The 244,621-nt window shown below is 39.5% G+C and overlaps 7 protein-coding genes across 13 annotated transcripts; 1 reads left to right on the top strand and 6 right to left on the bottom strand.

The window, feature by feature from the left end:
• Positions 1–21,049: 21,049 nt before the first annotated feature.
• LOC130917032 (tapasin-related protein-like) lies at positions 21,050–29,592 on the bottom strand. Its single transcript, XM_057838081.1, has 8 exons — positions 29,472–29,592; positions 27,988–28,164; positions 27,636–27,911; positions 24,143–24,472; positions 21,785–22,132; positions 21,602–21,694; positions 21,492–21,511; positions 21,050–21,410 (listed from the first exon to the last, which is right to left on the bottom strand). The coding sequence occupies exons 1-8, from the start codon at positions 29,515–29,517 to the stop codon at positions 21,396–21,398; spliced, it is 1,305 nt and encodes a 434-aa protein (XP_057694064.1). The 5' UTR covers positions 29,518–29,592; the 3' UTR covers positions 21,050–21,395.
• Positions 29,593–29,862: 270 nt separating this feature from the next.
• On the top strand, positions 29,863–42,378 carry gemin4 (gem (nuclear organelle) associated protein 4). The gene is made up of 6 exons (XM_057839461.1): positions 29,863–30,037; positions 31,864–33,831; positions 35,877–36,033; positions 39,914–40,184; positions 40,258–40,878; positions 41,494–42,378. Exons 1-6 carry the CDS (start codon positions 30,022–30,024, stop codon positions 41,701–41,703), a joined length of 3,243 nt encoding a protein of 1,080 aa, XP_057695444.1. The 5' UTR covers positions 29,863–30,021; the 3' UTR covers positions 41,704–42,378.
• LOC130917779 (ceramide synthase-like) lies at positions 40,923–53,372 on the bottom strand. Its single transcript, XM_057839462.1, has 5 exons — positions 53,149–53,372; positions 46,219–46,302; positions 45,899–46,115; positions 45,726–45,821; positions 40,923–45,568 (listed from the first exon to the last, which is right to left on the bottom strand). Exons 1-5 carry the CDS (start codon positions 53,268–53,270, stop codon positions 45,308–45,310), a joined length of 780 nt encoding a protein of 259 aa, XP_057695445.1. The 5' UTR covers positions 53,271–53,372; the 3' UTR covers positions 40,923–45,307.
• Positions 53,373–62,572: 9,200 nt separating this feature from the next.
• On the bottom strand, positions 62,573–72,010 carry LOC130917557 (TLC domain-containing protein 3A-like). Of its 2 annotated transcripts, XM_057839102.1 has the most exons (5): positions 71,801–72,006; positions 71,461–71,544; positions 66,804–67,023; positions 66,624–66,719; positions 62,573–63,124 (listed from the first exon to the last, which is right to left on the bottom strand). In XM_057839102.1, exons 1-5 carry the CDS (start codon positions 71,920–71,922, stop codon positions 62,861–62,863), a joined length of 786 nt encoding a protein of 261 aa, XP_057695085.1. In that variant the 5' UTR covers positions 71,923–72,006; the 3' UTR covers positions 62,573–62,860. The 2 variants fall into 2 exon arrangements, with proteins under 2 accessions (XP_057695085.1, XP_057695086.1); XM_057839103.1 differs by lacking the exon at positions 71,461–71,544 and having other exon boundaries at positions 71,801–72,010.
• A 2,668-nt stretch (positions 72,011–74,678) lies between these two features.
• On the bottom strand, positions 74,679–170,130 carry usp2a (ubiquitin specific peptidase 2a). Of its 4 annotated transcripts, none has more exons than XM_057839046.1 (14): positions 169,952–170,130; positions 149,780–149,884; positions 133,438–134,251; positions 91,793–91,843; positions 87,562–87,685; positions 87,350–87,461; positions 87,137–87,247; positions 81,941–82,005; positions 81,752–81,855; positions 81,432–81,512; positions 81,267–81,345; positions 80,971–81,075; positions 80,733–80,853; positions 74,679–76,852 (listed from the first exon to the last, which is right to left on the bottom strand). In XM_057839046.1, the coding sequence occupies exons 3-14, from the start codon at positions 134,188–134,190 to the stop codon at positions 76,771–76,773; spliced, it is 1,788 nt and encodes a 595-aa protein (XP_057695029.1). In that variant the 5' UTR covers positions 134,191–134,251; positions 149,780–149,884; positions 169,952–170,130; the 3' UTR covers positions 74,679–76,770. The 4 variants fall into 4 exon arrangements, with proteins under 4 accessions (XP_057695029.1, XP_057695030.1, XP_057695031.1 ...); XM_057839047.1 differs by lacking the exon at positions 169,952–170,130 and adding an exon at positions 150,706–150,751; XM_057839048.1 differs by lacking the exon at positions 149,780–149,884.
• Positions 170,131–174,023: 3,893 nt separating this feature from the next.
• LOC130917971 (tubulin-specific chaperone cofactor E-like protein) lies at positions 174,024–198,076 on the bottom strand. 2 transcript variants are annotated; one of them, XM_057839771.1, is made up of 10 exons: positions 197,972–198,076; positions 196,612–196,751; positions 194,923–195,090; positions 193,931–194,070; positions 193,542–193,723; positions 193,174–193,430; positions 189,080–189,206; positions 188,880–188,996; positions 184,109–184,220; positions 174,024–179,779 (listed from the first exon to the last, which is right to left on the bottom strand). In XM_057839771.1, exons 3-10 carry the CDS (start codon positions 195,068–195,070, stop codon positions 179,573–179,575), a joined length of 1,290 nt encoding a protein of 429 aa, XP_057695754.1. In that variant the 5' UTR covers positions 195,071–195,090; positions 196,612–196,751; positions 197,972–198,076; the 3' UTR covers positions 174,024–179,572. The 2 variants fall into 2 exon arrangements, with proteins under 2 accessions (XP_057695754.1, XP_057695755.1); XM_057839772.1 differs by lacking the exons at positions 194,923–195,090; positions 196,612–196,751; positions 197,972–198,076 and having other exon boundaries at positions 193,918–194,065.
• Positions 198,077–199,582: 1,506 nt separating this feature from the next.
• On the bottom strand, positions 199,583–232,970 carry LOC130917884 (alpha-2-macroglobulin-like). 2 transcript variants are annotated; one of them, XM_057839631.1, is made up of 37 exons: positions 232,804–232,970; positions 214,292–214,439; positions 214,030–214,210; positions 213,760–213,919; positions 213,597–213,649; positions 212,956–212,976; positions 212,151–212,316; positions 211,989–212,070; positions 211,769–211,898; positions 210,821–210,938; positions 210,605–210,714; positions 210,366–210,533; positions 209,910–210,134; positions 209,265–209,328; positions 208,998–209,143; positions 208,769–208,918; positions 208,197–208,340; positions 208,030–208,120; positions 207,821–207,959; positions 207,345–207,570; positions 206,704–206,830; positions 206,477–206,598; positions 206,346–206,397; positions 205,511–205,594; positions 205,089–205,265; positions 204,896–204,971; positions 204,650–204,806; positions 204,504–204,578; positions 203,921–204,083; positions 203,612–203,799; positions 203,246–203,458; positions 202,842–202,960; positions 200,418–200,508; positions 200,289–200,357; positions 200,104–200,209; positions 199,905–199,946; positions 199,583–199,770 (listed from the first exon to the last, which is right to left on the bottom strand). In XM_057839631.1, the coding sequence occupies exons 2-37, from the start codon at positions 214,375–214,377 to the stop codon at positions 199,766–199,768; spliced, it is 4,326 nt and encodes a 1,441-aa protein (XP_057695614.1). In that variant the 5' UTR covers positions 214,378–214,439; positions 232,804–232,970; the 3' UTR covers positions 199,583–199,765. The 2 variants fall into 2 exon arrangements, with proteins under 2 accessions (XP_057695614.1, XP_057695615.1); XM_057839632.1 differs by lacking the exon at positions 232,804–232,970 and adding an exon at positions 218,865–218,883.
• Between the last annotated feature and the right edge of the window lie 11,651 nt (positions 232,971–244,621).

The raw sequence follows: 244,621 nt of genomic DNA, 5'->3' as shown, positions 1-244,621 counted from the left end.
ATCAGGGTGGGTTTATGATCTGTTTGCTTAAACCTATAGTATCGTGCGCTTCCATTGCATTACCTGTTCTTTTCCATTTATAGTGAAGTTTGATGTCAGGATGAGATAGATGTCCAGTGAGCCCCCTTGTAACTAGACCCAAACAGAGCAAACATTCCACACACCAGATAGCCATTGTGTGTGTGAGTGCGTATTTAAAGGTGTATGTCTGAAACAGTAAGACAGCTTGGAGATGGGGGAAAAAGCCTGGCAAGCTGATTTACCGAAATATTGGTCCCCCCATGTCTCGCTCTCTCCCTCTGGGAGCATGCAGGTGGGGAGTGTGAGATACAAACACCAACGCACCAGAGGAGTTCAAAGGTCATCAAGTATTTGCTTCATCAGTCATCAGGGGTTCTTTTCCCTCCTTGTGTGTCTCATGCTTAAAATACATGTGGAGTCATTCAGTGGTATAATGTCAAGAGAGTGATATAGTGAGCGAGAGCGAGAAATCCCTCTGTGTCCACGTATAATAGGCTCAAGTGATTTCGTTTTATTGACAGAGAACTGAAACATTTCTTGAGCAAAAATAATGCCCCTCCTCCAAGATGCTACTAACAGCAGAGCTAGTCTGTTAACACTTACCAATGAATGCCATTATTTATTTAAACTATCTTCCTGCAAGTTACTGCGAAAAGCAGCTCAATGCAAAAAACAACTCAAAGCTTTTGAGAGTAAATAATATTCTTAAGTGGCCAAGTAAGCCATCTGACCTCAACCCAATTGAGCATGCTTTGTACTTAAAGATAAAGGTGCTTTTAATAGATAATACCTGGTTTGACCTGGTATAAATAACCTTCATGTGAAAGACAGTTGATCAGATTATTTAGGTATGCATGCAAAATTCTTAGTATCCTTATAACGGAAAAATAATGTTTAAACACAAAAAATGACACTGTTTGGAGCACAGTCATTTTGTAACATCAGTTGAACACATGCACATACACATTGATAGATTTGAACACAGATTTGATAATGGGTATTTATTAAGGTTGTTCCAATCATGTTTTTTTGCTCCCGATCCGATCCCGATCGTTTTAGTTTGAGTATCTGCCGATCCCGATATTTCCCGATCCGATTGCTTTTTTTTGCTCCCGATTCAATTCCAATCATTCCCGATAATTTCCCCCGATCATATACATTTTGGCAATGCATTAAGAAAAAAATGAATAAAACTCGGACGAATATATACGTACATTCAACATACAGTACATAAGTACTGTATTTGTTTATTATGACAATAAATCCTCAAGATGGCATTTACATTATTAACATTCTTTCTGTGAGAGGGATCCACGGATAGATAGACTTGTGAGTTTGTATATTGTGACTAAATATTGCCATCTAGTGTATTTGTTGAGCTTTCAGTAAATGATACTGTAGCCATGCACAAATCCATGATGGGAAGTGGAACCATGACTGTGCGTAGTGCTACCAATTGATATGATCTTCTCTGCGTTGGGAAATAACATAAGGTGTTAAGAAAAAGATCAATTGCTACCTTGTTTCCCCACATTGCTTCCCATGATAGTTCTAATCGTATGGAGAGGGATTGTAAGGCTTTAGTCAATTAAAAAAAGACTCCAAAGGCTGCCAAAATTCACTCTACTCATTTTACGCTGCCTTTTATCTCTATATATAGATAAAACGGCGCCATTACAGATTGAGCGCGACAATGTGTGAGTGAGTCGTGCAGCGCATGCATTAATTGCGTTAAAAATTTTAATGTGATACATTTTTTTTTTAATTAATGACCGTCGTTATCGGGATAAATCTGATAACCCTACCTTAAGCCTAAACTAAAGACTCTGGATGAGTGTAACATATTATGTCCGTAACGTTAAATAAAATTAGAAAACGATTTAATTAAAAAATATATATACAGTATATTTAAAAAAGGCATGGCCGATATTTTTTTGCCAATTCCGATACTTTGAAAATGACGTGATCGGACCCGATCAATCGGGACATCTCTAGTATTTATGACACCATAAGGAAGGATGGGCAATTTGGAATACTCACATTTGATTGGCTAAAATAGTACCAGCATTGAAAAAGTGTCTGCCCTTATGTGAGGCAGCCATTTCCTTGAAGTACTGGCTTTTATTTAGATTTTCTCAATTATTACCGATTTAAAAAAAAAAAATCTACAGTGGGGAGAACAAGTATTTGATACACTGCTGATTTTGCAGGCTTTCCCACTTGCAAGCCATGTAGAGGTCTGTAATTTGTATCATAAATTCTCTTCAACTGTGAGGGACGGAATCTAATACAAAAATCCAGAAAATCACATTGTATAATTTTTAAATAATAAATATGTATTTACCTGCATGAAATAAGTATTTGATACATTACCAATTAGTAAATATTTCGGCTCTTAGTTCTTTTTTAAGAACCCCTCCTGTTCTCCACTCATTACCGGAAGTAACTGCACCTGTTTGAACTTGTTACCTGTATAAAAGACACCTGTTCACATGCTCAAACAAACAAACTCTAACCTCTCCACAAGTGCCAAGACCAAAGGGCTGTGTAAGGACATCAGGGATAAAATAATAGATTTCCACAAGGCTGGGATGGGCTACAGGAAAATAAGCAAGCAGCTTGGTGAGAAGGTAACAACTGTTGGAGCGATTATTAGAAAATGGAAGAAGTTCAAGTTGACGGTCAATCTGCCTTGTTCTGGGGCTCCATGCAAGATCTCACCTCGTGGGGCATCACTGATCATGAGGAAGGTGAGGGATCAGCCCAGAACTACACGGCAGGACCTGGTCAATGACCTGAAGAGAGCTGGAACCACAGTCTCGAAGAAAACCATCGGAAACACATTACGCTGTCATGGATTAAAATCCTACAGCGCACGCAAGGTCCCGCTGCTGAAGCCAGTGCATGTCCAGACACGTCTGAAGTTTGCCACTGACCCTCTGGATGATCCAGAGGAGCAATGGGAGAGGGTCATGTGGTCGGATGAGACCAAAATTGAATTTTTTTGGTCTAAACTTGGCTTGTCGTGTTTGGAGGAAAAATAAGGATGAGTACAACCCCAAGAACACCATCCCAACCGTGAAACATGGAGGAGGAAACATCATTTTTTGGGGCTGCTTCTCTGCCAAGGTTACAGGACGACTGCACCGTATTAAGGGGAGAATGGATGGGGCTATGTATCGCCAGATCTTGGCTGACAACCTCCTTCCTTCAGTGAGAGCCCTGAAGATGGGTCGTGGCTGGGTCTTCCAGCATGACAACGACCCAAAGCACACAGCCAAGGCAACTAAAGAGTGGCTCCGTAAGAAGCATCTTAAGGTGCTGGAGTGGCCTAGCCAGTCACCAGATCTGAACCCGATAGAAAATCTATGGAGGGAGCTGAAAGTCCGTGTTGCCTGGCAGCAGCCCCAAAACCTGAAGGCTCTGGAGAAGATCTGCATGGAGGAGTGGGCCAAAATCCCTGCTGCAGTGTGTGCAAACCTTGTCAAGGACTACAGGAAACGTTTGTTATCTGTAATAGCAAACAAAGGTTTCTGTACCAAATACTAAGTTCGATTTTTGTGAAGTATCAAATACTTATTTCATGCAATTAAATGCAAATGTATTATTTAAAAATCATTCAACGTGATTTTTTGTTTTTTTGTATTAGATTCCGTCCCTCACAGTTGAAGAGAACGTATGATACAAATTACAGACCTCTCTTGCAAGTGGGAAAACCAGCAAAATCGGCAGTGCATCAAATACTTGTTCTCCCCACTGTATGTGAAATTCCGTGATTTAATTAATTAATTACTGTAATTTTCGGACTTTAAGCCGCTATTTTTTTCCTTCATTTTAGCTCCTCCGTTTTATAGTCCAGTGCGTCTGAATTATTGATTTATCTGGGTTAATAGGGAACACTTTATTTGATACTGAACACTTATAACAGATGTCATTAAGTGTCATCTGGCAAATTAATGTCACTAACTCCATTAATGTCCAGCTTGGATCTACTACGTCCATTCAAAAGTGAGATAATTTGCCGGATAACCCTAAATGACATGTGTTATAAGCATTCATGAAAGCTAATGACAGTGTCATGTCATAATTAGGATTGTCTAAAGACAGTCTTATGACGCCACCGTTAAATAAATGTTATCAATGACCATGACTAGCAATTAATGAAACAACTGGAACAGTAACTGAAGAAATATTTAGCACAGAACATGAATTTTGTAGCGCTGCAATGCATGCTAGGAGAAATGTTGGACAACAACAGCGTTGACAGCAGTTGGCAGCAGAGGTTGAATGTGTCACCCAAGGGAGCTGTGATGGCCAAATGACGCTTCTTGGAGCAATGAAGCTTTGCAGCCAATTGGTTCAAAACTTCATGGTGGTTTATTTGGTACCTTTTGGTGTAAATATCCCATAATACAGGGAGGACAGCTGCGGCTTATAGTCCAGTGTGGCTTATCTATGAACAACTGCCGATTTTGTGCCATATTTGGTGGGTGGCGGCTTACAGTCAGGTGCGCCTCATAGTGCGCAAATGAGGGCAAACAAGATTCTTTTGTGCATCTGATAAAGGTGTTGTCTGTCCCTTTAAGTCGGATTCACACTGTATGGTTCACAATTCGATTGGGATACGATTTTTTTTTGTCTCAAGTGTCAAAATTTGGATGATAATACCTGTAATAAAAAATGCATGGATTTTGATATCTTTTTATGATATCTCTCCCAAATGTAGCCAAACTCTGATACATTGGACATCAGCCAAAGCGAGTGTAGAGAAAAAAAAAAAAACCATCCCCACCCTAAAAAAACCATACACAAATATTGGATATAACCATCTTGACATCTTTGAAATACGCAGATGGAAGATGTATACACATACGTAGCTTATATAAAAATAAATAAACACATTCAAACAACCTGCTTGGAAACATGGTTGACTTGACTGTTTTATCACTTTTTGTAAATTAAGTTATGTCAAAGTTCACTCATGAAGTATCTAACCTTAAACCTCGCTGATTTTTTTGGTTGCATACACCTAAAGGAATCCGACCTGTTAGCCAGATGGCCGGAATCACGCCAGCCAAACCGCCGGAACCGTGCTGGCGCAACTCCAATACACAGGGCCGGCGGAAACCGGACAACTTGGCCAAAAACCCAAACGCTGCGTATTCACCGAAGTTTTAACGCCTTGTACTGACTCCATTTGAAAAGCTAGAGAAAGGCTTTGAAACACAAGCTGACAATTTATTCCAAATCGGCAGATTATTCTCAGTGTGGATTGGGCAAGAGGGTTTCGAGCGTGACTGTTGTCAGCGCAATGAGAGTTGAGGATTTTGCCACCTCACAGCCACGTGAGTGCTGAGTGTCAACTTCTCAGTCGCGGGTTCCTCGTTATCAGATGTTCCTTGTGGCAAGACAAGATGTCCCGCCCTCTGTTCTGGACTGTCCGGAAGAGCTGAATGTGGGATTTGGTGGTGCAGATGTGGGCTTGTAGGGGTCTTGCCTAATACCTGCTTGTCAGCGTCAATCTTGCTCAGTCAGCTGCATGACGCGTGCGTTGGGTTTCCGTGGTCAGAAGGCGTCCTGTATCTGTTCAGCCCTTATCTGCTGGTTGTCTTGGCGTTGCAAAATCTAGTCATTTCAAGTCCAACTGTTCATAATATCAAATATATTCTACTTGTTTTACAAATTATGATATAAATGCTATTTATTTTGTAATGGGGGTGTTAGAGTAATACAAGCAGTCAATCGGTAAATACGAGAAAAGATACTATTCCCTGATTGATTATACTAAGTGTGTTAAAGTAATACAGTCAAACAATAAATACAAGAAAAGATACTCTTCCCTTCACATCCAAGGTAGTCCCCCCCGCACAAAACACTGTATACAAGAATATGACATAAAATCTGATAAATATGGCATATTTCTCAATTTCTTAAAAAAATAAAAAAAATAAAAGGTTTTCATTGAATAGGTATGATGTTTAGTGTTTTGAACGCATCAAAGTAGAGCAAAACTGACCTGATACTCTCAAAGAACACCTCAGCGACTCACGCTGAGACTCGTCATGACTCACTGAGCTATCAAAATGAGTTTGAGTTTATTTGTAAAATGAAACTACTCTTATCCCTTGAGGCTCTTAGACTTGGACTATTGCAGGCCCACTCTGAAAAGCCCTTATTTCCAGTAACAATGAGTCAGCAGGTACTACGAATGACCTGCATGAATCAGCATGGGATGAAATTAAATCCCAAGCTGTCGTCACAAAAGAAAATTCACTTGCCGTCCAGTTCGAATTTTATCATGTTTTCAAAGAGCCTGGATATGATTCTCTTATCTGACAAAAGAATACGTTTTTGTTAGTCTAAGAGGTGAAACGCTATACTTTTACTTCTCATAAAATTTTTTTACCTCTCCAAGTACACATTGACCATACGGAAACAAAAAGTCACATGCAGAGCTGTAGGGGATTTAAAATATGCATCATATTATGGACAAAAACAAGAATTTTGGAGTCCAGGCGAAAGGTGAAAGGAGATGTTTTACTTACTGATGCATTTAAGATGTCTCCAAAATTGAAAGCACAGCAGATGCAACAGCATAAAAGAGGAGAAAGTTGGAAATAAAACACCTGTCCATCAAAAGATGTGGGGCAAATGTGGCACTGTATGGGACAGCTATTATTTTCATGATTTAAAACTGTGTTTTTATTAATTACGTGGCCTGTGGTTGAGACCATTCAAGAGATGACATGCATGCAAAATCCACTCCCAATTAAAAAAATTGACAAGAAAGACTAGTCTGAAGTGAACAGAAACTAGGCACGGGGGTTGCATGTCATCTGACTGGCTAACACAAAAGAGGCAACACATCTCAACATTTTATCTAGTCTTTTTTATATTCAATGTGAAATTAGACTACATCAAAAAGAAAAGAAAATGTAGTGTCATAAGGGGAAAAGTACACGGATGTAACAAGAATTTGTATTAATTTGTGATCATTAGCATTAAAATAATCTATAGAGTAAATTCATAAAAGTGCCTCTGATTTACTTTAAATGAATTTCAGCTGTTCTAATAATCTTTTCTAACATTTGTGTAGGCACATCTCACAGAAAAAAAGATTTAGTCTGTGAGGCGCAAAAAGCTGAAGATGAAAAAGCATTCCATCTTTCAGCATGGCCTTACCACAAGATTTGATTATTGGAATTGCCAGCTGCAGTCCAGACCTGAATTTAATTGGACAACTGTGAGGTGATCTGGAGAAGGCTATGCATGGGAAAGCCCCTCTGAATTTTACAGATATGGAGCATTTTTAGCAGAAAAAAAAGAGTGGACAAATATTGCTATATCTAGATGGATCACCGATAGAACCCTTCCTAAAGGCCTTCTACCTTACTATTACTTACTTACTTACTTACTATTAGTTCATTTTTTTCTTTTTTTTCCCCGTTTTGTTTTTCCCGGTGAATGATTTGTATTTAAAACAAAAAGAGATATAATTAAAAAAATATATCAATTGCGTGACATAGGTAATAAGGTCTTATTTTATTAAATATTATTAAAAAAAGAACCTGGGCATTTAAACAGGGGTGTTTAGACTTTTTACTGTATCGCTATTGTACATTTCTACAAATGTGGTTTGACTACAGCTGCATTGACCAACTTTTACCATCACATATTGCTTAATGTTGATCGCCACCACTGCCCTCAACAGTTCCAGGTAGTTTAATGTAGGCGGAACAGCTGGGCAGAGAGCTACTGTATAATAACCAACTATTACCTCTGTAATTTTGATCCTCATCTTCACTCATGCACTCATTAACTCTTTCAGGGACAGTCGTCACTACAATAGATAGCTATTCAAACAGGGGAAGTTCTGAATTTTTTAGATTAGGCTTAATTTTTGAGTAAGCGGGTGTTTAATTAATCGGTGGTGTTGGTTTCATCAAATTCTGTGCAGTTTATTAGTTGCAGGGCTTTGAAGTTTCTAAGTTAGCGTGAGTCGATGGTGCTTGCTAGCATGCCAATAAAAAAACGATATTAACTGATCTAACTGTTCAAGCGAAGCCATGCTGTGGTCAAAGAGTAAACAGTACGTCAGCGGTGAAAAAAAAGATGTGCGATCATTCCGCACTGCTTGGATAGACAGCGTGTTCCCTGCAGAGCTGCTGGATTACAAATGTTGCTGTTCATGCTATAATTATTGTCATGCAATGGTAAATTTCAATAACCTTATCCTGAAAACGTAGCTATCGCTATTGAAGTGCGTACGACAGGAGAAAAAAAGTCTTAACCCTTTAACACCGAACGTGTCGGATGCGACACGTTTACGCATATAATCTTTGAAGTCTCGTAACGCTGTAATTACGTCACCCACGTGCCTCTGGTCGGTCTCGTTTGAAAGTACGGAAGTTGATGTCCACACCAGTTTTTATTTGAAGTCAATCGACAAAGTAAAACGGGAGATAATGTCATTTGAGTTTTATTGTTTTATTGCACTCATAAATATGCATTAAAACGCTGCATGGACCATGTGTCTATATCTCCATATTTCCATCATTTCTTGTCCTTTTTTCAAAACCGAAAGCAGCACAAAAGATTACATATCCCAATAGCCGTTGTGATGTCAAGAAGGAAGAACCTAATGTGAACATTTTTAATAAATTGAGGAGCAAGGCGCCAACTAAGGGAAAGGAGACACGCGTAGCAATCAACGGCTGGTTGGATTCAGCGAGCGACTTTGAAACGTGCAGAATGAATCGAAAACTAAATTTAGCGCAAGCTAATGCATTATTTCATTAACTCAAGGAATAGGATGAGCTGTATTTGTCATTGTTTTCCTCGGATCTGTCGGCGTCTCGGCGAGTAGAAGTGACAGCTGCGCGCAAACGGCGGATGAGTAGGCTGTGTGACGTTGTATGTGACGCAGTTTAGTGACATGTTCCAAAAAAAACTTTATTGAGTGCGCAAAAAAAAAAAAAAAAAACTTTATTGGGTCACATGCCTAAAAAATGAGAGGGGTCTGGAAAAAAACTGAATTGAACTGAACAACTTGTCAATATTTTTGAAAATACTTATTTTTCAATGTGTATTATTTTCTCTTCACTATGAATCTTTTCAATTTTTATATAGATGTGTGTTCGAGAAGCTGGATTGCATGTACATATTTGATAAGGAGATGGGTACAATACCTAACTTCACAAACAGATATCCTGCAAAACCCTTTTTGTGTTGGATAATATATATAATTTTTTTCTCACTATTTTGCACTGAATATAACATGTTTTGACCATAGTATGTGTGAAGGCCAAAAACGCCTTTGACCATAGCTGCTGTTTGTGTTGAATTGTCAAACATAAAACTATTCAATCTTATTTTTTTCTATTGAATGTTTATCCTAGCAAGTTAAATAAAAATGATCAAGCTTCAAAACGGGTGGTCGAATATGTTTGGTTGTCAGTGGGACTTCAACATTACAAATTTTGAAAAAAGATTTTGGGATTTTTTTGTCTTTTTGGGTCCAAAATGTGGATTAAAGTTGGTCAGTGTGGAAAACAACAGTTCGGACATGAAGTTCAAGGTATCCTGAAAAAAGGGACCCAATTTTGCCATCGTGAACAGTTTTTTCTTTGAAATATAAAGGCAACATCAAAGGCATGCAAATTCGGCCAAAATAGGCTTGGGTGTTAAAGGGTTAAATAGGATTATTATGTGAATTAGAATAATATTTTGAGAGGATTTGACTATATACAACAATTTAGCAAAGCGCAGATGACTAGAAATTAGTCTTTTAATCTGCCGGTTAGCCACGCCTACCATTATAGGGCTCTAGGGTCCCCAACAGGTGGATGACGTCAGCAGAGTCACGATTTCATCTTATTTGGTATGCAGCCCATTGAGGGGGAATTATTCACAACGGAGAAAACGCAACGAAGAGAGCCGCAAAATGTCATTGTTTCAGTCTCTCTACTCCAATATTTTTACAGGATATTCTTTTTATCCAAGTATTTTTCCCCAATAGCTAAATAAAGTAAATGGCTTGAGAAAGATCAGTCAGCCCATTGAGGGGGAATTATTCAGAACGAGTAAAACGTGAAGAAGAGAGCCGCAAAATATCATTGTTTCAGTATCTCTACTCCAATACAGGATATTATTTTTATCCAAGTATTTTTTCCCCAATAGCTAAATAAATGGCATGGCATGGTCATGACAAATAATAGTCTTGTGCTAAATGGAATATGAAATAATAAGAATGCATTTATTCAAGACGACATGGCAAAATTACTCCATAATGGTCAAAACTGTCGACTTCACCTTTACTGTCGCACCTCCCGAACGATATTTTATGCCACCTAAATCGGGCTTATGTCATTTCCCTTCCTCGTGACAGCTAGCTGACATGCTAACCCGAACCGAGTGATGTTTCAAAGTCTTCGAAGCGGAAAATCACGCATAACTAGCACTGATCATTTGACATGATGACTGGGTTGTCGATTGTCTTCGCCGATCGGCAAATTGCCCGGCGGAGAGCAATTTACAGCTCGTTCGCCTGCTACTACGGACAGAAGAGCTCGCCGGGGAAGCAGCTGGACAATGACCGCTGAACAAACCGTCCGAGTCGGAGGAGCGTGTAGCTGCCAAATGGTCAACACGAATATGGCAGAATAATGCTTTACTACACGGCGAAGTCGTAAACAGCGAGAGACTCAGTGGAGGAGGGTAGCTGCAGTTGTTGTGCAGCTAACATGTGCAGCTAATGTGTATGAGGAGAGCTTTTTACACGGCCATCCATGATCAAACGTAAGTAGTCCTTTATTTAAAGAAAGTTGGTAGTGTTTACTTTGCAATCGCTGTATTCGCGGCTATTTTTAACTCAAAGTTGCAATTTCTGATCGGTTGGAAAATTTGACAGAACACCGGGCACACGAGGAGAGCAATAAGCCGAGTATAGTGCTCTCCCGGCGGGGGGATGTGTGACAAGCTGCCGGTCATTGGCCAAGGGGACAAGGAGCATGTCAGGCACACAGAATGCAAGCCACCTACATATTAAAATGATCCCAGTATTTGACATAATACAAAACACGATGTTTACTCACTTCCTCGTAAGTCCCATGGTCCCACAGTAGTAGGGCTTGTTTTGGCCAATATCCACCGGTGAATGGGAACCTTTTGAAACCCCAAAAAGGAGCACACACCCCTCCCTCGTACAGCAATTTTCTGCAGCTGTTTGGCTGGCGCGATGCGAAAGCTAAACGTATTAATCCGCAAAATCAGCTGAATCCTTCGTCCTTCTCAAACAACAGTACGGCCGTATAGTGAAGAGGACTCCTTCCTCGGTACACGTCACAGCGCCCTCTTTCTCAACTCGAGACTGTTGCCGGAAGTCGAGGTCATTTTCATGGCGCGGGATTCAATAAACTAGATAAATATAGCGATCGCTTCCACACACATCCAAGCGGTCCATTTCATTCAGGAGCATAAAATACCGCGTGTATTATGAAGTAAACATGCTTTTTCGTGTCACAGGCACTTTAATTGCATGCATTGATGTATTTTATTGGTATGCTCGCAAGCACCATTGACTCGTGTTATTTCAGCCACTCCGGAGCCCTGCAGCTAACAAAAAACTAACAAACTGCAGGGCATTTGTTGAAATCAACTTCGCCGACTAATTAAACCCCGCATACTCAAAAATTAAGCCCAATGTAAAAAATTCGGAACGTCCGCTTTAAGAGCAAGTTAATATTTTTGCTCGTTTAAAAAAAGTTAAATATGAGCAATTAATATTATGCACTGTTTATTCATTTAATTATGAATAATTATTGTACTATTATTATTTTTTATAATTATAAATACATTTAAACATTAATACCATCACAAACTAAAAACTAAATTAATACAAATTAAAAGGAATAAAAACAGAAACACACACTGGTTACAGCCACAAATCACACTCTCAAGTTTTTTTTTTTGCATTGGATTTAACTCATTGTCTACTATTGTTGACGATGGGCGCGTAATTCATTTAAACCGGGAAGAGTGGCTGTGGATGCTCATGCTTCAGGGCCATTGATGGCACTAGACATCCAATCCATTTTGGCTGGGAGGGGCGAATGAATGAACGTTCATTTGCCCAAGAGCGTAGGTTTGGTCTCAACATTGGTAGGGACGATGTAACAGTATAACCTGCAAGTGCACTTTTTGCTGGGGACGGGACATTAATAAGACCAGAAAAGATTGGGTGAATGGGGATCAGGGCTATATTTCTCATGAATATGAACCTAATTAATTGATAGGTTAAACAATCAATGCAAAATTAATCTGTATTGACTTATACTAACTTTCATGTGTATTGGTTCAGGTGATGCATTGTTCGATTCAAACCTTTGTTTTCCAAAACTACTAAAGAATCGTTTTGGAAACGTCAGAATAAATGTCTGGATTTTATCTTCAAATTTAAATTTCAACATTTGAACGCAACTTAAATTATATTAACGCAATATAGATACTAACTTGTAAGGGTTTGTATTTATAGGTCTCTTAACTATCCAGGAAAAGAAAAAAAAACACATTTGTCTTAAGACCACACAACATTGTCTTTCTAAATAAATATAAGTGAAAAAACTTTTTAGTCAGGGATGAACAAAAATAAATAAAAATGGAGCCTTCTTTCAGGTGTTTTTGCACAGCTAAACTCAACAAAAAAAGACAACTTTTTACCTGGACCATGGTTGTTGTATGATTATGTGAAGAAAATGTCTGCATAGGCTGCATATAAAACATTTTTAAACAATTAATGTAGAAAACACATTTTAATATAGATGGCGGAAAACACTCAGGTGACTTGAAATTCTGCTCTGAGACCCTCAATTTGGCCAAATTTCAAAATTGTCCTATACGCATGTGTGATACATCATTGGAAAGCTTAAAATCTCCATTTTCTGGGGGAAGAATAATTTTTAAATGGAGGGCCTCTTCTGAAGACGGTACACAAGAAAGCCCGCAAACAGTTTGCTGATGACATGTCAACAAAGCACATGGATTACTGGAACCATGTCCTATGGTCTGATGAGGTGGGTGGGCTTTCTTGTATACCGTCTTCAGAAGAGGCTTCCTTCTGGGGTGACAGCCATGCACACCAATTTGATGTAGAGTGCGGCCTATGGTCTGAGCACTAACAGGCTGACCCCCACCTCTTCAATCTCTGCAGCAATGCTGACAGCACTCCTGTAACGAGTCACATGACATTTTGGAGGGAACATAGCAAGCAGTACTCAATTTGGACATTTAGGGATGTACGTATTTATTAAAGGGTGTACGCACTTTTGTTGCCAGGGGTTTACATATCAATGGCTATATTTTGAGTTATTTTGAGGGGAAAATAAATGAACTCTATCATATAAGCTGCACACAGACTACTTTTCATTGTGTTAAAGTGACATTTTGTCATTGTTGTCCCATGAAAAGATAAATATCTGCAGAAATGCAAAGGGTGTACTCACTTTTGTGATACACTGTAGAAGCAAACCAATTTACACCCACCATACAACTAGTACAAAAAATGACAGCACACGATAAACAAACTATACAGGCTCACACTTACCGTATTGCTATTTTCTTGAGTGCATGCCAGCTCCTTGGAGTTACAGCCATGACACTTTGAAAGCCAATGTGTGTGTTTATGACCTTCACTTGCTGGGGAATGGAACTCCGCAAAGACATTTAAACTGCGACTGAGAATGTATACAAGGAAAAGAGTAAACCGACGCAAGTGCTACACTCTCCAAAGGTCACAATCAATTACCACCAGTTTCCATGTAAACACAAGGAGAGCAGCACAGCGTTGCAATGTGTCATGAATCACAAAATGAGACACTTACCTACTTGTTCACATAAAATGCTAACAGCGGTGGACCTTCACAATTCAATTCATGACATAAGTCGACAAAAACACATTTTGGGTGATAATGCTTGTAAAGTTTTGCAACATATGTGGGCGGGGGGCAAAATTGTCTTCAAAGGTACTGTATCCCTTTCCAGAATTATACATTTTTAATGGCATATTTATGAAGTTGAACTGCTGAACTGCAGATACAACCATTTATCATGGGCCTGTGTTATTTGCAGCAGTGACACAGTCTGACTTTAGCTTGCTAATTAACAATCAATATGTAGCATGTAACATTTTCATCATGAGCTACAGCATAGTTATGTTATGACACAGCTCTGACACCATTTTTACGGTCAGCCTTAAATTCGTGCTGGTTAGAAACAAACAAATCATATTTCTTTTTCCCTGGAAAAAATACAAATCCGGAGCTGCTGGTTAAATTAAGCTCATTGTCAAGCCCGACCATTTTTTTTTTTCTTTTTAAAATGAGCTCATGGTTTAACATGTTCATTTTTTCCCTTCTTTTTTATTACTTGGAGAGATTTGCAACCTGACCTCAGCAGAGAAATTGGCAGGAAAACAAAGTGCGTATGTTGAGGTCCACCAGTCAGAACAGAACAGATAATTAGCTGTTTTGCTTTTCCAAACAAGCTTTTCATTAGAACTTACACAGGTGTTATTGAAAATCTGTCACAACAGCTCAGAGACGAAAGACAAGTGAAGTGCTATCATTAGAGAGTGTGCTTATTTAAAGGTTTAAAGAGACAAGCACTTTTAGTAATCTGGGTTGAACCCGAGGAAGACATGAAGTGGGGAAAAAAAGGAAAACTGAACTTCGGTAAAGAGCACAAAACTTTTTAAAGTTTTCTTCTCAAACACCAAAATTTCCCAATAGTTGTCATTACTTACTCAAGCAAAAAAAAAAAACAGGACATGCTACAAACAAACATGTGAACATGGCTGCAGTTAAAGTCTGGCAAAGCAGCTCCTCGCTGGAAACTTTTATCAATTGTATATGGTCTGACTGCAAACTACCGTATTGGCCCGAATATAAGACGGTGTTTTTTGAATTGAAATCAGACTGAAAAAGAGGGGGTCGTCTTATATTCGCGGTCTAGGTGTTATACCCATTCACGACGCTAGATGACGCCAGATACCATTGAAGCGATGTTCTGTCATGACCAGTGTTGGGAATAACGCCAGTATAAAATAACCCCGTTACTTAACGGGGTTATTTTAGTTAGTAACCGGGTAATCTAACAAATTTTTTTCCCGCCGTTACCGTTACTGACGGTCAAAAGCGGTGCGTTACTTACTCTGAATAAATTGAAGGAACTACCAGCCGTAGCAAGTCTACTCTGCTCTGTTTATTTGTCATCCAAGACTTGGGGTGCGTTCAAGTTCGAGAATAGCGCACGTACTTCTTATGACTCCAGGCTGTTTGTCCCTGCTCATTCAATTAGACAATGCTTTTCAACGCTTGCTAACGTTTCTGTGTTTGCTACACCTGAATGCTAGCCTCGTTCCCACCCCCCACTGTCAGTCAGCAAGAATGCTGCTTCCATCTTGAGGACAGCAGACGCTTTGAGGGTGACGGGAGGAGTAGGGGGACGAGGCTACCTGAATGCACCCGCTGGATAGATGCGATGGAAGTGATTGTGATTGGCTGAGGGTTAGAGTCATGTGTCATGGTAAGCCAATCAGAGCCAGTGTTTTCGCACACAAACCGGAACAGCGCGTGCGGCAAACACACACACGCAAAACAGATGCAGAGGGATATGGTGGCAGAGCATTCAGAGGAAAAATTGTCCTTTACAAGGTGGAGATATAAACACTATTTCAAGTTGGTCGAAATTAAAGGAAAGAACGTGCATGAAAAGTGTAATTTATGTCCCGGGGCAAAGCTTTTGTCAACATCTGTGGTAAGCAATTCAAATCTGCTGAAGCACGTAACAACTACACACGCTACCACAAAGCTAGTGGCGAAAAATCTTACTGTTTATTTTTGTTGCACTTCAAGTGTAGGATAAATCTGTTGCTGGTGAGGTGCAATAAATATTAAAAGGTTCTATAACACAACTACCTATCTGTTCTTCTCTATTCAACTGACTTGAATACTGCTCAGAAAATTTCAAATTCTTTGACATACAACAACTTCTTTTTAAAGTAACGGAAATAGTTACTTTCCCTGGTAACTAGTTACTTTTACTATAGAGTAATTCAGTTACTAACTCAGTTACTTTTGGAAGATGTAGTGAGTAACTATAACTGATTACTTTTTTAAAGTAACGTGCCCAACACTGGTCATGACAGAGCTCAGCTACTCTCCCCATTCACTACGCTGGATGGCGCCAGATATCATTAAAGCGATGTTCTGTCATGCCAGATCTCAGCTACTCTCAAGTTTAACCAGTTTGCATTCTTTTATTGCAATGTTTTTCCTTATTCAGATTATTTTTCAAGACTACACTGACAGTTAGACTTCACTTTGATGGTTAATGCAGTTATTGCAATTTTGTTGTTTTATAACAACAGATTGGTTTATTTACATTTCAAAAACCAGAGGCCATTCATTTAAGAATGTGATTGCACTTTAGTTTACATATTTAAATGTTCAGATATTAAGCTTTGAATGAGGCAATAACATGCTTTTTCTCTCAAATATATTGTTATAATCATTTGTTTCGGATGTACTGTAATTATTTTCTGTATAAAATTAATTTGGTGTTCAAAAAGTCTTTTTTCAAACTTGAGTCTTGAAAAAGAGGGGGTCGTCTAATAATCAGGGCCATCTTATATTCGGGCCAATACGGTATTTCTACAGCAACGGTGTCAAAATCTTCTTTGTCAAAGGCCACATCACATTCATAGTTTCCTTCGAAGGGCCATCATGTCTAGCAAATCGGGCTGCCACAATGAATAGACAAATTGACAACTAATCAATTATCAAAATATTTTGATCACCAATTAATCGTTTAGAGACATTGTTGACCTCCAAATTGTCAAAATACTTGTTTCCAGCCTCTTAATAGGAATTATTTTCTTGAGCCCCTTTCACACACACCGAAACACCGGGAAAATCCCGGGATTTAAATGGGCAGCCCTCGAATGTGAACGCAATTTCCCGGGTCGACTGACACAGAGACTACGCGGAAATTTCACGGGTCGCGTCTTAGTATAATTCCCGGGATGAGGCTTATTTGAAAGCCAGCGTTAATTTCCCATGTCACAGCACGATGACTCATGACATAAATATCATGGCGGGCCGATCGTCACTTCCTCTTTCTTCGCAGTAAGATGAAAAGCAGTAAACAAACATCAACATATTATATTAATTATCAACATAGCAAGCTGGAAATAGCTAAATTAAACTGAAAACATAACAGAATTAAATTTGTACTGGATCGTAGAGCCGAGGAAGAGAGTCCATCGTCCATCTTTGGAAATGTTTGGTTTATTTTGTTGCCGATGTTGGAATCCGCAACAGCAAAAGGGGTAGGCAGAGAGGCGAAGACAACAAAACAAATTCACTCAAATATCAGCACAACGTTGGGGATTTCAAAACAAGGGCGGCAGAGGTGTCAAATGGCACCCAGCAAGTTAATATCTCGGCACCCTTCTCTTGGATCTCCTGGGCTTAAATACAGTCTTAATGATCTTGAATGGGCTGCAGTTACAACATCGGGAACGCTCCCACAAACGTCTCTGCTCGACATTGTGACAGCCGATGCCGACCAAAAATGATGTAATGTCTGGGTAATAAAATCGCGCCAGCAGCCCCTGCACAAGGACAGCACCAGTGGGCAACATAAGACAAGCCTGTGAAAGTGTCCAAGTCGCGTCATTGCTGGGATATCTCTACATGCGTGCAAGCAATGACGCGAGTAAATCCTGTGTCACCTTACATGGGAATTTACCAGCATATGTTTGTGAAAGGGGCTTTATATAGTTTTCATTTTTATTGTTATTTCTTTACATTTTTTTAATGAAAAAGTGCGGAACAGTACAAATCTTTTTATTTATTTGTTTTTATTATAAAATCTAAACAGCACATAAACTGTCATTATAATAAAGTGAAGAACATTGCATTAAACGAAGCAAATACAACTAAGTATCAATTATCTACTTGTTTTATGAACATTACTGCTGACTGCTGGAAAAAAATGTAACTATTCAGTCAGCTTTTGTGTGTGTGGTGGGCAATGTTGTTACTTACTTTTAAAAACTAATTAATTACAGTTACAAATTACTTCTCCCAAAAAGTAATTGAGTTAGTAACTCAGTTACATGAATGTAAGAGTTATTACTTACTTGGCAAAGTAACTGGTTTTATTTTTCACGTTTCTTTTTTTTTTTTTTTTTGCATTCAAAAAAAAAAAAAAAAAAAAAAAAAAAAAAAAAAAAAAAAACATCGGTCACACTATGTGAAGTTCAAAGGGTTTTATGTACAGTCACCCGAGCCCAACTCTTTACCCTAAACTTAACTAGACACAGTTGCATTGTGGATATTGCGATAACTAGATAGTAACCTTTGCTATGTTTGGAAGTCATTTTATGTGGTGATTCAACCGTTAAAGTTGTTAAAATTGCTCTGTCTACTTTCCACATGTGAAAGTTTTAAAACTGTTTCATCGTTTAAAGATAGATTCAAGTCAAGATTTTGCCTATTTAGGATTATTTTATATAAAAAGTTACTTAGGTTCGCTAGGAAGGTTCTCTACAACAGAGCCTTTCTGAGAAGTCTACTGCTTTAAGATGGTGGCTTCTTACTAACACTGGCAAGTGTATCATTTCTCATCTACTTCTCTATATATTTGCTATTGCGGCAGAGTCTGTCATTTTGCCTTCTGTTCATATACATGTGATATCTAGCGTAGCATCATGCGGGCGTAGTTTGTAGGCTGTCAGCTAGAGCCAGGTATTATTGGAGCGGGGTATTTGGAGATTCCCAAATTAGGTTGTAAAGGTGAAAAACGGGAAATTGTGAATAATTGACCTGCAGCTGCCAAACAGGAACAAAATGTCAGCAAAAACCTATATGAGGAACACATCTTGGTATTCTGTTTGAACGTATTTTTCTGTGGCCTGTATCAAGACAAAGTACCAACACCATGCATTTAGCATTCACACAATCATGAGCCCACGTTACATTGTCTGAACTCAGCCGATAAATCAAACAAAAACAAATCGTCTTCAAATGAAGCTCATCAAGAATTAGCTTGCATATTATCATAAAAATAAAAAAAAAATGTAAGCATTTAGAATTTTAAAAGGAGCTAAAACAAGAGGCCTGACCTGGAACATTAATGCAGTTTTGTTGTTAGTTTTGCTTGTACTGTCTTTTAAAAGTTGATCAATTGTTGTTGCATCATTTACTATTTTCTTTCCCACACAGACAAAGCAATGTTGTATTTTGTTTTTCTTCTCTGAACACTTGAGATCCCGCTTGGGGCAGCACATATTGTCCCTCAACCATGCATGGAGGCACTTGGCGCTGGCAACAGGCTAACACAAACATCTGCAATTGGTCAAACATACTCTGTTTATTAGTGTGCTAACTGGGACAGTCAAGATGTTCGTATTTTCTTGCTTCAAATGTTTAGAACATTTTTTCCCACTCACTAATTCACCCCCCCCCCTCCCCCCCAAATCTTAGCCCCAATATTTATCTTTTTTTTTTTTCTGAACTAAGTTCTGACAACTTACAATAAATATTTCCCAAATACAGCATACCGACTTGATACAGGGAGAAGGTCAATTTAAAATGTTAAATTTAAAATTTCTAGTCACAAAGAAAGAGAATTATGTGTGATTACAAAAATGCAAGATTTTTTATTTTTTACTGTGTAGACTAGCAGTGATAAAATGTCTGAACTACACTGAGTGTCACAATATGGCCTAGGCATGTGCCGGTATGATATTTTGACGGTATAATAAACTTAAGCCAAAATATCATGGTTTCACGGTTTCGCTGTATTGCAATTGCAGCTCTAAAATGTGTTATTTTGAGATATCATAGTTAAAAAAAAACACACACACAAAAAAACTTTTCTCCATTGAACAGGAATATTATTTTTAAATTATTATTTTTAATTAAAAATTTAAATTAATTCAGTCTGTTAGGTGAACCTAAACCCACAGCCACAACTTAAAATTATTACCGTCAGATCAAAAATAATTATTTTCCATAAAAAGCACGTGCGTGTGACTCGTATCATGTTTACATTATACACACACTCTCTTTCTTAGCACAGTTGCCAGATAAAAAAAAAACACGTTTTACCACCGCTAGACACACTAAACACCCTCGAGTTAACTCTCTTAGCTGGATGTTCATAATTGTGCTTACTAACTTTTAATTTTGTATAAATGCAAAATCATATTGTAGGTATTTCCTCCTCGGCAGCCACCCTCCGCAAACATGTTATGCATGTCGTTTGGCCCTCCTTCTCCCAGCCGCCTGTAACTTTTCTGTAGCCGAAGTATTCCCATAGCAGCGATTTCATTTTCTTCAATGGAGGAAAAAGTTCAGGCCTTTCACTTCCTTCAGCAAATCGTATAGCACAGCTGACTCACTGACACTGAGCAACATCCGGTGGGGGAGGGTAGAGCCTCATAGCTACAAGCTAGGGATTTCTACATGCATTTTTAGGACTTAAAAAATGACGGTATGACAGAAAATTTGTGCGGTTTTGATATCTTGACATTTTCATACCACGGTATACCTTGAAACCGGTAATCGGCACATGTCTACTTATGACAATGTCATTTTTTTCTTTCCCTAATGGGGCAATTATGATCAAACCCCATGAGGGAATTTTGCCTCACAGGTTTGTTTTGATGAATCGAGTATTTTAATCAAGTTTTCCTGGAGTAAAGCACAAGCTGACAAAAAGATTAGGTGGCATGGCACCAGAAAAGTGCACCCCACATCTCTTACATAACAGCAACAATTAGACAACAGTACATGAAAATCACACAAGGAAGCGTCAATTCATTATACAGCCTTGTGTTATTTTCCAATCCTGTGACAGTATTACTTCGTACTCTAAGCAGGAAATCTGCCAACTATATTCCTTAAAAAAAAAGATGAAGATCACTGGAGAACAAATTATGTTGACATAACACACATTTCCTATCCGATCGTAAAGAACCACATGGCAGACATTTGGGGAGTTTATTCAGACAAGTTGAAAGCATTTTTTTGGATGTTCTGCTACAGAATTTGTTACGCTGCATTGATATTACGACACACCAACATAAACTAGTTAGAAAGAAGGAAGACAAAATTACAGTGTAATAAAATGTCTGAACCATCAGTATTGCTGGGGAGATATTTCAACAAGAACTGAAATTTACAAAATGAAAGATTTTTTTTTTTCAGTAGCAATCACCCACATTGCATTTTCTTTTTCAAATTACTCTAAGACTAAGAAGGAGAAGGTCCACCTGCTTCCGGGTATACTTTTCTGTCCAAGAGGTGCCATTAGTACGGCTTTTTCTGCATAGAACAGACACACATATATACTGAGATTAAAATTTGTTTAATCTATTGATAACTGTATTCCAAATCTAGTCTTACCTGCAACGAATGTTTGCTAGCTGTTGAAAAAAGTCAGATCTTTTTATTTCTTTAAACCCATTTACAGTGACAATTAAATCTATCTAGCATATGAGATGATCAATACTCACCTCGATGAAGGTATCTCAGCATAAAAAACAGGGCAGACAGCAGCATGACAATCACACTGCATACAGTGAGTGTGAAGATCCAGCTGGTTGGTTCTGAGAGACAAAACAGAACAAGATGATGTTCTTCTACTGCCCCTGTGTGGTACATGACTGAAGTGTTGTAGTGCAATTCATATGACTCACCTTCAACTATCAAAATGAAACTTTTTTTGATTGGCATTCGCAGGGATGTGTGGGAGACTGTGCAAGTAAACTGACGTCCTGATTGTCTGAGCGACGCCTTGAGGTAGAAGAAACCTGACAGCGAGTAGGTCCTGTCCATATTATTTTTATGACTGGACAGCAAAATATTGTCAAGCGCCTTGGGGAGAGGAGCGCCGACCCTCTGACCGGAAGATGCTGGGTCCTCCTCGTACCAGGCAATGTGCGCGTCTAGAGGGTAATACTTTGCTGCCTCACAAACCAACTTCTTCTCCTCACCCTCTTGCAATGTAAGCATGGGACCAACATTGAGGGACACCTGGGGGGACTCTGGAAAATACATCAGGACCATGATCGTGCATATGAGTCGTTACAGTATTAGAAGGACATTTGGCCTTGAAAATTCTTGAAAAACAGGCCTTCACTTTCTGCTACAAATCATAGGTAATAAACAATCAAAGGCTTGATTACCTCAGCTTACAGATCAATGGTCAAATTTTTATGACATAATTATTATTTTTAGTAGTTGCAATACTTGGCATAACCACATTAACAGGGTTGCAATTCTACACTGCTTTTTCTCAGAAGTAGAAGCTAGCTGTTTAGCTAGCTGTTACTGTTGACCAAGATTGTCCTATATACCCTACCCACGGACGTCACAAAACCACGTGCTCGCTGTGTGGTTCCGCCCACTTGTCCGTCATTTTGTCTCTGTATTAGCATTGTTTTCAATTGATCGAGGAATTTAAAATGCATTTCATGGAAGACCCAGTGCTTTCTGATGCCGTAAACTCACTGGATGTGTTGCATAAAAGGCGTTATGTGGAAAAGCTTCGTTCTATACAGTCGCCAGATCCATATTTGATGCCCAAATCGATGTTTTTCGACCCACTGTCTTCGCCCTGTCTGCCTGACATCTGCTACGCTGATATTTACAATTATCTTGTCCACACAAAATCAGCCTATTCTCACGAAAATTTGAAAAACTTCAAGAGCTTGGAGGCTTATAAATACTTCGTTGCTGGTTGGGTGAAACAGGTCCTCGTCCACGAAAATTCGGCAGGAATCTATCTTGTGCTTGGAAAGGTGAGTTACGAAATTTTCAATTCAAAATCTTTTGTTATTGCTAACATCCACTGTCAAGTCTAATGTATTTCATGTCGTTTGTCAATGGAGTTAAGGCTTTTAATGTTTATATGGTTTAGCGATAGCACTCTCACTACATAAATACGTGTATGTTGTCGGCGATTAGCCTAGCAATGATCTTAATTGTGGTTATTTGTCAGCCCCGTAGACGAGGCCAGTTTCTTTCACTTGGTACCAGCTAAATATTATTCAAAAAATAACGATGGTGGAAGAAAGGGAAGTCACAAACATCTTGAATTTGAAACTATGTCGTACTACGTCGTATGTTGTCGGCGATTAGCCTCGCAATGATCTTAATTGTGGTTATTTGTCAGCCCCGTAGACGAGGCCAGTTTCTTTCACTTGGTACCAGCTAAATATTATTCAAAAAATAACGATGGTGGAAGAAAGGGAAGTCACAAACATCTTGAATTTGAAACTATGTCGTACTACGTCGTATGTTGTCGGCGATTAGCCTCGCAATGATCTTAATTGTGGTTACTTGTCAGCCCAAAACCCTCTAAGTATATCTTAAATGCATCTTACCGGATATAAAATGACTACTACATAGTCTGTGGTGATTTTTTGGTGCCCAGTTTTCACGTCGAATTGCAGCCGTCCATTTCGCTCTCCTCTTTGGATCCCTCGGAATACGGTAAAACTTCAAGTCTCTCCTTCCATCTTCTCTGTTAGTGCAACCAACACCCACACACGCCTTCACCATTTTGATTATTAATGTTAAGGAGCAGAAAAACACGCCGTAAATAGGAGAAATGTACGTAGCCGTAACAGGTTAACACTATGTTTTGACGGACAAGTGGGCGGTACCATTCAGGACAGCGGAGTTGTGACGTCACGTGGGTAGGGTCTATAAGACCAATTGTCTTTTTCTGATCACAAGTCTAACAGAGGCAGAGTAAGCATTTGATCAAGGGTAACTATTTAATAAAAATAAACAAAATTTATCTTAAATTTGCTGGACCCATGTTTTTGAAAAACTGTTACGGTAAATGATGTCAAGTCTTCACTACTGAGAAGCGTTTTTATATAAATGTACACTGTAACTGTTTTTTTTTTTTTTTTTTTTTTTTTTTAAAGAAACAAAAAGGGACTGGTGTAGGATAAATGCAAATAGTGTACTGTATTATGCTGTACTACTGTAAAGCAACTTGTGAATCCAAAAAGCTTGATATCATGGCTTTAAGTGTTCCTTACCTTTAATTTGTAGACTTATATCAAGGCTATTAGACAGTGGAAACACCGACGCGGAGCACACATACATCCCCGCATGCTTGACTTCAGTAAAGGGCAGGGTGTAAGACAGGTCGCCTCCAGCTATATTCTTCAGTTCAACGCCTCTGCCCTCAGTTTGACCTGATCGGCTGGCGTGACTGAAGAGTGTACGCCGTTCTCCATGGTTCTGCTGATACCACAGAGCAGTCAGGTTTGGTGTCTTGTGGTCAACAGCAAACTGGCAATGTAGTGTTTTTTGGAACCCAAGGCCTGATGTCACCGTTGGAGTTAGTGTTTTCAAGATCACTGCAACTGTAAATGCAGACAAGACATGAGGTTGAGGCCGCAAATTTTTACTTCTACCCTGCGGCTTTTATAACAAAGTGCCTTATTTTTTTTAGGACAGATTAGCAGCATGTTTTCTCATTAAAAAACAAAAACAAAACATTTTCAGTTTATTTCGTGGTGTGTTCAACGTCTCTAACCACTAGGGCATGTGTTCTATTTTGAAAACACTCTTGAGTTCTCGTGTGTATCCGTGTATTTTATTCTCCAAACGCACCCTCGCTGGTTAGCTCCATAAGCTCCATTTGTGCGAAAGCATGTTGTTTAGGAAAAGACCCTTGCTGCCATTACAGAACAACCATTTAAGTCTAAGCATAGATAGTTAGACATATTTTAAGGGAGTGGATATCCAAATTATGCCTGGAATGGCTCTCAACTGCTACACTAACGCCGACAAAGCTTGCCAGAGGCTTCGTCAGACTTAATAAAAACTATGGGGTTTTTATAGATGAATTGGACTCTATCTGTTGCTATATGCGTTTACAAAAGAACAATTTTAAAAGGATGGACATCCACTGTTTACTACGACAAGAGGATACAACACTAGTGGTCATTAGCTATTTTCAAACAGTACTCAAAGGACTTCATTGCCCAGGTTGTTTCCAGCCAAACTTGATCCATTTACAGAAGAACAGTTAAAGGCTAGATCTGGGCCTGGGTGTTTGACCTTGTTTTGATCCAAATAGGATAGATTGCCAAAGTGTACTAAAGGCTAGCGCTAGCCATTAGCCCTGAGCGGGAGTATATCAGATACTATGGCCAGGATTTTAAATATGATTTTGCCCACTTAAAGCTTAGAAGGCAAGGTAAAGTGGATTATATTTTGTCTTTTTTGTAAATGTAGTGACCTGTTTTTTACAGTTAGGGTCTTTTTTAAAGGGAACCACGGACTTGAAGACTTGTAGGCTCTAATAAGCCACAATTGTTCTCTTTTACTAAAATATGTTATTGGAAACACATAAAATATTGCCATTGATTTAAAAATATAATATTAAGTACATGCAATAGACCAGGGTTCACTAAATCAGGACCTCGGTGCCACTTTTCCTGTCGTGTTTTCCACGTCTCTCTCCCCTAACACACCTGAATCAAATGATTATGTCATCAGCAACCTCTCCAGAAGCCTGATAATGATCCTGATTATTTTGATTCAGGTGTGTTGGAGGAGGGAGACATGGAAAACACGACAGGAAAAGTGGCACCGAGGTCCGGATTTAGTGAACCCTGCAATAGACGCTCGGGGTGATGACGTAGATTGGCACTGTCACTCGACGAATACTACCGGGTTACTGCACTTCCTTCTAAGCCGCGAGACATCCAACACATGTGCTCATCGGTTAAAAGCGGCGAGTACAGTGGTACCTCTACATACGAAGTTAATTCGTTCCAGGACTTTGTTTGTAAATCGAAATGGTCGTATGTCAAGCGGGATTTTCCCATAAGAATACATTATAAATCCATTAATTCGTTCCACAGCCCAACCTACACTAAATCCTTAATAAATACTGCTGTTACAATTGCAAATAGCAATTACAAAGAGCAAAAAAAATACAATATAAATAAAAATGACAATAATAACTATAGTAATAATAATATTAATACCTGTATTAATGTAACGAATCGGGTTCTACTGTGGCGGACTTTTTTTGCTGTACCTGAACGCACCGCGGGGCTGACGTGATGGTGAGCAAGAGTTCACTTTCTGTTTTGATGCTGGTGTCCGCTGCTGTTGCACAAGTTGATGGAATAAATGATTAGAAACCTAACAAAGCTGGCGATTTCTTTGGCGATGTTACCACAATAAGAATTGTCACCTTAACTTATAAAGACTGGCGAACGGAGGAGGACCGCTGGCCGAGATCGACATTCCACGGCCCCCTATTGTCATCCAGGTCATGGATGCTCACACCATGCTTTATTTTGCTGTCATTTACATCTTCAGATGCTGCTTGCTGACAAAAATCGTCGTATTTCGAGCATGTCGTCGGATGTAGAAACAAATGGCGAGTCAAATTTTACGTCGGATGTCGAAAAGATCGCGTGTCGAAGCGATCGTATGTCGCGGTACCACTGTACTCACTTTTTTTTTTTTTTATTGCCTCAAAATACTTTTTGCGTGTGTTTCCCTCTCATACTTTTAGGCATAGTGTTTTCTTGTGGTAGCTATAAAGCAGATTGTTGATCTGTTGACCACATTAGTCACTGAGCATATTTAAACCACCCTTAATCAATATTACTATGTTTAGGTATTTTCTTTAGGCATCTTTAGTATGATCTGTCTATATGTATCTAAAAAAAAAAAAAACAAGCTGAAAGCGCAAGTGGTACTTTAGGTGTCAAATTCGCCGCTTGTCGGACGTTTCGCTGGTGTGGCACATTTTGGCAGTACACCAGTTTTGTCTACTGTCGTCTCATCCTGTTTTTCCTTTTCATTTTGCTTTTGGTGTTCGTTTTATGAAATATTGACAGTGCTGTCATGCTCATTAATTTTCCTCTCAGGTTCAAATTGAAAGGGTTGAACAGATGACATGTTTATGTCACTTGGGTCATACTCTGGAAGCCCAGCAGCATAACCATGTGATGTCACCACCCTGCGACGTCAACAACAATGGCAACCTACTAGTTGTACTAATTTTTCAAATTGTATAAATACGAAAACATCAAGCGGGGTTTCAATATGAAGTTATCTTAACTAATAATAACGTTTATCTTTTAAGAACTACAAGTCTTTCTATCTATCGATCTATCCCTTTAAGGTTTCAGAGAACACGAGTTGGGATTGTGGTGTCTGGCTCCTTCGAGTGAGAGGCCACTGCATATGAATGAGAACGTAACTCTGTGTGTCGATGTTTGTTTGATTGGTTAATAAAGACATTTTTAAACAATCAGATATTTCTGTGTAACATCTTCCTATGTAATTTTTCCCATTAAGACATGTACACCTGCAGGTTGTAGTCAGGTGCAGCGTATACGTATATATGGATTTTCTCTTAAATTTTGTGAAGTTTGAGGAGTGGGGCTTATTGTCAGGTGCACTTTATACTCCGGAAATGACGGTGCTTAACTGATGTTGTATTTCTGTGTATTTTAGATGGAACGATAATTAGTGATTACCAATGTAGACTCTTACCTGAAGTAATGAGAGTCTGTCGGTCCTCAATAGCAGGCCAATTGCGGACATCTTCCTGTCCAGAGGACGGCGGCTCACACGGGTATCTGAGGATTCCAGAGACAGTGAACAGGCCTTGGGTGTGTGTCAGACTGATGCTAAACCAAGAGTTGTACTCGTTGGACTTTTGGCTTGGCCACTTCACATGGACGCCTTCTGTGTTATGTCTATGAATGGCACAATCCAGGTCATCCACATCTGTGTCCGGCATAAAGCTATGCAGGTTCACCTTGGAAGCTTGACAGGAAAGACAATAGCGGAGTCCGTTAGTGCCTTTCAATGTGTATTACCTGCATACTAATTAAGGCCTTACGTATGACCAGGAAAGTGATGGCGTGAGGGTTAACAGGACTATCTCCTTGCTGTCCAAACTGCAGAATGCTGGGTCTTTGCTGAAGCTGAACATCACGCGTACCTTCATTATTGACCACCATGATAAAGTCACTGAACATACAAGGCAGCCATGACAGGGAATGAGCAGACTTAACACCTGCAAAAAATTAAAACTCATTATTTGATGCTAGCTGGCTGTGGATTGTATTTACAACAGGCAGTATAGAGAGCATGTAGCTTGATAGGTGTGTATCTTAATTTTAGTCTTGTCCTGGCCTAATACTCAGGACCGGTGTTCTGCCAAAATCTCCTACATCGGCGAAACGATCGAATTTGACACCCAAAGTACTACCATGCGCTCTAAACTTGTTTTGTTTAGATGCATACAGGCATAACATACTAAAAAAAATGCCTGAAGAAAATACTTAAATGTAGTTATATCAAATAAGGATGGTTTAAATTTGCTACGTGACTAATGTGGTCAACTGCTTCAAAGCTAACACAAAAAAAAACAATGGTTAAAAGTATTAGAGGGTAATACATGCAAAAAGTATCTTTGAGGCAGTAAAAAGGTTCTAAAAACCTAAATAAAAACAAAAATGGTGAGTTCTCGCCGCTTCTAACCGATGTGCGCATGCGTGCGGATGCTTGCGCAAGCGCGCTGAGCATTGTGTAGACGTTTCGCCGCGTAGTAAGGAATGGCCGAACACCTGTTCTGCAACACCTGTTACAAGATCGGATCTAATGCAGTATTTTCATGTGTTTTACCCACCATTGTTGCACTTTTCAGGTGCTGTTGAGCAAACCACAAGCACTACAAGCCAAACGACTTTTCTTTAGAAAGAGCGTCATGTAATATTTGTAAACAGAGCATTTCTCTAGGAGGTACCAGCAAGGCTCACTTCAATATAAACAATATGATTTGTCATTTACTAGTTTTATTATTTTAACTGTCTAAAATATATATGTGTCGCTGATACTGAACCAATGATTTATCAGCAACTAAACGGTATTGGCAACTTACTTACACACTTCTATTTATGAATTATTTGTTATTATGATTTATGCAACAAAACTGGAAACTCAGGGAAAAACACTGCTCTCACACACCAATTACTCTAAATTTATGAGTTCTTTGAGACTAGATCATCATAGTATTTTTTTAAAAACTGTGCTGTGTATAAAAAGTATGCTCATAGCTCAATGAAAGTCGAACAGAAAAATGGATAGCAGGACGTGTTTTTGACTAGGCTTTGCGAAACCAGTTGTACCTTTATACCACATCCGGATTTTTAAAGTCGTAGAAGTAGTTTTTAAAAGCTTAACTTGTAAGACGTTGTACATCGTTAACGCTCACCACAGCAGTTCAAGTAAAACGGACACGTGATTTAAACATCTCTCTCGCTTACGAATGAGAAAGAAAATCTACTTCCTGAGTAAAAAAGTAAAAGTTGACCGACTTACCGGCACATAGCAATAGGAATAAAGTTAAAATCTTTAGCAAACCCATGTTTCTTGAGATAGCAGCTAGGCGATTCGATTACTTTCACTTTCATTTTCAAGAAACACGACACTCCAGTGAATTTTGCAAGGGGGCGTTTTTTAAAAAAAATCTATTTATATATTATTTTATTTATTTTTAGTTTCGTGTGCAAGTTGAGCGTGATATACAAAACTGTTCTCCAACATTGTCATTCAGCACATTTAGGAACAAAAACAAATACGTACAAACTAACAAAATGCACTTCCGTGTAGTTTTTTCCCCCCCTCTGTGATGTAGTACTGAGTATGGACAGAGGGTGGCGGTGTTAAAAAGTGACAGCACTTTTCTGGACTCCTTGACTAGAGACAACGGAAGTTTGCATTTTTCCTACATGCTTGAAATGTTGACATCATGTTGACCATACCAGCACCTCATCACTGTGATAGTTTGCTCGGCGCTTGATAAACTAACTGCAGCACAGCTTTGACTCATTTTGGCTGTTAATTAAAATACTGACGAAAACGACTTGACATGATGATGGATAAAGGTAAAGATTGTTTTTTTTTTTGTTACAAATAAAATGCCTACGACTTAGATTTATCTACGCTGATTCCATTCCTCGAGTAAATGTTTTTTAAGTATAGGTTCTGAAAAGTACTTGAGTACAAAAGTACACATTACATTATAGCTGGTATGACGTACAATATACGTTTAGTATTTTTTTTAATGAAAATCTCGTGCATACAAATGTCCTTCTTTCATTAAATAGTGAAGATATTAATATTTATTCCAAATAGGCTTGTGCCTATGGGGCGCCGTTTGTAAAGAAGCAGATGCTCAAAATTACGACATTTTCTTACATTTAACGCCACACAGTGTTTAAAATGGTGTGAAATTTTTAGAGCCACATTTTTTTTTTTTTTTTTTGCACATTTACATTATTTAGCAACTTAAATATTTATTTTTAGATAAGAAGTTTTTGACCTGATTGTTTAAATCCAGAACTAAATATTTTATTTAAATCTTAAACTTATATCCTATATCTTAAATGTTAAATCAGGAAACGGTCGGAACTAGATAGTTAGCTTAATATGCAAATTCATATGACTGGAGACCGGAAGTAACAAAATAAAAGCTGGAGCACACAAAATACTCTTTAAATAATTTCTCCTAAATATGTATTTTACCTGTATATTGTGATTATCACAATGACTCATGTCCGAGAGCAGACTGCCACCGTTGAGTAGGTTTTATTCATTTTCAACCAACGTTAACAGACAGCTGCTCCACCAGCTTTTATTTTGTTACTTCCGGTCTCCGGTCATGTGAATTTGCATATTAAGCTAAATATTTAGTTCCAACCATTTCCAGATTTAGTATTTAGGATATAGGATATAAATTTAAGATTTAAATTAAATATTTAGTTTTGGATTTCAACAATCAGGTCAAAAACTTCTTATTTAAAAATAAATATTTAAGTTGCTAAATAATGTTGTAAATGTGAAAAAAAAAAAAGTGACTCAAAAAATTTTACACCACGTTTTAAACATTGTGTGGTGCTAAATGTGAGAAAATGTTGTCGTAATTTTGAGCATCTGCTGCTTTACAAACGGCGCCCCATATGTGCCTGTATGATATTCCGACGGTATGATGACTTTCAGCCAAAATATCACGGTATCACAGTATTGCAATTACAGCTCTACAATGTGTTAATTTGAGATATCTGGGTTAAAAAAATGGTTTTTCCATTGAACATGATTTTTATCTTTCAAAACAGAGTAAATTGGAACATAAGTATAATGTTAAGTTAAAATACTGTAAATTTAAAAAATAACACAATAACTGAAATATTCGAAATAATTTTAAAATAAATGCAGTTCTTTAGGTGAGCCTAAACCCACAGCCACAGCTCAACATTATTACGATCAGAACAAAAATGATTGAATTATTTTCCATAAAAAGCATGTGTGTATAACTCATTTTATGTTTACATTATGCACACACTCTCTTTCTCAACACAGTTGCCAGAGAGAACAAAAACACATATTTTACCACCCCTAGACACATCAAACAGGCTGGAGTTGACTCTTGTAGCTAGTGGGAAACGTTCATGACAGTGTTTACTAGAGGTGGGAATCTTTGGGCACCTAACGATTCGATTACGATTCAGGGGCTATTGTTTTAAGTGTATTTTGGCTTCTAAAAGGTTCCCCTTTGTCGACAATGCCACATATTTTGGTTGAATAGGGTGAAAAAGTATAATATGTGGGCTTTAAGTGACAAACACAAAAACTGTTTTAAACATGTTTCAATATATTGATTTTTAAGTCGTACCTAGTCATACCTAATTCCTGAACTTCTGTCTTCCTTTAGACTGGGCTATTTTCCAAGGCTCTTTCCTCTTGGCTGACAAATTGTCCCTGCCTGCCTCCCTGAGCTCCCTTCAGAAATGTGACTGGCACAAGGTGTGCAAGCCAGTCCTGGACACCATGAGGGAAATCTGTGGCGTGCAGGATATCCACAGTCATCATGGAGGCAAAGCCGCCACTTGGAGGAAACAGTTAGTTTGTGTGGTGTGGTTAAAGTTATTGAGCAGGGAGAATGGGGAAGATCTTGAGGCGGCATGGAAGGAAAACACTTTCTTTCCTCTGGAGAAGCCCCTCCCAGAAGTCAGCCATACAGTGCTGATGGAGCTGATCAAATCTTTGTCTGCTGCCGACATATTTGCTCATTTTCTGCTGTGTCTTCCTCGACATCAGATGTGTTCTGAGTTGGAACGGGTGCGGGAACATGTGAAAAGCAGCCCTGTGGGTGAGGATGATGTCCAATTCTTTCTTGAGTTGTGGTGGCAACTTTGGAAAGGCAGTGTTGAGAAGGATAACGTCGAAGTATTGTTTGCTGAGCGTGTCGCTCATCTGACTTCTCAGCCTGCCAGTTTGACTCATCCGGCTGCCAAGAGGCCCAAACTCGACTTATCAGCATTACCGCACAACACGGATGTTTTGGACATTCTCCTTCACACGCTCACAGATCTGAACGATTTTATATTAAAACCAGAGCATGGCATACGCGCGCTCTCCAATTGCCTGGATGCACTTTACACAACATTCCTCACAGATCCGTCAGTCTTCATTCCAATTAAGGACAAGATAGTGTTCCTGTCCAAAGCCATGAGCGTCAGAGAAAACACTAACAAAATGGGTTCAGCCCTTATAGAGGAGGCTCAACGAGATCTCCGCGCCTCTTACACCCAATCCCAGTTTCAGCCTGGTAGATTGAGCTTCTCTGAAGCCTTGAAAAGTGTGACTGCGCTCACCCAGTTCTGGCATGACCAACGTTTGCTGGAAGCTTGTAGCAGCTCTCCATCTACTTACACAGCTTTCAGACTACAGCAAAGTATCCACAGAATATCGAGGCTTCTAGAAGAAGCTGACATGACGGGAGAAGGGGAAGATGAGAAGAATCAACTCCGAAGTTTATTGGCGTCAATGACCTTCCCCGTTTTTGAGAGCTCTACAGAGATGAGCATGAGGGTTGCCATGACCATCATTAGTCACCAGCTGGAGGACTACCAGGGCGTCACTGTGTTGTTTGCTAGTGAGGAGAGCTGGTTGGCTCATGAGGAACAGTGGCTGGATTGCCTTGAAAAGAACCAAACAGCCTTCCAGCAGTGTGACACACTTGTCCAACTGGCCTCCACCCTCATTAATCGACTCCAGAGCGAAAGGTTCAAAGTCTGCCAATGCAAAAGGCTGCTCAAAGTTGTCACGGCCGTGTTTACGTCACTCTGTTTAGAAGAAAAGAATACAGTTTTGGCTGCCATACTGCAATTATCAAGCAAGGGCTTCTTTGGATGCGCGGGATCCTCCGATTTGATCGCCAGCTTTGAACAGGAGCTGAACATGGCCTTCAACTGCATCATCCAGGGAGGAGGCGGCGCTCCAAAAGCAGAGGGCAACCTCAGCACAGCAGTGTCTTTAGTTGCCAGAGTGGCGTTTCAGAATCCGGAGGCTACCTTAAGATCTTGCTGCCATTCGGCAATCTTTAATAAAGGGGCATTCACTCTCATGAGTAAAATCCTGCAGCAGTTGCCCGGCCTCAGCGTTGTGACTGGACAGACAGAAAAAGGCCACGAGAGGAGAAAGCCCAAACGTCTACTCTGCAGGATTCTACAGGAAGTAGTGAGCGCCAGATCACTCTCAGACAATGAAAAAGACCAACTACTTAAGTTTGTGGCTCTGTTGATGGTACCAGTTTCAATGAGTGAACGTGAATACCACAGCCTTCTGTCGCCTCAGGAGCTTGTCAACACCTTTGTCCTGTCTAACCTTTGTCTCGCTGGTGAGTGCTGTCACTTTGTATTCCTGCATTAGGTTTTCATTGAGTGGCTATGGTACAATACTAGGCCACTGTAGAGCAGTGGTTCTCAAACATTTTACAAGAAGTACCATTTGATAGAATGCTTGGTTCTCGCAAGTACCACCATCAGGGCCAATATTAACTCCTTGTCTGCAATGGATGGCGCTAGCCATTCAGTCCATTGTGACTGGGAAACACTGGCAGCAAATGATAACTGCTAGTCCTTCACTGTCAGTAGAATACTGCAACCAGAACATTTACTGTATTGTACCACCAGTCCTCCTAGTTTTGAGTGCTTTGACCTATTAGTCACACTAACTAAAGATTTTAAGTAGACAAAACTTATATTATTAAACTAAGTAAGTTGTTATTTTTAATAATCCCACACTTATTTCACCAAGTTTATATTGTGAACTTGATTAAATAAATCAACTTGCATAATAAAGCGATACTTACATTTCCGAGTGAACTGAACTTGAAATGATAAATTGTGTAAACTTTGCCATAGTCGCACTCCCGCTGCCTTCAAATAAACGTGCTGATAACTGGGCAGGTAGACAGGGTGTTTAGCTCAATTGTGTATGCATTCTGCTTCCACTGTGGTGAACTGGGTTCAATCTGCGCTTGGAGATACCTTTTATACCTTATATTTACTTAAACTCAAGTCCAGTCTACTTAAAATGTTGAGTTCAGACTACATAACTGAAGACCAGTTTACTGAAATTATTGTTGTTGTTTTTTGACTTGTCCATCAAAACCTGAAAATTCAAGTGAAAAAGTGAGTTTAGCCTCAAACGGTGTAAAAATAATAAGATAATGAGCATCAAAGTATAACAAAAGAAGTTTAACTTGCATAGCAAAAGTCCACTAGCTTATATGCTATAAAATGCTAAGGGTTTTTTTTTCCTTTGTTTTTTTTTTTGTTATAAATTTTTTAACAATGCTCTTAACAAATCGTTCAAACTCACACGCCACGAAAAACTGCTAAGTATACCTCTAAACTAAATTAGGAATGAATAAACAATCAAATTAGCTCAAACAAAAACTGATAAACTTATGTTGGTCTTAACTGGGAACAGCTGGATTCAGCCATGTTAGATGAGTTATGTCGTATTGACTGTTGCCACTAGAGGGCAGTGTATCCACCCAAATCAATAAAACTAAATGCTTTTTTTGCCACTGTATTTTTTTAAAAATTGATTTTCAAACTAATAATTCACACCATGAAAAATGCAAACACTTTTAAAACAAACCATTACAATGCCAGTCCAATTTAAGGAATCCTCGAAGCAGCAAAATTTGATTTGAATCTTTTTTCTAATCGGAATTACTAGAGTTAATCGATTACCGTATTTTTTCAGAGTACAAGTCGCACCAGCCCAAAAATGCCCAATGAAGAGGGAAAAAAAACATAAGCCGCACCGGAGTATAAGTCGCATATTTGGGGGAAATTTACTTGATAATATCCAACACCTAGACCAGATATGTAATCTTGAAAGGCAATTTAAAATAAAAATACAATAAAGAACAACATGCTGATGTACAGTATGATAATGTTACATGATGCATGAACAACGAAATGCAAACGTGGCCGGTATGTTGACGTAACATAGCTATTAAGAGTTATTCAGATAACTATAGCATAAAGAACATGCTAACAAGTTTATCAAACCATCAGTGTCACTCCAAAACACCAAAATAACACGTGAAATGATATAATAATGTGTTAATAATTTCACACGAAAGTCGCTCCAGAGTATAAATCGCAAGCCAAACTATGGGGGGAGGGGGACTGCGACCGAAAAGTACGGTAATCGTTGCAGCACTAATTGGTAGTTTAAAATGAATACAACTGAACCGTTGTTTAATGCACCGTAGCAGACTAGAATAAGGTTCTTCGGTAATGAAAAAAAGATGAATGAATGAAAGAATGGTTGACGTACCACTAGACTAGAGTGATCCTATCCCACGTATCACACTGCTGTAAACAAACAACCAGTCACACTCACTCTTTATATTCTTTCCAGGCGACAACGCTGATCTTGATTTAGGCCTACAACTTCTCAAAGCTGCCTTGTCTGTGGACGTCCAGGAAGTAGCCTCGTCCTCATCGCACTGGGTGATGGACTGCTCACCTTTTCCCCTACTCTACATCCTGGCTCAGCTGCTCGACCAGGCACTAAGGTGGGCCACAAAAAAGACTGTAATTTCAATGGAATGGATTTGCAGTCCATCAAACACTGCTTAGGGAGTCCTTGAATTATGACAGATTAAGATGCACTTGTATAAAATGACGTGAGTAACCGTAACGTCTGGACGCACTCACCAAATTTGACAAGAAAACTGACATCTGTCGGGGAAGCTCAAATTTGAACTCCAAGACAAGTGTTACCTCGATAGCTCGATTACAGAAATGAATACGACCCCAACCATGGATTGCTTTTCTTCGAAGACTTTATAAACAAGAGCTCTTTGGTACAAAATGATGTGACCCAGCCAGGAGCTGTGATCACCCACAAAGTACGAAGAAGTACAATAGAGGCTGGACATTTATACTGTTGAAAGGGCGGTTCCGAAGCCCACCGTGAAACGAAATTTAACTAAGAAACAGAACTCATCATCTCACAAACCTGGGTATTGGGATATTTTCCCATACAAAAACATCTTTGAGCTGAGACCTTGAACACCGGTCCCGGCTAGAACGAAGATAAGAAACCACAGTCCTCCCTTGTATTCATCCAGGGCATATTGAGCAACACAGGAACATAACAGTCCATATTTGGGCATATGGTGATACAGTCTGCAGTAGTCAAGGCCATGAGAAAGCACACTCAACAGATTAATGCTACAATGTTCTCATGCAAGCATAACAAAATCATACAAAATAACAAAAGCATACAAAATATAATGTATAATTGTTGTGTTTTAAGTAAAGATACACGATAATATCGGCTACCGATAATTATCGGCCGATAATGGCAATTATGACGTCACACAGATAATACAGATAATAAAAAAATCAACCGATAATGCAGTCCGATAATTATATACTTGATTTAGCCTCCAAATGTGTGCAACCAAGCAGTTTTCTCCACTTCTTCACTGCCGCCTGCTCAACCCCTCCCCTCTCTGAACCCCTGTGGGAGGAGGGGTTTAGGAGTACGGCGTCATAGAGGAGGCGGTGTTACACATCAGTGTTGAGGCGCTCTCACTAGCGTGCGTTGCTTTTCCCGTGTGTGAAATGAAATAAACGATGCTCTCGCCATCTACAAAACAGTTCCTCAAGGCCTAAAGAAAGCGTCCTCATTGAACACTAGCACTAACCCAGCAGCCATTTAAAACTGCATCACAATGATTTTTGGAACGAATATGAGGCTGCTGCTAGCATGAATGCTAAAGCTATTGTTAACAAATAAACTATAAAGGAAGCTACGGGGCTTGTGACGATACAGAGACGCTGCGGTCCTCCCGGAGTCGGGGGGTTTGGGAATGCAGCCCAAAGCGAGTGGTAAACTCCCATCTATGGCTAAACACCTCACGAGATCGATAGTTGACAAGTAGCTGTCTTCCGACGGAGCCCGCCGGTCCGGCAGGCCGCCGCCGCCGCCTCGCCCTAGGCAGGTAGAGGATGAGAGCAGAGCCATGCGCCGCAGCGAGCCGGCCGGGGCGGGCGGATATCCGGTACGAACTTAGCTGCCACCGCCACTCCGGTTCAAGACAGAGGCCTGGCGTGGGTGCTAATTTGGCAGCCGGGCGGACTGAAGGGCACAGGCGGGAGGAAATTCCCGAAATGACCCGATAGCCAAATCCCTGGATGAAAAAATAATGCAGTTTATACGACCACGATTCTTCGTGAAAGACATGCCGATCACATCAGTTTTACCACGGACATTTACACAGGTGATGTCAACAAACCATGTTTATCATGACGGCACAGTGGTTAGTTGATAACTGTAACATGCACCAAACGACACAAAGAAGTCATCCAGTCAGTAATGCATTCAGTACGCTTTAAATTTATGACGTCTTAATCAGATCATTCTTCTTAAATCTAGTCAAATAATTTTCCCCATCTTGTTTGAGTGTTGAAGACTAGTTGAATGCGCCAGATTATTCCACTTACTTGGACTAAATATTGCAATTTGTTCTTATTAAGCCCAAACATCTAAAAAAATAAGGTCATTTTTTTCACCTAAATCAAGAAAAAATTGCTTTCAAATAATGTTTTGAACCATACATATTCTTGAATAAAGAACATTTCTGACAAGTTTTTTTTTTTTTTTTTTTTTTTTTTTTAGGATTATGTATAATAATTTATTGCTTAAAATAAGGCTGTTAATCTTATTTTCAGCTGGCCATTTTTCTTCAAGAAATCTGAGTGAAATATACTTGAAGTGCTGGCAGTTAATTTAACTTATTTCCAATAGATTTACACTGAAAACAAGGGACTTTAACTAGTCTTAAGGAGCTGTGTTTTTGCTGTGTAGGAATGTTATACTTTAGGAATGGCATACTTTTAAAGCCATTTTTGAGCAACTTATGTATTTACTCTGTAAGTAATTGTTGCCAAAAGTTTACCATTACACAATGTCAGACAATCTGTCTTTATTTAGATGTTGGAATTTACTACTACTACTACTTGTTCACATTTGATGTTGAAAAAAAAAGAGCAATATTATTTTTGCACAGCAATATTTTCTCTTGTGTATACTTTAAAATTTTACATAAATCTTTAATAAAATTATCGGCTTGACATTATCGGTTATCGGTTGGAACGAGGAGGAAATTATCGGTTTTCGGTATCGGCTGAAAAATGCATTATCGTGCATCACTAGTTTTAAGCATGAATAAAATTCTCTCTCAACATCCAAATGTCGTATTAGTTTTACCCACACAAATTTTGCCATGGGAAACAAAAAATATATAAATAATTGTAAATAAAATGAATGAATTGAAATGAAGGATCCATTTTGGGGAGAAAAAAAGTCAATTTAAATAGTAATAAAAAAATAAAAGTGAGTTATTAAAAACATCTAAATAGTTTTAAATAAAAATAAATTTAAAAAAATTAAAACTGCATTTCTCGAATGTTCGTCTTAGTCTTTAGGACGATAATACTTATTAGTCTGTCATATTTTATCTCAAAATTTGTCTTTGTCTAGTTTTTGTTGACGAAAACTCGTTTATAAAATTTTTTTAAAATTACTCCAAAAATAAATCAATAAATAAAGGTTTCCAACTATTTCGAATAAACATTGACAGATGAGCATATAATGTAACACCTTCAACGACAACGCCAAGTTTCTGATAATACACGCTCAGCAGGAAAACAGTACATTATTTCCAATTAATTATCCCCACCTGGACGCCACGAACTGTATGTAAAAAAAGTTGTCGGAGAGTTTAAGAGGAGGCTCGCTGTTAGCATCAGCCTAATGCTAACACAGATGCTATGTTAATACGGGGAGTTACATTTAGTGTGTGATGATCTCTCAGCACAGTCCTTTAAAGGCTAAAGCTACATTGCAGTCGCTCTGGTCAAGATAAGAAAACACATTTTACCGTGGGTGCAAGCCTTGAGAGTGGCGAGGTCCCTGCACTGGTGAGTTCGGAGAGTGGGTGCAACACGTCACATGAGTGACACAACCAGACACTGATACGATGCAGGCTAACTACACATAAAATGTCACATACTGTATTGTGCACGTGTGATGGAAACTATTGCACATCTCGGTCTCGTTCTTGTCTCATCAGACAAAAACTGGCATTAGGCTCTTTGTTTTAGTCTCCCAAAACACGTTTTTAGTTCGTTATCGTCTCATCATCGTCATGAAATAAGTGGTTGTTGACAAAAACAACACTGATCAATATAAATTTCATTCTCTTACTAACTACCACAATGCATATTCTGTGACTGGGGCTGGTAGTTCATGAGCTAATGATAAGTTTTCAATAGATGTCCACAGTAGTGACCACTGTCCATGAAAAAGTTAAAGGTAAAAACAAAAAAAAATCCTTAACCAGTTGCCAGCTGTCCTGGTTTCAGCGGTTTGTCTTTTACCAGGTGTTGGGAGCAACCACCTGAGGTCGCCGTCCACCGGTGGTCCATGGACACCAAAGAGCTCCTGGCCTCCGCGCTGAGCACAGTGGCACAAGTCGTGGGCGTCCAGGTGGAAAACGCTCCGAGTCGGTGGTCCAGAGCTCTGTTCTGGCTCCACGATAAAATGAAGGGACTAGACTGGACGGTTTATTTCTACCTAAAACCTGTGTGGGGCCAACACTTCAAAAATGAAGTTCCCTCATCTCTGCTGGCAGTGTGTGATCTTCCTGAGCAGGTAGGAGTTCTTTTGGAAATGTGATGACAATCATGTCACCAAATAAGGGACTAATGCTTTCTTAAATTTCTAGGAGTGGTCGGGTGTTAACCTGCCACAATACGGACAAGGCACAGGTCTTTTGGCGTGGATGGAGTGCTGCGCCTTGTCAGACTCCCTTCGGTCTACCATGTTGTCTTGTCTGGCTCTGGACCAGAGCAAGTGGGAACACTTGGGCATGTTCAGCAAGGGTCTACTGGTGGCGTTAACCCAGGTGCTGCCCTGGTGTTCCATCCCCCAGTGCAGCAGATTAATAGGAGCCTTGAAGGAGCTGATCACCTCAGGTCGCCTCCATGTGCCTTTCTCACTGGAGTATGTGGAATTCCTGCCTCTACTCGATCTGAGGAGGTTCTCCTATGAACTCTGCCTCTCGGTCCTCATGCTGCGAGTCCTGCAGCTGCTCTGTGGTTCCAGCTGCTCTCATTGGCTGACGGGAGACGCCTGGGCTCACGTTGCCAGATTATACGCTCACATAGTGAGGGAGCTGATGAACTCTCTTAGAGCCAAATTAGCCCTGCCCACATCCGGCACGCTGACAGGCTCGCCGAAAGAACAGAGCAGTTTGAAAGACGAAGCGCATATTGTTGAACAGGTTCCAAGTCAGGAGGTCCTTTTCGTTCTCGGGCAGGTCTTCTGTCATGTCCAACACATTCAGGTAAGTTAAACTCTCACTGGGATCAGGGAATGTGCGTCCAAGAAAGTTTGTGTATTTTATCCTGGAAAACTGATTTCAGATTGATTTTAGATTAGTAATGAAACACAAAGGGGAAAAATGTGGTATACACTACACTGAAATATGTATTGGTCACATTTTATTTTTGATTACAGCGGAAACCTAAACTTCATCATTTTAAGAAGTTAGAACTTGAAACACCATAATACTGAAAGGATTTCTGAGGCACGGTGGTGTAACCTGGCCACCATTTCGTGTTCATTTTGTAATTCAAAACCATTCAAAAAGTCATGTATTTAGCCATAAACACCATAAGATAGTAGCAAAGCCCATTTTCTTATTGGGTAGGGCTTCACCCTGACTAGCTAATCCTCAGCACGACCTAGTTATTAGAACTTTTTTTTATATTTAACATTGTTTGGGGCTGAAGTTTTTGTAAGATTGAATATACACCCTCAAAATAAGATTCACAAATGCCACAGTGCAATCGTAGGGAAGTTCACTATTCTTACTGCAACATTTTTGGCTGTTTTTACCTTTAGATATTGCACTAACTTCTGTATATAATCTATTAATTTCCTCTCATTTTGTACTAAGGTGATGATGCCAGGAGGACAGAGTGAACCTCTCTTCCTGTCCAGCCTGGAAATCCTCAGTCACTACCAGGCCATTATGGGCACTTTCCCGAAAAGCAGTAGCTCACTGGAGAATGAAAACACCAAATACTTCTTTTACACCATCACAGAGAACCTGGAGAACCAGGAAATGAAGTCTGTTCTACAACAGAAGATCGCTCAACTTGGATGATCTCATCCTCTCACTGTTATTCTCATGCTCAGATGTAATGGATTAGTTTTCTATAGCTTTACGTAATACATTTTGTCGTTTGACATCAAAGGCGTAGGTTTTAATACTGCAGTCAAGCCAGCCGGTCAGTTTTCACTTGCACTTCCCATTCATTTTATTGTACGGAGACACAGGGTGCACATGTGTGTGGATCCTCTTGCCCTAATACAATGATGTCACCCAGTGTTTTAGTACAGCGACCCAGAGTTTGGACTGCCACATGGAGAGCATGTTTAAAACACCCATGGGAGAAAAAAGATGGAAACTCCTCAGCCTGATAAAAACATCCTTTGACATGCATTTCATACAGATTGTGTCTAGTTTATGAGGTGATATTCAATGTGTGCTATTAATTACAGTAATAAATGGAAAAAATGCGTTATTAGGAAAATAAGAGGTGTCAAAGGTCAAATACCTTGAAGCTAATGACCTCGGAAGCAGGTTAGTAATGAAAATCACAATAGAAAAAAAGGTAACATACAGTGAGGAGCAGAAGTATTTGCACCCCTTGTGATATTGCAAGTTTACCCAGAAAATACGTAGAGGTCTGAGATTTCAGTCATAGATGCATTTCCACTCATGGACACACTGAATCTAATAAATCCAGAGATCGCATTGTATGATTTTTAAAATTTGTAATTTACTGGTGTTCACTGGATAAAAACTGATGAATGTATGGCGGCCGCTGGCCGTCCAGAGCACCGGCCGTTCTGTGATCTTCCAGAAGCTACAGATTACCAGTCCGCCCCTGCTGAGAACCAGCAATAATTATGACACTCTAAGAGTTGTCAGTATGTAAAATCTCTCCTCGTGGGGCATCGCTCATGAAGAGAAAAGTGAAGGCTCAGCCTAGAACTACACGGCAGGAGCTGGTCAATAGAACACCATGGTGCAATGGTTTAAAATCATGCATTGCTCAGAAGGATCCCCTTTTGAAGCCAGTACATGTTACGGTCCAACTGAAGTTTGCCAAGGACTATCTGAATCAGTCGTTTTTGGCAGCCCTTTTAATTTTTGTCTTAGTCTTTTGCACAAAATTACTTATTAGTCCTATTTTAGTCATTTCAAAATGTGTCGTCTAGTTTTTGTTGACGAAAACTCAGGACCGATTTTGTCTAGTTTTAGTCCACGTTTACGCAATATTTTCGTCTGTAAAATTAGAAAGTTTCACTCCAAAAATAAATTACAAATAGGTTTTACTTATTTTGAACATTGACAGACGAGCACATATTGTAGCACCTACAAGCATCTACAAATCTATCGCATTCAGCAGGAAAATACATTATTTTTAATTAAATACACCCACCTGGGCGTCACGAACTGTATGTAAAAAAAGTTGTCTGATAGTTTAAGAACGCTGTTAGCAATAGCCTAATTTTTAACATGAATGTGAATGCTATGCTAACACTACGAGTTACATTGAGTATGTGATGATCACTCGGCACAGACCTTTAAAGGCTAAAGCAACATAGCATATTCTGTCTGGCCAAGATAAGTTACATCAAACCGTGTCTCAAAACAAGCAATGGGGAGACTGGAAAGGACACAAGTGGGTGAGTTGGGTGGTCGCAGCACATCACATGAGTGACACAACCAGAAACTCTACGATGCAGGCTAAATACACGTCACACGTGACCGAAACTATGGCGCATTTTCATCTCGTTCTCATCTCAACAGATGAAAACTGACATTTGTGTCATTATGTTTTAGTCTGCCGAAACTTTTTTTCCCCCCGTTAAACGTTGTCATGAAAAAATTGGTCATTGACGAAAACAACACTGATGTGAATGACGCAAAGGGGTCATGGGAGAAAGTCATGGTCAGATGAGGCCAAAAGAGAACTTTTTTTGTGCAGACTTTACTCGTCATGAGTGGAGGAAAAAGAAGGATGAGTACAATGCCACCAACACCATCCCCACTGTGAAGTATGGGGTTGGAAACTTCATGCTATGGGGCTGCTTTTCAGCAAAGGGGACAGGACAATTGTACTGTATAAAGCACAAGATTAATGGTGAACTGTATTGTCAGATATTGAGCCACAACCTCCTTCCCTCAGTCACAGACTTGAAGATGAGTCGTGGCTGGATCTTCCAGCATAACAATGATCTGAAGCACACAGCCAAGCTGACCAAGGAGTGGCTAAGTAAAAAGCGTATCAAGGTTCTGCCCTTTCTCCAGACAATCCGATAGAAAATCTTGTGATGGAGCTGAAACTTCGTGTTTTTCAACGACAGCCCCGAAATCTGACAGATCAAGAGAAGATCGGTGTAGAGGAATGGGCCAAAATACCCATTTACAGGTGTGAAAACCTGGTGAAGAACTACAGAAAGCGTCTGACCTCTAATTGCAAACAAAGGCTTCTGCACTAAATATTAGCACTTATTTTCTCAGGGGTGCAAATACTTATGAACCCCAGTAAATTACGAATAGATTATTGAAAAATCATACAATGTTTTTGATTTTTTTTTTTAAGATTATGTCTCTAAGTGGAAATGCATCTATGATTGAAATTTCAGACCTCTACCCATTTTCTAAGTGGGTGAACTTGTAAAGTCACAAATGGTGCAAAAACTTCTCCCTAATTTATTTACAATAGTGTATCACTGACCATAGTGTATGTAGTGAAACCACACAATCAAATTTTCAAGCCATCATGCATTCAAGTTCATCACAATTGGATATAATCTTAATACTTTCAGTAAAATGAAGTAGGTTACACATTTTTCCCCATCTCTGGAATCCTACACATGATTTAAGAATATTTGAGGGTATGTTTTGTTCTTCTACTGGATTTGTTTGCTTGGAAATCACAACCACCACACCAAACGTATTACATATTTTTTAACTCATCCAAAAAACAAACAAACAAACAAACAAAACAAAAATCACAATTCTTGCTTGATGTAAAGCAGTGGTTCACAAACATTTTACAGCAAATACCACGTCAAAAACTACTCAAGTATCAACATCAGGGCCAAAATTAAATGACATTAGCGAGTAGGCCAAAATGTTCATTATCAAGTTCAAACTAACTACAACCGCTTGGCTCCCTAAAAGTATCACCAGCCCAGAGACATGATAATCACGCCCGAAAAGCGCGGATGCCCGCTATTGACGAACTCCAAAATCTATGTGCCACTGCCTTTGTGGAATAGCACGTTGGTGCTCAACCATGCAAATGCTTCCATGTTGCGGATAACTACTTTTGTTTAGGAATAAAACAACAATAAGGCCACCATTAATTAATAAACGCCGAAACAAAATCTTAAAACTTTAAACATTTCAGTAAATCTTTCGTTTACCACTAGAGTGAGACTGCATAAACGTGCACTTACCACATTTTTGTGAACCATTGGGCTAAAATAACCTGATGATTGTTAACATTAAATGACAGGGCAAAAAAAAAAAAAAAAACCTGATTCACACCTTTGGACAATCATACATAATAATAGAAGACAGAATTCAATTTGACACATGATTATTTTTAGAGCAAACTGATTATAGTAAGAGCAGTTGCCGATGTTAATCAAAAGGGGTAAATTAGACTCAAAACCAGCTATAATCTTTAGTTTAATTTCTTATGTCTGAACACTCGCTGGGCTTTCTTCAGCTGGAGGTAAAACCAGTAGACCTGAGGCATAAGGATTGCCAAGTTGCCGACATTACAGTGCCAAGGCAGATGGGACGGAACTTTGTGCAGTGGAATGTCAAAATCGCGCCCGTACTTCCAGTACATGTAGGGGAAGATCAAGATCCGACAAATGATGAAGGACACCAAAAGTAAGATGCTGTTGATTTTGTGCAGCCTGGTGTTTGCAAGGCCCACCTGTATGCAACAAAGGAGCGGAGGAGTCAGAATTCAAACTACAATGCTTGAGGGGACAAGGACATGAGAACGATTGTTTTCAAAAACCTTCCACTGTGGTTATGTTAAAACTGTCGCATCCGTTCTTAGTGCCGAACTTAGCGGATGTGTAGCGTACCTGGACGATAATCTTTGATATGGCGACAAAAGCGACGCTGAGTTCTGTTATGAATAAGCATCCGATGAAAAAATCTCCCAATCCTCGCCGGTAGAACTAAAAGGAGCATGCAGAAAACACATTTTCAGAACTAACAGACCAATCAATATTGCATTCCAACATTTTATTCTTACCACGCCAATGGGTAAGAGAATACCAAGCACTGCCAGGTGATGAAGGACAGTCAACCAGTAGCTGGAGATGAACCCCTTGAGTGTCATCAGAGAGTGGCTGTTGTACATGCTGTTTCCTCTGAGTCGGTGCGAATGGAAGTGGCTCATATACGAGGCATAAAGGTCGATGGCCGAATAGGGGTATCCAAACACCATAAAGCTGGTGAGCACCCAATGACTGGGGGCGGTGAGAAGAATTTTGAGTGAGTGATTTGAATACTGTGTACCACGTTTCTTTTGTAGTCAGCTTAGATCAAAGTTTAATAATATCACAAAGTTACCTGTCTCTCATCACATCCTTGCAAGACGTCACTGTGATGACTCCGGCTGTCGTTGCCAGGGATGCGTGAATTGCATCAATGAGCCTGAAAACAACAGCAATTAGTACTGTATCGCATCGCCCAACTATACTGTGTTTCGAGTATTTTGTTTTCTGACTACTTTTTACTTTTAATTACAACAGGTAAAGCAGATACTTCAACTTTTGGAAGCTATATTGGCTTCAAGGGTCTTTAAAAATACGCCTCCACATGTTTTTTTGTTCCTTTTTTCCCCATGTCAGAGCCTTGATTAGCTAAGCTTTCAGATCAACGGTTAAAAAAAAAATTAACATGATTTATTGGCTATTTACTAGATTCTGCATATTCACAATATCTGGATTTGCAGCTAGTTATTTAGATGTTAATGCTGATAAAGGGCACACATTTATGTAAAAAGTAGGGCTGTCAAACGATTAAAATTTTTAATCGAGTTAATCACAGCTTAAAAATTAATAAATCTTAATTAATCGCAATTCAAACCATCTATAAAATATGCCATATTTTTCTGTATATTATTGTTGGAATGGAAAGAAAAGACACAGGACGGATATATACATTCAACATACTGTACATAAGTACTGTATTTGTTTATTATAAAAATAAATCAACAAGATGGCATTAACATTATTAATATTCTGTTAAAGCGCTCCATGGATAGAAAGACTTGTAGTTCTTAAAAGATAAATGTTAGTACAAGTTATAGAAATTTTATATTAAAACCCCTCTTAATGTTTGCGTTTTAATAAAGTTTGTAAAATTTTTCAATCAAAAAATAAACTAGTAGCTCGCCATTGTTGATGTCAATAATAATTATGGTGCTGAAACCCATAGAATCAGTTGCACCCAAGCGCCAGCAGAGGGCAGCAAAACACCAAAAAACACAAGTAACACGTTGAAATGACACTTTGCTGTCATTTTAATCTGTTTGAGCGGGGCATGTGCGTTAAATGCGTCAAATATTTTAACGTGATTAATTTTTTTAAAAATTAGAAAAATAGCAGCAATGGACATTAATTTACTCAATGCACTCTTTTAGAAAACTGATGTAAAGTCCAGCCTAACATGTGATTGACTGCTTTCTTCTTCTACCATGATAAAAAACGTTATAGTAGCAGGTTTGCATGGATGTTGAGGGACATTTTATATTAACGCTGCAACATCTAATCGATTGAATCGATTAATAAATTAATTGCCACCTAATTTGATAAACCGACTCTTGCTAGCAGCTATGAGCAGTCTCCTTGGGGTCCTTGTTTGTGTGTAATGTGAGGTTGCAAACGCGTAAGCACCAGTGATTAGAGCAAGAGAGCGAGAGTTAATTGCAACACTCAGGTTGGGTTGCCGAATCAATAATATTACATCGCGTCGAGAGTTAGATTGTCTTTTGTGTTCTTCTGTGCTTCCATCAGAGGTGAGTAAATAAAGTCAATTGTATTGTTTGTATTCTTTGCACTGAGCGCAAAACTTGTTAGGGATTATGCTAATCAGTGTTTTAAAGTGCCTATGACAGCAAAAAGCATGTTTTTTCCCCCTATTTTCCAAGGTATTTTATGCTCCTGAATGAAATGGACCGATTGGATGTGTGTGGAAGCAGTCGCTATATTTATTTAGTTTTTTGAATCCCGCGCCATGAAAATGAGTGACTTCTGGCTCCAGTCTCGAATTGAGAAAGAGGTCGCTGTGACATGTACTGTAGAAGGAGTCCTCTCACTATCCAGCCATACTGTTTTATGAGAAGGACTAAGGATTCAGCTGATTTTGCGGATTAATTTGTTAATTTTCACATCACGCCAGCCAAACGGCTGCAGAAAAATTTTGCCGCACCAGGGAGAGGCGTGTGCCTTTTAGGGGTTTCAAAATGTTGTGAGTAAACATCGTGTTTTGTATTATGTCAAATACTGGGATCATTTTAATACGTAGGTGGCTTGCATCTTGTGGCTGACATGCTCCTTCTCTACTCGGCCGACGACACATCACCCCGCCAGGAGAGCACTATACTCGGTTTATTGCCCTCTTCATGTGCCCGGTGTTCTGTCAGATTTCCCACCCGATCAGAAATTGCAACTTTGTGTTAAAAATGGCCGCGAAAACAGCGTTTACAAAGTAAACACTACAAACTTTGTTTAAATAAAGGATATTTACTTACGTTTCATCATGGATGGGCAGGTAGAAAAGATCTCCTAAAACACGTTCTGTCCGTCATGTTAGCTGCACAACAACTGCAAGCCGCTGTTTGTTTACGTCATCGCCGTGTACTAAAGCATTATTTTTCATTATATTCGTGTTGACCATGTGACAGCTACGCGTTCCTCCGCGTTGACAAGTTTGTCCGGCGGTACTCTCCAGCTGCTTCCTCAGCAAGCTCTCTTGTCCGTAGTTGCAGGGGAACGAGCTGGAACTTGCTCTCCGCCGGACGGGTTGCCGATCAGCGAAGACAATCGACAACCCCGCGGCAGTGTGAAATGATCCAGGCTAGTTTTGTGTGATTTTTTGCTTGGAAAAGCGAAAATAAGACTTTGAGACGTCACTTGATTCGGGTTAGCATGCCAGCTATCTGTCACACCTCTTGGTTTGTTTACATTCTCCAAAGCCAGGGGGCAGGGAAATGTCAAAAGCCTGACTAACTACGGCGGCGTAATATAGCGATCGGGAGGTTCGACAATAACGGTGAAGTCGACAATTTTGACCATTATGGAGTAATTTTTCTATGTTGTACTGAATAAATGCATTTTTATTATTTCATATTCCATTTAGCACAAGAATGTTATTTGTAATGACCATACCATTTATTTAGCAATTGGGAAAAATATTTCGATAAAAAGAATATCCTTTAAAAATACTGGAGTAGAGAAACTGAAACAATGACATTTTGTGGCTCTCTTTGTCGCATTTTTCTCGTTATGAATAATTCCCCCTTAATGGGCTGCATACTAAATCAGATGAAACCATTCTCCCGCTGACGTCATCCACCTGTTGGGGATGCTAGAGCCCTATAATGGTAGGCGTGACTAGACGGCGGATTAAAACACAAATTTCTCGTCATCTGCACTTTGCCAAATTGTTGTATATAGTCGAATCGTCTCAAAATATGATTTTAATTCACATAATAATGCTATTTAAGACTTTTTTTATCCTGTCGTACGCACTTATTAGTTATTGTTAGATAGTAAAGTTGTGTCATTACTTTTTGTAAGGAAACCAGACATAAACCCATTCATATAACAGCTTAGAGTCTCCTTTCAACACAAACTCCCATTTAAACTGTTAAAGTTCATATAAGAGAGCGTGCTTTGAAATTGGATTTGTATTGTATTTAAGAACAACTGATTGATAAAGAAAACGGATTCATTACATTCGGCTTCCCCATTCAATTTTTTTTTTGTTTAAAGAAAATGAGTCATCGAAAATTTATATAAGCTCTTTGCTCACAAGAAAAAAAAATTGTCAATCAGCAGCACTTTTTATATTTGAATGAACAGGACTTTTGTCTGATTTGTGTACTGAGATTTTTTAAATGTTCGATAATAACCTTTACTAAAAACTTCAAGTTTTTGTACTTCAAACAGTACAGTTGAAGACTACAGTTAAGTAAAGATGCTGCAATAAAATATTTTTAAGGAAAAACTCATCCATTTTGTCTTCATTGTTACTTACGACATGCCTAAAAAATTGAAAAAAGTAACATTTATCCGATTAATCATTTAATTTATTGTCCGATTAATCAATTATAAAATGAATCGTCAGCCCTCTTTTATATAAATAATATTAGAGATGTCCTGATCTGATCCCGTGATCAGAAATCAGGCTAATTGCATCATTTTTCAGAGGATCGGAATCAACCAATGCAAAAAGTAGCAGCGGACCATTAGCAATATACATATACTGTATCACAATGTCAATTTTTTCCAATATCATTCGGGCCTAATATATACACTACTTTTCAAAGGTTTGGGGTCTAAGCAACCCCAAATTTTGAACGGTAGTGTATATATATATTTATATTAGGGCTGTCAAAATTATCGCGTTAACGCGCGGTAATTAATTTTTTTAATGAATCACATTAAAATATTTAACGCAATTAACGCACATGTTCCGCTCAGACAGTATTCTGCCTTTTGGTAAGTTTTACACCAGTCTTTTTGTGCTGTCTAACAGCGAACTCTTGTGGTCGCTTTGCGACATGGTTTCTTTTTTTTCTTGCCAGTTCAATATGGCTGCACGACGTCTCGGGCTGACGCCTACGTTGTAATGTTGTGCTTATATGATCCTTGGACAAGATTTGTCCGTAAGTATGGTTGTTGTAAAGAATGTACATATTATGTTAGTAAGCGAAATGTTCTATTTTTTGTATGAGACGCTTTTTGTTTATGTTTAGTGAACCTGTATAGCGTGCTAAGCTAACGTTGTTGCTAATGCAATGCTTGTGTACTTTTTTGTTGTTGTAGTTTTACGACGGTCTAAAGAGGACAATGGTTTGAGGCTATTTTATTAATAAATCAGATGAAAAAGGGAGAAGTTTGATTATTAAGGCGTCGTTCACTAGCTGTCTAGCTTTGGAAAAAGTAGACGCTTCGGAGTGAGGACAGCATAGACAGATTTAAATGACAGTAAAGTGAAATGCCCACTACAGTCCTTCTGTACCGTATGTTGAATGTACAGTGGGGAGAACAAGTATTTGATACACTGCCAATGGGTTTTACCATTGGCAGTGTATCAAATACTTGTTCTCCCCACTGTATATATCCATCTTGTGTCTTATCTTTCCATTCCAACAATTTATTTTACAGAATATATATATAATTTACAGAAAAATATGGCATATTTTATAGATGGTTTGAATAGCGATTAATTGCGATTAATTACGATTAATTAATTTTTAAGCTGTAATTAACTCGATTAAAAATTTTAATCGTTTGACAGCCCTAATTTATATCTATTTTTTTTTTTTTTTACTTTTTACGGGCTAAAATAATCCAGAATTACAATAACATTGCCAAAAGATATAAAAGTATACAGCCTATGTTTTATACTCATGGAAAAAGTGGCAGAGGAAGTATTGTAAACAGTACAGTACTGAAACGTGTTTGGAACTCTTCTTCAACAACAACAACAAAAAAAAAAAAAAAAAAACTTTTGTTTCGGTTAGATCGGGACTCTGTATCGGCAGATTGTCAAAATCAGGTAACTCGGACTCAGGGGCCAAAATATGCAATCGAGACATCCCTAAATAATATTTCAAATATCCAGTTAAGATAAATGTCCCATAATTAGAAGAGACAGCAATGAAATTATTTGAGACTCAATTTGTTCATGGAGGGGACGTGGTTAAGAGGAAAATATTATTTTAGGGGGTACACTAGACTTATTTAGCATTTTAAAAACTATTTTCAAGCAAAATATATCTATAGCCTTAATATATATAGTACTGTGCAAAAGTTTTAAGCAGGACACCTGCCTAAAACTTTTGCACAGTACTGTATGTATATATACAGTGCTGCTCAAAAGTTTGTGAACCCCCTCAACATTTTGGAATTTTCTATTATTTCAACCTGATTTCCTAATCAATCAATTCAGTAGTTTTTTTTGTTGTTTTTTTAACAGTTGTGTTGTCGAGACTAAATTAAAAAGAGTTTTCATCAACTGATGTAGGTGCAAAATTGAACTGTTTGGTCACAACCAAAACCGCCATGTCTGGCGAAAAGTCAACACTGCATACTACCAAAAGAACCTTCTCCCAACAGTGAAGCATGGAGGTGGGAATGTCAAGATCTGGGCTTGCTTTTCATCCTCAGGACCTGGACAACTCCACATAGTCCAGGGAATCATGAATTCTGAGGAATATTGTCAAATCCTAGAACATAACCTGACGCCATCTGTTTTGAAGTTAAAGCATGGCAGAAGGTGGATCATGCAACATGATAATGATCCAAAGCATTCCAGCAATACAACCAAGGAATGGCTGAAAAAGAAGAAGATTTGTGTTCTGGACTGGCCCAGTCAAAGTCCTGACCTAAATCCCATTGAAATGCTGTGGCGGGACCTGAAGCGAGCAGTTCATGCCAGACGCCCATCAAACCTCTCTCAACTGACTGCGTTCTGCAAGGAAGAATGGGCAAAAATCCCCCAAAGTAGATGTGAGAGGCTGATTAGTCACTACAGAAACCGTTTGGTTGAGGTAATCTCTGCAAAAGGAGGCGCAATATCCTATTAACTGAAGGGGTTCACATACTTTTGCACACATGATATCTGAGTTTTTCTTAAATCAACCACTTTTGTTAAATAAAGAATGACAATATAACTATTTCTTTTGTTTCAGTCCATTATTTGGAATGTCAGTATTGTGGATTTGGGTATAACTTAACATTTAATAAGGTTATTTTAGTTTTTTTTACAAAAAATCTGACCATCGCTGTGGGGTTCACAAACTTTCGAGAAGCACTGTGTGTATATATATATATATATATATATATATATACATACACACACACACACACACACACACACACACACACTGTATATTTTCCTTTATTTTTTTCGTCGTGAGGACAAGTACATTCCCTCCAAAACGGCATGCTTTACCATTTTGAAAGTTGATTATTCAAAATTTTAAGGGTGGGAAGTAAAATGTCTTCCAATTCTGGAATGACCGCCGTTTAAGGAAGGCAAACAATTAGAACAACGACTCAGGTGAGCCCATCCCAGTTGATTTTGGGCGGGCAACAACAGCAGTTACCATACTCAACATATCAGCATTCCTCAAATGAAACTTGTCCAAGACCATAACGAGCAGAGTGCATAAAATGACTATATGACCACGTTCGTTTCGAATGGACAGGCAACTGACAATAATGTTGAAAAGAGCCTTAAATAAACTCGCAGTAACTGACTGACCTTTCACTCACTATCAACACATCTGCGTCACTCCATCGCGTGAAAGTCAACTTGAGTACTTTCTTGAAGCCGATGTAAAGTCCAGCAAATGTCACAGCTCCACAAGCCAGCGTTTTAAGCATAATGATTGATTGAGTCGAAAATGCTGCACTGAATGACAATACACCTACTAGCAAGTACCAACTTTCGCACTTCTGCAACAGCGTTGCTTGCGGGGGTAAACACGTGTGACGCAGGAGGGGCGGAAATCACATGTCGTTTTTCACAATAAAAGCATGGGATCAATCAAATTCTTTCAAAACAATGCAAATTACAGTAGGGTGACCATATTTTGATTTCCAAAAAAGAGGACGCAGTAGCCCAGAACTGGCCTCGAGATACTTGAATTTTACTCGAAGTTCACTCAAAGATGCCTGTATCACTTTAATATATTTAAAGTGTGCCTCCTCAGGATAGAAAAATTCAGTTTTATTAAAAGAAAAAAAAAAAAAAAAAAAAAAGGAAAAAATAGGCCTATTGCCATATAGTATATATTATATACTATATGGAATTTTTTTTTTTTTACTTAACAGGCTTTATTCTTCCTACAAAAAAAAGCAAACAATTAAAAAAATAAATAAATACATAAATAAAATAAAAAAACGAATAATGATTTAAAAAAAAAAAAATATATATATATATATATATATATATTATAATGCAGACCCATGAAAATGTAGTCCATTCAATACACACACTCAAACACACACACACACACACACACACACACACACACACACACACACACACACACACAGTAGGCTATGTGCCAAGTCAACATTTTTATAAATGACTATCACGACAATTGTCGCTGACAAATTGTTATTCCCACTCAATTTTTATTCTCATTGAATGTTCTAGATTGTACGCAATCAACAACCGAATTAAACTGACCAGCATGTTGCCAAACGCAGCAGTTCAAAACTACATTGCCCATAATGCCTAGCGCGGCTGAGCTCACTGATCGCTACCCTATTAGCGAGTACCAGAAGCCGAGGCGAAATCAAACTTTGCTATAAAAAATTTACAATCATCAGCAGCGCAACGATGCGACACCAAACGGGATTTTACAGATTACGCCAGTACAAATCTCCGACAAAAGTCAACAGTTGCCATTATAAATGAATTTATCGTAAAAAAAAAAAAAAAAACTCATAAGAAACACAGCTACTTAGAATATAATACTAACATTCAACCAAAAAAACGAACGCTGAACAATTACAAGACTCATACAATATACTGCATCTCTGTGTACACATATAACCCAATATGCAACAGAAGACACGTGATCGACATTAACAGGAGATAATGTGTGATGATTTGTCCCAGGTGAAGAAGGAACAAGCAGCATTTAGTGATGCCGCCGCTCAAATGGTGATGAAAATTATCACGGCAATCCGGGACCAAGAAAGGCTCGCTCGCGGAAACCAGGCCAGGGCGGATGACGATTAACCAACCTGAGCAGATTGCAGCGGATGTGGGCCTCCATGATTCCCTCGGCTATACCTCAATACACAAATCTGACAATCCCCCGAATCAATGAACTCGCACTAATGGACAATATTGCTATGGCAAATCAATAACTTTTGGGAAGAAAATTCATGTGGAAAAAAAAAAAAAAAGCTCATGTAATTTGATGTATGCAACTCTACCATGTTTGATTGTGCGTCCTTGGCTGCAAGGGGACGGGTCTTGATAAGCATATGCTTCTCCCGTCTGCCCTTGTCTTTTTTCGGTTCTTGCTTTCTTCGGGCTAATCATATCACATTTTGCAACTGTCAGTGATACCGATGATGATGACAATAAACATTTCATTCATTCATAAACTTACAAAAAGGTGTATGGAGCCATGTCTTAGAACTCCTTATTGAACTGTAGTGTAATCTCTCGCCAAACTGTCAGTAGAAGGTCGTAATTCCCCATGAAACAAAGGGTAAACTGCCAACAAAAAACAAGAAGAAGATCTACTCTTTCTCCCGCCCCTACTATTAGTAGCCATGTCAACGCAGGCAGGCGCTGCCCCCTAGTGGCCGGAGGGATTCTCTTCAAGGTGGTCCCGTGAAAAATCATAAAAAACGGGCATTTTCATGAATTTATGAAACCCGGCCAGACGCTCCGGAGAGCACGTAATAAGAGGACTTGTCCCGCCAAAAGAGGACGATTGGTCACCCTAAATTACAGCAATGTTTTAAGCAAAATGAAAACATGTTTATTATTTTCGGACTTCGTCCTCGATTGTGAACATGATTACGACAAATCATCACTGCCTTGAGATTCATTTAAAGGGATATGTTACAGCAAAACTCACGCCCAAATATAAAAATATGTAATACATAATTGGTGTGCATGGCTGTCACCCCAGGAGGAAGCCTCTTCTGAAGACGGTCCACAGGAAAGCCCGCAAACAGTTTGCTGAAGACATGTCAACAAAGCACATGGATTACTGGAACCATGTCCTATGGTCTGATGAGACGGGCAGGCTTTATTGTGTACCGTCTTCAGAAGAGGCTTCCTCCTGGGGTGACAGCCATGCACACAAATTTGATGTAGAGTGCGGCGTATGGTCTGAGCACTAACAGGCTGACCCTCCCACCTCTTCAATCTCTGCAGCAATGCTGACAGCACTCCTGTAATGAGTCACATTACATTTTGGAGGGAAAATGACAAGCAGTACTCAATTTGGACATTTAGGGATGTACAGTGCCTTGCAAAAGTATTCGGCCCCCTTGAACCTTGCAACCTTTCGCCACATTTCAGGCTTCAAACATAAAGATATAAAATTTTAATTTTTTGTCAAGAATCAACAACAAGTGGGACACAATCGTGAAGTGGAACAAAATTTATTGGATAATTTTAACTTTTTTAACAAATAAAAAACTGAAAAGTGGGGCGTGCAATATTATTCGGCCCCCTTGCGTTAATACTTTGTAGCGCCACCTTTTGCTCCAATTACAGCTGCAAGTCACTTGGGGTATGTTTCTATCGGTTTTGCACATCGAGAGACTGACATTCTTGCCCATTCTTCCTTGCAAAACAGCTCGAGCTCAGTGAGGTTGGATGGAGAGTGTTTGTGAACAGCAGTCTTCAGCTCTTTCCACAGATTCTCGATTGGATTCAGGTCTGGACTTTGACTTGGCCATTCTAACATCTGGATACGTTTATTTTTGAACCATTCCATTGTAGATTTGGCTTTATGTTTTGGATCATTGTCCTGTTGGAAGATAAATCTCCGTCCCAGTCTCAGGTCTTGTGCAGATACCAACAGGTTTTCTTCCAGAATGTTCCTGTATTTGGCTGCATCCATCTTCCCGTCAATTTTAACCATCTTCCCTGTCCCTGCTGAAGAAAAGCAGGCCCAAACCATGATGCTGCCACCACCATGCTTGACAGTGGGGATGGTGTGTTCAGGGTGATGAGCTGTGTTGCTTTTACGCCAAACATATCGTTTTGCATTGTGGCCAAAAAGTTCAATTTTGGTTTCATCTGACCAGAGCACCTTCTTCCACATGTTTGGTGTGTCTCCCAGGTGGCTTGTGGCAAACTTTAAACGAGACTTTTTATGGATATCTTTGAGAAATGGCTTTCTTCTTGCCACTCTTCCATAAAGGCCAGATTTGTGCAGCGTACGACTGATTGTTGTCCTATGGACAGACTCTCCCACCTCAGCTGTAGATCTCTGCAGTTCATCCAGAGTGATCATGGGCCTCTTGGCTGCATCGCTGATCAGTTTTCTCCTTGTTTGAGAAGAAAAGTTTGGAAGGACGGCCGGGTCTTGGTAGATTTGCAGTGGTCTGATGCTCCTTCCATTTCAATATGATGGCTTGCACAGTGCTCCTTGAGATGTTTAAAGCTTGGGAAATCTTTTTGTATCCAAATCTGGCTTTAAACTTCTCCACAACAGTATCTCGGACCTGCCTGGTGTGTTCCTTGGTTTTCATAATGCTCTCTGCACTTTAAACAGAACCCTGAGACTATCACAGAGCAGGTGCATTTATACGGAGACTTGATTACACACAGGTTGATTCTATTTATCATCATCGGTCATTTAGGACAACATTGGATCATTCAGAGATCCTCACTGAACTTCTGGAGTGAGTTTGCTGCACTGAAAGTAAAGGGGCCAAATAATATTGCACGCCCCACTTTTCAGTTTTTTATTTGTTAAAAAAGTTTAAATTATCCAATAAATGTTATTCCACTTCACGATTCTGTCCCACTTGTTGTTGATTCTTGACAAAAAAATTAAATTTCATATCTTTATGTTTAAAGCCTGAAATGTGGCGAAAGGTTGCAAGATTCAAGGGGGCCGAATACTTTTGCAAGGCACTGTACGTATTTACTAAAGGGTGTACGCACTTTTCTTGCCAGGGGTTTACATATTAATGGCTATATTTTGAGGGGAAAATAAATTAACTCTATTATGTAAGCTGCACACAGACTACTTTTCATTGTGTTAAAGTGACATTTTGTCAGTGTTGTCCCATGAAAAGATATACTCGGATATCTGCAGAAATGAGAGGTGTGTACTCAGTTTTGTGATACACTGTACATGCATACATTCAATACAGTATATGTTAAAAGTTTGGACACACTTTATTCAATGCAACACAAATGAAGTTCCCAACCTCATTGATAAAGCAATAAATTCCACTAATCAAACCTGAAAAGGCATGCCTGTGAAGTCAAAAAACATTCTAGGTGACTGAAGAGAATGACAAGTGTGTGCCATAAAGTAATCAGAGCAAAAGGTGGCTACTTTGAAGATACTAGAATATTATACGTTTTCAGTTATTTCACTTTTTTTTTGCTCAGTGCATCATTCCATACATGTTCATTCATAGTTTTATTACCTTCAATGAGAATTTACAATGTGAATAGTCACGAATATAAAGAAAACGCACGAATGAGAAGGTGTATCCAAACTTTTGGCCAGTACTGTATATGCGTGTGTGGGTGTGTGTGTGGTGTTAGGGTGGGTATGTATGCTATATATACAGTAATCATCTTCTCGGCTTTCTCCACCTTCTAATCATTACTGTCCCACTCATCTTTTAATTAGAGGTCTCTCCCCTGTGACCCTCTTTGCTCCTCTGCTCTGACTCCTACAGGTCAATAAACGTGGTGGTGATTATTATTATTGTATTATTATGACTGCCCACTTATGATAATCATATGTGAATAAACTCAGCTCCTGTACTCAAAACTCATCTATGTGTGACGTGAGAAACAAAAGTGATGCTCCAGAAGGAAGTCACACTAAAGATGGTGGCAACAAGACTGCACACTTACTGTAACTCTACTAGGGCATTATTTTAGAGCTGGGAAGTAACTTTTGACCGCAAAACAACAAAGGTAAGACGTGCGCAGAGATTGCCGTGTGCAAGCCAGGTTTCTATTAGTCAAACACGGAGCAATCTGCGAGCAAGGTCACAGGGAAAATGCGGACTGGATTTTCAGAGATTTGGAAACCTGTGTATGAACAAGTGGAATGTATTGGATAGCGACACGCTGAAGGGACTCTCTAATTTACTCTATGAAGTGAGGGGAAACTGACAGATTTATGATCATATTTAAGACAATAATGACAGGTTATATGATTATTAATTTAAACTAATCTTCTGGCAACTTCAAAGTGAATATGTCAGCATTTTTGTATTAAAAAAAAAATAAAATAAAATAAAACAACAAGTCATTTTGGGGCTTAAGAATATTTCAGGGGGCCTGAAGCCGACGACGCCACGCTCACGACAAATAAAAATTAAAATGGCGCAATCAGGTACTCTCTGTAATTTTCGGTGAGTTGTAACGCGTTACATTTACTCCAAGGGCGTAGGTTTGCATAGGGACGGTATGGACATAACACAACCCACTTTTCAGGATGCTCAAATTGTCCCCAAAACTTTTAAGGAACCTTATTTGTTCAGTTCTATAGGTAATTTAGATTGTCTTCCCATATATTGTAAAGATAGAATTAGTCCTACCATTATTAAGTGAATTATTTTCATGATGTTCAGACCTCACACTTAGCCTTTTTCATTTGCTGAATGTGTCGGTCCATTTTTTGACCTTAAACACACGAAACATCTTTAAGTCTATGACTGACTGGGAAGGAGGTTGTGGCTCAAAATCTGACGATACATTTCACCATTCATATTCTGCTTTATACAGCACAATCGTCCTGTCCCCTTTTAATTCACAGTGGCGATGGTGCTCTTAGGATTGTACTCATCCTTCTTTTTCCTCCACACACCAAAAGTTTGCACCAAAAAGTTCTACTTTGGTCTCATCTGCCCACATGACTTTCTCACATGACACCTCTGCATCATTCAGATGGTCCCTGGCAAACTTCAGACGGGCCTTCACATGTACTGGCTTCAACAGGGGAACCTTCTGAGCAATGCATGATTTTAACACTAGAAGTTCAAGAGAATTCTGGTACTCCTACTAGTCCCAAACAATGGCCAATATGGCCTCTCCCCCCGGCAAACCCAGAGGTGGCAAAAATGACCCAAGTGCTTCTGAATTGGCAAGTCGTTGTCTGACGGACAACAGCCGTTCATATGGAAATGCAACTAGACATACTGGACTGTCTCAGGAAATTAGAATACACAATATTCTAATTTTTTGAGACAGTCCTGTGTATATATACAGGACTGTCTCAGGAAATTAGAATACACAATATTCTAATTTCCTGAGACAGTCAGGAAATTAGAATATTGTGTATTCTAATTTCCTGAGACAGTCCAGTACATACACAATGACCACAATCCATTCTCCATGCCCCTGATTCAGTCCTTCTAAACTATAGACACAATTCCTGCTTTACACTCAAATTGCAGTTCTAAAACGCTTTTTCTTCTTCTTCAAAACAATGTACACATTTGAGCCATTCTTTCTGTTGTTATGCGTGGAGTATAGGAGAAGTGAATTAAAAAATGTGTAAAAAGTGTCAAACTTCATAAATGTAATTAAATAAATGTAGCTTGACTTCAACTGAAACAAACTATCACGAGTCACAGAGGAGAGGCCAAATCGGCCATTGCTAGGGTATATAAGGAGTGTTTGTCTTGGGAAAGGCCAAGTCGCCCTGCTGGGTTTTCTAGTGTTAAGCCATTGCACCGTAGTGTTTTACTGATAGTAGCCTTTGAAACTGTGCATCCAGCTCTCTTCAGGTCATTGACCAGCTCCTGCCGTGTAGTTCCAGGCTGAGCCCTAACTTTTCTCATCATGAGTTATGCTCCACGAGGAGAGACTTTGCATGGAGCCCCTGTCCGAGGTATATTATCCGTCATGTTTAGCCTTTTCCAATTTCTTACAATTGCTGTAAATGTTGGTTTATTCTCACCTATCTGCTTCCCAATTGTCCCATAGCCTTTTCCAACTTTGTGGAGCTCAGCAATTTGTTCTCTGGTGTCTTTTGAAAGCTCTCTGGTCTTGCCCATGGTAGCAGTTGGATGATGACTGACTGTGGGGTGCACAGGGGACAATTATAAGCTCAAACAGGTGGGTGGTTACTCATGGGGTAAACGTGGACTTTTTTTAAGGTAGACTGATGACTCTCTGAGTGTCATACTTATTGCAGATTCTCAGGGTTACAAAGGTACTTATTAACCCCAGTAAATTGCAACTTATGAACCCCAGTAAATTACAAATAAATTATTTTAAAAATCATACAATGTGATTTCTGGATTTTTTTTTAAAGTGTTAGGATGCGCGATGGGAGGGGATCCCAGAGCAGACAATGGCACGGGTGACTGTGATCAAAAATGTTTAATTGTTGCCAGATCCAAGGGCAAATAGGCAGGCAGGGAGCTGATACGGATCAGGAAGAATATCAGGCTTGAGGTTCCGACGAGGGGCGCGCAGAGACAGGTCCTGGGACGCGAGCAAAAAATCATAAGCCGAGAATCACAGAGAAAAGTTTCAAATGAGTGCGAGAAGCAACTGACGCTGGAAACAGACAAGTTGATCTGGCGACGAGGTGAGGCGTCCACTGGCTTATAAAGGTGGCTGATGATGATTGCCTGCACCTGTGGCCGCTCCACCCGTCTGACCTGTGAATGGCGTACCGCAAGCAACACGTCACTTCCGCTCATTAATATTCATGACATTAGCTACTGTTGCTAAGTAGGGAGAAGCCACCGTTTGTCCCTAATAGGAAATGAATGGAAATCGTGTACGAAGGAGATGTTTACAGAGCTAAACCTACCAATTCTCTCTGAAAATGATGTGCCTGGTGCCAAATTGACTGGCAAAGATGTGGAAGAACATAAAAATGTTCAGTTAAAGAGATGGCTTTAGTGTCGAAGGCTGAAAAAGACGAAAAAAAAACGAGCCGACCCAAGCATAGCTTTTTTATCTCCTGTTTCAACAAGCTATCCTTTACCATCAGCCCTGTCTTTCTTATGTATCTTCTGGTTGTCCCACGTCTCTTACCGTTCTTGGGGGTAATTTAGTTAGCTTTGTGTAGCGATCGCAAATGCTACTCAGTGACAGCCAACGAACACTTTTAATTTTTTCATTGATAACACATCTTAATCCTATAATTTATTTACACTTCCCCCTTACTAAAGGTGTTTATATATATATATAACAGAAACGGTAACAGTGGCAGTCAGATACCATTGTAATTCTTTTCAGGTCATTCATTGTCAGAAAGAAGCAGTACGGCAGAACGTTACGCTAAAAAAATAAGTTAAAAATATAAAAATGGCTTACCTCTTTGTCCTCTGAAAGACCATGCTAACCCAACATAATGTTTACTGCATATGAAACGTGAATGGATTCGCCGAGCTGGTGTTAAAGTCCGCTCAAGTTGATTCGGTCTTCACGTTTTTTCCTCCCGAGTTTTTGGTTAACGGAAACGTATGAAGAAAACATCCTTCATGTGTCGTAATGTCTAGAGTCGTTTCTACAAGTTCCAAAAAAGCAATGCGTGATCGCCATGTTCGTTTTTGCAAGATTACCGGAGAAAAGTAGCACTAATTACGTTGGCTCTATGCGAGGGCGGGTCTATAATGTCCCACTTCGGCTTCACTTCCGCTTTACGATGCAACGTCACGGTCTAAAAATAGCCTGCGTGTGGTATGCCATTAGATGAATCATGCACACCTGCCGGAGGTGGCCCAGCTCTCAGGAGGGAGGAGCGGAGGTGCTAACATAAAGATTATGTCTGTATGAGTGGAAATGCATCTATGATTGAAATTTCAGTCCTCTATCTATTTTCTAAGTGGGCGAACTTGCAAAATCACAAGGGATGCAAATACTTCTGCTCCTCCCTTTATGTACAACAGTGCTCCTCACTGTATATATTTACACTACTGAAACACAGAGAAAATGTCCAGCAACAACAACAAAAAGTCAAGAAAATCACAGATAAGATAGCTCAATTTATCACACTGGATGATTTTTAAGTGTATTTATGTAAAACAAAATATAGAAATTCTAGTTTGCAGTGATAGCACAGAATCCCAACAATCATAAAAACATGGAGTTATATTGAACTCAGTACAAGATTCTTACATTCCTTTTTAAGAAAGTGCACTGTGCTGGTTGTAACAGAAAAACAAACTAGCAGTGCTTAGAAAGGTTTACAGCGATCTAAATTAGTTCATGTCTGAGTTGTAAACTGTTTACTTATTTTTAGGAGCCAAAATGTATGGTCTGTTTGGATTTAATTAACCTTTCTATGTTTATTGTACAGTCTCTTGGCTTTCTTCAGCAGGAGGTAAAACCAGTAGAGCTGTGGCGCGAGGACAGTCAGGTTGCCCACGTTGCAGTGCCAAGGCAAACTGAAGGGCACTTTGTGCAGCGGCATGTTGATCTGCCGACCATACATCCAGTACATGAAGGGGAAGATCAAGATTCGACACATGAAGAACGTCAAGAGGAGCAATATGCCGTTGATTATGTGCAGCCTGGTGTTGTCTACTCCCAGCTGGATCCGAAAGAGACGAAAAGCCAGAAGAATATAAATACAAATCAGCAATTACACATATATGTACTGTCATTAACACAGAAAGAAACACTATTAATTTGGGCAGCATTCTTCTGCAGGGAATCTCCTCAGTATGACACATTTAAACCACCTCTTCTCAGTTTTAGTTCTTGCCAGAAATCTGCTTGGATATAGTTCCAATCAACCAGTAGATAATAGGGATGTCCCAATCGCATATTTTTGCACCAGAGTCCGAGTCACCTGATTTTGAGAATCAGCCAATACAGAGTCTTGATCCGATACCGGAAAAAAAAAGTTATGTTTGTTTGTTTGTATTTGAACAAAAGTTCCAAACATGTTACAGTACTGTACTTTTTACAGTATATTTCCTCTTCTGCTTTTTCCGGGAGTTGGCAATGCCATTTTATTTGATTATTTAGTTAATGTTTTAGCCCTTAAAAAGTAAAAAATATAAATTAAGCCTGAACGATATTGGAAAAAACCTATGATTGCGATTTTTTTGTATTGCAATATTGAAACTCGAAGAATTTTCACCAGATAAATTGAATAGCTCTGTTTGAGATAGGCCTGAACGATATTGGAAAAAATTAACATTGCGATGAATATTGTCAAGGCTCCACACTTTTTGCATTGGTTCCACTGGTGTAGCCTGGTACTCCAGACTCACCGCTGTTCCAGCTATTGTGTCTGGCCACCATCAAGCGGATAAAAGTTCCAGGGTACCAGCAGCAAACAGACAGCGGAGTCCCTGTGTTTTTCAAACACTGAGAGTATAGTCTGGGACCCAGCCCATTAACGGCCTCTCGAGCAAGTACAAAATCAATCGACAAATCAGATTCGTTTATTTGCGTGACATGTTCTTAACGAGCAACGTCACTCTTCCGCGTCGGAAGTAGTCTCCACAACAACACAGATGGCGAACAGGAGAGCCGAGAATATGTTCCAATCCACGGTAAAATCAGTTTTATATTACCAAAAACACATCGCCACAAGTCATAGACAACAGTCTGTCTCGCGCAAGCCAAGTTGAATAAACTCCGCTCTCCTCGTATGTTTACTTCCGCGCGCAAGTCCCTCGTTCCGCCCATCGCTGATTGGTCCACTCCGCTGTCTGTTTGCTGTGGCTTGCTCCGCCCTGGAATTTTTATCCGCTTAATGGTGGCCAGACTCAAAAGCTGGAACCGCGGTGTTTCTGGAGTACCAGGCTACCATGTTTCGCCCATAAAATCCCCATAAAATCCGGCTGTGGCCATTCACAGCTGTGTCTTGACACTCAGTGATACAGTACATGCTGAGTTTTTGGATCGAAAAAAGGTAAGCACGTGATAATATCTTGTAAAATCATGGCGCCTTTAATGACGCTCTCGCGTGCTCTCACCTCCAGTTAGGGTTTTGCTGTTTAAAGTTAATTTTTCTTTAAAAATGCCCTTAAAAAAACTTTCTTTAAAAAACAAACAAACAAAAAAAAGCCTCCCTGTTCAAAATTTTGCTTCCCCCGGAAAATTGAGATTTTAAGCTTTTCAATGATGTATCACACGTGCATATCAAATTTTGAAATTTGGCCAAATTGGGGGTCTCAGAGTGGAACTTCAAGTCACCTGAGTGTTTTCCGCCATATTCAGTGGGGCAAATAAGTATTTAGTCAACCACCAATTGTGCAAGTTCTCCTACTTGAAAAGATTAGAGAGTCCTGTAATAGTCAACATGGGTAAACCTCAACCATGAGCGACAGAATGTGGGAAAAAAAACACAGAAAATCACATTCTTTGATTTTTAAAGAATTTATTTCTAAATTAGAGTGGAAAATAAGTATTTGGTCACCTAGAAACAAGCAAGACTTCTGGCTGTCAAAGAGGTCTAACTTCTTCTAACGAGGTCTAATAAGGCTCCACTCGTTACCTGTATCAATAGCACCTGTTTTAACTCATTATCGGTATAAAAGACACCTGTCCACAATCTCAGTCAGTCACACTCCAAACTCCACTATGGCCAAGACCAAAGAGCTGTTGAAGGACACCACAGACAAAATTGTAGACCTGCACCTGGCTGGGAAGACTGAATCTGCAATAGGTAAAATGCTTGGTGTAAAGAAATAACAGTGGGAACAATTATTAGAAAATGGAAGACATACAAGACCACTGATAATCTCCCCCGATCTGGGGCTCCATGCAAGAGCTCACCCTGTGGCGTCAAAATGATAACAGGAACGGTGAGCAAAAATCCCAGAACCACACGGGGGGACCTAGTGAATGACCTACAGAGAGCTGGGACCACAGTAATAAAGGCTACTATCAGTAACACCATGCGCCGCCACGGACTCAAATCCTACACTGCCAGACGTGTCCCCCTGCTGAAGAAAGTACACGTCCGAGTCCGTCTGCGGTTTGCTAGAGAGCATTTGGCTGATCCAGAAGAGGACTGGGAGAATGCGTTATGGTCAGATGAAACCAAAATAGAACTTTTTGGTAGAAACACAGGTTCTCGTGTTTGGAGGAGAAAGAATAGTGAATTGCATTCGAAGAACACCATACCCACTGTGAAGCATGGGGGTGGAAAGATCATGCTTTGGGTCTGTTTTTCTGCAAAGGGACCAGGATGACTGATCTGTGTAAAGGAAAGAATGAATGGGGCCATGTATCTATAGATTTTGAGTGAAAATCTCCTTCCATCAGCAAGGGCATTGAAGATGAGACGTGACCGGGTCTTTCAGCATGACAATGATCCCAAACACACAGTCAGGGCAACAAAGGAGTGGCTTCGTAAGAAGCATTTCAAGGTCCTGGAGTGGCCTAGCCTGTCTCCAGATCTCAACCCCATAGAAATCTGTGGAGGGAGTTGAAAGTCCGTGTTGCCCAACGGCAGCCCCAAAACATCACTGCCCTAGAGGAGATCTGCATGGAGGAATGGGCCAAAATACAAGCAACAGTGTGTGAAAAGCTTGTGAAGAGTTACAGAAAACGTTTGGCCTCCGTTATTGCCAACAAAGGGTACATAACAAAGTATTGAGATGAACTTTTGGTATTGACCAACTACTTATTTTCCACCATGATTTGCAAATAAATTCTTTAAAAATCAAACAATGTGATTTTCTGTTTTTTTTTCACATTCTGTCTCTCATGGTTGAGGTTTACCCATGTTGACAATTACAGGCCTCTCTAATATTTTCAAGAGGGAGAACTTGCACAATCAATGGTTGACTAAATCCTAATTTGCCCCACTGTATATAATGCATGTCCTTGCACATCAGCACATCGCGATGACTATGTTCAGGCATAATATAAATATATTTTTTACACTAAAAACTCGATCATTTTCACCCGATTCTGATACTCTGAAAAATGGCACGATCGGCCCAATTTCTGATCACGTGATCGGATCAGGGGACATCCTTACTAGATACAGTATTATACTCATTCCCAAAAGGTTTTAAATTTGTCTTTTGACGAATGAAGCCCATTGTTGTCCGTGTGTTGTGTACCTGAATGAGGATCTTTGCCATACAGAGAAAAGGTGTGCTGAATTCTGCGATGAAAAAGCACCCGAGGAAAAAATCGCCCAGTCCTCTTCGGAGAAACTGAATAACCAATTTCATACATAAAGTGGCATGAGTGTCAACGCAAAAGAGTCCAATCCTGTGTTTCAAACATTAAATTCCTACCATAGCGATGGGCATGAAAACCAAAACGAGGGTCAAATGATGGAGGATGAGCAACCAGTCCTTGGAGAAGAAAGCCTTCATCGTTTGCTGATTGTGGCTGTTGTATATGCTGTTCTGACTTTGGCGCCTCTGAATATGGTAGTGACTCAGGTACATGGCAACAAGGTCAGTGGCCATATAAGAAGAGCCAAATAACATATACTCATTGACCAGCCAATGACTGTACAGGGTGAGAAGAATTTGATTAGTGTAGAACATGACAGACTCCCACAGACGTCATTAAACAGAAGTCAAAACAGTGTCTCATTACTGTATTTTCCGGACTATAATCCCCCCCCCATAGTTTGACTGGGCCTTCCCCATAGTTTGACTGGGCCTGCGACTCATACTCAGATGCGCTATTTCAACTGTTGAAAAATAGAATCTGACATGTTCTTAATTCATTCACTGCTAATGACAGCGATAGACGTCCGTTTGAACTGGGAGGGTTGGCTGTGATCGTTCGCTGCCAGACTCTTCTAGTTCAGATGTATTTTCACCTTAACTTATAAAGACTGGCAAACGGGGGTCAGAGGAGGACCGTCGAGATCGTAGACATTCTACGGCTGTATTTTTGAGCCAGTTCACGGATGAGCACACCACGCTCGTATTTTTCTATCATTTCCATCTTCATTTGAATGGTAAGCCTCACCTTTTTCCTTTTTTTTTCACCACCTGCACTAACATTCTTGGAACCCATGTTGATTTCTCTAACAAGAAAATCTGCCGTGCGTCCGTCTTGCGAGAAAACAATGAAACTGCGCGCTGTCATAAATCGTATTTCGAGCATGTCGTCGGATGTAGAAACAAATGGCGAGTCAAATTTTACGTCGGATGTTGAAAAGATCGTGTGTCGAAGCAACCGTATGTCGAGGTAGCACTGTATTTTTAAACAACAAAAATGCTTGTCTTTATTAAATGCTTCGTTGAGCGAGTCCTCTCAGCCTCTCACAACTCCCTCCTGCTAAGCAGTGTAACCATTTCTGCTAGTGCAGTGGGCTCGGTACTAAAAGTTAATGATGATCGACAGGTTTGTAGCTTTGATCTGGCGATGGACGACTCGCTAGCTCAACGATCAAAGACAACTCATTCACTGTGTGAGTGCGAGGCTGTTCTCAGCAGCGTGAGCGTCAAAGCGTGTTTAAAAATAAAAAATATCGCACCTCCTTGCAATTAGAGTATTGCGCATCCGCACATCATGATGACGATGTTCAAACGATATATCGCCCAGGCCTATTGTGCATACAGTGACAGTTGAAGAAAGCTGTCGAAGGGGCAGTCATAAAGCTGAAGTGCTGCAACCTTGAAGCTAAGAGGACTCTTACATTAGCACAAGTACTGTGTGTTGCGTGAGTGTGCAAAGTGGCTGGCATTGAAGGTGGGTTCGACAATAACTTTTGTAACTATTCAATTCTTTTGAACGTCTCTTTTGTTGCTTATGTAATACTAGTGAGTCAGTGACTGTTTTCTTCACAAAGACAAATGAAAGTGGACATATATTTCCCCCGAATATGCGATTTACAGTCTTGTGCGACTTGTTTTTTTTTTTTTGTTATGGCACATTTTTTTGATTAATGTACCAGGGGCACTCATACCGCAAGGCGTGATTTTTCAGATTTTTGTTATAATAATAATAAAAAAAAAAAGTTTTCTGCGCGTTTGCCCGCCATTGCTCGCATGTTTTTTGTTTTGTCAAACAGTGATGACTTACGTTATTTGATGATGATGTATGGGTAGTGTTCAAGCAAGTATTCATTCATACTCTAGATTAGTTGGATAGACGTCTGATTCTTATACACACATGCTTTAGCCCAGGTCAGATCTGTTAAAAAAAATCGGAATTTTACTGTTCATACTGGATGTAAAAAAAAAAATAAAAATCTAATATGTGTCGCATATCGCGGAGAAGTCATAAGAAGTCATAACGTGTGAACGCAGCCTGATATTCCTGAGCAATTTATAGTCCAGAAAATACAGTAGTTACGACTCTACACATTAGTACACACATTTGCTGAGACTCCTTAAGGCAGTGGTCCCCAACCTTTTTTGCACCACGGACCGGTGTAATGTGGGCCTTTTTTTTCATGGACCGGCAATGCGTGGCAGAAAATGACACTAAATATAAAGTAGCACGTCGAGGTTAAAAACTAATAGCAAGTGCAGAGAAAATGTCACTCACCATACACTGAATCAACCTTTTTTTTAAACAGCAGCCTCTCCTAAAACTTGTCGGCAAATATCCGTGGTCGCAAGCATAATGAGTTCTTCTCTAATCGTGAAAGGTTTCTTAGCTTTAGCAATACGATTCGCCATGAGGTATGATGCTCTCAGTGCATTCGCTTTTGTTGCCTCATTTTCTAGCTTTTAGCCACATATTATGCAAAATGGACTTGGTTGTAGGCTCCTCTTCTGACTCAGCAGGTGGCCTTTTCCCCGTAAAAAAGCTGTTGAAAGATGTCGCCGCCCGCAGCACACAGCCAACAGCGGCTTAAGTTGCCATTTACATTGACTGGCGCTGGGCTGCTATAGACCCTACCCACGTGACGTCACAGCCACGCCCCCGCGCCATGATGTCCGGATACTCGTCATAGAAATGCATTAGCGCTTCGTAAATTCCTCCTATTATTGCACGTTTTACTGCTCGTCAACATTAATACTCAAAATGGTGAAGTCGTGTGTGGCGGTCGGTTGCAAAAACAGAGAAGATAGACGGAGAGACTTGAATTTTTACCGTATTCCGAGAGACCCGAAGAGGAGGCCGCGATTGACTGCTGCAATTCGACGAGAAAACTGGGCTCCAAACGACTACCACAGATTATGTAGTAGTCATTTTATATCTGGTAAGATGCATTTAATATATATTTAGAGGGTTTTGGGCTGACAACCACAATTAAGATCATTGCTAGGCTAATCGCCGACAACATACACGTATGTATGTAGTGAGAGTGCTATCGCTAAACCATATAAACATTAAAAGCCCTAGCTCCATTGACAAATGACGTGAAATACATTAGACTTGACAGTGGATGTTACCAAGAACAAAAGATTTTGAATTGAAAATTTCGTAACTCACCTTCCGAGCACAAGATTCCTGCCGAATTTTCGTGTACGAGGACGTGTTTCACCCAACCAGCAACGTAGCATTTATAAGCCTCCAAGCTCTTAAAGTTTTTCAAACTTTCGTGAGAATAGGCTGATTTTGTGTGGACAAGATAGTTGTAAATATCAGGATATCAGATGTCAGGCGAAGCCAGCGGGTCGAAAAACATCGATTTAGGCATCAAATACGGATCTGGCGAATGGATAAACTGAAGCTTTTCCACGTAACGCCTTTTATGCAACGGATCCAATGAGTTTACAGCGTCAGATAACACCGGGGCTTCCATGAATTGCTCTATAACTTGCTCGACTAATTGAAAACAATGAGAATAGGTCTGAAAAAGAGGTACAGTATGGCGGCCGGAAACAGCGACATGCCCATTTTGTGACGTAGGTGAGGAGGGTCTATTGGTGGGCAAACACCCTAGTAATTGCGGCCAACCACTAGATGGCGACCGATATAAATCTTTACTTGGATTAGTCTATAGCCGGGTCCTCAATAACCGGACCGCGGCCCACGACTGGACCACGGCACACCTCTCTGTGGACCCAGAGCAAATGGCACTTAAAACAAAAAAAAAAACAAAAAAAAAAAAAACAAAAAAAAACCTTTTTTTTTAACATATATTATTTGTACAAATTGCCGATCTATTGCTATGCGGTACGATTCTATCGCTAAATTCTGTTTCATTTTTAGTCAAATATCTTCCATATTCCCACTTCTGTTGTCATCTCTAAAACAACGATGAGCTGATTGGCTGAGAGCCTGCATGCAGCTAGCTAGAGTGAACGGACTGCAGCAGAGTCGCACACGGCACATTGCAATCTGTTTCTTTACATGCCACCAGTAGAAGACCGAATCTAACAAAATGGCATGCTCAAAGTTGACCAAGGAAAGAAAAGTGGACAACGAAAATTGCGTCCATTTTACCACCTGCAAGTACCAAACCTATTTAATTAATGAATAATAAATTCATTAATAAATGGACCCATGCTTGTATGGAAAAAAAAAAGAATTGTGGACCTTCAAGATTTGTATTTGAGGACCCCTGGTCTATAGCGTAGACAGGTATATTGATGTGTCAAAAGCCACAGGTCAGATTGCAGTCGTTAATAAATTATTTATTTCTCTGCGGCCCGGTAGCAATTGCGCCACGGCCCGGTGGTTGGGGACACCTGCCTTGAATTACAGGTTAACCTGAACCTGTGTGCAATGGAACCTCCTAAATCAAATACATGCATTAAATGATGATTGTTGTTCTAATTACACAGGCTTTTCTACAAACAGTTGTGAAGTCATTGAGAACTTTCGTGGTAATACGAGTTCACTAATTGTTTACTACCCAGAGAAGCAGGTTCAACCTGTACTCGTTTAACTTGAATACAAGAGGGGTGTATTCCTTTTTCGTTACATAGTATTCAGTCTGTTCTAAATTTGCCATTTAATAAAACAGACTATATTTGCCATTTAATGTGAATGAGGAGGTTCCACTGAATGATTCATATTATCTTCAATTACCTGTCAGTCATGACATTCTTGCAAGATGACACAATTGTAATTCCACTTGCAGTACAAATGGTGGCATGGATAGCAGAAACGAGCCTGGGGGCGTTTAATGCATTGAGTTATCCTGATGTCAACTTCATCATAGCATTAGTTAATGTTTCCAGTTTAGGTACTAATGGACTACCAGAATAATATTATGTTGTTTTATTTCTAATTTTGTAATTTACAAGCGACATTTCCAACATTACAACCAATTTTAAATCACGTTTGCACTAATTTTAACTGTTAGTAATAACTAAAGAAGGAGGCTTCCAGTGCCACCTGCTAAATTCAACTTTCAACCACGCCTCACCTTTCGCTGACGGTCACTACTTCTGCGTCGTCCCAGTGTCTGAAAGCGAACTTGAGTATTTTCCCTAGCCCATAGAACAGGCCGGGAAACACAACGGCGCCACTTACCCAAGCAGTAAGCATGATTTACGCCCGCTGAGTCGCTCTCCCAGCCCATGCGACGGACGGCTTCAGGGAAGCTTACACATAGACCTATTTTAAGTCTACATAGATCCCGCTTTTCTGACTTGTTGCCAAACTACGACAGCCACTGGTCCGCCATATTGTATGTGGCGGATCTGCACGTATCAGACTGTAAGCAATGCAAGTGACTGTCATGAAACTAGATTTTATTTCTACCATTAATGTCACACCTTCACTGTGATACTTGAAAATGTAATAGGTGTCTCCAATGTATACTTCGATGTTCGTGTGACTATTGGGTTTTGCGGGGGGCACTTGGGTTTGCATCGAAATTACGTTGAACAACCGTTAATACATGCAGCTGGCTCTTCAAGTCAATTAAAAAATAAAAAAAATAAAAATAATTTTTAAAAAATCACCAATGACTCCGCTTTGCCACCTCCAATATGACGTTAAGAGCCAAGGCGGTTATATGAAATGACTATCTATGGGATAACGCAAAATCCTACTTATATTTCCGTGTTTCATGTAACTTCTTTTACTTCTCTTTATTGACGCTTGTAATACAAACAACGATAATTGTGTATTACTGCCACCTTGTGAACTGTAGCGTGACATGTTGCATTTGTGAATTCTGTTTCTTAGTATTATTTATATTTCTTGATCCGTTTCAACATATTTAACTAATTTAAGCTTTTCTATTTTCTTTCAACCAATTTAACAGGACACAAAACTACCTTTTCCAGAACAGATTTAACAAATGCCTCTGCAATTATTACACTCCCTTCTCTGACCATTGTTTTTCTATTGGATATCGGAACTGAAGTAAAAATACTTTATTTAGCTATTGAAATAATATTGACAAACACTGAAACAAATTGTAGATTGTTGGTGTACCGCTGTTTTTTGGTGAATGTTTCGGTTTTTGTCCAAACACGACAATCAAGCACGAAGTCCCAATTTTGGGTGAGTTGGGGGCACCTAGTGGTGAACATTGCATACAACACAATCTCAAAGTCTCAACATGTTATCGGTGGAGAAAGAAAAATCTGTACATAACCGAAACCACAGTCTTTTTTTTAAAATTTAATTTAATTTTTTTAAATTAACATTTTCACTGCTTGAACTTTTGTTCTTGTGTGGTTGATTATTTATGAACACGCTAACACTCATTTTCATTGCACTTTGCCACTGGAATTTTTTAAAATTTCCACCGAAATGATAAATCTTTAAAGGTTTGATTATAACAGGTCCAAGTGGCAGCCAATAAAGTCTCACAATGAAAGCGTAACTGTTATGGACTTTTTGAATACTAAATGATCCCTTCAATCAATGCCATTTTTTAATTTTATTATTATCTTTAAAACTTTTCAGCCAGTCAATGGCAGCCAGAGTTAAACTATGTGAGGTCACAAGAGATTTACAAAACAAAAAGATAAAATCCCCCAGAACAAAATACAAACAAACCACACATATTTGAACTTTTAGAACTTTTCAAAAATTCTGTCCAAAATTATATTTTTTATTCTAACCCGTGGTTTTTACTTTTAAAAATTATTTTTCATCACTATTTAAATAATTGATATAAATCTGAAAATGTTTCAATTCATTGATTTAATTTTAAATTTATATACTTTTTAAAAATTGCCCATCCCAAAATATGTGTGGGCAAAATATGTATGGACAAAACTAATACTGTCATTCTTCCGGCTTCTTCCTGCCTTCGACAGGGGCGGACGTGTTTCCTTACAAATGTTGCTTTCTGCTATCTTCGTGAGTCTAGTCTTGTCTGCTTTTTTTTTTTTTTTTTTTTTTTTTGGTATTTCCTCTGTAGATCAATTGTGCTGGTCTCTCGTATGAAACGAAACGGAAATGGATCTGACTAGTTGGTCTCAGCGCAATTGACAAGATTTTTTCAACAAGACACGGTGCACCAGGAGAGCCTTCTTGCCCAGACAGGACTTTCGCCGCTGGATATGTGAGATTCATGGGATCACTAGAAGCCAGCATGTCTTACTGTCCTATCTGTGGAAGATATCGAGGATATTTGGCTGTTTGGTGTTACGGTTGTGGGGTTCGTTCTTAGGTGAGAGCAGGTGCCTTGCTCTACCGGAAAGTTTCCAAGACGGCAGCTTTCAAGGAAATGACCACAGATCAAAGGTGGATTCAAGGCATTGGAAGACCGTTTCGAGGCTCAAATCGAGAACTGGCTCCGTGGACTCACGCTTCGGTCCAAGGAAGGATGGAGAAAAGTGGATGCTACCTTGCACCAGGTGATGGAACTGTCGGGGCAGGTGACTGAACTGTCGAGGCAGACCGCGACTATTGGCAATGACTTAAGGGACCTGAGGTCTCGCCTACGCCATAAGGTGCACAAATTTGAATTTGGACATATTAAATTGTTATTCGGCTTTATTTGATTATCATTTTACTTTACCTTTCCCGAACACCCTTACCTAACCCCTCCCTTCTCCTGGAGAGAGCCGTGCAGATGGCTCCATCTCTTTGATCCCTTGATTTCTTCCCAAGTCCGGTCTCAGGGCCCTGCAACTCTTATTTTGTGTACAGATACGAACAAACACTGATACACTTGTGCATACACACACTCACACACAACCCCCCCAATCCGCCACCGCCTTTTTCTTACTATCACTGACCCCCCCCTTCTTCCAGCCATGACAGGTAGTTTTTTATTGTACAAAAAATCCCTGCACGCGACCTGTGCGTCGTGTCATACCCATGCTATGTTGTATGATATTTGTTGTCTACTTGTAACTTGCTCTTTTCTGGAGAGAGAAGTGGCAGCGCGGAACAAAGTCTGCAGCGGCCCGATGCTCACTCATCAAACGGAATTTTGTTGCATCTGTGGTCCTTTTGTGAGAGCTGGTGTCAATGACAAATAAATCTCTGAATCTGAATCTGCCACTAAATATTTTCCCAGGGGCCGCAAATTTGGGATCCCTGTCCTATATGAATGTAATAAAAACAAGAAGAAAAAAATGCTCACGAAAGGGATATAAGCACATCACTGCAGAGATTAGCATAAACCTTAAGTATGCTAGACTAATAATTCAGCATTTTAAAACTATATTTGGCCCACCGTTCACATTTCTCTAAGTCTTGCATTGGCTTCAAGAAAGGGAATAAATTGACACCTACATGTAATCGCTACGGGATTATCTGGAATCACTTTGACATAAACCATGGTTACAGTTTTTTCTGGTCACCATAAATCTGTCATTTAAGGTTGAAAACACCATGAAGATATCAGATAGCAGCAGGCTGGCAAAATGTCAGAGGCAGATAACGTATTTGCGTATGTGCAGTAGCCATTTATTGAAGAAACTGAAACCAGATACTTCTCTATTTGTGTAAAAAAAATATGACAATGGGACTTTTAAGTCTCAAAATGACTACTTCATATGCGAAAACTTAAAATCTTTATTTGGTGGCAAATCACCCATGATCCCACATTCACCTCAGAAATCTTTCAGGGAGATGCATACAACACTTTGATGGATAATACAGTGGTCCGCCATCAGATTGGGGTTGAAATTAGGGTGATCCATTTTCATTCGTGGGACAGCCCCCTAGTTTCTCTTCCAATTATTGCTAGAGTGCCATTTGTGCTAATTTAAATTACTTGTTAAAATGAATCTGCATCTCTTTTATGGCCTCATAGATGTTGTTGCCTCTTGTATATCCTGAAGGGTTGTCAGGGCAAACGGGTGCTCACAGAAAAAAAAAAAAAAAAAACTCAACGCAATACAGATTTGTGGAATTTTATTCATATATATATATATTCATATAATGTACCATATTTACTCATTTTGGACTGCCACTTTTGAAAAGTGGCTCATTACAATATTCTTTAAGCATAAACACTTTTTTTCTTGGAATCTAGTAAATAAACCAAATGAAAACAGTTATGGGTCAGCTTCAGCACCATTGAATTGTACATTCTCTATATTGCATCAGGATATAAAAATATACAGATTTTTTTTGTCTTCTCTAAAACATTCTTTCCTTGTTGTTCAATGGCATGAAACAGAAGTGGAAGACCTCATAAGGACTGATGAGGACTTAACTGTTACTTTAATCGATATTAATGAATCCACATCAGATGCCAGGCCACTCACTCATTCACAACACTTTGCAAATCTCGGTAGCAACCACGTAAGAACCCCACCCAGCTCAACTAGACATACAACGTTCACAATGCCACCGATCTCGCAGTCATAAAGAAAAAAAGTGAAAATGATGCTGACAAAGATGGAGTGTTGGTGCAGTGAAAGTGGCCAGCGGGCTGCAAACTTAATCGTGACCAGTCCTGTTCCAGACACGCAATGAGGACGGCTTATCTAAAGTCCAAAATGGCTGTCAAAATGATGTGCTAAGGAGATTTAATTTTTCAATCTCAAATAACATAAAAATGACAACAAAAATACTCAAGAGCAAAAGGGGGTCAAAAAACCTGCAAGTCATTTGAGGCAACCAAGAAAAAGTGAAGGCGTAGTCAGGAGTTGAGCTTGAGGTGCATAGAGAGACTTGGGAGATGGACATGTAAGGATCCTCGGGTGGATGGGATTATTGCCCTGTGTCCGTCTAACACTTACACAAACACACGTGCACACTAGACACACACACCTCTACCCTGGATGAAAACGTCGGTGAGAGTACAGACTAAGAGGGCGAAAGCAGGGCTGGTGATCGATCACGTTCTTGCGTGCCCCTTTTCCCACCCTCTGTTGAGATGCAGCCTCCGTCCCGGTGGAGGCGAGTCACACTCGTTTTCCATCCGAACGTCTGTCGAGAATGCCGCTGCGGCCTGTCATTGTCCGAGGGGCTTCACATGCGCGAGGAAGCCAGTTCGTAGAACAAGACGTAGCCGTCACTGCTTCGTACTTGGCTGGAGGACATTGGCGTTACTCTGGCGAGGGACAATAGTCACGGGTTCATATAGTATGGAGACAAGGGGTGTGACAATTTTTCTATGTTCTGATATATCGCAGTACTTTGTATTCAGGTAGATTGTTGTTCCCGCAATGAATCGATATATCATTTCACTGTTTTGCCAGCAAAACTTTCCACTAAAATATTGTATATTTTAACTCACTGGCTCCCATTGACTGCACTGGACGTCCAATACATTTTGGCTGAGAGGGGCGAATGAACGAACGTCAGTGCTGTCAATGGCAGGTAAACAAGGACCACCCCGATTAGTTGTGTAATTAATTAGTAAACATAGTCTATTTTGATATTAAAAAAAACTTTTTACAATTATTTTATTTCACATGATGAGGGTAAAAATATTTGAATTTTCATCATTTTGTTCATTTTCTTTAATAATAACCTTGCTTCAGACACTATTGTTAAGGGTACAATACATCATGCAAAATCGAGAAATAAGTTCTTTTAGGTCTGGCAGCTGTTTGCAATTTCTTTATGAGTGCAGGTTTTTTTTTTTTTTTTTTTCTTACCTCAGTTTACTTATTTACTATGTTATGTCTATATACTCACAACTAACATATATCCTTTGTAAATAAAATAGTTTTTTAAGAACAGCCATGCACGTTTCGTCCATATAACATTGTGTCATTTATTCATTAATGAAAGCACATGTTTAGCAGTATTATTCATATTTTTTAAAAGAAAACTGGGACCCTAGAGTTCAAAAACTTGGTGTGATAGAGAAAAACTAAAAATATTTAACAAACTGTCAGGCCTAAAACAAAAATCGTGTCGGTATTATTGGTATAAAGGGTGCACAACAATCCAATCTGCAGTGTTGGGAAAGTTAATTTTCTATATGAACTAGTTCAAGTTGGAGTTCACAAACTTTAAAATGAACTGTTCAGTCCATAGTTCATAATTCAAAATTTTGAACTAAGGTTCACAGTTAAAAAAAAAAAAAAAAAAAAAAAGAACTTTTGTGGTTCTGTTCTTTCTTATTTGCTGCAAGCTATTATTGAGATTCATCTTCAAATTCAATGTAAAATCTGCGTCTGTATTGACCTGTTCAGAAAACTCGCTTAAATGATGATACTGAGTCGGTGTTCTGACACATTTTGCACTCTATTAGAAATTTCGACTTTGTGATGCCCTACTGGATACTTTAATAATGATAAATGTAAAAACTGCAAGGTTTACCAATAAACACTCTGTGAAAAATAAGGGAACAGCTTCAACTCAAGTTATGGGGAAAAAGGGCCTTTATTGCACCAGTATATTTTTTTGTTGAAATCAAAATGGTGCAAACATCAGGTTTTTTTTTGATCAGGTGCAAGTGCAAAGTGCCATTAAGGCACTGTCATATCACATATGGCTCGCACAGTGCTTCTGTCTCAAAATAAAAACAATAGCACACAGTTTCAATACAGTGAATGAGTTATGTAATGAGTTTAAATTCATTATTTTTCAATCGTTGATTGTTCGTTTAATTTTTGCACCATTAAGCAAATGGTATGCTCACATAACAAATCGCAAGCATCTTAATTAAGAGACATCTATTGGTCAATAAGCATAACTGCTGTGCTAAGCTGTGACCAGCCCTTGAACAAAGGCAGAAGGCATTCATTTTGAAGGCAACATGCATATTGGCCCATAACCGATAATGACAAAAAAGATGTCAATATTATCCAATATCATTTTGAAATGATTTTATCGGCTGCTATTATCGGCTACTCGATAATATCGGACAACTCAAATAGCTTATGTAAAAAAAGTTTCTTTAACCGTCAAGTAAAGTTTGAATAATTTTTAATGCCTCAAATATTTGGTGTAATGCTTTTTAAGGCCTGAATTCTGACTAAATCCATTTAATAACTTTTAATGCTTTTTAATGACACGCATAAACCTTGTTTTTAGTATGGTGTTTTTAGCCTATGGCTATACCTGCAGTTTTTTTTTTTTTCCGGAAAGGCTCTAATTCTGATGAAGGAGATTATAAACGCTGTTCACAAACCCTAGAATGAGTGCATTCACAGTGACATTCATTAGACAGAAATATGATGTGTTCAATTCACTGTCGCCCAAAGTATGAACATTTTCATGAACGATCGTTCATTAAACGAGCTCCTACACAACACTGCCTATCTGTCATCATGACACAGCTTCACCGAGCAAGGTTAACCTATACATGGAGAAAAAATATGACCCACATATGAAAAACAATGGTAAATTATTAGAGAAATACAGTATATTCCACAATTTTGATGCATTATAACAGGGCAATTTTAGTTGTTTTTTTTTCTTAATTGGACACAAAATGGCAGCAAATGCCCCTGAAATCGGAAGGCATTATGAACAATGCAAAAGAAATTCCATATTTGTAGCTACATCTGCACTATTTGTGCAGGGAATAAATTGTATTCATGTACAGAGGTATGAAAAAGTATCTGAAACTTTTGGAATTTTTCACATTTCTGCATAAAATCACCATCAAATGTGATCTGATCTATGTCAAAATCAAACACATAAAAATATAGTGTCTGCTTTAACTAATACCACCCAAACATTTATAAGTTTTCAAATTTTAATGAGGATAGCATGCAAACAATGACAGAAAGGGGACAGTGAACCCTCAACCTGAGGAGACTTAAAGAGCAATTGAAACCAATTTTTACCAAACATTTTAAGTCAGGTGTGTGCCCAATCACTGATGAGTGGTTTAAAGTTGCCCTGCTCACTATAAAACACACACCTGGTAAAAAATGTCTTGACGAGAAGCATTGTCTGATGTGCATTAAGGCTCGGTCAAAAGAGCTGTCTGAAGACCTGCGTTCAAGGATTGTTGATTTGTATAAAGCTGGGAAAGAATACAAAACCATCAAGTCTGGATGTTCATCAATTGACAGTCAGAGAGGTTGTCTATAAATGGAGAGAGTTTGGCACTGTTGCTTCTCTCCCAAAGAGTGGCCGCCCACCAAAGATGACGCCAAGAGTTCAGCGCAGAATACTCAGAGGTAAAAAAAAAACGTAGATTGTCTGCTAAAGACTTGCAGAAATCAATGACACAGTCCAATATCTCTGTGCACACATCAACTACATGTAAAACTATGGCCAAGAATGGTGTTCAAGGGAGGACTCCACAGAGGAAGCCACTGCTGTCTAAAAAAACATTGTTGCCTGTTTAATGTTCGCAAAAAGGCACTTGGACACTCCACAGAAGTTTTGGCAAAATATTTTGTGGACCGATAAAACCAAAGTTGAATTGTTTGGGAGTAACACACAACGTCATGTGTAGAGGAAAAATGGAACAGCTCACCAACATTAACACCTCATCCCCACCGTGAAGCATGGTGGAGGGAACATCATGATTTGGGGCTTTTTTGCTACCTCAGCAGGGCCTGGACAACTTGCAATAATTAATGGGAGAATTAATTCAAAAGTTCATCAGGTTGATCATCAGGAAAATCTGAGGCCGTCTGTCAGACAGTTGAAGCTAAAAAGAGGACTGATGCTGCAACAAGACAATGATCCAAAACAGAGGTAAATCAACTTCAGAATGGTTTCAGAAGAACTAAATACATGTTCTCGAGTGGCCAAGTCTAAGTCCAGACTTGAACCCCAATGAGATGCTGTGGCATGACCTAAAGACAGCGATTCGTGCCAGACATCCCAGAAATCTAACTGAACTACAGCAGTTTTGTAAAGATGAATGGGCCAAGATTGGCACATCTATCAGGAACAGACATTCCAAAAGGTTCAGATACTTTTTCATACCACTGTAGATTGTAGATCTCTTGAAGATACTGAATATACTTACTTTCAATACTTTTTAGTGGTCTAAGAGCACTGTTTCAACATACCTGGAGTCATTGAAGGTGTACCATTCTCCCGATGTTGGGTTGCGACAGTAGGCAATGTAATGACCCCCCATTGTTGTGCCTGCGTGGTTGGACACTGCATACAGGTTGTACACTGCATTTACTGAAAGACGATCGGAAAAAAGAGCACAGTATAATTTAACAGCATAATCATGAACCTTGAAAAACAGCTTTAAAAGGTTTACCTTTGCCCAGTAAGGTAATTTCTTTGCAAACTTACTGCTGTTTTCGGAGGCAAACTCTCGCAGGTCTAGATCCTTCAAAGGGAAATTGACGAATGTTGACAGTTTGCTGGTTCTTCTTGCTTCCGAGAAGCGTTTGAGGTCTGCACAGGAAGGTGTTAAGGAGCACGTTTTCACTTTACAAATAGTTGTTTACAACAACCACACAAAATATTAACCATCTTTAAACTGATAAGCCGTGGTAGCGCTTGTGTTGAGTAGATGTTGACATTAGATCGTATTCATGTAATCAAAGATTACAACAATGATAAAGTATTAAAAGCAGAAAAGATACGCAGAACTAAGATCTTGGGGAACTTCTGTATTGTGAACTTCTTGGTGCATCTTCTTCTTGCTTTGCACTTGTAGCACGTCTGCGGAGACAACCCGACAGCGCGATTGAGTATTAGCGTGGAAGCCCTGCTCATTAATGTACAACACGTCGTGTACGGAAACTTACAGGCTTCTCATCTCCATCGAGAACATCTTCTTTGGTGAAGAGCCGCATGCAGTCCATGAGGCTCACCTCACCGTAGCCCTTCTGTGTGCAAACATTGATAATTTTATATTAGTGCGCTCAGACAAACATAGTAAATGTACTGTACATACACAACAAAAAGCAAGCAGTGTGAAGCAATAAAATTCATCAGAATGCTAGCATTAACTGTGAATGTTTTAATTAGGAATTTAATGACAAGAGTGTGTGTATGTGTTTATGGATGAATAATGTAAGAAACAGGATAAAAACTATACATGTGTGTTAGTACGGAGTGTCCAAACCTTGGCAATAGGCAGCGAGAGATCCCAGAATGGGTCAAAGACAGTTGAGCAGAAACCACAGTGGCTGCAGGTCAGAGAACTCTTGAGCTGCCCAACAAACACGTCTGAAATACAAAGGATTCAGACACATCAGCCTCATATGTACTGGGACTTCATTCTTAAAACAAATTTGTATTAAGTTGTACTAACCAACAATTTTGCTGTCTTCCCTCTCGAGGTATTTATTCCACATCTTCTTCCCTTTCTCCTCGTCCCTGGTAAAAGAGAATGCAATGGAATTGTAATGTTGTGCTTGGAGTCGTGCTATCAAGTCTAACACTTTTGCTACCCTAATACAGTAAAATAAATTTGAGACTTGATGAACCACTGTATTGGTGCTTTTTTACATTTCCATAACTAATCAATGAACAGCATCATGTTTATCTCTATATACTAGGGCTGCAACTAACAAATTTTATTATCGATTAATCAGATGATTAATTAATCGTATAAAGGTCCCTTTTTGTCCAATTACCTTCACAATTTAACTTGAAGTTTGAGGCATGTTTTGAGTAACATTGATAACAAAATGGATGACTATTTCCTTAAAAAATAACATCCTGACCTAACTGTACTGTATTCACCTTTTTTACGTACATAAAACTTGTTGAAGGTTTTAATAAAGTTTCTGAGTACAAAACACAAATGTTTTCTCAGTACACAAATCAGGCCAAAGTTCTGTTCATTCAAATAAAACAGTGCTGCTGATTGACTTTTTTTTATTATGGGCAAAGGCACTGATTTAAACTGTATTTTCTTTCAACAAACGAAACACCAAAATAAAATGAGGAGGCAGACTGTTATGAATCAGTTTTCTTTATCAAACAGTTCAACTTCAAAGCACACTCTCTTGTATGACAATTTACAGTTTGAATGGGAGTTTGAGTTGAAAGGAGACTATAATCTGTTATATGAATGAGTTTATGGGTGTGGTTTATTTATAAATGAAATTAGACAACTTTACTATCTAACAATAACTCAAATGCTAGTATGCTTTTCTAAAACACAATACAAACTGACACTTAAGACACTGATTAGTAGAGCTGGGAATCTTTGGGCACCTAACGATTCGATTACGATTACGATTCAGAGGCTCCGATTCGATTATAAAACGATTATTGATGCACCCCCCTCCTTTTTTTTTTTTTTTTTTTTTTTTTTTTTTTTTTTAAATAAAGTTTTGTACATTAGTTCCAAAATTGTTCAAAAATACTCTCAGGCTAAACCAAACTACTATTTCAGTATCAAGTTAACATATAGCAGTAAACAAATATACAAAAATAACATTAAATAAAAAAAACTCCAGTCCCCATTCTGTATCAGCAGCTTTAAACTACATTCAATTAATTTAATGTTGTGAATCAACCGTTAAAGTTGTTAGAATTGCTCCCATTATTCCATAATTTCCTTTTTGTCTACTTTCGACATGTGAAAGTTTTAAAACTATTTTAAAGATAGATTCAAGTCAATATTTTACCGATTTAGGAGTATTTTAGATAAAAAGTTAATTAGGTTTGCTTGGAAGGTTCGCTACAACAGCATTGCAGGGAAGTTTACTGCTTTAAGATGGCGGCCGTTTACTAACGCCCGCATCTAGCTTTTTGCAGATGTGCTGCTACCGCTACCGAGTCTACAATCCATCTAGTCCTATATAAATGATATCTACCGTAACATTATGTAGCTTAGCTGTACTTGTAGCAGCTTTTCGGCAGCAGGCAGGTATGTTGTTGTGTTTTTTTTATCTCGTGGCATGAGTTGAGCTAGAGCCGTGAGTTGAGCGTTGGCATTACCCGAGGGGCCGGTTAATGAGAAGCATAATGTTTAGCTACTCCCGCTCCGTTCCGTCCCGAAGCCCGCGCGGCGCGCTGAGTGTGTTGTACTTCCGCTTTACTTGGCATATTTCAATAATCGGAATTTGGATGTTTGTGAATCGTTCTCGAATCTTCCACGGCCGAATCGCGAATAATCTAAGAATCGGAAATTTTGCACACCTCTACTGATTAGCATAATCGCTAACTAGCTGAGCGCAACGTGCTAAGTAGTAACGTCTCATCAACCAAGAATACAACCAATACAATTGGCTTCATTTACTCACATCTGACAGAAACACACTGGATCTAACAACACAAAACACAATCTAACTCTCAACATGTCGTAATATTACTGTATTGATTCAGCAACCCGCCCTGAATGTATCAATGAAAGCTCTCTCTCCCTTGCTCTAATCACTGGCGCTCACGCGCGTAGCCTCACATATAGGGATGGGAATTGATAGGATTTTTACGATTCCGATTCCATTATCGATATTGCTTAACGATTCGATTCTTTATCGATTCTCTTATCGATTCTAATTTGGGGAAAAAGAACAAACGTTTTGATTGGCATCGAGTTTGTTTAATCAGAAGTCACAACCTTACAAAAGAGGCCCAAAGCCTCAATGTTAACTGTGGCAATAAGTGGCAAATACACAAGAATGTGTAACATTTTACTGAAACATTTATCTAATAGAAATAAAAAATATTGGTATATATTGGCAGATAGGTTTTTGTTCTGCCTTTGGCAATATGTGTTAAAGCAGGGGTCCCCAAACTTTTTCCTGTGAGGGCCACATAACTTTTCCCTTCTCTGATGAGGGGCCGGGGTCAGTTTGTTACAGAAAAAGTGTGACGGTTGCAGAAGTGCATAAATGTAAAAAATTATTGTTTTTCAGAAGCCACAATCAAATAACCCTTTCTGGATTCTTTATAATAATAATAATAATAATAAAAACACTATTAATTAAATAGATAATAACCAATAACCCTCTCTGAATTCTTCAAGGAAAAGGCCAGAAAATAAATAACACGATTGAGGGGGGAAAAAAAAAAATTCAAAATGGCCGGACCAAATGTGGAGGCGGGCCGTATTTGGGCCGCGGGCCGCAGTTTGAGGACTGCTGGAGCGCGCATACACCCAAAGAAGAAATGCCGCATCCAAGTGAGTGAGAGAGGGAAACACTTCTACGAGCCTACTTCTTTGTTAATGTTAATATCTACAGAGGCAACGCCTGTATGTATCATCTTTTGTGTTGTTGTTGTTGTGTTTCCACTCGCGATCGGACACTTAAATCCAGTTGTGTAGTGGTTTGAACGATGTGCTAATGCTAGCGAATGAATGCTAACCATACTGTTATTAGCAGCTAATCATCGCTGATTTACGTTGATGCAAACCTGTTTGTTATTGGGGACGAAATTGATTTGTTTCATTTCTATTCTTTGTGTCACTCTTCAAGTGATGGTTGAATAAAGTCAGCAAATTATACCAACGTCTTCTGCATCGTCATTTGGGAGTTTAGCTAGCTGTATAGCCGGGACTTGCAATGACTGCAAGTGAAGACACACTTGTAAGGGTTTGAACCTACGTGCTGTCATTGTTATGTTTATGGCTGCAATGCTCGTGCTTACCCGTCGTCACCTTTCATTTTCACACTCTTTCCCGGTGAAGTGTAGTCAAACTTTGGAGCGAGTGGCGCCATGCTAGTTTGATGCGTCTGGACAACAACACATGTCACGACGCAATACGCGTCTTTAGGAATTGTTAAAGGGATCGTTAAGGCCTTTTCATTGTGATGTCGAGGCCTCGAAACACTCGGAACCGGTTCCGAATTGGAATCGGATTTCGATTCCCATACGTACTCACATGATACACAAGCAAGGACCCGAACGGGACTGTTCATAGCCGCCGGCAAAAATCGATCAAAGTTGTTGTCAATTTATTAAACGATTTAATTGATTAGTTGTGACAGCCTTACTATGTAGATATACAGTATTGTAGTAAAGAAAGCGTGTTCCAAAGTGGAAGGCGGCGCCACAGTGTGACTTGAAGACGAGAAGCACATTTGACATATTTACTTAAAATAAATTCTACCGGCATGGTTTTTTTTGCTTTTAACCAAGAATCCAGAATGTTTTACGTCCATATCTATAAAGAATTGAGGGATTTACACATTTATTCACAAGAATTTTCAACGTAAAAAGCCCTGTGTCCTTCAATACCATTATAATGTCTATGATTGAAACAATGACATTTATACAGACTGAATGAAGCAAGGGGCACTTAAAAGTAGTCTTGAAGACAGCAAAAGGGATCTTGCAGAGATTAACACTGACCCTTAAACAAGCCGTTAGATAACGTATAATAATATCCAAAAAGAATTGGGGCATTAATCTGATGTGGGTGTTAATGCAGGTCAGGAAACTGACCTGCATAAAATGGAGGTTTCATTTAATGCAGTGTGACTGCCCACTGTCATATTTTTCATTTATTTGTTACAGCTCACAAATACACGCACATTTCTACAATTAACATATTTTTTTCAATAGAGCCGATTTTAAAGCAGTTTAATAATGGTTTCGTGGCCCTCCATTTAAATGTCTACTCAAGTAAGATTCAAATCCTCCATTTCAGAATTTTTGTTTTTGGCTACATATTCATCAATAACAGGTAAGAAACTATCAAAGGCTTAATAAACTCAGTTTACAAATCAATGGCTGAATTTTTTATTCCATGATATACTGTATTTAATATTGACAATATTTGGCATTATCACAGTAACAGGGTTGCAAATCCCTACTAATGTTAGCTTTTTCTCGTGAGTAGAATCTAATTGTTTATTTAGCGATTGCTGCTGATCAAAAGGACAAACTTATAATAAGAATGCATTGGATTTATATAGCACTTATTGCCGTATTACATTGCATTATTCTTGCACTACAAACCGGATGGTAAGTTACTCTCATAGCCACAGCTGCCCTGGGTCAGTCTAATAGCAGTGCGCTGACCAAAATCAACCATTCATTCTCGCACTACTTTCGCACAGGCAAGTAGGGTAAAATGGCAGAAATGGGAGTTTGATACAGAAACACTGATTCTTCAATCAAGGGACGACCCGCTCAATCACCTGCGCCACCGTCACCCCACTATTATGACCTTATGGAAATAAGTAAATAAAAAAAAGTTGTTTTGATCATATCTGTGAGATATTTTATTGAACAGAAAAATGTTATTTTAGGGAACACTCCAGAATTATTTAGTATTTTTACAAATATTTTCAAGCGTATTCATTTCAATATTTTGTTTGGGGTGGCGGGGGGTTAAATTTACTCAAAAATTGTGTTTTTGTATTTTGTATGTGTATTATCTATTTTTTGAAGGGTGGGATGTAAAACGTCCTCCCATTCTGGAATGACTAATATTTCTACACTAGTTCAAAGAAATAACAAAGATTGACTTTTCATGTTCAAATGGAAAAGAACAGAAAAGACAATGAATGATCAGCACATCATGTACATAATGCAGGATACTTACGGTAGGTGATCAAAATCTTCGACGCTGCCTCTTGGCCTGACAGTGACTCTGTTGACCTCATTGTGCAGGCCATCCAAGAGGAAGCGCAGGAACTCTTGAGCATCCTGTTGGCTGGAGAACACAGAAAATTACTAAATGATACCACTTGCTTCTCGTTTCAGACAAACTACCTGGCAAAAGCCCAAAAAATCAAAAGGTAAAAAACAGGCTTACTTGTATCCCACAAATCTAGGTGCGTATCTCTGGATCTGAGTTTTGAATTCTGACGGACTCACAGCTTCGCTGCTGGTTGATGACCACATGGTTTGTATCAGCTTGGCAAATTCTGCCGCAGACACACAAAAATGACATTAATCTCAAAAAGCCATTACAAATGACAAATCCAGAGGTTAAGTGTGGGAATTTATGCTTGGGGAATCTCTCACCTTCCATGAGGGCTGTGTTGGTGCGACTGTTGTTGTTAAGGTCTCTTCGGTGCGAGTTGTGCAGGCAGTAATCTCGCAGGCTCTGTGTGTTACTGAGACACTGCAGGATACTATTCATGAAACACTAAAAAGAAGGCAAAACAAACTGTTGGCTTTCCTTAATTTTTAACAATCCTATGCACATTTACTGGGAAAAACTCCTAAATGTGGTGGAGCTTGGGTCAATGATGAATGGTTTTACTGTCAAGATTTTTTTTCTGATATACCAAGATTTTTTCCCCACTTTTTTTCCTTCAATGGACCTTATGTGTATCAACAAAGCTTTTTTGGTGGAACAGTCGAATAGTAACACAGCTACCGCATTCAATAGTAGTTGCAAAGGTCTGTGCTCCACTAAGTATCATTCTGGTTTTTTTTTTGTTTTTTGTCTTTGCTACATAAACCGGAGATACTTGAAGTATATGCGAGATAAAATGTACTCAAAAAATACCGGGGAAACACAGTTGTTGTGGTATACAGCTTAGAGTACAAAGTTGCAGTAGTCACATGTACACACACAGGACCAGACTAGTAAAAATGAAAGCGATAGAGTGATCCCTGACCCAGAGTTCAATGTTCTCCAATGAACTGATGCAATACAAGGAGCAACACACAATTATTATTTATTTTAAAGAGGCACTAAAGTAATTTTCTAGATTGGTGATTTGTGAAGTTATATCATTCTGCAAATTGTAGGTTTTGATTATGGAAACGGTGTGACGTCATATTGTTCCTTATTTGACATTCCCTCTTTGTTCTTGCTGCATGCCTTCAAATATCGGGGGCGCCGAGCACTGAGATAAGCCATCTGGAAGTTGCCACTTACTGGTTCTTAAATGAGCCGCAACAAGCATACAGTATTAGTATAATGGGGTATTCAAATTTATACATGTTAATCTGCTGTGGTTTAGCGCAATACTTTTGTCACTTTTTCTCCCAACCTGCAACCTCCACCCCTTGCCGGCAATCACCATCTAGCGAGGTTCATGTGCAAGGTCCATTGCTCCGCTTGCTCACCAGCTAAAGTCGGCCTCCTAGCCTGGTTCTCAATTGACTGTTTTTTCCCCCCTTCTGTTCATCTCTCTGGACGTCCAAACCATGTGAATTTGTTGCCGTCGAGTGAATGTTATATTTAAGTAGAAATAAGGAATATCTAAACATTTTAGAACCAGGAAGCCCTAGCAAAGGCTTCAACACTGACTGAAAAAGGCCTCTCTGCACGCATGCGCGCACGAAATTCTGCTGAAGTGAGAGTGTCAAGTGAGTGAATATTTTTTCAACAATATATTTTTATGAAAGTGAATATTGGTGTCATTGAAGAACCATTGTAGCCCATGTCTCTGCAATGTGTCAGTCACCACACGCATTGCAATTGCCTACAAGCTTCCCACTGAAACACTTCACCGATGGATGATTGGAGAAGAGATTAGAAATTTAAGACTTGAATGTGAAAATTTGATCCAGTCAGTTGCATATTAACCCTTTGAGGTTTGAGTCTATTTCATCTGATTTTGCATACCTTTGATGTTGCCTTTATATTTCAAGGAAAAAAATGTTGACAATGGCCGTGGTTTGGTCCCTTTTTTTCAGGACACCGTAACCTTCATGTCCAAACAGTTGTTGTCTTCGCTGACCAATTATATCAATATTTTGGGCCCATAAAAACAAAAAAATCCTAAATTCGTTTGTCAAAATTTGTAATATTGATGTTCTAATGACATCCAAACATGCTCAATTAACTGTTTTGAAGCTTGTTATTATTTATTCAACTTGTAAATATGAATATTCAACAGATAAAAAAAAAGACTAAATGGTTTTATATTTCATAACATAAGAAACTAGAAATTGCAGGTATTGTCATAAGCGTTTTTGGCCTTTATACAGGACGTACTATAGTCAAAATCATCTACCCCAAATAAACTCTCTAAACTCGATTACGCACTACTCCCACTCGATCCTTCTCCTCCTTTTCACAACACACAGCACTGGCCTCACGTGAAACAATTGTCATTTCTGGTGTGATGTCAGAATTAAATCTGTAGTTCTCAACAGTGCTTTCCAACTGGAAAAAGGACCAGACACCACGGAATATGGGCATGAAGACATGGTCCATGCAGCGTTTTAATGCTTATTTATGAAGGCAGTAAAACTATAAAACTCAAATGGCATTATCGCCTGTTTTACTTCGTGTATCGACTTAAGTAAAAACAAGGGTGAAGCTGAACTTCTGCCGCTTTGAATGAGGTGTACTGCAAGCAGGTGGGTGATGTAAATTTATGTGGCTTGCGCACTGTTCGCGTCCTCACGTCCACTAACCGCAAAGGGTTAATGAGAATTGGGATGTTGCAGAAAGGCAAAGAAAAGGACCACATAAAATGGCTTGAAAAATCGTCATGTAAATTTAGTAAATTGGCATCCAAAGTTATCACGAATAATTAAAATAAAATGAAATAAAATAAAATAACTTTAAATAAAACTCTCCAAGTCACCTTCAAACTCCCACTCTGGTACTGGCATTGATATCAACAAATTGATGACAAAAAACACTAGTCTTGATTTCTGTTGCACCGATACCGATACCAGTATCGGCAGGGGGCGCCGATTTGGCGCGAAATGGTGGTATCGGTGAGTACCAACAAATAGGGCGCCGATACCATTTACTGGGATCACTTGAACGCAGCTGTACTGTCATCACCAAAACGCTACAGCTCAGTCCTGGCTATAAAGTGAGCTAAACTCTTAAATGACAATGCAGGACATAAGTATGATTTTTTTAACTTTATTTTGCCCTTGATCCTAATGTTATGACTTGAAGAATGAAACAAACAACTTCGTCCTCAGTAACAAACATGTTCGCGACTGCGCAAACCCGCATTGATTAGCTAGTTATGACATTCACAAACGGTCAGCAAACAACTACACAACTGGCTTTAAGTGACCAGTCGCGAGTGGAAACACACAACAACAATACAAAAGACGATACATACAGGCGTTGCCCGTGTAGATATTTTACAAGCATCAAAAATGCACATAGGCTTGCAGCTGTGTTTTCCTCTCTCACTAGCTTGCTCGGATGCTATCAGCAGAGGGAACACCTGTATGTATAGTCTTTTGTATTGTTGTGTGTTTCCACTTGCGATCGAACACTTAACGCCAGTTGTGTAGTTGTCTGGATGATGTGCAGTTGCATGCTAACCATTTGTGAATGTCATAACTGTATTAGCAGCGAATCATCGTAGATTTGCGTTGTTGTGAACATGTTTGTTACTGAGGACGAAGTTGATTGTTTAATTTCTATTTTTAGTTTCATTCTTCAAGCAATGATCAATGGCACAACTAAGTAAAAAAAAAAAAAAATCATACCGATGTCTTGCATTGTCATTTGGTAGTATGCAGCTAGCTAAATTCCCAAATGATCATCCAACTACACCACTGGCTTTAAGTGTCCAATTGCGAGTGGAAACACACAACAACAATACAAAAGACGATACATACAGGCGTTGCCTCTGTAGATATTTTACAAGCATCAAAAATGTACGTAAGCTCGCAGCTGTATTTTCCTTTCTCATTAGCTCGCTCACTTGCTCGGATGCTTCAGATCTGTGCGTCTTCTCCTGGCGTGTAAGCGCGTCCTGCTTTGCGTGAGCAAGTGCGCCCCACTTAGAACAGAATAGCCCTTGATTGTCATTACACAGTTGTACAATGAAATTGCGCAGAATCTCCCTTTACAGTGGACGATAAGTTAAAATCTCAAAAGTGACTTGCACGTGTAAAGTATAAGATCTATAAATATAAAATGTGTATGAGGAGAGGAGTATGATGGAGAGACAGGATGCTGTGATCGATTATTATTAAATAATTATTATTTGTCACCCATACCAGGTATGCAATAAAAATTTCTAATGGATTCACTTTGTATTAGTCTTTTTCCTGTTTCACAAAGGTAAGCAGCTGCCTGATAAAGTGATGATAGCAATGGTTTTACATGCAAGTATGTAGCTCTTCATATAAACAGTATATATACTGTATTATATTTTTTCTCTTCTTCAAACAAAATGGTATCGGAATGGTATCTATATCGGCCGATACTGCACAGCCAGGGATCGGTATCGGGGCCAAAAAATGGTATCGGTGCAACACTAGTTTTTATACCGCAACATGATGTCTGTGATGAAGTGGGTGTTATACTTACAGTGTTGCCTAGGTTTTTCAGCCCCACCAGTCCCTGGGCACTTTTTGAGTTCTGCAAGACAAATAATGAGTATTTAGATTAAACTCTGAGGCAAGTTAACAAGCACTGTAATTGTTACTGTAATATGGTAATTAAGTTCTGACATATAAAAGACATTTTTCTCCAACAGATTAAATAAACTCTAAAGAATGGGCGTCAAAACGATTCCACAAAGGGCCGCAGTGGGTCCTGGTCTTTGTTCCAACAGATCCAGCACAGACAGTTTAACCAATGAGATTTCTGCTAAAATAAGCAGCACCTGACTGCAATCAACCAATTACACTTGTAAGACACCAGATTGGTGAAAATGTATTCATCTAGTTTGGTTGGAATGAAATCCAGTACCTACTGTGGCCCATTGAGGACCGGTTTGACACCTGTGCTCTAAAGTATACAGTAAGTGAGCACATGAAACAAGGATGCGATTGTCATATTTTGTATTTAACCACAGGTGTCAAAATCAAGACCCAGGAGCCACATTTGGCCTGCTGTTTCATTTCCAAATGTCCAAATGAACGTCATGTTTCATGTTCAAATGCCAAAAGCAGGGTTCCTACAGGTTTAATCAATTGAAAATTAAGACATTTTTAATACCACCAAAATTAGAATTTATTTAATATATTATTCAAATAGGGGGCAAATTTAACAGGCAATCTTGCAAAAATAATCAATAACTCCTAGAACAGGGGTCACCAACTCTGGTCCTCTAGTTTACCTATCCAATCTGTTTTCCATTTCTCCCTCCTCCAACAAACCTGAATCAAATAATCAGGCTCGTTTTGATCATTTAATTCAAGTGATTTAGTGGAGAGAGACCTGAAAAACAGACTAGGCAAGCGCCCTAGAGGACCGGAGTTGGTGACCCCTGTCCTAGAAAGTTGGAAAACATCTCACAATTCTATGCAATACAGCACATTTTAAAATGTGATTTAAAACCTTTTAAGACAGGATTCAATGCCTTTTAAAGACCCTTTATTATGACTTTTCCAGACTTACGACTTTCAAAACCAGTTTTCATTCCATTTGTTTTGCATGTAATACCGTTATGCAGTTGTAAAATTTATAAGGGTTCTCAGTCATGATGGAAGGAAACAATGTTTTACACCTCTATTTGGATAATGATGTAGTCTCAATGTTTCCTGGGAATGATGGGCAACCATTTAAGAGTGTTATCTGCCTTTCCCTATAAGTCTGCAGTGCGAGGCTACAGCTCCACGTGACAGAAGATAAGGGCTATAGAACATTAATGGATCGACTGATGTTGTGTCAGTAGCAATGACATTTTCGGTCAAATCAGGATTCAGCCTTATTTGTGTGAAATTGACATAGCTGCTGAAGTGGCATATTACCGCGATTTCAGTCTTGACAGAATGAAAAAATGTACAAATCAAAAAGAACTTGTCACATACTGCTGTTAACATTCCATTACATAAGCACAGTGGTTATATAATTGAACGGCTAGAAGAACTAACACATCATCAGGGGGTGGATAAGGAATGTATCCTGCTTTAAGTGGCAGAGCGAGTATATCATACCCTTATACATCACTTTCTTTTTAAGAGTGCATGCGTCACCAAAAAATACCATTTTCAGAAAATACCATTATTTTTCATCAAACATTTGTGTGATAACAAGCTGCATTAAAAGCTCCAGCAAGATAAGATGCACACCTGAAATTGTATTACACAAGATACAGTACTCCATTAATGCGTGCGCACACACAAGGCACACGCTGTGTTGAGTGAGCCATTGCCAGATTGTGCCTGTTAGTCGGCTTGCTATTGGCTGATGCTAAACCTGGCTGACGTCACAGCTATGAAAACAACATCCCTGCTCTGTTTCTGTAGCAACGCTATTCTTATCTTTTTTTTTTTTTAAAGGATGCGGAGCAAAAGGACATTACAGTAAGAGGCTGAGAGTGGAGTGAGTGTGTGTGTGTGTGACTCATTTTCATGATTTACAAGCCTTCAATGAAACAACTTGAGGCCTTATTGGCTTTAAATCAAGACTAAAATGTCAATATTTTAAGGTTGTGACCACAACTTTACTTATTTTGAGCAACCTATTTATTCTATTATACTCCAATTTGAAAGAAATTGAAGATTACATATTTTATATTACTCTTTTGGTAAGACATTCCGTACTCCGAAATATTGCAATTATGCAAATTGTCATATAATCTGACAGTCAGTATTGTCGAAGGTTAGAAATCGCTGTAGTTTTCGCTAACATGATTAATATAACCTGCCCATCAATTTATGTGATACACAGTGACACCAAACAAAATGTAATTACATTTCTATCCACTTCCTAAGCCCCGTGTCATATAGGATTTGTACATGAATGTGAATCGCTGGCTTGTGCTCTGATCTTAGCCAGAAGCATGACCATAATGACAGCTAATTCCGTTATGCAAATGCTGCTCTGCTTCTCATTCGTAAGCAAGTTAAAGCATCAATGGTGTGTGTGAGTGTGTGTGTGTGGTTAGTGGATTTAAGCCATGTACACACACTTTGGCTGGGGTAGTGAGGCAGTGTGATCAGCTAAAACACAAAAACACTGAATTACTTTCCTATCATGCAAATAGACCGATTTGTATTAATTTGAACATAATATAATATCTATTGTTTGGTTGGCTAATACAAGATTGAATATAGCAAATAGTGGTGAATGTGGTGGGATTTAGGAGTGTGTGCGTTAAACTTAGTAGATGGAACGAATTTGGGACTCTACTGACCGTACTGACTTTTGTATCTGCATCAGCAATTTGAGAGAGAGAAAAAAAAAAGAAAGACTTGTTTTAAAAAAGAATTACTTACAGTGCCTTGCAAAAGTATTCAGCCCGCTTGAATCTTGCAACCTTTCGCCACATTTCAGGCTTCAAACAAAGATTTTTTTGTCAAGAATCAACAACAAGTGGGACACAACCGTGAAGTGGAACAACATTTATTGGATAATTTAAACTTTTTTAACAAATAAAAAACTGAAAAGGGGGGCGTGCAATATTATTCGGCCCCTTTACTTTCAGTGCAGCAAACTCACTCCAGAAGTTCAGTGAGGATCTCTGAATGATCCAATGTTGTCCTAAATGACCGATGGTGATAAATAGAATCCACCTGTGTGTAATCAAGTCTCCGTATAAATGCACCTGCTCTGTGATAGTCTCAGGGTTCTGTTTAAAGTGCAGAGAGCATTATGAAAACCAAGGAACACACCAGGCAGGTCCGAGATACTGTTGTGGAGAAGTTTAAAGCCGGATATGGATACAAAAAGATTTCCCAAGCTTTAAACATCTCAAGGAGCACTGTGCAAGCCATCATATTGAAATGGAAGGAGCATCAGACCACTGCAAATCTACCAAGACCCGGCCGTCCTTCCAAACTTTCTTCTCAAACAAGGAGAAAACTGATCAGACATGCAGCCAAGAGGCCCATGATCACTCTGGATGAACTGCAGAGATCTACAGCTGAGGTGGGAGAGTCTGTCCATAGGACAACAATCAGTCGTACACTGCACAAATCTGGCCTTTATGGAAGAGTGGCAAGAAGAAAGCCATTTCTCAAAGATATCCATAAAAAGTCTCGTTTAAAGTTTGCCACAAGCCACCTGGGAGACACACCAAACATGTGGAAGAAGGTGCTCTGGTCAGATGAAACCAAAATTGAACTTTTTGGCCACAATGCAAAACGATATGTTTGGCGTAAAAGCAACACAGCTCATCACCCTGAACACACCATCCCCACTGTCAAACATGGTGGTGGCAGCATCATGGTTTGGGCCTGCTTTTCTTCAGCAGGGACAGGGAAGATGGTTAAAATTGACGGGAAGATGGATGCAGCCAAATACAGGAACATTCTGGAAGAAAACCTGTTGGTATCTGCACAAGACCTGAGACTGGGACGGAGATTTATCTTCCAACAGGACAATGATCCAAAACATAAAGCCAAATCTACTGTGGAATGGTTCAAAAATAAACGTATCCAGGTGTTAGAATGGCCAAGTCAAAGTCCAGACCTGAATCCAATCAAGAATCTGTGGAAAGAGCTGAAGACTGCTGTTCACAAACACTCTCCATCCAACCTCACTGAGCTCGAGCTGTTTTGCAAGGAAGAATGGGCAAGAATGTCAGTCTCTCGATGTGCAAAACTGATAGAAACATACCCCAAGCGACTTGCAGCTGTAATTGGAGCAAAAGGTGGCGCTACAAAGTATTAACGCAAGGGGGCCGAATAATATTGCACGCCCCACTTTTCAGTTTTTTATTTGTTAAAAAAGTTTAAATTATCCAATAAACTTTTTTCCACTTCACGATTGTGTCCCACTTGTTGTTGATTCTTGACAAAAAATTTAAATTTTATATCTTTATGTTTGAAGCCTGAAATGTGGCGAAAGGTTGCAAGGTTCAAGGGGGCCGAATACTTTTGCAAGGCACTGTATATCTGAAGTGCACGGTTTTCCAACGTAAGCCCAATCAGAATCCATATATAGGGTGCGCTGGATTTTAAGGCATACCGTCAATTTTGGGTAAAAATAAAGAATAAACAAGCTGGAAAAAAACAACACACACACAATATCCCATCTGAACAACTCCGCCAACTCTGGAAGTAGAGCATGCCTCGAGTGCCCGTCTCACGGAAACCATATACAAATAGGGTTCCAACAGGTTTCAGCAAGTAAAATTTTGCTAATTGAAAAAGCTTTTTAAGAAGATTTAGAACAGAATTTGGAGCCAATTCTGGGATAAATTTTACAGCTAACCGCATGATAAATCAGTATATCCTCAAATACACATACACGCACACACAAAAAAACAAAACAAAACAAAACAAAAAAAAAAAAAACATGCGATGCAGCGGAAGTTACAATTCAGTGAATTTAAGACCTGCCAGACTTAAGACTTTTTACTTCTTACCAGACTTTTAAAAACACTATCAAGATCAGTCAACTTAAGAATTTCTAAGAACTTGTGGGAACCCTGTATTAGGCGCATCTGAGTAAAAGTCACGTGCCCAGCCAAATTATGAATAAAAAAAAGCAACTAATAGTCTGGAAAATACAGTTATTCAAAACTAGGTTATTTTGGCTCTGATGCAACCGCGCTTTTATAGCGCGGGTAAATTCCAGTTTCTTTGCACATACTGCATCAGATGTTTTCACACAGTGTGAACAGTCCAATTACATTTTCTTCCAATATGACCTAAACTCATTCATATGTGGATAAAAATCAGATGTCTATCTTACACCTCTGCAGTAAGAAGGCAGATCCATATGAAAGTGACCTATATGTCATCACTAACCAAACAAACAACAAAAGGAAATTGGCAATGTCAGACAAAGGAGCAGAAAACACTTCATACCACACGAGAACCTCTGAGCTTTAAAAAAACAATGTTGGCTATCACCCTAGTGTACTATTACAGATTATACGCTAAGATTTTTGTTTGTCTGGTTTGTATTCAACATCCCTCAATGTATGTGTTCCTTAAGAATATTTAACGATGTCAAGTTCACCATATTGCATTGTTTTTTGCGTCAATAATGACTATAAATGAAAATATTTCGTCGACGAACATTATTTTAATGACGATGACCAGACGATAATGAGCTAAAACGTGTCTTGGGAGACAAACATAACGAGACGAATGTCAGTTTTTGTCTGACTTGACAAGAACGAGACAAAAATGCGCCATGGTTTCAGTCACACATTCACATGTCTGACATTTTGTGTACTTAGCCTGCATCATAGCAGTGTCGAGTTCTGTCACTCATGTGACGTGCCAGTTTCCTCTCCAGTCTTCCCATTGCTAGTTTTGAGACACACACAGTAATATTTATTTTGGCAAGAGAGAATATAAAATGTTTCTTTAGCCTTTAAATATCTGTGCTGATTGCTTGTTGTACACTAAATCTAACTTGTAGCGTTAGCATAGCATTCACGTTCACTTTAGCATTTGGCTAATGCTAACGGCGAGCGTCCCCTTAACTCTTACTTTTTTTACATACAGTTCTTGGTGTCCAGGTGGGTATAATTAATTGAAAACAATTTACTGTTATCCTGCTGAGTATGTATTATCACCAAGTTGGTGATAGATTTGTAGAGGCTTTTAGATGCTAAAATATGTGCTCATCTGTCAATGTTCATTCAAAATAGTTGGAAACATTTATTCATTAATTTTTTTTTATAAAACTTTTGAACTTTACAGATGAAAACATTGAGGAAACGTTCACTAAAACTAGACGAAATTAGTCGGAGTTTTCTTCAAAAAAACTAGACCAAGACAAAGTTTGAAATGACTAAGACTAGTAAGTATTATCATTCAAAAGACTAAAATGAAAATTAAAAGGGCTGCCAAAAACAACAGTGCCATGTTCTAAATTCTGCCACACTTGCCGTTAGAAAGTAGGAATGCATTAAAAGATCACCATGTTTTAAATTGCCACACTTGCCGCTTGAAAGTAAAGATGCATGCACAGAGTCACAAGATGGATCATACACCCTTACATCCCAGATGCTTCACGTGAGCAAGCAGATGTACAGTATGCATACTGTACACTAAAGTGGTGGCCCATAGGGAACACTAGTATGAATGCTTCATTCATAAATGTCATAAAATGCCCTGGGCTGCTGATCTACTTCAGAAATACTGCTCCTTTCGGTCTAAAAGCATTGAAAACAGAAAGAAGGCCATTCCAGGAATCAGGGTTAACTTGCTCTTCTCAAAGGGATCCACGGGTATAAAGACTTGTAGTTCCGAAATGATTAAACGTTATTATGAGTTAAAATCATTTGATAATGAAACCCCTCTTGATGTTTTCGTTTTTAAACAATTTGTAAAATTAGTTTAACTAGTAGGTCATCATTGTTGTTAAAGTCGCAGGGCTGTGATGTCACATAGTTACGCTGCTGGACTTCAAGAGTATCACTCTAGCAACATAAACATATCATCTGTTCAACCCTTTGAATTTGAACCCGAGAGGAATATTAATGAGCATGACAACACTGTCAATATTTCACAAAACGAGCAGCAAAAGCAAAATTAATCGGAAAGACGGGATGAGACGAGAGTAGGAAAAAAAAGACTGTTCTGCCAAAATGTGCTACAACAGCGAAACGTCTTACAAGAGGCGAATTTGACACCCGAAGTACTATCGTGAGCTTTCAGCTTGTTTTGTTTAGATGCATACAGACAGAGCATACTAAAGATGCCTTCAGAAAGTACTTAAACGTACTAATATCAAATAAGGGGGGTTTAAATATGCTACGTGACTAATGTGATCAACAGATCAACAATGTGCTTTAAAGCTACCACAGGAAAATACTATGCTTAAAAGTAGTATTTTGAGGCAATGAAAAGGTAATAAAAGACTCAACAAAAACATAAGTAGCAAGCACTCGCCGATTTTTAACCAATGTGCGCATGTGTTGGACGCCTCACCGTGTAGAGGAAATTGCAGCAACCCGGTAGTATTCGTCGTGTGATAGTGACTATCTACGTCATCACCCAGAGCGTCCATTACAGGTATAAAAACATGGCACCCTCAATAAGTCAAAACATGTACTAAATATTAGATTTTTAAATCACTGGCAATATTTTGTGTTTCTAATAGCTTATTTTAGTAAAAGAGAACAAATGTGGCTTATTAGGGCCTACAAGTCTTTAAGTCCAAGGTTCCCATTAAAACAGAAATCAGGGACATACCAAATGTCCCTTGGCAAGTACCCAACAGTTTATGTGTAATGAGATTATCTTTCCAACCATTTTGCTCATTTAATTTAAAGACTGACATCTGCTGGAGGCCAATTTTGGAGTACAAGACACAAGTCATAAGATCACAGCAAGGTGTATTTCCTCACATTTTTCATGCTTATTTATAAATGAATCCACTTGATGTGAAGCAAAATGAAAGATTTAACAGGCCACACACATTCTTTGTTAACGTAAATGATAAACTAAGGAATCAAAAAAGATATATTACAGACATACGGCTGTTGATATGGCAAGAGAAAGGAAAGGCAATTTGAAGGCTGTTGAAGTAACAACCTTATGACAGCTTTCTAAAGAGCCAACACTTTTGAACACGAATGTGATACCACATACTTGATATTTTGGCTGAGAAGAGCATCATGTTTGAACAAACTCATTGTTAAATCTTACTGTTGTATACACAAGAACTGTCCTAGTTTAGTTTATTTTCGTGTTCTTTTAAAGTTCTCAAGACAAATGTCAATGTTGTCGAAGTGATCCAAGTGAACACAGAACTGGAGTAATGCCAGGCCAATAACATCCACATACATGTCTCATTAGTCCTAATCTCTCCAAGTATAATATTCCTTTTGAAACTTTTGCAAGTCTCAACAGTTTGCAGTAAATGTACACATGTACACGGTGACTAGTTTTTTAAACATATTAAAAAAAAAAAAAAAGGGGGGGGGGGTTCTCAATTATAGAGTGGAATGCCACGATTTAGTAGTTTTAATTATTATTTTGGGGATAAAAGCTAATAAAAGTTTTGTTCATGGCGAATGAGTAGCTGTTAGCCACTCATTTAGTTTTCATTAACTCATTCTCTGCCATTTACAGTGATGGAGGACAATCCATTTTCACTTTTTTTCTGTATTTTTGAAAATGGGTTATTTCATACATTTTTTAAACGGTATGTCACAATTAAATAACAAAATACCAAGGGACCAAACAAAGGACATTTATATTTAAAAGACTTACTGACAGCGAAGTCTATTGCCGTCAATGACACTGAAAAATGTTCATTCAGTACCAACCATCCCATTTCAATTAGACTGGATGTTTATCACCATTAACGTTTTTTTTTTTTTTAAATGCACCACATCTGTGCTCTATTGTGATTTATCACACACATGGTATAAGTGTATGTGTATGTAGTGTATGGTAAATAGGGATGGGAATTGATAGGATTTTTACGATTCCGATTCCATTATCGATATTGCTTAACGATTCGATTCTTTATCGATTCTCTTATCGATTCTAATTTGGGGAAAAAGAAGAACAAACGTTTTGATTGGCATCGAGTTTGTTTAATCAGAAGTCACAACCTTACAAACTCACAACGAGATCAAAAGAGGCCCAAAGCCTCAATTTTAACTGTGGCAATAAGTGGCAAATACACAAGAATGTGTAACATTTTACTGAAACATTTATCTAATAGAAATAAAAAATATTGGTATACAGTGTATATTGGCAGATAGGTTGTTGTTCTGCCTTTGGCAATATGTGTTAAAGCAGGGGTCCCCAAACTTTTTCCTGTGAGGGCCACATAACTTTTCCCTTCTCTGATGAGGGGCCGGGGTCAGTTTGTGACAGAAAAAGTGTGACGATTGCAGAAGTGCATACATGTAAAAAATTATTGTTTTTCAGAAAGCCACAATCAAATAACCCTTTCTGGATTCTTCACGGAATGAAAGTAAATAAAATAAAAATAATAATATAATATAATAATAATAATTAATAATAAAAACACTATTAATTAAATAGATAATAACTAAATAACCCTCTCTGAATTCTTCAAGGAAAAGGCCAGGAAATAAATAACACGATTGAGAAAAAAAAAAATTAAAACTGGCCGGACCAAATGTGGAGGCGGGCTGTATTTGGGCCGCAGGCCGCAGTTTGGGGACCACTGGATTAACATGTATTATTTACCAATACATTGAAATGCATGCCTTTTAGTTTTTGTGGCGCTTACACGCTCAAGTGGGGGCGCCCTTGCGTTTCCTCACGCGAAGAAGAACGCGCTCACGTGAAGAAGAGCGCGCTTACACCCGAAGAAGAAATGCCGCATCCAAGCGAGTGAGCAAGTTAGTGAGAGAGGGAAACACTTCTACGAGCCTACGTTCTTTGTTAATGTTAATATCTACAGAGGCAACGCCTGTATGTATCATCTTTTGTGTTGTTGTTGTTGTGTTTCCACTCGCGATCGGACACTTAAATCCAGTTGTGTAGTGGTTTGAACGATGTGTTAATGCTAGCGAACGAATGCTAACCATTTGTTATTACTGTTATTAGCAGCTAATCATCGCTGATTTACGTTGATGCAAACCTGTTTGTTATTGGGGACGAAATGGATTTGTTTCATTTCTATTCTTATTTTCACTCTTCAAGTGATGATTGAATAATGTCAGCAAATTATACCAACGTCTTCTGCATCGTCATTTGGGAGTTTAGCTAGCTGTATAGCCAGGACTGAGCCTTAGCCTCTCTGTGAGGACAGCGCAGTCGTATTCCCTCCTGATCCAGTTATCTCCACCTTGCAATGACTGCAAGTCGCTTTGTTGTAATTTTTCCTCGTGAAGTGAAGACACACTTTCGAGCGTTTGAACCTACGTGCTGTCATTGTTATGTTTATGGCTGCAATGCTCGTGCTTACCCGTCGTAACCTTTCATTCTCACACTCTTTCCTGGTGAAATGTAGTCAAACTTTGGAGCGAGTGGTTCTTGGCGCCATGCTAGTTTGATGCGTCTGGACAACAAGACATGTCACGACGCAATACGAGTCTTTAGGAATCGTTAAAGGGATCGTTAAGGCTTTTTCATTGTGATGTCGAGGCCTCGAAACACTCGGAACCGGTTCCGAATTGGAATCGGATTTCGATTCCCATCCCTAATGGTAAAGTGTATTTTTATATTGCAAGATTAAAATTGACATTAGTGACGACAGAATTTATGACAATACATAATTTACAATTGTTATGGCACTAGTCCTGACTTGCCCCCTCTCTGAGCTTTGTTTGTGCATCTTGACCAGCATATAAAGTAATAGTAGCAGACTGCCTCGGATCCACCTGGTAGTGCTGACCACCAACTGCAGATTGGCTGGCAAACCAGCATGAGACAGAGCAACAGAACAGTCTGTTCCGACCTGCCTCTCTGTTGGCAGAGTATTCATCAACAATATCTCTTTCCCTCTGAGACTGCTTATGTTGCTCCTCTTAAGTCCCCACTCCCATGTGTGTAAAAGTGTTTTTGTTGCCAATAGAAAGTGAGACAATGTTACCATTACCAAGAACACTTTTTTTAAAAAGTGTCATTTTATTGCTGTGCAAAAACACAGAGGGATGAAATCAGTCATGTGTTTGTTGTGCAGTGGTCAAATGACTTCCAGCTCAGCTGTTTCACACACGTACACTATTAGATGCAAGCACATAAAGAATAAGATCCTTTCACTGAAAAGAATGGGTGCCTTTCAATATACATAGCCTGAATGCTGAAGCTTGATTGCATTTCAAACTGAAAAAACGCTTTTTTTCCTCACTTGGAATATGCTTTTTTTCCTCACTTGGAATAAAATTCAATATCTGTCTTCTCTTATCCTTCTGTGTATTTAAATCCACCTTGAATACTACCATTATTACCTGTTTGCATATGACTTTAATTAAAAGAGGATCTCGAGTAATAGAGGTTTTTCCTCCAAGGGTGAGATCAATGTTAATTAAAAAAAAAAAAAAATAGACACAGTGAACGTCCAACGACAGTGAAGTCTTTAGATGAAAAGCTAGGCTTTCAACTTTAGATGTCAGAAGTTTATAGAGGTAAATCAAAAATATTCACCACAAAACACCTTGCAAATAGTACTTCGAGATGGAGCCTGTCTTTGGGTAAGAACTTTACTTGGGGTCAAACTGGAATAGGGCTGGATATCATTAGGGTCTTATACTCTATACTTTATGAAACTAATATTACCAATATTGAGTTGGTTGATTATTAAATCACAAATGGTGCAAGCATTTTGTGCATTTTATTCCAGGACAGCATGTAAACCATTCATGTGTTTACCTTTAAGAGTTTTACACTTCTGCTGTCAGAAGCTGGAAATGGGCACATAGGAGAGTATTGATCGTCAAACCTGACGAAATAAGCCTGAGTACAGTAACATTTCTGGTTCGGAAATGCTTGCACTTTCTTCTTAGCTCAAACAATCAAAACACGTGCCGGTTCTGTATATCCATGTAGGAAGCCTGTCATTCTTTCTTTTACTTAGCTTTATTTTTTAGTTACCATAATTTCTTAAACGTAATACACTCTCATAGTACCTTCAGTCGCAAAATCAACCAATACAAGCTTATTCGTGGATATTTATTTACTGAATATTGTCAGACAACTGGAGGACTGTTAATTGTAAGTTATTTTTTTAACATATTTATTTGTAGGCAATATCAAACAAAACCTTTTTCCTTACACTTAACATGGTTTTCAAGTAAAATGACAGTTTTCCCTAGACCTTAGTTTTATTTATGGGCAATCCTGTTACATTGCTAGTATAGTAGTTGACTTCAACTTATAATTGTATGCCGAGAAAACACAAATTCAAACAGTGGTTATACAGTAAAAATGCATTTTCTAATATTGTCAGAATAATGGGACTAACAGGTTTTGACATTGGAACGACTTGAAAGTCAGCCAGTAGAACAGATTGTGTTTGACTTTGGAGGTTTCATTGTCAATTGTACCTCTCTTTTAAATGTTCTGTTGGCAGAGGTATAGTTGCACAAAACAAATGAATGACTTAAGAGAATGTTCAAAGTCAAGAACTCAAACCATGTGTTCCTTTTTCTGGAAATATCACAATGACTATAAATGTTTAGTTGTTAGATTACTATCATTTTCTTTTAAACCATACCATCAGTAAATGAATAGAGGTAGCAGGACTGTTAAATCTCAAGAATTAGCATTGTGTACAGTCTAGCTACCAGCAGTGGTGTTCCACGAGACTTGCTTCACATGGACAGACACAAACATACAAGCACACACCCTCATGTAGGTGCACGCACATGGCTCGGATTGACAAACACACACACAAACACGCCAGAGGAAGGACAAAGCACGTTCCCCTGCCACACTGAGGACAAGGGAAGGGAGGAGTGGAGGACAAGAAGGCGTTTGACAGGGTGGGGGAGCAGGTGGATGGTGACAACAAAACATCAAGCATGCCAACCAAGCTGAAATCACAGGCCAGCTCCAGAGTCCACTCTAATATGATTTCACATTACATAACAGAAGCTGGCACATGGCATTCTCGACACAACGCTGCAGCTTGGGAACAGAGTTGTTTTCCCATTTAACAACGGACACAGCTTTTAGCAGTCCTTCTATGGTCAGTTCTCAGGATCAGCAGATAAATTTCTAACCGAATCAGAGTGTTTAATATACATATATATATCTAAAAAATAAAAACTGTAAATTGTATATGGCGAAAAACACTCAGGTGACTTGTAGTTCTGCTCCGAGACCCTCAACTTCGCCAACTTTCAAAATCATTGGAAAGCTTAAAATCTCAATTTTCTGGGGGAACAAAATTTTTAACGGGAGGGAATATACAATTTTTTTTTTTTTTAACACAGCAAAACCCTAATTGGGGCGAGAGCACGCAAGAGCAGAATTAAAGACGCCACGATTTTAACGAGATATTATCGTGTACTTACCTTGTTTCAATCCAAAAACTCCATGTAGCATGTATCACCGAGTGTCAAGACAGAGCTGTGAATGGCCAAAGCCGGATTTTTAAAATTTATTTTATGGGTGAAACATGGTGATATAACAAGGGTTGCAATGCAGAAATCGCAGACAACAAGGAGTGGTTGAGATTTTCTTTTTCATATAGTTACCCTTTTAAACGTTATTTTTCTTTTTTTTTGTTTGGATCGATTATTTATCATCTAACATATCGGGGAAAATGCCACAGTAACAAAAAAAATTACAATTAAGCGATAGCTATGAGGTAGATATCCGTGACTTTTTTTAAAGTCGCCAAAGTTTTCATTGTGACGTAATTCGTTTAAAAGTTTAAAATATGCGAGTGAATATTTATTTTAAAGTCGTTTTTTTTTTTTTTCAAACGAAATATTAGACAACAATTAATGATTCTAAGCTAAAAATGACAGACATTTTGAATAATAAATATAATTACTTACCTTCTTTTTATGGCTAGGTTGAAACAAAAGCGGTTGCGCGATGTCTGTAAACGGGTGTTTTCAGGGTAAAACGGACAAATTAAAAATATTTCGGAGGCTTAGTGCGCCATGAATCTGCTATGGCAGCAAATAGACATATTGTATATCAAACACAACAGTTCTTTTGGCTTAAAACACAGCAGTTTATTTTAAAGAGGGGCGCAAGAGCAGAAACTGCTTTTTCAGTCTCGTCTGTGTTTTCCGCCATATCTTATGTGCATATGCTACTACATATAGAGATTCAGCCACACAAAGGTTTCAAATCTTTAAAAAAAAAAAAAAAAAAAAGCCATTAATCAAATCAATTAATATAACCATGACTAAAACATTGGTTATATCGCAGCCCATGGTACATTTTATTACATCGCTAAAGGGTAAATACAGTAATGGACTCAAGTGCATGTTATTCCCACGATGTAAAAGTCCAGGGTAAAAAAAAAAAAACAGAGAGAAACACCACCTTTGGCTATCCCCATTCTGAGACAGAGTACAACTGTTATCACATAACGTGACAGGAAGTTTTCTACTCCCATCTCACAACTCAGTGCAATTCATGCAGAACCATTGACCGGTCCTGTCACTGAGAATTAATACTTCACTGTCCTGGATTAGACATTTGAAAGCTATATGATATACCTTATAGAATAAGACATGATACCACCACATGAAGGAATGAGTCTTTAAATGTTTTTCTTTATGACTGTTGCAAGCAAGCAGACCTGAGTCCTACAGATAGGAGCAGTGTAGTAAGAACAGTTGTATAGTAGCGGCTGAAGCCTGTGATGAGGATTAAGCTTGGTTATATAAGCATTGACCTGCAAGTGCGGGCCTACTGCTCGCTCCTGGCCCAGTGGCGTACAGCAGCTTAAGAGAGCGGCTTACCTCTGCAAATGACTTCCTATTAAACCCTAACCTGACACCATTTTGCAGAAAATACGTAAGAGTAGCAATCTTTACAACGTGACCTTTATGGATTATGAACATGTAATTTACTGGTCACCACAACCATAAAATACAAACCTATGAGTTGGACTGAAAGCTTGTTAACCTAGTTGTATTAGATTTCTGCAAGAAAACCGGCCTCAAAGTCATCAGTTGCCAATGCCGGTGATAGACGTCCAATCCATTTGGACTGGGAGGGGCTGGCAGCGCTGCCAGACCTCCCAGTCCAAAAGGATTGGACGTTTATCAACATCAAAGGCATTTAAATATGACCATTCAATGCCAGTCATCTCAGTTAAAATAGCTCTGATGTCTATCACTGTCAATGCTACTAAATGAGCCAAATGGCAGTTATTGTCATCTGATTCGTAGCAACTACCGACTCTCTCTTACCTTCGCTTGGTTAATGAGGAGCCCCACGAAAGCCGAGACCAGAACCGAGCCTGACATGCTGCCTTTTCTCCGCATCTCTTGCTTAAGGAAGGGAAAAGCGGCTGCCGGTGGCTCCTCGGGAACGGTCACCGTGTACGTCTGTCTCAAACTCGGCATGCTGAAGGAAGAATGGAGTCGTCTACTGAAGTAGCTTACGGCGCTGCTGTTGGCTGGCTACCGCGTTTTGCCGCTGTGTCGTGCGTGACACGCTCTGTCATTCATTAAAACAGAAAAACGCCAAATATATTGCCTCCTAAAACTACTCTTCACTAGCACCTTGTGAATTTACTAGGAGAGGGTTGGGTGGGGGAGAACACGTAATGCTAGAAAACCCCCACAAAAATCCGCTATGACAAGACCGCAGCTGACTGCTTTTCAGTGTCTGCCTAAATAGAGTAGCCTAGTATCTTTTATAGAATATGAATGTCATTCCGTTTGACAGCACAGTCGGTCCACCCCTTTAACATCCACTGAACAAGGACTGCCTCCAACACGTCAGCGCCCGCCTCCGGCCAATGTGTCGACGTCAGAGATCAGACTCCTCCACGCTGATGAAAGGACATCATTGGGGCGGTACACGGGTCTTTATTGGTCATGTTTAGACACCTACACTAAACCACCTCGAATCACCATGACGCAAACCAATGTGCTAAATAAATAAATAAATAAATAAATAAATAAGAGGAATCCTGTCATTTTGTTAGTTACAATCAGTGTTGTCACAGTCACAGATTACTTGAAAAAGTAATTTAATTACTGATTACGCCTCAAAAAAGTAATCTAGTTACTTTACTGATTACTTCATTATCAAAGTAACTAAGTTACTTTAAAAGTAATGTATCAATTACTTTTTACCCATTTTTCTCCCTTTGCCGCCTCAGCATAAGAATGACAACAGAAAAATGTCATCACATGTAATTGACTTTCCGATGATTGAATTAAAAGGGGGATATCAGAATTTTGCGCTAGCTTAGCCACTCTGGAGCCCTGAAACTAACAAATATCTAACAAACTGCTTGGAATTTGTTGAAATCAACTCCACTGACCAATTAAACCCCCTAGATTAAGCCTAATGTCAAAACTTCTGAATTTTCCCGGGGACGAAAAATTATTGCCTTTTCAACATTATTAGCTCGCCGCCTGATCCTTCTTAAATGGAAGGATGCAGCCCCCACCGACAATATCACAGTGGATCAAAGATGTGTTACTTCATCTGAGACTTGAAAAAAATCAGATACGTGATGAGTGGCTCAGAACAAAAATTTCATCTAGTATGGGGGGGGTCTTTCTAAGGTACGTTGACAATCCTTCAACAAAGATAGAGGAATGAAAACTCTGTAGTATAAAAGCAGACTCAGTATGTATCCTGACATATGCTTATGGCAGACATGTCCAAAGTCCGGCCCGGGGGCCAAATGCGGCCCGTGGTCAAATTTCATCCGGCCCCTAGTCTCTGTCATAAAATCAATAACGTCTGGCCCGCACACAGACTTAATAAATTGGTCAGCAGTACTGCTACCAGCATATGAAGTAGCTTACACACTAAATGCTGCTCCTCATTTACCCACTAAAAGGCAGCAGCACTCTAAGCAACATTACCCCGTGTGACCCTTTACTTCTAATTTTCTAAAATGGCGACAAGCAACAACAACAAAAAAAGTTGACTGCGACGGCCGACGCCTCAAGGTTAGGTGGAAATTGGACTATTTCTTCACTAAAATATGCAACAACTGTGTCTGCCTCATTTGCAAAGAGACAGTCGCTGTTTTTAAAGAGTTCAATGTAAGGCAATGTTACCGATCAAGACACGCTGACATGTACGACAAGATTACAGGGAAGAAACACAGTGATAAATTGAAGCAACTTGAAGCTAGTTTAATTTCACAGCAGCGGTATTTCGCAGGAGCCTGAGAGTCGAAAGAGAACGCCACAAAAGCTAGTTGCGATATTGTTGAAATTATTAATACAAAAAATAATAAAGCAAATGTGACACACAGAATGGCTTGCTAAAATTTGCTTAAATATATTGTTCTACGTGACGGACGTCAGCCAACGTTGCCCCCCATTTTTATTACACCAAATCTGGCCCCCTTTGAAAAAAGTTTGGACACCCCTGGCTTATGGTCTTCAAATATTTGTTTGATGTATATGCCTGTGACAGTGGGGAAAAGGTTTTTATTTTGGGGGGGTTCTTTTTTTGTTGGGGGGGGGCCTTGTATGGATCTTCCTGTAATTTTTGTTTTTTGTCAAATCGGCAAATCTGAATAAATACATTCCAACTGAAAAACTCAATTTTGGGTTATGGTTAACAGCATATCAGTGCCAATGTAAAACAATGCAAACTGACTGCACAATATTACAAAGGTGGTGTCGGGCGCGGATGCGCGTGCATAACCCGGAAGTACTCCTCTCAACGCACACGTGGTCAATTTGGCCACAAAACGTGGCGGCAACTAAGCACTTTACACTCAATCGGACTTACAACACATCCCACAGATGCTAAATGAACACATCACCTCACGGTATAAATGTGCAACACGCATATGAAGTAAACAAAGCTTGCCAACTTGGAGCGATGACTGCCCGTCGTTGCTACGGCAAAGCTACGAAACGGCCGCGCATGTAGGTGGTCCAACCTTTTGCTGATACCCTCCAGAATGAAAGAAAAATACTCACCTTCATTCATGGATATCCACAGATCAACATTCCCTCGCAACTAGAGCTGGGAATCTTTGGGCACCTAACGATTCGATTACGATTACGATTCAGAGGCTCCGATTCGATTATAAAACGATTATTGATGCACCACCCTCCTTTTTTTTCTCTTTTTTTTTTTTTTATGTTTTGTACATTAGTTCCAAAATTGTTCAAAAATACTCTGAGGCTAAACCACACTATTTCAGTATCAAGATAACATATAGCAGTAAACAAATATACAAAAATAACATTAAATAAAAAACTCCAGTCCCCATTCTGTATCAGCAGCTTTAAACTACATTCAATTAATTTAATGTTGTGAATCAACCGTTAAATTTGTTAAAATTGCTCCCGTTATTCCATAATTTCCCTTTTGTCTACTTTCGACATGTGAAAGTTTTAAAACTATTTTAAAGATAGATTCAAGTCAATATTTTACCGATTTAGGAGTATTTTAGATAAAAAGTTAATTAGGTTTGCTTGGAAGGTTCGCTACAACAGCCTTGCAGGGAAGTGTACTGCTTTAAGATGGCGGCCGTTTATAACGCCCGCATCTAGCTTTTTGTAGATGTACTGCTAACACTACCAAATTTATATTGCATCTAGTCCTATATAAATGATATCCACCGTAACATTATATGGATGGACTTTGTAGCAGCTTTTTGGCAGCAGTCAGGTATGTTGTTGTGTTTTTTTATCTCGTTGCATGAGTTGAGCTAGAGCCATGAGTTGAGCATTGGCATTACCCGAGGGGCCGGGTAATGGGAAGCATGATGTTTAGCTACTCTCGCTCCGTTTTGTCCCGAAGACCGCGCAGCGCGCTGAGTGTTGTGTACTTCCGCTTTACTTTGCATATTTCAATAATCGGAATTTGGATGTTTGTGAATCGTTCTTGAATCTTCCATGGCCGAATCGCGAATAATCTAAGAATCGGAAATTTTGCACACCTTTACTCGCAACTTCTCAACACTCGGCTCGAATGTCCACCCGCCTGGCCCACGCCTTCAGTCCCACAACACATGTGACGTGAAACCAAAACAGGAAATAGCTAAGAGGTTGTCATGGTAACACATACCGGGAACCTTTTATTCTAGCATTTTCTATTCAAAATGCTCTTCGCACATAACTACAATATTCTTCTTTCTACATACGTTATGAGGCAATGAAAAAATAGTAACGCAGAGACACTAAGGAAACTAACTTTAATCAGATTACTGGTGTAGAAAAATGAACGCCTTAGATTACTCGTTACTGAAAAAAGTAATCAGATTTTAGTAACGCGTTACTGACAACACTGGTTACAATCTAATGAAACGTTCATGAAAATGTTCATCTATGCTACTGAAGCACTGTTCTCTCACACAGAGGCGTAGCAAAGGCCCCCAGGGGCCCGAGGCAACAAGCAACATGGGGCCCTTCGAGCGTGTGCAAGTAAGGGGGACAGTTGGACTTGGAGCAATAGCATATTTAATAAAAGTATAATAACGCCTCGGTCTCATAGGCTAGTTTCATACTACAGGTCTTAATGCACGAATCCGATTTTTTCGTGTTTTTCGGACTCGAGTCAGGCATTAACTTGACGGTCTGAATGGGACAAGTCGCATAGGAGTGGACCATTTCAAATTCGATCTGGGTCACTTTCGTATGTGGTTCAAATCCGATCTGGGTCACATTTTTTCAGAACGTGACCGACGGACTGAACTGTCAAGTCTCCCAAATCAGATTTCATGCAGCAATTACGCCCGCAAAGAGCAAGAGGCACTGAGCACGGCAGCCATGTAGGCATTAGCGCCTAGCTTGAACTCTGCTTTTAAGCCCGAAACAGGCTTGATCACAGTCATAAAAAAATAAAATGAAGGAAAGAATAAGCCTTACAATTTTCGATTTTCATTCTGTGCGCCGAATGAGCAATATTTCATTATTGCATACATGACCGAGTCGGGGCAAACTGACGCACCCACGTCATTTCACGCACACACGTCAAGGCTCATGTGTGTGCGTGTATGCGTTCTATCAGTCCATATAAACTTTGAATATAAGACTAAACGGGATTATTAATGTCTGTTATTTGTGTCCTCTTTTTGGAAATCAAAATATGATCATCCTGGCATGACATACCGCTAGCATGTGTAATTTGTTTTGATGCTTCTGCGCATGCGGGTCTCTTTACTGAGCGCATCACAGACTGCGAATTAGTGCGCATGCGTAATACTTGAACGGTCCCAATGGACAAAGGCAGTCTGAAAGGGCACGCCAAAAAAACAAATATGGGAAAAAATCGGATTTGTGCATTAAGACCTGTAGTATGAACCTAGCCATAGAGCGCTTTTTAGGACACTCAAAGTGCCCGGCTTCTACTACATTAGGACATAAAACTACAGTAACATAGTACACTCACTGCTGTCTTGCTTCCTTTTCTCTTCTTCTTTTTTTTTTCTTTTCTTTTGTTGCTTCCAGACAGATAACTTCTCTTCATTTTTGATTTACACGAATTAAAAAAAAAGCCAAATTGCCACTCACTCTGAGTCACGTGACGGGGGGGAGGGGGTGTGGAGTGAGTGAAGTGGCCCCTTCAGGGAACTCAGACACACATACGATGAGTATAATGCAAGGGCATAGGTTTGCATAGGGACGGTAGCAGAGGTTGGTAGCAAGGGCGTAGGTTTGCATATGGACGGTAGGGACAAAACACTACCAACTTTTCAGGATGCTCAAAATGTCCCCACCAAATTTATCGCAACCTTATTTGCGATATATAATGACTTCAATTATATACAGTGCCTTGCAAAAGTATTCGGCCCCCTTGAACCTTGCAACCTTTCGCCACATTTCAGGCTTCAAACATAGATATAAAATTTTAATTTTTTTGTCAAGAATCAACAACAAGTGGGACACAATCGTGAAGTGGAACAAAATTTATTGGATAATTTAAACTTTTTTAACAAATAAAAAACTGAAAAGTGGGGCGTGCAATATTATTCGGCCCCCTTGCGTTAATACTTTGTAGCGCCACCTTTTGCTCCAATTACAGCTGCAAGTCGCTTGGGGTATGTTTCTATCAGTTTTGCACATCGAGAGACTGACATTCTTGCCCATTCTTCCTTGCAAAACAGCTCGAGCTCAGTGAGGTTGGATGGAGAGTGTTTGTGAACAGCAGTCTTCAGCTCTTTCCACAGATTCTCGATTGGATTCAGGTCTGGACTTTGACTTGGCCATTCTAACACCTGGATACGTTTATTTTTTAACCATTCCATTATAGATTTGGCTTTATGTTTTGGATCATTGTCCTGTTGGAAGATAAATCTCCGTCCAAAGTCTCAGGTCTTGTGCAGATACCAACAGGTTTTCTTCCAGAATGTTCCTGTATTTGGCTGCATCCATCTTCCCGTCAATTTTAACCATCTTCCCTGTCCCTGCTGAAGAAAAGCAGGCCCAAACCATGATGCTGCCACCACCATGTTTGACAGTGGGGATGGTGTGTTCAGGGTGATGAGCTGTGTTGCTGTTACGCCAAACATATCGTTTTGCATTGTGGCCAAAAAGTTCAATTTTGGTTTCATCTGACCAGAGCACCTTCTTCCACATGTTTGGTGTGTCTCCCAGGTGACTTGTGGCAAACTTTAAACGAGACTTTTTATGGATATCTTTGAGAAATGGCTTTCTTCTTGCCACTCTTCCATAAAGGCCAGATTTGTGCAGTGTACGACTGATTGTTGTCCTATGGACAGACTCTCCCACCTCAGCTGTAGATCTCTGCAGTTCATCCAGAGTGATCATGGGCCTCTTGGCTGCATCTCTGATCAGTTTTCTCCTTGTTTGAGAAGAAAGTTTGGAAGGATGGCCGGGTCTTGGTAGATTTGCAGTGGTCTGATGCTCCTTCCATTTCAATATGATGGCTTGCACAGTGCTCCTTGAGATGTTTAAAGCTTGGGAAATCTTTTTGTATCCAAATCTGGCTTTAAACTTCTCCACAACAGTATCTCGGACCTGCCTGGTGTGTTCCTTGGTTTTCATAATGCTCTCTGCACTTTAAACAGAACCCTGAGACTATCACAGAGCAGGTGCATTTATACGGAGACTTGATTACACAGAGGTGGATTCTATTTATCATCATCGGTCATTTAGGACAACATTGGATCATTCAGAGATCCTCACTGAACTTCTGGAGTGAGTTTGCTGCACTGAAAGTAAAGGGGCCGAATAATATTGCACGCCCCACTTTTCAGTTTTTTATTTGTTAAAAAAGTTTAAATTATCCAATAAATGTTGTTCCACTTCACAATTGTGTCCCACTTGTTGTTGATTCTTGACAAAAAAATTAAATTTCATATCTTTATGTTTGAAGCCTGAAATGTGGCGAAAGGTTGCAAGATTCAAGAGGGCCGAATACTTTTGCAAGGCACTGTAGTTCATTACGATTGTCTTCCCAAATGTTTAAATTGTTGTAACTGACCGCACCATTTTAAGTTATTGTTTTCATTATGTTCAGACTTACATGTACCTCTTTTCACTTGCTGAATGTGCCGATCCATTATTTCCGCTCCTAAACGCACATTTGATTGGCAGATGAATTGACCCAACTAACATGAGATATTAGGGATATTTGAATTTTTTTTCCCCCAGCCAGCAGCAGCCACTGTAAGAAATGTAAAAAGATGGCAATGTTGTGGAAGTGGGGAACACACCACTAATTTTGCTACTGAAAGTCCGACCTGCATCAGAGTTAGCATAATATTAAACTGTGTGAACTTGCTAACTTGCAAAAAGGAAGCTGCTTAGAGAGAAGAGTCCTATTGTATGTGTTTTCTACTGTTAACGTTAAATTAACTGTGAGAAATGTAGTGAACCGAGGTTTACCCCCTTCTCCCCTATCTTACTTATTATTTTATTTATGTGGTCTTAAAGCAGCTTTCAAAAGAGCTTTCTTTGTTGTTGTTGTTGAGTTTGGCACTGCTTGTGGACAAAAGCAGTGGTGTTTTACCTGAAGGAAAACTCCATTTTGATTTGTTTTTTTTTTTTTTTTAATTCCTGGGTAATTAAGAGATGATTAACAAGCTTGTATTTACTGTGTATGTTAATATAATTTATGTTCAAAAAATGCAATTTAACTTTGCTCATAATATCCGGACATTTTTTTCCCGAAAGTTTTCAAAAAATTTTTTAAATAGTTTTTAAAAAACAGGTTTGAATTGAACGATGTAGGCTGAGCGTATACACATAAAAGTTAGTATAAGTCAATACAGATTTAGTTGAAATTGATCATGAATATCCCGTAACCAGCAAAAAGTGTACATGCAGGTTATGCCATATCGTCCCTACCAATGTTGAGACTAAACCTACGCCCTTGGTGGGTAGTAACACATTACATGTACTCTTTTACTAGAGTAAGTTTTTGAGAAAAATGTACTTCTAAGGGTAGTTTAACTAAGCCATACTTTTTACTTTTACTTGAGTAGATTTGTGAAGAAAAAAACACTACTCTTACGTCGTTACTTTAGATTACACAAGAATCGTTACATTTTTCCTCTTTATTCATAATAGTAACTATGAAGGAACTACAGTATTCACTACTCAAAACTTGGAACTATTTTCTCCACTCGAGAGCAGGACACTAATGCTCTTTGGACGAATAATGCTTCATTACTGGTTTTTTTCTCTCTTTAATGTTTTTTTTCCTTTGGCTTAATGTGGTTATGTAATGGGTTATTGCACAGTATCATTATAACAACAGTTTGTATAGATAAGTTTGTGCTGATGAGAAAAAAAGTACCAGTTTAAAAAAAAAAAAAGAAAAAAAAAAAAATCAAACAAAAATAGGCAGTTACTCAAAATGTTACTCATTAGTTGAGTATTCTTTTCACTGGATACTCTTTTACTTGAGTACATTTTTTGGATGACTATTAGTACTCTTACGTGAGTAATATTTTTGGCTTCTCTACCCACCTCTGGACGGTAGGGACATTCATACGCGGAGATTAGGGGAGCCGGGGGGCATGGCCCGCGCCTGGTGGCCTAAAATGTCATTGCATATAATTGACTTTCCAATATATGAATTTAAAATGAATACTTTGCCAGTAAAATATCTATAAAAGTTGTAAAGCAATAAAACAAACAACAAAAATGAATAAATTATATAATGGTCAAAATTATTTTTGAAACAGTTCATTTGACTAGCACCTTAGAGAATGTCATTTGCTTTGCTTAGCCCCCCCCCCCACACACAAAAAAACACCTGAGGGCAGAAGAGGCAAGATCGATATGCGTAATTTTATTGAGCCAAAGCTTTCAAAAGCGATAACTACTGAGCGAGAACCAAGGATTGAAGATGTGGACCATGAAACGCCAGAGAGCACTGCCAAAATGGTGAGCGGAGTTTCGGTTTGCTCCACTAAAGACGTTAACCCTAAAAAATGATAAGACACAAACAAACAAACAAAAAAAAAAACGCTCATTTTGAACGTATTATTATTAATGTTCCTAGCTGGAATATTCAGTCAAAACAGATGCGGCGTCTACTTCTCCACTAGGTAAGACGGGAAAAAAGCGTGCACGCTCACACACGCACGCACACACACACACAGCTGGGATGCCTGTACCAGTATGTACGAGCATGGGCTAAGCTACTATCCGGGTACTTATAAATTAATTTTATTGCTGACACATGTTAGGTTTTGTGTTGGTTTCTCCTAGTGTGACTTGTCCCTGTGATTACCCATTGCTCTCACCTGTGTGTGTTTTCCCAGTGTATCCTGCAATCTGCATCCACCTGTGTTACCCAGCTGTTCCTCGTCTCGTTACCCCTTGTCTGCGTATATAATGACCCAGTTTCTTGTCACTCCTTGTTGCGTCATTGTCTATGTCTGTCCTTGCCAAAGTCAAGACCCGTCCAAGCCCTCGCGTACCTGTCCATCCGTTTACGTAAGTTTTGTTGATCCATAGTCCTTTTGTTTAAACTTTGTGATTTTTGTTAGTTATTATTAAAACATTTTTTTGAGTTCACTGCCTCCTGCCTTGCATTTTTGTTTCACTGCTTTTGGGTCCACACAACCTGCCTTCCCGCGCATTCCCTGACAGAGTGACGCAACCACTAGTGGACCCAGCGGGAAACAACCGGCACCGGCATGCTCGCTGACGGCTTTCTGCCCGTTCCCCTGATTTTGTGTTCCCTCGGCACTTTTTTTAAAACTCTGATTCCGACTCAGACCCGGATTTTGATTTTACACCTTCCGTTTCCCCTGAGTATTTTTCTTACCACCCTCCGCACTCTGTGTCCCGTTCGGAGCTCGTCGCCAAGGACTCCTACCTGGGGTCCCGTTGGGCCATCTATCGTGGACCACCCCGGGGTGGTCTGAGGAGTCGCCCAGGCTCATTGCGGCCTAATGGGGCTATTGTGCAGCCCCTACCACCTGAAGGCGCTCGCCAAAAGCCTCGGCGTGGTCGTCGACGCCGACGGTGTGCGGCGGTGCTGACGTCATGGCTTCCCGAGGCTCCCGCGCCGACTCCCCGCAGTCAAGTTCCTCCAGCGCCGGCTCCCCGCAGTCAAGTTCCTCCCGCGCCGGCTCCCCGCAGTCAAGTTCCTCCCGCGCCGGCTCCCCGCAGTCAAGTTCCTCCCGCGCCGGCTCCCCGCAGTCAAGTGCCACCCGCGCCGGCTCCCCGCAGTCAAGTGGCTCCCGCGCCGACTCCCCGCAGTCAAGTGGCTCCCGCGCCGACTCGCCGCGGTCAAGTGGCTCCCGCGCCGACTCGCCGCGGTCAAGTGGCTCCCGCGCCGACTCCCCGCGGTCAAGTGGCTCCCGCGCCGACTCCCCGCGGTCAAGTGGCTCCCGCGCCGACTCCCCGCAGTCAAGTGGCTCCCGCGCCGACTCCCCGCAGTCAAGTGGCTCCCGCCAGCAGTCTCCTGCGACTCCGCTGCTGTTCCGCCAGCAGTCTCCTGCGACTCCGCTGCTGTTCCGCCAGCAGTCTCCTGCGACTCCGCTGCTGTTCCGCCAGCAGTCTCCTGCGACTCCGCTGCTGTTCCGCCAGCAGTCTCCTGCGACTCCGCTGCTGTTCCGCCAGCAGTCTCCTGCGACTCCGCTGCTGTTCCGCCAGCAGTCTCCTGCGACTCCGCTGCTGTTCCGCCAGCAGTCTCCTGCGACTCCGCTGCTGTCCCGCCAGCAGACTCCTGCGACTCCGCTGCTGTCCCGCCAGCAGAATCCTGCGACTCCGCTGCTGTTCCGCCAGCAGTCTCCTGCGACTCCGCTGCTGTTCCGCCAGCAGTCTCCTGCGACTCCGCTGCTGTTCCGCCAGCAGTCTCCTGCGACTCCGCTGCTGTCCCGCCAGCAGACTCCTGCGACTCCGCTGCTGTCCCGCCAGCAGAATCCTGCGACTCCGCTGCTGTTCCGCCAGCAGACGACGACAACGACTCAGACTCAGACTCCGACTCAGTTCCTGCTCTGCCCGACTCCGACTCAGTTCCTGGTCCGCCCGACTCCGACGACGACTCTGTTCCTGGTCCGCCCGACTCCGACCACGACTCTGTTCCTGGTCCGCCCGACTCCGACCACGACTCTGTTCCTGGTCCGCCCGACTCCGACCACGACTCTGTTCCTGGTCCACCCGACTCCGACCACGACTGCGTGCCTGACTCCCTTCACAATGACGACAACGTTGCTCCCCGCTTCCTGCCGCGGCTTGGCGGCACGAATGTCAGAGTCCTTCCTCGCTCGGCTCCCGCCTGATCAGCCCGTGCGGTCGCCCAACATCTGGCGCCCCGGACGCCCGCCTGATCGACCCATGCGCTCGCCCCATGTCTGGCGTCCTGGACGCCCGCCTGACTAGCCCCTACGGGCTGATGTTGCTCCCTCCTCCAGGCAACCTTCTGCCCACCGTGTTTGGACTTTTTTTTTTTCCTTGAGGACGTCTGGGATCCGTCCTTTGAGGGGGGGGGGGGTACTGTTAGGTTTTGTGTTGGTTTCTCCTAGTGTGACTTGTCCCTGTGATTACCCATTGCTCTCACCTGTGTGTGTTTTCCCAGTGTATCCTGCAATCTGCATCCACCTGTGTTACCCAGCTGTTCGTCTCGTTACCCCTTGTCTGCGTATATAATGACCCAGTTTCTTGTCACTCCTTGTTGCGTCATTGTCTATGTCTGTCCTTGCCAAAGTCAAGACCCGTCCAAGCCCTCGCGTACCTGTCCATCCGTTTACGTAAGTTTTGTTGATCCATAGTCCTTTTGTTTAAACTTTGTGATTTTTGTTAGTTATTATTAAAACGTTTTTTGGAGTTCACTGCCTCCTGCCTTGCATTTTTGTTTCACTGATTTTGGGTCCACACAACCTGCCTTCCCGCGCATTCCCTGACAACACAGCGTTTTGGGGTCATCAACATTTTTGCCCCCCTGCCACAAAAGCCAAACTCCGCCAATGGGGACATTATTATACTACCAACTTTTCGGGATGCTAGAATTATCCCCACCAACTTTTAAGCAACCTTATTTGTATTATACAATGAGGTCAGTTACTGTACATGGTAAATGGTATATGGTGTTATACTTATATAGTAGGTAACCATTTATATTATCTTCTCATATGTTGTAAGAATAGAATTGACCCTACCATTATTAAGTGAATTATTTTCACTACGTTCAGACCAGTGTTGTTTTTAGCTGCCCTTTTTATTTTTGTCTTAGTTTTAGTATTTTGAACAAAAATACTAATTGGTCTTAAGTGACTCGGAAAATGAATGAATGAACAATACACATATATACAGTGGGGCATATAAGTATTTAGTCAACCACTAATTGTGCAAGTTCTCCCACTTGAAAATGTTAGCGAGGCCTGTAATTGTCAATATGGGTAAACCTCAACCATGAGAGAAAAAACATAAAATCACATTGTTTGATTTTTAAAGATTTTTTTTGCACATCATGGTGGAAAATAAGTATTTGGTCAATACCAAAAGTTCATCTCAATACTTTGTTATGTACCCTTTGTTGGCAATAACAGAGGCCAAACATTTTCTGTAACTCTTCCCAAGCTTTTCACACACTGTTGCTGGTATTTTGGCCCATTCCTCCATGCAGATCTCCTCTAGAGCAGTGATGTTTTGGGGCTGTCGTTGGGCAACACGGACTTTCAACTCTCTCCACAGATTTTCTATGGGGTTGAGATCTGGAGAATGGTTAGGCCACTCCAGGACCTTGAAATGCTTCTTACGAAGCCACTCCTTTGTTGCCCTGGCTGTGTGTTTGGGATCATTGTCATGCTGAAAGACCCGGCCACGTTTCATCTTCAATGCCCTTGCTAATGTAAGGAGATTTTCACTCAAAATCTTTCGATACATGGCCCCATTCAGTCTTTCCTTTACACAAATCAGTCGTCCTGGTCCCTTTGCAGAAAAACAGCCCCAAAGCATGATGTTTCCACCCCCATGCTTCACAGTGGGTATGGTGTTCTTCGGATGCAATTCAGTATTCTTTCTCCTCCAAACACGAGAACCTGTGTTTCTACCAAAAAGTTCTATTTTGGTTTCATCTGACCATAACACATTCTCCCAGTCCTCTTCTGGATCATCCAAATGCTCTCTAGCGAACCGCAGACGGGCCTGGACGTGTACTGGCTTCAGCAGAGGGGCACGTTTGGCAGTGCAGAATTTGAGTCCCTAGCGGCGCATGGTGTTACTGATGGAAGCCTTTGTTACTGTGGACCCAGCTCTCCGTAGGTCATTCACTAGGTGTCCCCCGTGTGGTTCTGGGATTTTTGCTCACCGTTCTTGTTATCATTTTGACGCCACGAGGTGAGATCTTGCAAGGTATCGATGGAGATTATCAGTGGTCTTGTATGTCTTCCATTTTCTAATAATTACTCCCACAGACTTCTTTACACCAAGCGTTTTGCCTATTGCAGTTTCAGTCTTCCCAGCCTGGTGCAGGTCTACAATTTTGTCCCTGGTGTCCTTCGACAGCTCTTTGGTCTTGGCCATAGTGGAGTTTGGAGTGTGACTGACTGATGTTGTGGACAGGTATCTTTTATACCGATAATGAGTTAAATCAGTTGCCATTAATACAGGTAACGAGTGGAGCCTCGTTAGACCTCATTAGAAGAAGTTAGACCTCTTTTACAGCCAGAAATCTTGCTTGTTTGTTGGTGACCAAATACTTATTTTGCACTCTAATTTGGTAATAAATTCTTTAAAAATCAAACAATGTGATTTTCAGTTTTTTTTTCCACATTCTGTCTCTCATGGTTGAGGTTTACCCATGTTGACAATTACAGGCCTCTCTAATCTTTTCAAGTAGGAGAACTTGCACAATTGGTGATTGACTACATACTTATTTGCCCCACTGTATATATATATACACACACACACACGCATATATATAACATATAAAGTACTATATATAATGATAATATTATAATACAGCAATTAAGGGTTAATAACTATGCGGCTAAAATTGAGCATTGTGAAACTAAAAAGGCAAAAAATAAAATAATTGAGTTTGAAAGCTAGTATTAAATAATACAGTGGAAGAATATTGCTTGACAATAAGATAAAAAGTGTGACACTGCATTTACAGCAATCCGATTATATCAATATCTGTTCAAATTCCACTTGCATATTGGATTACGACACACGGAAGTAACGTTGTGCTGACTTAAAATAAGAGGGCTGTTTAGCAATAAAACTTTTCAGACACATAAGAAAGAAGTGACAATTTTTCAGAAGTGATAACTTGTTTACATAGTTAATTTGGACATTTTGTTTGTTTTCATTCCATGTTGTGAGATGGTCAAATGACAAACAAGTTTGCTGGAACTCAGTGGGCCAAAAAGTGTTGGCAAAGGGATGACAATAACAAGGGCCCCGCACTCGCGCAGTATCCTCCAGCTCATTTGAAGGGAAAGAAAGTACTAAACACTTTGTCTATAACAGTGAGTGGAGAAGTAATTTTCAGAAGAGAATAATGTAGTGGAGCTTATATGATTATGCTTTATTTAAGTTCAAGGGCCAAATAAACAAAAGTCTCATCAGTTTCATCTGGATAAATCAGACATCCACAACAGAGTTAAAGGTACATATTTTTCTAACTGAATTCTGTTGGAGAAAACAACTCAAAGCCAGCCATATTTTAAAAGAAATAGAAAAGATATCATAAAGGTGCAACTCGCAATCAAATGATGAATATGTACTAACAACTGAGCTTTTATCAACATTCCTTCACTGAGATTAAATGCTGACAAATGCTGTTAAAACAAGCATAAGTGTTCAGAGGAATGTGTGGGAGCCTCCCAGGACAGAATGAAGCCTTCTAAGTAACTCTTCAAGAACAGAATGATGTCTTCAGAACGAATTGTCTTATCTTAATATCAGATGACTGTATATCATTTTGGCTGTGGAATTGAATTCCTGATACAATTAATCAATAACTCCTGAAAAATTGGTTTTGTAACACTTTTACTGTGTGACAGGAAACGATTGACTAACCGATACTTCACTTTAAGATGAATTTGGGGATATAAAACCTTTGCATGTTTTGCTCACACTGTAGCATTAATGCAGTGTCGTCAGTAATATCTTAAAGGGGCATCATGCGCATCCCAGCTGAACGAATGTCATTTATTGAATTGACAAACAAACAAACAAACAAAACAAACAAAATTACATTTTTCTGATGTGCAATTATGGGGAAAAAAATAATGGGAAAAAAATAAAAAATAAAACCAGTATCATGATGGCAGAAATATAACAACTATATTAGCCAATAACAACGCTGGTACTACATAAGTCAATGAAATGCAAGTATCTCAAACTGCTACTCCCCTTCCTCGTGATGTCAGTAATACTCATTGTCCCATGCACCTGTGTTTGAGTCAATTACTGTTTATACTAGGGATGTCCCGATGCTGATTTTTTAAACTTTCGATCTGATCAAATTTTTTTTTCAAGATATGTTTAGACCAGTAAAAGTAATGTAAAAAAAAAAAAAAAAATCGTATTAAACAGAGCTCTGCTGGTACCTCCTCAAGAATATTGCACAATGCTCTGTTCATATGATAATATTAGTTTCTAACATGCAGTGGGCCAACGCAGCGGACATATTTGCCAAGTGGTTTGATTTACAGCAGCCAAAAAGCACGATGGTACTAAAAGCATGCGACTATTGGATCTGATCTTGTCACCGATACTGCCCGTTACTTCAAAAATAGCCATATCAGGTGTCGATACCGAATAACGGACTGGGACATCCCTATTTTGCACACAGTGCCATTTTTGTGTTTAAACATTTTCTCAATATCATGGGTCTAAGAAATGTACGAATTGCATACTTTGATATATCAGGCATGAAAATGGGTCAAGGGTTAAAAAGGTAGGAAGGGTGTGGAGGAAATATGTTCCAGTACACTGTACAACCAAACAAAATATTGAGCTCTGTCGACCCACACAGAGTTACAGTGATCTGCAGGAGGCACCCCACAAATCAATTCGATAACGATTCAGGGTGCTACCATTCGATTATCGAACAATGATCACAGTATTGACGATCACGATTATCGATGTGTCATACATTACGAATTCATAAAGTAGCCAAACAAATTTAGTCCATTATTTATTTAAAACATCCTAATAATTCAACAAGAACGATGGAGACATGCCCACACAACAAGAAGCTGCCCTTAAACTGCCTTTTTTGTAAAACAAAGTGCAAAAACATTAACCATTTTAAAGGCAGTACTTATTTCTCAACATGCCTATACAACACACAGCTGATCTTGAGATGCTCTTTTTCACAAGAAGGTGAAAAAGCATTAGCTGTTTTCAAACCGCAGTACTTATTTCTCTCAACAATACAATAACATTTACACTGGTGGAATGAAATCCACATTTTCTGGAAACAAACAAAGTGTCTGTAGAAATAAGACTTTTTTTTAACCAATATACTTTGTTTTCACAGATTTCTGTACTATTTCGCATGTTTGTAGCATTACCGCTGTACTTAATCCTGGTTTTACACGTTCTGCATCTGGAATAACCTTTGTACACCACCAAACAACGCACAATTTGACATGGAAATACATGTTAGCGAGGTCGCTAAGTAGCATAGCACTCGGCGCTAACTAGTAACATCTCAAAAACAACAACATTAAAGGATAAACAGTACAAGAGGGGTTGTGTACTCATCTCTTGTAGACGCACATGAGACTTAGCAACACACTAGGGACATTTTCCAATTAACACGACTTGAACCTACTGCTGGACAACTGACAGGCATGAAGCAATGAACTATCTGTCTTCCACTCTCGCTCTAAAAAATAACTTGAGCACAGAAGAAGAAGAATCTAATAATTGATTTTTGGCACACCCTTACTAAGTTAATCACATGGTAATATTAATACTAATATTAACAATTTCAAAGTCTACGGACCCCCCGCCCCCATAAATTTTCTCCTCTGATTTACACAGTACACGTAGGTCATCTTTTTCACTACAAAACGGTGAATTTTGCCAAAAGATGAGAGATTTTCATGCCTGATATATACTTCTATTATACTGCTACCAATACTTCATGCAACAGTCTTTCACATGAAGGTCATTTATACTAGGTGCTGTCTGGCCTTTAAATAATACCAACAATAATTATGCTAAAACTGCTATTTCAGTGTAAATTGTTAGTAAGTGTAACGAATCCTTGTCTCAGTAAATCACATGAACGGAAAAAATCAAGTGTTTTCTGCAACCAAGACAAAGGCAGATTCTGTATGTGAATCCTTACACTAGCAATGACCCGTGGGTGCGAGCTAGACTTTAAATAATACCAACAATAATTATGCTAAATCTGCTATTTCAGTGTAAATTGTTAGTAGGTGTAACGAATCATTGTTTCAGTAAATCACATGAACGGATAAAACAAGTGTTTCTGCAACCAAGGCAAAGGCAGATTCTTATGTGAATCCTTACACAAGCAATGACCCGCGGGTGCAGCTATGCATCATCATCCATTTCCTATACTGCTTGGTCTCATGGGTTGTTGTTGTGAACTACAGTTCCACACAAACGCACGTTGAGATCTCATTTAGCCTAGAAATTAGAGGCGTGAGAGACATTTTTATGAGTGTCCCAACCTTGGCTGGGCTCTAGCTAGCTCATCTCAGCTGCTTTTGTTGACAGGCAGGACTGATACGAGCAAGTTGCAGGTAAATTTATGGAAATTTAGAGTCTTCAATAACCCTAACATGCATGTTCTTGGAATTTGAGAAAAAGCCATACCCAAACAAAAGGGCTCCTATGGTCAACCAGGACCTTTCAAGAGTCAGGACGATTTGGGTCCAAATTTTAGTTTAGACCTTTCTTTGCAGGATAGCGCTTTGTAGAATCTCCTGCTTCTTCCCACATAACCTCCCAACCCTACTATACGACCAATATTATTTGCTCACAGTTTCTAACTCTGTTATACTGAATGTATCATGTTTCCATGCTTGACATACTTTTAAGTTGATTCTTTCCGGGCACTCCAATTCTAACTTAACCAGTGAATCTGCATGTGTTTACTTGTTTGTCTTCATGTTCCTTTCTATTAACTAGCAAACAGGCCATGACAATGAGGTCAGGAAAAATGGATGGATGTTTGTTTTTCAGAGATTGACTGGCGCACAGAACGGACTGTACCCCACCTCGCACTCTAAAAGGTTATAGCATCTTGTGACATTGAAATTAATAAGTGGTATAAAAAGATTGTCACATGGAGTAACACGAAGGAGTGCCACAACATTGTGATCAACTTCCATAATGTCGACTGAAAAACTCATTTTTCACAAGAACTGGCTGAACAATTTTTATCCTAACCAAAAGAACTGTTAAAGAAATCATGGTCAAACCTCTAAATATGGATTCTTTAAGGGGAGGTCAGGGTGTTAACGCAAAATGTCCAACACATGGAAACTGAAAAAACTCAAACAAATATCAAAGATGGCATTAAAAATTTTTTTTAAAAAATTAAAAAAAAACAACAACCCCAAATTCAATCCTGATTGCGAACAAGCATGGTTCTGTATGGTTTAAGCAATAAGGCAGAATAGTTAAAAAAATTAGAGTACACATTTTTGCCAAAATATGGAAACACCGGAATACCTGATTTAAAATAATAATATAATAATAATAACTTGAAAAATGATGGATGACCATATTCCCGTTACTTTCACATAATAAAGATACCGGTACTAGTTGAAGAATACATATACATTAGAAATGAAATAATTAATAGCGTGCTGATTAGTTAAATAATTTGTCAATTATTTATATTCAATATTTTTTCTATAATTCTGTTTAGAACTGTTTAAGTACATATTTGCAGTCTGTCAAGTGTCGTACAAGTATAACACCATAACAGACCCTAATGGTGAGAAAACAAAGTGGTGTTCACAGCGCAACACTCTCACCTAGTGGCGTTTATAGGTACTAATGAAATTGAATAATTGTGTTTATGTTTTCAAGTGTATTTTTAGCAGGTTATGATCTTCATTGATCATTTATCCAATAAATTGAATTCCTTGAACACTGTCTTGATGTGACTGCAATGCATCCACCTCTATAGCCACAATCAATATATGTATGCATCATCATAACAAAAACAAAACTGCTTATGAATTTGTTTATAGAGCTACTAGATTATTATGCTGAGCAGATATCTTCTATTTTTCTGAGCAAGTGATTCTGGCAGTAACGTTCCTGCACCTGCCCACTTATTCAGTCCAATCATTCTGCTCATATTGTACAGAGCAGCCAGACCTTGTTGTTGTTAACTCATGAACACACCCGTCACTATGGGTGGGCCATAGGGGGCCATGCCCATTTACAAAGATGATTGTAGGGCTCGGAATGTGTCACCATCATAAAAATATTTTTGAATCTGTTTTGTACATAAAAACCCTGAGTGCCACAAAATTTTGTGGCATTTAAAATAATGTTTTATTTTCCGTTTTAAAATCTCAGTTACAGAACAGTATATTTCTTGCAAACTTTGTCTATGGTCCTAATTCCCATTTTACAATGAAACCCTCATTCATTCAGTTTGGATCCAAATATTTAGATCATTTACATTACATTTACATTTATATAGCCAGCTATCTATATGGATTTATCGATTGTTAGGTGTCATATGGAAGAAATTAATATTTTTTTCATTCATGCAAAGAACAGATGACTTCATTCAGTGAAAGCTGAAATGCGCCATTTACTCATAAACATTCATTATTTGTATACAATTGAACATGCGAGACAGTACTGTGTACGATATAGCTATCGGGTTATTGTTACCAAGAAAAAAAAAAAAAAAAAAAATCTTCCTGGCTTGTAATCATTTTATTTAAGATATACAGTGCCTTGCAAAAGTATTCGGCCCCCTTGAATCTTGCAACCTTTCGCCACATTTCAGGCTTCAAACATAAAGATATGAAATTTAATTTTTTTGTCAAGAATCAACAACAAGTGGGACACAATCGTGAAGTGGAACAACATTTATTGGATAATTTAAACTTTTTTAACAAATAAAAAACTGAAAAGTGGGGCGTGCAATATTATTCAGCCCCTTTACTTTCAGTGCAGCAAACTCACTCCAGAAGTTCAGTGAGGATCTCTGAATGATCCAATGTTGTCCTAAATGACCGATGATGATAAATAGAATCCACCTATGTGTAATCAAGTCTCCGTATAAATGCACCTGCTCTGTGATAGTCTCAGGGTTCTGTTTAAAGTGCAGAGAGCATTATGAAAACCAAGGAACACACCAGGCAGGTCCGAGATACTGTTGTGGAGAAGTTTAAAGCCGGATTTGGATACAAAAAGATTTCCCAAGCTTTAAACATCTCAAGGAGCACTGTACAAGCCATCATATTGAAATGGAAGGAGCATCAGACCACTGCAAATCTACCAAGACCCGGCCGTCCTTCCAAACTTTCTTCTCAAACAAGGAGAAAACTGATCAGAGATGCAGCCAAGAGGCCCATGATCACTCTGGATGAACTGCAGAGATCTACAGCTGAGGTGGGAGAGTCTGTCCATAGGACAACAATCAGTCGTACACTGCACAAATCTGGCCTTTATGGAAGAGTGGCAAGAAGAAAGCCATTTCTCAAAGATATCCATAAAAAGTCTTGTTTAAAGTTTGCCACGAGCCACCTGGGAGACACACCAAACATGTGGAAGAAGGTGCTCTGGTCAGATGAAACCAAAATTGAACTTTTTGGCCACAATGCAAAACGATATGTTTGGCGTAAAAGCAACACAGCTCATCACCCTGAACACACCATCCCCACTGTCAAACATGGTGGTGGCAGCATCATGGTTTGGGCCTGCTTTTCTTCAGCAGGGACAGGGAAGATGGTTAAAATTGACGGGAAGATGGATGCAGCCAAATACAGGAACATTCTGGAAGAAAACCTGTTGGTATCTGCACAAGACCTGAGACTGGGACGGAGATTTATCTTCCAACAGGACAATGATCCAAAACATAAAGCCAAATCTACAATGGAATGGTTCAAAAATAAACGTATCCAGGTGTTAGAATGGCCAAGTCAAAGTCCAGACCTGAATCCAATCGAGAATCTGTGGAAAGAGCTGAAGACTGCTGTTCACAAACACTCTCCATTCAACCTCACTGAGCTTGAGCTGTTTTGCAAGGAAGAATGGGCAAGAATGTCAGTCTCTCGATGTGCAAAACTGATAGAAACATACCCCAAGCGACTTGCAGCTGTAATTGGAGCAAAAGGTGGCGCTACAAAGTATTAACGCAAGGGGGCCGAATAATATTGCACGCCCCACTTTTCAGTTTTTTATTTGTTAAAAAAGTTTAAATTATCCAATAAATTTTGTTCCACTTCACGATTGTGTCCCACTTGTTGTTGATTCTTGACAAAAAATTAAAATTTTATATCTTTATGTTTGAAGCCTGAAATGTGGCGAAAGGTTGCAAGGTTCAAGGGGGCCGAATACTTTTGCAAGGCACTGTAGCTATAGGGTTACTGTTACAGAAAAAAAATGTTCCTGGCTTGTAATCATTGTTTCTGTTGCTTGGGTCCAAAGTAAATGAAAAATTGCCACTAAAAAGGTAAAAGTTTGATTTTGCTAAAAACTTTTCGTCCTAGTTATACAGAAAATATTTATGTTAAATGTCATTTCTTTGTGTTTCAGGTCACACAGTCTATAAAATAAGGAGGAAAATGTACATATACAGTATATGACGGAAAACACAGAGGCTGAAAAAGCAGCTTCTGCTTACACCCCTCTTTAAAATAAACTTGTATTTTAAGCCAAAAGAATCTTGTGTTTGATAGAACAATATGTCTACATGCTGCCATCGCAATTTCATGGCATGTCAAGCCCCCGAACTATTTTTAATTTGCCCGTTTTACCCTGGAGACCCCTGTTTACAGAATCCGCGCAATCGCTTTTGTTTCAACCCAGCAATAAAAAGAAGGCAAGTAATTATATCTATTATTCGAAATGTGTATCAATTTTAGCTTAGACTCATCAAAGGATGTCTAATATTTAGTTTAAAAAAAATACTTAATAAAATTATTCACTGACATATTTTAAACTTTTAAACAAATTACGTCACAATGAAAAAAATAGTGTCTGTAAATAGCTCACGGATATCTACCTCATAACTTAACTAATTGGATTTTTTTTTGGTACTGTCGCATTTTCCCTGATATTTCAGATGATAAATAATCGATCCAAACAAAGACAAATTGAAAGAAAACATTTAAAAGTGTAAATATTTATAAAAAGAGAATCTCGACAACTCCTTGATGGTTGCAATTTCTGCATTGCGACCTTTGTTATATTAATGTGTTTCACTATAAAATCCCCAAAAAGTCCGGCTGTGGCCATTCACAGCTGTGTCTTGACACTAGGTGAGACATGCTAAGTGGAGTTTTTGGATGGAAACAAGGTAAGTACGCGACAATATCTCGTTAAAATCATGGTGTCTTTAATTATGCCCTCTCATGCTCTCACCTCCAGTTAGGGTTTAAGGTTTTGTTTTGTTTTTTAAATGCCCTCCCGTTAAAAAAAAATCCCCTCAGAAAATTGAGACTTTAAGCTTTCCAATTATTTATCACACATGCATATAGGAAAATTTGGCCAAATTGGGGGTCTCAGAGCAGAACTTCAAGTCACCTGAGTGTTTTCCGCCATATACAAATATGTATATATACATACATACAATCATTAGAAAGTACAACAGTAAAGAAAAGTGGAAAATGGAATTTTAAAATTGTGACCGCAAATCCAAATTATTTGGGAAACAAAAGTGTTTTTATATGTCAATGTGACGAAACAAACTAAGAAATACCACTTGGAACCTGGGAACAACATAGGTGTTACATGGTATGTCTACTAACTCTAGGGCAATTATAATAATAGTGCCCTTTACCCCCATGGATTGTGGTAGCCCATTTTAAGACTAAGGTCTGGTGACAGGTTACCTCATGACAAGTTAGGTGTTATGTCGTAACCAACAACAATGAATTGAATAGCATGTTTTGTTTTGCATATTTTCCCTCATTTTAACACTGAACTCTAAATTGTCTTTAGAGCATTGCAGATTCCCGTTGGCTCATATTTTTTCAGAAAATAGACAAAAACACTGTATGTGTACTCTTTTCCCTCGCTCCTCCCACCACGCTTTGTACGTGGTAAACAGAGAAAACCTTGGAAGTAGGTTACTTGTGTTTTCTGCCCTCGAGGAAGCTCGGGTCACAAACAGAAAGCTTCAAGATGACGCCTACACACCCAGTCCATCCGAGTTCTAAGTTCGCTAATTGCATGGGGTCAGAAGAGAAGAGTTATCAGGTATCCATGGTAATTTGTCACAATACATTTACTGTATTTGCCCTCAAACTATCACTAATTGTTTGCATATGATTAGAGTATATTGTACATTACTTGCAATTATTCGGTTGGAAACACTTGAGATCAGTGGTGTTATCAGGATGCCAGGTGTGGGTGGGCATTAGTCTTTCCTGGAGAGGGGGATGTGTTTGACTTAGAACACAGCCATAATTGAACAGTATAGACATGCAGGTGATTATGTTTTTTTAGGTAACATATTGTGGTTCCTCGTTATTATTATTATTATTGTAGTTATTCTTTGTTACGGAGCCTCTTTGAGCTCAATTTGACCCCCTTAGAATGCTTCAAAATGCACCAAAATCGGCAGGCAGGTCAAGAGAGGCACAATCCTTGATTCCGTGTAAAGACAAATTCCGAATACACAATGTAGCGCCACCTAGCAGTCATTCTTTGTACCGCCGACGCTTTGAGCCCTACTTTGACCCCCTCAGAATGCTTCAAAACTCACCAAACTCAACAGCCAGGTGAACACTCGTGAAAACTTTGATAACCCCCCTAGTGGCCGAAAAGTGTCATTGCATGTAATTGACTTACCTACAGTATATATATATATATATATATATATATATATATATATATATTAGGGCTGTCAAAATTATCGCGTTAACGCGCGGTGATTAATTTTTAAAATTAATCACGTTAAAATATTTGACGCAATTAACACACATGTCCCGCTCAGAAAGTATTCTGCCTTTTGGTAAGTTTTACAGCAAGACTTTTTGTGCTGTCCAACAGCGAACTCTTGTGGTCGCTTTGCGACATGGTTTATTGTTTTTTTTCCAGTTCATTATGGCTGCACGACGTCTCGGGCTGATAATGTTGTGCTTATATGATCCTTGGACAAGATTTGTCCGTAAGTATGGTTGTTGTAAAGAATGTACATATTATGTTAGTAAGCGAAATGTTATATTTTTTTGTATGGGACGCTTTTTGTTTATGTTTAGTGAACCTGTATAGCGTGCTAAGCTAACGTTGTTGCTAATGCAATGCTTGTGTACTTTTTTTTTTGTAGTTTTACGACGGTCTAAAGAGGACAATGGTTTGAGGCCATTTTATTAATAAATCAGATGAAAAAGGAAGAAGTCTAATTATTAAGACGTCGTTCACTAGCTGTCTAGCTTTGGAAAAAGTAGACGCTTCGGCGTGAGGACAGCATAGACAGATTTAAATGACAGTAGAGTGAAATGCCCACTACAGTCCTTTTGTACCGTATGTTGAATGTATATATCCATCTTGTGTCTTATCTTTCCATTCCAACAAATTATTTTACAGAATATATATATAATTTACAGAAAAATATGGCATATTTTATAGATGGTTTGAATTGCGATTAATTGCGATTAATTACGATTAATTAATTTTTAAGCTGTAATTAACTCGATTAAAAATTTTAATATATATATATATATATATATATATATATATATATATATAAGTTGTAAATCAAGAAAACAAACAACAAAAATTAATGAAATGAACAAAAAATATATTTTTATAATGGGTCAAAATTATTTTTCAAACAGATCATGTGACTAGCACCTTAGACGGTCATTTGCTTTGCATATTGTTTTAAAAAAAAAAAAATGAGGGAGAGCAATTTTATTTTTCAAATGATTTTTTTCTTTGATTGAAAATATTTTTTCATGATTGAAGTCACTTTTTGGGGAATTGAATGATTTAGACACAAATGTCCTACCCATAATCAGGCTCAAACAAAAAAAGGATTGCTAAAATCAAAGAGAACTTTTTTTAAATGAAAAATTAAGTATTCGAATGCAAAGTTTTGAGTCTCGAATAATTTTTCGCATTCAAAAACTTCTGATTGAAATTTTTCTTTTTTTTTGATTGAAGTGATTTTTCTTTTGAATTTTTTTTTGTGTGACGCAACTTATTTTTTGATTGAATAATACACAAATTTCCTAGCCAAAATGTGGCCCAAACACAAAACAACATTACTTCAATCAAAAATGTTGCTTTAATCAATCAAAAAAAAAAAATTCAAATAAAAATAGCTTTCAAATTTATTTTTTGAATTTCAAATTTATTTTTGCATTCAAACACTTTTTTGATTGAAGTGCCTTTTAATTGAAATTATATATTTTGATTGAAGCAACTTTTTTTTTTGACCGAATAATGAAGACACAAATCCACCTCCATATGGCTCCGCCCAGTGGATACATTTTAGACTGCGGTAACTACATTGGCACGACACTGGCAGGCGTACCATATTCAATGGATGATCTTGGCGAAAAGTATAGCTGTCCTGTTAGCAGCCTGATTTAGAATTCCCCTCAAGAATGATGGGAAACAAAAAAAAATTCAACTCATTTTCAACTTATTATAATAAATATTCTTGTAAGTTAATTTTACTGCTGACACTGCGTTTCACGGTCCCACTGCCCCCCCAGCCCCAAAAGTCAAACTCCGCCTATGATCAGTACAATATGAATGGGATACCATACGCTGTGCCCAAACTGCCATTAATACTACATCCAGTTTTATTTGGGTGGGCAGAGCGTGTCCGTGGGTGGGCACTGACCACCCCTGCACCCCACCCGCTAACGCCACTGCTTGAGATTGTGTTGCTTTGGAGTTCTGTTTCAGTAACTGTTAATAATCAAATATAGGTACGCATTTGAAGTCACTATGTGGAAGAACAGGACACGCTTACCGTGGTATCCCGAGCAGGGGACATGGACACACCACTCGTGGTTGGCTCCCACGTTGAAGTATGTGATCTGCCACTGCTGCTACTATTGAAGCCTTCCCTGGTGGAATTCCATGTTAGGGCATCCTGGGTCGAGCTCCGTGGCAGGCCTGATGAGTTAGTCCCATACGTGTTAGTCACCTCACTGGTCCGAGTACGATTGCTCCTCGGGGCGCTAGATGAGGATGACGGGCTGAGGTTGGAGGAGGAGGTGTCATTGAGGGCAAGAGCAGCCAAGTCCCTGGTTAAGTCACTCTGGGATGCCGATTTTCGACGATTGAGCGACATTCTGGAGGCCACCGGTGAAGAGGAGAGGTAGCTGGATTGCACTGAGGGGGAAGAGTACGAACTGTATGTTGTGTAGGCAGACCCCCCGCTAAGTCCAGAACCTGCATAGCTCTTGACAGGGGTTCGACTGAGGCTTTCACTACGGCGGTTGCTGCTACTTCCAAGGATGTCAGTCCGTGGGATTAGCCGGCCCCGGTCTGGGTCCAGGGAGGTGCTGTAGTTTCGGCTGCGGCCCGTGGAGCTGCTCAGGTAGCTGGAAGAGCCGTAACCTGAGGAAGAGGTAGAAGAAGCGGGGGACTTGTAGGAGGACAACCTGTTCCGCTCGCCGTAGGAGCTAAGGCTCGGCGTTAAGGGGGAGCTGTAAGAGCTGTAGTGGCTGGTGTAGGACGGGCCAGCATAGCGCTTGGCAGTGGACGATACGTGTGACATGTTGCTGGTGTTGCTGGGTTCTCAGCCACGGGAAAAGAGGGCCTGCGGAAGACTGCATTGACTGCAGCCACGGACAAGAGACAACATGTATTAATTTAACTCAGTAGCTGCCATGCATAGATAGTTAATTACAAACGGGAGACAGGGCTGATGATCATTTTTCAGCGCCATTAATGGCAACATAGGTCCAATTCAAGATGTGTATTGCCAACAATGGCAGCAAATATTTACATTTTTATCTTTTCACAAAATGTTAAACTGATGCATAAACTGATGCAAAGGTTGAAATGAATTCTATGGGCACTTACACACATTGTAGATATTTTTTAAACTCTCCAAATTAAATATCATTTAAAGGGTGCCATTCCAACACATTGGGACGGTAGGTCAAGGAGCCCGAGGCTTCCCCTCGCGTCAATCTTGTGACCTAGCCCCTCTCGTCACTGTTGTTCATTCCACTTCGCGTCACTCTGAAACGTGCATGGCACAATTGATTTCATTACTGCGGAGTTCCATAGAACGGCCCGCTGTCTTAATGCAACGACACCAGACCAGAGCTCTCTCACGTTTGGGTTTATTTTCGATTTTTACCTCATCTGCCCTTCCCCCTCTTTTTTTGTTTAAGATACCACCCAACTTTTAATGAATTGAACTCAGTAGTGCTCGCGCACGTGCGTGTTAGCTCAAATCGGAAAAATTCCGAATGCACTTTCGCAGTTCAAACAAATAATGGTTTGATCAACGATGCACGTGCCTTGTAATTTGTCCAGAATAAAACTGTAAATTCGAGTAAAAGAGTCACGTGTGCTGACGAGTGAAGGGACATTTAAAAGTGGGTGGAGACGAGGGGGGCAGACGCAAAGAAACTAAAGACAACGTTATCGCCATCATGGACGTGTTGATAAGGATACTTTTAACGTGAATTGGTTTTACGACGATCGGCTAAAATTCTAATCGGTAATTTTACATGATTTTTACCGGTAATCCTTCACTCAGTCTTTATTCTCATACCTGGACAGCACAGTGAAATGTGGCTTCAAGTAGGGTGCTGGGGACGGGACATTTATAAGACCAAACAGATTGGGTGAACAGGGGTCAGGGATACATTTCTCACGAATAGGAGCCTAATTAATAGATCAGGCTAAATCAGTGCTTCTCAATTATTTTCTGTTACGCCCCCCCAGGAAGAAGTAAACGTTCCACGCCCCCCCAACTCTCTGCCACCACTGTAAATATACTGTAGTATCATTTGTATATAAAATTCTAACTATTATAAGTACAACTCTGCATAACATTGTGTTCTTTTTAATATTAAAGAAACACGTAATATAGATAAACTTACAATAAAGTGTAAAAAAAAAAAAAAAAAAAACAACGAACAAAACACATCCATTCTGTAAAAATACACTCAAGATACATCTTTTGACCGTTTGAAAAGTAAAATTAAATAAAATCAATAAATAATAATAAATTCAAATTGATTAGCAACATTAACTCATTAGCACAATATTTTCAACAATTAGACAAAAACAAAAAACAAAAATTAATACAACAAAAGGACAGTGTCATTGGACAGAGGGACAGTTTTTATTTTTGCTGCAGGCAGTATCAGCTCCTTTGCTGTGGTGTGGGGTTATTTTGCACTGAGCAGCTTGGTATGCCACCTTATATGATGCTGACAGTGCTCGCTGGTTTACTGATGTAACACTAGCAAAGCGGGAGTATTGTTGGCAATATTTGGGACTCGCTGAAAATAATAATTTCTGCTGTCCGCTGCGAAAGTAAACAGTCTGGTCTTTCCTCGTCTCCCACTGTACTTAAAGTCAAAGCCAAAAGGTAAATGCTACATATGCTTTGTCATATTTCCTTGTCTAAGCTTTTCATATCTCCAGAGCTGTGTGCTCTTGTTTTGTTCAAAAAATACTGCGCACACGCTAAAAATGTGAGTAGGGACAAAACACTACCAACTTTTCAGGATGCTCAAATTCAACAGCGTAGGTTTGGTCTCAACATTGGTAGGGACGATATAACAGCATAACCTGCAAGTACACTTTTTGCTGGGGACGGTACATTAATAAGACCAAACAAATTGGGTGAACGGGGGTCGGGGTACATCTCTCACAAATATGAACCTAATTAATTAATAACTAATTATTGCATGTTATCCTCATTAAAATACGAAAACATAAAAATGTTTGGGTGCCTTTAGTTAAAGCAGACACTTTTTACATCTGTTTGATTTTGACAAAGATCAGATCACATTTGACGGTGATTTTAATCAGAAATGTGAGAATTTCCAAAAGGTTCAGATACTTTTTCATACCACTGTATGTGGAAAAATGCTTGTAAACCTTAAAGAAAGGATAGGCCTGAGGAGGGTGACAAAAGTTGAACAAAGACAGTAAGGAAGACTATCGGCAGACGATCCGGTTTCTGAGTTGGGAACTTGTAAACATTTTTGCATTTATGGGATTACCATTTGCTCAATAAAGCAAGTGAAAGAGCATTGTCGACTGCTTTCTTGTCATCTGGCAAAAGGATTACGATTTCATTCTCAATTACAATATTTGCTTTCACTGTTAGGCAGATGATACGAAAATATAGATATCGTTAAAACTAACTAACCCGGCCGATTGCTGTATTCTGGAGGCATGGCTCAGTGAAATTAAAACAATGGAGGTCTTGTGACTTTTTGCTTCACGTAAAAAATATTGATAATATCACTAGCAATTCTTGTTCGCTTGTCGTATGGGATTGTATCTGGTGTGCGCTGTATACTTGTTTTTAATCGCAGCTTTTCCGTGTGCAGTGGAATCCCAGTGTAAATGATAATCATAAAATTGATAAAGTCTTCAATTTCTGAAATGCCTGACCAACCTATTAAGTTTTTTCACAATAATCTACAGTATTTCCCTTAGATGACTTGTACTATTGCTGCTCTGATCCAAGATACAGAGGCTGCATGTGCAGCAGCATTTGAATAAATAAAAGTATCTAGTGTTGCTGATCCGTGTTGAGTTCATTTCGGGAGGCTCCAGTTTCTTCTATATCTGCCTCAATGTGTCTTACTGCTGCATGTCCTTACCCTCCTGGCAGTCTGTCTACTCTCCAAGTACACTTACGGTTCTTCTTCCAATAGCAAACCCCCTTTACATAGGTCTTTAACGCTTCCTCTATGCCTGTCTTTCTTTAGCTTTCTCCTGGAACAAATGTTTATCAATAATTCAGGAATCGAGTAGGCGGACAGGCGGCATTCTGGGGATCTGCCAACATTTACTGCTGGGCAGGCTAAGTTGCACTGGATATTGCAATCAGTATTACCGCATGGTATTTTAACAACAAGATGGACTTGCAACAGTGAAACAGTTTTCATTGCAGTAAGTCCACGACCCAATTTTCATACAAGATTTTGAGGGTAAACTAATTAATTATTTAATGGATAAATTCTTGCCCCAATACAAAATACTCTTTAGTTGACTAAGACAAATGTGGAGGAAGGAAAACACTCACACAAGCAGCCCCTCAAGTTGTGAGGGCCTGAGAAAAGCAGAGAGGAAACTTAAAAATGTGGTGATGTCAATAGACTTCAGCATTCAGACAGTCTTTGAGACAAAAGGAACTTGTTATGTCTATAATGGCGTCAAAGGTCCAAATCCATTTGAGTTGCTGAATAATTTAAGAGTAATGCATAAGATTATTCTAATTACTAGGATGTCAAATTTTAGATTGGAGAAACTTCTCTATTTAGTTTAATTACATCATGACTGTTCTGTCCACTGATGAGGGAGGTTTTGTATTAAAATTAACTTAATAGTTTTGTTATGGAAGGACGGAAAAAGTTGTTGGTGAAAACAACTTTCATGACTACATCGTGTTGTAGACAGAAGAGCTTAATAGTCTACAAATTTGCTCACTACGACTTTGACAACCAAGTTGACCTTTATCAATTGACAATTCAACCGAGGAAAACACCCAAGAACGAAATCCGAAAAACTCTTCAGCTGCCCTTTAAATCTCGAAGGTAAAATTAGTAGGTAAATTGCTCAGAGTTATAGAAACCAGGAAAAATCAGAACACCATGGATTTCACTTTTGAGAGGAGATGTAGTCAAGAAAATGAGAACACACACTCTTTAGATACTTAAGAATTCTCCCTGAAGTGGTAGTACTTTGTAGTTTCCATGACTACCATTGTATCTGTCTTTATTTCAATGCAATAATGACTTAAATGCAGTACTCTGTCACTATTCAATGTGCAGTATAGTTTTGAGGGTGCCTGGGGAAAAAATAATAATAATCTTTTTTAGACTCAATAAAATGAGTACATTAATTAGACAATTAGCTGAAAGAATAATCTACAATTTAAAATGTGACTAAAAACAACTGATACCCATATAAATCAATCGTAGCAATGTTGAAAGCAAAAAAAAAAAAAAAACAATTAAAAAATTAAAAAATGTGAGGACACCGTAAACTGATTGACACCATGGGAGAAAGTCGTTATCAGTACGAGGTTACTGCAATTCCTAGGAAATAATATAAGAGATTGAGTTTCACTGATTGAGTGGATTTCTCAAAACCAGGGACATTATTTTCCCCACCGCAAACTTCAGATCAGATCAGCTTTTTTGTCATAACAATCAGTGCAATTAAATTTCAGTCCAGGTTCATAACAGTTTAGCATTTCACATGGTTCGGTAACGTCCATCCTGGGATCAATAATTCTCTGTATCTTTCCAGTTTCTCCTACAGTAACATTAGTAGTTTACTATAGGCAGTGACTTTTAATTCAGATGCCCATAAGTCTTACGACATGTGTAAAGTTAAGGTTTTCAATATGATATTACTATGTTCAGGTGGTCATTTAGAATGCTGAAATAAGTGTCTGTTGACTCACTCAGGACTCAAAATGCTCATCCAGATTTCCTGTTAGCACATAAACAAGCACTCAACTTTTAGAGGATTGAAGATTGTTCACAAGTAACATAAAAACTAAACATTATTGACCAAAGCTTAGCTTTTCTGTTGTGTAAATAAATAGATAAAAAACTTTAGTAAGGGGGAAGTGTAAAATTATAGAATTAAGATTTGTTATTAATGAAAAAATTAAAAGTGTTCATTGGCTGTCACTGAATAGCATCTGCAATCGTAACACAAAAATAGCAATGTAAATTACCCCCAAGAACAGTCAGAGACGTAAGACAACCAGAGAATATAATATATAACTAAGACAGGGCATATGGTGGTAAAGGATAGATTGTTGAAACAGGAGAATGTCATTGTCAGTGGCGTAAGGCAATGCACACAAGAAAAAGGTGTCGATAAAAAAGCTACCTCTGGATCAGGTCGGCTCTTTTTCCTGTCTTTTTCAGCCCTGGACACTAAAGCCATCTCTTTAACTGAACATTTGTATGTTCTTCCACATCTTAACCGGTCAAGTTGGCACCAAGGACATCATTTTCGGACAGAATTGGAAGGTTTAGCTCAGTAAATATCTCGTTGGTACACTATTTCCATGCATTTAGTATGTGAGACAAACGCAAGCTTGACCTGCTTAGCCACAATTGCTAATGTCATAAATATTAATGAGCAAAAGTGACGTGTTGCGTGTGGTCCGCCATTGAGATCCACATGGGTTCATATTTTGGTACTGTGCCTATCCATGCGCTGCACAGTAAATTGTGGCTCAAGTGTATTTTGGTGCTAGCACAGTCCACACTGAATGTGGTTTGGGCAGATTTTCAATGCTTAGTATATTAAGTTTGAACTTACTACATCGAAACAGCATTCTGAGATACGAACTTCCCCAAAGTCAACACGACTGATACAATTCATCCTTGATGAAATGGACAGATGAAGAACATATCTAGGGTATTCGACCAAAATTTGCTCAGATGCAAGCTTTTCAATTGGAACAGTACTTGGTCTGACAGTAACAACCTTTCTGACCCAAGAGAGGCATACCAACGCAGTGGTTTGGGCAGATTCTCAATGCTTAGTATATTAAGTTTGAACTTACAGTGGGGAGAACAAGTATTTGATACACTGCCAATGGGTTTTCCCATTGACAGTGTATCAAATACTTGTTCTCCCCGCTGTACTACATTGTCAACAGCATTCTGAGATACGAACTTCCCCAAAGTCAACACGACTGATACGATTCATCCTTGATGAAATGGACAAATGAAGAACATATCTAGGGTATTCGACCAAAATTTGCTCAGATGCAAGCTTTTCAATTGGAACAGTACTTGGTCTGGCAGTAACAACCTTTCTGACCCAAGATAGGCATACCAACGCAGTGAGTGGGTGTCCTTACATCCAAAGCAGGGATGAAAAGCACACTTTTGTTGTGCTGCCGAAGAAGGGATCTAAGTTTTGGCGCTGGGTAAACCGCTGGTCTTGCATTCACAAATGCACAAACAGTATTCTTTGAACCCTATGACTCATTGTATACTGTAATGGTGGTGGTTTGGGGTCACACACGGACATGAGTGATCAGAGTAGAAGCGCTCATTTCACTGCACAGATTTCTCTTGCCAAATTCATGTAATCTCTGCCCAGTGAGTCTAGGCTAGGGCACATGGAGTTGAGATGATAGTCTCTGAGCTGTGCGGAGTTCTACTCTGACAAGCGTCTATATATATACTCTGAAATGTGAGCAGATATAACATTGCTGAAGCCACCCTGACGCCTACCATTGCTTGCTTCCAGTCATCAGCTGCAAACTGCTTCATATTAATCTTGGCATTGCTATTTGACAACTTAATCTCAAAAGCCACAGGTGGATCTAATCCAACTGCAAAAGCAGTTGTATTTAGCCCCACTGAAATCTAGGATATCCTGGTTATGTATTCAAGTAAATGTAAATAATTGCAAAATAAATACTAGCTGGGAGAGCTTGGAAAAGATACAATTTTGATCAAGCATACAGTTTGATCAAACGCACATTGGTTTTCTGCTGTTGCACACATTACTGTACAGTATATCAATTAATAAAAAAAAACCAAAAATCAAAACCAACATTTAGAACTCCTAACCCAGGTTAAAGTGCTGTGTTAGAGTTTGGTTTCTCGCCTTTTTTATTCTCGTACTACCCATCCCATAAAAATCTGCGACTGGCTTTGTAAATACGCGAAAGGCCTCCAGGTTTAGCAATGTCTGATGGTGGGCAGAAAACTAGGAGAAGAAGAAGAAATAATAGGCAAGTGACCCTTTCCCCTTCTGTCTGTTTAATCTGCTGTGTGGAAAATCTTGTGATTCTCTAAGCATAATTCTATCGATCCTACGAGAAAACTTTGATTTTATTAATACTACGTTAAAACTGAACACAAGCTGAGTTCTTCCTGCAATATCATTACATATGAAGCCATTGCAGTCCGTGAATAAAGTATGTCACAAGTGTGTTCGGAGAAGGAAAGAGGTGAAAACTATACAAAGCATCTTAGGTGACAAATGGAGTGCAAAGTATTTTACTTGTCCGGTCTGAACATAGAAGACTCTGAGCAAAATTTGGTGAAGTGCAAATTTTTTTTTTTCGAAAAACAGTTTTAATATTGAAATGTAATAAATGTCTTTGAAACACAATCATATTACTGAATACGAACAGTGCCTAATATACCGTAATTTTTTTACTATAAACCACTACTTTTTTCCCTCCCATTGACATGCACCTTATAGACCAATGTGGCTTTCTTGTGCACTCAGACATAAACATCTGGTGTGGAAGCAATGATGGCAGTGCAGATTATTGATCTGCCTTGTCAAATCCGTGCGTGGAAGTCTTTACATTGTCTGCACAGTTCTTCTTCTTATTTTTTTTTATAATGCTGATAATCCCTAGAACCAATTACATATACATTACCTATATATGTACAGTACTTCCATCCTTTCCTATAGAAAAACCTGTTTCTAAACCTGAACAATTTGGAGGGTCACAAACCTTCCCAATTTTGTGTGTGTATAGATGCGAGTCATAAAAAAAAAAAAATAATAATAATAATATTAAGAAGTCGATTGATTTCAGTAACCCCATTTAAAATGTGAGACTTGCACTTCAATACAGATAGACTCGTATATCTAAAATATTGATGCTTTTTTTTTTTTGGATGACTAACTGACAATTCATGAAAATCCCAAATTCAGTATCTCAGAAAAACTGAATATTACTAAGTTATGAGTCAATGACCGATAGAAAAAGGATTTCTATTGGAAACTTAAAGTGCCTGTGACACAAAAAAGCATGTTTATTTCAAATTATACGCGGTATTTTATTCTCCTGAATGAAATGGACTGCTTGGATGTATGTGGAAGCGATCGATATTATTTATTCAATTTTTTAAATCCTGCGCCATGAAAATGAGTAACTTCCGGTTGGTGTCTGGATTGAGGAAGAATGCGAATGTGATATCAGCGGACTAATCATTTTCACAATAGAGCCATGACTATAGTATGCAGAAGGACTGCGATTCAGCTGATTTTGCGGATTAATTTGTTTATTTTTTTGCGTCACGCCAGCCCAATGTGCTGCAGTCTTTGTTGCTACACCAGGGAGAGTGGAGTGAGGCTATTTGGATTTCCAAAAGCCCCTGTTCACTGCAAAGAATGGGCAAAACACGTCCGACAATCTAGAGACCATTGGACGGATGACGAAGTGAGTAAGCTACGTGTTTTATGTTATGTCAAATACTGGGATCATGGCAAACGTTTTAATAAGGAGGCGGCTTGCTAATTGTGGGTGACAATGCTCCCTGTCCACCGAGATAGTCACTCGGCCAACGACTGGCGGCTTGTCGCACACTATGGTCACCAGCTGATCAAGGCGTGCCCACCTAAACAGCACTGTCCTTGGCTTGAGCCCGGGGAGCCACGCGCTCAGACATCGGCCGGCTTGTCCACCGAGAATGCGCTATTTTTAGTGTTCATTCCCCTCTGCGTCCGCGGCAACGACCACTGCCTACCTGCCGGGGCTGCAGCAGAACAACGAGCTGAAACTTGCTTGCCGCCAGGGGCTGGCCAATCGGTGAAGACAATCACCCCGCAGCCGTGTGTAACATGAGTCGGGGTAATTTTGTGTGATTTTTTGTTTTCGAAAGGTGAGAAAGAGCCACTTGGAATTGCCGCTTGGTTAGGGTTAGCATGTCGCCTTTGCTTTCACGCCTCCTGTTTTGTTTACGCTCTGTCCTCCATCTCCGAAGCCGAGGCAGGGAAATGACAAAAGCCGGACTAGCTCCAGTGGCATAAAATATTGTTCGGGAAGTTTAAGAAGTCGTCAGTTTCGACCATTATGCAGTAATTTAGCCCTGTCGTACTGAATAAATGCATTTTTAATATTTCATATTCCATTTAGCACAAGACCTATATGTCATGACCATACAATTCATTTAGCAATTGGGGGAAAAATACTTAAATGAAAAGAATATCCTGCAAAAATATTGGAGTAGAGAGATTAAAACAATGATTACATTTTGCTGCTCTGTCGCATTTTCCTCATTCTGAATCTTCCTCAATAGGCTCAATTGTAAATCAGCTGAAATCATTACTCTGCCGACGTCATCACCCAGATGGAGGCGCTAGAGCGCTATAATGACAGGCGGGGCTAAATGTCAGATTAAAAGACTCATTTTTCGTCATCTGCGCTTTGCCAAATTGTTGTATATAGCCGAATCGTCTCAAAATATGATTCAAATTCACATAATATGGCTATTTAAGATTTTTTTAATGGTGTCACAGACACTTTAAAGCAGGGGTGCCCAATCCCGGTCCTCGAGAGCCCCTATCCAGCTTGTTTTCCGTGTCTCCCTCCTTTAACACACCTGAATCAAATGATCAGCTCATCAGAAAGCTCTGCAGCAGCCTGATAACGATCCTGATCAGTTGATTCAGGTGTGTTAGAGGAGGGAGACATGGAAAACAAGCTGGATAGGGGCTCTCGAGGACCGGGATTGGGCACCCCTGCTTTAAAGGTATGAACATGAAAGGTATGAGCATGTACAGCATTCAGTACTTTTGTTGGGGCTCCTTTGGCCTGAATTACCGCCGCAATGCAGCGTGGCATGGAGTCGATCAGTGTTTGGCACTGCTCTGGTGTTGTGAGAGCCCAGGTTGATCTGATAGTGGCCTTCTGCTCTACTGCATTGTTGGTTCTGGCGTCTCACATTTTCCTCTTCACAATAGATTTTCAATGCTGTTAAGGTCAGGCAAGTTTGCCAGCCAATAAAGAAAAGGTGCATGGTCTTTAAACCAGGTAAAGGTAGCCTTGGCACTGTGTGCATGTGCTAAATCCTCTTGGAAAATGAAATCTGCATCTTAATAAAGTTGTTTTGCAGCATCCTAAACCATCACTGACTTTGGAATCTTTACAATTGGATTGTGTGCTTCTCCTGTTTTCCTCAAGAATGAGACCTTGATTGCCACCAAATAGACTTCCATCAGTGAGCATAACTTTGGACTACTCAGCAGCAGTCCAGTAGAGACGCTTCTGACGCTCTCTCTCGTTCAAGAGTAAGTGGACATAAGGAATGCAACTAGGGTTGTTCCGATCATGTTTTTTTTGTCCCCGATCCGATCCCGATCATTTTAGTTTGAGTATCTGCCGATCCCGATATTTCCCGATCCGATTGCTTTTTTTTTTGCTCCCGATTCAATTCCAATCATTCCCGATAATTTTTCCCAATCATATAACTTTTTGGCAATGCATTAAGAAAAAAATGAATAAAAACTCAGATGAATATATACATTCAACATACAGTACATAAGTACTGTATTTGTTTATTATGACAATAAATCCAATAAATAGAGCGATTGTAAGGCATTAACCATTTAAAAGAAGGCTCCGAAGGCTGCCAAAATTCACTCCACTCATTTTATGCTGCCTTTTAGCTCTATGTACTGTATGGGTAAAATGCCGCCATTATAGATTGAACAGGACAATGCGTGAGTGTGTCGTGCACCGCATGCGTTAATTGCGTTAAATATTGTAACGTGATAAATGTAAAAAATATTAATTCTCGCTGTTAACGCGATAAATTTGATAACCCTACCTTAAACTTAAACTAAAGACTCTGGAAGAGTGTAACACATTATGTCTGTAACGTTAAATACATTTAGAAAACGATTTAATTAAAAAAAAAATATATATATATATATATATATATATTTAAAAAAGGCATGTCCGATATTTTTTTTCCGATTCCGATACTTTGAAAATGAAGTGATCGGGATGCCGATCGATCGGGACATCTCTAAATGCAACAGCTGAAAACCATGTCTTGAATAAATCTGTCCATGGTGGCATTGACCCGAGCTGCAGTTCACTATATGTGAATCTACCCAATTTTAAATGAGTTATATCTCACAACGCAACTTTTTTTTACCACGTCTTTTCCTTCCCTTCACCTCTCTATTGATGAGCTAAGACACAGAGCTCTGTGAACAGCCAACCACTTTCGCAATGACTTATTGGGCCTTGCCCTCCTTGTCAAGGTGTCAATGGTTGTCTTTTGATGACTGCGTACTCTGCAGAACTAGACCAATAGAGGAACTTTTTGAAAGGAATTACTGAAATAGATAAACTTTTTACTGATATTCAATTTGACCAGCACCTGTATATGCTCATATTAAGAATGTTACTTGCATTCTATGCTTGAGTTGAGTACATTGTGTAAAATGTTTATAGATTTGTGTAGCAACAGTTAAGATGCTTGAGCCTCCATCATGTTGCAATAAGCTTGTGCGGTACTATATGTATTGACTGAGATGCAGTGTTGTTAATAACGGCGTTAAGAGTATAACTGCGTTACTAACGCTGTTATTTTTTTCAGTAGTGAGTAATCTAATTAATTAATTTCTCATCTTGGCAACGCCGTTACTGTTACTGAGGGTGTAAAAGCATTCGTTACTATGCGTTACTACGTTGGTTGAATGGCGCGAGAAAAGTCTGAGAGACACGGACTCGTGGAGAAGAGAGAGCAGAGCAAGAGTGGGAAGAAGGGAAGGAAGTTTTGATGCTGTTGCAAACGCGATGCTAGGTGGCTCCATAATACCTGACTGTAGCCGATAGCCTACAAACTACGCACACATGATGCTAGAGTAGATCTCACATGTATATAGAACTAGATGTGAAATGATAGACTCGCCGGCGGTAGTAAACAGCCGCCATCTTAAAGCAGTAAACTTCTTTGGAAGGCTCTGTTGTAGAGAACCTTCCTAGCGAACCCAAGTAACTTTTTATCTACAATACTCCTAAATCGGCAAAATCTTGACATGAATCTATTAATAAATGATGAAACAGTTTTAAAACTTTCACATGTCGAAAGTAGTCCGAAGGGAACTAATGCAATAACCGGTAGCAATTTTAACAACTACAATGGTTGATTCAAAACATTAAATGACTTCCAAACATAGCAAAGGTTACTCTTTTTTTTTTTTTTTTTTTTTTTTTTTTTTTTATGAAAAAAACAAAAAACAAAACAAAACCAAAAACAAACAAAAAAAAACCCGAAAGGTAACACCAGTTACTTTGCCAAGTAACCAATTACTCTTACATTCAGGTAACAGAGTTACTAAAGCAATTACTTTTTGAGAGAAGTAATTTGTAACTGTAATTAATTACTGTTTTAAAGAAAGATTTTATACTTTTACTTTCATTTTGTCATAAACTGGTAAGTATATTGTTGATACTTTTCCCGCTACAGGATGTGTTTCAAGTTCACTGCTAAAATAGAAGTGGATAGTGAATGTTTACATTGTCTCTTCAATCAGAAAAAAAAAAAAAAACAATACACTTATTATCCCAGTATGTTCTCCAAGATCTCTATTTTGAAACAGTATTAAGAGTGGAAGCATTCTTGGGAAATACAGTATATGACAAAACAACTAAAAGCAACATAATACTGACTTAGAGTGGCATATCACAAGAAACATATTTCAGATGAAGAAATAATGCAGGACAAAATAATGGATACATTGTTTGAAGGAAAACAGGAAATGACAGATAAAATCACCTTGTTTTTTTTTCTCAGCTATTTGCTTTAATTGCTAGCATGTCAAGATAAAAACAACACCATTTTAGTTCATATTATTGTTGTTCTGGTCAAGAAAGCCCTTTATTTTGAGTCTATTATCCAATGGTGTTTTTCCAAACGTTTTCAAATTGAACAATTGCCATATTTTTCCCGCGGTACACTTGCTACTACCTTCCAAGATATTTGAAATCTCAACATATTTTAGCTGTTTTTTTTTTAAATGATCAATTTGTATGCTGATCTTCAGTTAGACATTTTAAGCATTTCACCTCCAACACACATTTACAATTAATACAATCATAATTGCCAACAGTATGGAAGTTTACGTAGTCTGGATCTCATTTTATTTACCACTGTCATTGTAACCACTTATCAACTATAATAGCACCCTGAATTGACCCCTAGTCAATCTCAGGTAAACAACATTTTTATTTATTTATCACCCCCCCCCCCCCCCCCCCAATAGAGGAACCTACATAACATATCGACATAAATTCGTACTTTGTGAAATACAAGCATACCTCATTGTACATAAACAGGTTTATTAAAAAAAAAAACAAAAAAACAACATAATAAACGTAAAGAAACCTGACACAGTATAGCCTTATGAAGCCTTGTGAAACTTTTACGATAATTTACTAAGCTTTTCCAATGTCAATGCCATTTCTCTGATCCAGGACTGAATAGAGGATAAAGATTCCTTGAAGATAGAGCAACCATGTTCCTGGCTTACTGGAGGCCAAAGTTAATCAGAGTCAACCAATTCGAGTTAACAGAAAGGTTATCTGGATATATCCCAAAGAAGGTTTTCCTACACAGGGCACCTGGATACATTTTGATTTTCAAGACAACCACAGCCTAGGACATTCCCATAGATAATTATTTCAGAGTCCTCTTCTCTGTCAAACATTTCACACATGTATCTGGAATGCCAAGAGACAATTTACTGAGTTTCTCAGGGGTTATTTAAAGTACTTATCAGATATTATTGTTTTGATTTCAGTTGAGTTACAAGTGTTTGTGATTGAGCGCTTAAGCAAGTTGGCCACTCAGCTTCTTCAATATCTTCCTTAATGTTTAAATTTAATTCCCTCACTCCTATCAAGAGAATGAATTCATTGCCGTATAAGATTAGTGTTACAGTTGCCATTTTCATGTATTCATTTTCTAAACCTAATCCTCAAGGCAAGACAGTGGTGGCTATGTGTAGCCTGGCCATGAGATGAAGCGTTTAAGAGAATCTTTCTCAGGAATTGAGTACTTCAAACAAAGGTCATGAAGTGCCTTGAACACACAACACATGGCCCCAATTTTTGTATTATTATGGGGTCAATGACCGAAATGAACAATAATCGGAAGTGAGGTTAGGTTAACCTCTCTAACTCACTAAGACTTGATAAAGTGTTATTCATTATTACCAAGGGCGTAGGTTTGGGCTCAACTTTGGTAGGGACGCTATTATATCATAACCTGCATGTACACTTTTTGCTGGGGATGGAACATTAATAAGACCAAAAAGATTGTGTACATTTCTCAAAAATAGCTGGTTACTTCATAAAAATGAAAAAAGTTAAAATTATTTTCATAGGGAGAAAGTCATTTTTCAAAATGCTTGCTTCATATAAAGGAAATTTACTGTGGTGTTTTTTTTTTTTTGGGGGGGGGGGGGGGGCTTAAAAATGTCTATAGGCTGCTAAAATAAATATATTTTTTAAATGATGTAGAAAATAAATACATTTTCGTTGATGAATAAATGCACAAATGCACAGTCCAAAGTTGACAGTAGAAAACATACAGAAGGACACCTCTCTGGGCAGCTTTCTACTCTAGTTTTACAGGTTACCAAGTTCACACAGTTTAATGTTATGCTAACTCTGATGCTAACTCTGATGCAGGTTGGACTTTCAGTGCAAAATTAGTGGTGTGTTCCCCACCTCCAAAACATTGACATCTTTTTACATTACTTGCAGTGGCTGCTGCCGCTGGCCGAAAAAAAGAAAAAAACTTCTAAATATCCCTCCTCTTCAAAGGGGGCAGAGGAGGCGGCATATTGACAGGTACTAGTATTTCTGTCGGGACTGTGTAAATGTGGGGGTTCTAGTCATCAGCCAATCAAACGTGCATTAGAGAGGGGAAAAAATGGACTGGCACATTCCGCAAGTGAAAAGGGCTAAGTTTGAACATAAAGTAATTCACTTAATAATGGTAGGGTCAATTCTATCCTAACAACACAAGGGAAGACAATCTAAATTACCTTTATTGCTGAACTCATTGTATAATGCAAATAAAATTGCTTAAAAGTTGGCAAACCTACGCCCTTGATTATTACATGTGCTGAAAGTGGGTTCCGCATACAACAATTTTATGGATTTAATATCTTCAAAGTCTCTACCTTGTTAATAAATTGAACAATGTTTTAAAACTCTGGTTTCCATGGGGGTTAATGGTTTTCTTTAATGTATGTAAAGGTATTCCATGACAGTACACTACTAGCACATGTCTATACATCCTAAAGAACTCTAACAGCAGTGTAAATGTTTAAAATGATGCGTGTGACACAATTACCTGCCGTAGCAGTTCCCATAGACTGCGAAGGCTTTTAGGCTACTTGCCCTGCTTTTGCTGACCCACGTGTCCACACACTCACAGGCTTTGTAACACTGATCCCACCTGAGGAAACATAAGGACACATTGGGTGCTGTACCACTCATACAATAAGCCTGTGAAACACAAAAGATCCAAAGTTTACACCAGGATTGGTTCTTTCCAGTGAACCAATCTTCCAAAAATATATCCCATATTATCATAAGATACAATATATAATTGATGCTAATAATAGACGTCACAAAATATTTAAAAAAAAAAACAACAACAAAAAAACAACAACTTCAAATTAAATGAATCAAACAGCAAGGAAAATTGGTTCTTGATTCATATACAATGTGTTGTTAATTATAATTCAACACGCAAACACAATTGACATGTAATTTGGCATCAGGAGGAACTATCACAAAGATCCAGTGTTTTCATCCTGGAGTCTCAAAAGTCCTACATTGCCTCGGCATCAATAAATGCCTGTTCAAAACTTGACTATTCAGAAAAACGCATGTCACACTTGTATCATCAAATGAGGAAAATGCGCAATGATGAAGCTTAGGTAAAGAGAACTTATTTTGTGACTGACACCATCTGGAATTGCTTAGGTACAGATAATTCTAATTTTATGACTGACACCATCTGGAAAACCTTTTTATTCCAACACAGTACTTCATGGCTCACTTTCAACCACCAGAACTACTTTGTAGAAATAATTTACTTTCACTATCCGGGGCACTGGCTGCCTCCCACTTAGTGGTCTCTTGTCAGGCAGCGGAAAAAAACAAATCATTACAGTACTTTCTTGAGAAGCAGCTAGACGACAATGGCACCCAAAACTACATCAACAATAACAAAAATTAAGAAATACTGAAAATGCATTGTAAGGTCCTCACCCTTGTTGTTCGGAGCAGTCATGCCAATGGGAAGAGAGTAAAGGGCTGCTGCTGCTTGGGAGACGGTAGCCCCAGAGTGTGAGAGGATAGTATGAGCACAGCCATCCAGAATGCCACAGATCAAGTTACAGAGCTGGTAAATATAGCAGACACCTATGACCTCTGCGGGTCACTCAACACTGTGAGGCATTCCAATTTGCTTTTAAAGAACCAGCATTACCCCTTGTACAGTATGAGCACCGGGCAAACAAACAGGCACACCGAAGATACAATTCGAACTCAATAATTAAGTCAGCTCACAAGGAAAGCTGTATTTGTGCCTCCAAGTCATTTCTGCTTTGTGCCAGTAGATAATGGCATGCTACTGCAAATAGAATAGCAACTGTATTCGTACTGGACTCGAGACTTCACACTGCTAAGTAAATTGCGATAATGCAAACAAGACAGTAGTCAACACAATCTACTCATTGATGCTACTCATGTCATTGTAATCAAAACAACTGCTTCCATAGGAAAAAAAAACGTATTGCGTGAATGCATGAAACTTGCACGACTTTACAGGGCACATCTATAACTATTCAATAATATTTAAAGCATTTACATATGTACAGTTTATTACTAATGTGATGTATAACCGATACAACTTAATTGATAAAAGTAGAACCTTTAAGTAGAGAATTCAAGCTAAATGATGGCAATAATGTGGTTGCACAACTTTGCGCAACTGCTTATGACTGGAGTGGTACTGCAGCTGTATGCAGAATACATTCAGACACTTTGTTAAAAGGGGGTCAGCAGACATCTGCCAGTATTTGGAAGTCCCTCTAAATAACCAAATGTTCGAATAGCCTTTCTTGACATTTTTGTGCTTTCCAGCAGAAGCCGGAAGGTTTTGTGTTAACAGTGAGTGCTAGTTATAAATGTTCATGATTCCCACCACCTTGACTGAGGCCCGAAGCCCAGCAGAAGAACATCAGCACCAAATATTATGCTGCTGACCACAATACAGTACTGTAGGTATGGTGTGTTTTGGGGGGCGTGATGGGCAATGTTGTGTTTGTGACAAATAACTTTTCAGCAGACGCACAACACATTTCCCCTTGTGCTTTTGGGAGATTCCAATTGTCAGATAAAATAGGCTGCCTTGCCTCCATATCCCATAACAGACATATACAAAATAAAGTGAGACTTCTCTTATGTTATACACTCCCTTGGTACTTTACTGAAATTTCTGCAGCGCCTTCAATGTTCTTTTCTGTGACTAGTTTTATTCTCTTTCTCTATTTTGGAAGGATGTTCTGTTATTGATACCTATGATCAATGAGATCCCTCTGATGCTGGGCTTGTGCTACACGATGTGATGACAAACAGTGGTAAGAAATAGTATCAACCTTTTGTAATTTTTCACATTTCTGCATAAATCACCATCAAATGTGATCTGATCTTTATCAAAATCACACAGATGAAAAACATTGCTGTGAAACATCACATTTAGTATTTTGTGCCCCCTCCCCTTTGGCAGCAAAAACTTCAACCAGATGCTTCCTGTAGCTGCAAAATAGTCTGGCACATTCATCAGGACTAATCCTGGCCCATTCTTCTCTACGAAACTGCTGTAATTGTTCAGTCAGATTCCTTGGATGTCAGGCATGAATCACTGTCTTTAGGTCTTGCCACAGGATCTCAGTGGGGTTCAAGTCTGGACTTTGACCTGGCCACTCCAGAAAGTGTATTTTGTTCTTCTGAAACCTTTCTGGAGTTGATTTATTTATTTATTTAAAAGGTGACAGCTGTACAGATTGTCATATATCATGAGTTCAAATGTGATTTGTCAATTCTAACTACATGGATATATCTGTTTTAAGAGGGTATGCAAATGGTTTTAATTGTCTACCTTAACCTTACTTATTGGTCGCTAAGTATGTGGGAATGTGCTCATTAAAAAGTAGTCATACATATGAGGGGGCGGGGGTGGCAGATACGCCTACATAATTATGCATTATTGTTTTTTTGTTCAATTTAACAATCCGCGGCACCTTGTCCTTATAAGTAAACATTATTCCTATAAGCAAACATGTTAATGTGACATGTACCAATGCTATCCCCTCCATTTTGTATTTCACTTGTCATCATTAGTATCACATGAGAGCTGAACAAGACCCAAACTGAACCTCGGCGAGAGGCATAGTACACCCTAGGCACATATTGAAGAAAACACTCATTCACAATTACATTTGAAAGCCTTTAACCTATTATAGAGCACTCTTTGGCTCATTGGCTTCCACTGACGGTGCTTGGCGAACTTAGAGAAAATTCATGCAAACATGGAAAAATCATGCAAATTCTGTGCAGGAGGGATGAGGCCTGAGCCAGCAGGAGGGATGGGGCCTGAGCAAATAGTCAAACCTATGAACTGTGAGGCAGATGTGCCTAACACTGGGCCCACCGTGCTACAGACCTCTAAAATATCAACCACAATGATAAACATTCATTTAAAAGTGTAAGGATTATTATGTATATAACTTTATATTTCACTTTCAGAAACAACTCTTGTATTGAAAGACAGTAGATTGTGCAGGTGTGCCATTTAAAATCACTAATAAAATATATGATGAAAAAAAAAATACACGATAGTTTTTTTTTTTTTAATGAAATCCAACTCCTACTCTCTTTCCCTGAAGAAATGACGTGTGTGGAAAAGGATTGAGGTGGTGATGTGGTGGACTGGCACCAGGAAAGAAAGGTGTTATGTTACATGACACAAACTGGATGGCACATAACGCACTCAGTGCAGAATTTACAACATAGGCTTGAGTAAAGTTTTTTAAAAAAATTTTATTATTGCATATGATTAAAAAAAAAAAAAAAAAAAAAAAAAAAAAAAAAAAAACGTTTTTTTTTATTTTATTTTTTTTTTAAGAAATTTGTATCCTTGTAAAGTTATTAGTTTGTATTTAAGAGCTGGGAGAAGACATTGGGAAGTGAATAAAATACTTAAGATTATTTTGCACTAAATTTACATCCCCTTTTTCAACATAAAAAAACCCCAACTTGATACAGGAAGTAACTATTTTTGGTAATTAAAAATAAATATTAACCCAAGAAAGAGCTGGAGCCTACAGTACGGACGGAGTTCCACCTCCCCAGAAGTAATCCTGCTTACCGGCGGGCAGGGGCGCCGTATAGGGGGGAAAGGTGGTACTGATTCCAAGGGCCCATGGCCTGAGGGGGCCCACAAAGAAAATTAGAGCATTAGGTAATCGTTTGCAAATTTAAATATTAATCATTATAATTTTAAAAGGTATAAAACGAAGGGTTTCTTTTTCTTGTTTTGTTTTTGGCAAAAAGTAAACATCCAGAGAGCATATGTATTGCCAGCAACACCCCCGCGTATTTTCATTAATTGGTTTCGTCCGCCCTTCCTTTGATCAGACCGCGCGCAGGCTGAGCAGCGGTGCACATTTACACCAGTCAATGACTTTGAGTACTGTGCGTGCGGTAGGCTACATCAAAAATGTTTTCAAAACAGAAATCAGGCTATCAAAAGAGGAAAGAAAATAAAGCAAAGCAGGAGAGGGGTAGAAAAGGCCAACAGGATGTGAAAAAGTACTTCACAAAGGAAGGTTGGTGTAAATTGTGTCAGTGTAGTGCTGAAAATTAACCTGTTATTTTAGCTCACGCGACGTCTATTAGAAAGCTCAGAAGCAGGTCCCAGCTCACTCCGTAAGAAATAAGGGATTTTTCCCGACCTCAGTGAGCGACATTGACCAATTCAAGAACATGAATTCCAAATAATGACGGCATTTTTTGGTATCATACAGATGTTGAAAGTTGGTGTGGATTTTTTTTTAATCTGGTTGAATCCAGTTTGTCAAGAATTTATTGAATTTAGTTTGTCATCAATTAAATTTAGTTAGTTAACAAGGAAGGGACCTGGCTTCGGAGCTGTAGCCTATAGTGGAGATTGTAAGTTTTCAAATGGGGCTAATGAAATACTGTAATTGTTTGCTAGCTAGTGTTTGCTCCACTTTTAGCTTACATTTAATTAGTACAGCAGGTTAACCCTTTCGCAAGCTCTCCACACCAAAACAGTTGTCTCTGCCCTCGCCTGTTGTAATAGGCACAAGCACAACTCCTCTTGCTGCGTCTGGCTCAGCAGCCCTGTCTCCTGACACCCTTTATGAGCCAGCCTCATCTTTACTCCCAACTGAAGGAGGTGAGGAATCAACTTGAACACTGCCACACCACACATAAAATATCAGTGGCTAAGAGACAAATAGTAATAAGTAATAATAATTAATAATAATAATTATTATTATTAATTAATGATACATAAATAATAATTAAATTAAGATACTAGAATAATATAGAAGATATTGTTATATTTGTCATTTTATGTACACTACAGAGCCAGGACCATCTTCAGTAAGACACCTGAACTCTGTGTATACTGCTACATTCCCCCGTAACTTGTCCTCTCTTGGTCTCCTGAATGCAATTTTTAAGATGCAGCTGCAAAGCATTTTTGGAGACGTGTGCATCACTTTACGAATATTTTGCACACTCCCCGTAACGGTTGCAGGCGGCGAGAGAGCTTTTAGTAAGCTAAAACTCATAAAAAATTATATGAGGTCCACTATGTGTCAGGACAGGCTTTCTAGTCTTGCCATGTTGTCCATTGAAAGTCAGTTGGCTAGGAAGCTAGACTTTAATGATTTGACTTTGCTATCAAGAAAGCTCGGCGCTGGGCTCTTGGTGACTAAGGCTGAGCAACCTGCAATCTGCTCGCTTTGTTTGTAATTGTGAGTGTGATTGCTTGTGTGTGTGTGTGTATGTGTGGTGTTCGCTTTGTTTGTTATATCATTCTAAAGATTGTGTTTTTGATTGGCGTTAATGTATGCTGTAGTATTGTTAGAATAAAAGTTTTGTTTTAACTTAAGTCATTCATTGTGGTATTGGAGAATATTTCTAATAAAAATATATTTAGATTGTAAAAGATGGGCTTCAGTACATTTCTTAAAGATGATATCAGTCTATTCATTATTGCTCTATTCGCTGTATGTTTACATAAATATATTTTCATCTTAAATTAATGCAGAAAATGCACAAATTAGTGTGTAAAGATTCACCAGAATGCAGGAAATTACGTAGTTGATACTCTAAATGTGTGTGTGTGTGTGTGTGTGTGTGTCCCGGCACTGGTGGTGGGGCCCAAAGTGATATCTTTTCATGGGGCCCAAAATCCCTGGCAGCGCCCCTGCCGGCGGGTAACCGGAGTTGACAAAACCTGGTTACCTAGTTTGTGGTCAACTGGTGCTACGACACTGATAATGAGGTTGATTAGTCGAACCTGTGTCAACCCAATCAGAGTTGCTGCGCATTCACATAAAACGGGGCGGAGACCAGAGTCAGACACTACTTGTGACGATGGCACGGGCACCTTACTTAACGGAGGAGGAATGCGCGGTAATCATGCGGAGTTATGAGGAATTAAAACACCCCAACTGCACCTCTTCAGCGAGTAGAGCGCGACTGGTCTGTTGGCAGCAAATTATAGATGGTGTGAATGAGTCAATATGCCAGTTTACTTATGTCCATGAAAAGAAATAAAGCATGCTGTCAGGACAATAAAATAAGATTTCGTACTTTAACTGTAAGAAATAATTTATCGTATGTGCAGCTCCACATGAAGCAGGATGTTTGTATGTTTACTCCCATTGATTACATGAATATGTATGTCCTCTGCCAATCTTCAGAGTAGAGGTTAGATCGGGCCTAAAAGAACCCAGCCTGACCCGCCCCGAGCCGATCAATTAACTTGATTTGCAGGCCTAAGCCCAAAAACTCCCCCAGTTCATTAAATATATTTCTTGTACGAGAGCAAAGCTCCACATTCGTTTACATTCAGCGAACCCGACACAGGTTTCTGTATAGCATTTTCAACAATCAATTTGAAGTGTTTCCATACCCCACTCCTACCACTTTCCGAATCGCACGGCATACAGTGTTCTTACTCATATATTCAGCATCACCGATGGAATACATATACTGTCCGCTGGCGAAAGAGCACAAGGACAGGCATACATTCCGCTTGATTGTGAGGGCCCGACTTCGGCGGGTTACGTTAGAGACGTCCGCCTTGATCAGTTGGCACAGGTAACGGATTCCCTCAGCTGAAAACCTATATCTTTCATGTAGAACATTGTCCGGGTACGCCAGCTGATTCTGGCGGTCTCTAAAAACCGGTGCCCTCCGGAGAGAGCCCCTAACAATCCGCGCGCCAATGTCGTACAGATCACCCAGATACGCTGTCATTGTCAAGAGGACACGTCCATGGAGGAGTGCCGTTTAACTAGAGCGTTGTTATTTGGAATCCTGGGGTTAAGGAAGATCTAAACTCAGACGATCAGGTTTGACATGTGGCGTATGTTGCTATGGCAACACTCCCCGGTTCCAACATAACCACCTTTCGTAGACCCGGTTAGCCGGTAAGATAGGCTGCTCGTGATGAAGTTACTCTTGAGGTTACCCTGCAAAGCCAGAAAACTGGCTTCGTAGTATAGGCCACTGATGTTCTTCTAGGTGCACATCATAATTTGGGTCATGTAGGCCACATTATTAAGATTTGGAATACAAGTGTAACCTAGAAGACCCAAAAGATTATGTGCTTATATGCGGATGGCAGATCTCAATTATATATATGTGGCGTTTAGTGGCGTTGATGGGGCGTGACGTCTAATCCATTTTTACTGTACATGATGTCCACTCACCCCTTCCAGACAGAATGGATTTGAGGTTTTGCGCCGTCAATGTAGCCAATGTGTTCAATGAGTGTCCGATGATCTGTTAACCCTTTCAGGGAGAGCTGCCGCTACAATGGACATCTACTCAAAGGTTATCATTAGCTTAATTTATTCACTGCCAGGTCAGGTCACAGATTATGTGTAGTGGTAGTTAACAAAAAAGGGGAAACTAAATAAACACCTATTGACGGCAAGAGACGTCCAACCCATTTCTACTGGGAGGGGCTGCCTACCCCTAATTAAATTTATGCCATTCTCCTTTTTTTTCCAATTGATTACCTTTTTTTAAGTTTTATGCAAATAAATTTCATTTTATTTAGAAATATGTATTACATTAGACCAGTCCATCCATTAGTTTATAGGTATATTTAGCCATTTTTTTGTGGATTATATGCCTGAACCTTTTTTTAAGAGCATTGTAAATAAAAAAGTTAGCATTTTATAGCGTTTAAGCTAGCGGACTTTTGCTATGTAAGTTAGCCAATTGTTGTACTTGGATCCTCATTTATTTTTTTTAATACCGTTTGAGGCTCAGCTAAGGTATTTTAATTTTGTATGTTCTTTATCAGATTACTCGATTATTCGAACAAACTAGTTCATCGATTAATCAACTACTAAAATAATCGATAGCTGTAGCCCTAGTTGGGAGTTTATCGGTTATCCCTCAGCCTGGGGGCAACGCATAGAGAGTGGTCACTAGTGGACATCTTAAGGGCTTGGGCGAGGACACTAAATAAAGGACTATGAACGTGAAATTTTGTGTACTTGTTATTGTCTAGGAAAGTAACAAAAAAACCTTGTGGAGCAGCAATTTTTCTAAGTTCATTTTTTTTTGACCGGTCTAATATATATGTGTATATATTATATACAGGGGTGCACATAAGTGGTCCGCATGCGCGCATGCGTACTGGACGTAGACAAACGCGCTGGCCCTCAACGGCTTCCATACGCTTTTGCGTACCGATGGCTGACCGCTGTATTTGCGGCGGACACGAGAAAGTAACTTCTCAAAATGTTGAAGAGGCAGGCCACACTGAGTAATTACTTCCGTGTTCCCCCACCCCCGTCAAAAGACAGACAGACGACAGAGACGTCACCGGAGCTACCGAAAAAAAGGACTTTTGCTGAAAAGTGGCTGCAGGAGGTACCGTGGCTAGAAGCAAATGATGCTCGCACGGAAATGCGGTACAAAATGAGCCGTGAGAATCCAAATGTCGCCGATAAGAGCAGCGCATTTTATGTAGGGTCAAAGAATTTCAGCCATCCAAACTTTGAAAAGCACGAAAAAAACAGAGAGCTTGTGGCAATTAAGCAAACTATCGATGTCAAACAGGACCCCACTTGCCCTATGGACAAGTGGCGGAATACGGCGGAATAAAGGTAATGAACAGCGACATGCGCTGACAAACGTGTTTTTGCTCGCATTTTACAAAGCTAAACATGCACGTTCAATGAGGTCTTATGAGGAGGACATCCCACTTTTAAAAAGGCTTGGAGTTAATGTGAGAGCCGCATAATGCTCTTTATTTTGAATTGGTGCTTTTTATTTCTTTACATTTCACTTCAAAGTAATGGCAATTTTGTTGTGCCAGTTGATGTTAAGCAAGCATTAATTGTTAATATAATTAATTAAAGTTAATTGGCTCTAAGTAAAGCTTGCCATAAATTTATCGCATCAGGCGGGTCGGCTCTCAAGCTCAATGAGGACCAAGTCACATCTCCAGGTCCTCCTCTGAGAACCAGGGCAAAAAAATTATGTGCACCCCTGATTATATATATATATATATATATATATACACATACATATATACAGTGCCTTGCAAAAGTATTCGGCCCCCTTGAATCTTGCAACCTTTCGCCACATTTCAGGCTTCAAACATAAAGATATGAAATTAAATTTTTTTTTGACAAGAATCAACAACAAGTGGGACACAATCGTGAAGTGGAACAACATTTATTGGATAATTTAAACTTTTTTAACAAATAAAAAACTGAAAAGTGGGGCGTGCAATATTATTCGGCCCCTTTACTTTCAGTGCAGCAAACTCACTCCAGAAGTTCAGTGAGGAACTCTGAATGATCCAATGTTGTCCTAAATGACCGATGATGATAAATAGAATCCACCTGTATGTAATCAAGTCTCCGTATAAATGCACCTGCTCTGTGATAGTCTCAGGGTTCTGTTTAAAGTGCAGAGAGCATTATGAAAACCAAGGAACACACCAGGCAGGTCCGAGATACTGTTGTGGAGAAGTTTAAAGCCGGATTTGGATACAAAAAGATTTCCCAAGCTTTAAACATCTCAAGGAGCACCGTGCAAGCCATCATATTGAAATGGAAGGAGCATCAGACCACTGCAAATCTACCAAGACCCGGCCGTCCTTCCAAACTTTCTTCTCAAACAAGGAGAAAACTGATCAGAGATGCAGCCAAGAGGCCCATGATCACTCTGGATGAACTGCAGAGATCTACAGCTGAGGTGGGAGAGTCTGTCCATAGGACAACAATCAGTCGTACACTGCACAAATCTGGCCTTTATGGAAGAGTGGCAAGAAGAAAGCCATTTCTCAAAGATATCCATAAAAAGTCTCGTTTAAAGTTTGCCACGAGCCACCTGGGAGACACACCAAACATGTGGAAGAAGGTGCTCTGGTCAGATGAAACCAAAATTGAACTTTTTGGCCACAATGCAAAACGATATGTTTGGCGTAAAAGCAACACAGCTCATCACCCTGAACACACCATCCCCACTGTCAAACATGGTGGTGGCAGCATCATGGTTTGGGCCTGCTTTTCTTCAGCAGGGACAGGGAAGATGGTTAAAATTGACGGGAAGATGGATGTAGCCAAATACAGGAACATTGTGGAAGAAAACCTGTTTGTATCTGCACAAAACCTGAGACTGGGACGGAGATTTATCTTCCAACAGGACAATGATCCAAAACATAAAGCCAAATCTACAATGGAATGGTTCAAAAATAAACGTATCCAGGTGTTAGAATGGCCAAGTGAAAGTCCAGACCTGAATCCAATCGAGAATCTGTGGAAAGAGCTGAAGACTGCTGTTCACAAACACTCTCCATCCAACCTCACTGAGCTCGAGCTGTTTTGCGAGGAAGAATGGGCAAGAATGTCAGTCTCTCGATGTGCAAAACTGATAGAAACATACCCCAAGCGACTTGCAGCTGTAATTGGAGCAAAAGGTGGCGCTACAAAGTATTAACGCAAGGGGGCCGAATAATATTGCACGCCCCACTTTTCAGTTTTTTATTTGTTAAAAAAGTTTAAATTATCCAATAAATGTTGTTCCACTTCACGATTGTGTCCCACTTGTTGTTGATTCTTGACAAAAAAAAATTAAATTTCATATCTTTATGTTTGAAGCCTGAAATGTGGCGAAAGGTTGCAAGGTTCAAGGGGGCCAAATACTTTTGCAAGGCACTGTATATACAGTGGGGAGAACAAGTATTTGATACACTGCCAATGGGTTTTCCCATTGACTGTGTATCAAATACTTGTTCTCCACACTGTATATAAATAAACTACAAATGGACTATTTGCATTTTGCACATTTTTTTTTATTTATCACAATGAAGCTATGGGGAAGAGTAGTGGAAGCAAGACTGAGGGCAGAGGTGAACATCTGTGAGCAGCAGTACGGTTTCATGCCCCATGTGGTGAGGTGTGCTGTTGGTGTGACGGAGGAGTTAAAAATTGAGGTGGAATCTCCATGGGGTATGATGTTTGCAAATGACATTATAATCGGTAGTGAGAGAAGCGAACAGGTGGGGGAGAAACTAGAAGTGTGGAGGTGGAAAGGAGGGGAATGAAAGTTAGCTGTAGCAAGACTGAGTATCTGTGTGTGTAAATGAGAGGGACACAAGTAGAACAGAGAGGTTACAAGTAGAAGAAACCAAGAAGGTGGCGGAGTTTAAGTATTTAGGCTCAACAGTCCTGAGCAATGGAGAATGTGGAGAAGAAGTGAAGAGGCGTGTGCTGGAAGGCTGTAACCGTGTAGCAGGTGCAGAAAAGTGTCAGGTGTGATCGAAGAGTTTCAGCTAAAATTAAAGAAAAGGTCTATTAAACTGTGGTGAAACCAGCGATGTTGTTGGGTCTCCTGAGGAAAAGACAGGAGGCAGAGCTGGAGGTAGCAGAGATGAAAATGCGGAGGTTCTCTTTGGGAGTGACCAGGATGGATAGGATCAGGATTGAGCATATCAGAGGGACAGCACATGTTAGAGGATTTGGAGAGAAAGTCAGAAAGGCCAGACTGAGATGGTAGGGCATGTCCAGAGGAGATATAGTGAGTGTATTGGCAAAAGGATGCTGGATTTCCATATGCCAGGCAGGAGGTCTTGGGGGCGACCAACTTGGTGGTTTATGAATGCAGTTAAAGAGGACATGAAGGTAGCTGATGTAAGAGCAGAGGATGCAGAGCAAGGGCGTAGGTTTGGTCTTAACATTGGTAGGGATGATATAACAGCATAACCTGCATGTACACTTTTTGCTTGGAACGGGACATTAATATAACCAAACAGATTACTGAATGGGGGTCAGGGCTACATTTCTCACCAATATGAACCTAATTACTATTATTATTATTATTATTAACCGATCTTGGATAACTCCCAGTTTTTTTTAGTTTTTTTTTAATAAAGTGACTTGCACTCTGAAGCCACTGCATTTCATTATTGTTATGCACATAATGCAAACAAAGATCCAAATGAGGGACGGCTAGCTTGACCTTGTTTTTCTTTATTGAGGCTGGCCTGGCCGCAGTAGTTTTGCAGGTTAGCATGTCCACACAGTTTAATGTTATGCTAACTCTGATGCTAGTCGGACTTTCTTTAGCAAAATTAGTGGTGTTTCCCCCACCTCCGCAACAATGACGTATTTTTACATGTTCAGACTTTATCCCTTTATCCATCCATTATCTTTATCCATTTATCCCTTTTCATTCGCTGAATGATAAGCATCAACTGCTGCTGGCCGAAAAAACACTAATATCCCTCCTTTTCGAAGGGGGCGGAGGAGGCGGGTTGGGTCAGGTCGAGGAGTGGGTAGTGACGCGTTATATTTACTCAGTTACATTTACTAGAGTAACTTTTTCTAGAAAAATGTAATTCTTAGAGTAGTTTTACCACACAATACTTTTTTATTTGAGTAGGTTTGTGAAGAAATACTACTCTTACTCCACTACTTTGGCCTACACTAGAGTCGTTACATTTTTCGTCTTCATTTTACATATTGACTTTATTATTGTCAGAGATTCCAACGGTGGCCGTCTCAGTTTCACCAATGAGACGTCGAAACAACCACATGACTCCATTATACCAATCAGAGTTAATGATGTTTTTTTCTCCAGAGGGCACTCGCGCGCTGTTTCATATTGTTGTTCTGGTCTGAATTGGAGGATTTTTTTTGTAATTATTTTGGCCTAATATGGTCATGTAATAGGTTATAATTAGGCCTGTCAACAATAACGCGTTAACGACCATGGTTAATCTGGAAATATTAACGCATAAAAAAAAATAACGCAATTTACCGCTCACACTAAGTTAAGGCCACAACTGCCTCCCGTAGTCCTACACCCTGATATTTACATTCTCCGCGCGGCAATGCAGGACAAAATGCAGCCAGCCACGATGAGTGAGGATGATGACCCAGGACTGCTTCATGGCAAATTTCGTTTTAAAAAGCTGCCTAACGTACTGCTGTGATGAACTGTCCTTCCATCGAAGCACAACCAGCCTAAAGTACCACCTTCGGGCAAAGCATATCTTCGCTAGTGTTAGCAATGACTCTGACACCGCGGGAATAAGCCGCAGTCATCAAGCTACACTGGCAGAGTGCAGACTCGGACTTGTCAACAAAAAGACAACAAGTAGGTTGACTACTGCTATCGCTACATGGGTAGCCAGAGACTGTAGACCCATTAACGTAGTCGAAGACGAGGGTCTTGAAAATGTCATCCAGATAGCCACGGGCGACCCAACATACAGAACACCTTCACGGGCAACTATTGTCACAAATACTCATGAACTCATGTTCACTACAGTGGTCTGTCTGCGCACAGTGGTGCCCACAGTAAGCTGGCCCACCTTGCAAAAAAGTATCTAGCCACACCTGCCACAACCGTTCCTTGCAAGAGACTTTTCTTTGGCAGGGCACATTGTTCAAAAGAAAGGGTCTGCTCTGTTATCTGAAAATGTCAACAAGCTAGTTTGCCTGAGCAGTTGGTTAAAAAAAAAAAAAAAATAGAGCATGACTGGCATAACTTAAGCAGTGTTTCTAAACACTTTTACACACAGTTTAGTGTAATGTTTTTCAGTTAAGTGTGTGATTTTTTTTTTTATATATATTTCACACAGCTTTCAGGACATTTAGTGTAAAACTGCAAATGCTGCATTTATTTGTGTGAAATGTTCAATTTAACAGACAAATTATTTACACATTTTTTTGAAACACTAGTTATTGTTACTGTATTGTGCTTGTCTGGTCTTTAAGTTGGCAGTTAATTCTGGGTAATATGCCAAACGGTACTTGAGCCACATTGTTAGTCTGAGGCACTTTAATCTGTTAAAGTCCTTAGCTCGCATAAAATAAATAAAATAAATTGTATTATACAGCAGAGTTGTTAAATGAAATTTTAAAACTATTTGGATAAGTATCAATTCATTCACACATCATACATTTCCTCTTAAAACTAATTTTGAGTCAATTATAGTATTTTCCTAGATTTTTTTCCCTGAAGAGCAACTTTATTCATCCCGAGGGGAACGTGATTAACCCTTTAAGGTCTGGGCCTGTTTTGTCTGATTTTGCATGCCTTTGAAGTTGCCTTTATATTTCAAAGAAAGAATTGTTTACGATGGCCTGGTTTGGTCCCTTTTTTTGTGACACCTTGAACTTCATGTCCAAACTGTTGTTTCCTTCACTGACCAATTATAAATCATCATTTTGGGCCCAAAAAGACCAAAAATTCCAAAATCGTTTTGTCAAAATTTTTAATATTGATGTCCAATTGACAACCAAACATGCGTAACGAACCGTTTTGAAACTTTGTAATATTTATTCAACATGTTAGGATGAACATTAAACCAAAAACATTTAGAATAAATAGTCATATTTGACAATTCAACATAAACAACAGGTATAGCCATAGGCGTTTTTGCCTTTATACACGCTCTAGTCAAAACAGGTTATATACAGCAGACCAAACAGTGAAGAACAGTGAAAAAATGTATACCATCTAACACAAAAAGTGTTTAGAGGCCATCTCTTTGAGTTTAGGTATTGCGGCCCATCACCTGATGAAAACTATGTACACACAATCAAGCTTCTTGAACACACATTTATATACACAAATTGAGAAGACTGTGGGGAAAAAAATATATATATAACATTGGGAAAAAAAGTATTTAAAAAAATATTTACAATAAACAAGTTACATTTTTTTCAGGCATGCCACTCCGAAAAGCAGTTTCGTCCTGGAATTAGACACAGGGCTACATCACACAGCCCACACTTCCATGGGGTGTCGGTCCTCTTTCCACCCTTCCATTTTCATTTCACTTTACTTTCATTGTCACTATAAATGTACATGAAAAAAGTCAGTATTTATGAAAATAATAAAGTATAAAATAAAAATATATACAGCAATAAATAATAATGGAAATCTATATGTATGAGAATAGAAAGAATACCATAGCTGAATATGTGCTACATCCCTAATCTTCATATAGAAAGAAGAACACCACAAATTATAAATTCCTGCCTGGGATACACACAGTGCACGTACGACTCTGATATGCACATTTTATTATTATATACACAAACACACACTTATATTGCATCAAAATTAACTTTGTCTTGCAATATCAAAAGAAACTTTCAAAAGAAATTTTTTCAGCATTAAAAAAAAAAAGTGAGTTGGCTTACCTCTGCTCGTCGATGGCGTCACCCACGTGTTCAAATCCGTCACTATCTTCACTCGAGGACTCTTCCGAAGAAGACTATGATGATGAATTTGGACCATCCTCTTCCTCAAGTTGATCAAAAAGCACAATTGTTTGCGCTAAATTTAGTTTTCCGTTCATTCTCAAAGTCACACAAAGTCGCTGCTCGATCCAAACAGCCGTCACTCGCCACCTCGCTGCTTCAGAACACTCCTCCCTCTCGTTCGGTGGAACCTCGCACGGCAGTTATATTTATTAAAAAAAAAACGCATTTTGTGCTTCCACTGTGACTTCGAAAGGGTTCGTTTGATTTGTGTATTTTTTCATGGAGCTTCCGTTTTGAAAAAGGAAAAGAAATGATGGAAATATAGACATAAACAAATGATCCATGCAGCGTTTTAATGTTTTTTTGAGAGGACAATAAAACTATAAAACTTAAATGACAATATCTCGCGTTTTAGTTGGTCGATTGACTTCAAATAATAACGAGAGTAAACCGCAACTTCCGCACTTTAAAACGAGACCAACCAACGGCATGTTGGTGACGTAATTAAAACGTGGGGGCGCTTCAAAGTAGAGCTGTCCCGACTCGTCGACATAGTCGACGTCATCGATGACGTAAATCCGTCGACGAGCACAACATCCCGTCGACGGTTAATGAAGGGTTAAAAAAAATATATGCGTGGAAAGTTCAGAATGTCGGATGCTCTGTATGCAAACGGGGAAAGCGGCACAAGGCCAAAAAAAGCGCACCAGAGTGTCCAAAACATTGACTTATTTCAAAGAAACAACGAAGGGTACACTCTTCTGTCCTGTCTCTTCAATGCCAAGCTTGGCTGCACGTCGGCCGTGAATAAACACCTCAAATGCCGTCACCCAGTTTGTAATTTTATTTATTTATTTATTTTTGTACACCAGAGGGTGCTGTCGCCTTACTGAATAATAATGTTTCATTGACAATGGGCCTATAAGTGCTATTAGTATTGTCCTTAATGCTAACTGAAAGGTTTATTTCATGTTATGGTTTATTTTATGGTATAGAAAATTATATAAGGTTAAAAGGTCAAATATATACAGTATATACAGTGATTGCACTCAAGGGAGAGATTGTCAATGATAAGGTAATAAATTAAGGTAAAGGCAATTCATTGATATATAAATAAGGTTTAAAAGGAAGAAGGTGAAAAGTTTTTGTTAATTTCTAATTGTGTTGTTTTATTTGTGGGCACCGCAGCTCTTACGGTGTGATTACATCAAGGATGGAATAAAAGTTGTAAACCATCAGTTTAAAGGGGATGTTTCGGCAAAGGGGGTGTGAGACATCAATAGAACCGTTATGCGCCAAGATAACAAATATTGATAAAGTTAACAAAAAAATCAATCACATTAATGAGCAATTATCGAAAATAGATCGAAAATGACGAACACTACCGAAAGTGTTCCGGAAACAGCCGAATGGGGCGGCGACGTCACGACAAGTGATTGAAAGTCGAGGCGGAGCTAGGTGCCATTGTTTTTTAACGACGAGAGAGTAGCGTTGGGGTTTGTTTGACCAAAACATCACAACAATGGTTCAAAACTGCTGTGCTATGTGGTGTACAAATAGTTGTTTATCGGAATATAGTATCCATGAGTTCCTGAACGCGAAAAAAAAAGCTGGACTACACAGAAAATGGGTAAAGTTCGTCCGTGCAAAGAGGGCTAATTTTCTAGACACAGCCTCCGGCACGCTTTTCTGTGGTGCGCATTTTCCAACTGAAAGCTTCTCGAACTATGGACAAGAGAAATCGAGTTTTGCTAAAAGATTGCTGCTCAAAGGAGATGCGGTGCCGACCATAGATGCACAGCCACCTAAATGTCCCGAGATATCAAGAGAGAGACGATGACTGCTAAAGGAGGCTAAAGCTACGCAAAGAAGGGAGCAGCCAAGCTTGAAATGGCCAGAGTGAGTACTCTTTTATAATTAATAAAAAAAAATGTCACGCCTTTGGATACAGGACTCGACACGTGTATAAATGATCGTTCGTAAAATATATAGAACAAATCCTCTGATCCCGTTCATATTTGTGTCTGTTGGCAGAGCGAAAAGCTATGATAGCGCAATAAATTATAATTATTCTATGCATTCCTTTATTTTGCAGTCACGGTGTATCAGCTTCACAAAAAGAAATGCTAAACAAATCATTGGTGTTTCCCACACGATCTGCTGCCGATGTTTCATCAGTGTCATTGCTCCCCTCAATGACCGTTTCATTACGCTGCATTGGCGTTCGTTTGGGCTCAAATTGGTCACCTATAACACCGATTAAAGCTTTGCAACTCTCCTCGTCACCATTAGATGAACATTCGTTACGTCCTTCTACGTCGGATTCGTCGCTGAAACTAGAAACGAAATTGACTGCCATCATCGCCGCCATTCAGTATTAAAGCACTGAGCCTTTTTCTTGTTGAAGAAACAGCCCTCACTGCCAACTCTGAATTCTCTTTTATTGACAACGAGCGGTGTTTCTTCATGAGGGAACCTGGAATATGTGCAGGACGAACACAATGCATCAGCATAAACAGCTCAAAACACCCCTAATTCTCCCCACACTAGAAGGAATTATATTGATGCAGACAGGCGCTGCCCCCCTAGTGGCCGGTGGCACTCTCTTCACTTGACGTGACGTCACGCACACAATCTGCCAGATCTCGGGCGCCGGTCGTTTTAGCTTGACAATCGAGCCAAATTTCTCTCATTTTCTTGTGTGTAATTACACGAAGTGGCATGATATGAAAACAAAAGGCATGCGTTTATGGATAAATGATGGAATATCAAAATTTTCCCAGGGCGCTACATCCCCTTTAAGAGACCACCTTTTCAATCGGGATGCTACACTAGTTAATTCTATCAGCATTTGAACTCATTGTTTATTTGTGATTTATTATTGTTATTTACGTCTTTATTTGTACTTTAATAAATAATTTAAGTGTTCCAATATGTTTTTTGTGAATTGATAAGCATCAACAAAAATTTCATTGCTAAATTAGTAAACAAACCCCCCCCCCCCCAATTTTTTTTTAATTATTAGATTAGTCGACTAATCGTAAAAATAGTCGGCTGACTAATCGGGAGAAAATTAGTCGTTTGGGACAGCCCTACTTCAAAGACGACGTGCGCTGAGGACGCGCCGGCGCGTCCTTCGACTCTCAAGGGTTAATCATGATTAATCACAAAGTTGACATATGATTAAATAGATTAAATTTTTTAATCCTTTGACAGCACTAGTTATAATAATATTAATATAGCATAGTAATAATGACAACAGTTCATATTAATCAAATTGTGCTGAGGAAAAAAATATACCATGATTTGAAAAAACAAACATTGTAAGCAGTTACTCACATTGTTACTCATTACTTGAGTATTTTCAACGAACACTTTTTTTTTTACTTGTACTTGAATAATTTTTTTGATGACTACTTTTACTTGAGTAATATTATTTAGAATCAACACTACTCTTACTGTGAATTTTATGGCTACTTTACCCACCTCTGGTCAAGTCATCAGCCAATCAAATGTGCGTTTGGGGGGGGGGGGGGGGGGTGGACCATTCAGCAAATGAAAAGGGATAAATGTAACTCTGAACATAATGAAAATAATTTACTCACTAATGGTAGGTTGGTAAAAGTTGGTAGAGACAATTTAAGCATCCTGAAAAGTTGGTAGTGTTATGTCCCTACCGTCCCTATGCAAACCTACGCCCTTGCTGCAGAGGACAGGGTTAGATGGAGTCAACTGATTCGCTGTGGCGACCCCTGAAGGGAAAAGCCGAAAGTAAAAGAAGACCAAAAAAAAAAGATCCTCCAATTAATTGTTTTAAAAAAAAAAAAAATCGCCACTCGTTCATATCGGTAATTCAACACCGGATGATGTGATGCCGATTCGAGCACACTTACTCGCATTTTCACAGCAAACCAGTCCGACCCGGCTAATATCAGACTGCCAACGTAGGGGGCGGAGACAGGAGTGCGTCAGGACGTAAGGCTACCACATAGAGTGATGATGGCTCACGGTTTACAAACTCATTCAAAAACAGCAATTAGCTTCAGATAACGCAGTTTTTTGGGACCCTGCACGTTCTCTGATAACAGCGACGTTAATTTATGTAAGCCATATCCGGTTTTAAATGTTACAATTACGCAGCATCTTTCAAACACAACTCATTGGTTAACTTTATTGGTGACAAATTATTACGTTGTAAAGCTATGCAAACAGATGCAAAGTGCTTTGGGACAGTTACAACCGCTCATTCTTTCGACGATTTGGACAACTTTTAGACTTTCCCACCATGGATGCCGTGTCTCGGCGGCTTCATTTTAACTTGATGTCCGGGAAGGAACGAATTCAGCCATCGCTGAAAAGGCAACGTTTCCATGGTTTTGACGACTGGGTTTAGACGCTCGTTTGTGTCGACCGGTGTGATGGTAACCGTATTTACTCACCCAGCAGCGGGAGACTAGACCACGCAGCAAAGCAAAAGTAGCTGGCTAGCAGACTTGTGCCGCTTTCTCCGCCGTTACATAAGTTACAGTGGACGCTGGTTGACGGAACACCGCAGTTCCGGGGGTTTAATCAGGTCTATGCTGGAATCCGGTCGTTTTTTCAACGCTGCGAGTAGTTTCACCAACCGAGTAACGGTACGTTCCCTTTAACAGTGACGTCATTCTAACAGTACAATTTCATTTTCATTGGTTAACACGTCTAGGGAACGTCACGAGTCATGACGGCGGGCCGCCTCCGACTCAGTTGTCATGGAGATGAACGTAAACATCACAGATTTCTTTCAGGAGCAAAATGCTGCATTCTGGAAGTCCAGGGAAGATAACTACTAAAATCAATAGTGTACCGAAAGGAGAGTGCTTCACTACATGTTCTTAAAATACATGGCTCAGCTAACATATAATATATAACATAACATAATTCTCCCACGACATTAACCATTTATAGCAGGGGTCCCCAACCTTTTCTGCACCATGGACCGGTGGGATTTGGATCTTTTTTTTACGCACCGGTCTTCCGTCAAATTTTGCACCCTTATAAAATTTTGATCCCAAAGCTTTTGTGGCAGTGAAAAAAGCCCTCTTTTATATTCAGTTGGACTCTCAATGTTATCCAAAGGTGCTAAATGACTATTTACATCATAAACATACATGTGCAACACGAAAATGGCGTTAATTAATCCTTAATGACGCGGCGAAGTCGTTACGTGAGAGAGCTGCGTGCAGTTGTTGTGTGCAGCTATCATGGCAAATGTAATATTCCTTTCTTTCAAGAAAGTTTGTAGTGTGTACTTTGGAATCGCTGCATTCTTGGTAATTTTTAACGTTACCCGCATGCCAAATTAGTCAGAACAGCGGCAATGTGTGGCAGAAAATACAGCAAATATAAAATAACATTTGTTTTTCGCCCCGTCGTGTTAAGTGCAGGGAAAATACAACTCACCCGCTGAATCAGTGTGAGGCCTGAGCTTGTTTCGTTGCGACGAGATGGTCCTGAGATGGGAGAGTGAGAGAAGCCCGCTTCGCAAGGATCCGATGTTGGGAATCGTAGCACAGTTTACAGTGCTCTCCTAGCGATGTCAGGATATTCCGAAATGACTTTAATGCAGAATCTCAGTAGAGTTGTTGTCTCAAATGTATGTTTAAGGTCGCCGTGATTTGTGATGTCTTCAAGCTGATATTCCTGTTGCACAGACATGCTCGAATCACTTGGTTTATTCACATACGGGTCACGAATCCACTCCTTCGCAGTTCATGGGTCTTTAGTGACTGGGAAGTAGCATAGATTTTGTTTTCTTCGAGGTTGTAGCCTCATCTTCTGGCTCGTCAGATTCCTTTTCCCCGTAAATCTGTCCAAAGTAAGACGTCTGTTTTTCAGTCATTCTAGTGTGGGGGCTAACTATTTCCGGGAACAAATGTGATGGGTGATGACCTACGTCATACGTTATTATCAAGGCAAAGCGCACATAGATATACAAAACAAGATGTACTGCTAACAGTCCAATCAATGCATTTCTATGACAACCTCCTATCATGTAGTTGTATATCTAGAGTAGACAAGGATATTGGTGTGTTAAGCAGCACAGGCCAAAGTCAATCGGCCAGAATGTGGTCGTTAAAAATTATGATTCTGCGCGGCCCGGTACCAAATGCAGTCCACGGCCCGGTCGTTGGGGACCCCTAATTTATAGGGCAAGTGAGGCTTTTGTAATTAACCCTTTCAGGGACAGTGGTCACAACAGTGGACAGCTATTCAAAAGTTGTAACTGACGGCCTTAAACCCTTTATAAAAGAAATTGACTATTTCTGGTAATTAAAAAAAAACTTGTGCAAAAATAAAAATAGTAGACCACCGTAATTTTCAGACTATAAGCCGCTACTTTTTTTCCCTTTATTTTGAATCATGCATCTTATAGTCCAGTGTGTTTTATTTGTTGATTTATTTGGTTTAATAGATAACACTTTATTTGACAGCGGCGTCCTAAGACTGTCATAAGACCGTCATAATTATGACATGACACTATCATGGGAATTACTGAATGCTTATGACAGATGTTGTTAAGTGGCATCTGGCAAATTATGTTACTCCATTTATGTCCAGCTTGAAACTTTTATATCCATTCAAAAGTGAGATAATTTGCCGGATAACACTAAATATCATCTCTCATAGGTATTCATTAATACTCATGACAGCGTCATAATTATGATTGTCTAATGACAGTCTTATGGCACCACTGTCAATAAAAGTGTTGATAAAAACTATAACTAGCAACTAGAAACTGCAATTTCTGGAGAAATTACTCTGGGTCTTTGCTGGAGATACAGATCTTTGCGCCGCCTAGGTTGGTTTGGGGACATTTTGGGGACAATATCAGGTCACTTCCTGTTGATTTGGGGACGCTTCCTGGTCATAACAGGTCACTTCCTGTTGATTTTGGGACATTTCGGGAACATTTCCAGGTCATATCAGGTCATTTGGGGACGTGTGCTGGTCATATCAGGTCATTTTGGGGACATTTGGGGGGGCGTGTCCTGGTCATATCAGATTATTTGGGGACATGTGGGGGGGCGTGTCGTAGTCATATCAGGTTATTTGGGGACATGTGGGGGCGTGTCGTAGTCATATCAGGTTATTTGGGGACATGTGGGGGCGTGTCGTAGTCCTATCAGGTCATTTGGGGACATTTGGGGGCGTGTCCTGGTCATATCAGGTTATTTGGGGACATTTGGGGGTCGTGTCCTGTAATATCAGGTCTTTGGGGGGCACGTATTATTGATATCTGGTCATTTCCTGTTGTCCGTCAATGGCATCGATTTACATTTGCGTTAGTGGAATCCAAGTACATTGGCGTCAATAGAATCAACAAACATTACTGGGAAATTTGGACATCCACAGCTGTACATTGGCATCAACAGAATTGATATACATGGCCATCAATTGGCATCTGACTAAATTGGCCTCAATTTAATGTTAATGCAATTGGAAATGAATGGGGAAATTTGGAGGTCCATGAGCGTCAATGGCATCGACTTCCATATGCGTCAATGGAATCGGGGACATGTCCTATTGATATCTGTTCATTTCCAGTTGATATGGGGACATTTGTTTTTTTGCTGTTGAAAATGAATGGGAAATTTGGACGTCCATGGCCGTCGATGGCATCGACTTACATATGCGTCAATGGAATCCAAGTTCTTTGGCATCAATAGAGTTGACATACATGGCCGTCAATGGCATCTGTCTAAATTGGCTTCAATGCAATGTAAATGCCATTGGAATGAATGGGAAATTTGGACGTCCCTGGCCATCAATGGCATCGATTTACATATGCGTTAATGGAGTCCAAGTACATTGGCATCAATAGAATTGACATACATGGACGTCAAAGGCAAGGACGTGCATAGCCCATGGTGGTTCATTTGGCGTAATGACAATCGTATGATGCCGCTGTCAAAGTATTATCGGTTAACATCTTTTAATGTAAATATCCAATAATACAGTGAGGACAGGTGCGGCTTATAGTCCAGTGCGGCTTATCCATGAACAAATGCAGTTTTCCTGTCAAATTTGGTGGGTGGCGGCTTATAGACAGGTGCACCTTATAGTACGAAGATTAGGATATATATATATTTGTGTATGTATATAATTAAAATACAACTAACTATAGGCATGCATGCCACTAGTGGTGATAAACACCCAATTCATTTAACCCGGGGGTACTTGCCGTGGGTGAGTGGTAAGCACGCCCGCTACATAGTTCTGAGATTGGGGTTTCAATCCTGGCTTTGGCCTCCCTGTGTGGTTTGCATGTTCACCCTGTGCTTGCATGGGTTTTATCCGTGTGCTCCGGCTTCCTCCCACATCACCAAAAATTAGCAGCGCTATACTTCTTATACTCGCAAGGCCATTTTCAAGAAGGACCTTTCAAGAGAAGCTAGATAATCTGTACGAGGCAGGGAAAGGGTTTGTCTGCGACTTCCAGGTAAGTAACTAGTCCACACAATATGGCAGAAATTAGGGACTTTTATTTGATGATGTAATGTGAACATTCATCAATAGTTTGGGAACTATTAATATGCTATTTAGACCACTGTCAATCAAATTTACAGTATAATCACCCATATTGAAAAGAAAACAACAGCAAATTTTAAATAATCAATTTGCGTCATCATGAATCTTTACTGTGACAGATAGTAATTCTTATTCAAGCACTCAAAGTTTGAACCAGTAAGTGGTAACAGGAGAAAGACAAAAAATGAACAACAGATTTGTTTTGTTGAAAGAAAAAAAAAAAAAAAAAAAAGCAAAAAATATATATGGCGGAAAACACAGACAAGACTGAAAAAGCAGTTTCTGCTCATGCACTCCTCTTTAAAATAAACTGCTGTATTTGAAGCCACTGCCATAGCAGATTCATGGCGCATTAAGCCCCCGAACTATTTTTAATTTGTCCGTTTTAACCTGAAAACCCCCTATACAGACGTCGCACAACCGCTATTGTTCCAACCCAGCCATAAAACCAATTATATTTATCATTCAAAATGTCTGTCGTTTTTAGCTTAGAATCATTAATTGATGTCTCATATTTCGTTTAAAAAAATAAACGACTAAAAAATTATTCACTCATATATTTTAAACTTTTAAACAAATTATGTCATAATGAAAAAAGGGCATCTGTAAAAAAGTCACGGATATCTACCTCATAACTATCGCTTAATTGTATTTTTTTGTTGTTGTTACTGTCGAAATTCCTCCGATGTCTGATAAATAATCGACCCAAACAAATAAAAATGAAAAAAAAAAACGTTTAAAATGGTAAATATACACTCACCGGCCACTTTATTAGGTACACCTGTCCAACAGCTCGTTAACACTTAATTTCTAATCAGTTTACAATCACATGGCGGCAACTCAGTGCATTTAGGCATGTAGACATGGTTTAAGACAATCTCCTGCAGTTCAAACCGAGCATCAGTATGTGGAAGAAAGGTGATTTGAGTGACTTTGAACGTGGCATGATTGTTGGTGCCAGAAGGGCTGGTCTGAGTATTTCAGAAACTGCTGAACTACTGGGATTTTCACGCACAACCATCTCTAGGGTTTACAATGAATGGTCCGAAAAAGAAAACATATCCAGTGAGCGGCAGTTCTGTAGGCGGAAATGCCTTGTTGATGCCAGAAGTCAGAGGAGAATGGCCAGACTGGTTTGAGCTGATAGAAAGGCAACAGTGACTCAAATAACCACCCAGCAGCAGAAGACCACGCCGGGTGCCACTCCTTTCAGCTAAAAACAGGAAACTGAGGCTACAATTTGCACAAGCTCATCGAAATTGGACAATAGAAGATTGGAAAAGCGTTGCCTTGTCTGATGAGTCTCGATTTCCGCTGCGACATTCAGATGGTAGGGTCATAATTTGGCGTCAACAACATGAAAGCATGGATCCATCCTGCCTTGTATCAACGGTTCAGGCTGGTGGTGGTGGTGTAATGGTGTGGGGAAAATTTACTTGGCACTCTTTGGGCCCCTTGGTACCAATTGAGCATTGTTGGAACGCCACAGCCTACCTGAGTATTGTTGCTGACCATGTCCATCCCTTTATGACCACAATGTACCCAACTTCTGATGGCTACTTTCAGCAGGATAATGCGCCATGTCATAAAGCTGGAATCATCTCAGACTGGTTTCTTGAACACGACAAGGAGTTCACTGTACTCAAATGGCCTCCACAGTCACCAGATCTCAATCCAATAGAGCATCTTTGGGATGTGGTGGAACGGGAGATTCGCATCATGGATGCGCAGCCGACAAATCTGCACCAACTCTGTGATGCCATCATGTCAATATGGACCAAACTCTCTGAGGAATGCTTTCAGCACCTTGTTGAATCTATGCCACGAAGAATTGAGGCAGTTCTTAAGGCAAAAGTGGGTCCAACCCGTTACTAGCATGGTGTACCTAATAAAGTGGCCGGTGAGTGTATGAAAAAGAAACTCGACCACTCCTTGATGTCTGCGATTTCTGCATTGCAACCCTTGTTAAAGTACCATGTTACACCCATAAAATCCCCCCCAAATCCAGCTGTGGCCATTCACAGCTGTGTCTTGACACTCAGTGATACACGCTACCTGGAGTTTTTGGGTCGAAACAAGGTAAGCACTCGATAATATCTCGTTAAAGTCATGGCGTCTGTAATTCTGCCCTCGCGTGCTCTCGCCTCCGGATGGGGTTTTGCTGTTTATTATTTTTTTAAATGCCTCCTGTTAAAAATTTTTATTCCCCCCAAAAATTGAGATTTTAAGTTTTCCAATGATGTATCACACATGCATATCGTACAATTTTGAAAGTTGGGTAAATTGGGGGTCTCAGAGCGGAACTTCAAGTCACCTGAGTGTTTTCCGCCATATACAATATGGGTAATCAAAGCTTAATACACAATGTTTAGTTTAGTCATTGTCTTTACAAGCCGAACAAAAACAACATTAGGGATGTCCCGATAGCATATTTTTGCATCCGAGTCATCTGATTTTGACAATCTGATACAGAATCCAGATCCGATAAAAGTCCCAAACATGTTACTGTCCCACCGTGCCTGCTTCATAATGTGAATTATTTTTAAACAAGAATAAAGTAGAAAAATGCTTGTCTTTATTAAATGCTTCATTGACCGAGTCCACTCAAATCAACTAACGTTTTGATGCACTCTCACTTACACAATGAGTTTAACAATGATAGTCACATTCGTGCCTTTAATTGTAGAGCTACTAAGCTTCTCTAGCAATATCAAAGTTACAAACCTGTCAATCATTGTTAACTTTAAGTACCAAACGCAAGCTGGACAGTTTGGCTGCACTGGCTACCGGGAGGGAGGGTGAGAAGCTCTGGTGCTGTACGAGCATGAAGCAGATTTTTTTTTTTTTTTAATTAAAACCCGATCCTTTTCAACCGATTCTGATCCTCTGAAAAATGGCGCGATCGGCCCAATTTCCAATCACGTGATCGGATTGGGACATCCCTAACAGATTAAACACGCAATTCCATACTTACACTCAGACATTGATACAGCATTGGACTCAGTGCAAGAACCCATGGTTTATGTTTAACCATCACTCACACAATAATGTTTTATATCTGTACTGCTTTAAGGTGCTTTACCTTCAAACATAAGCTTAATTATTTCATGTCCTGATATTCAAGTGTAGCAGTGGTGTAATTAAATATATTAGGTACAAGCTTAATAAGTATGAATGCTAAGATTATTGGATACCGAGGGGTTTAAGAGATTACCAAAAATAAGGTGAAATATATTGTTGAAGAGGGGGATTTAAGAAGAAAAAAAAAAAGAACATTTCTAGACTTTAAAGTTTAATGTGTGTGTGTGTGTGTGTGTGTGTGTTTGTGGGAGAGGGTTTATTTAGTGAGGCATTCACACACCCAACAAAATGCTATTCTTTGTTCAAAACTAAAAATATTTAAATTGATAGAATAGTTTAAAGATTAAATCACTCCCACACTCATAATTGGGTGGCTTACTCCATTGCTAAAGTATTGAAACATTGAGGCTGATTCATTACTTTATCCTGCACTCACAATTTTGGGGTGCGACAGCAAAAGATGATTTTTTTTTTTTTTTTTTTTTTTTAAATAAATTTAAATCTCAGTGGTGGGGTGTAATAAACAAATACAGTAGGTACTTCATTGCTGTGCCCAAACATTTTACTCCCTTCAAATATTCACTACTTATCCAGATTTTAGACACAGCTGTAGCCCTTCTCATCATTTCCTATTCTCCCTAGTTGCAGTTGGGTGTTTTCCTAGTTTTTTTTAGGGGTTTAGAACAGGAGATGTTATAACAGTTTGTCATTTGTGGGTCTGAAGCTGTTGAGACATTTGTTGTGATTGAAGGCTGTAAAAATACATGTGACTTGATTACACAGTTAAACAACTTCATGAGCATCCTCTATCAAGTCGAGGTGCTGCTTGGGGAGATGTGTACCACACTAAACCTGGACCATGACCAAGAAAATCATAGACAAGGGGGGGGGGGGGGGGGTGTTGGAAATTTGAAATGGAAACATTGGTGCTACTCCTTAACATACTGTGCAATAGCACATAAAGGAGGATTTCTTCACATCATGGCTACAAGTACAAACAATGGATGTTCTAATCATGAGATTTAAAATGAAGAGGCCTTTATTCTTTGGAAGGTCCCAATAAACAACAAACGTGTCTCACTTTGTGCCCGTTCTGTGGCTCTCAACCAATGGGTTTAGGGATATTCCTGTAGAGGGCAGCGTATCACAATGGCTACCCAAGAACAACGCTCGTGTGTTTTATACATTGACTGTAAAAGTCTTAAAGAAAACGAGATCTGACTTTTGTTCAGTATTATGGTCACGTCAACACAGTGATGTTGCACAACAGGCATTCGCAAAGTTTCCTCCAACTCTTTGATGCTTTGTCCTTGTTCCATCAAATGACCCAACGTGTGGCTCAAAAGTGTAGGAAACTATGGGAATAATGTACAAGATACAGTACGTGATGAAACATTTAGTGCAGATAAAATAATAAATTAACATTTGGTGTCATGCTGTTAAATGCTTTAACATTTCAGTTGTAACAATTGCATATTGATTGCTTTTCCCACAGAGTAAGATGTGATTTTTAGCTTATCAATCATTGTGGATCATTCTAAAATCATGAATTAGTATATAGATTGTAGTGGAATCTACTATACTATAGTTTTTGTAACTATTAAAAAAATGCTAATCTACATTTTGTCCTGTTTGTGTTGTTGTGTACACCCAGTATTTACAAATATTATGTTGTACTCTATAAAATCTAATTTCTAAAATAACTGTTGGTGTCTCACACGTAATTGGTTTTACACGATTATAGGAAACTATAGGAAATACTGCCTTGGATTTCGGACGATTCCCGTCGGACTTTCTGGAACTGATTACAGACCAAAACAGAGGTTCCACTGTACAGCATGTTTGATCTTTGAACAAGTCAACAAGATATATATAGATTTAAATTCAAGTAGTTTGGAGTACGATTAACATGAATTATGTCCGCCTGCGTTAGATAAAACCAATCTTAAAGAAAATTCATCTAGATGTTTTGGTCACAATCGTGAAATGCAGATGACAGCAGCAATGCCTGTTGATGGTTAAATGTAGCTTTGATAGTGCTAAAGTGATGATATTTGCTGATGCAGTCGTGTTGCATTCATGCAGCAAAGGTGCAGCAGTGCTATCCCATTGGAAGCTTGGAGCTGTCTGTACGTTTTCTCTTTCCAACTGTCCTCTGTATCCTGCACCTCAATTGGTGCCATAAAACTAAACAGAGTAAATAAAGACATCATTCTGTCCAGAGTAGCGTCCCAGCAGTCAAATGCGTTCCACTGTTTAGACATCAGAATGAAGGCGTTCTTGGTTTGACTCTTCATTTTATCGGTTAGCTTCTTAAGCTACGAGATATGTTATATAATTGTTTTTCAATGTCAGCTAATGAATCCAGTTAATTATTCAGTAAAGAAAATAATCAGCTAGGAGACAGCTGTTCACTTGGTCTTGGGCACAACAAGTATCTCATCGCCGTCTTGGATACTGTAGGAGTGAAGAGCTCGTGTGTTGTACTTGAGTTCTTCCGGGCCGAAAGCGCTGTTCTTGTCGATGTAATACAGCCTCATGCTATTGGTAGACAGCTGCACCACTGATGTCAGCTGCTTTTTCAGTTCAGCCACAGTCTGGTCCAAACGAATGTTTACCTGCAAAAAGACATGATTAAATTTAGGACATTAACCCTTTCATGCGCAAATTAAGATTTTTTTTCTTTGAATGTTTTTACTACATACAGTTGTGGTCAAAAGTTTACACTTGTGAAAAACAATGTCATGGCTCTCTTGAGTTTCCAGTTATTTCTACAACTCTGATTTTTCTCTGATAGAGTGATTGGAACAGATACTTCTTTGTCACAAAAAAACATTCATGAAGTTTGGTTCTTTTATGACTTTATTATGGTTGAACAGAAAAAAGTGATGAAATCTGCTGGGTCAAAAATATACATACAGCAGCGCTAATATTTGGTAACATGTCCCTTGGCCATTTTCACTTCAATTAGGCGCTTTTGGTAGCCATCCACAAGCTTCTGGCAAGCTTCTGGTTGAATCTTTGACCACTCCTCTTGACAGAATTGGTGCAGTTCAGTTAAATTTGATGGGTTTCTGACATGAACTTGTTTCTTCAGCATTGTCCACAAGTTCTCAATAGGGTTTAAGTCAGGACTTTGGGAAGGCCATTCAAAAACCTTAATTCTAGCCTGATTTAGCCATTCCATTACCACTTTTGAGGTGTGTTTGGGGTCATTGTCCTGTTGGAACACCCAACTGCGGCCAAGATCCAATCTTCGGGCTGATGACGTTAGGTTATCTTGAAGAATTTGAAAGTAATCCTCCTTCTTCATTATCCCATTTACTCTCTGTAAAGCACCAGTTCCATTGGTAGCAAAACAGCCCCACAGCATAATACTACCACCACCGTGCTTGACGGTAGGCATGGTGTACTTGGGGTTGAAGGCCTCCCCTTTTCTCCTCCAAACATATTGCTGGGCATTGTGGCCAAACAGCTCGATTTTTGTTTCGTCTGACCACAGACCTTTCCTCCAGAAGGTCTTATCTTTGTCCATGTGATCAGCAGCAAACTTCAGTATAGCCTTAAGGTGCCGCTTTTGGAGCAAGGGCTTCCTTCTTGCACGGCAGCCTCTCAGTCCATGGAGATGCAAAACACGCTTGACTGTGGGCACTGACACCTGTGTTCCAGCAGCTTCTAATTCTTGGCAGATCTGCTTTTTGGTGATTCTCGGTTGAATCTTCACCCTCCTGACCAATTTTCTCTCAGCAGCAGGTGATAGCTTGCGTTTTCTTCCTGATCGTGGCAGTGACAAAACAGTGCCATGCACTTTATACTTACAAACAATTGTTTGCACTGTTGCTCTTAGGACCTGCAGCTGCTTTGAAATGGCTCCAATTGACTTTCCTGACTTGTTAAGTCAATGATTGTTCAAGTCAATAATCACTCACAAGAAATTGCTAATTTGTGTTGCTGTATGTATATTTTTGACCCAGCAGATTTGATCATTTTTTCTGTTAACCCATAATAAAGTAAAAAAAAACAACAAAATTTAATGAATGTTTTTTGTGACAAAGAAGTATCTGTTCCAATCACTCTATCGGAGAAAAATCAGAGTTGTAGAAATAACTGGAAACTCAAGAGAGCCATGACATTATGTTCTTCACAAGTGTATGTAAACTTTTGACCACAACTATACATACTGGAGAGGGGCCTTAAACTCCAATTGTGGCCCGCAGGATACAATTTTGCCACCCTCATTTGCCATCCAATTGTGGAATTACAATTGCTCGCATGTATTTCGCGATATGCAATTAAAAAAAAAAAAAAAAAAAAACGCTACAAGGCGGAAAAGACAGACAAGGCTGAATAAGCAGTTTCTGCTCTTGCACCCCTCTTTAAAATAAACTGCTGTATTTTAAGCCATAAGAACTGTTGTGTTAGATACAACAATGTGTCTATACGCTGCCATAGCAGATTCATGGCGCAATAAGCCCCCAAACTATTTTTAATTGGTCCGTTTTACCCTGGAAACCACCGTTTACAGACGTCGCGCAACTGCTTTTGTTTAAACCCAACCATAAAAGGAAGGTAAGTAATCGTATTTATTATTTTTAGCTTACAATCATTAATTGATGTCTAAAAAATTATTCACACACATATTTTAACCTTTTAAACAAATTACGCACAATGAAAAACAATGGCGTCTGTACAAAAAGTCACGTATATCAACCTCAGAACTATCGCTTAATTGTATTTTTTTTCGTTACAGTCCCATTTTCCCCAATATTTTAGATAATCGATCCAAACAAAGAAAAATGGAAATTAAACATATGAAAGGGTTAATATATGAAAATGAAGATCTTGACCACTCCTTGATGTCTGCGATTTCTGCATCGCAACCCTTGTTATATTACCATGTTTCACCCTTAAAATTCAGCAAAAATCCGGCTGTGGCCATTCACAGCTGTGTCTTGACACTCGGTGATACATGCTACATGGAGTTTTTGGATCGAAAAGAGGTAGGTATGCGATAATACCTCATTAAAATCGTGGTGTCTTTAATTCTGCTCTCACGTGCTCTTGCCTCTAGTTAGGGTTTTGCGTCCATTTAAGAAAAAAAAATTTTTTTTAAATGCCCTCCAGTTCAAAATTTTTCTCCCCCCAGAAAATGGAGATTTTGAGCTTTCCAATGATGTATCACACATGCGCATAGGACAATTTTGAAAATTGGCCAAATTGGGGGTCTGAGAGCGGAACTTCAAGTGACCTGAGTTTTTTCGTTCATCTATCATTCCGCTTACTCTCACAAGGGTCGCGGAAACGTAGGTTTTAAATAAAATTAAAGAATCAATTTAGGAAGAGGAAAAAAAAAATCATTTGAATACTAATAAATAAATCTAGAAAAAAAGCCATACGTATGAACAAGAAATTCTAAATGAAATAAAATTACAAAATTTTCTAAACAAATTGTAATAAACTGAACCCCCCCCCCCCAACAAATTGCCCATTTGTACTTTGTTCTACAAATTCTACCTATTTTCTTTTGGTACCTCTCATAGCCTAGCTTTTTGGCTGCTGTTGACGGAGTTCTTACTGATCGGTATCCCGGTCGAAATGATATCCAAAGCGATACTGAGCATGTGCACGACAACCACACCCCTCCATTTTATAGTGTCTTTTGGCCACTAAAGTCTAAGTCATTACGTATATGCACAAAAGACTACAATAGAATATTGATGATATTGCGCAATAATAGTGTTAGGACGTTAACGTTGTCTGATAAGCAGTAAACGTGGGTCGCCTGGGTTTTAATATACAGGGTGTTCCAAAATGGTTGACCCCATTCTAAATGCCCATATCTCGGAAACTACTTGATGGATCTTAATGAAACTAAATTCACTTTATGTTGAAGGTCATAAGTTGTATTGGTTAAATTTACATAGAAAAGTACAAATATTTGTTGGTTCTATGACCGATTTTCATAAAATGTTCAATATAAGCACCGCCTGTGACTGCACACGTCGAGTCTGTATTTGAGCTCGTGCAAAACTCGCTGTAGCATGTATTCGGTAACAGTTTCCAGTGCAGCTGTAATGTAGTTTTGTTGTTTAGTTAGTGCCTTCTTTACAAAATTTGTGAAGAAGGCATGCTGCAGTGTCTTCGGTGACTGAGTCTGAGCATATTCTAACACGCAAAATGCCTTTTCTTTTGAAGTGAACGGCATTTCTTAACCTGAAAAGATAGAAAATGCCAAACGTTACACACAAAAACTTTCACCTACGTTTCTACACAAGTTATGAAAATTTAAGGTCATTTCAACGAAAATTGTCAAAATTCTTGGCCTACGAAATGGGGTCCAAAGTTTAGGAACACCCTGTGTGTATATATAAAAATATTTGTTCAAGATAGAAAATTGACATCATAGCGGGAATATCTAAATATTTTCATCTAATAATATCTAAATAGACGTGTCAAAAGGTAAAGTATATTTGTTCAACATTAAGCTGCTATCTACAGCGGGAATACTACTTCGAAAAGAGATACCCATTCCTCAGAAGAACAGCAATGGACATCCAATCCATTTTAACTGAAAAGAGCCAAGTCCCTCCTAATAGGTGTTTTCAATATCAATTTCCCTCTTTTACCAACTACTACAACAACACCTACTCTGTGACATTGGTTGGCAGTGAATGAGATAAGCGAATGATAACTTTTGAATCGTTGTCTACTGTACTGACCACTCTCCCTGAAAGGATCAAATTGGATGTATAGCTTTTAAGTGATGATATTTGGCTGTGATTTAATGAATATTTCACTGGCTGCCATTGACAGCGATAAATGTCCACTCCATTTCGACTGTAATCGATTCAATGAAATGGAATGGATGTCTAGTGCCATCAATTGCAGCCAATGAGTCAAAGTTGCTCTCCAGACTGTAATCAATCAATATGGTGCAACTAACACACCTGTTCCACTCTTTCTTCACAGTGAACTTCAACTTGAGCATGGCAGCGTGGTCGAAGATCGATTTCAGCCAGAGGTTCCAACTTTCCATACTTGTTTACCAAAAAATGGTATCTATGACAAAAAAAAAAAAAACAGCACAGACTTAACTCATTGGACAGCTATTGAAGTCCAATCAATTGTAACTCGGAAGACAGGTTGGTAGTGATTATCTGGCCAGTGCTGTTCGTTGGCACTGAAACAGAGGTGGGTAGCACTCATGACATTTAATCTCTTACATTTACTTGCGTAGCTTTCTAAGAAAAATGTGTTTGAGCAGAGGATAGGGTTAGATGGAAACTAGTGATTTACTGTGGCGACCCAAAAAGGGAAAAGCCGAAAGGAAAAGATTCTAAATATTAGATTTTATTTTTTTGCCAGTAATGCCAGCAGTAGCTCTACCAGTTTAACCAATGAGACAAATATTTTATCTGCTGTTGGGTTTATGTTTGTTTTAGATTAGTGCTCATTGTTCAGGTGAACACATCGTCAATGATATTGACTGATTGATTGTGATTGACTCAAATTATATTTATTTGAAAAAAATAATTTGGGTGCTTTATTTCAAGTCAAAACTGTTCTTGTCTTTGTTTTTTTCATTATAATAATGTTCATGTCATTATGAAAGTTCTGGTTCGGTCAAAGGCAAATCTATGCTGAATCAACCACTAGTATTTTTGACCTACAGGTGTTCAAAAACTCAAAATATATATAATCGGTTATTTTATCGGTATCGGCCTTGAGGAGCAGGAAGTTATTGATATCTGTTTCAAAAAATGGATATCGTGCACCCCTACTGGGAACGTTTGTTCATTCAAAACCAGAGCATTCACAGTCATTCGGTCCGATTTTCGGGGCATTTACAGGCCACTTGCTGTTCATTTTAGGGTATTTACAGGTCATTTCCTTTTGAGTGAGTCACTGCCTATTCATTTGGGTGATTCCCATGTCACTTCCTGTTCTGTAACGCAAAACAAACAGCATTTGACCCATAAAATACCCCAAAAATCAACAGGCTTTAACTGAAAAATCAACAGGTAAATGACCTTAAATGGCCCAAAATTACTCATTGCCTGGCATTGGCTGCCACTGATGGCCATAGACATATATTCCGTTTGAAGTGGGAGGGATGGCAGCCCACCCTCCCAGTTCAAATAGATTGGATGTCTACTAGTGATAAACTCATTCCAATTCACAGCTGAAGCTTGTTTTTCTGTTTATTAGTTTTTTGTAGAATACCCTAGAATGGTTTCCTGACCAACGTATCGATAATCGTTGTATCGCTATATCATCAGATCATTGTTATCGTGAGCTTTGTATCGCAAATCGTATCGTATCGTGAGTTACCAAGAGGTTCACACTCCTAATAGGAACTATTCACTATTCAAGTATTCAAACTAGGAACTATTTTTTCCACTAAAGGACACTCATGCTCTTTGGACGAACGATTCTTTAGTTCTGTAGATTTTTTTTTTCTCTCGCCGGAATTTAATGATTTTTTTTTTTTAGTAGGTTTAGTACAGTATAATAACAACAGTTCAGTAATATTTTTGGCTACTCTACCCACCTCTGCTGAAACGTGATTATTCACCTTTGCCATTTTAGTTCTCATGGATTGGACATCTACCGCTGTCAATGGTATATCATTTTGTCATACTGCTATGAGGTCTATGTAAAGAATGAAAGAAATATGTAAGTAAATAATCTTCAGTAAAAAACACAGAGAGGAAGGCAACTTATTTGCATTCAAAGTTTAGGAGAAATCTAAAGGGGCAAGCAATTTTCTTCATCAGCCAGAACATAACCCAAACACAGGAGTTAAACCTCACACGAATACTGAACTACTATATAGGCTTGTGTGATATTCTGACACTTCAAATAGAACTTGGAACGGAAGTGTATTTTTTCCTGATATTTTTCGTTGTATTCCACACTGTACTGTAAAACTGCTGAGTAAAACAGCTGCAAACTTGAGTTTATTATCATTACAAATGCATCTTGTACTGAGTGTAATTAGTTTAGGTGAAACTAATGAAAATGCTGGGGAATATAATATCTCTCATTTAGGCTTAGACAAGTTATGAAGATACAGTCCACTTGAGCCATGCTCGTAGCAGTGTTGTTTTCTTCAACAATGACAATAACGAAAATATTTCGTCGACAAACATTTTTTTCATGACGATGACGAGCTAAAAATGTGGCTTGGGAGACTTGAACATACAGTTGTGGTCAAAAATTTACATACACTTGTGAAGAACATAATGTCATGGCTCTCTTGAGTTTCCAGTTATTTCTACAACTCTGATTTTTCTCTGATAGAGTGATTGGAACAGATACTTCTTTGTCACAAAAAACATTCATGAAGTTTGGTTCTTTTATGACTTTATTATGGGTGAACAGAAAAAAGTGATGAAATCTGCTGGGTCAAAAATATACATACAGCAGCGCTAATATTTGGTAACATGTCCCTTGGCCATTTTCACTTCAATTAGGCGCTTTTGGTAGCCATCCACAAGCTTCCGGCAAGCTTCTGGTTGAATCTTTGACCACCCCTCTTGACAGAATTGGTGCAGTTCAGTTAAATTTGATGGGTTTCTGACATGAACTTGTTTCTTCAGCATTGTCCACAAGTTCTCAATAGGGTTTAAGTCAGGACTTTGGGAAGGCCATTCAAAAACCTTAATTCTAGCCTGATTTAGCCATTCCATTACCACTTTTGAGGTGTGTTTGGGGTCATTGTCCTGTTGGAATACCCAACTGCGGCCAAGACCCAATCTTTGGGCTGATGACATTAGGTTATCTTGAAGAATTTGAAGGTAGTCCTCCTTCTTCATTATCACATTTACTCTCTGTAAAGCACCAGTTCCATTGGCAGCAAAACAGCCCCCACAGCATAATACTACCACCACCGTGCTTGACGGTAGGCATGGTGTACTTTGGGTTAAAGGCCTCACCTTTTCTCCTCCAAACATATTGCTGGGCATTGTGGCCAAACAGCTCGATTTTTGTTTCGTCTGACCACAGAACTTTCCTCCAGAAGGTCTTATCTTTGTCCATGTGATCAGCAGCAAACTTCAGTCGAGGCTTAAGGTGCCGCTTTTGGAGCAAGGGCTTCCTTCTTGTACGACAGCCTCTCAGTCCATGGAGACGCAAAACACGCTTGACTGTGGACACTGACACCTGTGTTCCAGCAGCTTCTAATTCTTGGCAGATCTGCTTTTTGGTGATTCTCGGTTGAATCTTCACCCTCCTGACCAATTTTCTCTCAGCAGCAGGTGATAGCTTGCGTTTTCTTCCTGATCGTGGCAGTGACAAAACAAAACCATGCACTTTACACTTACAAACAGTTGTTTGCACTGTTGCTCTTGGGACCTGCAGCTGCTTTGAAATGGCTCCAAGTGACTTTCCTGACTTGTTCAAGTCAATGATTCGCTTTTTCAGATCCATGTATCTATATTTTTGACCCAGCAGATTTGATCGCTTTTTCTGTTAACCCATAATAAAGTCATAAAAGAACCAAACTTCATGAATGTTTTTTGTGACAAAGAAGTACTGGACTGTCTCAGGAAATTAGAATACACAATATTCTAATTTTTTGAGACAGTCCTGTGTATATATACAGGACTGTCTCAGGAAATTAGAATACACAATATTCTAATTTCCTGAGACAGTCAGGAAATTAGAATATGTATATATACACACAGGACTGTCTCAAAAAATTAGAATATTGTGTATTCTAATTTCCTGAGACAGTCCAGTATCTGTTCCAATCACTCTATCGGAGAAAAATCAGAGTTGTAGAAATAACTGGAAACTCAAGAGAGCCATAACATTATGTTCTTCACAAGTGTATGTAAACGTTTGACCACAACTGTATGATGAATGCCAGTTTTTAAATCTAACGAGACGACAATGAGATGAAAATGCGACATCGTTTATGTCATGTTCACAATGCGTGACGTTTTCATATTGTAGGTTGAGTACGTCAGCTTGCATCGTAGCAGTGTTTGAGTTGTGTCACTCATGTGAGATGTGCTGCGCCTCTCCCTCCCACTCCTCATCGGAGTTCAGGATGTATCTTAAGCTAGGCTTTGCTCCATCTTTCTTGTTTGGAAACCCGTTAGCATTTCTTATCTTGGCGAAAGAGAATATGCAATGCTACTTTAGCCTTCAAAAGTCCGTGCTGAGTGATTATCAGACGCTAAATGCAACTCCTAGCGACAGCATAGCATTCGCGTTGGCATTAGCTTGAGAATGGCAAGCGCCCTCTTAAAACACTGGCCAGTCTAAAGCAGAGCCACTTGACTTTTTTGGTCAGCAAGACTAGAGGACGTTACACACACGAACATTTTTTTTTTTTAATACAGCTAGTGGTTTATAAGTAGGTTTAATTGAAAATAATGTAGGCCTACTGCTTTTCCTGCCGAGTGTGTATTATCATAAAGTTGGCGCTGTCCTTGTAGACGCTACAATATGTGCTCAGTTGCTAATTAGAAATTGTTAGAAACCTTTATTTTTGGACTAAAACTTTTGACAGACGAGTAATTGTTGACTTATGCTAGACAGAATTTGTATGAGATTTCGTCAACTAAAACTAGACGAAAACATTTTTGAAATGACTAAAATATGACTGAGTATCTTTGTCCAAATGACTAAGACAAAAATTAAAATGGCTGCCAAAAACAAAACTGGCTCGTAGTTTGTGTTCTATGCTCAGCAGGTAAACATGCGTACCTGTGAGGCAGCTCCTCTTCAGGACAGTGCAAGTGGTAACGGATGAAGAATCTCTCTGCATCTTCTCTCTCACTTTCAGTTACAACACTGCCATTTAGGAGTGATATAGACGGAAGCCTAAAGACAATCAATCACATGTTTGTAAAAAGAAAGCACAACCACGTCTGTGTTGGCTGCATTTTTTTCTTAACAAGACTCACTGTGCAATAATCAGGCTGCGTCGCTCCACATTGGTGTACGTCTGTAGTAATGGGATGCCCTGTAATCGTACTTCCTCCAGCTTAGGAAAGAAGTTTAGCTTCTCAATGTCTTCCCATCGATTAAGACCTAGTCACATTTAAAGGAGACATATCATGGAGAATTGACTTTTTAATGGCTTGTAGGGATGCTAAGGCAAGGAAAATTTCCAGTAACTTTACAAAGGGTTTTCGGTAAATCTCCATGGGAAATGAGCTCAAAATATTTTGAGAAGTACTACACTGATATGTACACTGTACAACAGACCTCAGTATGTAATTGATAAAGTTGGTGTGTCAGGATCCTAAACATTGTTGTCCTACCAATTTTACAATAGTTCTAGGAAGGAAGAGAAATGAAAAAATTGACGCACCAAAGTAACTTTAATACTGTTTTGGTTCTTTCTATTCTCAGAGGATGTCTAAAAAAAGAATAAACACATACTTTCCTCAGATACAATTTGTGCAGTGCTTAAAAAGTGAGCTGGGGAAGGATCAGCTGTAAATAACACTGAGCTTCTGGATACTATGACAGGTTTGCTAATTTTATCAACCATTATGATGGTATACCGAACCAGTTTTAAAAGTGTCATTCCAGCCATTTTCAAATGTATGGTCAAGGTTATGGATGACTCAGAGTGAAAGCGGTGTAAATTGCCTAATAGTCATTAACATTGATATTTCATACACAATTTTTAGTCTTTTTACAATCAATTTCTCAATATAATTTGTTCTAAGTGTGAGGGGAATAAAACTACAGCAATATCACATCTTGCTGTGAGGCAACAATGCTAATCAGACTGGTATTGTGCCGCCTGCTGTTAAAGAAGATCGGAGAATTTGCATTACGCTGGGAAGACGCAGCAGGTCACATTTTAAGACTAGGTCTTATGTCTCAGTCTAGTCTTAGACTAAAGATGTTACATGAAAATCCAGAAATGGATACTTTTAAGAGTAACTAGGATTGAAGTAAAGTATTGTTTATTTCCATGGGTTTTCTCCGGGTAGTATGGCTTCCTTCCACATCCCCAAACCACTTAATAATAATCTTGTTTGAATAAGGTTTTGTAGTTTGAAAATTACAGTAATAATGGCACAGATAAAAGGTCTGCCCGCGCTAAGCGCGACTTACTGGAAATGCTGTCTTTTTAAAAAAAAAAAGTTTTTCCCCACTATTATACATCGGGGAAAAATATTTTTTAAATTTATTAAACTTTTTGAACGAGATTCTTTCCGCTGGGACACATATGATAAGGGTATCGTCTGTCCCTTTAACCCTTGAGAGTCGAAGGACGCGCCGGCGCGTCCTCAGCGCACGTCGTCTTTGAAGCCCCCTCACGTTTTAATTACGTCACCCACATGCCGTTGGTTGGTCTCGTTTTAAAGTGTGGAAGTTGCGGTTTACTCTCGTTATTATCGACCAACTAAAACGCGAGATATTGTCATTTAAGTTTTATAGTTTTATTGTCCTCTCAAAAAAACATTAAAACGCTGCATGGATCATTTGTTTATGTCTATATTTCCATCATTTCTAGTCCTTTTTCAAAACGGAAGCTCCATGAAAAAAACACAAATCAAACGAACCCTTTCGAAGTCACAGTGGAAGCACAAAATGCGTTTTTAAAAAAATATATATATATAACTGCCGTGCGAGGTTCTACCGAACGAGAGGGAGGAGTGTTCTGAAGCAGCGAGGTGGCGAGCGACGGCCGTTTGGATCGAGCAGCGACTTTGTGTGACTTTGACAATGAACGGAAAACTAAATTTAGCGCAAGCATTTGTGCTTTTTGATCAACTTGAGGAAGAGGATGGTCCAAATTCGTCATCGTCTTCTTCGGAAGAGTCCTCGAGTGAAGATAGTGACGGATTTGAACACGTGGGTGACGCCATCGACGAGCAGAGGTAAGCCAACTCACTCTTTTTTTTTTATGCTGAAGAAGTTGCTTTTGAAAGTTTCTTTTGATATTGCAAGACAAAGTTAATTGTGATGCAATATAAGTGTGTGTTCGTGTATATAATAATAAAATGTGCATATCAGATCAAAGTCGTACGTGCACTGTGGGTATCCCAGGCAGGAATGTATAATTTGTGGTGTTCTTCTTTCTATATGAAGATTAGGGATGTAGCACATATTCAGCTATGGTATTCTTTCTATTGTCATACATATAGATTTCCATTATTATTTATTGCTGTATATATTTTTATTTTATACTTTATAATTTTCATAAATACAGACTTTTTTTCATGTACATTTATAGTGACAATGAAAGTAAAGTGAAATGAAAATGGAAGGGTGGAAAGAGGACTGACACCCCATGGAAGTGTGAGCTGTGTGATGTAGCCCTGTGTCTAATTCCAGGACGAAACTGCTTTTCGGAGTGGCAAGCCTGACAAAAATTTAACTTGTTTATTGTAAATATTTTTGAAAATACTTTTTTTCCCAATGTTATATATATATATTTTTTTTCCCCACAATCAGTCTTCTCAATTTGTGTGTATAAATGTGTGTTCAAGAAGCTTGATTGTGTGTACATAGTTTTCATCAGGTGATGGGCCGCAATACCTAAACTCATAAAGAGATGGCCTCTAAACACTTTTTGTGTTAGATGGTATATATTTTTTCACTGTTCTTAACTGTTTGGTCTGCTGTATATAACCTGTTTTGACTAGAGCATGTATAAAGGCAAAAAACGCCTATGGCTATACCTGTTGTTTATGTTGAATTGTCAAATATAAGACTATTTATTCTAAATTTTTTTGGTTGAATGTTCATCCTAACATGTTGAATAAATATTACAAAGTTTCAAAACGGTTCGTTACGCATGTTTGGTTGTCAATTGGACATCAATATTAAAAATTTTGACAAAACGATTTTGGAATTTTTGGTCTTTTTGGGCCCAAAATGATGATTTATAATTGGTCAGTGAAGGAAACAACAGTTTGGACATGAAGTTCAAGGTGTCACAAAAAAAGGGACCAAACCAGGCCATCGTAAACAATTCTTTCTTTGAAATATAAAGGCAACTTCAAAGGCATGCAAAATCAGACAAAATAGGCCCAGACCTTAAAGGGTTAATGATCAAGACGACGAAAGCCCTCTGAAACTTAATGAAGACTCGATAACTTTATGACTCTCATTCCCTTTCCCACTGAAACTAGTGGGTCAACCGCGTTTTTTCCAAGCTGATGCAACCCACTAGCAATTGGCACCTTTCCCATTGACAAAAAAAGCAGTTTTCTTTTTTTTCACCCCTCGAACCCCCCACCCCTCATCAGTCGTGCGTAAGGTTTCGTGACGTCACCACGCTAAGATGTGCGTCGCAAGTGTGACTGAATTCATTCAGTTTAAGGAAGTAAACAATGCAGAGCAACATGGAAGCCTTCTTTCCATTTGTGTTCTGTTTTCATGCTTTTTACTGCCCTCAAAATGGTCGAAATGCAGCAAAGGATCAACACTCTGCTTGTGCTGAGGCAACGTAGGCGATGTCGTAGCCTCGAGCTTTTAATTTACCAGTGATATTATTATAAATTGCTGTGTCTCGCACAGTCCCAGACATCTGTCGCTGAATCTCTTCTTCTCCATGGATGGAAAGGAGCTGGCAGGTCTCATCATCTTTCCAATGCTGGGAAATGTTGTTCACTGTAGTGCGCTACTGGCTCCTTCTTCTACTAGCTTTGTTGTGAGCATAGACGTGACTACAGTTGTTGGGCGTGTTAAATGGGAGGCGACTGGCACGTTATGACGCATCACATAAGAGCCTACGTCACCACGTAGATTAGGATGTGGACTGTTGACCCGGGGTTTTGCTTTCACACTGCATGACAATCAGAGCAGAGGTGATTTTAACGCGGCTTGCTTGGCGGGTTGATTGACACGGGTCGAGGCGGGTCGCTGCACCTTTCCCACTGCCACCAAAAGCCGATTGTTAGTGGGTTGACATGGCTTTTTTGGCCAGTGGGAAAGGGGAATCAGTCTTCAGTCTGAGACTGTAACCCAGCATTGCTAAATGATTTCATTCAGCAACCACTATGATTTGAGCACAAAAACAGCCACTTACCAGAGTTGTGGAGGTTGATGCTGCGAAGGTTGGGGAAAAGGCATTGCAGGATATCCTTGCTGTCCTGTATGGACGCCAAGTTGTTGTTGGCCATGACCAGAGTGTCTAGGCCAGGGAACATGGATCCAAACTTGCGGACTTCGGCCCAGTCGTGTAAGCTGTTGTCTGTGATGTGAAGCAGGCGGAGGTTGGGACAAGCCTCACTGGAAGCTCGCACGCAACTGTACTCATTAAGGCACAGGAACAACTCTTCAAGCCTGCAGGATGACTTTGATTACTTCACTGACAGACTTCACCCTCAGCGACAGTGATAACATTACACGCATCCGTCATTTGAATATTGTACGAGCAGAAGTGCATTTCCTTACTCTGGTATCTCACGGGTGAGCACCATCACAGTGTCCCAGGACACTTGGGTGTTGTTAAGGACGAGTCGTCGGACCCGAGAAAAGGCTTCAGCACATTGTGGCTCAAGAGGCATCCCTGTTAGCGGGTTGGAGCTCAAGTTAAGGAACTCCAAATTCGGGAGATTTGACACGATTTGACCAATCTGAAATGAGAAAGGTGATTTGAGAATTTTTGTTTGTATTGACTGGATTGGATTGTGCACGATTAAAAAGAGGAACCTGAAAAATAATCCTTAAAATCACATGGGAACCACACGTCATTATTACAAAAACAACGAAAAACCTGCAACCTTTCTTTTCATTTCTGGAAATACTGAAAGTGAATAAATCAACAAACCCAGAGACAGCACCTCATGCCAGTCCTGCAGCTTGTTATGGGACAAGTCCAGCTCCATGACATGGGCACAGAAGGCAGCAATTTCACTCGGGTCTCCCGCCCTGCTGATTCCACATCCATTCAACACCAGTACACTGGGCAAGTTTAGACGGTCTGAAATGAAAGATGGAAGCGGAGAATTACTTTGTCTGTTCACATTCATTTGATAAGCTTAAACACTGAAGTAAAAAAACCATTTAAAAAACAGGAATTTGAGAGATGAATACTTCATAGCATTGTATGTTGTCCTGTAGGAGTGGGAACCTCTTGGTACCTCACGATACGAAACGATTTGCGATACAAAGCTCACGATAACGATGATCTGACAATATAGCGATACATTTTTCGATACATTGGTCAGGAAATCATTCTAGGATATTCTACAAAAAACTAATAAACAGAAAAACGAGCTTCTGCTGTAAATTGGAATGAGTATCACTAGTAGACGTCCAATCCATTTGAACTGGGAGGGTGGCAGCAAATGAACATTCGTTCATTCGCTGCCATCCCTCCCACTTCAAACGAACTGAACGTCTATGGCCGTCAGTGGCAGCCAATGCCAGGCAATGAGTTAGTTTTACCTGTTGATTTTCAGTTACTTCCTGTTGATTTTGGGGTATTTTATGGGTCACTTGCTGTGTATTTTGCGTTACAGAAGAGAAAGTTACCTGGGAATCACCCAAATGAATAGACAGTGACTCAAACTCAGTAGGAAATGACCTGTAAATGCCCTAAAATGAAAAGCAAGTGACCTGTAAATGCCACGAAAATCAGACCGAATGACTGTGAACGCTCTGGTTTTGAATGAACGAACGTTCCCAGTCCCAGTTTTTAAAAAATTTTTTAAATGACACCTTTTTAAAACGATATCTCGATTCTTGACAGGAGCATATCGATAACCTTTTGGGATGTATCACGATATATCACCATTTCGATGTTTTGTCACACCCCTATTGTCCAGCTCACCTTTCATGGGGGAACCTTGGGGACATGCAGTGGGGACCACCACAACCCCCATGCCAAGGCCTCGGCGGCACGGAAAGTTCTCTGGACTGTACTTTTCATTGATCACCTCCACAAAAGTGCGGCCGTCCTCACACACCGACATCTCCATTGCTCAGTCTTCGGAACAGCCTGTTTTGACAAGAATTATAGCAATAGCTCGAAAGATATTCACTGATTGCAATACCTTATTGAAATCTAATTTGTTCTACTTATATGTTCCTACTGTGCCTTACTCCAGTATCCTCTCATAGTCCACAAGCATGACTCGGTATGAACTCAAAATGGTGGTAGGTGTTGATGTGAGCATTAAAGTGCTCGGTGTCAGCTGTATTGGTCTTGTGATTAACGAGTGACCAGTGAACATTGCACATGACCTCTCACCTTAAAATCATCTAGCATGGGACTTTGCAACCCTGCGCCTCCCTGAACTAGATAAGTTTGTATAATGGATGGGTCGATGGCTTATTATACAGAAAAGCAAGGACAAGCATCAAGTGCAACTGGCTGACAAAACTTGAGTTGTAAACAACTGTAATCACGTCTGGCCTGTGTAGACCAATCATTATTAAACTGCACAGTTCTCTAAATTAGTCAGAAAATAAGATAGCATCACATTTAGATAGATTTGAACTGTATGAACAAAATGGCTGATAAAACGGATGAGATAATCTCTTTTAAAATGCATCACACTTTTTATACCGTTTACAGGACTGTAATTGTGATATTTGAAATGATGATTGTGGGGTCCTATACAGAAAAGGAAAGACTGGATGAAGATCTGCTCTATAAAGACATCCATTATGCAGTAGTAGTAGCCCATCAGATAAAGAAGTGGAAGGATCCTGTTACAATATCTGATTTAATAAAATGGTCTGCTGGTAAATTGTTGTAATGTCTGAAAGCAAATTGCTTAGTCTCTGCAGATTTAAAATTGTTACAGGAAAAATCAGGTCCTAGTTTGACAGAATAAGTACACAGTAATAACATAAATAACGCAGCTGATTGCCACTGAATTGGACAATTGTGAAGCAATTACAGTAGGTGATGTACACCTGACGAACCACCCACACATACTGAATCGCTACAATCCCTGGTCCACGCCAGTTGCATTTTTATAGTACATCTGGAGTTACATGTAAATATAGTTCTGTATTATTGCAAAATACAGAGTGGACCCGCATATTTGTGTTCCAGCATTAATGGATTCACCTACCCATGATTTATTTACTTTATATATATATAGTGTGTGCATATACTATATTGCAGGGTTCACTAAATCCGGACCTCTGTGCCACTTTTTCTGTCATGTTTTACACGTGTCTCTCCCCTAACCCACCTGAATCAAATGATTATGTCATCAGCAACCTCTCCAGAAGGCTGATAATGATCCTGATTATTTTGATTCAGGTGTGTTGGAGGAGGGAGACATGGAAAACACGACAGGAAAAGTAGCACCGAGGTCCGGATTTAGTAAACCCTGCTCTCTTGTGTTCAGAGTCAGTTATTGGCAGATGTTCACTATTTGCAGTAAATTCTGGTTTACTGTATAGTTTGCTGCCGATTGGATCCTATCTTACATACAGAAACAATTTGTCTTCTAAAAGCTTATGTGACTGGCAGTTATTTATGTAACTTTGGGATGTCACGCACCTGAAATTCAAATCTCGGACGGCAGCAAAACAAGTGGCTGCGGCTGCACCGGCTGAATTGTGAAAAATCAACTCCTCGTTTTTTTCCACAAACAAGAGGACTCCACTTACCAAGATTGAACACACGTAGATAACCATGACCTGGATGAAGAATCAACACAAACATGTTTACATATTTAAAAGTCCCTTTCAAACGGCCGCTTATTAAAATATTAACCTGAAAACTGCTTATATACAAAAACGTATTACAAAAAATACAGCCGCAAAATGTCTCTTTTCTGAAAAGTGCAACATCAATGGTCTTTAAAGGAACCAAAAGATGAAAAAAAGGAAAAAGCAACATCTCAGACACATGCCTGTCAAAAAAATTGTAAAGAGAGAATAATGTTGCAGATCATTAGTCATGCTGGAAAGGCTCTTACCTGAAGAAACCTTTCCTTCTATTTAACACAGTCTCGTTATGCCACTGTCAAAGAAATCAAATATGGAACGACCAGCCATCATTTTGTCTACAGTTAAAAGAAATTTTGCCAATTCAAACAACAATCATTGCAGTGCAACTGTGCCGCTTTATCATTTTGGCTCCTTATCTGGACAGTTTTAGATTACATAACATTGGTTAATGAAAAAATAAGTTAATATTAAATAATGAATTTAGAAAAAATGGCTTATTAAAAAGAAATACTTCTAAATTGAGCCATTCCATCATCTATTTGAAGGGGGTTTCTCCTGGGCTTTATTAGTCAGCCCAATTAAAATGTCACTTTTTGACATCCCTTCACATAACTATGATGACAATCTGTATACCTGTATATATAATTAATCGCCAACCACTGATTTGGATTAAAAACAAATGAAGCCACAAAATCGGCACACTTTGAACGATATTATGATTTCACAAAATCTTTCGGCACACTTTGAACGATATTATTTCACAAAATCTTTTTCTTCAAAATATTTTTGGCATGGAGAATGGATCAACTACCTTTGTGGGAAGACGTTGCAAAAGGGAGCAAATCAAAAATAAAATTCAGCGAGGTCAACAAAAATCCCGTTCTGTTTAGGCCGAATGTTTAAAAAATGTAGTTCACAAATATTTATATTGACCCATTTTACTGGGAATTCAATCAATGTAGTACAGAGCAAAATTGGCATGTTGAATTACAGCCCGCTTTTGTAGAAACAGATACAATACATGCGGTTTTATTGTGGAATTTAAAAATATATCGACCCCGTAAGTAGCGCGCTATGTTGTCTGAAATCGAACTCGTATGGACAACAAACTATCAATAATAAATAGCCAAGAACCGCATTCCAAGTACGTCTTCATTGGTTAGACATGACATTGCCATTTTACATACCTTTAACAAGCACTTTCTACGTCCCTCGATGAAAACATGCCAGCTGTCTTTTGCTCTTCCCTGTATCCCGGAAGTGACGTCATTTGTTTTTAGTCGAAAATCTTTTTCCGGATAAGGAATAACTCATGATGAAGACCCATAAATTTTCAATCAGTAAATGCGTTAGTCGCCGATAATTGTCCTCTTTTGTAGCCAAGGAAGCACAATAAAAAAATAATAAACTCCTGAACGTTGTGCTTTATTTCCACCCGATTTAGCCGTGGATAGATAAGGAGTTAATGGAATCATCAATAAATGTGTACAAGTGCATCGTTACACAGTAAATCAAGATGTAAACTGCCAAAATGTCAATGCAGATATTTGTGTTCACTCTCCATTTTGTTGCTCCGACTACCCATTTTTAGATATTATTTTCCTCACACAACTCAATGCATCCTGGAAAGGGAAGGCTACTCCGTGATTGGGGGTAAAAAAAAAAAAAAAAAAAAAAACTTTCATACGCAAGTGTGGAGAAAAAAATGTCAAGTTGGTGTAACAGCGCTAGATTAATTTAGAACAGTTTATATTTCATAACATACTCGAGTGCAGACTAAATTTTCTAGTTTTAAAAAATATTTGACGCGGGATCATGGTGACCTCTTGTGGACATATTGGGAATTTGCTTTCTGAAACCGCAATTATGGCATACTGTAACTCAAAATGGCTATTGGACTTCATAAGTGCAATAGTGCATTACATTTTTATTAGGTCAAGCAGTCCAAGAGTAAACTGGACACCATCCTATGGGAATAAAATGCAGACCTACCATCTTTAACGCCAAAAACGTAACAGTAGCAATTCTTTAGTCTAGGTCAGGGGTCAGCAACCCTGGTCCTCGAGTGCCACTACCCAGCTTGTTTTCCATGTCTCCCTCCTTTAACACACCTGAATCAAAGAATCATGATCGTTATCAGGCTCCTGCAGAGTTTGCTGATGAGCTGATCATTTGATTCAGGAGTGTCAAGGGAGGGAGACATGGAAAACGAGCTGGATAGTGGCACTCGAGGGTCATCAATTGTAATTTGCACCCGCTTCACATCAACCACCCAAATTTGAATGGGTAGCAATTGGGTACAAATAGACTCATCCAGTAAGTAAAAATCTTCAAATCCCCCCCCCCAAGTAAACATTCTCTTCCAAGCAAACTTCCTAGCTGTCTGACTTTTAGTTTAACCTAATTTTTTCAAAGGACATTGAGCTGCCCAAGTTCTAAAAACTGCCACTCTGTGCTACTCCATTAAGCATTTAGAGGGTGACTAATTTGCCAATTATTATTATTTTTTAAAATTAATTATACATCTCCTATAAATAAAATGTTAACAATATACGTTAAAATGAGAACACTGGTTACAGACTCCAACATTGGTTTATTTTTAACTTTCAGAAATTTAACTCATTGGCTGCAATTGACAATGATCGACGTCCAATTTCGACTGGGAATCGCTGCTGGGCTCTCCCAGTCAAAACTGATTGAATACCTAGCACTTTCTATTGCAGCAAATTAGTTAAATTGTTGCCCTTTATAGAGCTAAAGGGGCCAAGGACCCCCCCAAAAAAGCAGCAGCTCACCAGTTACACATTGTGACATCTTTATTTCAAATCTGAAGATTTAAAAATCATGAAAAAGTCACATTGCATTTTTCATAGCAAGTGTCAACCTACCAAGCAAGCAGACATGGAGTTATATAAACTGTATGAATATACAGGCTTATTTAATAGCAAACCAGCCAGGACTTCAAAAAATTAAAGTGTTCTTCAACCTGGGGGGCGGGGTGGAAAAGGCAATCACATTAGCGGTCACCATTTTGTTTCACTTTACAAAGATTCACAATCATCTTTATTATTTCTAAACCAATTTTAAAAAGGTTTATTTTTAAATAAATACGCTATTTACCTGTCTTACAATCAAAGTTGTAAATTGTCTCAGCCTGGTCACCTAAGGAAGAATTAAAAAAAAAAAAAAAAAAAAGGTTAAAAAATGGAAACAATAAAACAGTCAATGTTTTTAACAGTACAAGTGAGTGTTATAAATGGAGTGAGCAGTACAAACACTCAAACATTTGTCTGACAGGACTAATCGGGTATTCATTTACTTGGCTGGTAATAGTCGTAGAGCTTGATTACAGCTGGTTTCAGGTCCTGCACTGGGATTTCCTGTATTAGCTCCAAGAAGTGGTATATCGGTATGTCCTTTGGTATCTGTTACAGGGGAAAAAGGCAAATGAAATCTCAAAATTGGTCATTAAAATAAGTCTCAAGCTCATTACTTATTCCTCACCTCCGTCAGATAAACAAGCACACGATCTTCCTCCTTTTCAACACGCTCAACCAGCAGCGAGCCTTTGAGCTGTTGGAAACATTGAAACATTAAAAGACAGCTCTATTTCTAAGCTAATTTGGTACTTACTCTTTGGAAAGACTTTGGTTCTACTTGAAACCCAGACAGCAAACTGATTTCCAGCACCACCATGTTTGTACTGCTTTCCTTCCCACTGTATCTGTGGTAGAACCATCAAAAACATGGGTTGAAAAAAACACTTACGCAAAGGCATCTTAAAAGTTAGTATATTCCTGTTAACAAAGACCGTTATGAAATGGTACTGTATAGGATAATTTCCACATTTGTCTTGCATTAACCCTAAATAGGGCACTCATTTAAATCGTTGGCAGTCATTGACCGCGCTAGATACCCATTTTGACTGGGAGAGACTCGCAGCGATCATTCGCCGACATCCTCTCCCAGTCAAAATGGATTGGAACTCTAGTGCCGTCAATGGCACTAAAACATTAGCATTCACAGCCAAGTCTTCCCAGTTGAAATGAATTGGACATCTATTGTTGTCTATGGCAAGCAATCAGTTAAATAACATGAAATTGGTGGGGAAAAAATACTGTGGTTATGGCCCACTGACAGATTTTTCCCATTTTTATTCATTCTAATAGTAATTTTGTTTTCAAAACGTATTAATATATACAAATAATCGAGACCAGTGGCCTATACTACGAACCGAGTTCAGAAGTAATCCAGTTTACCAGCGGGTAACCGGAGTTGACAAAACCTGGTTGTCTAGTTTGTGATCAATCGGTGCTACGATGCTGATTATGAGGTTGATTAGTCGAACCTGTGTCAACCCAGTCAGAGTTACTGCGCGTTCACATAAAAGGGGGCGGAGAGCAGAGTCAAACACTACTTGTGACGATTGCACGGGCACCTTACTTCACAGAGGAGGAATGCGCGATGATTAAAATCCACCCTCACCGCGAAATCCAACACCGATTCGGCGAGTTGAGCGCGACAGGTCTGTTGACAGCGAATTTACAGATCGTGTGATTTGTGAATGCGTCAATATGCCAGTTTACTTATGTCCATGAAAAGAAATAAAGCCTGCTGTCAGGACAATAAAAGAAGATTTGGTACGTTAACAGTAAGAAATAATTTATCGCGCATCACCACATGAAGCAGGATGATTGTATGTTTAGTCTCCTTGACTGTATGAATAGTATGTTCTTTTTTTTAGTTTGGGCCTAAAAAATCCAGCTCGACCCGACCAGAGTCCGATCAATCAACTTGATTTGCAGGCCCAAGCCTGACCCCCCCTCCCAAAATTTTATGTTATGAGGACTCAGGAGAAGAAGAAAATGCGGGGATGCCATGCGTTGTTGCGTAAATTAAAGCCCTTCTTTTGTAACGAATTTTCGTTGACAAACAAGACTAAGATGCATATTCAATAAACATTTATATCTTTTATATTTGTGCGTCTGTCCTATCAGTGGATTTGACAATTTAATCTCTTCGAGCTGGCAGAAAAAAACAAGTTTTCTCAATGTTTAAATAGTCTACATATTTCTATGATTATTATAAATACATTTACACAACGAAATAACGCTGGAAAGTCCGTTAAATATATTTCTTGGATGAGAGCAAAGCTCCGCATTAGTTTACATTCAGCGATTTCAACAATCAATTTGAAGCGTTTCCATACCCCACTCCGAATCGCACGGTATACAGTGTTCTTACGCAGATATTCAGCATCACCGATGGAATCATGGAATACATATATTGTCCCTGGCAAAAGAGCGCACGGACAGGCACACAAGCTGCGTGGTTGTGAGGGCCTGACTCGGCGGGTTACATTAGTGACGTCCGCCTCGATCAGTTGGCACAGGTAAAGAATTCCCTCAGTTGAAAATATGTCTTTCATGGAGAACATCTTCCGGGTACGCCAGCGGATTCTGGCGGTCCCGAAATACCCGTGCCCTCCGGAGAGAGCCCCTCACAATCCGCGCGCCAATGTCGTATGGGTCGTCCAAGTACGCTGTCATTGTCAGGAGGACACGTCCGCGGAGGAGTTCTGTTTAAATAGAGCGTGGTTAATTGGAATCCTGATGTTAAGCAAGATCTAACTCTGACACGACCAGGTTTGGCATGTGGCGTGTGTTGCCATGGCAACACTTCTCGGTTCCAACATATCCACCTTTCGTAGTCTCGCATAGCCGCGAACTTACGTCGCACGTGATAAAGTTACTCTCGAAGTTACCCTGCTAAGCCAGAAAACCGGCTTCGTAGTATAGGCCACTGGCATCCTCATTTTATTTGGGTCATGTAGGCCACACTTATATACCAAATGTTTGGCCTACATGAACCAAAATGTGATGTCCACGTATGCGGATGCCAGGTCTTAATGAGGACACATTTTTTTGAAATTGCCAAAAATAATTACTTGCACTCTAAAGCGTTAGTGCAATACGATACGGGGTAGCAAATTCTTCTGTGATCAACACAATTCACTACACAGTCCTCTGATTGATGCACAAGTCAATAAGTTCTTACAGAGATTTCATCTTCAGTTCGACTTTAGGTCTGCCAGAAGCACTGGTGCAGTTAGTCTCCACTGCAACACTGAGAGTAGTAGTCTCAGTGGGTGTAGGGATGTTGTAGAGCAGAGTCAGCTGGAGAACAAGTGTACACACAGTTTAGTTTGATCAACTATTTGAAAGGTGGGCATAGCAATGGTCAGTGTCATGAGAACCACCACCACATAACGGCATTTTAAAAGTAGGTGTTAGTTCTCATCTTTGACCTCAGTGGATTGTGAGTACAATTTAGGGTTATAACGAGCACAAAATAGTAGTGTCATATAATCATATATACATACACATTTAAAATTGCTGCACTGCTGTGATAGTGTTACCATTCCAAAAGAGAAATATGAAGACTAAGGGACATTCGCTGACCTGTACTGAAGCACACGCCGACCCCTTCACCTCCATACTGAAATGACCTGAAACATCATTGAGCACCTCTTCCTGGTAGAGCAATTTGTTATTCTGGTTGACGTCAAATGTTAAAAGGCCACTAGGAGATGACACCGTCACTGTGCTGGAACCTCCTGGACTGAATACCAGAGTGGAGTAAAGAGCCAGAGCCTGAAGTGCCACCACTGTGTCCTGAAACACAAATACACGAAAAACATGTTTCAATACAGTAAGATACCAAATAAACATTGCAGTGGTTGTTCAGGTATAATTAATATTTCTGTGCAATGTGTTTTAATTGAAAGAGTTTTAGCGAGTCACTGCTCTAATTTTTGGGGCACATACCTGAGTCGAAGCAAAACCCCCATAATAGTTCTGCTGGGTCGTCAGCCATCTGACAATGCCAGAGGCATAACCAAGGTCTTCAACAGTGGGAGAGCTGCCAAGTTTGGCCAGGAGCACATATGAGGTGATCTCCACAGACAGAGATTGTGAGGTCTCCGTTGATTTTTGAGACCAGTGAATGAAACCATCTGGCAGAGGGGTGGGGGCATCAAAGGTGAATTATATGGCAAGGAAATTCAGTATCCACATAGGCCTACAGTATAACTGAATGTTCAAATTCTGTGCAGCATCTTAAGAGAATTAACCTACCCTGTTGTATTTTAATGCTGTCCAAGTGTTGCAGAAGATTAGCCCGAGTATCCTTATCGCCAGCCAAGGTAAAAACGTAGGCCAGCAGAGCTGTTGTGTAAACGTTGCTGTGGTCATTGACAGCCGCCTTCAAGCAAGACAGGCCTTGGGTCACTGTGGCATCCTGTATGATATTGAGGAAGGGCAAGAGGGCAAAACAGAAAATAAGCTTAGATAATACTGAAGTGAACAGATCTGAATGAAATGGGGGGTGGGGTGGGTTCAGTACATCTTAAGAGTGCAATAAATGTCACTTCGCATTTTTTCTTCATCCAAACCTCTCCGGACCACTTTTTAATACACTGTTAGCAAGGACTTGACATTCGATTCTCTGTTGCCCTTTGGGATCTTGATGATTTCAAGGCATATAAATAAACTTGACTTAGAGGTTGAATTGGGGGGGGGGGGGACCTTTGCCAGTCTTTGGTCAAGAGAATTCTCTTGCCCAAATAAGGTCACAATTTATTGTGGGTCAGTAATTCTGCATTTACATATTGTTAAAATGTGAATCAATGTGATTAAGGAAAGCATAGCTTCTACTCACATTGACTGATTTACCCCTCTCCAAGAAGGCAGCAGTGACGTAAGCACTGAGAGTCACTTCATCAGAAACACCACCCTGTTGAATAGAAACATCACTTGTAATCATTACTTTTACAGACCATTTCAACATCTGATAACGAATCACACCTTCATTCTGTTATTAAAAAGTTTTCCTGACTTTTGGAAACAACCGTTTTCTTTCTGCTTTCTTTCCAGCCAAGTCTGAGAATCTTCAATATCAGAAGGGTCAATGTAAATAAAAGAACTGGCTTTGGCAAAAGATCTCATCACAAAAGCAGTCAACCTGAGGGTGAAGGACAAAAAAACAACATGATTTAAACGGCTGATACAATTCAGATATAATTTACAATAGAGCATTGTTGATGTTTTCACCAAGTGTTCTCCTCTCCAGTCCCAAAAGTGCTGTATCCGCCACTGGAATGCTTGTAGTTAAGTTGTCTCTGGTAGCCTTAGGGGGAAAAAAATGTAGATATGGAAATTTGTTTTAAAAAAAAACAAAAAAACAGGAACATTCGTAAAAACACCTGCAGTATTTAAGGTTTATACAATGGTCTCAGGGACTCACCACTGGTCAGGAAATTAAGGGTCTTTTCCTTGATGGCTGGTGTCAGCTGCTGTGTGTCTTTTAGGTACTGCAAGATGTAAATATTGGGGGCAAATAGCGCCATGTTCTGCTCTCCACATCCATATGGCATCCTCAATAGACCATCGATGTTCTTCAAAGCTCGGCCTAAAATGTCACCTGCACAAAGACAGAGTCTTATGACTGCCACAAAAAGAAAGGAGTCCTAAATGTGAATATTAAAAACCCAGGGCACATTTCATTTGGGGAAGACCTTAATTTTACCATAGATTACTATTCACATAACGCTGCATAAAATATCATAAATTGCCATAACTTTGAATATTTCCAAATCATAAAATTGCTCTCCACAAGGACCATTATGAGTTACTCTACATTTAATGTTTCATAATAAAATAATTTACCCAGAACAGATATTAAACCACGTGCTGATCCGCCGATCACATTCGCAGGAAGCTTCAAATCAGTTTCTTCCTTCAGATTTCCTCCTGTAGTGCAGATAGGATTTTAGATTATAAATAATGTTGGTTGATTTGAGAACTTGGTCAGCATCACATGTATGTGATGTAGATATATATATAGACACACATATATATGAATGGCAGTATTTTTGAAAACAAAGAAATAAACTCCATAACATACTCCTGTCCAAATGTACTAAAGAGGCCTATTCCTTTAGTTTTTCTTGGGGACCGAAAACATTTAGGAAAAACGACATTTATTTCCAAGTATTGATATACAACAGACAAAATTTGTAACTCGATGAATGTAAATTAAAAGACCAAAAGCTTTAAAACAGTCCAAGATGGACAAGAGTCAAAAAAGGAGAAAGACTGTCGTTGCAAATCATTCACTTGTATTAGCTACTTCAGACGTCTGCATGTCTCATTAAATTATTTTAGAATTACAGGGTGTTTACATTAAAGGGATTTTTAAAAAGTTAAGAAAAAAAGTTAAGGGTTTATCAAAATTCTCAGACTGTTGAAATGATATCCTGAATTTAGTGCCGGCCAAAAAAGACACCTTTCTGTCACATGTCCCAATATTTTTTGCTTGCATGAGAATTGGGTTAATTCAAGTAAAAATAGTTCAATCAAGCTATCAAACCCAGGCGTAAAATCAGATCCCTTTTGGTTTTCAGTCTCCACAAAATAAAGGCTTGGAGTGCTCATGAATTAAAAACCCTTTTCCAAGGGTTGCCTGTTTTATAAAAAGGACGGTGCTTATTTCATTTCTGACCTTTAGGGCAGAAAAGCCAGTTGTAGGCCTTTGTCACTTCAGTTCCTTCAGCCTAAGAAGACCAACACAGATAAATGTGTTTGAAAATGTATACATCTATACACGCAGTATTTAGAAAGAAAATTACTAACCTTCACGATGAGCGTTCGTGTGACTACATCAATGCGACCTCTTTCTGGCACACTCACTACCTCATTGTCACAAGAGGTATGAGATGGCACAGCTTCAGCCGTCACAGTCACATTGGCAACCCCTAAAAAGAACAAATGAGTGTGAAAATCAGAATATGTCAAAATTGATTTAAACAAAGGATTTTTTCTGACAAGTCAAAATCCTCTACACAATGAAAGACCCTCACCTAATGTTGATGGGGTCAAAGTCCATCTCAAAGTCTTGCGCTCATTGCCACATAGGCAGGAATTGTACTCATCACCAGAAAGTGGTGTGAGACTAAAAGCTGAGGAAGCGGCTGGAGTCACCCTGACCTGTCAACACAAAGAATAAATTGAATAATAAGTGGAAATGAACATTACCATTAGACTTTGTATAGCTAATGACCACTCCTTGAGCGGTTACATCATCACAGTTTGCCATTAAATTGAATGTGCCAAGTTGGACCCAAGGCAGACTGGTCCAAGGAGAGAAGCCAAGCCAGATAGTATGATCTATGACCGTGGTTGGCAAACGGTTCCTCAACGGCCACTGTGGATGCAGGTCTTTGGTCACACCGATACAGCACAAAGTTTAACTAATGAAGTTACTACAATCAACTGATGACTCTTGTAAAACACCATATTGGTGAAACGCTGTCCTTTTGATCAGTTGGAATAAAAACCTGCACCCACTGTGGCCCTTTGTGAAAGTGTGATGGCTAAAATGACAGTGAATTTTTGGTTACAAAATCAAAACATTAGCAAACTGGTTTGGTCTTAATTACTATTACCACAATTCCCATGCAAACAAATACAGTAGCTCTAGTAAGGTAAAGTTTGTCACTACCATGATGCATTTGGACAAGAAGTTGAAGACTGTGGCTTTCAGCTCAAAGTGTTCTCCACGTTTGATGGAGTATGGCAGTGTGAGCTCAAGGAAGAAAGGCTGGAAGACAGTTAACTTTTGACGAGGAGCTAAGCCAAAACCCTGCGAGGACAGGCAGAAAGCCTCTGTCTCCCATGTGGTGATGGTATCTGGGGCTTTGAGGGAAATGTCCCTCATGCCAGAATTTCTGAAAAAAAGAGAATGAGTTAAGCCAAATTATATAGTGAAAATTTAAAGATGCCAAGACTCACAAATGCCCTGAAACTGATACGAAAACCAGTTACAAGCTACACACAAAATGTTTCAACTTTCAGTCCACATTGCATTGACGATATCACAAATAATTGTGTTGTGATGAAATTTACTGCATCTTATTGGATATAAATCGGAATAGGAAATAACATGAAATAAAATTGACATTTATGACAAAGGCTCACCCAACGTCCACCAGGTCCCACAACCAAGTCTCTGGAAAGAAGTTGCGTATTGTCTGAATTGGGGCAGCGCTGCCTCCCAAGCCAGCAACAGCATTGGGTGCTGCCATCGCATCTACAGTTTCATACCGCAGAGCAATACCTGAAAAGAAATGATTTCCTAATTAAAGTACAGATTTAATGCTGAAAAATATTCAGCGTAAATTACTGACCATAGGGACTGTGATGGTATTCTCTTCCCTGAAACCGAAGGCAAGTTGGAACTCTGATATGCAAATTTGTTGCCATCTTAAGCCCGTTACGCTAGGATAAGAAACATACAGTACATAAATAAAGAGCTTGCTTTTATTTTCAACACAGAATAGTGAAGTTAAATTACCTGGAAAACGGTAAAAGCATCATCGATGTCGTGTCTAGGGTATGGCAGAATTGACCTTCTAGGTCTGACACTTAAACATTCCACTGAGTCTTCAGCTTTGTATGGAATATACGTTGCTTGTGTGACTGGTAGCAACCTAAATATCTGGTAGAAAACAGGAAATCACAAAGATGGTTTTACATCTGCACAAATACTGAATATCTTGAGCTTCACAAATGACACATGATTTCGATTTTAGGAGACAAGGTCTCATAGCATGTTAAACAGATTAAAATCAGAATATTTTCAAATCCGCTTGAAGGTGAAAAAGGGCTATTTGAAACGACCTCACTTTTAGCGTCGTGTGCAAAATACTTGAATCGTGTATTTTTTCAAAGACAACAGTGTGAAAGAAGAGGGTATGAGGTGTGAAATGTCACACTCCTGAACAACCTCGTGGCACTCTGGCCTTTTGGCATTAATGATGCCTCAACAGGAAAAATGTTGACTAATGCACAAACAAGTGCACTGAAAATAGCTCTATGGAATAGAGCCAGATTGAACCGATATGCAAGAACCAAGACAACTTCTACCTCATCTGTATTTAGAGTCTTTCCAGGCTCTTTGATGAGGACACTCTGGTCAACAGCGCTCACCCCACACAGAGAGTTTGGCTGGGTTGTCACTTGCAAAATTGTTTCTTCACCCGGGACCGCAGAAGATGGACAGAATTCCACAGACACCTGATACACAGCACAACACATCCCATTATAATCCGAACATCATCCATACAGTGTAATTGCTTAACATGTGTTCACTTACTTTATTTCTGAAGCATTTCTCTGTGGTGAAATGTGCACTTTGAGCAATCACTGTAGCACTGGGAAGCACAGCATATGCAACTACCTGGACAACTGGCGCCATCTCTGGAGAAACCTTCAACTGGAAAGTCACCTCGCCCTCAGTCACTGAAAGCCATTTTGTTTTGAAAAAATTCATAGCGTTCAATGTTTTTAGAAAACTAGGCATATGTATGTTTATTTGGTAGCAGAAAGTTAAATAAAATTTGGCAATTTTGTCATAGCACACCTGATTTATCTTTAACAACTATCTGCTTAGCTCCTTGAAAAACGATTGCTCCTCTGGCAAGTACCTAGATGAGTTAAGAGGAAAAGGACATGAGTCAAACAAGCATTCACGGTGAGTCCTCCCAGTTTAAATGGAACTGGACATGAACTACTGTTGTCAATAGCAGACTGTTTTAATACACAGTTTACATGGTTTTATTGTGGCATTTATGACATGTCGGAACAAAATTGTATGATTAATGATCCATTCATCAAAAAGTGGTTAAATTGAATGAAGGTGTGGTAAATTACCTTCAAAATGGCCTCATCAGCGACAGTTTATCTAATTTATGCTATAAACTATTGAATTGCTGGCGTGGTTACATTTTCCTTTAAGTAGCATAGTATTACAGTAGACAAGTCAAATTTCTATAATCTAAAAACACTCACTCTGCAGATGAAGTAGAAATCAAGAACATGTTTAAAAGCCACACTACCCAATATAGTGCAAATATTTAACAGAAAACACTTGTCAACCGCTAGATTTAATATTTTGAGAGGTTATTAGCATTTTAAACTTGCCTTGGGGTCAAGACGTAGGGGTAGAGACAACAGTAAGATTCAGTAAAACTGAGTTTCTCATTTTTGTATATATATCATCACTCACCAGATACATAAGATCAGCCAACCCTTGAGACTCTCCGACAACATTATATTGGATGGTGACGTCCTCATCTTTCTCACAAGGAATTGGCGCATCCTTATTCTTTACCACGAGGTAGCTGACAGTTTTTGTCTCAAGAGAAGGCGGTTGAAACTGGGAAACTGTGTGCTCTCCCTTCTCATAGTATGGAGTTCTATAATCATAATCCAGGTTTGGCGTGGCACTAACCTTTAGAAATAACAGACGTGTTCAGAGCCGAGAAATCTTTTATGCATCTTTGTAGCTACAAAAGTAGTTTAAGCAAGAATGTGGTCAAACTTGACCAAAAGGCCAGTGAGCTAACCATTTACTGCTGAGCAAGCCACCAAATGAACTCATCGTTATTCTTCATTTGTTTTAGCAAACTTCAAATGGATTTGCTTGTTTTGGGGCACAATTCAATTGCCTTTTGTTACTTACGTAGATGTGAATGTCATCTTCACGGTTAGCAGTGCTAATTGAGAAGCTAGCAAAGCCGTCCTGGTCCGTCGTGAGGTTCTGTCGGAGATTTGGTGACCACCTGTTCCCCTCCAGCAGGTACAGATCCAGATTAACAATAGGAGTATTGTTATAATGAACCGCTTTAACCTGTGGGAATCACAAAGCTCCCTCAGATCATAGTTGTCAGCACAAGAGTCAAACCTTTGCTTTGCACTTACTTTTCCCTCCACTTGTGAAGCCTTCTCATAAGTCTTTGGTGTGTTCTCAAATGACAGTTTTCCAATTACATATGAAATTTGTATTCTTTTGTACTGCGGATGTGAAACACCTGTCCAGATTTTACAAATATTTATTAAACAAGAACTCAAAAGCCAAACCAATGTGTTAATTTGAATGAAAATTGGTGCAAAATTATTTAAAAGCCAAGCACTTACCAGTCCCTTCTTCTTCCATCTCAGCATGGACTTCCAATACATCCTGTACTGCCTTCTGGTCTATTTTTGTGAAAGTGGACAACTTCACAGTAAAGGTGGCACAGCCAGTCTTATTAGTCTAAAAAGCACACCCCCCCCCAAAAAATATTTTTTTTAAATTAAATCGCTTTCAATGCCTTCGCGCTTACCCATTTAACTCATTGCTGCCATCAAAAGGGCAAGACGTCGGTTGTTTTTTTTTTTTTAATTAAAAATCAAAAAGCTTAAAAAAATGTATTTTAAAAAGGAAATGACAATTACCAGTATTCTATTTAAAAAGTTAAATAAAAAAAAAAAAGTTTAAAAATGTTATGCCATTTTATTGTTTATCAACTTTAGAGTAAAAAGCCAAGTGGATTTACATTTTATTCACTAACACTTGAGGGCACTAATTCATTGGCTGCGCTAGAGGCCCAATCTATTTCGACTGGGAAGACTGGCAGCTATCATTCTCATATGTTTAATTTGTATAATTGAGACCTCACATGTGAGGTCACGTTGGCTGCACTCGAATACCAAATATTGAGGCCTACATAACCCAAAACATGATGTTAACATACAGTATGTGGATGCCAGGTCTTTACCAAAAATAGTCATACAGCCTATAAATGGTTAATCTGGGCACGTTTGGCAGGTAATTTCAGAGCACCAAATGAAAAATTACACCCCCCCCCCCAATATATATATATCATATAAAATAAAAAAATTACATTAATGAAATCCAAGTAAAGATTTTTACCCATTCATTATATCCCCTCAACATTTACAACAGTCTTTTTGACATTTCTGCATGGATGCGTAGAATCAGGAATAATAAAAAAATATGAGCAAATTAAACAGGAATGCTAAAAGATTTGTAAACCATAATGGGACGTCTAGTATTTTTGTTTTAGTGCTTGCTAAAATTACCGGTTTTCTCTCCTCGTGGCATGGTGGCGTAACGATGGGGCCTTCGTTGGCATTGGAAATAAGATAGGAGTAGATCGGTCGGCAAACCTTAAGTGTGACAGTACCAGGCACAGGCTGTCCATATGTGTACCTATTGATTTTAAAATAATCAAACCATTTAGTGTGGTTCAAAATCAGGCAGTTATTCAAATGTTTAAATCAAACTTGACACAGTACTTACTTTGAACACACTTCAATGTTGTTATCTTCGACGATAACAACTTCATCTGCTCCATTTATTTTTACATCAAATTTTGGTAAAACTAGAACAAAAACATTTGTTCAGTCCAAATGGATTAAAAGACAAAGGAGGGGAAGGGGGAATAAGGAACTTTTTTCATACCATATTTTTCCACTTTGAAACTGTGGTATATGTTTTCTTCATTAACAGACACAATTACTTGGTAGATTCCTTGCCGTGCCTCTGAGTTCAAAGAGTAAGACAGCTGCAATATTTTACCGTTGGACGTTTGGTTCAGCCATTGTCCAATGCGGGAGTTGCTAGGATTCTGCCACAAAAAAAAAAAAAAAAACATTAAAAGATAAACAGTCATGTGGCCTTTAATTTACAGAAATTTGTGCAAAAATACTCAGCTTCAAAGTAGTAAAACTGCAGATTAACTCAGCGCCTTGTCACATCAATGTGGAAGTAATTTTAATTTTCTCTAATGGTAATGTGATGTAACAGTGAACTTTATAAATGGGTGACAAAGATACAAAAAGAATTTGTACACCCCATCAACTTGTCACTAGATTATATCAGTCAGATAGATTTGTTATCTTATAAAGGGAGATGACGAAGTCACAAATGTGAATGAGCAGCATATGAATTAGTCATACAGTTGCTCGTCTTACCAATGACTAGTATACTACTTATACAAATTGTTAACTTGCATCAACATTAAGAATGCTAACAAAATTTGAAAATGATAGATTAAACCGCCCACTGAGTCTTCATAACTGCCCTTTTCTGAAACGGAGCAATATTATTAGCACTGAACAACAGAATTAGGCTTGGATAACGTGGCTGGGGTAATAATTTAATGTTGTATTTCAACAGCTCTGTTAAAAAATAAAAAAATAAAAAAAGGTACCTTAAGCAATGACAGTGCAATGGGATTACACTAGATTTTTTATTAAAATCTTACCTGAATTTCGATGGTCTTGTACTGCAAAAAAAAAAAAAAAAAAAAAAAAAAACAACAGTCAGTTTCTATGCATCAAAATGCACCATTACCTTGTTTTTAGGATTCAAAACAGTACATAATACAAGCGATATTAAAAAAAAAAAAAAAGTATAATTTCCATACAGTGACTGAATTGTACTGGGCATAAATTAGTCCTGTTTTAGCCCTTTAGCAGTAAAGTATTAGGAATATGCATCTAACTGGCCACTTTTAATTTATTTTATGTCTACCAAATGTCATGTCAATAAAATGTTTATTCTAGAACCCCTCGTTGCTAATCACCGAAATCAGTTGGTGACAATAGTCACACTATATGATTGTCAATCTCTTTTAACCTAAAAAAGGTATCACTGTTTACTTCAAATTCTAAAACAAACTTTGTAAAAGGTTACCAAATATGAACATCGGCAGGTTTCAATGAGAATCTTTTTTTAAACTATTGACGTTGTCATGAAGAGGTCACGGATTAAAAGGCCAGGTCAATGATCCCATTCACTGTGGTCTCTACATTACAAAAAACAATTTTCATCCTACCGCCACTAACTAGGTTTATAAAATATTTTAGACAAAAGTGTCAGTTGTAACAAACGAAAAATATTCACCATTTGGGAGGCAGGTCTGAACTGTGTGTCCAGGGAAACAACTCTGAATTGCACTGAATGGAGGACAAAATTAACCTTGATGCCATCACAAACATTCAACCATTTTTTGCAACATACAATATACAAAATGTACTTGATAACCATAATCGATATGCTCAGTTACCAGTTTGTCCTGGAAGGTAGATGGGTTTATCAGTTTGGATGAAGGTCGTTGGTTTGTACACTCGGATCAAGACTTTCTTGACCTCTCTCGAGAAGAATGTTGCACCTTTTACCTCCACAACCATTTGCAGAACCTCCTCATTGCTATTAGGAACAGGAACCTGCATAACCAATGAATAAAGACATTTTACAAACAATTGTATCCTTTTAAATCGTACTGTATACTCAACAAGGGACAATGAGCAACTTAAATGACTTAATTAAAGCTCACCATAAACTTGTGGCATTTATGAAAGTCTTTGCTGGATTCCTCTTTAAATAGGGTGTTGTTCTCCTCTTTAGAGTTTAAAAACACAGTCATGGTCATGGTTTCATTGGGCTGCAGCAGACTCGCACAGAAACTGGTTTCAGCTCCAGCTTCCAGAATCACAGGAAATCCAACCAAGTAACTTCTACAGTTGCAGAAAACAAGACAGCAACTCATTGTTTGCAAAATTAAAACGGAAGCAATGTATGTATCGCTGCTAACTTACGGTTCAGCTTCTGTCCAGTCCATGCACATCAAGCTGAAGACTATGCACAACACCCAGCTCCATGGCTGCTTCCTGACACCACCCATGATTGACTAGGACGATCCTCAGTGTCTGCTCGTGTTAAATATCCACTGAAGGATCCGCCCCTCTGTTATGCACAACAAATATCCATCCCCGCATTAAACACACAAGCATGTTGCAACTGCACTTCACCCTCACACAGTGGAGGTGGATGGGTGTATTCTTTTTTTTATCATGGAAACTGAAGTTGCCCTCCATTTGTCTGAATGTACTGTATTTAAGACAAGAGAGGTACTTTTTCTTAAAAAAAAAAAAAAAAAAAAAAAAAAAAAAAAAAAAAAAACATGCTACAGATAACTAGCATTTCTTCGTGTTGTCCAGCTGCTACTGCCCCCTTAAAAATTTTGTGGGGGCGCTCCTGGTAAACCTTAGATAAGGTGATGATGTAGCTGATCTGAATCATCAGTATACACAAAGGTTTATAGAATCCCAATTCGCTGGTGACATGCTCAAACATAGCTACACATTTTTATTTATTTGACATTGGTCTGAATTTGTAGCGTCAAGTGATAGTAAACTCCAGGACGCAAGTATGCTGAAGAAACAGTCCGTTAAAACATTTGCAATAGACAAGACTGGGGGCAATGTCACTGCTGGCATGACGGAAGAAGCTGATTCATACCACCCGAAGGAAACATTTTACAAGCAAAATCATTTTTACATTATGTTCTGTCCAGTCTGATGAAGACCTAATCACATTAATTGCGTAATAGGTATATTTACATGTCAGCCAGCAATTTTTAGTAGGAAAATTGGCCATGTTGCGCACAACAAAGTAAAGAGAGTTGTATAAAATTGGCTCCGACTCACTCCTTTTCTAACTTGAATATTTGGTCATGTACAGTGCCTTGCAAAAGTATTCGGCCCCCTTGAACCTTGCAACCTTTCGCCACATTTCAGGCTTCAAACATAAAGATATAAAATTTTAATTTTTTGTCAAGAATCAACAACAAGTGGGACACAATCGTGAAGTGGAACAAAATTTATTGGATAATTTAAACTTTTTTAACAAATAAAAAACTGAAAAGTGGGGCGTGCAATATTATTCGGCCCCCTTGCGTTAATACTTTGTAGCGCCACCTTTTGCTCCAATTACAGCTGCAAGTCGCTTGGGGTATGTTTCTATCAGTTTTGCACATTGAGAGACTGACATTCTTGCCCATTCTTCTTTGCAAAACAGCTCGAGCTCAGTGAGGTTGGATGGAGAGTGTTTGTGAACAGCAGTCTTCAGCTCTTTCCACAGATTCTCGATTGGATTCAGGTCTGGACTTTGACTTGGCCATTCTAACACCTGGATACGTTTATTTTTGAACCATTCCATTGTAGATTTGGCTTTATGTTTTGGATCATTGTCCTGTTGGAAGATAAATCTCCGTCCAAAGTCTCAGGTCTTGTGCAGATACCAACAGGTTTTCTTCCAGAATGTTCCTGTATTTGGCTGCATCCATCTTCCCGTCAATTTTAACCATCTTCCCTGTCCCTGCTGAAGAAAAGCAGGCCCAAACCATGATGCTGCCACCACCATGTTTGACAGTGAGGACGGTGTGTTCAGGGTGATGAGCTGTGTTGCTTTTACGCCAAACATATCGTTTTTCATTGTGGCCAAAAAGTTCAATTTTGGTTTCATCTGACCAGAGCACCTTCTTCCACATGTTTGGTGTGTCTCCCAGGTGGCTTGTGGCAAACTTTAAACGAGACTTTTTATGGAGATCTTTGAGAAATGGCTTTCTTCTTGCCACTCTTCCATAAAGGCCAGATTTGTGCAGTGTACGACTGATTGTTGTCCTATGGACAGACTCTCCCACCTCAGCTGTAGATCTCGGCAGTTCATCCAGAGTGATCATGGGCCTCTTGGCTGCCTCTCTGATCAGTTTTCTCCTTGTTTGAGAAGAAAGTTTGGAAGGACGGCCGGGTCTTGGTAGATTTGCAGTGGTCTGATGCTCCTTCCATTTCAATATGATGGCTTGCACAGTGCTCCTTGAGATGTTTAAAGCTTGGGAAATCTTTTTGTATCCAAATCTGGCTTTAAACTTCTCCACAACAGTATCTCGGACCTGCCTGGTGTGTTCCTTGGTTTTCATAATGCTCTCTGCACTTTAAACAGAACCCTGAGACTATCACAGAGCAGGTGCATTTATACGGAGACTTGATTACACACAGTTGGATTCTATTTATCATCATCGGTCATTTAGGACAACATTGGATCATTCAGAGATCCTCACTGAACTTCTGGAGTGAGTTTGCTGCACTGAAAGTAAAGGGGCCGAATAATATTGCACGCCCCACTTTTCAGTTTTTTATTTGTTAAAAAAGTTTAAATTATCCAATAAATGTTGTTCCACTTCACGATTGTGTCCCACTTGTTGTTGATTCTTGACAAAAAAAATTAAATTTCATATCTTTATGTTTGAAGCCTGAAATGTGGCGAAAGGTTGCAAGATTCAAGGGGGCCGAATACTTTTGCAAGGCACTGTATGTCCTCCATGTACATGCCTGAGGAACATTGGATCACATGTGAGTGGATTTTCTGAAATTTTATAACAAAAGGAATATTACATATGAACAGTTATTGTTAAAACTCATTGAAACATTCTGACCATCAACACTCAAAGGCAGGGATCCAGCAATAATTTTTGAGCCAAGAAAATTACGATTCCAAGCTGAAACTAGCAAAGGTCACCTCTCCCCACCTGTCACATTGTATACAATACAATACAATATTTTCATATGTATGTATGTATGGTAGGGGTTTTATGGCTCATCGATCTGGATCGATATATTGATTGGTGTTAGGGTTAAACATTAATTTACGTCTAATCCACTCAGGGGAGGCATGATCCTTTTGGAAAGCTCTTACCACTTACATGGTAAGGAAGGCTCTGAGCTCACAGGCCCAACACCCCCCGTTTAAAAGGTCATGCAAAGAATGATTAACAATGAGCCATGTCACTGCCCGATCATGGCGGATTGCTACTGCGAATGAGCAAACAGCCGTCACTTCCTTTCGAGCGTTTACAGCAGATATGGATATGCAAGTGATAGATTAAACGATAAAAATACATTTTCCTAAACAGTTAGGGCATGCGAGGCACACCCTGATCCAAACAACGCATGTGTAAACATAACCGTAAGACTTTTTTGAAAAATACTTTTAAGTCTAAGTGAGCCCCCCTTGGTAATGCGCAGCATCGCCTTCACTTGAGCCACAATAAATTCAGACATATAAAAACATTAATATTCAACCCATATGCCAGACCATTTGACAAAATTTATATGTCTGAATCACTTGCCTTTATTTTATAAGCATAAAGCCAATGGAAGAAGTGACGTAGCAGTAGCAGGTCACGATCAGGTAGCCGTTCGCGCAAGTGCGTTAAATTTTTTTTTATCAATGGCGGATTGCAACTATCAGGTGCATACTTCCACCTACGGTACTGTACATCACCTATGCCCCCACCCTTACCATCTATACATAAACTTGTCTTTCAAGATTTTAAAAAGTGCTTTCCTTACGTACACGTCTTCCTCTCTCCACGTAAACCCTCATGAGACCATTCACCCTGTTAAAATTTAAATGGAAAAAAACTTATGTTTCTCAAAAGGTTTTAGAAAAATCTATAGACTTACCAGCCCTTTTAGGTTTCTTACATGGATCTTATCAGGGCTATTGTAAAAATGTACGAACGGCTCAGAGGCCTATATTTGCATAAGCGAGTGGTTTGAGTTAATGGTCTACACTTGTACATTAAAACAGATTCAACATTTAAAGGCATTTTGTTTTCTTCCATCTATGGCATAATCATTGGATGATTTCTTATGAGTCATTTAAAACAAAAACAAAAAAATCACGTATAGATACAGTGGGGAGAACAAGTATTTGATACACAGTCAATGGGAAAACCCATTGGCAGTGTATCAAATACTTGTTCTCCCCACTGTATATATATATATCTGCCGTCAACGCTCGAGAGGACGTGACGTCAGTTCGGGCACGCGCAGTAGCAATCCGATAGCCCATCAAGATCGGGTAGTGACAAGCCAACAGGCTGCCACAAGTATTAGATTTCAGTCAGCCAAAATGGCAGCTCATTGCTCAACAAGATGGCACTCAAAAATTAAGAAGCATGAATTAGATAACCCGTTAAACACAACCAATAATTGGGTAAGCACAAGCAAAGTACAGTGGTACCTCCACATAAGAATTTAATTCGTTTCAGTACCTTGTTTATAAGTTGAAATGGTCGTATGTCAAGCAGGATTTTTGCATAAGAATACATTAGAATTCCATTAATACGTTCAACAGCCCGAAAATCTTCACTAAATCCTTAGTAAATACTGCTGGTACTATTACAAATGGCAATTACACATAGCAAAACAAATCAATTACAGATTTTAAAAAATCGGACTAATAATACAGTATATTAAGTAATAATTCCTGTAATAATGTAACAAATCGGGTTATAATGTGGCAGATGTGTTTTGAGTGCTGTACCTGAATGCACCGCGTGGCTGACGTGACAGTAAGATAGGTGCGGTAGAGATTTTACTTTCTCTTTTAATGTTGTTGGCGTCAACTGCGGCGGACAGTAGACGTGCTGTGTTGCATAAGTTCTGAAATAAATGATTAAAAACCTGACAAAGTTGGCGATGTCACCACAATAATAATTGTCACCTTAATGTATAAAGACTGGCGAAAGGAGGTTGGATAAGGACTGTTGAGATCGTAGACATTCTACGGCCGTATTGTCGGGCCAGTTCACGGACGTGCACACCACGCTATTTTTCAATCATTTCCATTTCAACGGTAAGCGTCAACCCCCCCTTTTTCACGACCTGCACTAACATTCTTGGAACCCATATTGATTTCTCTCACAAGCAAATCTGCCCTGTGTGTCTTACGGGAAAACAAAAAAATTTGCGGCGCCGTCATAACTCTTATTTCGAGCATTTCGTCGGATGTACAAACAAATGCCGAGTCGTAATTTACGTCGGAAAGATCGTGTTTCGAATCGATCGTATGCTGAGGTACTACTGTATTTACAACACAATTCATATCTTTTAGATATGCCATTTTGGTAATAAGAATGGGTTTTATTTAAATGTGAAATAATTGTCAAAACGTTTAAAAACACTTTGCATTTTTTACTGCTTCATGTGAAATGCAACGGATTGTGTTAAATGTCAATTTGATATCATTAAAATGATTGAATGCCCTCAATTTCTTCCAATTGAATCGTCCAACAAATCAAAGTTTCATCATAATGTTAGGGACTTTCACCTGTATTGTAATTATGGTGAGCAGCATTGAATGGTATCTGCACAATTTAAAGCAATCCAATAAAATGGTTTCAAATTTCCCATCACAAAACATATGAATTTCATCAATAGCATCAGAGTTCTCAAAAATACTATTAAAGTAGTTCTCAGATACTTGATAAATGCTGTAAAATCTGCAAAGACAAAAAAATCAGTACAAATTTTTGGTATACAGAATTAATTACTTTCACCAGTTAAATTGTCTGTATTTATGGGTTTGGCTAAAAATTTATGAACACCAGTCTTTATTTTTTTGTTGTAATTCAAATGTATTTTTTGTCAAAACTTAACATTATTTAAAAAACATGGTTGGCCCCCCCAGTGGGCTTCTCTACCACCAGGCTTTGCAACTTTTGTGGGGGAAACCCTATTACTCCGTTTTTTAGTGGTATAAAACTGTACTGCATTAGAGCGAATTAGAATAGACGTTGAATACTTTGGTTTAACTCTGCATGTAGCCTACCAAAGCCATAGATGTGTGTGCGTGTGGCCCCATAACAAACTGGTCACCACTACCCATTTAAACTGACTGTAAAGTACAATTTTTGTTAGAAATTGAAGAGGCTGGTACATTTCTCAAGACATTTTTTTTTCTCAACAAAACATTTCCATTATCACCCCCCCAACCTTCCCCTAAGTGAAGATTTGGCACATCACTGCATGGGGGTGGGGAGATGTACACCGAATGAAACATAACAATGACAAATTGTGCCATATACAGTATCCGTGACAGGATACCATAGTGATTACCTGATTATCTTGCCACCTATCGCACAGTTTGTTGATTTTTTTATTGTCACGAACTGTACTGTACTTACTGCTTTTAATTGGTGTTGAATGTATTCTGATAAAGGATGCCGATTGCTGGGCGCCAACCTTGATATTTAAACAAAAACAAACACTATCCATGCAGTCTCCTTCAGTATGATGACATTGAGCAAAACATTTGACCGGTAAAAAGTTTGTGGTACAAGTATTTTTTTGGCCCACCATTTACAATGGTATCAACATTTTGCAAGTTCAATGTTAAGCAGAAAGCAAGCGGTGTAACATTGGCCTTTACTTAGTGTGGGATGTTTGAGTTTGCTGTGCAAACAGCGCTACTGCAAACTTACTGGTATAACAGAACAGGTTTCCATAAACATTGCAACTAATAAAGTTGTCATACATTGGTTATACAGTGGAAAATGCATGGACATTTAAAACAAATGGAATGCTATTGCACAAAGTCTTGAACTGGCAATACTATGACTTCCTTGTCTTGTTTCCCCCCAGTGCTGCAGTGGGTAGGATGAAAGATTTACATTTTGGGAGCCATTAAAACACTCTTTAAACCTATAAGGCAAAAGTATATTACTAATATTTGTGTGGTATTTGAGCCATTCTGTCTATTATGTAAAGGAAGCACCGACAAAGAAGTCCAATTTGGCAACCTCAGCTCACAGGTCAAAAACTGTCTGATAGTTCATTGTTACAACACTCAGGACAAATATTTGCGAACCTATTCTAAAGATTTCGACCATGCCAAGGTTTACAGTGAACAGCAGCTTCAGCTTTGACAATAATTTTGCTGAATTAGGTTTTTCCTAAAGGGAGATTTTACTTTATATGAGTAAAGGTCATTGTGGGTTGTTCAAATACAGTAGGCCGGCGAGCGCATCTAACCCCATCAGTCTGACTGGGCCATGCAATGTTTAACAAGTCTGAATAAAACGTAACATATGCAGTGCTTTAATTTTCATGTGCAAAAATATGACCAGTACATGTTAAGAGTTGTATAGTGTCCGCAATGACGCAAACATTTTTAACTGCTACAGTTCTTCCCTCACTTAACAAGCCATTATTTCTCTAAAAAGAAACAACAATGGTAATGGTGTTCCTAATGTTACAATTACATTCTTATTTTATGCAATATGGTGCAGACAGGGCCGAATGGATTGATTTACCTTAATAGACAAACAGCCGGGCAATTAACGGCTAATAATTTGCTAATACCAAAATGGGCATCACGCCTTGGGGTGGGAACGTAGCCTGGCGCTTACTTACAGACTATGCTTAACCAAGGAACACAAGAAAAATAAGTGTCCATGTTAGCATAGCACAGTGCTTCTCAATTATTTTCTGTTATGCCCCCCCCCCGGAAAACAGACGTTCCACGCCCCTCCCCCCCAACTCTCCCGCCACTGTAAATATACTGTAGTATCATTTGTACATAGAATTCCTACTATTTAAAGTACACCTCTGCATAACACAGTGTTCTTTTTAATATTAAGAAAAAAGTAATTTAGATGAACTTACAATAAAAAAAATAAAAAAACACCCATACTGTAAAAATACACTCAAGATAATTTTTTTGACCGTTTGATACTGAAAAAATTTAATAAAATCAATAAATAATAATTTCAAATTGATTAGCAACATTAACTCAAACAATTTGACCGAAAAAACAAAAACTAATAGAACAAAAACGGCTTTGTCATTGGACAGAGGGACAGTTTTTAGTTTTGCTGCAGGCAGTATCAGCTCCTTTCCTATAGTGTGGGGTTATTTGCACTGAGCAACTTGGTATGCAACCTTATATGACGCTGACAGTGCTCGCTGGTTTACTGATGTAACACTGACAAAGCGGGAGGATTGTTGGCAAAATTCAGCACGTTTTCGCTGAAAAAAATAATCCCTGCTGTCCGCTGCAAACTTTTTAGAAAAAGTAAACAGACTGGCCTTTCCTCGTCTCCCACTGTACTAAAAGTCAAGGCCAAATGCTACATAGGCTTCGACATATTTCCTTGTCTTAGCTTTTCATATCTTCTGTGCTCTTTGCTGTGTGCTCAGTTGGTTCAAAAATATTGCGCACACGCTGAAAATGAGAGCGGCACCGCCACCCACTGAGTGGATGCGCAATTACACTTTATTCTAGTACGATAAAAAAGTATGTCCCCCAAGGTCACATGCGCCACACCCAGTATCGCTCCCAAGGTCACATGCGCCACACCCAGTATCGATCTGTGCCCCCCTGGGGGGGGCCCGCCCCACTATTTGAGAAGTACTGGCATAGTGGTACCTTTTAACATCTACATACAGTCATGAGAAAAAATTAGGACACCTCATTAGATATTCAGTTCTTTATTAAGAAATGTTCAATCTTGTTTTTCTTTATCTCTGAGAAAGTGATTTAATTGCAGGTAAATAATTGTTTTACTCATTAAACCATATAAACAAAAATGCATATTCTGAGGAAAAGGTGAGGACACCCTACTTCCTAATAGCTAGTGTTACTCCCTTTAACTTCAGTGAGACGAATTTTGTAGGCATCTACCAGTCTTTGACATCTGTCTGAAGAAAGTTTGCCCCACTCAACGCAGAATACTTTCAACACAGTCAGGCCTTCAAAAAGAAAATTTTAGACACTTATGAGCATGTAAGGGATTTTTAAAAGATCTCAAAAGAATATAAAATCCGCCATTCCACTGTCCAGAAAATAGTCTACAAGTGGAGGACATTCAAAACAGCTGCCAACATGCCCAGGTCTGGCCATCCAAGAAAGTTCACCCTGAGAGCAGGAAGATGCTAAAAAGTCTCCAAAAACCCGCAAACATCATCACGGGACCTACAGCCGGCTCTTGCTTCCGTTGATGTGAAAGTGCATGCCTCTACATACAGAAACAAACTTCACAAGTTTAACCTTCATGAGAGGTGTGCAAGGAGGAAACCTTTGCTCTCGAAGAACATAAAAGGCCAGACTGAGGTTTGCCAGAGTGAATGTAGACAAAGACCAGGACTTCTGGAATAATCTTCTTTGGACAGATGAATCAAAAATTGAAATATTTGGACAGCAGAACAGAGGACATGTGTTGCGTAAACCCAACAGCATTCCAGCAAAAAAAAAACTCATACCAACTGTGAATCATGGAAGTGAATGTGTCATAGTTTGGGGATGCTTTGCAACAGCAGGACCTGATCAGCTCACCATCATAGAATCCACCATGAATTCTTTTTGAGTGATTGATTGATTGAATTTATTTCGAAAACATGCATCACATTATGGATAGACAAGACTACAAACAAAACATAAGACTCGAATAGGAGTAGGAAGTAAAAAGAAAAATTATATGAATCCTACCCCTTTGTCCGCTACATAATCCTCAGCATGAAACAGACAAGACAAATACAATTTACAACAGTTCAATTATGCCTAAAGAACAATGGTTGGCATAGCTCAACATTTTCCCAACAAAAATACTATAATATAATATAATATAATTCTATCGTGTATCAGAGGGTGCTTGAGGAACGTGTGAGATCTGTGAAAAAGTTAAAGCTGAAGCAAAACTGGACCCTGCAACATGAGCAGGGTTTAGCCACGTTTACATGGAGCCAAATATTCCAATTGCAATCGGTTTAGATGTTCAAACCGAATAAATGTGTTCCATATAAACACCTCATTCGCAATGAACAGGCCCAAACCGAATGGAATTTCATTCCGTTTCACAGGGGTGGAATATTCCTTTTCCCAAACCGATTAGAAGTAAAATTATATCATGTAAACAGGGAAGCGGAATGGTGTCTGGTTGCGTTCTTTCTGCACATGCTCCGTACTGACGTGGTGACGTCACTTGGTGACGTAAGTAACGTCACTTGCAACATGGCTTCCAAGCACATGCACAGCGCACCTAATTGGAGTCCGGCGGAAAGTTTATATCCATGAATCCCTCCACCAGCCCACACAACCTTTTAAATGAACGGCGTGTCATTCTGAAGTTTTGTTTCCACTCGAAAAGTTAAAACAGCAGCTGATCTGACGATCGATCTCCAGGATTTGCAACGTGACTCTTTGTTTTGATTAATCTGCGCATGTCAGACGGCAGTTGTCAAACGTCCTTTTGGAATAAAGGCAGACACATGTAAACGCTGGATCGGAATAGATGAAGTGACATGTAAACAGCTGATCTGAAATTTCCATTCGGAATTATTTGAATCGGTATGAATAAAAGTCAGCATGTAAACGTGGCTAATGACCCCAAAAAAATACCAGTAAATCCACCAAGGATTGGCTGAAAAGAAGAGTCCTGGAATGGCAGAGTCAACGCACAGATCCTAATCCCATTGAGATTCTGTGGGTGACTTGAAATGGGCTGTACATGCAAGAAAAGGTGGTAAAAGGGGGTAACACTAGCCATTAGGTGGTAGGGTGTCCAAACGTTTGCCCCAGTTAGAACTAGTGATGCACGATAATGCATTTTTCAGCCGATACCGATAACCGATAATTTCCTCCTCGTTCCAACCGATAACCGATAATGTTAAGATTTATGTAAAATTTTAAAGTATACACAAGAGAAAATATTACTGTGCAAAAATATTATTGCTCTTTTTTCCCCCAACATCAAATGTGAACAAGTAGTAAATTCCAACGTCTAAATAAAGACAGATTGTCTGACATTGTGTAATGGTAAACTTTTGGCAACAATTACTTACAGAGTAAATACATAACTTGCACAAAAATGGCTTTAAAAGTAAGCCATTCCTAACGTATAACATTACTACACAGCAAAAACACAACACCTTAAAACTAGTTAAATTCCCTTGTTTTCAGTGTAAATCTATTGGAAATAAGTGAAATTAACTGCCAGCACTTCAAGTATATTTCACTCAGATTTCTTGAAGAAAAATAGCCAGCTGAAAATAAGCTTAACAGCCTTATTTTAAGCAATAAATTATTATACATAATCCTAAAAAAATAAAAAAATAAAATAAATAAATAAAAAAAACTTGTCAGAAATGTTCTTTGTTCAAGAATATGTATGGTTTAAAACATTATTTGAAAGCAATTTTTTCTTGATTTAGGTGAAAAATGACATTTTTTTTTACATGTTTGGGTTTAAGTAAGTGGAATAATCTGGCGCATTAAACTGTTAACTAGTCTTCAACACTCAAACAAGATGGGGAAAATTATTTGACTAGATTTAAGAAGAATGATCTGATTAAGACGTCATAAATTTAAAGCGTACTGAATGCATTACTGACTGGATGACTTCTTTGTGTGGTTTGGTGCGTGTTAAAATGATCAACTAACCACTGTGCCGTCATGATAAACATGCTTTCTTGACATCACTTGTGTAAGTGTCCGTGGTAAAACTGATGTGATCGGCATGTCTTTCACGAAGAATCATGGTCGTATAAACTGCATTATTTTTTCATCCAGGGGTTTGGCTATCGGGTCATTTCGGGAATTTCCTCCTGCCTGTGCCCTTCAGTCCGCCCGGCTGCCAAATTAGCACCCGCGCCAGGCCTCTGTCTGGAACCGGAGTGGCGGCGGCAGCTAAGTTCGTACCGGATATCCGCCCGCCCCAGCCGGCTCGCTGCGGCGTATACGGTGCATGGCTCTGCTCTGCCCGCCTAGAGCGAGGCAGCAGCGGTGGCCTGCCGAACCGGCAGGCTCCGTCGGAAGACAGCTACTTGTCGACTATCTGTCTCGTGAGGTGTTTAGCCATAGATGGGAGTTTCCACCCGCTTTGGGCTGCATTCCCAAACAACCCGACTCCGGGAGGACCGCAGCGTCTCTGTATCGTCACAAGCCCCGTAGCCTCCTTTATAATTTATTTGTGTTTACAATAGCTTTAGCATTCGCGCTAGCAGCAGCCTCGTATTCATTCCAAAAATTATTGTGATGCAGTTTTAAATGGCTGCTGGGTTAGTGCTAGTGGTGTTCAATGAGGACGCTTTCTTTACACCTCGTGGAACAGTTTTGTAGATGGCGAGAGCGTCGTTTATTCCATTTCACACACGGGAAAAGCAACGCACGCTAGTGAGGGAGGCTCAACACTGATGTGTAACACCGCCTCCTCTATGACGCCGTACTCCTCAACCCCTCCTCCCACAGGGGCTTCAGAGAGGGGAGGGGTTGAGCAGGCGGCGGTGGAGAAGTGGAGAAAACTGCTGGGTTATATCAAGTATACTGGACTGTCTCAGAAAATTAGAATACACAATATTCTAATTTTTTGAGACAGTCCTGTGTATTTATACAGGACTGTCTCAGGAAATTAGAATACACAATATTCTAATTTCCTGAGACAGTCAGGAAATTAGAATATTGTGTATTCTAATTTCCTGAGACAGTCAGGAAATTAGAATATTGTGTATTCTAATTTCCTGAGACAGTCCTGTATAAATACACAGGACTGTCTCAAAAAATTAGAATATTGTGTATTCTAATTTTCTGAGACAGTGCAGTATAATTATCGAATTGCATTATCGGTTGATTTTTTTTTTTTTTTAATCTGTATTATCTGTGTGACGTCATAATTGCCATTATCGGCCGATAATTATCGGTAACCGGTATTATCGTGTATCTTTATTTAGAACACTTTTTTGTTGATATATTTGGTTTAATGAGTAAAGCTATGTTAGTTTTTATTGTTTACCTGAAATGAAATCAATTTCTTTTCCAGAAAAAAAAAAAAAGATAATTGATATGTCAACATTTCTTAATAAAGAACTGAATAATGGGGTGTCCTAATTTTATACATGACTGTACAGTATTATAATCTTGTTCTCAGTAGACAACACTGACTACATTAGCTCATGTATTGATGACAAACATTTGGTTCCAAGAGCTTACTTACGGACTATGCTTAAACAAGGAACACAAAAATAAAACTTTTGATAGGAGCTCCCAGCTTGCTTCGAGGAAGCTCAACCACTTCCTATCCTTTCAATTTCTATATGACTATCTACTTTTGGCCACCAGGTGACAAAAAGTCAGCTGGCCGATCTTTATATTTTACTGCAAAATATGCATAAATGTGTGTTTTACGAGTCTTTACTTCACCCGGAGTATTGGCAAACCACTTGATTAAAATTAAATCTTTGGCAGTCGAGACATGAAAGGTTCTGACAAATATCAGTTACCATTTAGAGTCGCCATTACAGTAAAAGTACTGTACCCTAGAGTAAGCAGTAGGAAAACAGGATAACCATGCATTCAGTATGATTTTTCAAATGAATTTTTGGTCACATTGTGCAAAGTCTACAAGAAAGAGATGCCTTTGTGAAGATAAATGTAGTTCAAGGCATACTTGCACAGGAGCGAGATATAATTTTGGCAGAAAGCCAACCTCCAAATGGTCCAACGGCCAAAACCAAGGTCGAGGAAGAGATACTGTAAGTACTGTATATCCAAGAAAGGAACAGCTTGTGAATCTCCATTTACATAACCGTCTTCCATAGAAAACACCTTAATAATAATTCTCATTTACTGGCGAAAATAACAGATTCACTGAGATTAGTCTTTCATATTCTGAACCGCTTATATGAAACCAGGCTGTAAAGCATGATTTATGAAATGCTTGGTCAAGATTTTTGTTTCTGATCAGTTTTTTATTCTTCTTAGGACATGAAAAAAATTTTCAAAAATATTTTTTTCATGAAGTTACAGACATGTCCAATCCATTGGACTTCATGCACATGCAGACTCAACATAAAACGTAAATTTCCAGTAAAAAATGAATTAACCTGTGTTCTATTGACCATATAGAAACCTTTGATCCCCTTTATGCTTTGATAAACATTTCAACAATTTGGGGGAAATTTCAACACTACAGGCACCATTCGTAGGCCTGAATAAGAAAATTGAAACAACATAGATTTAACTCAACACATAAGCACCAATGTCTCTTGTCTGGCAGACACTCATCATCACTGTTGTCACGACAGTTATCACTGAAGCTGGATAGAATTTCCTGGTCTATTCTGTAAACTGCTTTATTCTTTGCTGCTTTTGAAGTCTACCAAATACGATAAAATGCATATAGTATTGCAAACTACAGCTAATCTGCACAAAAATGTATATTTTCAATTACCTGCTTATAAATATAACAATTACATACGAACCTATAACTAAAACAGTCATAAAAATAGTGACAATTAGGTAACATGTGTTTAATAATATACTGGAGGATGCATGATGTCCATTTCATTGGACACAAGGTTAATCATAAATTTCTCCATTATACACAAATCTTTCATATTTCAAAGATATCTTTCCCTAGAAGTTACTGTATATCATTTTTTTTTTTTAACCGTAACTGTAGCTCTTCGGGCATAATGTATTGACAGGATATGCATAAGTGGGTAGGAACGCATTACATGTGCTCAGTTACATTTACTTGAGTAACTTTTTGAGAAAAATGTACTTTAAGTAGTTTTACTAAGCCATACTTTTTTTACTTTTATTTGAGTAGATTTGTAAGGAAACGCAACTCTTAGGCTACGTTCATACTACAGGTCTTAATGCACGAATCCGATTTTTTCGTGTTTTTCCGACTCGAGTGAGGCATTAACTTGACGGTCTGAACGTGACAAGTCGCATAGAACGGGACCATTTCAAATCCGATCTGGGTCACTTTCGTATGTGGTCTAAATCCGATCTGGGCCACATTTTTCCAGACTGTCTCGGCGGTCTGTACTGTCCAGTCCCGCAAATCGGATTTAATGCAGCAATTACGTCATCAAATAGCGAGACAGTCGTTACCGTAGCGATGCACCTGTGCGTTATTAGCGCCTAGCTTGCAGTGAACACTGCTTTTGGGGAAGAGCTGCGCTTGACAACAGTCATAAAAAATAAAAATGGGTTGAGGATAAGCCTGAGAATGCTCAGTTTTCTCTCTGTTCCAAGTGAGCAATATTTCAACATTGCCTCCACGGCCGACAGTCGGGACAAACTGCCGGTATGTGTGTGTGACGTGCACGGACAGTGCGTGCATGCTATCGATCCATATAAACTTTGAATATAAGCCTAAACGGGGATTATTTATGTCTGTTATTTGTGTCCACCTTTTGAAAAGCAAGATATGATATCCCTGGAATGACGGATGACGTCCGTCATTTGTTTTGATGCTTCTGCGCATGCGGGTCTTCTTGCTTAGCGCGTGTCGGACTGCGAATTAGTGCGCATGCGTAATACTTGAACGGTCTCAATGGATAAAGGCAGTCTGAACGGGCACGCCAAAAAAACGGATATGACAAAAAATCGAATTCGTGTATGAACGTAGCCTTACTCCGCTATTTTGGGCTACACTAATCATTACATTTTTCCTCTATTCTACATATTACATTTCTTTGCCAGCAATTCAAACAGTGGCACAACCAGCCTCTCCAATGAGACGTTACAACAATAATCACATGACTATTATACAAATCAGACACAAGCTTGCCATTTTATGACCACGCCGGTTCAATCACATGGCGTCTTTAAAGCACAGTAAAAAATTAAGTATTCCACATAGCCGTCAACATGACTCGAAAGCACAGATTTCAATCTTTTTCCCCAGTTCTCATTTGGCACCGATTGACCATGGATAACCAGAGACATGATCCTTTTAGTTTCATAATAGGAATTATGTTTTCTTCACCTTCACCTGCTCTTTGGACGAATTATGCTTTGTCTATTTTTTTCTTTCGCCGAAATTCAATGATTTTTTTGGGGTATTTCTTTCGTTTAATGTGGTTATGTAATAGTTTATGGTACAGTATAATAACAAATCTTCATACCGACAACTTTGTGCAGGGGCGCCGTATAGGGGGGAAAAGTGAGACTGATTCTAAGGGCCCATGCCCACAAAGAAAATTAGAACATTAGTTAACCATTTGCAAATTTAAATATTTATCATTATAATAGGAATAAAACGAAGGGTTTCGTTTTCGTTTTGTTTTTGGCAAATTGTAAACACCCAGAGAGCATATTTATTGCCAGCCACGCCCCCAAATCCCCATATTTTCATTAAATGGTTTGGTCCGCCCTTCCTTCGATCAAAACGGGAGCAGCTATGTGCACTTACACTTGTCAATGACTCGAAGCGCGCGGAGCGCTGTAATGCAGAAATGTTTTCATAACAAAAATCAGGTTTTCAAAAGTGGAAAGAAAAGACAGCAAAACAGGAGATTGGTAGAAAAGGCCAAAGGATGTGACTAAGTACTTCACAAAGGAAGGTTGGTGTCTTGTGTCAGTGTAGTGCTGAAAATTAACCTGCTAGCTTTGAAGTGAGGTCCCAGCTCATTCCGTAAAATATACGGGATTATTATTATTACTATATATATTCCTACGTCCATGGATGTCAATGGTATTGACTTACATAGGAGTCAATGGAATCCAAGAACATTAGCATCAATAGAATGACAAAACATGATTAAATGCCATTGGAAATGAATGGGAAGTTTGGACGTCCATGGGCATCAATGGCATCACCCTCTATAAGTGTCAATGGAAGTGGGGAAGTTTGGGGGACACGTCCTACTGATATCTGGTCATTTTCTGTTGATTTGGGGAAAATTTGTTTTTTCCCCATTGAAAATGAATGGGAAACATTTTGGCGTCCTTGGCTGTCAATGGCATCGACTTACATAGGCGTCAATGGAATCCAAGTACATTGCCATCAATAGAATGGACAAACATGCCCGTCAATGGCATTACACAAAGTTAATGCCATGAGGAATGAATGGGAAATTTGGACGTCCATGGCCATCAATGGCAGCACCTTCTATAAGCGTCAATGGAATCGGGGACGTTTGGGGGACACGTCCTATTGATATCTGGTCATTTTCTGTTGATCTGGGGAAAATGTGTTTTTTTTCCCCATTGAAAATGAATGAGAAACATTTTGGCGTCCTTGGCTGTCAATGGCATCGACTTACATAGGCGTCAATGGAATCCAAGTACATTGCCATCAATAGAATGGACAAACATGCCCGTCAATGGCATTACACAAAGTAAATGCCATGAGGAATGAATGGGAAATTTGGACGTTCATGGCATCAACATCCACAAAGTCAATTGAATCCAAGTACATTGGCATCAATACAATGTAAATTCAATTGGAAATCCCATTGGAAGTGAATGGGAAATTATCCCATTAGAAATGAATGGGAAAGTTTTTGGCAAATTTCTGGGAAACCGTACATTTTTTACAAATTCTGTTTACAACTTTTAGACCCCTCACTGTCCCGGAATTTTTGATGACCAAATTATTATTTCTAAACTCCCCCCCCGGAAAATTGACGTTTACCCTCTCATACTTTTAACCATTGTTTTTTTGTGTTAGCTTTGAAGCAGTTGAACAAATTAGTCACGTAGCGTGTTTAAACCGTCCTTATTTGATATAACTACATTTAAGTATTTTCTGCAGGCATTTTTTTAGTACCTTATTCCTGTATGCATCTAAACAAAACAAGTTTAGAGCACACGGTAGTACTTTAAGTGTCAAAATCGACTAATGTAGGACGTTTAGCCGATGTAGCATATTTTGGCAGAACACCGGACAAGACAGTGGGTTGCTGCGTGAGTGAGTCCGGTCGGAAAACGGCTTTCGAAAACGGCGGCGGCACACTGCTCTTGTGCCTCTTCATATCGGTTTTCTGTGTGTGCTGATTGCTCTTCCTTAGTTCAAAAATACTGCGTGCACTCTGAAAATGAGAGCGCCACTGCCACCCACTGAGTGGATGTGAAAGTACACTTTATTCCAGTACGGCAAAAAAAAAAAGCATGTTCCCCGAGGTCACATGCGCCCCCCCCCCCCCCCCCCCCCCCCCCCCCAGGGAAACTCGAGCAATATTCAACCACAAGCATATGCATGCGGATCCCTAAACATTTTTAACATTAAACTTTCTAAGTGAGAGGACTGGCACTCCACTCCACAGCCTTGAATGCGTCAGTGAGCAGTCAGTTTGATGATAATGATGGCATCACAGCAAGAATTTGATTACATTTGCACACATATAGTTGTTAGTGGATAGGAATTCAGAATACTTTCAGCAACTGATGAGCCAAAAGTTATTTAGGTGTATATATGTTTTTGACTCCTTGGAGAGTTGCAGGGAGGGTCTTTCAAACTCAGTTTACAGGCGACGTGTACGCCAGGACTACATACCTAAAGAATGCTAAACCCATTTAATAGGAATGTGCACGATTTCCATAAATGACGCAAATCGATTCCCTCATTATTTATGTCGCTACATGACTCGTTACTTCATGAAGATATTGCACGAGCAAGTCAATAAATATACTAAACCCCCTTTGTAGCCAGACTAAAAGTAACGAGCCGAAGACATCACGGTGTTTGACTCACCAATTCTCATGTAAGACGAACCACCGTTGGTTTACAGCCAAATCTACGAAACGGGCTGCTGTGCTTTACACCTTGCCTTTTTCAGGCAATAATTTAAATATGCTACAGGTGGTGAAACCTCTTAGCACTAGTGTTTGGATTGGAACATCTTTGCCAATGCTTCAGCAAGGAGCATCGCGATTGGCTAAGAAGCACAAAAGTCGCGAGAAGTCACAAGAGATATTCTGCGTCATTGACGACCCTCTTGGATGGGAATAAATAAATAATTTGACCTAAAGGTGGTAATTGTGAAATTCCAGTCTTTGATTTAAAAAATCCCTGTTCATTGGTCACAAATGTGCATTATTAAGTTCTGAAGTCTAAAACAATTGTGTGAGAGGACTTCTTCAAAGGGAGATAGTTTCCAAACCTGCTGCAATTTTTTAATAGGAATAATTTATACGAAAATATTGAATGGAAACAGACTTGGCTTTTGCCTAGAAAATATTTATTGAGAAATAAAGTTAAAGAAATCACACTCAAAATACTTCACAGGTGTTATCCTGTAAAAACAACAATGGTAAAATTTAAAATGAATATTGATACATTATGTTCTTTTTGTGCAACTGCAGAGGAATATCTGTTTTGGAAATGTACATACTCTCACGTATTTTGGGTTGACTTGAATAATTTTATCTACTCCAAAGTTGAGCTCTCATTGAAATTAGTTTTTACACATATTTTGTTTGGCCCATCTAACACTGACAAACTAGAAATAGATAAACAATATGTTATTAATCTTATTTTAATTTTGGCAGAATTTCACATTTGCTCTGTAAAATATGCGACTCATAGACCAAATTTTTATTTTTTTGGAAAAATGTTTTCTTTCGTTCCCCTTTGAACCCAAAGACTATAAGGACCAAAAGACATTGCAAACAATACAGCTTGTGTTGAAAATAACCCCAACCCTTTTCTTTATTATTTTTGTTGTTGTAATTGTTTATTATATGTGAACTGTCTCACCCTATGTTGTATATCTGTACAGTGGGGCAAATAAGTATTTAGTCAACCACCAATAGTGCAAGTTCTCCCACTTGAAAAGATTAGAGAGGCCTGTAATTGTCAACATGGGTAAACCTCAACCATGAGAGACAGAATGTGGGGGAAAAAAAAAAAAAAAAAAAGAAAATCCCAGTTTGATTTTTAAAGATATTTTTTTTTCCAAATTAGAGTGGAAAATAAGTATTTGGTCACCTACAAACAAGCAAGATTTCTGGCTGTCAAAGAGGTCTAACTTCTAACGAGGTCTAATGAGGCTCCACTCGTTACCTGTATTAATGGCACCTGTTCACAACTTCAGTCAGTCACACTCCAAACTCAACTATGGCCAAGACCAAAGAGCTGTCGAAGGACACCAGAGACAAAATTGTAGACCTGCACCAGGCGGGGAAGACTGAATCTGCAAAAGGTAAAACGCTTGGTGTAAAGCAGGGGTCCCCAAACTACGGCCCGCGGGCCGGATACGGCCCGCAGCCACATTTGGTCCGGCCCCCTGAACAAAAAAAAAAAAAAAATTGTTTAAAAAAAAAAAAAAAAATCCCCCCCCCCCCCCCCCCCCCCCAATAGAGTTATTTATGTCCTGGCTTTTTTCTGTGAAGAACTGAGCAATGGTTATTCGGTTATTATCTATTTAATTAATACAGTATTATTATATTATATTACATTACATGATATTATATTATATTATATTATATTATATTATATTCAGGGGTGCACATAAGTGGTCCGCACATGCGTACTGGACGTAGACAAACGCGCTGGCCCTCAACGGCTTCCATATGCTTTTGCGTACCGATGGCTGACCACTATTTGCGGCGGACACGAGAAAATAACTTCTCAAAATGTCGATGAGGCAGGCCACACTGAGTAATTACTTCCGTGTTCCCCCACCCCCGTCAAAAGACAGACAGACGACAGAGACGTCACCAGAGCTACCGAAAAAAAGGACTTTTGCTGAAAAGTGGCTACAGGAGGTACCATGGCTAGAAGTGAATGATGCTCGCACGGAAATGCGGTACAAAATGTGCCGTGAGAATCCCAATGTCGCCGATTAGAGCAACGCATTTTATGTAGGGTCAAAGAATTTCAGCCATCCAAACTTTGAAAAGCACGAAAAAAACAGAGAGCATGTGGCAATTAAGCAAACTATCGATGTCAAACAGGACCCCACTCGCCCTATGGACATGTGGCGGAATAGGGCGGAATAAAGGTAATGAACAGCGACATGCACTGACAAACGTGTTTTTGCTCGCATTTTACAAAGCTAAACATACACGTTCAATGAGGTCTTATGAGGAGGACATCCCACTTTTAAAAAGGCTTGGAGTTAATGTGGGAGCCGCATAATGCCCTTTATTTTGAATTGGTGCTTTTATGTTTATTTCTTTACATTTCACTTCAAAGTAATGGCAATTTTGTTGTGCCAGTTGATGTTAATCAAGCATTAACTGTTAATATAATTAATCAAAGTTAATTGGCTCTAAGTAAAGCTTGTCATAAATTTATCGCATCAGGTGGGTCGGCTCTCAAGCTCAATGAGGACCAAGTCACATCTCCAGGTCCTCCTCTGAGAACCTAGGCAAAAAAATTATGTGCACCCCTGATTATATTATATTGTATTATATTATATTATATTAAGGGCTGTCAAAGTTATCGCGTTAACGGGCGGTAATTAATTTTTTTCATTAATCACGTTAAAATATTTGACGCAATTAACGCATATGCCCCGCTCAAACAGATTAAAATGACAGCAGTGTCATGTCCACTTGTTACTTGTGTTTTTTGTCTCCCTCTGCTGGCGCTTGGGTGCGACTGATTTTATGCACCATGAGCATTGTGTAATTCTTGACATCAACAATGGTGAGCTACTAGTTAATTTTTTTGATTGAAAATTTTACCAATTTTATTAAAACGAAAACATTAAGAGGGGTTTTAACATAAAATTTCTATAATTTGTACTAAAATCTATCTTTTAAGAACTACAAGTCGTTCTATCCAGGGATTGCTTTGACAGAATATTAATGTTAATGCCATCTTGTTAATTTATTGTTATAATAAACAAATACAGTACTTATGTACAGTATGTTGAATGTATATATCCGTCTTGTGTCTTATCTTTCCATTCCAACAATAATTTACAGAAAAATAAGGCATATTTTAGAGATGTTTGAATTGCGATTAATTACGATTAATTTTTAAGCTGTGATTAACTCGCTTAAAAATTTTAATCGTTTGACAGCCCTAATTATATTATATTATACTATATTATATTATATCATTTTTATTTTATTTACTTTGGTTCCGTGAAGAATCCAGAAAGGGTTATTTGATTGTGGCTTTCTGAAAAACAATACATTTTTACATTTAGGCACTCCTGCAATCGTCACACTTTTTCTATTACAAACTGACCCCGGCCCCTCATCAGAGAAGAGAAGGGTTATGTGGCCCTCACAGAAAAAAGTTTGGGGACCCCTGGTGTAAAGAAATCAGCTGTGGGAGCAATTATTAGAAAATGGAAGACATACAACACCACTGATAATCTCCCTCGATCTGGGGCTTCTAGCAAGATTTCACCCTGTGGCGTCAAAATGATAACAAGAACGGTGAGCAAAAATCCCAGAACCACATGGGGGGACCTAGTGAATGACCTACAGAGAGCTGGGACCACAGTAACAAAGGCTCCATTCAGTAACACAATGCGCCGCCAGAGACTCAAATCCTGCACTGCCAGACGTGTCCCCCTGCTGAAGGAAGTACACGTCTAGGCCCGTCTGCGGTTCGCTAGAGAGCATTTGGATGATCCAGAAGAGGATTAGGAGAATGTGTTATGGTCAGATGAAACCAAAATAGAACATTTTGGTAGAAACACAGGTTCTCATGTTTGGAGGAGAAAGAATACTGGATTGCATCCGAAGAACACCATACCCACTGTGAAGCATGGGGGTGGAAACATCATGCATTGGGGCTGTTTTTCTGCAAAGGCACCAGGACGACTGATCTGTGTAAAGGAAAGAAAGAATGGGGCCATGTATCAAGAGATTCTGAGTGAAAATCTCCTTCCATCAGCAAGGGCATTGAAGATGAGACGTGGCTGGGTCTTTCAGCATGACAATGATCCCAAACACACAGCCAGGGCAACAAAGGAGTGGCTTCGTAAGATGCATTTCAAGGTCCTGGAGTGGCCTAGCCAGTCTCCAGATCTCAACCCCATAGAAAATCTGTGGAGGGAGTTGAAAGTCCGTGTTGCCCAATGACAGCCCCAAAACATCACTGCTCTAGAGGAGATCTGTATGGAGGAATGGGCCAAAATACCAGCAACAGTGTGTGAAAAGCTTGTGAAGAGTTACAGAAAACGTTTGGCCTCCATTATTGCCAACAAAGGATACATGACAAAGTATTGAGATGAACTTTTGATATTGACCAAATACTTATTTTCCACCATGATTTGCAAATAAATTCTATAAAAATCAAACAATGTGATTTTGTTTTTTTTTCTTCACATTCTGTCTCTCATGGTTGATGTTTACCCATGTTGACAATTACAGGCCTCTCTAATATTTTCAAGTGGGAGAACTTGCACAATTAGTGGTTGACTAAATACTTATTTTCCTCACTGTATTTGTTGTTAATGAAGTTATTTTAATAAGTAAATAAATAGGTGTTTCATCATTTGATGTTTTTTAAATGTGTTTTCCCCTAAATAATAATGAAAAATAATGAAAAAAAAATTGGCCTAAATTTAAGATTTAAAAAAATCACTAAATCTTATTTTCGTATAATTATTAAAACATTTATAAATTATAAATAAACACAATATTAATACAAGATGATTTAAAGAAATTAAAATTAGCACACCCCCCGTGAGTCATCACCTTATCGTGGTGGAGGGGTTTGCGTGTCTCAATGATCCTAGGAGCTATGTTGTCTGGGGCTTTAAGCCCCTGTTAGGGTCACCCATGGCAAACAGGTCCTAGGTGAGGGGCCAGACAAAGTATGGCTCAAAAAGACCCCTTATGATGAGCAACATAAATGAACCCCAGTTTCCCTTGCCCGGACGCGGGTTACCGGGGCCCCCCTCTGGAGCCAGGCCTGGAGGTGGGGCTCGAAGGCAAGCGTCTGGTGGCCGGGCCTGTCCCCATGGGGCCCGGCCGGGCTCAGCCCGAAAAGGCAACGTGGGTTCCCCTTCCCATGGGCTCACCACCTGTGGGAGGGGCCAAAGGGGTCGGGTGCGTAGGGAGTTGGGCGGCAGCCAAAGGCGGGGGCCTTGGCGGTCCGACCCCCAGCTGCAGATGCTAACTCTTGGGACATGGAATGTCACCTCTCTGGCAGGGAAGGAGCCTGAGCTGGTGTGTGAGGCAGAGAAGTTCCGACTAGATATAGTCGGACTCTCCTCCACACACAGCTTGGGTTCTGGTACCAATCCTCTTGAGAGGGGTTGGACTCTCTTCCACTCTGGAGTTGCCCATGGTGAGAGGCGCCGGGCAGGTGTGGGCATGCTTATTGCCCCCCGGCTTGGCGCCTGTACGTTGGGGTTTACCCCGGTAGACGAGAGGGTAGCCTCCCTCCGCCTTCGGGTGGGGGGACGGGTTCTAACTGTTGTTTGCGCTTATGCACCGAACAGCAGTTCAGAATACCCACCCTTTTTGGAGTCGTTGGAGGGTGTGCTAGAGAGCGCCCCCTCTGGGGACTCCCTCGTTCTCCTGGGGGACTTCAACGCTCAAGTGGGCAACGACAGTGAGACCTGGAGGGGCGTGATTGGGAGGAACAGCCCCCCCGATCAGAACCCGAGTGGTGTTCTGTTATTGGACTTCTGTGCTCGTCACGGTTTGTCTATAACGAACACCATGTTCAAACATAGGGGTGTCCATATGTGCACTTGGCACCAGGACACCCTAGGCCGCAGTTCGATGATCAACTTCGTAATCGTGTCATCGGACTTGCGGCCGCATGTTTTGGACACTCGGGTGAAGAGAGGGGCGGAGCTGTCAACTGATCACCACCTGGTGGTGTGTTGGCTCCGATGGCGGGGGAAGATGCTGGCCAGACCTGGCAGGCCCAAACGTATTGTGAGGGTCTGCTGGGAACGTCTGGCAGAATCCCCTGTCAGAAAGAGTTTCAACACCCACCTCCGGCAGAACTTCTCCCTTGTCCCGGGGAAAGTGGGGGACATTGAGTCCGAATGGGCCATGTTCCGCACCTCCATTGTTGAGGCGGCCGATCAGAGCTGTGGCCTTAAGGTGGTTGGTGCCTGTCGTGGCGGCAATCCCCGAACCCGCTGGTGGACACCAGCGGTAAGGGATGCCGTCAAGCTGAAGAAGGAGGCCTATTGGGCCTTTTTGGCCTGTGGGACTCCGGAGGCAGCTGACAGGTACCGGGTGGGGGGTGCTCCGGGAGTACGGGGTACCGAGCCCCTTAGTAAGGGCTGTTCGGTCTCTGTACGACCGGTGTCAGAGTTTGGTCCGCATTGCCGGCAGTAAGTCGAATTCGTTCCCAGTGAGGGTTGGACTCCGCCAAGGCTGCCCTTTGTCACCGATTTTGTTCATAATTTTTATGGACAGAATTTCTAGGCGCAGCCGAAGCGTTGAGGGCGTCCGGTTTGGTGACCTCAGCATTGAATCTCTGCTTTTTGCAGATGATTTAGTGCTGTTGGCTTCATCAAGCCGTGACCTCCAACTCTCACTGGAGCGGTTTGCAGCTGAGTGTGAAGCGGTTGGGATGAAGATCAGCACCTCCAAATCCGAGACCATGGTCCTCAGTCGGAAAAGGGTGGAGTGCCTTCTACGGGTCGGGGATGAGATCCTGCCCCAAGTGGAGGAGTTCAAGTATCTTGGGGTCTTGTTCACGAGTGACGGTAGGAGAGAGCGGGAGATCGACAGGCGAATCGGTGCAACGTCTGTAGTAATGCGGACTCTGCACCGGTCCGTAGTGGTGAAGAAGGAGCTGAGCTGAAAGACAAAGCTCTCGATTTACCAGTCGATCTACGTTCCTACCCTCAACTATGGTCACGAGCTTTGGGTCGTGACCAAAAGAACAAGATGCCGGATACAAGCGGCCGAAATGAGTTACCTCCGCAGGGTGTCCGGGCTCTCCCTTAGAGATAGGGTGAGAAGCTCGGTCATCCGGGAGGGACTCGGCGTCGAGCCGCTACTCCTCCGCGTAGAGAGGAGCCAGCTGAGGTGGCTCGGGCATCTGGTTCGGATGCCTCCCGGACGCCTCCCTGGAGAGGTGTTCCGGGCATGTCCCACCGGCGGGAGGCCCCGGGGACGACCCAGGACACGCTGGAGAGACTATGTCTCTAGGCTGGCCTGGGAACGCCTTGGGATCCCGCCGGAGGACCTGGTTGAAGTGGCTGGGGAGAGGGAAGTCTGGGCTTCCCTGTTAAAGCTGCTGCCCCGCGACCCAACCCCGGAACAAGCGGAAGATAATGGATGGATAGATGGATAAAATTAGCACAATAATAATAATAAAAAACACAGAAATAAAATCTGGTTAAAGCCCTAGTACAAATCTGAAGTAGATTTTTTTTTCATAGTCATTCATTTTTTTTTTTTTTAACTCATTGCATGCCACTGGATTGGATGGTGACATATGTCTAATTGCGTATGCTCATCTCTCAGATTGATAGCACTAGACGTCCAATTCATTTTTCAATTCATAAATTCACTCCTCCCAGTTAAAATGGATTGGACGTCTAGCACTATCAATGGCACTGAAAGATGAGAATTCACACAATCAGAAATTGGACATCTATTGCTATACGTCCAATCCATTTTTACTGAGAGGGACGAATGAATGAACGTTCATTGGCCCCTCTCCGTCAAAATGGATTGAACATCTAGCGCTGTCAATGGCACTGAAAGATGAGCATTCACAACCGGTGAACATTCATTCATTCGCTCCTCCCAGTTAAAATGGATTGGACATCTAGTACCGTCAATGGCAGCCTGTGACTTCAATTAGTGCTCTGTGAGGGTAAAAAAAAAAAACAGTCAAAATTCGTGCATACTGTAAATAGATTAATTCAAGACACCCTGAAGTACCATCCTATTTAGAGCAGTTCTGACTGACATGTCAAGGGGCACAAAATATCATGGTTAGGGGTGTAACGGTACACAAAAATCTTGGTTCGGTTCGTACCTCGGTTTTGAGGTCACAGTTCGGTTCATTTTCGGTACAGTAAGAAAACAAATTGCAAAATATAAATATGCTAGTTGTTTATTGCACACTTTTGTGCTTTCAACAATAGGAACAGTAGACTATACAAAGTTAGAATTCTGCTCAAAAAGTAGCGGGTATTTAAAGGTAATAATCCAACAACAATTTGCCTTTCAAACCCCGCGTATTGGTCATCTTTCTTTCTGAAAGAAAAAAGAAAAAAAGTCCTGTGCTAAAGAGAAAAGCAATCTCAATGACAAAGATTTTAAAATGTATTTTACAAATGAAATGCCTCAACGATTTTTTTCCCTTATGAACGGTTTTCAAAAGCTTTACTGGTGGATTTTCTCAAGTTAAAGTGCCACACAGAAATTAGTCAATTTAATTGTGTAACCAGGATCTGTGTATTATTCCTATTATTTAATTACAGGTGTTTTAGCTCATTTCAATTTACTATATTTAAACGGGCTATTATTTATTTTAGTCAAATAGACAGTCAAATTCAGTAGGACCACTTGCTTAGTTGACTCCAACGTTAACACCTTGTCTGAATTGACTGAAGTGATAGCGATGCTGGTCAGGTCAACTTAGGCTACGTTCATACTACAGGTCTTAATGCACGAATCCGATTTTTTCGTGTTTTTCCGACTCGAGTGAGGCATTAACTTGACGGTCTGAACGTGAGAAGTCGCATAGAACGGGACCATTTCAAATCCGATCTGGGTCACTTTCGTATGTGGTCTAAATCCGATCTGGGCCACATTTTTCCAGACTGTCGCGGCGGTCTGTACTGTCCAGTCCCGCAAATCGGATTTAATGCAGCAAGTACGTCATCAAATAGCGAGAGAGTCGTTACCGTAGCGATGCACCTGTGCGTTATTAGCGCCTAGCTTGCAGTGAACACGGCTTTTGAGGAAGAGCTGAGCTTGACAACAGTCATAAAAAATAAAAATGGGTTGAGGATAAGCCTGAGAATGCTCAGTTTTCTCTCTGTTCCAAGTGAGCAATATTTCAACATTGCCTCCACGGCCGAGAGTCGGGACAAACCGCCCGTATGTGTGTGTGACGTGCACGGACAGTGCGTGCATGCTATCGATCCATATAAACTTTGAATATTTGCCTAAACGGGGATTATTTATGTCTGTTATTTCTGTCCACCTTTTGAAAAGCAAAATATGATATCCCTGGAATGACGGATGACGTCTGTCATTTGTTTTGATGGTTCTGCGCATGCGGGTCTTCTTGCTTAGTGGGTGTCGGACTGCGAATTAGTGCGCATGCGTAATACTTGAACGGTCTCAATGGATAAAGGCAGTCTGAACGGGCACGCCAAAAAAACGGATATGACAAAAAATCGGATTCGTGCATTAAGACGTGTAGTATGAACGTAGCCTTAGAGTTGCGAATCACGAGCGGTGACAGGGGGCCCTCTTGAGGAGTTTAACTGTTGCTTTGCCTTCTGCCCCGCTCTGATAACAGTAATTTACTGCTTCAGTTGTTGTTTTGGAAATGCGCTAAGATGCTGTCCACTTTTAAAATTCGTATTAAAAACATATTTTAATTATTTGCCTTTAGCAGGACCCTGTGTCATGAAGCTATCATGGGACAATCACATGTCCTCATTATTTGATGATGTCATCAAAAAAAGTGACCATCTGATGGAGCGCTATGTCACGATGAGAAGAAATTCCAAATCATGAGCTGAGAAGTCATCAAATGAAAACAAAGTGACCTGATGACATGTCCTATTATGATTTCATCAGAGCTATGAAAAGGTGTTGGATGAGGAGCAAGTGTTTATTTTGAAATATAGATATTTAGATAAAAGTACGCTGCTTGAAAGGCTGGATAGTAGCTTAAATTTTAGTGACTATTCATGGTGTCATCAAACATGTTTAAAACATCAATCTAAAAAAAGAAAACTCTACGACCTGGATCTTGGAAGAGTGAATGGGCAGCAGAGGGCGTGACTACGCCTTCATCCATCAGCTAATAAAGACGCGTCACACCAGATCAGTGACCCTCTGACGAAGGCGGAAGTGCCCGCCGAAACATGTCAGGTAAATAAAACCACCTACTATTGCCTGGGATAAAAGAAAGGGTTTGACGAATATATAAATGTAGGCAAAATGAACTCTATACAACTAAAAAAAGAAAAGTCTCCCATCATGCGACCATGGGACAATCACATGACCTCATTATTTGATGATGTCCTCAAAAGGGTACGAACCTTAAGTGATCAGAGAAGTAGTCACAATAAGAACAAAAGAGATGACATACCCGGAGCTGATTAGTCATCACAACGTCATCATCATCGTCATCATCACATGATGCGTCACAAAGTCATCAGAGCCATGAAGACTTGTTGGATTAACAAGTTTCATTTTAAGATATAGCGAAGCATTGTCGATATTTAAATTAAAGTATGCTGTGTTAGAGGGTGTATAGTTGTTTGAATTTTACCAACTGTTTATGCTGTGGTCAAACATGTTCAAAAAATCAAAAGCATGTTATCGATTTCTAAAGAGAGGATTATTCGAACAAGAAGATTTGTGTTTCATTCGATTTCTCTTCTCATTTAGAGCCTGGTAAAATAAATTGGGCCCTCATTCTAAGCCTTAGTACCTTAACATTTCCTCTCCTGAACACACAATATAGAGGATCTACTTTTCTCCTCATCGTCATTCCAATGCAATTCTTCACTTAGGTTCCAACATTCAACGTTCCCGCATTCAGTTCCAGGCACTGAACTTTCTTCTTCTCTTACAGCCATGAACCTACTTTTAACTTTTACTTTCTGTTCAGCAGAAGCTGAAATTCCACTCTCTAGGTTCACGGCAGCAATGGTTGAAAGGAATGAATACATAATAGAAATGAAGACAAATCAGCCTGTTATTGGATATTTTATCAAACACACACAGGGTAAAGCAAGGCTGTGCGAAGGCAAAACAGTTGCCTGATGACGAATACTACCCCATGAATCCCGCAGGATGGCGGTGCCTCATGCAGCAGTTGCTGTCAGTAAATGCATACAGTCAGGTGCAATTCGCTGGAAGTTTAGAGGGCGCTTGGCGGTATTATAGTCGACCGCAAACTTAAACCGCTCGACCACGGAGTGACGGCCTCCACGGTAGTACGTACTTACCATAGCTGTTAAGCCATGCATTATTACACAAAGCCCACATCATATTAAACTCATACGTACCTGACGGAAGATGATTTGGTGATGTATTTTGTTGTGTATTTGCTGCTACACCTGAATAACTCTAGAAATTCAGCGGGTCCTTGGCAGTACTTTAGCTGACCGTAATGCATTCACTGTTAGCCCCTCCTGCACGAGACACCACTGTGCGAAGCTATAAAGTATTGTCACATCTGACCTTAAACTCTCCGCCAGCAACACCCCCACCCCACTTATAGAGTTAAGACATGTGGTGTTTGGTGCCTCTACATACCGATGATCCCAATAATAGCAGCGAGCGTTGATCTTTCAACAAAATATCTCCACTAGAACCCCCTGGCCAACCCAAAAACTCTTGCTGGTTTAGAAGGAAAAAGTAGTTCTTATAATTCAGCAAATCGGCAATAAATTGCTCTCAACCTGTGCACATTTTGAGCACTT

Source organism: Corythoichthys intestinalis, chromosome 6 (genome assembly GCF_030265065.1).
Source record: "Corythoichthys intestinalis isolate RoL2023-P3 chromosome 6, ASM3026506v1, whole genome shotgun sequence".
NCBI classification, from domain to species: domain Eukaryota; kingdom Metazoa; phylum Chordata; class Actinopteri; order Syngnathiformes; family Syngnathidae; genus Corythoichthys; species Corythoichthys intestinalis.
This window is presented reverse-complemented; position numbering and strand designations above follow the sequence as displayed.

What these genes read in the sequence shown, in the direction of transcription:
- gemin4 (XM_057839461.1), top strand. An exon ending in GTCTAACCTTTGTCTCGCTG is followed by an intron (nt 33,832 to 35,876) that starts GTGAGTGCTGTC and finishes TATTCTTTCCAG; the next exon opens with GCGACAACGCTGATCTTGAT. An exon ending in TGTGTGATCTTCCTGAGCAG is followed by an intron (nt 40,185 to 40,257) that starts GTAGGAGTTCTT and finishes TTAAATTTCTAG; the next exon opens with GAGTGGTCGGGTGTTAACCT.
- usp2a (XM_057839046.1), bottom strand. Translation starts at nt 134,190, where the DNA reads ATGTCACACGTATCGTCCACTGCCAAGCGCTATGCTGGCCCGTCCTAC. An exon ending in CCCCAAGATCTTAGTTCTGC is followed by an intron (nt 81,076 to 81,266) that starts GTATCTTTTCTG and finishes CTTCCTGTGCAG; the next exon opens with ACCTCAAACGCTTCTCGGAA. An exon ending in TACACCTTCAATGACTCCAG is followed by an intron (nt 76,853 to 80,732) that starts GTATGTTGAAAC and finishes GTCCCTCGCCAG; the next exon opens with AGTAACGCCAATGTCCTCCA.
- LOC130917557 (XM_057839102.1), bottom strand. Translation starts at nt 71,922, where the DNA reads ATGCTTACTGCTTGGGTAAGTGGCGCCGTTGTGTTTCCCGGCCTGTTC. An exon ending in GTAGTGACCGTCAGCGAAAG is followed by an intron (nt 71,545 to 71,800) that starts GTGAGGCGTGGT and finishes AAACGCCCCCAG; the next exon opens with GCTCGTTTCTGCTATCCATG. An exon ending in AAGAATGTCATGACTGACAG is followed by an intron (nt 67,024 to 71,460) that starts GTAATTGAAGAT and finishes CACCCTGTACAG; the next exon opens with TCATTGGCTGGTCAATGAGT.
- LOC130917032 (XM_057838081.1), bottom strand. Translation starts at nt 29,517, where the DNA reads ATGGGTTTGCTAAAGATTTTAACTTTATTCCTATTGCTATGTGCCG. An exon ending in CATCACTTTCCTGGTCATAC is followed by an intron (nt 27,912 to 27,987) that starts GTAAGGCCTTAA and finishes TTTCCTGTCAAG; the next exon opens with CTTCCAAGGTGAACCTGCAT. An exon ending in GCTGAGATACCTTCATCGAG is followed by an intron (nt 21,512 to 21,601) that starts GTGAGTATTGAT and finishes TTTTTTCAACAG; the next exon opens with CTAGCAAACATTCGTTGCAG.
- LOC130917779 (XM_057839462.1), bottom strand. Translation starts at nt 53,270, where the DNA reads ATGCTTAAAACGCTGGCTTGTGGAGCTGTGACATTTGCTGGACTTTAC. An exon ending in GTGTTGATAGTGAGTGAAAG is followed by an intron (nt 46,303 to 53,148) that starts GTCAGTCAGTTA and finishes TGTTGTTTTCAG; the next exon opens with GCTCATTGATGCAATTCACG. An exon ending in AAGGATGTGATGAGAGACAG is followed by an intron (nt 46,116 to 46,218) that starts GTAACTTTGTGA and finishes CACCGCCCCCAG; the next exon opens with TCATTGGGTGCTCACCAGCT.
- LOC130917971 (XM_057839771.1), bottom strand. Translation starts at nt 195,070, where the DNA reads ATGGAGATGTCGGTGTGTGAGGACGGCCGCACTTTTGTGGAGGTGATC. An exon ending in CATCAACCTCCACAACTCTG is followed by an intron (nt 189,207 to 193,173) that starts GTAAGTGGCTGT and finishes AAATGTGACTAG; the next exon opens with GTCTTAATCGATGGGAAGAC. An exon ending in GTGAAGAAAGAGTGGAACAG is followed by an intron (nt 179,780 to 184,108) that starts GTGTGTTAGTTG and finishes GTCTTTTTGCAG; the next exon opens with GTAAACATTCGTTTGGACCA.
- LOC130917884 (XM_057839631.1), bottom strand. Translation starts at nt 214,377, where the DNA reads ATGGGTGGTGTCAGGAAGCAGCCATGGAGCTGGGTGTTGTGCATAGTC. An exon ending in ACTGGAGAGGAGAACACTTG is followed by an intron (nt 204,807 to 204,895) that starts GTGAAAACATCA and finishes CTTCACCCTCAG; the next exon opens with GTTGACTGCTTTTGTGATGA. An exon ending in TGCTTGTTTATCTGACGGAG is followed by an intron (nt 200,210 to 200,288) that starts GTGAGGAATAAG and finishes CCCCTGTAACAG; the next exon opens with ATACCAAAGGACATACCGAT.